Source organism: Hyla sarda, chromosome 1 (genome assembly GCF_029499605.1).
Source record: "Hyla sarda isolate aHylSar1 chromosome 1, aHylSar1.hap1, whole genome shotgun sequence".
Classification (NCBI taxonomy): Eukaryota; Metazoa; Chordata; class Amphibia; order Anura; family Hylidae; genus Hyla; species Hyla sarda.
Window position 1 is genome coordinate 589729317 of NC_079189.1, and position 288358 is coordinate 590017674.

The 288358-nt window shown below is 45.3% G+C and overlaps 3 protein-coding genes and 1 long non-coding RNA gene across 5 annotated transcripts in view; 3 read left to right on the top strand and 1 right to left on the bottom strand.

Moving 5' to 3' along the window:
* Nucleotides 1–58307: 58307 nt before the first annotated feature.
* DAB2 (DAB adaptor protein 2) lies at nucleotides 58308–177268 on the top strand. 2 transcript variants are annotated; one of them, XM_056546031.1, is made up of 15 exons: nucleotides 58308–58509; nucleotides 111213–111402; nucleotides 113897–114036; nucleotides 127143–127241; nucleotides 133595–133726; nucleotides 135662–135745; nucleotides 139665–139691; nucleotides 142166–142219; nucleotides 151403–151465; nucleotides 157800–158495; nucleotides 161088–161259; nucleotides 162121–162756; nucleotides 164671–164783; nucleotides 174012–174102; nucleotides 177066–177268. In XM_056546031.1, the coding sequence occupies exons 2-14, from the start codon at nucleotides 111315–111317 to the stop codon at nucleotides 174078–174080; spliced, it is 2373 nt and encodes a 790-aa protein (XP_056402006.1). In that variant the 5' UTR covers nucleotides 58308–58509; nucleotides 111213–111314; the 3' UTR covers nucleotides 174081–174102; nucleotides 177066–177268. The 2 variants fall into 2 exon arrangements, with proteins under 2 accessions (XP_056402006.1, XP_056402014.1); XM_056546039.1 differs by lacking the exon at nucleotides 157800–158495 and having other exon boundaries at nucleotides 58315–58509; nucleotides 177066–177267.
* Nucleotides 177269–196322: 19054 nt separating this feature from the next.
* LOC130276217 (complement component C9-like) lies at nucleotides 196323–226396 on the top strand. The gene is made up of 12 exons (XM_056525288.1): nucleotides 196323–196385; nucleotides 198058–198077; nucleotides 198631–198721; nucleotides 201500–201644; nucleotides 208699–208846; nucleotides 213097–213235; nucleotides 216339–216554; nucleotides 219189–219429; nucleotides 219936–220064; nucleotides 222430–222605; nucleotides 224159–224387; nucleotides 226089–226396. Exons 1-12 carry the CDS (start codon nucleotides 196323–196325, stop codon nucleotides 226244–226246), a joined length of 1755 nt encoding a protein of 584 aa, XP_056381263.1. The 3' UTR covers nucleotides 226247–226396.
* A 30862-nt stretch (nucleotides 226397–257258) lies between these two features.
* C9 (complement C9) overlaps nucleotides 257259–288358 on the top strand; it is a 44632-nt gene continuing 13532 nt past the window's right edge. Inside the window, exons 1-6 of the mRNA XM_056546067.1 lie at nucleotides 257259–257347; nucleotides 273149–273254; nucleotides 275646–275790; nucleotides 282006–282150; nucleotides 283817–283955; nucleotides 286211–286426. Of these exons, the coding sequence (XP_056402042.1) occupies nucleotides 257295–257347; nucleotides 273149–273254; nucleotides 275646–275790; nucleotides 282006–282150; nucleotides 283817–283955; nucleotides 286211–286426 (804 nt within the window). The 5' untranslated portion in view covers nucleotides 257259–257294. The remainder of the gene's footprint in view (nucleotides 257348–273148; nucleotides 273255–275645; nucleotides 275791–282005; nucleotides 282151–283816; nucleotides 283956–286210; nucleotides 286427–288358) is intronic.
* Nucleotides 266160–288358, bottom strand: part of LOC130295392 (uncharacterized) — a 129595-nt gene continuing 107396 nt past the window's right edge. Inside the window, exon 4 of the long non-coding RNA XR_008848812.1 lies at nucleotides 266160–266574. This is a non-coding gene — a long non-coding RNA (uncharacterized LOC130295392). The remainder of the gene's footprint in view (nucleotides 266575–288358) is intronic.

A 288358-nucleotide genomic window follows, 5' to 3' on the forward strand; every position in this document is an offset into this window, starting at 1 on the left:
CCCTCTTCTTAGAGCCTGAGAACCTGAGGAGCAGACTTTTGTCTAGGATGTTGTCCTCAGGTTCCCAGGATCTCTCTTCAGGACCACAACCCTCCCAGTCCACTAAAAAAAAATTTTTCCCTCTGACCTTTTTGGCAGCTAAGATTTCTTTGACCGAGAAGATGTCCGAGGAGCCGGAAACAGGAGTGGGAGGAACAGATTTGGGAGAAAAACGGTTGAGGATGAGTGGTTTGAGAAGAGAGACGTGAAAGGCATTAGGGATACGAAGAGAAGGAGGAAGAAGAAGTTTATAAGAGACAGGATTAATTTGACACAAAATTTTGAAAGGACCAAGATAGCGTGGTCCCAACTTGTAGCTAGGGACACGGAAGCGGACATATTTAGCGGAGAGCCATACCTTGTCTCCAGGGGAAAAAACGGGAGGGGCTCTTCTTTTCTTATCCGCGAACTTCTTCATGCGTGATGAAGCCTGTAAGAGAGAATTTTGGGTCTCTCTCCATATGATGGAAAGGTCACGAGAAATTTCATCCACAGCGGGCAGACCAGAGGGCAAGGGAGTAGGGAGGGGGGGAAGAGGGTGACGGCCGTACACCACGAAAAATGGGGATTTGGAGGAAGACTCAGAGACCCTGAAGTTATACGAGAATTCGGCCCATGGGAGGAGATCTGCCCAGTCATCCTGGCGGGAGGAAACAAAATGTCGCAAATAATCACCCAAGATCTGGTTAATTCTTTCTACTTGTCCATTGGACTGGGGATGATATGCAGAAGAAAAATTTAATTTAATCTTGAGTTGTTTACAGAGAGCCCTCCAGAATTTAGACACGAATTGGACGCCTCTATCCGAGACAATCTGCGTAGGCAACCCGTGAAGACGAAAAATGTGTACAAAAAATTGTTTAGCCAACTGAGGCGCAGAAGGAAGACCAGGAAGAGGGATGAAATGTGCCATTTTGGAGAATCGATCAACGACCACCCAAATAACAGTGTTGCCACGGGAAGGGGGTAAATCAGTAATAAAATCCATACCAATCAGAGACCAAGGCTGTTCGGGGACAGGCAGAGGATGAAGAAAACCAGCGGGCTTCTGGCGAGGAGTCTTATCCCGGGCACAGATAGTGCAGGCTCGCACAAAGTCCACAACATCCGTCTCCAGAGTCGGCCACCAATAGAAGCGGGAGATGAGTTGCACAGATTTCTTGATACCCGCATGACCTGCGAGATGGGAGGAGTGACCCCATTTGAGGATTCCGAGGCGTTGGCGAGGAGAAACAAAGGTCTTTCCTGGAGGAGTCTGCCTGATGGAGGCAGGAGAAGTGGAGATCAGGCAGTCAGGTGGAATGATGTGTTGCGGAGAGAGTTCAACTTCTGAGGCATCCGAGGAACGAGAGAGAGCATCGGCCCTAATGTTCTTATCGGCAGGACGAAAGTGAATCTCAAAATTAAATCGGGCAAAGAACAGAGACCACCGGGCCTGGCGAGGATTCAGCCGTTGGGCAGACTGGAGGTAGGAGAGGTTCTTGTGGTCGGTGTAGATAATAACAGGAGAACTTGATCCCTCCAACAGATGCCTCCATTCCTCAAGTGCTAATTTAATGGCTAGAAGCTCTCGATCCCCGATGGAGTAGTTCCTCTCCGCAGGAGAGAAGGTCCTAGAGAAAAAACCACAAGTGACAGCATGCCCGGAAGAATTTTTCTGTAGAAGAACAGCTCCAGCTCCCACTGAGGAGGCATCAACCTCCAATAGGAAGGGTTTGGAAGGGTCAGGTCTGGAGAGGACGGGAGCCGAAGAAAAGGCAGACTTGAGTCGTTTAAAGGCGTCTTCTGCTTGAGGAGGCCAGGACTTGGGATCAGCATTTTTTTTGGTTAAAGCCACGATAGGAGCTACAATGGTAGAAAAATGTGGAATAAATTGCCTGTAATAATTGGCGAACCCCAAAAAGCGTTGGATAGCACGGAGTCCGGAGGGGCGTGGCCAATCTAAGACGGCAGAAAGTTTGTCTGGATCCATCTGTAGTCCCTGGCCAGAGACCAAATATCCTAGAAAAGGAAGAGATTGGCATTCAAACAGACATTTCTCAATTTTGGCATAGAGTTGGTTGTCACGAAGTCTCTGAAGAACCATACGGACATGCTGGCGGTGTTCCTCTAGATTGGCAGAAAAAATTAGGATATCGTCCAGATATACAACAACACAAGAGTATAACAGATCACGAAAAATTTCATTGACAAAGTCTTGGAAGACGGCAGGGGCGTTGCACAGGCCAAAGGGCATGACCAGATACTCAAAGTGTCCATCTCTGGTGTTAAATGCCGTTTTCCACTCGTCCCCCTCTCTGATGCGGATGAGGTTATAGGCGCCTCTTAAGTCCAATTTAGTAAAGATGTGGGCACCTTGGAGGCGATCAAAGAGTTCAGAGATGAGGGGTAAGGGGTAGCGGTTCTTAACCGTGATTTTATTAAGACCGCGGTAGTCAATGCAAGGACGTAGGGAGCCATCTTTTTTGGACACAAAGAAAAATCCGGCTCCGGCAGGAGAGGAGGATTTACGGATAAAGCCCTTTTTAAGATTCTCCTGGACGTATTCGGACATGGCAAGAGTCTCTGGGGCAGAGAGAGGATAAATTCTGCCCCGGGGTGGAGTAGTGCCCGGGAGGAGGTCGATAGGGCAATCATAAGGCCTGTGAGGAGGTAGAGTCTCAGCTTGTTTTTTGCAGAAAACATCCGCGAAGTCCATATAGGCCTTAGGGAGACCGGTTACTGGAGGAACCACAGAGTTACGGCAAGGGTTACTGGGAACCGGTTTTAGACAGTTCTTGGAACAAGAGGACCCCCAACTCTTGATCTCCCCAGTGGACCAATCCAGGGTTGGGGAATGAAGTTGAAGCCAGGGAAGTCCAAGGAGAATTTCCGAGGTGCAATTGGGGAGGACCAAAAGTTCAATCCTCTCATGATGAGATCCGATGCTCATAAGAAGGGGCTCCGTGCGGAAACGTATGGTACAGTCCAATCTTTCATTATTTACACAATTGATGTAGAGGGGTCTGGCGAGACTGGTCACGGGGATGTTGAACCTGTTGACGAGAGAGGCCAAAATAAAATTTCCTGCAGATCCAGAGTCCAAGAAGGCCACTGTAGAGAAGGAGAAGGCAGAGGCAGACATCCGCACAGGCACAGTAAGACGTGGAGAAGCAGAGTAGACATCAAGGACTGTCTCACCTTTGTGCGGAGTCAGCGTACGTCTTTCCAGGCGGGGAGGACGGATAGGACAATCCCTCAGGAAGTGTTCGGTACTAGCACAGTACAGGCAGAGGTTCTCCATACGGCGTCGTGTCCTCTCTTGAGGTGTCAGGCGAGACCGGTCGACCTGCATAGCCTCCACGGCGGGAGACACAGGAACAGATTGCAGGGGACCAGAGGAGAGAGGAGCCGAGGAGAAGAAACGCCTCGTGCGAACAGAGTCCATATCTTGGCGGAGTTCCTGACGCCTTTCGGAAAAACGCATGTCAATGCGAGTGGCTAGGTGAATAAGTTCATGTAGATTAGCAGGAATTTCTCGTGCGGCCAGAACATCTTTAATGTTGCTGGATAGGCCTTTTTTGAAGGTCGCGCAGAGGGCCTCATTATTCCAGGACAATTCTGAAGCAAGAGTACGGAATTGTACGGCATACTCGCCAACGGAAGAATTACCCTGGACCAGGTTCAACAGGGCAGTCTCAGCAGAAGAGGCTCGGGCAGGTTCCTCAAAGACACTTCGGATTTCCGAGAAGAAGGAGTGTACAGAGGCAGTGACGGGGTCATTGCGGTCCCAGAGCGGTGTGGCCCATGACAGGGCTTTTCCGGACAGAAGGCTGACTACGAAAGCCACCTTAGACCTTTCAGTGGGAAACAGGTCCGACATCATCTCCAGATGCAGGGAACATTGGGAAAGAAAGCCACGGCAAAACTTAGAGTCCCCATCAAATTTATCCGGCAAGGATAAGCGTATCCCAGGAGCGGCCACTCGCTGCGGAGGAGGTGCAGGAGCTGGCGGAGGAGATGACTGCTGAAGCTGTGGTAGTAACTGTTGTAGCATAACGGTCAGTTGAGACAGCTGTTGGCCTTGTTGCGCTATCTGTTGTGACTGCTGGGCGACCACCGTGGTGAGGTCAGCGACAACTGGCAGAGGAACTTCAGCGGGATCCATGGCCGGATCTACTGTCACGATGCCGGCTGGCAGGTAGTGGATCCTCTGTGCCAGAGAGGGATTGGCGTGGACCGTGCTAGTGGATCGGTTCTAAGCCACTACTGGTTTTCACCAGAGCCCGCCGCAAAGCGGGATGGTCTTGCTGCGGCGGTAGTGACCAGGTCGTATCCACTAGCAACGGCTCACCTCTCTGGCTGCTGAAGATAGGCGCGGTACAAGGGAGTAGGCAGAAGCAAGGTCGGACGTAGCAGAAGGTCGGGGCAGGCAGCAAGGATCGTAGTCAGGGGCAACGGCAGAAGGTCTGGAACACAGGCTAGGAACACACAAGGAACGCTTTCACTGGCACAATGGCAACAAGATCCGGCAAGGGAGTGCAGGGGAAGTGAGGTGATATAGGGAAGTGCACAGGTGAACACACTAATTGGAACCACTGCGCCAATCAGCGGCGCAGTGGCCCTTTAAATCGCAGAGACCCGGCGCGCGCGCGCCCTAGGGAGCGGGGCCGCACGCGCCGGGACAGAACAGACGGAGAGCGAGTCAGGTAGGGGAGCCGGGGTGCGCATCCCGGCTGGCAGCGGAATCGCAGCGCCCCGGGTCAGAGGACGTGACCGGAGCGCTGCAGCGGGGGGAGTGAAGCGAGCGCTCCGGGGAGGAGCGGGGACCCGGAGCGCTCGGCGTAACAGATACCCATGGATAGATACTTTTATATTTTTGTACCGCTTTAAAAAAATCTAAAACTTTTTGTACAAAATCAGTAATCTAAAATCGCCCTATTTTGACCACCTAAAACTTTTTCATTTTTCCGTATATAGGGTGGTATGGGGCAAATTTTTTGCGCTGTCATCTGTACTTTTTCTTGATACCACATTTGCATAAATAAAACTTTTAGATAATTTTTAATAAAAAATTTTTAGGAATACATTTTTTTTTTTTTTTAGTTTACATTGTTCGCCGTACGGGATCATTAACATTATATTTTGATAGATCGGACATTTATGCACGCGGCAATACCAAATATGTTTATTTTAAAAAAATTACACTTTTTGGTGGTAAAATGGGAAAAACGGACAATTTTCATTTTTATTGGGGGAGGGGATTTTTCACTTTTTTTTACTTTTTATTTTTACATTTTTCAACTTTTTTTTTATTTTACACTTTTTATGTCCCCAATCATTTGATTGCTAATACTGTTCAGTGCTATGTATAGGACATAGCACTGATCAGTATTATTGTTGATCTTCTGCTCTGGTCTGCTCGATCTCAGATCAGAGCAGAAGACCCCGGGAGATGGCCGGAGCCAGGTGAGGGGACCTCCGGCCACCATTACAGATGATCGGATCGCCGCGGCAGCGCTGCGGGAGATCCGATCATCCATTCAGAGTACCGCACTGCCGCAGATGCCGTGATCTGTATTGAGCACGGCATCTGAGCTGTTAATGGCGGACATCCATGCGATGGCGGATGTCGGCCATCGCGGTCATACACAGGATGTAAATGTACGTCCTGGTGCGCGAAGTACCGCCAAACCAGGACATACATTTACGTCTGTGGTCGTAAAAAGGGGTTAAACCTTTTTTTTTAATGAACTGGTGCCAGAAAGTTAAACAGATTTGTAAATGACTTCTATTAAAAAAAGATTTACCCTTTCAGTACTTATTAGCAGCTTTATGCTACAGAGGAAATTCTTTTCTATTTGAATTTCTTTTTTGTCTTGACCACAGAGCTCTCATCTCTGTCCAGTGTCAGTAACTGTCCAGAGCAGCATAGGTTTGCTATGGGGATTTTCTCATGCTCTGGACAGTTCCTTAAAGGAGTAGTCCAGTGGTGACTCAGTGGTGAGCAACTTATCCCCTATCCTAAGGATAGGGGATAAGTTGCAGATCGCGGGGGGTCCGACCGCTGGGGCCCCCTGCGATATCCTTTACGGAGCCCCGACAGCCCGTGGGAAGGGGGCGTGTCGACCTCCGCACGAGGCGGCGGCCGACACGCCCCCCCAATACAACTCCATGGCAGAGCCGAAGCGCTGCCTTCGGCAATCTCCGGCTCTGCCATTGAGATGTATTGAGGGGGCGTGTCGGCCGCCGCCTCGTGCGGGGGTCGACACCCGCTATCTCGGCGGAGAGCCGGGGCCCCGTACAGAGAGATCGCAGGGGGCCCCAGCGGTCGGACCCCCCGCGATCTCAAACTTATCCCCTATCCTTAGGATAGGGGATAAGTTTTTCTCCACTTGACTAACCCTTTAAACAGGCATCAGGTGTCAGCAGAGAGCACTATGGACAAGACAAAAAGAAATTCAAACAGAAAAGAATTTCCTCTGTAGCATACAGCTGCTAAAAAGTAATGGAAGGTAAAAAAATTTTTTATAGAAGTCATTTACAAATCTATTTACCTTTCTGGCACCAGTTGATTAAAAAATAATAATAATAATAATAATAATAATAATAATAATAGTTTTCCACCCGAGTACCCCTTTAGGGACCACATTGTAGAATGACCTCCCCTGCCTAAACTGCCCATCCATGACCAGCCTCTGTAGAGCTGTAGGTGGTGCAGGGGTAGCAATTGCACCAGGGCCACATAAGGCCAGTAAAGAGTCACTTTTGTTTCAGCAATTCCTGCAAAAATGAATACTACAAGGATATAGAAAAATATATTTCTTATCAGAGAAAATGCCCCTTTACTCCCTTATCCCTTATTTGGGCTTCTTTACCAGCTGATCCCAATCTGAATGAAAGCTTTGGATGTGGCCGTTGTTCAATAACCATAACTGCAATGATCTATGTCTTACATGAACTCTCTCCCAATTTTACAATTCCACTTCTCCCCCGGCAATAAGGAATTATTAATATTTAACCGCTTCTAACCTTTAACTAGAAGCTATGGGCCTTCATGGATGGTTTAATCCCATCAGAAAATAGTCTATCCTGCCAGCGCTGACATCACTCATCCTTCATAGCTGTCACTGAGGGCCATGCCACTAAAAACAACACTGAAGTACCTCATCGTGTTCCTTGGACCCTAATCATAGTACACGGTCACCATAGATTCATTGCAGAATCTGTTTTGTCTTCTGAGATAAGGAAACATTATACAAACTAGTCAGAACATAGACGAATATTGTAAAGAAATTGCAAGATCCTTGCTTGTGCTTAATTTTGGTCCCAATCTGGCATTGTGTATCAAGTAGTTATAAGTGACAATGTGTCTGTGGTGGCCCAGTACAGAAGTTGCGCTCCTGTAACCTTTCTGTCCTGTGTGGCGGACTCTATCTCAGTGTCCATCCTTATTCTTATTGTATCTTAAATGGTTAATAAGTGCCTTATGTTATGTATGAGATTGTCTTTATAATGTTATATGCCTTTAAATGTTTGTTGCCGGGTCATGTAACCAGGGAAGGTGTCAGTGACCAGTTGACTTGTGTGGTGACCTATAGTGTCGAGCGACATAGGCCATATTCGAATTTGCGATATTTTGCAAATATATGGACGAATATTCGTCATATATTCGCAAAATTCGCATATTCGCAATATTTGTGGCCTTTTTTTACTATGCGCCATAAAATTTGCATGCGCATTTTTCATAAAATTTGCATGCGCATGCGCAATATTGCATAATAAAAGAACTAAAAGAAGGGAGGGATCAATATGCGCGAATATTCGGGAATTTTTGGGCACCCATCAGTCTGACACGGTAACTAGTATTGGAGCCTTGTTTACACCACAAGCTGGAAGCAGGGAGGGATGATCACTGTGATGTGCACTGTGAAAAAAAATGCAAATATTCATAATTGCGAATATTTTGCGCTATATATTCACAATATTCACGAATTCGCGAATATGCAATATTCGTGATAAATATTCGCATTGCGAATATTCGCGCCCAACACTAGTGACCCATAGGACCCCTCCAAAAGTAATCCTATATAAATTAAGAGAGTAGTTAGCTCGCTCTCTTGAGTTCTATGCATGCTGAGGAGCAGTCGAGACCTGAGAGTGTCTGGTGTCCTGAGGAGACCCAAGGCCTAGTCACGCAGCCACGCTTCTACCAACCAAGTGCCCCACAGGGGAACTTCAAAGCCTGGTAAGCTACACGAGGGGTGAAGTCTTGTCAGTTCTAGTCAAGTCTGTATACAGTCATCGTGGGTCTGCAGCATTCTGTCCAAGTCCACTACAAGTCCCAGTGAGCCCTCAAGTCTCTGAAGTCACTGGTCACCTCCTTGGGCCTAACTGAGCTATAAAGACTATTCCATCTGTCTGCCTCAGTAAAGCTTCCTGTCACGCCGAGCGCTCCGGGTCCCGCTGCCTCCCCGGAGCGCTCACGGCGTGCCTCTACATGCAGCGCTCCGGTCGACACCGCTGTCCGCGAGCGCTGCTCCTGTGTCACCGGAGGGGACGCGATCCAAGGCACGGGACGTGCCCGCTCTCGGATCGCGCCCCATGTCTCTCACCTGCCCCGTCCTCCTGCTCAGTCCCAGCGCGCGGCCCCGCTCTCTAGGGCGCGCGCGCGCCGGGTCTCTCAGATTTAAAGGGCCAGTGCACCATTAATTGGTGCCTGGCCCAATTAGTTCCAAGCACTCCCAACACTATAAAAACCCACTTCCCCTTCCTGTCCCTGCCGGATCTTGTTGCCTTGTGCCAGTGAAAGCGTTCCCGTGTGTCCTTTGCCTGTGTATCCAGACCCTTGCCGTTGCCCTTGACTATGAACCGTTGCTGCCTGCCCTGACCTTCTGCTACGTCTGACCTTGTCTTTTGCCTAGTCCTTCTGTACCGCGCCTGACTCAGCAGTCAGTGAGGTTGAGTCGCTATCGGGTGGAACGACCTGGGGGTTACCTGCCGCTGCAAGTCCATCCCGCTTTGCGGCGGGCTCTGGTGAAAACCAGTAACCCCTTAGATTCCGTTTCCCTGGTACGGCCCACGCCATCACCTCACTGACATAGAGGATGCACTACCTGTACCTACCCGCATACCACTCCGGATCCTGACACTTCCGTTGTTCCCTAACTTGGCATTGAAGTAATTATTTACCCTGCACCTAGCCCAGGATTCAGCGGCCCTACCTCGGGTGGTGCTGAGGTTAACCACGCCCTGGCATCATGAATACAAGGGGTTAATGCCAACTGCCCCTAGGGTAATAACATCTGCTCTCATCACACCCTCACCACATATCTAGAGAAATAAGGACAACATTACCTCATGCACAGGTCCAGGGCATGCTCTGCCTCTAGGCGAAATAGGCGGCTGCCTATAGCGCCCTCTTGATGGGGGGTGCTGCTCTGTCTGCCACAAGAAAGTTACAACCAGCATCCACTCGCTCAGCCAGCATGGGGTGTGTCAAAGGGCGGGCCAATGGGCGGAGTCAAGAGGGTGGCAAAATTAGCTGTTGCCTAGGGTGGCAAAAATCCTTGCACCAGACCGGCACAGGTCCATTGTTTACAGGCTGTATAACTATAGGGATGCCAAGGTCCTGGTGCAATAGGGTTCCCAAAGTCCCCACATACGAAGACACCAGTAATATATATGGTAGATGGAGGCCCTGTTACAAAGTCGGTTGAGTGGCCTAGGAGCTTCATGTTATGGCTCTGTAGTATAGACATACAGAGGACGGCAGGAAGCAGTGAACAAGCAGGGAGCTGTGCCAGTGAGTATGGTAATGGCAACATCTAATGCCAACAAACACAAAGCTAAACAGAGACTGATACATTGTGGCGGCAGCGGTATAGCTGTGAGACATGATGCTGGGTGCCTGGTTAGGTACAAATTGGGGCAGCAAATTCTTTCCATCTATCCTCTGGTGCAGAAGCCCATTTTTACATAGTAACTCATAGAGGGGATTTCTGAGCCCTAATACAAATTGGGGTCAACTTCATGGAACATCTAAAGGGGGACCAGGCAGATACATAAAGGCACTTGCTTTATTGATATCCAAAATCCAAAAAATGCATGAGGAGAACAGCCAAAAACAAGAATTAGTGTATAGGAAGTAAAAGTTCAATATATCTGTTAAAGGGTACCTCTCATCAAATAAACTTTTGATATATTTTAGATTAATGAATGTTGAATAACTTTCCAATAGCATGTTAATGAAAAATATGCTTCTTTCTATTGTATTTTTCCCGATCAGTCCTGTCAGCAAGCATTTCTGACTCATGCTGGAGTCCTAAACACTCAGAGCTGCCAGCCTGCTTTGTTCACAGCCAAACAGGCTGGGAACAACACAGGCTGGCAGCTCTGAGTGTTCTCCTTTGTGAACAAAGCAGACTGGCAGCTTGTAGTGTTTAGGACTCCAGCATGAGTCTGAAATGCTTGCTGCCAGGACTGGTAGGGAGACCCCTAGTGGTCATTTCTTCAAAGTGGAAAATTAAATAGAAAGAAGCATATTTTTTAATAACATGCAATTGTAAAGTTATTCTGCATACATTAATCTATAATACATCAAAAGTTTTTTTGATGAGAGGTACCCTTTAAATTGATTGGTAAAGGGAACAGAAAGACCCCATAGTGGACAGTATGGGCCCATGACAGGGGGGCGTCAGAGCAGCAGCATGGTTGTAGGGAGGAGATGGTTAAGTGTAGGTCAGGTGGGAGTATGGGGGGGGGGGGCGTTGGCCTGGGGAGAGGTCACATAGGGAAGCAGGTCAGGAGAAAAGGTCAGTGGGAGAGAGCACAGGAAGAAAGTTACCTGACCGCCCGCCCACCACTTTTTTTAGTGGTCGTTCTGGTGTTTCGCCTTGTGCAGTTTGGGTTTTTTCTTTGTTACAATGGCAAGAGCTAGAGGGGGAATTGGAGGCACTTGGAGAAAGTGGAGTCAGAGGCTCGAAGAGAATGTTATTTCTGGGGCTGGGATGGTACCCAGCTGGTTGTGGGAAATCCCTGCAGGTGAGGTCCAAAAGGGGATGACAAAGGGCAAAAGTAAGAGACCAGAAGAATAGAATTCGGCCTGCTTTCAAGTCCCCCTCCTGCTAGATGGAGTATTTCTCAGGGTGGTTATTGTTCCGTTGGTAATGTTCGATTGTTTATGTTATATTATGGGGTTATTTAATAAAGTGGGCCGCTGTGTCCTTTCCAGCATAAATTGTGTCCTTGTCTTTACTCTTGGAAAGGACATGTAGTCTAAACGTGTCAAGTTCCCTTAACAAACCATTTAACAGATATATTGAACACTTACATCCTATACTCCAATTCTGATTCTATGATTTATTTATATGATCACAATCTTGCATGTGATATCACTGAAAACCAAGTGTCACTAAAATATCCAATCATTTATGACTCTTTATTTGCCTCCCATTTTTAGTAAGAAGAAGAAGAATTGATCGGATACTGTAAATATCGCTGCATCTGCTTCACGGGCAGGGCCAGACTGGCCTACCGGGATGTGGGGGAAATTGCTGGTAGGCTTCCCGACTAGTAGGCTGGCAGTGGCCACCGCCGCCTCACACTAGCATACAAGGTCCTGACACTAGTATCAGTATCTTGTATGTAGCGGCTGCAGAGTGGCAGAGCTGAGACATATAATCTCCCAGCACCACCGCTCACTCCACTCACAGACTCCAGAGATGCCACACAGGACATCCGCATCATGGCACGGGTGGCACGATGATATGACGTCATCATACCGTCTATGCAATGACTCAAACATTACTACGCCAGACGGAACCGCTCTGTGTGGGTGCGAGGGAAGGTGAGTTGTTGTTTTGTGTTCTACCTAGGTAATGTGGAGGGAGAGGAGGGGAAGCAGACTGCATACCTACCTAATATGAGGGTGGAGGGGGAGAGAAATCTATCACCTAGAAATTATGGAGAAGGGGGTGGAGAAAAGTCCACTTACCTAATATAAAGAAGGGAAAAATCTTCTTGCTATAACTGCTATATAGGGGCACAGAAGAGGACTCGAGTGCTATATGGAGGCACAGAGGGGGCCTCTCTACTGTATGGGGCACAGAGGAGGCCTAGCTGCTGTATGGGGACACCACTATTACTATGGGAGGCAATATTGATGGGCAGTTTGTATAGTAGTGTGGATGGTGCTGAAGCAAGGAGCCTAAAATGTTTGTCTGGCAGATTCTGCGCAGACAAGTATTGGCCAGGAGAAGAAAAGTAAAAGTAAATGACTCTGAACAAAGAAGATGTCACCCGTGATTCACTGGATGTAACTGTGAGCACTTTGGTGAGTGGATTTTTTTTCAGTAGCAGTGTGCGGATATTATTTATTCTGTGGTGGTAGTGGCGGTGCAGAACTGCAGCTCCAACCTACCAGGTCTGAACCTTCTTTTATGGCCATTTTGTGAGTTTGCTCGGGGCATGACATTAGGCCCACAGTAGGATAGTGAGGTATCCTGAGTTTAGTTAGAGACGAACAGGCTTAGGTTTTGTTGTTTTGTTTGCACTGTGCTTTGTGCCTAAAAACATTTAAATAAACATCCTCTGGATGCCTTAAACCTGCTGCCTTTGTGAATACTGTCATTGCCAACCCCCTATATATATATATATACAGTGGGGCAAAAAAGTAGTTAATCAGCCACAAATTGTGCAAGTTCTCACCCTTAAAAAGATAAGAGAGTGTGGAAACATCATGCTTTGGGGCTGTTTTTCAGCAAAGCGACTAGGACGACTGATTCGTGTAAAAAGAAAGAATGGATGGTGCCATGTATCGTGAGATTTTGAGTGAAAACCTCCTTCCATCAGCAAAGGCATTGAAGATAAAATGTGGCTGGGTCTTTCAGCATGACAATGATCCAAAAAACACCGCCCGGGCAACAAAAGTATTTCAAGGTCCTGGAGTGGCCTAGCCAGTCTGCAGATCTCCACCCCATAGGAAACCTTTGGAGGGAGTTAAAAGTCTGTGTTGCCCAGCAACAACCCCAAAACATCACTGCTCTAGAGGAGATCTGCATGGAGGAATAGGCCAAAATACCAGCAACAATGTGTAAAAATGTTTGACTTCTGTCATTGCCAATAAAGGGTATATAACTTTTGTTATTGACCAAATACTTATTTCCCACCATAATTTGCAAATAAATTCTTAAAAAATGTGATTTTATGAATTTTTTTCTCATTATGTCTCTCATAGTTGAGGTATACCTATGATGAAAATTACAGGTGTGGTAGCTTGGGGGTGTAGGGTAGGTAGGGTTTAGCTGTGCAGTGATGAAAGGGTGTTGGATTAACCCTTAACTGTAGTGACACCAGAGTGCAGGTTCCTCTCTGTATATATGTTACGCCGAGCGCTCCGGATCCCTGCTCCTCCCCAGAGCGCTCGCAGCGTCCCTCTCTCTGCAGCGCCCCGGTCAGACCCGCTCACCGGGAGCGCTGCACTGACATTGCCGGCGGGGATGCGATTCGCATAGCGGGACGCGCCCGCTCGTGAATCGCATCGCAAGTCACTCACCTGTCCCGGTCCCCGGCTGTCACGTCCTGGCGCGCGGCTCCGCTCCTTAGGGCACGCGTGCGCCAGCTCTCTAAGATTTAAAGGGCCAGTGCACCAATGATTGGTGCCTGGCCCAATCAGCCTAATTAGCTTCCATCTGCTCCCTGGCTATATTACCTCACTTCCCCCTCACTTCCTTGCCGGATCTTGTTGCCATTGTGCCTGTGAAAGCGTTTCCTTGTGTGTTCCTAGCCTGTGTTCCAGACCTCCTGCCGTTGCCCCTGACTACGATCCTTGCTGCCTGCCCTGACCTTCTGCTACGTCCGACCTTGCTCTTGCCTTATCGCTTGTACCGCGCTTATCTCAGCAGAGAGGTTGAGCCGTTGCCGGTGGATACGACCTGGTTGCTACCGCCGCTGCAAGACCATCCCGCTTTGCGGCGGGCTCTGGTGAAAACCAGTAGCAACTTAGAACCGGTCCACCAACATGGTCCACGCCAATCCCTCGCTGACACAGAGGATCCACCTCCAGCCTGCCGAATCCTAACAATATATATCCTACCGCCACCTGTCCCAGGAACGATAAGGCGGAATAAAGGATTGTCCACAACCGGAGTTTAGTAAACTGAAGATAACTTTACTGCAGATTTTATGCAGGTTAAACGTAGTAACAGTCTTTACAGAGGACCGGACTTTAGGTTCCTCACAGGTTTGGTTGGGACCTTGTAGGGAATAAGCTTGAAGTAATTGCTTTACGCTGTTCCACTGGATTTAGGGGAATTGTTTAGGTCCAGCAGTCGCTTAGGATTAGGATTGAGTTAGATTGAACTCACGGTTTTGTATTCGGCTGAAGTGAGCAGGCTTCAGGCCTAGATTTGTCTTGCAGGTATACACGGAACTCTTCTCTCTCTGCTAGTCCGAAACCCAAGAGGATTGGATAACAGTGCCCTTATATCTAAAGGGGCAGGCTTCAAGCTTATTGGTCCCCCAGACCTTTCAGTCCTAATACAAAGCATTGTGGTACATCACGTGACATGAGCACCTGACCTGGAAGGTCCTTAACCTTAGCAGAACAATATAATTATTAATCATGTGACCTATGGTCCTGGAAGCAATATTTACACTATACATAATATATAATATGTACATAAAATTTAAGAACGAAGAGGAATCTAGGGGTTTTGCCACTAAGAGCATCCTATCAGTACAGAGGAACTCTGACTTTGGGGACTCATAGCACAAGGTACAGTACGAGTACAGTACCGGGACACCACACAGGCCTCTCATCTTTTTAAGTGGAAGAACTTACACAATTGGTGGCTGACTAAGTACTTTTTTGCCCCAACTAAAGTTATACGCCTGCGCTCGGCGGCTGCTGCCAGGCACAATGCTGTGGGGCTGGTATGCAATCATTTTCAGGGCTGGTTTTTATCCCCATTCTGGCCCTGTCCACGGGTCATTGATATTCATCCACAACAGGACGTCTCTTACTTTATTTTCAAGGGAAACAGATGATTTATTTTGGCCATGTGTTTTATGCTGATGATAGGAGACGACTACAACAAGCAGCCCAGATGGAATCCCTATCAGTGGCGTTGCGACCCGGGTGCGGGGGGTGCGGCCCGCACCGGGTGACACCAACCTAATGGGGTGACACCAAGACGCTCCGTAGCTACACAGACACCACCTCCCCCATCTGTGCCCGACCGGCCTCCCATCCGTCAGCACAACCCCCCCCCCCCCCGCGCTGTGTGTGCCCGTCCATCAGCAACCCCCCTCTTTCTCCTGCACTGTGCGCCCGTCCATCATCTCATCACACCCCCCTCACCTTCTCCAGCATTGTGCCCGGCCTCCGCTCCCACGTCTGCACCGGCTTGACGTCACACCGTATGGCCGCGCAGGAAGACGTCAGTTACGTCACTCGCACGGCGCCCGGTGAGAAGGAGCGCTGCGCTGGATGGGTGAGTGTGTGTGTCTGTCTCTATCTATGTTTGTGTGTGTGAGACTCTGTGTGTGTGACTGTGTGCATGTGTGTGTGACTGTGTGTCTGTGAGTGTGTGTCTCTCTGACTGTGTGTGTGTGTGTGTTTGTGTGTGTGTCTCTCTGTGTTGTATGTGTTTTTGTGTGTGTGTGTGTGTGTGTGTGTGTGGGGGGGGGGGGGGGGGTATAACCAGCGATCTATTGTGGGGAGACTTTGACCCATTGTGGGGAACCTGCGGCCTAATGTGGGGAAACTACTACCAAGTGTGGGGAGTCTATGCTACCTTATGTGGGGAGTGTATGCTACCTTATGTGGGGAGTCTGTGCTACCTAATGTGGGGAATCTGTGCTACCTAATGTGGGGAAATTGCTACCTAATGTGGGGTAACTGGTACCTACCTAATGTGGGGGAACTGGTACCAAATGTGGGGAATCTATGCTGCCTAATGTGGGGAATAGATGCTACCTAATGTGGGGAAACTGCGACCTACCTAATGTGGGGAATCTATGCTGCCTAATGTGGGGAATAGATGCTACCTAATGTGGGGAAACTGCGACCTACCTAATGTGGGGGAACTGCTGCCTACCTAATGCTCCCCCCTGGCAGTAGCACCCTCATCATCCACTAGCAACACCCCCCCCCCCCCCCAGCAGCACCTCCATCAGCAGATCCTGATGGTGGATGATGGCGGTGCTCCTGCCAGGAGGATGATCCTGCCGATGGATGATGGGGATGATACTGCCAGGGGGGATGGCTAGTAGCACCCTCATCATCCTCCAGCAACACCCCCCGAGTAGTAGCACCCCCATCATCCACTAGCAACACCACCAATACCCCCCTCCCGTCGTAATAGCATCAGCTAACGGATGTTGAGGGGTGTTACTGCGGTTGTGGTATTATATTCAGAGGGTGCACTGTATGGCAACGTTATATTCAGAGGGCGCAGTTTGTGGTAGTATTATATTCAGAGGACGCAGTTTGTGGTAGTATTATATTCAGAGGGCACAGTTTGTGGTAGTATTATTAGAGATGAGCGAACTTACAGTAAATTCGATTCGTCACAAACTTCTCGGCTCGGCAGTTGATGACTTATCCTGCGTAAATTAGTTCAGCCTTCAGGTACTCCGGTGGGCTGGAAAAGGTGGATACAGTCCTAGGAAAGAGTCTCCTAGGACTGTATCCACCTTTTCCAGCCCACCGGAGCACCTGAAAGCTGAACTAATTTATGCAGGAAAAGTCATCAACTGCCGAGCAGAGAAGTTTGTGACAGTTGAATTTACTGTAGTTTGCTCATCTCTAATTATTATATTCAGAAGGCGCAGTGGGTGGTAGTATTATATTCAGAGGGTACAGTATGTGGCGGTATTATATTCAGGGGTACAGTATGTGGCAAATTTATATTCAGGGGTACAGTATGTGACAGATTTATATTCAGAGGTACAGTATGTGGCAGATTTATATTCAGAGGTACAGTATGTGGCAGATTTATATTCAGAGGTACAGTATGTGGCAGATTTATATTCAGAGGGTACAGTATGTGGCAGATTTATATTCAGAGGGTACAGTATGTGGCAGATTTATATTCAGAGGGTACAGTATGTGGCAGATTTATATTCAGAGGGTACAGTATGTGGCAGATTTATATTCAGGGGGTACAGTATGTGGCAGATTTATATTCAGGGGTACAGTATGTGGCAGATTTATATTCAGAGGTACAGTATGTGGCAGATTTATATTCAGAGGGTACAGTATGTGGCAGATTTATATTCAGAGGGTACAGTATGTGGCAGATTTATATTCAGAGGGCGCAGTATGTGGTAGTATTATATTCAGTGGGTACAGTGTGTGGCGGTATTATATTCAGGGGCACAGTATGTGGCAGATTTATATTCAGAGGGTACAGTATGTGTTGGTATTATATTCAGAATGTACAGTGTGTGGTAGTATTATATTCAGAGGGTACAGTGTATGGAAGGTTTATAATCAAAGAGTATAGCGTATAGTAGTATTATATTTAGAAGATACAGTGTCTCTCAGGTTTATAATAATAATTGTTTTCATATAGAGGATGAGAATGCGCTGACATAGTGAGGAGACGTCTGGGCGTCACATTCTGCAGAGAGAAGTTTTAGCTGGAACAAGTCCTGGCGGTATGTACCATCTGAATTAGATAAGGGAAGACTATAGAGAAGACGTCACCTGTAATCACTGATATCATTGTGTATTCTCCTCACTATAGAGAAGACGTCACCTGTAATCACTGATATCATTATATATTCTCCTCACTATAGAGAAGACGTCACCTGTAATCACTGATATCATTGTGTATTCTCCTCACTATAGAAAAGACGTCACCTGTAGTCACTGATATCATTGTGTATTCTCCTCACTATAGAGAAGACGTCACCTGTAGTCACTGATGTCATTGTGTATTCTCCTCACTATAGAGAAGACGTCACCTGTAGTCAGATATCATTGTGTATTCTCCTCACTATAGAGAAGATGTCACCTGTAGTCACTGATACCATTGTACATTCTCCTCTCTACATCAGAGCTGTAGTCACTTGTCAGTTCTACAGTTAGGTCAGTGAAACTACAACTCCCAGCATAACCTCACCACTGCTCAAAGGGGTACTCTACTGGAAAACATTTTTTTTAATCAGCTGGTGCTACAAAGTTAAACAGATTTGTAAATTACTTCTATTTAAAAATCTTAATCCTTCCAGTACTTATTAGCTGCTGTATAAGCGATTCACAGTAAGTTATTTTCCTTTTTAATTTATTTTCTGTCTGACCACAGTGCTCTGTGCTAACACCTCTGTCCATGTCAAGAACTGTCCATAGTAGGAGCAAATCCCCATAGCAAACCTATCCTGCTCTGCACAGTTCCTGACATGGACAGAGGTGTCAGCAAATAGCACTGTGGTCAGACTGGAAAGAACTACACAACTTCCTGTGGAGCATACACCAGCTTATAAGTACTGTAAGTATTAAGATTTTAAATAGAAGTAATTTAAAAATCTGTTTAACTTTCTGGCACCAGTTGATATAAAAGTAAATGTTTTCCAGTGGAGTACCCCTTTAAGTAATTCTGGGAGCTGTATATTTCAATGGTGAAAACTTCTTTAACACTTTCCCATTCTGTGGCAACTGGTATATCTGATTATTATACTAGAATTTCTCATAATGCGCTACAACAGTGGTGTCTGTCACAACAGGCTAAAAACTTACTGAAGGGGGGGGTTAGGTATGGGGGTGACACCATTTTCTACCGCACCGGGTGACACCAACCCTAGCAACGCCACTGATCCCTATATATATATATATATATATATATATATATATATATATATATATATATATATAAAGATACATAAGTATAATACACATTATAACCTTGAAGCACAGATCCCGTTTGACTGTGCATAGAAGTCATTCATTTTACCACAAAATCTATGAGAAGGCCAAAACAAAGTTATTTGTGGGACAAAATTGATAAGAAAAATAAAAAATTAGTTTTTTTGGGTGGAGGGGGGGTTGCTACTATGCAGCTGTGCACTTTATGACATATTCTGTATTCTGTAGGTCCATATGATTACAACATACCCACTTTATGAACATTTTGTTTTATTTTACTACTAACTTTTTGTAAGGAAGCAGCATGCTGTAAAATGTCCTCTTCTGACCCCTAAAAATGTTTTTTTCTTATAGGGGACTGTATTACGGCTCATTGTCTGTTTGCATTTGTATTTCGATCATGGCTGTCTGCTCCTTTATATCTATAACTAGCTGAGTACACGGCGTTGCCCAGTATTTCCTTCCTAATCCTTGTTGGGGAGGAAATTCAACAAAGGAGGAAGCTTTTGACTTCAAATCTCATGTTCATATATTGTTGTCACATCCCGTCCTCATATCTCAACCTCATATTCTGTCCTTATATCCACACCTCATATCCCGTCCTTATATCCCATCCTCATATCTCGACCTCATATCCCGACCTCCTATCCCAACCTCATATCCAGTCCTCATATCCCGACCTCCTATCCCGACCTCCTATCCCGTACTCATATCCCGACCTCATATCCCATCCTCATATGCTGTCCTCATATCCCGTCTATATGTCCATCCTCATATCCTGTCCTCAGGTGGGACTGATTTGGGATGAAGATATTGTAAACTGAAAATAGAAGGGGATGTGGCTTTGTGGGACTGGGCGTTATTTGCAAGCCAGACCGATGCACAAAAAGGGTACAGAATAAAATGGGTGGGGCTTAAACTGTGGGCGTTTCTGAGAGATGGGGTGTGGCTTACAAGCTGAACAGATCCATTCACCAGGAGATGCAGATCGAAGCTTGTGGAGTAAGGTACTGGAAGTCCCATATACTTGCATGGGACTTGAAACAAAAACCCATCTTTTATATAAGGGTGTAGGTAAGGGTTAATTTAACTATCATATATTTTTATTTGACATTTAAGTAATATGTTTACCAGGTATTATTGAAATATTTCCAGCCGTACGGAAGTTATGTGGGAACATACATTTACCATAGATTTGCATGGGACTTTAAACAAAAACCCCGACTCTCACAAATGGGGGTAGTTAAGGGTTAAATTAACTATCCTAAATTTTAAGTGGACATATAAGGAACATGTGACCAAGTATTATCAAAATATCTCCAGCCGTTTGGAAGTTATGCAGTAACATATATTTCCCATAGAGTTGTATGGGACTTTAAACAAAAACCCTGCCCCTGGCAAATGGGGGTGAGTAAGGGTTACATCACCTATCCTATGTTTGTTGTTGACATATAAGTAACATGTGACCAAGTTTCATGTTAATATCTTTAGCCGTTTAGCCGTGATGCTGGAACATACATACACACACACATACACACATACACACACATACATACACACATACATACACACATACGTACACACACATACACATACACACACACACATACACACACACATACACACATACGTACACACACACACACACACATACACATACACACACACACATACATACATGCACACACACATACACACACACATACATACACACACACATACATACACGCACACACATACACACACATACATACACACACACACAAACACACACATACACACATACATACACACACACACACATACATACACGCACACACATACACACACACATACATACACACACACATACATACACGCACACACATACACACATACATACACACACACACAAACACACACATACACACATACATACACACACACACACATACATACACGCACACACATACATACACACACACATACATACACACACACACACATACATACACGCACACACATACACATACATACACACACACACATACACACACACGTACACACATACATACACACACACATACATACATGCACACACATACACACACATACACATACACATACACACACACACGTACACACACATACACACACACATACACACACACACACACACATACACATACACATACATACACACACACACACACATACATACACATACATACACACACACGTACACACATACATACACACACACACACACATACATACACGCACACACATACACACACACACACATACATACACACACACACACACACACACATACATACACGCACACACATACACACACACACACATACATACACACACACACACACACACACATACATACACGCACACACATACACACACATACACACACGTACACACATACATACACACACACATACACACACGTACACACATACACGCACACACATACACACATACACACACACATACACACACACACGTTCACACATACATACACGCACACACATACACACATACACACACACATACACACACACGCACACAAATACATACACGCATACACACACACATACACACACACACACAAATACATACACACACACACACATACACACACGTTGAGTTTTATGTATATAGATTGTTCTTTTGGATGTGCCGACCGCATTTTTTGTTTTCAGTTTTACCATCCGCCTTGTGCTGGGCGACAATGAGTGTAGTAGCTGTAATAGTGGTTCCTATTGGTTGTCACCCAGTTTTCCCAGTCACGGCTATAACACTGAGTAGAACAACTTGGCAGACGGAATTTCTTTTTATTATTTAAGGTGGAAACACTGTATAATTATATGGTATTTACTGGAGCAAACAAAGCAATAAAGTGAAGGAGCCGTAGTTCTGAGCAGTTAATGGATGTGGCGGAAAGCCTTTGTCAGGGAACTGTACTATGTCTGACAATGAGCTGTAGAGCGGACGTGTATGGACTCCTGCCGTTCGCACCATTGGCTGACTTTTTTCTTCATTATGTTTAGTGATTATCTCGGTGAATTAATGGCTGGCTCGTAATTACACTTTACACATCCCTTCGCAATCCCTGCACACAGGCGGCCACGCTACTCGCCAAATCGCTTGCTGCAGAGAATTAACCTCTCTTTGTAAAAACAGAATGCAGAGAAATTCTACACTGCTTTTTGTAGGGGAAATGTGGGCGACAACAATATGACGGCCATCACAGCTTCCACAAGAATTGTCACCCAGGTCACCCAACCTTTTCAAAGACTAAATTGGGCAGTCCACAGAGTCCACTTTGCATGTAGCTTATTGCAGGGTTACTGAGCTAAGAGTTAGGCCGGGTTCACACTACAGAATTTTCGAGCAAATTCCATTTTGAAATTCCGCTTGGAAATTCTGTGGCAATGGGATTCCGCTGCACAGTGAAACACTGCAGAGTTTTTGAGGCAGACTCTTCGGCCAGAAAATCCACTCTAAAAATTCCACAAGAACATTGAAATTGTTCTATGTTCTGGTGGATTTCCCGTGGCAGACATTATCGTCTATGGAGATGGCAATGTATGCGCGGTCCTAGTGCCGACTGATTTAGTCAGTGCTGGCCACGCTCGGAAGCTCTTTCCGGAACTTCTCAAGTGTGAACCCTGCCTCAAAGTTGTCTGGGGAGCAAATTTTTTTCCATTGTACAGTGACCCCCCCGACCTACGATGGCCCCAACATACGATCATTTCAACATACGATGGCCTCTCAGAGGCCATCGCATGTTGAAGGCAGCATCAACATACGATGCTTTTTTATGTCGGGGCCATCGCATAAACGGCATAGCCGGCAGTGCAGACTGCTTCAGCTGCCACCGGATAGCCGTTTACGGTGCCCCGTGTGGTCCCCTGATGATCACTTACCTGTCCTCGGGGCTCCGGCGCGTCCTCTTCGGGATCCCCTGGATCGTCGGTGCTCTCCATCGTCGTCATCATGTCGCAGCGCACGCCGTCCCGGCATCCAATAGGAGCGGCGTGCGAAGCGACGTGATGGCGGCGACGGAGAGCGAGGTTGCCGGGGAAGCAGAGGCCTTGCCGGAGCGTCGGGGGACACCCCGGGAACGCTGCGACAGCGATGGAAGGCGACATCCAGGGCAGCGGTGACGAGTGGTGACGGTCTGGTGCGGCGGGGACAGGTGAGTATAACCTCCAATACCAGTGGTTTTAAACCTGCGGACCTCCAGATGTTGCAAAACTACAACTCCCAGCATGCCCAGACAGCCATTGGCTGTCCGGGCATGCTGGGTGTTGTAGTTTTGCAACATCTGGAGGTCCGCAGGTTGTAGACCACTGTCCTATACTTTACAATGCACGGATCCCTCTAAATGCGATGGTTTCAACAAACGATGGTCCATTTGGAACGGATTACCATCGTATGTCGAAGGACCACTGTTCTCCTTATGGTAAATAAAAAATCTTTCTGATGTTCTTTGTTTTAAATTATTTTTTAAAGTTTTATTTGTGTTTAAAAAGGCTGCCACTAGGTGTCTCCTTGCTTGTCCAGAGCACATTTTCCCCCATCTCTTGCACAAACTTTGGACTCCTGCTGGTCTGGCAGAAAGAAGTCCAATATCGGGTAATGCAGTCTGGTAAGGCAGCTTAGCCAATCATAGCTCATCTCACACTGAACTGCTCTGGGCTGTGTGTAGCAGAGTGAGGGAGGAAGTTCTCCCCTGTATGGCTTCAGATGATGTCACAGCCTGCTGGGGAACGCCCCTTCCCAGTCTGTGACTGAGCAAAAAATACAGAGCAATTTCAAGGTAGAAAACTAAAAAATAATAAAAATAAAGGCAGGGGGTGGTTTATCATGCTGGGGCAGTGAACTGGGAGGATTATACCATTTAACAAGATCATAACAGCTACTCTTTAAGGGAATTGATCTCCTCAGATGTTTGATTTCATTTATTGGGGCAGACCTTTGTTTGTGCTCCAGAGCTAATTTTCTTACTGTATCTGTGAATTTACAACCATTTTAGCCATTCTGTCGGGGGTTGTCCAGTTCAAAGAACTCGTTATATTATATTCATTAAAAAAAAATTATTTCACCTAATGGAGGTGGATGGGGGGGGGGGGGGGGGCTTGGTTCATTTTTGTTTTGGTGGAACTTTTAAATCACTTTTTCATCTATATGAAGTGACCAAAAATCATCAACTCTGGACCTCAGTATTTTTTTTATGTTCTCACCATTGACCATGCGTTCCATTAAGTTCATATTTTCAATAGTTCGAACATTTACCAAATATGTTTAGGGTTATTTTTGTATTTGGTGTTAATGGTTATGGTTAGATTATTTTATTTAAAAAAATTGGAAAAAGGGGGTGATTCCAACTTTTATTAGGGGAGGGAATTATTCACATTTACTTCGATATTTGATAAAATAATTTTCTTTGATATTTTATTCACTATAACATTGCATTTATTAGTGTTATCGGTGCTCCATTCCAACAGGGTGCTAGGGCTGCCTTCAGTAAAGGAGTGGCGATTAGACTGGGCAGGTAGGGACCCTTTGCCTATCATCTCAGCTGATCAGAACCCCGCGATTTTGTCACAGCGTTCCTGATCAGCTGCTTGAGCTAACCAGACAAATTTCTTTCCCGATTTAGACACCGCAATCAACTTTGATCAATGCATCTGTGATGTCCCAGTACTGAATGATGTGTCCCCGTACTGTCCTCCTGCTCTGTAAGGCAGAGTCCCTGCATGTCCCCAGGGCTCCCCTGCAGCATACCCCCATTATGTATATAGGTTTGCCTCATTTAATGTACTGTTGCTTTAATGTTTGTACCACATGATTGTTACCTAGGAGGCTCCAGTGACCAGGTGACCCTCCCCAAGTGACCTATGGGCTCCTTGCACAGCCCCCCCCCTATATAACCAGGGGAGGGGCTGCAATCTTTTTTTTTTCCTGCTGAGGTCCAGTGCAGTCAAGTTGTTCCAGTTTCTGTGTCCAGAGCATTGGAGGCCTCAAGCCTAAAGTACTGCAGCCACAAGTCGGTCATCAGTAAGTCAAGTCATCCTATTGTCAGTCACCATATGTCAAGTCAAGTCCATCTGTAGTCACCGTGGCCTGCACTAAAGTCAGTCTAACTACTGCAAGTTATCAAGCCTGCGAGGTCCCCCTGTGTCACTGGTCACCTCCCTGGGATATTTGGCTGTACTGCAAAGACTAGATCACCTGTCTTGCCTCAGTAAAGCTTCCGTTATCCTTAATCTGGTGTTGGTGTCATTGCCCCTGCCTAACCCAGGATCAGCGGTATTACCTTCGGATGGATAAGGCTAAACCACGCCCTGGCGTCACGACAAGAAGGCGTTAACACCATCTGCCCCTTGGGCCATAACATCTGCCTTGCATCTACCCTGCACCTCACACCCGCACACCACACATCTAAAGGATTACTGCCGAACCCTTTGGTCCTGATAGTAGTCAGGACCCACCGGTATGAGCGCACTTAATACAAGGTAAGCAAGACAAGGGCGTACACGTACATTTATGTCTGATGTCCTGATGGAGTAAACAGCATTTAGAGATATGCTTTACAGCAAGCCTCGTGGACAGAGACAACAATAGACTTGTCCTTGACATGAATGGGATAGTTTACTGGGCATACACTGTGACCTTTGCATAGGTCATTCCACAGGATGAAGATGGCTGCTGAGCTGTTGGTAATGGTGGATCTGGTGCTTTGTATCTTCTGTTGTCACCTATAACTGCAATCCTCTCTGTGATGATAAGGAGGAGACTGCTGGGAAGTGATCTGTACAGAACAGGAAGTCTCACGTTAGATTTAAGTCTAGTGGCCAGACTGAAAACTGCAAGCGTTCAGGATTATTTTGTTATATATAGAAGCCAAAATGTAAACTTAGAAACAACATAAATAAAAATTCTGTAAAAATGTTTAAAGGGGGTCTCCGGTGGAAAAACTATTTTTTTTTCTTTTTTAAATCAACTGGTGCCAGAAAGTTAAACATATTTGTAAATTACTTCTATTAAAAAATCTTAATCCTTCCTGTATTTATTAGCTGCTGAATACTACAGATGAAATTTTTTTCTTTTTGGAATGCTCTCTGATGACATCACGAACACACTGCTCTCTGCTGATATTATTATTATTATTATTATTATTATTATAATAATAAGTCTTTATTTATTGTTGTCCTTAGTGGGATTTGAACCCAAGTGCTAACCACTAAGCCATCATGCTGCCCTTAGCATACATCTGCTATGCATGGTTGCTAAAATGGACAGAGATGTCAGCAGAGAGCACTGTGGTCGTGATGTCATCAGTGTTCAAAAAGGAAGGAATTTCCTCTGTAGCATTCAGCAGTTAATAAGTACTGGAAGGATTAAGATTTTTTAATAGAAGTAATTTACAAATATGTTTAACTTTCTGGCACCAGTTGATTTAAAAAATAAAAAATAAATTGTTTTTCCACCGGAGTACTCCTTTAACACAAAAACTTGATCCAAACAAGAAATCCTTTTCCCTTTAAGAATTTCAAGGCCATTGTAAAAAAAAATATATATATAATTACAATATGTTAATAGTACATAGTCCAACCAGTTATAAAGCCTAAAACATTGTGAACTAAAACTAGACGCCGCTCCTCAGAGAATATCCGACCATTAACGAAAACTTCTTGGCAAAGTAATGATTTCCTTCCACTATATTTATTTACTGTATTTAGGCCTTGGTTCCCCTTTACATTTTATAAGGTCCTGAAATAAACCCTCCTAAACTAGGTCAGGCACGGATTATGTGAACAATGGGCTACACAGAATAAAATTACCATATAGAAGACGCGGTGACACTTATTTTAGCGCTTTTCCTGGCTATGAGACCTGATGCATAAAGAAAGTGATTCTTAGCCGGAGGCATTTCAGCTATACTAAGTGATGGGCGCTGAACTATGTATAAAAATATCCCCAAACACAGTGTTTCCCAACCAGGGTGCCTCCAGCTGTTGCAAAACTACAACTTCTAGCATGCCCGGACAGCCAAAGGCTGTCCGGGCATGCTGGGAGTTGTAGTTTTGCAACAGCTGGAGACACCCTGGTTGGGTAACACTGCCCCAACTCCTTCTTGATTTTTTTATTCCTTGTATTTTGTTAGACCAATTCTTTTTTTAGATATTAAGACTTTAAAAGGGGTGGGAAATCTTTTTAAATCAATTGGTGCCAGAAAGGGATTATCCAGGTAAAAAACATATATATATATATATATATATATATATATATATATATATATACTGGCTCCAGAAAGTTAAACAGATATGTAAATTACTTCTATTAAAAAAATCTTAATCCTTTCAGTACTTATGAGCTGCTGAAGTTGAGTTGTCCTTTTCTGTCTAAGTGCTCTCTGATGACACGTGTCTCGGGAGCCGCCCAGTTTAGAAGCAAATCCCCATAGCAAACCTCTTCTAAACTGGGCGGTTCCCAAGGCAGGTGTCATCAGAGAGGACTTAGACAGAAAAGAACAACTCACCTTCAGAAGCTCATAAGTCCTGAAAGGATTAAGATTTTTTAATAGAAGTAATTTACTAATCTGTTTAACTTTCTGGAGACAGTTGATATATATATAAAAAAGTTTTTTCCTGGATAACCCCTTTAAACTAATTTGTAAATTACTTCTATTAAAAAATCTTTAACCTTCCAGTACTTTAAAGCAGCTGTATGCTACAGAGAAAATTTTTTCTTTTTGAATTTCTTTTTTGTCTTGTCCACAGTGCTCTCTGCTGACACCTGATGTCCGTATCAGGAACTGTCCAGAGCAAAAGAAAATCCCCATAGCAAACCTATGCTGCTCTAGACAGTTCCTGACACGGACAGAGGTGTCAGCAGAGAGCACTGTGGACAAGACAAAAATATTTTTTCAAAAAAAATAGAATTTCCTCTGTAGTATACAGCTGCTAAGAAGTACTGAAAGGATTGAGATTTTTAAATAGAAGTAACTTAAAAATCTGTTTAACTTTCAGGCGTCAGTTCATTTAAAAAAAAAAAGTTTTCCACTGGAGTACCCCTTTAAGCGTATCTCTATTAGTTTGTTAGACAAATAACTATTGTCCAGCAATCACTTTGGATTCCAATCCGGGGCCTAAATCCTTGAACAGGTAACTTTTTTTTTTTTTTGCAATTTCTAGGCACTATTGGCAAGATTTATCAAAACCTGTATAGAGAAAGAGAGGTGCAGTTACCCATAGCAACCAATCAGATAACTTCTTTCATTTTTCAGCAGAGGCCTTTTCAATTCAATTTTGCAACAGCTGTAGGCCCCCTGGTTAGAAAACACTGTGTTTCAATGGGTGGGGTGGCTGATGTGTAGGAGGAAGGAAAGTGTGGCGTGCGGGGGTGCAATGTAGGGCTGATGTTATTAACCCCTTCTTGTCGTGACGCCAGGGCGTGGTTTAGCCTTATCCACCCGAAGGTAATACCGCTGGTCCTGGGCTTGGCATGGGGGCATTGAAGACACCGACGCCAAGTTACGGACAACGGCAGCTTTACTGAGGGTAGACAGATGCAGTACAGTCAATATCCCAAGGAGGTGACCAGTGACACAGGGGAACCTCGCAGGCTTGCTGGGACTTGCAGTATGTAGAGACACTTTAGTGCAGGCCACAGGGACTATATAGAAGTCTTGACTTGACAGACTTGACAATTGACATGAAGATGACTTTGAGCTTACATGAGCTGAATTTGTGGCTGCAGACTTTAGGCTTAAAGGGGTTCTCCACCATAAGGTGATTTTAGTACGTACCTGGCAGGAAGTAATGGACATGCTTAGGAAGGATCTGCACTTGTCTTGGGGCTAAATGTCATGAGATTACCATAACACTGTGGTTAGCTTTTTGTGAACTTGTATTTCCTGTTTGACTTATGTTTTTTTGACTACAAATCCCACAATGCCATTTCCTCCCTCTCACACATCAGCCACCCCACCCATTGAAACAAAAGACCTGTGGTTTTCAATCAGGGTGCCTACAGCTGTTGCATTAGTTGCAGATTGATCTCTCTCCCACCAAGCGATCGCTCCACCCATTGAAGCAGACAGGCTCCCTGTCATCAGCTGACTAGTGAGTCAGGTCTCGGCCGCATTGCAAGCTGGGAAAAATCTGAGACAACAGTAATTTTGTATGCTGTAAAAATAAATAGTGGGGTGAAAATCACAGAAGAATTGTGAGAAAACCGTCACACACAGGTACAGACACTATATTATGAACTACACTAACTTTACAGACCCTGTAGCATAGTCAAAAAAAAAAAAAAATCCTGGAATACCCCTTTAACCTCTTAAGGACCCAGGACGTACGGGGACATCCCCGCACCCTGGGCCTTAAGGACCCAGGACGTCCCCGTACGTCCTGGCGTTTTCCGGTCTCTGTCGCTCGCCGGGCAGAGATCGGAACCGGATGCCTGCTGAAATCCTTCAGCAGGCATCCAGGGCAAACGCCGAGGGGGGCCATGTAGGCCCCCCATGTCGGCGATCGCCGCAAATCGCAAGGGAAATCGCCCTTGCGATCTGCGGCGATACCGGGCTGATCAGGTCTCTGGGACCCGACCGCCCGGTAATTTCGCATGATCCCGGCTGTCACAGACAGCCAGGACCATGCTAACGTATAGGAGCGAGGTGGCAAGCCTGCCACCTCCTCCTATACCCTGCGATCTGTCGGTTAGTTAACCGACCAATCGCAGGAGGGGGGGCGGTTACTTCCTCCCACCCTGCCCGGCCCCTGAAAGTCCGGAGAGGACGGGAGGAAGACCGGAGGACGCGGCGGGGGACGGGGGAGTGCTGGGGACCGGCCCCGGTACATACCTCGTCCCTGAAGACCCGGATCCAGACGATGAAGACGGCGGCGGTGACAGGTAAGTAGATCTTCAGCCGCGGTCGGGCCCTTTACAGCAATGCACGTCGCCGTAAAGCGACATGCATTGCTGTAATAGGACCCTTTAAACTACAACTCCCAGCATGCCCAGACAGCCCTTGGCGTCTGGGCATGCTGGGAGTTGCAGTTTTGCAACATCTGGAGGTCCACAGTTTTTGGACCACTGTGCCCTTCCAGATGTTGCAAAACTACACATCCTCAGCATGCCCTTACTGTCCAGGCATGCTGGGAGTTGTAGTGCTGTAACATCTGGCCCTTCAGATGTTGCAGAACTACAACTCCCAGCATGCCTGGACAGTTTTGGCATACTGGGGGTTGTACTTTTGCAACATCTGGAAGGGCACAGATTGGGAACCACTGTATTAGTGGTCTGCAAACTGTAGTCCTCCAGATCTTGCAAAACTACAACTCCAAGCATGCTGGGAGTTGTAGTTCGGCAACATCTGGCTCTAAAGATGTTGCCGAACTACTACTCCTAGCATGCCTGAGAATGTTTGGGAGTTGTGGTTTTGCAACAGCTGGAGGCACACTGGTTGGGAAACATTGTTTCCTAACTCAGTGTTTGGAGGGGCAAGCTGTGCATAACTAGCTTGCCCCCTGACTGGTGAGCAGTAAGAGGTTAAGAAATATACAGGCAAGGTTTTTAGCCCCCTCCCCCGCCTGTAAAACTTGCCAATGGCTACAGTGGTATGTCCCATGGGTGGGGTGGAAGGAGTGCACCAATCAGGGGTGTAATAGTTTCCCGAGCTTTCAGGGGCCCTCCCCTGGGTATTTATAGCTGTGGTGCCTCCCTTCCCCCCTCAATCTGCCCAGGAGTTTTGCCCTCCCTCCCTCCCTTTTTTGTATCTCTGTTTATTGTAAGTCACAGCTTGGCGGTAAGAAGACGGTGAAAGCGGGGTCAACCCGGGGTAGACCTCCACACAGGACGGTGTGGCAGCACCTCTCGGGTTGGTAAGAAGCCAATCGGTGTCTTTGTTACAGTTAAATTGTTATTTATATAAGTAATTTTATAAATAAAGCTGTGGCCGATTCCCACCCATGGAAAAGTTAAATTGTTGTTGTGTCAGTTATTATTTAATTATTTACTGTAGTAAGGGGGAGGGGTAGTTATAGCCTGCTAGGAGCTAATTGGGTCTCAGCAGTCTCCCAACCCGTGTGCCTCCAGCTGTTGCAAAACCACAACTCCCAAACATTCTCAGGCATGCTGGGAGTAGTAGTTTTGGAACAGCTGGAGGTCCCCCCCCTGTGAATGTACAGGGTACATTCACATGGGCAGGGGGCTTACAGTGAGTATCGGGCTGCAAGTTTGCGATGCAGCAAATTTTGCGCGGCAGCTCAAACTCGCTGTAACCCCCCGCCCATGTGACTGTACCCTAAAAACACTACACTACACTAGCACAAAATAAAATAAAAAGTAAAAAACACTACATATACACATACCCCTACACAGCCCCCCTCCCTCCCCAATAAAAATGAAAAACGCCTGGTACGCCACTCTTTCCAAAATGGAGCCTCCAGCTGTTGCAAAACAACAACTCCCAGTATTGACGGACAGCCGTTGACTGTCCAGGCATGCTGGGAGTTTTGCAACAGCTGGAGGCACCCTGTTTGGGAATCACTGGCGTAGAATACCCCTATGTCCACCCCTATGCAAATCCCTAATTCAGGCCTCAAATGCACTTGGCGCTCTCACTTTGGAGCCCTGTCGTATTTCAAGGCAACAGTTTAGGGACACATATGGGGTATCGCCGTACTCGGGAGAAATTACCTAACAAATCTTGGGGGTCTTTTTCTCCTTTCACCCCTTATGAAAAGGTGAAGTTGGGGTCTACACTAGCATGTTAGTGTAAAAAATTAAACTTTTTACACTAACATGCTGGTGTTGCCCTATACTTTTCATTTTGACAAGAGGTAAAGGGGAAAAAAGCCCCCCAAAATTTGTAACGCAATTTCTCCCGAGTACGGAGATACCTCATATGTGGGCGCAAACTGCTCTGGGGGCGCACAACAAGGCCCAGAAGCGAGAGTGCGCCATGTACATTTGAGGTGATTTGCACAGGGGTGGCTGATTGTTACAGCGGTTTTGACAAACGCAAAAAAAACAAAACCCCACATGTGACCCCATTTCGGAAACTACACCCCTCACGGAATGTAATGAGGGGTGCAGTGAGAATTTACACCCCACAGGTGTCTGACAGATCTTTGGAAGAGTGGGCTGTGCAAATTAAAAATGTTGTACATCCCACTGTTCCAAAGATCTGACAGACACCAGTGGGGGGTAAATGCTCACTTTACGCCTTCTTACGTTCCTCAAGGGGTCTAGTTTCCAAAATGGTATGCCATGTGGGGGTTATTTTGCTGTCCTGGCACCATATGGGCTTCCTAAATGCGACATGCCCCCCGAGCAAAATTTGCTCTCAAAAAGCCAAATATGACTCCTTCTCTTCTGAGCATTGTAGTTCGCCCGTAGTGCACTTCAGGTCAACTTATGGGGTACCTCCATACTCAGAAGAGATGTGGTTACAAATTTTGGGGGGTATTTTCTGCTATTAACCCTTGCAAAAATGTGAAATTTGGGGGGGAAACACATCTTTTAGTGATTTTTTTTTTTTTACGTATGCAAAAGTCGTGAAACCCCTGTGGGGTATTAAGGCTCACTTTATTTCTTGTTACGTTCCACAAGGGGTCTAGTTTCCAAAATGGTATGGCATGTGTTTTTTTTTTTTTTTGCTGTCCTGGCACCATAGGGGCTTCCTAAATGCGACATGCCCCCGAGCAAAATTTGCTCTCAAAAAGCCAAATATGACTCCTTCTCTTCTGAGCATTGTAGTTCACCCATAGTACACCTCAGGTCAACTTATGGGGTACCTTCATACTCAGAAGAGATGGGGTTACAATGTTTGGGGGGTATTTTCTGCTATTAACCCTTGCAAAAATGTGAAATTTGGGGGGAAACACATTTTAGTGAAATTTTATTTTTATTTTTTTTACATATGCAAAAGTCGTGAAACTCCTGTGGGGTATTAAGGCTCACTTTATTCCTTGTTGCGTACCTCAAGGGGTCTAGATTCCAAAATGGTATGCCATGTGGGGGATTTTTGCTGTTCTGGCACCATAGGGGCTTCCTAAATGCAACATGCCCCCCAAAAACCATTTAAATAAAACGTACTCTCCAAAATCCCCTTGTCGCTCCTTCGCTTCTGAGCCCTCTACTGCGCCCGCCGAACACTTTACATAGACATATGAGGTATGGGCTTACTCTCGAGAAATTGGGCTACAAATATAAGTATACATTTTCTCCTTTTTCCCCTTGTAAAAATTCAAAAATTGGGTCTACAAGAACATGCGAGTGTAAAAAATGGAGATTGTGAATTTTCTCCTTCACTTTGCTGTTATTCCTGTGAAACACCTAAAGGGTTAAAACATGGACTGAATGTCATTTTTAATACTTTGGGGGGTGCAGTTTTTATAATGGGGTCATTTGTGGGGTATTTCTAATATGAAGACCCTTCAAATCCACTTCAAACCTGAACTGGTCCATGAAAAATTGTGAGTTTGGAAATTTTGTGAAAAATTGGAAAATTGCTGCTGAACTTTGAAGCCCTCTGGTGTCTTCCAAAAGTAAAAACACGTTAATTTTATGATGCAAATATAAAATAGACATATTGTATATGTGAGTTAAAAAAAATTATTTGGAATATGCATTTTCCTTACAAGCAGAGAGCTTCAAAGTTAGAAAAATGCTAAATTTTCAAATTTTTCATAACATTTTGGGATTTTTCACCAAGAAAGGATGCAAGATACCACAAATTTTTACCACTATGTTAAAGTAGAATATGTCACGAAAAAACAATCTCGAAATCAGAATGATAACTAAAAGCATTCCAGAGTTATTAATGTTTAAAGTGACAGTGGTCAGAATTGCAAAAAATGGCCGGGTCCTGAGGTGTAAAATGGCTGGGTCCTTAAGGGGTTAAGGCCTCCAATGCTCTGGACTAGGGATCGACCGATATTGATTTTTTAGGGCCGATACAGATAATCTGGGGCCTTTTAGGCCGATAGCCGATGACTTAAACCGATATTCCGGTATAAATTATTGGCTATTTCTCCACCCCATCATCTCCATCATCTGCGAGGGGAAAAGTCTGGAGCCCCCTACCCCCGGCCTTATACCTTAGGCAGTTGGACGGTTTCATCCAATGTTGGTGGGTTTTGCCAATGTTTAATTAAAGGGGTACTCTGCCCCTAGACATCTTATCCACTATTAAGCAGCTGGAACCCTGCGATCTCCGGTGCGGCACCCCAAACTCTGCTCCGTGCCAGGTGACTGGCGACCACAGCTGTCACTCCCCCTGCATTCATGTCTATGGGAGGAGGCGTGATGGCTATGTACTAGCAGACATGAATGGAGGGGGTGTGGTGTAACGTCACGAACACGGAAACTACAAGCTTCTGTGGTCAGAACGTCGCATTGCTGGCGTGGAGAACCTTAGCATAAGGGATAAGATGTCTAGGGGCGGAGTAACCCTTTAATGACTATAGAATCTTTAGATGCTGGTCTGCATTTTCTGTGACTCTAGATAAGTTTTTGATACAGCGGGTCATGGTGCTATGATCTTATCACTATTTCATGCCCTTCTCAGCACTTTGATGATGATGTCATAAGGTCTCCCAACCGCATCACTCTTAGCAGCCATCGTCTCTTAGCTTTCGATACCAGCACTGGCATTATAGGGTATTTACCCCTTTTGATGTCATCACCTACCACACCAACACCTGTGACATCACCATCCTTTCTGCAGCCTTAAAAGGGGCACATTAGGCAATGATTATCAGAGTTTAGGGGCCTGACTGAGCTTTTGATGGTGGTAAAAATCTTGAATATATGTATGTATGTATGTGCTACATAGACCATTTGCTTTAATGTTGCCCTTTTCAGTTCCTAAAATGCAAATTTTATCGGTCGCTGGTGGATGTGTCTATGAAAGATGTCCATGAATAGCTCCATAAGAGGTCAGTCTACAGTGAAAGAGAAGGGAATGCCAACATTTTTACAAAAATAAAATAAAAATAAAAAATCCCAGAGGAAGGGACCATACTCATCACTTAAGTTGCTTCTGGTCCAGGACCTTCACTGCTCCAAAATCTTCCATGTGACATCCTCATTTACTATGCATGGGATACTGCAGCCAAACCCTGGATTTGTTCTTCTTCCGTATCACCACTGAAACCAGCTCAGAAAATCCACTATCATGGTGGTCTCCCAATTCTTCTGTGATTTTTGTTACAATGTTTATTTTTAACAGTATACAAAATTGCTATTGTCTCAGATTCTCCCAGGTTGCAGTGTGACCCGAAACATTACATCACTAGTGAGATGATCAGGGGAGCTGTCTTTGCTTCAATGGGTTGAGCAACTAGGTGAGAGGAAGATCATTCTGCAAGTATTGTAGTTTTGCAACAGTTGGAGCCACCCTGGTCAGAAAACACTGGTCTATTGCATGGAAAGGATCAAAGGTGTGTTTCAATGGGTGGGGTGGATGATGTGTGGGAGGGAGAAAAGTGACCTCACACTTAAACAAGGCATCATGGGACTTGTAGTTTGAGGGAACAAATTCCAACAGAAAATAGCCAGTTTCTATGTGCAATTGTGGTGAGAGTGTGATGAGGGCAGATAGAATTACCCTAGGGGCAGATGGCATTAACCCCTTGTGTTCGTGAAGCCAGGGCATGATTTAACCACTTCACTACCCGAAGGTAGGCCGATGAGAGCGAACTAGTCCCTCCCAGGGCTCATATGGGGAAGACTAGGAGGGGTCCCATAGGTCACTGTGTACGTCACATGTCACTGGTACCTTCCCTGGTTACAACACATAGCAACATTACTTAAAGGTATAACACATTATATATATATATATATATATATATATATATATATATATACACGCATTACATTTTATAACATAGGCACTGGTGGTGAAATATACAAGACATAGGTGAGGGAGAGCCCAGGGGTCACAGGATGGACAGGGCTGCTAGGGTACAGAGGTGCAACTGCTGTACTGACAAACTCCCCCTCTTAACAATAGCCGTCCTCGGTGCCCAGTCCTGGAGGGCAGACAACAGATAGTGGCCACTGGGGCCTGGAGAAAACATAAGCAGTTCCTGGGGCATTTGCGAATGTCCTTCTCAGGGCTGGCACACAAATCACTGGGGAAGAGTCCATGTGGCATTGATGGTAATGTCCTTACATGCTCCATTTTTGACAAGAGTATTTGAAAACTGGGATCATGACACATGTAGAATTTTTAAGTCTCGTAACTGCATACTTGAGCACATATTTGATTTGGGTCAGGCTGTCAGAGGCTTTTTACCTGAATGCCTTAGCTGTGAGCCCTTCGCCAATAGCTACTTCTCCCCAGAACATTATATAAATAGATAAAAACTAATAACTTTTGTACAAAAAGGTACTACTATTCTCTGTACCTGGCTGGTAACTGTCCCTATGTAGACCTTTGGGATCTGTGCAACACCACCTCTGGAGAATAAGGAACTCTCAGAGCTTCAGCTGGCTCTTCTTCAGTGAATTCAAGAGCTGGAATTGGTTCAAAACTGCTCAGGATTGCTGGCATTTGTACTGGAGACATTGGAGACATTGTTGGTGCTCTGGAGACAGGTGTATAAGCTGGAGCCAACGGTGGTAGAGCAGGGACTGGCATGTTGACTAACGTTGGCTGGCTTAGTCCCGGGGTTGGAGACACATAGAAGAATACTGGCTGATTTGGAGAAAACATGGGGAAATCCATGGATGGGTGGATCCCCTCGCCAGGAGCATACTGCCTTGCAGGTCGGACATCAGGGTGATGGAAGTACTGGTAAATCTTCTTTAAGACAGACTTTGATACGATTTTGATGAACGACTTCTGGCTCATACCCAGGCTTCTGCACTTTGTACACATCGGACTCGGGATAGGGTATGGCTGTCACCATGTAGGGTTCTGTCTCCCAGATGGAATCTAATGTGTTAGTTCTCAGGAACTTCCGTAGTCAGGCTTTGTCACCCACCTAAAATGGTTTGGCGGAGGCATGGCGATTGTAGTCTTCTTGTCGTCTTTGTAGCGCCTCGGCCATTTTCCTGCTGACAATCTCTTTGGCCTCTTGAATTCTTCTCGGATGATCAGAAATCCACTCTACACTTGTGGCGAATTGTTGATCGGGGCTTGCAACCCAAATGTCCAGTCTTTTGGCAGTTGCCAGTTTCGTCCCATCATCAAGAAGAAAGGGGTGCACCCGATGGAGCAAAGCACTGTATTGTTGTAAATTTCCAATAACTTGGGTTGTAGCCGGGGCCATTCTTCTTGTCTTGACACAGAGGCTGCTCGCAGCATATGGATGAAGACTTGGTTAATGCGCTCACACAGAGCCCGTTCCCCTGAGGGTGATAGGCGGGGGTTCGGAGTTTCTTACATTCTCGTGGCATTGACATCAATCTTGGAAGAGTTGGGCCTCAAAGGCCGTTCTGCAGTCAGTTAGAACAGACTCAGGACATCCAAGGGTTTGTACCCACTTAGAGTAGAACATCTGGGCCACTGTCTAGGTTGTGAGATCTTTAACAGGTACAGCGACAACCCATTTGGAGTAGTGATCCACCATGGAGAGAGCATAGGTATACCCAGACCGGGTAGGAGACAATTTCACATGGTCTAGAGAGACCAACTGGTTGGGTCTGTCACTCTGGATGCAATGGAGGGGTGCCCTTGCGTCCTTGCACACTTTCTTGATGACGTTACAGACAGAACATTCACTGCACCATTTCTCAATGTTGCTCCGCATTCCAATCCAATAGAATCTTCGCTTGACAGTGGCTTCAGTCTTGTGGACTCCAAAGTGTCCCGACTGGTCATGATATGCATTGAGGACCATCTCAGCATCGCTTTGAGGAACTAGAATCTGATGAAGTCAAATCACCAGAGACCGGATCCAAAGAATTTGGGTACAGCAGTCCTTTGGTTGGTACCTTTTTTGCCAGAAGGTAGTCCAACAGATCCCCCATAACTTTCATCTTGAAGAATCTTCCAGGTGCACAGGTCTTCTTTAACCTTTTCGGACCTGGGTTCACCGTCCATGAGGGTGGCCACAAAATTCTGGTTCACAAACCATTGATAGAATGGGGGCATCTCCACATCTTCGATAGGTTGTTCTTCGCCGAGGGTCATCCGAGACAGTACATCGGCACTGGTGTTTGACTTGCCGCTTCTATACTTGATGGTGAAGCTGTAATTAGCTCATCTTGAAGCCCATCACTGTTCAATGACACCTAACTTGGCAGTGTTCAGGTGGGCCAACGGGTTATTATGTTGTTATCCGTGTAGACAGTAAATGGCATGGCAGCCAAATAATCTTTTAACTTTTCTGTTACGGCCCACACCAGGGTGAGAGGTTCCAATTTGAATGAGCTTTAATTGGCATTGTTCTTCTCTGCTCCTCACAGGTTACGACTGGCATAGGCAAACAATCTCTCTTGTCCATCTTGAACCTGGGACAGGACAGCCCCCAGACCTTCAAAACTGGCATCAGTGTATAGTCAGAATGGCTGACTGTAGTCTGGATACGCCAAGATGGGTGGTTCTGTCAGCAGACGTTTAAGAGCTCGGAACGCTGTCTCTTGCTCTTCAGCCCATTTCATAGGTAGTCTTCTATTGTAATTCTCCTTCGCTGTACCCCGTAGGAGAGCTTCTGCTTCTGTGGGGTTCTGCAATTTGGGCAAAGTGTGAGATGAAGCGGCCGTAGTAGCCGGTGAATCCCAGGAAGCTCCTGACATCTTTCACTGTGCGTGGGGTAGGCCAGTTCTTGACAGCATCCACCTTTTCAGCATTTGGCTGAACTCCCTCTGCTCTGACAACATGACCCAAGTAATGGACTTGAGGTTTGAGCAAATGAAACTTTGATGGTTTGATCTTTAACCCATGCTTGATCAAGACTTGAAAGACGTCTGACAGATGACTGATGTGTTCCCGGTAAGACTTGGAGTACACGATGACATTGTCCAGGTACAGCAAGACACTTTGGAAATTCAAATGACCCAGGCACCTTTCTATCAGACGCTGGAACGTAGCAGGGGCTTTGCATAGCCCAAACGGCATACTTTTAAACTCGAACAACCCCATGGGTGTCACGAAGGCGGTATTCTCCCGATCCCCCACGGCCATGGGCACTTTCTAGTTTCCGCTGGTCAAATCTAGAGTGGAAAAGTAAGCAGCAGACCCGAAGGGCCTAAGTGACTCCTCGATCCGTGGCAAAGCATAAGCGTCCTTATGTGTGGCATTCTTCAGTTTCCTGTAGTCGACACAGAAGCAGATGGTCCCGTCTTTCTTCTTGACCAGGACAAGTGGTGCCGCCCAGGGACTCTTGTATTACGTCCGCCTCCTTCATGTCGGTCAGCATCTTCTTGACAGTCTGATATATGCCTGGCGCGACCGGACAGTGCCTCTCCTTGATGGGTGGGCTGTCCCCTGTGAGGATACGGTGCTGGATCATCAAAGTCTTCCCGAAGCCTGTGGGGTGTTTGCTGAAAGCTTCATGATACCTTTTGGTGACATTGATGACCCCATTGACCTGGTCTCTTGGGGTAGTGTTGTCCCCAACCTGGAGCTGTGCCCACCAGGACTTGGGGGAGCTAGAACTGGATCCATCCAAAACGTGAGCTGCACGCTGTCGGGCCACCAGACGTTCTGTAACAATGTCTTTCGGCACTAGGAGGTACAACTGAGCAACTGGAGTGTATTTGGGTAAGACAGTAGCAGAATCAGACAGGTTTACTAACTGCATCGGGATTCTCTCGTTGGTGACAGTGATGAGACTTCTTGCAGCTCGGACAAGAGGAAAATCTTCTAATTGCATAGCTTCCAGCAAGGCCTGATAGTCCCTATTCTTGACTCCGGGATGTGCACAACACCAGATGATGGTTGCAGTGTTGGGTTGTAAGGTCACCGACCTGATATCTTGAACTCGTACTCTGCAGATTTCACCTTGCTTGTTGGCAAACCTCTGATCCACCTGTAGAACTTTCAAGTGGTGCTGCGCAGCCCGCTGGTCTGAAGGGGACATATGGGGAAGAGAGGTATACCAGGCATCCAAAATTTCAGTAAACCAATGCCTCATAATGTTCATCCCCAATATAATTTCAGCTGACCCCTTATCTGTCACATAGGTTACAATTACTCCCTGCCCTTTAAGTACATGTTCAACCAATTAAATGGTTGGCTCCCAGTATCTATGTCTGGGGACTGGTTTCCCATTACCTGCAACTACTTGGAAATTAACATCATCAGGCTCACACAATAGACTAGCATCCCAATGCTGATAGAAAATACTTTTAGATATGGTAGACACTTGTGACCCTGTATCTATTAATGCCTCTAAAGGTACACCTTCTACAATAACCATTACAAAGGGGCAGGAGGTGATATAAAATGAGAGTCCTGACTTCGGTTGTTCTGGAGTTGAGCCTGCTGACTTTTCTCCCGACTCTGTCTTATTTTTGGGGAAATAGGGTATGTACTTCTGCACCACAACTGTCACGCCCCCTCCCCTAGACATGAATGGAAGGGGTGTGACAGCTGTGGTGATGTCATGAACACGGTAGTCCCCAAGCTGGGGTGCCAGCCTGCTGGGACCCCCCGCGATAAGACATCTTATTGCCTATCCTCTGGACAGGGGATAAGATGTCTAGGGGTGGAGTATCCCTTTAATGTGCAACCTCCTTAAGGGGTATTCCAGGTCTTTTTTAATTTGACTTTGCTACAGGGGCTGTAAAGTTAGTGTCGTTCATCATATAGTGTCTGTACCTGTGTTTCATGGTAGTCTCACAATTCTTATGTGATCTTTGCCCCAATGTTTATTTTTAGCAAAATGAATGTCGTCTCAGGTTTTCCCAGGTTGAAGTGTGGCCCAAGAGATTACATCACTAGTTAGGTGTTCAGAGGGAACCTGTCTGCTTCAATGGGAGGAACGACTGCTGGGTGGAAGAGAGATCATTCTGCAGGGAATTGTAGTTTTGCAACAGCTGGAGGCACCCTGGTTGTGATCCTAAAAAGGGGCATGCTGGGAGTTGTAGTTTTGCAACAGCTGGAGGCACCCTGGTTAGAGAACACTGGTCTATTGTTTACAGCACAGCATGGAAGGCAACTCAGGTGTGCTTCAATGGGTGGGGTGGCTGATGTGTGGGTGGGAGAAAAGTGACCTCACACTTACAAATAAGGGATCCTGGGACTTGTAGTTGTAATGGTAACTCCAACAGGAAATAGCCATTTCACAAAAAAAAAAAAGCTTGGCCTTTTTAGCCCCTAGACAAACACATATCCTTCCTAAGCATGTTTACTACTGTAAAGGTAAGTACAAAAGTCACCTTATGGTGGATAACCCCTTTATATTACCTATAATCATCCATCAGTCAGTGTATATCATTGTTCTAATCTCTGTAAATGCCCCCATCTTTCTTTTTTGTCTCCTGAATAAACTAAAGAACGCTGACAGGAAGGAAGAGACGTCAAGAAAGAGGAATTTGCAGTGTGATTCAGCAGAACTTCCTAGCAATCCTAGACCCTACATATCCATTTGATGTCCACATGGTATCTCTCTCACCCTGCTTTCTCATCTATTATTGTAAGAATGCTGTTGTGAGAGCTACTGGAGAGTTATTGCAAATGCATTTGAGCACCATATTTATTGCATACAAAGAGGTCTTACAGAGTCCACCATAAGGTGATTTTAGTATTTACCTACCAGACAGTAATGGATATGCTTAGGAAAAATCTGTGCTTGTCTTGGGGCTTTCTCCCACCCACACATCAGCCACCTCACCCATTGAAACACACCTGTGATCATTTCCATGCAATAGACCAGTGTATTTTAACCAGGGTGCCACCAGCTTGTCACGATGCCGGCTGGCAGGAGGTGGATCCTCTGTGCCAGAGAGGGATTGGCGTGGACCGTGCTAGTGGACCGGTTCTAAGTCACTACTGGTTTTCACCAGAGCCCGCCGCAAAGCGGGATGGTCTTGCTGCGGCGGTAGTGACCAGGTCGTATCCACTAGCAACGGCTCAACCTCTCTGACTGCTGAAGATAGGCGCGGTACAAGGGAGTAGACAGAAGCAAGGTCGGACGTAGCAGAAGGTCGGGGCAGGCAGCAAGGATCGTAGTCAGGGGCAACGGCAGGAGGTCTGGAACACAGGCTAGGAACACACAAGGAAACACTTTCACTGGCACAATGGCAACAAGATCCGGCGAGGGAGTGCAGGGGAAGTGAGGTATAAATAGGGAGTGCACAGGTGAACACACTAATTAGAACCACTGCGCCAATCAGCGGCGCAGTGGCCCTTTAAATCGCAGAGACCCGGCGCGCGCGCGCCCTAGGGAGCGGGGCCGCGCGCGCCGGGACAGGACCGACGGAGAGCGAGTCAGGTACGGGAGCCGGGGTGCGCATCGCGAGCGGGCGCCACCCGCATCGCGAATCGCATCCCGGCTGGAGGCGGTATCGCAGCGCACCGGGTCAGTGGATCTGACCGGAGCGCTGCAGTAGCGAGAGTGTAGCGAGCGCTCCGGGGAGGAGCGGGGACCCGGAGCGCTCGGCGTAACAGTACCCCCCCCCCTTGGGTCTCCCCCTCTTCTTAGAGCCTGAGAACCTGAGGAGCAGACTTTTGTCTAGGATATTGTCCTCAGGTTCCCAGGATCTCTCTTCAGGACCACAACCCTCCCAATCGACCAAAAAAAAAGTTTTCCCTCTGACCTTCTTGGAGGCCAGTATCTCTTTTACAGAGAAGATGTCCGAGGAGCCGGAAACAGGAGTGGGAGAAACAAGTTTGGGAGAGAAACGGTTGATGATGAGTGGTTTAAGAAGAGAAACGTGAAAGGCATTAGGAATACGAAGAGAAGGAGGAAGAAGAAGTTTGTAAGAGACAGGATTAATCTGGCACAAAATTTTGAAAGGACCAAGATAGCGTGGTCCCAATTTGTAGCTAGGGACACGGAAGCGGACATATTTAGCGGAGAGCCATACCTTGTCTCCAGGAGAAAAAATGGGGGGAGCTCTTCTTTTCCTATCAGCAAACTTCTTCATGCGTGATGAAGCCTGTAAGAGAGAATTTTGGGTCTCTTTCCATATGGTGGAAAGATCACAAGATATTTCATCCACAGCGGGCAAACCAGAGGGCAAGGGAGTAGGGAGGGGGGGAAGAGGGTGACGGCCGTACACCACGAAAAATGGGGATTTGGAGGAAGATTCAGAGACTCTGAAGTTATACGAGAATTCGGCCCATGGTAGAAGATCTGCCCAGTCATCCTGGCGGGAGGAAACAAAATGCCGTAAATAATCACCCAGGACCTGGTTAATTCTTTCTACTTGCCCATTGGATTGAGGATGATATGCAGAAGAAAAGTTTAATTTAATCTTGAGTTGTTTACAGAGAGCCCTCCAGAATTTTGACACGAATTGGACGCCTCTATCCGAGACGATCTGCGTGGGCAACCCGTGAAGACGAAAAATATGTACAAAAAATTGTTTAGCCAACTGAGGCGCTGAAGGAAGACCAGGAAGAGGGATGAAATGTGCCATCTTGGAGAATCGATCAACGACCACCCAAACAACAGTGTTGCCATGGGATGGGGGTAAGTCTGTAATAAAGTCCATACCAATCAGAGACCAAGGTTGTTCGGGGACAGGCAGAGGATGAAGAAGACCAGCGGGCTTCTGGCGAGGAGTCTTATCCCGGGCACAGACAGTGCAGGCTCGCACAAAATCCACAACATCCGTCTCCAGAGTCGGCCACCAATAGAAACGAGAGATGAGTTGCACGGATTTCTTGATGCCCGCATGACCTGCGAGATGGGAGGAGTGACCCCATTTGAGGATTCCGAGGCGTTGGCGTGGAGAAACGAAGGTCTTCCCTGGAGGAGTTTGCCTGATGGAGGCTGGAGAAGTGGAGATCAGGCAGTCAGGGGAAATGATGTGTTGCGGAGAGAGCTCTACTTCCGAGGCATCCGAGGAACGAGAGAGAGCATCGGCCCTAATGTTCTTATCGGCAGGCCGAAAGTGAATTTCAAAATTAAATCGGGCAAAGAACAGAGACCACCTGGCCTGGCGAGGATTCAGCCGTTGGGCAGACTGGAGATAGGAGAGGTTCTTGTGATCGGTGTAAATAATAACTGGAAATCTTGATCCCTCCAACAGATGCCTCCATTCCTCAAGTGCTAATTTAATGGCTAGAAGCTCTCGATCCCCGATGGAGTAGTTCCTCTCAGCCGGAGAGAAGGTCCTAGAAAAAAAACCACAAGTAACAGCATGCCCGGAAGAATTTTTTTGTAGAAGGACCGCTCCGGCTCCTACTGAGTGTTACGCCGAGCGCTCCGGGTTCCCGCTCCTCCCCGGAGCGCTCGCTTCACCTCCTCCGCTGCAGCGCCCCGGTCACGTCCTCTGACCCGGGGCGCTGCGATCCTGCTGCTAGCCGGGATGCGATTCGCGATGCGGGTAGCGCCCGCTCGCGATGCGCACCCCGGCTCTCCTACCTGACTCGCTCCCCGTCTGTTCTGTCCCGGCGCGCGCGGCCCCGCTCCCTAGGGCGCGCGCGCGCCGGGTCTCTGCGATTTAAAGGGCCACTGCGCCGCTGATTGGCGCAGTGGTTCCAATTAGAGTTATCACCTGTGCACTCCCTATATTACCTCACTTCCCTTGCACTCCCTTGCCGGATCTTGTTGCCTTAGTGCCAGTGAAAGCGTTCCTTGTGTGTCCCTTGCCAGTGTTTCCAGACCTTCTGCCGTTGCCCCTGACTACGATCCTTGCTGCCTGCCCCGACCTTCTGCTACGTCCGACCTTGCTTCTGCCTACTCCCTTGTACCGCGCCTATCTTCAGCAGCCAGAGAGGTGAGCCGTTGCTAGTGGATACGACCTGGTCACTACCGCCGCAGCAAGACCATCCCGCTTTGCGGCGGGCTCTGGTGAAAACCAGTAGTGGCTTAGAACCGGTCCACTAGCACGGTCCACGCCAATCCCTCTCTGGCACAGAGGGTCCACTACCTGCCAGCCGGCATCGTGACAGTAGATCCGGCCATGGATCCCGCTGAAGTTCCTCTGCCAGTTGTCGCTGACCTCACCACGGTGGTCGCCCAGCAGTCACAACAGATTGCGCAACAAGGCCAACAGCTGTCTCAACTGACCGTTATGCTACAACAGTTGCTACCACAGCTTCAGCAGTCATCTCCTCCGCCAGCTCCTGCACCTCCTCCGCAGCGAGTGGCCGCTCCTGGGATACGCTTATCCTTGCCGGATAAATTTGATGGGGACTCTAAGTTTTGCCGTGGCTTCCTTTCCCAATGTTCCCTGCATCTGGAGATGATGTCGGACCTGTTTCCCACTGAAAGGTCCAAGGTGGCTTTCGTAGTCAGTCTTCTGTCCGGAAAAGCCCTGTCATGGGCCACACCGCTCTGGGACCGCAATGACCCCGTCACTGCCTCTGTACACTCCTTCTTCTCGGAAATCCGAAGTGTCTTTGAGGAACCTGCCCGAGCCTCTTCTGCTGAGACTGCCCTGTTGAACCTGGTCCAGGGTAATTCTTCCGTTGGCGAGTATGCCGTACAATTCCGTACACTTGCTTCAGAATTGTCCTGGAATAATGAGGCCCTCTGCGCGACCTTCAAAAAAGGCCTATCCAGCAACATTAAAGATGTTCTGGCCGCACGAGAAATTCCTGCTAATCTACATGAACTTATTCACCTAGCCACTCGCATTGACATGCGTTTTTCTGAAAGGCGTCAGGAACTCCGCCAAGATATGGACTCTGTTCGCACGAGGCGTTTCGTCTCCTCGGCCCCTCTCTCCTCTGGTCCCCTGCAATCTGTTCCTGTGCCTCCCGCCGTGGAGGCTATGCAGGTCGACCGGTCTCGCCTGACACCTCAAGAGAGGACACGACGCCGTATGGAGAACCTCTGCCTGTACTGTGCTAGTACCGAACACTTCCTGAGGGATTGTCCTATCCGTCCTCCCCGCCTGGAAAGACGTACGCTGACTCCGCACAAAGGTGAGACAGTCCTTGATGTCTACTCTGCTTCTCCACGTCTTACTGTGCCGGTGCGGATGTCTGCTTCTGCCTTCTCCTTCTCTACAGTGGCCTTCTTGGACTCTGGTTCTGCAGGAAATTTTATTTTGGCCTCTCTCGTCAACAGGTTCAACATCCCAGTGACCAGTCTCGCCAGACCCCTCTACATCAATTGTGTAAATAATGAAAGATTGGACTGTACCATACGTTTCCGCACGGAGCCCCTTCTTATGAGCATCGGATCTCATCATGAGAGGATTGAACTTTTGGTCCTCCCCAATTGCACCTCGGAGATTCTCCTTGGACTTCCCTGGCTTCAACTTCATTCCCCAACCCTGGATTGGTCCACTGGGGAGATCAAGAGTTGGGGGTCCTCTTGTTCCAAGAACTGTCTAAAACCGGTTCCCAGTAACCCTTGCCGTAACTCTGTGGTTCCTCCAGTAACCGGTCTCCCCAAGGCCTATATGGACTTCGCGGATGTTTTCTGCAAAAAACAAGCTGAGACTCTACCTCCTCACAGGCCTTATGATTGCCCTATCGACCTCCTCCCGGGTACTACTCCACCCCGGGGCAGAATTTATCCTCTCTCTGCCCCAGAGACTCTTGCCATGTCCGAATACGTCCAGGAGAATCTAAAAAGGGGCTTTATCCGTAAATCCTCCTCTCCTGCCGGAGCCGGATTTTTCTTTGTCTCCAAAAAAGATGGCTCCCTACGTCCTTGCATTGACTACCGCGGTCTTAATAAAATCACGGTTAAGAACCGCTACCCCTTACCCCTCATCTCTGAACTCTTTGATCGCCTCCAAGGTGCCCACATCTTCACTAAATTGGACTTAAGAGGCGCCTATAACCTCATCCGCATCAGAAAGGGGGACGAGTGGAAAACGGCATTTAACACCAGAGATGGACACTTTGAGTATCTGGTCATGCCCTTTGGACTGTGCAATGCCCCTGCCGTCTTCCAAGACTTTGTCAATGAAATTTTTCGTGATCTATTATACTCCTGTGTTGTGGTATATCTGGACGATATCCTAATTTTTTCTGCCAATCTAGAGGAACACCGCCGGCATGTCCGTATGGTTCTTCAGAGACTTCGTGACAACCAACTCTATGCCAAAATTGAGAAATGTCTGTTTGAATGCCAATCTCTTCCTTTTCTAGGATATTTGGTCTCTGGCCAGGGACTACAGATGGATCCAGACAAACTCTCTGCCGTCTTAAATTGGCCACGCCCCTCCGGACTCCGTGCTATCCAACGCTTTTTGGGGTTCGCCAATTATTACAGGCAATTTATTCCACATTTTTCTACCATTGTGGCTCCTATCGTGGCTTTAACCAAGAAAAATGCTGATCCCAAGTCCTGGCCTCCTCAAGCAGAAGACTCCTTTAAACAACTCAAGTCTGCCTTTTCTTCGGCTCCCGTGCTCTCCAGACCTGACCCTTCCAAACCCTTCCTATTGGAGGTTGATGCCTCCTCAGTAGGAGCTGGAGCTGTTCTTCTACAAAAAAATCCTTCCGGGCATGCTGTCACTTGTGGTTTTTTCTCTAGGACCTTCTCTCCAGCGGAGAGGAACTACTCCATCGGGGATCGAGAACTTCTAGCCATTAAATTAGCACTTGAGGAATGGAGGCATCTGCTGGAGGGATCAAGATTTCCTGTTATTATCTACACCGACCACAAGAACCTCTCCTACCTCCAGTCGGCCCAACGGCTGAATCCTCGCCAGGCCCGGTGGTCTCTGTTCTTTGCCCGATTTAATTTTGAGATTCACTTTCGTCCTGCCGATAAGAACATTAGAGCCGATGCTCTCTCTCGTTCCTCGGATGCCTCAGAAGTTGATCTCCCTCCGCAACACATCATTCCACCTGACTGCCTGATCTCCACTTCTCCTGCCTCCATCAGACAGACTCCTCCAGGAAAGACCTTTGTTTCTCCACGCCAACGCCTCGGAATCCTCAAATGGGGTCACTCCTCCCATCTCGCAGGTCATGCGGGCATCAAGAAATCTGTGCAACTCATCTCCCGCTTCTATTGGTGGCCAACTCTGGAGACGGATGTTGGGGACTTTGTGCGAGCCTGCACTATCTGTGCCCGGGATAAGACTCCTCGCCAGAAGCCCGCTGGTTTTCTTCATCCTCTGCCTGTCCCCGAACAGCCTTGGTCTCTGATTGGTATGGATTTTATTACTGATTTACCCCCTTCCCGTGGCAACACCGTTATTTGGGTGGTCGTTGATCGATTCTCCAAAATGGCACATTTCATTCCTCTTCCTGGTCTTCCTTCTGCGCCTCAGTTGGCTAAACAATTTTTTGTACACATTTTTCGTCTTCACGGGTTGCCTACGCAGATTGTCTCGGATAGAGGGGTCCAATTCGTGTCTAAATTCTGGAGAGCTCTCTGTAAACAACTCAAGATTAAATTAAATTTTTCCTCTGCATATCATCCCCAGTCCAATGGACAAGTAGAAAGAATTAACCAGATCCTGGGTGATTATTTGCGACATTTTGTTTCCTCCCGCCAGGATGACTGGGCAGATCTCCTTCCATGGGCCGAATTCTCGTATAACTTCAGGGTCTCTGAATCTTCCTCCAAATCCCCATTTTTCGTGGTGTACGGCCGTCACCCTCTTCCCCCCCTCCCTACCCCCTTGCCTTCTGGTCTGCCCGCTGTGGATGAAATTTCTCGTGACCTTTCCATTATATGGAGAGAGACCCAAAATTCTCTCTTACAGGCTTCTTCACGCATGAAGAGGTTCGCGGATAAGAAAAGAAGAGCTCCCCCCGTTTTTTCCCCTGGAGACAAGGTATGGCTCTCCGCTAAATATGTCCGCTTCCGTGTCCCTAGCTACAAGTTGGGACCACGCTATCTTGGTCCTTTCAAAATTCTGTGTCAAATTAATCCTGTCTCTTATAAACTTCTTCTTCCTCCTTCTCTTCGTATCCCTAATGCCTTTCACGTCTCTCTTCTCAAACCACTCATCCTCAACCGTTTTTCTCCCAAATCTGTTCCTCCCACTCCTGTTTCCGGCTCCTCGGACGTCTTCTCGGTCAAGGAGATTTTGGCTGCCAAAAAGGTCAGAGGAAAAAATTTTTTTTTAGTAGACTGGGAGGGTTGTGGTCCTGAAGAGAGATCCTGGGAACCTGAGGACAACATCCTTGACAAAAGTCTGCTCCTCAGGTTCTCAGGCTCCAAGAAGAGGGGGAGACCCAAGGGGGGGGGTACTGTTACGCCGAGCGCTCCGGGTTCCCGCTCCTCCCCGGAGCGCTCGCTTCACCTCCTCCGCTGCAGCGCCCCGGTCACGTCCTCTGACCCGGGGCGCTGCGATCCTGCTGCTAGCCGGGATGCGATTCGCGATGCGGGTAGCGCCCGCTCGCGATGCGCACCCCGGCTCTCCTACCTGACTCGCTCCCCGTCTGTTCTGTCCCGGCGCGCGCGGCCCCGCTCCCTAGGGCGCGCGCGCGCCGGGTCTCTGCGATTTAAAGGGCCACTGCGCCGCTGATTGGCGCAGTGGTTCCAATTAGAGTTATCACCTGTGCACTCCCTATATTACCTCACTTCCCTTGCACTCCCTTGCCGGATCTTGTTGCCTTAGTGCCAGTGAAAGCGTTCCTTGTGTGTCCCTTGCCAGTGTTTCCAGACCTTCTGCCGTTGCCCCTGACTACGATCCTTGCTGCCTGCCCCGACCTTCTGCTACGTCCGACCTTGCTTCTGCCTACTCCCTTGTACCGCGCCTATCTTCAGCAGCCAGAGAGGTGAGCCGTTGCTAGTGGATACGACCTGGTCACTACCGCCGCAGCAAGACCATCCCGCTTTGCGGCGGGCTCTGGTGAAAACCAGTAGTGGCTTAGAACCGGTCCACTAGCACGGTCCACGCCAATCCCTCTCTGGCACAGAGGGTCCACTACCTGCCAGCCGGCATCGTGACACTGAGGAGGCATCAACCTCCAATAGGAAGGGTTTAGATGGGTCAGGTCTGGAGAGCACGGGAGCCGAAGAAAAGGCAGACTTGAGCTGTTTAAAGGCGTCTTCCGCTTGAGGAGGCCATGACTTAGGATTGGCATTCTTTTTGGTTAAAGCCACGATAGGAGCCACAATGGTGGAAAAATGTGGAATAAATTGTCTGTAATAATTGGCGAACCCCAAAAAACGTTGGATAGCACGGAGTCCGGAGGGTCGTGGCCAATCTAAGACGGCAGAGAGTTTGTCTGGATCCATTTGTAGTCCCTGGCCAGAGACCAAGTATCCTAGGAAAGGAAGAGATTGACATTCAAACAGACATTTCTCCATTTTGGCATAAAGTTGATTGTCACGAAGTCTCTGAAGAACCATGCGGACATGCTGGCGGTGTTCTTCTAGGTTGGCAGAAAAAATCAGGATATCGTCCAGATATACAACAACACAGGAATATAAGAGATCACGAAAAATTTCATTAACAAAGTCTTGGAAGACGGCAGGGGCGTTGCACAGGCCAAAGGGCATGACCAGATACTCAAAGTGTCCATCTCTAGTGTTAAATGCTGTTTTCCATTCATCCCCCTCTCTGATGCGGATGAGATTATAAGCACCTCTTAAGTCCAGTTTGGTAAAGATGTGGGCACCTTGGAGGCGATCAAAGAGTTCAGATATGAGAGGTAGGGGGTAGCGGTTTTTTACCGTGATTTTATTAAGGCCGCGGTAGTCAATGCAAGGACGTAGGGAGCCATCTTTTTTGGACACAAAGAAAAATCCGGCTCCGGCAGGAGAGGAGGATTTGCGGATAAAGCCCTTTTTTAAATTTTCCTGGATGTACTCAGACATAGCAAGAGTCTCTGGGACAGAGAGAGGATAAATTCTGCCCCGGGGTGGAGTAGTGCCCGGGAGGAGGTCAATCGGACAGTCATAAGGCCTGTGAGGAGGTAAAGTCTCAGCTTGTTTTTTGCAAAAAACATCTGCAAAGTCCATATAGGCCTTAGGGAGACCGGTTACAGGGGGAACCACAGGGTCACGGCAGGGAGTACTGGGAACCGGTTTAAGGCAGTCCTTGGAACAAGAGGGACCCCAACTCTTGATCTCCCCAGTGGACCAATCCAGGGTTGGGGAATGGTGTTGAAGCCAGGGTAGTCCAAGGAGAATTTCGGAAGTGCAATTGGGGAGGACCAAAAACTCAATTTTCTCATGATGAGGTCCGATGCACATTAGGAGGGGCTCCGTGCGGAAACGTATGGTACAGTCCAATCTTTCATTGTTAACACAATTGATGTAGAGGGGTCTGGCGAGACTGGTCACCGGGATGTTGAACCTGTTGATGAGAGAGGCCAAAATAAAATTTCCTGCAGATCCGGAATCCAAGAAGGCCATAGTAGAGAAGGAGAAGGTGGAGGCAGATATCCGCACAGGCACAGTAAGACGTGGAGAAGCAGAGTTGACATCAAGGACTGTCTCACCTTTGTGCGGAGTCAGCGTACGTCTTTCCAGGCGGGGAGGACGGATAGGACAATCCTTCAGGAAGTGTTCGGTACCGGCACAGTACAGGCAGAGATTCTCCATGCGGCGTCGTGTCCTCTCTTGAGGTGTCAGGCGAGACCGGTCGACCTGCATAGCCTCCACGGCGGGAGGCACAGAAACGGATTGCAGGGGACCAGAGGAGAGAGGAGCCGGGGAGAAAAAACGCCTCGTGCGAACAAAGTCCATATCCTGGCGGAGCTCCTGACGCCTTTCGGAAAAACGCATGTCAATGCGAGTGGCTAGATGAATGAGTTCATGTAGGTTAGCAGGGATTTCTCGTGCGGCCAGAACATCTTTAATGTTGCAGGATAGGCCTTTTTTAAAGGTCGCGCAGAGGGCCTCATTATTCCAGGATAGTTCTGAAGCAAGAGTACGGAATTGTACGGCATACTCGCCAACGGAAGAATTACCCTGGACCAGGTTCAACAGGGCAGTCTCAGCAGAAGAGGCTCGGGCAGGTTCCTCAAAGACACTTCGAATTTCCGAGAAGAAGGAGTGTACAGAGGCAGTGACGGGGTCATTGCAGTCCCAGAGCGGTGTAGCCCATGACAGAGCTTTTCCAGACAGAAGGCTGACTACGAAAGCCACCTTAGACCTTTCAGTAGGAAACTGGTCCGACATCATCTCCAAGTGTAGGAACATTGAGAAAGAAAGCCACGGCAAAATTTAGAGTCCCCATCAAATTTATCCGGCAAGGATAGTCGTAGGCCTGAAGCGGCCACTCGCTGCGGAGGAGGTGCAGGAGCTGGCGGAGGAGATGATTGCTGAAGCTGAGGTAGTAGCTGCTGTAGCATCACGGTCAGTTGAGACAGCTGGTGGCCTTGTTGCGCTATCTGTTGTGACTGCTGGGCGACCACCGTGGTGAGGTCGGCGACAACTGGCAGAGGAACTTCAGCGGGATCCATGGCCGGATCTACTGTCACGATGCCGGCTGGCAGGAGGTGGATCCTCTGTGCCAGAGAGGGATTGGCGTGGACCGTGCTAGTGGACCGGTTCTAAGTCACTACTGGTTTTCACCAGAGCCCGCCGCAAAGCGGGATGGTCTTGCTGCGGCGGTAGTGACCAGGTCGTATCCACTAGCAACGGCTCAACCTCTCTGACTGCTGAAGATAGGCGCGGTACAAGGGAGTAGACAGAAGCAAGGTCGGACGTAGCAGAAGGTCGGGGCAGGCAGCAAGGATCGTAGTCAGGGGCAACGGCAGGAGGTCTGGAACACAGGCTAGGAACACACAAGGAAACGCTTTCACTGGCACAATGGCAACAAGATCCGGCGAGGGAGTGCAGGGGAAGTGAGGTATAAATAGGGAGTGCACAGGTGAACACACTAATTAGAACCACTGCGCCAATCAGCGGCGCAGTGGCCCTTTAAATCGCAGAGACCCGGCGCGCGCGCGCCCTAGGGAGCGGGGCCGCCCGCGCCGGGACAGGACCGACGGAGAGCGAGTCAGGTACGGGAGCCGGGGTGCGCATCGCGAGCGGGCGCCACCCGCATCGCGAATCGCATCCCGGCTGGAGGCGGTATCGCAGCGCACCGGGTCAGTGGATCTGACCGGAGCGCTGCAGTAGCGAGAGTGTAGCGAGCGCTCCGGGGAGGAGCGGGGACCCGGAGCGCTCGGCGTAACACAGCTGTTGCAAAACTACAATTCACTGCAGAATGATCGCCCTCCCACCCAGCGGTCACTCCAACCATTGAAGCAGACAGGCTCCCTCTGGACAGCTGACTAGTGATTGAATGTCTCGGGCCACACTGCAACCTGGGAAGATCTGAGACAACAGTCATTTTGTATGCTGTCAAAGATAAACATTGGGGCAAAAATCACATAAGAATTGTAAGACCACCATGAAACACAGGTACAGACACTATATGATGAACTACACTAACTATACAGCCCCTGTAGTATAGTCAAATTTACTAGTGATGCTTTGGTCACATGATTCTCCCAACCATCTCCCTATTCCAACATCTCTATTCCAGGGGGTGGGCTCAGGGCACAAGTCCTGCAGGGACATATGCACAGCTTTTTCCACAGCAGGAACACTGGGGGCATTTACTAAGATGTGTGTGATTTAATAAATTTTTCAGTTCTTTTTTCTTTTTTTTTTTTTTTGCGCATCTTTTTTGTGTGACTCCGCAAAATTTATTAAATGGTCGCAAGACATTTGATAAATTTTGTGGAGGATACACATTTTCAGAATTTTCCCTCTTCACATACACCAAAAAGCTATGCTAGGTCTTGGCTAGTGTAGAATTGCACCTTAATGGTGGGTTTTGCGACTTTTTTGCGACAGTTGCAGTTGATAAATTCATTACCACTGCACAAGACTAACCCTTAAAGGTGTATTCCAGGAATTTTTTTTATTTGACTATGCTTCAGGGGCTTTAAAGTTAGTGTAGTTCATAATATAGTGTCTGTACCTGTGTGTGACGGTTTTCTCCCAATTCTTCTGTGATTTCCACCCCAATATTTATTTTTAACAGCATACAAAATGACTGTTGTCTCAGATTTTTCCCAGCTTGCAATGCGGCCGAGACCTGACTCACTAGTCAGCTGATGACAGGGAGCCTGTCTGCTTCAATGGGTGGAGCGATCCCTTGGTGGGAGAGAGATCAATCTGCAACTGATGCAACAGCTGTAGGCACCCTTATTGAAAACCACAGGTCTTTGAATGGATGCAGCTCATTTATGTTTCAATGGGGGGAGTGGCTGATGTGTGGGATAGAGGAAAATGGAATTGCGGGATTTGTAGTCAAAGAAAGAAAAGTCAAACAGGAAATACCAGTTCACAAAAAGCTAACCACAGTGTTATGGTAATCTCACAACATAGCCATTTAGCCCCAAGACAAGCGCAGATCCTTCCTAATCATGTCCATTACTGTCTGCCAGGTACGTACTAAAATCACCTTATGGTGGATAACCCCTTTAACATCTGGCCTGTGTGCTCTTTTTAAAAAAAAAAAATAGGTGTAAATCACTACAGCACTGCGCCTAAATAGCGACAAATCAACGCAAAAAAAACCCCACTCGAAACACATTGATAAATGCTCCCAACTGTTCCCATTAGCAGAAGTCCTACCAGACCAGCCATTGAGTATAAATCTTGGGTGAGTTCTAAACCTGTTAGAACCAGCCTTCTTCTGGGCACACCTACACCTAGACCATATGTCTTCTACCAGGGTAAAATTCTGTTAACCGTTCATTTTCCTGTCCACGCTGTGCACAATTTTGTCATCTCTTTTTATAACCAATCATTCAATTGTGTAATCAATTTAATCCATTACTATTGAATTGAAGTGATTTCTCAGCAATCTACTAGCACAGCCTGGTTATGGCAGACTGTAGGAGCAGATCTGCCACAGCATGTACCAAGGCCTTAACCTGCCATGCAATAGAACAATGTGTACACTAGTGTTGCTCGCGAATATTCGCAATTCGAATTTTATTCGCGAATATCGCATATTCGCGAATTCGCGAATATTCGCGAATATAGCGCTATATATTCATAATTACGAATATTCGTTTTTTTTTTTCACAGTACACATCACAGTGATCATCCCTCTCTGCTTCCAGCTTGTGTGGTGTAAGAAGGCTCTAATACTACTGTGTGAGACTGGTGTGCGAATTTTCGTATATGCGAATTTTCGCTTATGTTAATGTGTTGTATATGCAAATTTTCGCATATGCTAATTTTCGCACACGCGAATATTCGCGTATGCGAAAATAAAACGAGAATATTACAAATATGCGAATATTCGCGAATATGGCGAATATTCGTCCATATATTCGCGAATATTCGCGAATTCGAATATGGCCTATGCCGCTCAACACTAGTGTACACCTGAGGAAGGGACTTACAGACCCAGAAACATGTTATGTGTATGGTGCTCTAATAAAGAACTGAATTCTTTAACTTATTATCTTATCTGAGTGAATAGCATTTAAAAAACATGTTTTTTTGCATATTGCTCGGTTAGGGGATCCTACTATGACACCCAGGGAGACGGCACCGCTAGTGCATCAAATGCTATTGCAGGTCATTGTGTCATACAAAACAGCAGAAGGAGAGCAGGGGGGGGGGGGGGGGCTTATACACACTTTCCTCTCCATCCTTGTCTAGTCATACCATCCAATGTGATTTTTTCTTTTCTTTTAATATTAGTAGTAGTAGTAGTAGCAGAAGTAGTAATAGTAGTACAGTATGGAATATGATGGACAAGGTAGGGTTGTGAACGGCTAGTAGTAGAAGTACAGTGGTTGCTCAAGTTACAATATTAATTGGTTCCAGGACGGCCATTGTATGTTGGGACCATTGTAAGTTGAGACCAGAACTCTATGGAAACCTGGTAATTGGTTCTGAAGCCACCAAAATATCATTCAAAAATAGGAAAAAGTGAGGATTAAAGAAAAATAAGTAGATAACTAATATAGGTAAAGCAAATCCTAACGTATAAAAGTAATAAAGATCTGCTGGGAGCTGTAAATCACTGTCTATGTAGAGGACAGGAGCTTCTTCAGGGTCCTGTACAGTACACACAGTGTCCTAAAAAAGTAAAATGGAGCTGCCCTTACTTGGTGTCAAGGAGCAGCTAACCCTGGCACAGGTAAAGAGTAGTACAGAACATGTAACACCTCCCTGTACTATAGGGGGCGCTGCCAGACAGGAATTCAGCGCATACTCATCAGTAATACAGGTGTTTTACCAGTGAATGCCCATTCTGATTGGTCAGTTCTTTCAGCCATTGACACGTTTCACAGATCTGGACTGTCTGTACATTGTATGTTGAGTTTGGTTTCAAGTTACAATGGTCCAGAAAAGACCATTATATGTTGAAACTATTGTATATTGAGGCCATTGTAAGTTGAGGGATCACTGTAGTAGTAGTAGTAGTTGTAGCAGGGTCTGTCTTACCATGGGCCCCACTGGGTCAGTTGGACAGGGGGCGGCAATTTGCTACCTGTGATAATTGAAATTCTAAATCTATATCTATCCGCTGACTGTCCAGATGCCATTTGTCCTGGATCCCCAGGAAAGTGAGTGCCGCTTCCACCTGTCTGCACATGTGTGTATACATGGGAATGCTGCCTGTCAGTCAGAGCAGGACGTGACCTCTGCCCCAATGACATCACTCATAAGTGCCTGCACGGTGGAGGAGGGTGGATGCGGCCAAGCTGTACTGGACAAGGTAAGTATGTTTTTTTTGTTTTTTTTACCAAGCTACTTAACTACCTGGCTACCTTGCTACCTATCTAGATAGCTACCTACCAAGCTTTATACCTACCTGGCTGTCTACCTACCAAGTTATCTACCAACATAGCTAGATAACAACCTACTTAGGCTGGGTTCACACTACGTTTTGTCCCATACGGGAGCGCATACGGCAGGGGGGAGCTAAAAGCTCGCGCTCCCGTATGTGACCGTATGCGCTCCCGTATGTCATTCATTTCAATGAGCCGACCGGAGTGAAACGTTCGGTCCGGTCGGCTCATTTTTGCGCCGTATGCGCTTTTACAACCGGACCTAAAACCGTTGTTGACCACAGTTTTAGGTCCGGTTGTAAAAGCGCATACGGCGCAAAAATGAGCCGACCGGACCGAACGTTTCACTCCGGTCGGCTCATTGAAATGAATGACTTACGGGAGCGCATACGGACACATACGGGAGCGCGAGCTTTTAGCTCCCCCCTGCCGTATGCGCTCCCGTATGGGACAAAACGTAGTGTGAACCCAGCCTTAGATAGCTACTTACCTGTCTCCATAACTAGCTACATACATACCTAGCTGTCTTACTACCTAGCTGGTGTAATTTCATAGGGGGGGATAATATTTTATTATCGGACCTAGGCAGCACAACGCTTTGAGCTATCTCTGAGTAGTAGTACAGTATGGAACTTAATGGATGATGCAGGAGATGTGCGGCTGTGTAGGGCTATTAAGTAGTAGTAGTAGTAGGAGTAGTAGTAGGAGGAGTAGGAGGAGTAGTAGAAGTAGTAGTACAGTATGGAACATGATGGACAAGGCAGGAGATGTGCGGCTGTGTAGAGCTAGTAGTAGTAGTAGTTGTAGTTGTACAGTATAGACAATGCAGGAGAAGTGCAGCTGTGTAGGGCTATTAAGTAGTACAGTAGTAGTAGTAGTAGTAGTACAGTATGGAACATGATGGACAAGGCACGAGATGTGCGGCTGTGTAGGGCTAATTGTAGTAGTAGTAGTAGTTGTGGTAGTAGCATGTATAGGGCTAGTCCTGTAGTAGTAGTAGCAACAGTACAGTATGAAAAATGATGGACAAGGCACAAGGCAGGAGATGGGGGTGGGGGGGGGGGGGGGGGTCGTCTGCCTGCAAAGCATTATAGGGAGATTATCCTAAACAAATCTCAAAAGTTTCAGATCTCACTGAATCTAAATCTTTGCTGAAATTCTGTATAAATCTGATTTGTGCCCAATCGATTCGTCCACCTTCCAGTGGTGGACCATCGTTCTCCTCCCCAAATGCGCTTACGAAACAACTCGATGACCTTGTGAGCTTGGTGACCCGATGACCCGGCGCATTTATACACATTGATAGTCACTTTTACGAAGAACCTGTATCCTTCTCCGGTAAATCCCATGCATTTTGCTGCCTATATTTCACAACGCTGCTGCTAATGTGCGGGTGCCGGTATTTATTTGCTGACAAGGCAAGACAAGAGTCACATTGTGGCCATCAGGCAACCCTGCACCTCCCAAAAAGCTAAGAAAAAAAAAAACATAAAAAAGCACCTCCCTGAACCCTTTCACTACACAGGATGCAGCCTTGCGGTCATGCTATGGGATGTGTGCACTTTCCATAGGCTGCAGCCTATTAATAGTTAAAAGTGGAGGAGTAGCCGGGGCTAAGCGGCAGTAACATCATAGCACATTCCTGGGCTTAGTGGGCTGCCAGCATCTGATTAGAAGCATACAGTATCCAAGGGGCTGTGAGTGGCTGAGCTGGTCTAAGCAAGAAGAAGAGGAGGAGGAGGAGGAGGAGGACTGAGCATAGAGGAGGCTGCAGGGCTTCACACCACTGACAGCCACCGACCCCAGCAAAGGACAACATTTCCAGTGCTCCCAGTGGCTGCGGTGACTGGTGAGTACATTACTACACGTCTATTAATAGGTGACCCATGGGCGTAGGATGTCAATGCCCAACACAGGGAGAACACCCTAGGGATCTATTGGGATCATGAACGTCACCCTTCTGTCTATACGTCCCCTTCTGCGGAATATGTTGGCGCTATGTAAAGCATATCCATATGGATGACAAATATATAGCAGAGCCTGCAATGCTTTCCAGCCGACTCCCTTCCATTCCATCATCCCCCTCACCCCCTCTACCGACACCGCCATCCGATTCCAATGGTAAATCCTAAATTGCGTCTAAATATTCACACCCCCCCCCCTTTCCATGCAGAACGTCCACACAAAGCCCCTCTTTTCTCTTTTCCTTTCCTTCATGCCTAATCCAGCCATCCAGGCATTCCTCAATAGTGCAAGGTCTAGGAGGTAAAAAATTAATTAATAAATAAATAAATGAATGAATAAAAAATCATTGGGGGGGGAGCGGGGGGGAGAGAGAGAGATTGGGGATTATGTTCTGCAGAATGGAGCGTGAACGGAGCCAGACTTGACCGTATCATTCATTTATGCAGGGGGCTGCACAGACGCAGATCTCCGCGCCGTCGTAACCACACCGCATCGCCTGGGCTAGGTAGGCAAGGCTTGCCTTTTGTTTCGGCTCCGAAATAAAAAGAAAATAAATAAATAATAATAATAATAATAAAAATAAATAAATAAATAAAATTAAAAAAGATATTTCCCCCCCCCCCCCCCCAAAAAAAAATAAATAAATAAAATAAAATAGCTGATCAGCTATAGATGTAGAGTGCGGATGTAGCAGAGGGGAGTTTGGCCAGGCAAGTGTTTGTCATTTGGCAGCATGATTGTAGTACAAATAAAGCTTTTCTCTTTGGTTATCTCAGTGTTTCCCAACCAGGGTGCCTGCGGCTGTTGCGAAACTACAACTCCCAGCATACCCGGACAGCCTTCGGCTGTCCGGGTATGCTGGGAGTTGTAGTTCCGCAACAGCCGCAGGCACCCTGGTTGGGAAACGACCGGCTCAGCTCTGCTACATCTCTGCTACATCTCTGTTCGCACAACAAATAGGTATAATCCCCGCTTGGTGCATTTGGTACGATGGAATCCGCCCAGAACCTATAGATTATATGGGATCATTGTAATTCTCCTACGTTGTATAGAATTTCGGCATATAACCTCTGCAGTACCGGTGCGGTGTAGTGTGACGATAGCTCATACAATGTCTTCCACGCCGGCAGCACGGATGATCTGCGGCGGCTGCAGAATATTAATGCTAGACGTGTTTATGATATTTATCATCGGTTCCGACCCACGGGGACAGATGTAGCTTTAGATTTAACGTGTATGGGAATGGCCAGCACCTGGGAGACACTTAAGGTGTCATTTTGGGGTATTGCTTTATGTGTTCCCCACAATATATCTGTGATGTGGCCAATAGATCTGGGCAGCTGCGGGTAGGTAAAATTCCCCTCAGCTGCCATCCTTATGCTACCCGCAGGCATTTCTTGTGGCACCTACAGTCTATCATAAAGACCCCAGCTCCTTTCTGTTCACCCGTCATGGGTGCAGGATTTTGAGACCCCTGCAGCTGCCTTGCTCTATAAGGTGTTCCCCACAACTATATATACTTTAAATGTTTGGTTGGTAGGGGGTCTGACCTCCCGGACCCCTGCAGATCAGCACAATAAAGCATCCTCTTTACTATTTACACAGGTTGTTTGGATGACTGTTCATAGGATTGCAGCCCGATCCCATTCAGAGGTCGGACCCCCACCAGTCAAATATTGATGGCCTCTCCTAAGGGCAAAAAATTAAGTCCCAGAGGACCTACTTTAAAGGTACGTTCACACGAGCGGATCTCCTGCGTATTTTACGCTGAAAAATTAGTCGCTGAAGGACCGCTGTATGCTGCCTTTACAGGTGCCTACTCGGAGCGGCAATACACCGCTACGAGCAGACACACTGAAGCGATGTGCGAGTCGCCGCGCATGCGCGGTGTACTTGCACACGTCGCAGCTGCTCCCCCTGCTCTATGAGTTAGGCTGAGAGCTGCCGCGATGTGCGCATGCCTTCTGCGGCTCGCACATCGCTTCAGTTTGTCTGCTCGTAGCGGTGTATTGCCGCACTGAGCAGGTACATGTAAAGGCACCATGCAGCGGTCCTTCAGCGGTGGATCTGCAGCGTAAAATACGCTGGGGATCTGCTCGTGTGAACGTACTCTTAAGGAGATCTCTGGCAAAAAATGTACTCCTGTGGATAGGGGATAAGCAGCTAATGGCAGGGGGTTCGACCGCTGGGACCCCGGTGATCTCTGGGATGGGACCCGACACTTAGTGAGGAGCGCATGCTGCAGAGAGCAAGCGCTCCATTTAAGGAGTACTCCGGAGAAAAACAAATGTTTTCAAATCCACTGGTGCCAGAAAGTTAAAAACAGATTTGTAAATTACTTCTATATAACTAATTAATCCTTCCAGTACTTATCAGCTGCTGTATGCTCCACATGAAGTTCTTTATTTTCATGTCTGACCACAGTGCTCTCTGCTGACACCTCTGTCCATATCAGGAACTGTCCAGAGCAGGAGACTGTTCCTAACACGGACAGTGGTGTCAGCAGAGAGCACTGTGGTCAGACTGAAAAGAACTACACAACTTCTGTAGTATACAGCAGCTGATAAGTACTGGAACGATTAAGATTTTTTAAATAGAAATAATTAACAAATATGTTCAACTTTCTGGCACCAGTTGATTTATACCCCTTTAAGGCCAAATATTTCTGACCATATTTTGGCTCCATACAACCACCGAGATGTATGGAGTTGGAATAGGACACCCATATAAGACTATGGGTATCTACCTCTGTACACATCTGGTTTCATAAACATGTTTTTTGTTGTTTTTTTTTTTGGATCACATGGGAAAAAATGAGGTTTATTTCATTGGATGCCGTATAATAAATGCATATTGTAAGGGAGTATGGAGGCACCAAACAGTGGTCCTCAAAGTGCCTAAAGCTCTTTATTATAGACCCTATTTGTCCATGTACAAGCTCCATGAGGCCTAAGGCTTTGTCTAGTAGTTGGATATCTGCAGTCACGGAACCTTTAATCAGGGGAAGTCTTCTGTAGCCTCTGGAATAACATCTGCTTAGTCAACATTAAAGGGGTACTCCGGTGAAAACCTTTTTTCTTTTAAATCAACTGGTGGCAGAAAGTTAAACATATTTGTAAATGACTTCTATTAAAAGATCTTAATCCTTCCTATACTTATTAGCAGCTGAATACTACAGAGTAAATTCTTTTCTTTTTGGAATGCTCTCTGATGACATCATGAGCACAGTTCTCTCTGCTGACGTTATTATAATAATAATAACGCTTTATTTATTGTTGTCCTTAGTGGGATTTGAACCCAAGTCCCCTGCACTGCAAGGCAGCAGTGCTAACCACTGAGCCACCATGCTGCCCTTAGCATACATCATGTTTAACTTTCTGCCACCAGTTGATTTAAAAGAGAAAAGGTTTTCACCGGAGTACCCCTTTAAGTCTTATAGTCATGACAAGGACCGCATCATGAATGGTATCACACTTATTGTGTGAATGGTGTCTTCAAAGTGGCTGTTGCCTAGAACTTTGACAGTCATGACAATCTGTGTAAATGGTGTTTTTTGCTTTTTTTTTTTTTTTTATATGGTGATGGCTATATGGCACCTCTACCACCTCACCACAAGCCAATGCCAATGCCACATCTCAAGGAAGGAATCTATTGAAATAAATGGACCCTGTCTCCATTTTGAATCAGAGCAGATTTCTATTGGACATTGTGATCCAAGGCATAACTCCAAGCTTCTGCATCCCAAATACATATATCTATTAACTATTTATGACACAGGTGTGGCAGAGGGTCTTTTTGTCCCAAGTCAGACTCCTGATTCTGCACCCCTTATAGCTGCCACCCCTAGTTGGGTCTGTTTAGACATCCTAAAAAGTAATGTATTGTGTCCTACGCTGTCCCACATTGCTATACAGTGGTCCCTCAAGTTACAATATTAATTGGTTCTGGGACGACCATTGTATGTTGAAACCATTGTATGTTGAGACCATAACTCTATGGAAACCTGGTAATTGGTTCTAAAGGCACCAAAATGTCATCTGAAAATAGGAAAAAGTGAGAATTAAAGAAAAATAAGTAGATAACTAATATAGATAAAGCAAATCCTTACATATAAAAGTAATAAAGATCTGCTGGGAGCTGTAATCACTGTCTAGGTCAGTGTTTCCCAAGCAGGGAGCCTCCAGCTGTTGCAAAACTACAACTCCCAGCATGCCCGGACAGCCAAAGGCTGTCCGAGCATGCTGGGAGTTGTAGTTTTGCAACAGCTGGGGGCACCCTGCTTGGGAAACACTGGTCTACGTAGAGGACAGGAGCTTCTTTGGGGTCCTGTACAGTACACACAATGTCCTAAAAATAGTAATGGAGTCGCCCTCACCTGGTGTCCAAAGGAGCAGCTAACCCTGGTACAGGTAAAGTGTACAGAACATGTAATACCTCCCTGTACTGTAGGGGGCGCTATCAGACACCAGTCAGTGCATACACTTCAGTAATACAGGTAAAGAGTGGTACAGAACATGTAATACCTCCCTGTACTGTAGGGGGCGCTATCAGACACCAGTCAGTGCATACACTTCAGTCGGTTCTTCCAACAATTGACACGTTTCACAGATCTGGACTGTCTGTAGCATTGTATGTTGAGTCTGGTTTCAACTTACGATGGTCCAGAAAAGACCATTGTATGTTGAAACTATTGTATGTTGAGGCCATTGTAAGTTGAGGGATCACTGTATTGCACGTAATGTATTTCTGTAGGATCACACGCATGATGCTGCATGTGTAAATGTTATATAATGTGTGCAGAGATCCAACAGAGTTGTAGTTTATATAAAATATGCTTTAAAGGGGTACCCCGGTGGAAAACTATTTTTTAAAATCAACTGGTGCCAAAGAGTTAAAGAGATATTCTGGCGCAAAAATAAATAAATAAATAAATAATAAAAAAAAATCATATCAACTGGTTCCAGAAGGCAGAAAACAGATTTGTGAATTACTTCTATTTAAAAATCTTAATCCTTCCAGTACTTATCAGCTGCTGCATGCTGTACAGGTAGTTGAGTAGTTCTTTCCAGTCTGACCACAGTGCTCTCTGCTGACACCTCTGTCCATGTCAGGAACTTTCCAGAGCAGGAGCAAATCCCATTGACATTCCTTTTCAGTTTGACCACAGTGCTCTCTACTGACCCCTCTGCCCATGTCAGGAACTGTCCAGAGCATGAGAGGTTTGCTATGGGGATTTTCTTCTGCCCTGCACAGTTCCAGAAATGGACAGAGGTGTCAGCAGAGAGTGTGGTCAAAAAGAAAAGAACTTCCTGTGGTACATTCAGCAGCTGATAAGTACTGGAAGGATTAAGATTTTTAAATAGAAGTAATTTACAATTCTGTTTAACTTTCTGGCACCAGTTGATTTAATAAAATGTTTTCCACTGGAGTAGCCCTTTAAGGAGTGAAGTGGTGTTAGCAGTACACACAGCAATAAATAACCTTTACGTTGCGCTTCCTTGTGTTGCCTATATAGTAAAGATGGTCCTGCTGGTTGGACTGGATAGGTTTGGGTTCCTGTACTAGTCCTTCATTCATTACCTCCTGAATGGCATATTTCAGCAACCGGCTGCGGCCAAGCGCTTCAGCAATAGGAGCTCTCTTCTGTAGCTGTTTGCAAGCAGCAGGAAGCCATACATGCTCAGATAATGGGGAGTGGAGGAAGCCACAGAAATAGGAGCCTCATTGATTCGTGGTGGCAATCACTTAAGAACATGTAACAAAAAAGCCAAGGAAGCGATGGAGACCGAGCGGACAAATTCGGTAAAAACTCCGGCAGTATACTGGCCCCTACACAATGGGTTTATATTTGCTGAAAGTGCATTTGCTATGGTAGGGAACAGCACACATCCAATTGTCTGAGTGGCTTCCCCGCTGATCGGGATCGTTCCAATAACAAGAAGACGTGACAGTGTACGTCACATCTGGTCACACAGGGCACTTCAGCTTTTTATTCCCGAAGGGTGACACCATGGTTGGTTTGGTATCCGATGCCTGTGTTCACCATAAGTCTTAAAGGGGTACTCCGGTGGAAAACTTTTTTTTTATTTTTATTTTTTTTAAATCAACTGGAGACAGAAAGTTATACAGATTTGTAAATGACTTCTATTAAACATTTTTAATCCATCCAGTAGTTATCACCTGCTGTTTACTACAGAGGAAATTATTTTCTTTTTGGAACACAGAGCTCTCTTCTGACATCAAGAGCACAGTGCTCTCTGCTGACATCTTTTTCCATTTTAGGAACTGTCCAGAGCAGCATGTGTTTGCTATGGGGATTTTCTCCTACTCTGGACAGTTCTTAAAGGGGTACTCCAGTGAAAATTATTATTTTTTTTTTTTAATCAACTGGTGCCAGAAAGTTAAACGGATTTGTAAATTACTTCTATTAAAAAATCATAATGCTTCCAGTACTTATTAGCTGCTGAACACTACAGAGGAAATTATGTTATTTTTGGAAAACAGTGCTCTCTGCTGACATCATGACTACAGTGCTCTCTGCTGACATCTGTGTTCATTTTAGGAACTGTCCAGAGCAGCATATGTTTTCTATGGGGATTTTCTCCTACTCTGGACAGTTCTTAAAATGGACAGAGGTGTCAGCAGAGAGCAATGTGGTCATGATGTCAGCAGAGAGCTCTGTGTTCAGCAGCTAATAAGTACTGAAAGGATTAAGATTTTTTAATAGAAGTAATTTACAAATCTGTTTAACTTTCTGGCACCAGTTGATTAAAAAAAAAAAAGTTTTCCACCGGAGTACCCCTTTAATATTGACTATATAGCAGTATTACTTAGACAGTGTATAGCACTATTACTTTATGTACTGAGCTGTTATTTGGGCACTTATGTTGTACTATTTGAGCTCTGTATGCTGATATTTATGTAGAAATGTTGGCACTTCTACAGTACATAGGCACTTACATAAATTATTCTTGCATGGTATAGCAGTACTATGGATGTTTTATTTAATAACCATATGGTATGTAGCATTGTATGTTATAGTTGTTTGTACACTGTACACCATAAGGAAAGGGCAGTACCAGAAGGTACCATGCAAGACTCCATTCTGTTTGGGAAATGTATTCAAAATGTTATTGTTATTGTGGTGCGCCATTAGTGTAGTGTAGGGTAGATGCGGGGCAGATGTTATGGCCCCAGGGGCAGGTGGAATTAACCCGTTCTGTCGTGACACCAGGGCGGGGTTTAGCCTAAACCACCCGAAAGGTTGTACCACTATTCCTAGGTCAGGCAGGGGCAATAAAGAGTCCAAGGACAAGTTAAGGGTAACGGTAGCTTTTACTGAGGTACGATAGATGGTACAGTCTATGCAGTTCAGCCAATATCCCAGAGAGGTGGCCAGTGACACAGTGGGACCTCGCAGGGACTAGACAGACTATGATGCAGGCCACGTTGACTATAGATGACTTGACTTGACTGTGATGATGACAGACGATTGAGAGGACTTACTCAGGACCGACTGGTGGCTGCAGGACTTTAGGCTTGAGGCCTCCAATGGCTGGACACTGGACCAACTTGGCTGGACTTGACCTCAGCAGAAGTAGCAAAGTGCCAAGAGAGAGATTTCAGCCCCTCCCCTTGTTAAATAGGGGGGCTGTGCAAGGAGCCCATAGGTCACTTGGGAGGTCACCTGGTCACTGGGGGTTCTCTGGGTAATGAACATGTGAAAAACATGTGACTAACAATTAAAGGTACAATGCTCTTAATATACAAAACCTATATGTACAGTGGGAGATGCTGCAGGGGAGCCCTGAGGACATGCAGGGACTCTGCCTGACAGGACAGGAGGACAGTACGGGGCCACATCATCCTGTACTGGGATACTACATTATAATACGGCCTGCCTTCTGTCCAAAAAGGCAGGAGTTGTAATTTCCACAAATTTTGGATCCAGGAGCTTTAACTACATGCAATACAGAGAGGATAACAGAGAGAATTATATTTGGGTCAAAAAAAAAATTGAGGAAAATAAATTATATTAAATCACGAGAAAACAAATAGTTGTTCTTATTGTTTTTCCAAAAAAATAACAAGAAAAAAACTGGTTGTGGAAGGGTTAAGCATCAGAATGTTATTGGCGTACAGCAATTTGGCTACGAGAAATTATAATGGAAATATTTCTCTGTGAACTATTTATTCTCAGCTCGTGATGAAAACCCGAGGGGACTATGATTTCTGCAAAAGAATCAGCTGTAAAGAGATGGAATTTATTGTAACATATTTTATAGGTAAAAGGAAAGTAGCAAAAAGACAGAAACAAAGCGGAAACCCAGTACAAAATCAGGGGATTACTGCCGGGCGCTCACCCCCTGCTGATGTCTGTGGTGCTAGAACATTTCTGGACTCAACTTATAGGAGGCAGTGGTGTAGTTGTCAGGTGACAGCCGCTCCATTCTTAGTGCCATCACCTGACAGCCGCTCGATTCTCAGTGCCATCACCTGACAGCCGCTCTATTCTTAGTGCCATCACCTGACAGCCGCTCTAATCTCAGTGCCATCACCTGACAGCCGCTCCATTCTTAGTGCCATCACCTGACAGCCGCTTTATTCTTAGTGCCATCACCTTACAGCCGCTCTATTCTCAGTGACATCACCTGACAGCCGCTCTATTCTCAGTGCTATCACCTGACAGCCGCTCTATTCTCAGTGCCCTCACCTGACAGCCGCTCTATTCCCAGTGCCATCACCTGACAGCCGCTCTATTCTTAGTGCCATCACCTGACAGCCGCTTTATTCTTAGTGCCATCACCTGACAGCCGCTCTATTCTCAGTACCATCACCTGACAGCCATTCTATTCTCAGTGCCATCACCTGACAGCCGCTCTATTCTCAGTGCCATCACCTGACAGCCGCTCTATTCTCAGTGCCATCACCTGACAGCCGCTCTATTCTTAGTGCCATCACCTGACAGCCGCTTTATTCTTAGTGCCATCACCTGACAGCCGCTCTATTCTCAGTACCATCACCTGACAGCCATTCTATTCTCAGTGCCATCACCTGACAGTCACTCTATTCTCAGTACCATCACCTGACAGCCACTATATTCTCACTACCATCACCAGACAGCCGCTCTGTTCTCACTGCCATAACCTGACAGCCGCTCTATTCTTAGTGCCATCACTTGACAGCTTCTCTATTCTTAGTGCCATCAACTGACAGACACTCTATTCTTAGTGCCATCACCTGACAGCCGCTCCATTCTTAGTGCCATCACCTGACAGCCGCTCTATTCTCAGTGCCATCACCTGACAGCCGCTCTATTCTCAGTGCCATCACCTGACAGCCGCTCTATTCTTAGTGCCATCACCTGACAGCCGCTCTAATCTCAGTGCCATCACCTGACAGCCGCTCCATTCTTAGTGCCATCACCTGACAGCCGCTCTATTCTCAGTGCCATCACCTGACAGCCGCTCTATTCTCAGTGCCATCACCTGACAGCCGCTCTATTCTCAGTGCCATCACCTGACAGCCGCTCTATTCTCAGTGCCATCACCTGAGAGCCGCTCTATTCTCAGTGCCATCACCTGACAGCCGCTCTATTCTCAGTGCCATCACCTGACAGCCGCTCTATTCTTAGTGCCATCACCTGACAGCCGCTTTATTCTTAGTGCCATCACCTGACAGCCGCTCTATTCTCAGTACCATCACCTGACAGCCGCTCTATTCTCAGTGCCATCACCTGACAGTCACTCTATTCTCAGTACCATCACCTGACAGCCACTATATTCTCACTACCATCACCAGACAGCCGCTCTGTTCTCACTGCCATAACCTGACAGCCGCTCTATTCTTAGTGCCATCACCTGACAGCTTCTCTATTCTTAGTGCCATCAACTGACAGACACTCTATTCTTAGTGCCATCACCTGACAGCCGCTCCATTCTTAGTGCCATCACCTGACAGCCGCTCCATTCTTAGTGCCATCACCTGACAGCCGCTCTATTCTCAGTGCCATCACCTGACAGCCGCTCTATTCTCAGTGCCATCACCTGACAGCCGCTCTATTCTCAGTGCCATCACCTGACAGCCGCTCTATTCTCAGTGCCATCACCTGACAGCCGCTCTATTCTCAGTGCCATCACCTGACAGCCGCTCTATTCTTAGTGCTATCACCTGACAGCCACTTTATTCTTAGTGCCATCACCTGACAGCCGCTCTATTCTCAGTACCATCACCTGACAGCCGCTCTATTCTCAGTGCCATCACCTGACAGTCACTCTATTCTCAGTACCATCACCTGACAGCCACTATATTCTCACTACCATCATCAGACAGCCGCTCTGTTCTCACTGCCATAACCTGACAGCCGCTCTATTCTTAGTGCCATCACCTGACAGACACTCTATTCTTAGTGCCATCACCTGACAGCCGTTCTATTCTTAGTGCCATCACCTGACAGCCACTCTATTCTAAGTACCATCACCTGACAGCCACTATATTCTCACTGACATCACCTGACAGCCACTCTATTCTTAGTGCCATCACCTGACAGCCGCTCTATTCTCAGTACCATCACCAGACAGCCGCTCTGTTCTCACTGCCATCACCTGACAGCTTCTCTATTCTCACTACCATCACCAGACAGCCGCTCTGTTCTCACTGCCATCACCTGACAGCCGTTCTATTCTTAGTGTCATCACCTGACAGCCACTCTATTCTCACTGCCATCACCTGACAGCCGCTCTATTCTTAGTGCCATCACCTGACAGCCTCTCTAATCTTAGTGCCATCACCTGACAGCCGCTCTATTCTCACTGCCATCACCTGACAGCCACTCTATTCTTAGTGCCATCAACTGACAGCCTCTCTATTCTTAGTGCCATCACCTGACAGACGCTCTATTCTCACTGCCATCACCTGACAGCCATTCTGTTCTCACTGCCATCACCTGACAGCTGTTCTGTTCTCACTGCCATCACCTGACAGCTGCTCTGTTCTCACTGCCATCACCTGACAGCCGCTCTATTCTTAGTGCCATCACCTGACAGCCGCTCTATTCTCACTGCCATCACCTGACAGGCGCTCTATTCTTAGAGCCATCAACAGACAGCCTCTCTATTCTTAGTGCCATCACCTGACAGCCGCTCTATTCTCACTGCCATCACCTGACAGCCACTCTGTTCTCACTGCCATCACCTGACAGCAACTCTGTTCACACTGCCATCACCTGACAGCAGCTCTATTCTTAGTGCCATTACCTGACAGCTGCTCTATTCTCAGTGCCATGATCTGACAGCCGCTATATTCCCAGTGCCATCACCTGACAGCTCCTCTATTCTCAGTGCCATCACCTGACAGTTGCTCTATTCTCAATGCCATCACCTGACAGCTGCTCTATTCTCAGTGCCATCAGCTGACAGCCACTCTATTCTCAGTGCCGTCACCTGACAGCCGCTCTATTCTCACTGCCATGATCTGACAGCCGCTCTATTCTCACTGCCATGATCTGACAGCCACTATACTCCCAGTGCCATCACCTGACATCCGCACCATTCTCTGTGTGATCACCTGACAGCTGCTCTATTCTCAGTGCCAACACCTGAGGCCGCACTATTCTTAGTGCCATCACCTGACAACCGCCCTATTCTCAGTGCTATTGCCTGACAGATGCTCTATTCTTAGTTATGAGGCGGTTTCACCTGACAGCCGCTCCATTTTTAGTTATGAGTTGCTCTACCCTGACATCCCCTCCATTCTTAGTTATGAGATGGTCTCACCTGACAGCCGCTCCATTCTTAGTTATGAGGTGGTCTCACCTGACATCCCCTCCATTCTTAGTTATGAGGTGGTCTCACCTGACATCCCTTCCATTCTTAGTTATGAGGTGGTCTCACCTGACAGCCGCTCCATTCTTAGTTATGAGGTGGTCTCACTTGACAGCTGTTCCATTCTTAGTTAGTTATGAGGTGGTCTCACCTGACAGCCGCTCCATTCTTAGTTATGAGGTGGTTTCACCTGACAGCCGCTTCATTCTTAGTTAGTTATGAGGTGGTCTCACCTGACAGCCCCTCCATTCTTAGTTATGAGTTGCTCTCACCTGACATCCCCTCCATTCTTAGTTATGAGATGGTCTCACCTGACAGCCGCTCCATTCTTAGTTATGAGGTGGTTTCACCTGACAGCCGCTTCATTCTTAGTTAGTTATGAGGTGGTCTCACCTGACAGCCCCTCCATTCTTAGTTATGAATTGCTCTCACCTGATATCCCCTCCATTCTTAATTATGAGGTGGTCTCACCTGACATCCCCTCCATTCTTAGTTATGAGGTGGTCTCACCTGACAGCAGCTCCATTCTTAGTAATGAGGTGGTCTCACCTGACAGACGCTCCATTCTTAGTTATGAGGTGGTCTCACCTGATAGCCCCTCCATTCTTAGTTATGAGTTGGTCTCACCTGACAGCCGCTCCATTCTTGGTTATGAGATGGTCTCACCTGACAGCCCCTCCATTCTTAGTTATGAGGTGGTCTTACCTGACAGCCGCTCCATTCTTAGTTATGAGATGGTCTCACATGACAGGCACTCCATTCTTAGTTAGTTATGAGATGGTCTCACCTGACAGCCGCTCCATTCTTAGGTAATTATGAGGTGGTCTCACCTGACAGCCCCTCCATTCTTAGTTATGAGGTGGTCTCACCTGACATCCTCTCCATTCTTAGTTAGTTATGAGGTGGTCACACCTTACAGCCACTCCCATTCCTAGTTATGAGGTGGTCTCACCTGACAGCCACTCCATTCTTAGTTAGTTATGAGGTGGTCTCACCTGACAGCCGCTCCATTCTTAAGTAATTATGAGGTGGTCTCACCTGACAGCCCCTCCATTCTTAGTTATGAGGTGGTCTCACCTGACAGCCACTCCATTCTTAGTTAGTTATGAGGTGGCCTCACCTGACAGCCGCTCCATTCTTAGTTATGAGATGTCTCACCTGACATCCGCTCCATTCTTAGTAATGAGATTCTGTGATCTGACAACCTCTTCTTTCCACATTCTCTACTGTTTGGCAGCGGCGGCCAACAAGACACATCTTTCCTTGCTGTGTCCTATCCAAGGCAGATTTAAATGTGCTTGTTCTGCTCAATTCCCTGATGAAGTAAATGTTTGGGCCCAAAATAAATGGAGGATGTCACCAAGCAGCTAGTATCATCAGAAAATCAGATAAATGTATATTGGTAATAATGTAAACCTTCTTTGGAGGACCTTAACCCCTTAAGGACTCAGCGTTTTTCCGTTTTTTGCATTTTCATTTTTTCCTCATCACCTTCTAAAAATCATAGCGTTTTCAATTTTGCAATTAAAATTCCATATTATGGCTTATTTTTCGCGCCATCAAATCTACTTTGCAGTGACATTAGTCATTTTACCAAAAAATCCACGGCGATATGAGGACGGGATATGAGGACAGCATATGAGGTCGGAATATGAGAGGGGATTTGGGGTCAAGATATGAGGAGGGGATATGGGGTCAGGATTTAGGGACAGGATAAAGATGGGGTGATGAATTTGCTCAGAGGGTAATAAAGGGGGAATGAAATAGCACAGGGGGGGATCAAGTGAAAATGATGTGGCCAGGGGGTTAGAAAGAGGGGAATGATTTGGCACAGGGGAAATAAAGTGGCGGGGGGGGGGGGGGGGATGGGGGGATTATGGATGGAGGATGAATGATAAGGCCGGCAAATGTACAGAAGCAGGAGACCACTGTTTATACAGCGGTCTTCTGCTTCTGTAGGGGGGTGCAGTGGGGGCCTGGGCCCCTTACTGGGGTATTGGCTCTACCCCCTGATGGCATCCCTGTGTACAAGGTAGGGCCAGCACATAAGCCTGGTTGTCCCCTATTGGAAATGTTTTGTTCCTTATGGAAGGGTTTTTCCCCCTATTGTCCCCTATTGGGAGTGTTTTGTGCCCTGATAAGAGTGTTTTGTCCCCTAGTGGGCGTGTCCGCATCCACTATTGGGAATGTCCCCTATTCGGAGGGGGCAAATACATTAAGTCTTATGGGACTCTGCCGGGGAATTAAAAACTGTCCACTATTGGGAGGTGTCCCCTATTGGGAGGTGTCCTCTAAGGGAGATTCTACTGTAGACAAAAATGCTTCTTTTTCCACTTCTCTCTCCCCTCCTGCTGCTTAAATCTTCTTCTTCAAAAATCAGCTCAGCTTTGTCTTGTGTCTGCAAGACAAGAAATACAAGTCTATGGAGGGAAAGGAGTATTTGCAAGACTGACAATACAAGTCTATGAAGGGGAGAGCTCCGCCCACCAGCTCTAGAAGAACTGCAAATTATAGATAAAGCCCGCAGAGCAGAAACCTGCTGAAAAAATATCATATTCAGTTTATATAATGGGCCAGAATAGTGCTGCTGCTCATGTACACACACAAGGCACCTTATTCTGAAATTATATTAAAAAAATATTAGAACTTGACACTAGAACAGTAGTCCTCAAGCTGTGGCCCTCCAGAGGCTGCAAAACTACAAATCCCAGCATGCCCAGACAGAAAACGTCTGTCCGTGAATGCAAGGAGTTGTAGTTTTGTAACATTTTAAGGGCCACAGATTGGAGGCCACTGATCTTGAAGATTTTAACACAGACCACTTTGTAACATCAACCAGCTCATCTGGGTCCGGCTGCCGAAATCGCCAGGAATCAGCTGTTATCGATGGGGTAGGACAGAGGCAGCGGCCACTACAGGTGAAACAAAGTATGACACGGTGGCCATTTAAATGGGCATTTCCACCAGTGTGGGCGCTGCTGATAACCCTTTTGATAAAGTATATAGGATATGTGGACAAGATTTGGTTTTGTGAGAAATTTAGACAATACGGACTCATCATGTAGAACAAAGAACAAGCAAGAAACCATTGATATTATTTTCTTTAACATGTTTTGGACAATTTTTCTTATCTCATGGGATTCCGGAGATCCTGAACACGCCTGTGCTGGAAATGAGGAGGAATCATTTCTCAGCTATGCAAAACATTTGCAAAAAAATCACCCTAACATTAGGACATAACAAGAGCACGCGGCTGCCAGACCGTGCGCGATAAACAAATTATATTGGCTGCGTTTGGTAACCCGGTGCATTTATCATCCCGCCCCCGGCTCCTATCCCTTACACTGCAATGACTTGCCGGTGGGGGAGGGAAAAAAAGGCTTTTGTTTGGCCAAACCATTTGTTACCTCCGGAGCCAAATAAACCTTCGTTCCAAACCCCCTGTGGGCGTCTGCAGTACAGTTAATGTGTCAGTGATGGAAATGGGCACGAGACTGCGGCAATTAGACAATTACCGAGACAGCAAAACTCTTGTCACATCCGCTTGTTTGTATCCAAGTTCCTTTAATTACGGATAAAATAGGATTCGGAGATCTGGGAGCAATGGATCCGTCCTCCGCAGTATTATTTGCATCATTAGGAAATCTGCAGGTTCATTGCTTGTTAAAGGGGTCATCTAACCTCAACCCTATGTCCTATGAGGGTAAATGGACATCCTAAAGGGGGTCCCATACTTGGAATCGCCCCTCTATGAACCATGACAGAGACACACAGTATAAGACTTGCCTTTGGCTTACTCAGCATGTTCATGATCTACATACATCTAAGGCTCTATTATACAGAATATGTTGGCGCTATGTATAAATAAATATATATTTTTTTATTGGCATTTTAACCAGACCAATATAAACAGCACATGGATACTTAATACTTCACACAAATATGATTTTTTTTTTTTTATGTATTCAGTCTAGACAATGCTCTGTGAGCTATACAGCCTGGACCCAGACTAATACATTGTATATAGCCAGTCCTGCTCTCAGCTGGGAAGTGGAGACAGTTGTATCCAGTCTAGACAATGCTCTGTGAGCTAAACAGCCTGAACTGCACACTGATGCATTGTACATAGCTAGTCCTGCTCTCAGCTGAGAACTGGAGACAATTGTATCCAGTCTAGACAATGCTCTGTGAGCTAAACAAACTGGATACCAAACTGAAACATTTTAACTGCATCGATACATTGTAACAAATTATCAGGACAGCAGAGAGATTTCTGCTAGTTGTGTTTCAGCTCACAGAGCATTGTTTAGACTGGATAAAATTATATCCACTACTCAGCTGAGAGCAGGACTAGCTATGTACAATGTATCAGTCTGGAGTATAGGATGTTTAGCTCACAGAGCATTGTCTAGACTGGATACAATTGTATCCACTTCTCAGCTGAGAGCAGGACTAGCTATGTACAATGTATTAGTCTGGAGTCCAGGCTGTTTAGCTCACAGAGCATTGTCTAGACTGGATACAATTGTTTCCACTTCTCAGCTGAGAGCAGGACTAGCTATGTACAATGTATCAGTCTGGAGTCCAGGCTGTTTAGCTCACAGAGCATTGTCTAGACTGGATACAATTGTCTCCACTTCTCAGCTGAGAGCAGGACTAGCTATGTACAATGTATCAGTCTGGAGTCCAGGATGTTTAGCTCACAGAGCATTGTCTAGACTGGATACAATTGTCTCCACTTCTCGTCTGCAAGAAGTATGTGGTCGATATGGATTTTCAGCTTGTAGATACCAGAAGCAAAAATGCTTCCATTCACTGACAACAAGCACAAATTTGAAATCAAAAAGTTATGCTTTTATGACGCTGTTGGGATATGTCATCATTTCATGGTCTATGAGGCTCTGACATCTGCATCCCCGTCATTCTCAGGACCCTCCCTGATCATAAAGTCATGGCATTCTAAGATAGGAATACCTCTTTAAAACTGGAGACGTGTTTATATGTAGTTCAACCATTGCCTGGAAGTCTTGTGGGTTGTAGGAATTGTTGTTTTACATAAAGGAATAAACCGGGATGCAGGTATTTTACAAGACGTTTTAAACATTCCACAGACATTACTGCATCTCCTTCACATACACCACTGTTTCCCAACCGGGGTGCCTCCAGCTGTTACAAAACTACAACTCCCAGCATGCCCGGACAGCCTTTGGCTGTCCGGGCATGCTGGGAGTTGTAGTTTTGCCACAGCTGGTTGCCCCCTGGTTGGGAAACATTGCCATACACAGTCTTTTCTTCATAGCTGTTTTCTATGGTTATCTGTTAGGAGATGTAACAAAAAAAAACATGGTGGATGGTGGTAATGACTTATGGATGAGTGTGAGGGGTTAAAGGGGTATTCCAGGGAAAAACTTTTATATATATATATATATATATATATATATATATATATATATATATATCAACTGGCTCCAGAAAGTTAAACAGATTTGTAAATTACTTCTATTAAAAAATCTTAATCCTTCCAATAATTATCAGCTGCTGAAGTTGAGTTGTTCTTTACTGTCTGGCAACAGTGCTCTCTGCTGACATCTCTTTTTGTGTCGGGAACTGCATAGAGTAGAAGAGGTTTGCTATGGGGATTTACTTCTACTCTGGACAGTTCCCGAGATACGTGTCATCAGAGAGCACGTAGACAGAAGAGAACAACTCAACTTCAGCAGCTCATAAGTACTGAAAGGATTAAGATTTTTTTAATAGAAGTAATTTACAAATCTGTTTAACTTTCTGGAGCCAGTTGATATATAAAAAACTTTTTTTTTTTCCTGGAATACCCCTTTAATTTTGTGCCGATATCTGTATTATAGGGTGTAGTCTGAATTATAGGGTCTCATCTGTTGGCTGAATAATGAGGTTTGAAGTGTTGGGTCATGTCATGTAGGATCATCCAATTATGGGATGTAATTTAGGGTCCTGTCTGGAGTATGAATTATTGGGTCTTATTTGGGTCTGAATTTTAGGGTCTGACCTGGAGTCTGAATTTCGGAGTATGATGTCTAGATCAATGATACCAAATCATTGTGCCCCCAGCTCCTAACTCAGACTTCACCAATCGGCCAGAACAACCTTTTAAAGATTACCTGTCATGATCTTGTTAATGGGGTACTCCGGTGGAAAACTTTTTTTTTTTTTAAATGAACTGGTGCCAGAAAGTTATCCAGATTTGTAAATTACTTCTAATAAAAAAAAAAATCTTAATTCTTCCAGTACTTATTAGCTGCTAAATACTACAGAGGAAGTTCTTTTCTTTTTGGAACACAGAGCTATCATGAGCACAGTGCTCTCTGCTAACACCTCTGTCCATTTTAAGAACTGTTCAGAGTAGGAGAAAATCCCCATAGCAAACATATGCTGCTCTGGACAGTTCCTAAAATGGACAGAGATGTCAGCAGAGAGCACTGTGCTCATGATGTCAGCAGAGAGCTCTGTGTTCCAAAAAGAAAATAATTTCCTCTGTAGTATTCAGCAGCTAATAAGTACTGGAAGAATTAAGATTTTTTAATAGAAGTAATTTACAAATCTGTTTAACTTTCTGGCACCACTTGATGTATAAAAAAAAAAAAAAAAAAAAAAAGTATTCCACCGGAGTACCCCTTTATATTTTATAATCCTTCCAGTTCTCTGCCCCATCATGATAAACCCCCCACTGCCTTCATTTAAAATTTTTTTTTTAGTTTTCTACCTTGATATTGCTCTGTATTTTCTGCTCAGTCTCAGTCACATTCACAGACTGAGGAGTGGGCGTTCCCCAGTAGGTGTGACATCATCTGAAGCCGTACAGGGGAGAACTTCCTCCCTCACTCTGCTACACACAGCCCAGAACAGTTCAGTGTGAGATGAGCTATGATTGGCTAAGGCTGCACACACACCCCTCAGCACTCCAGACTGCATTTCCTGATACTGAACTGCCAGGCCAGCAGGAGTCCAAAGTCTGTGCAAGAGATGGGGGGGGGGGGGTGCTCTGGACAAGCAGGGAGACATTGCAGCTTTTTCTAAACCCAAATAAAACATAGAAAAAGTTTTTTTTTTTTTTTTTTTTAAACAAAGTACATTAGAAAGATTTTTTATTTACCATACGGAGTGTAATAGCAAACATTTGTTTTAATGAGAGTGCCCATTTAAAGCATACATCCCATGATAAGATTGGCGGCAGGCTGTTTCCCATGTCACATACAAGTCTATGGGAATAGGTATTCTGATGACTGAAGCCTCACGCAAGTCTCGGGCTCGGAAGTTGCTGAGAAATGTAAACATATATCTTGCCGCTGTAGCTTTTATTGGATGTACACTTTTACAGGCTCTAGAAAATGTAGCATTCTTTATTGTGACAATAACTCTATATGTATCCTCCATTTGTTGGGCCAATTGCCGGATCGGGTAAAACCATCTAAAATAGGAAATGTCCTTTAAAGAGGTATTCCAGTAAAAAAAACTTTTTTTTTTTCCATATCAACTGGCTCCAAAAAGTTGAAATGATTTGTAAATGACTTCTATTAAATAATCTTAATCCTTACAGTACTTATCAGCTGCTAAAGTTGAGTTGTTGTTTTCTGTCTGACCACAGTGCTCTCTGCTGACACCTCTGTCTGTCTCAGGAACCGTCCAGAGCAGGATAGGTTTGCTCCTACTCTGGACAGTTCCTGAGACAAACAGACAGAGGTGTCAGCAGAGAGCACTGTTGTCAGACAGAAAAGAACAACTCAACTTTAGCAGCTGATAAGTACTGGAAGGATTAAGATTTTTTAATAGAAGTAATTTACAAATCTGTTTAACCTTCTGGAGCCAGTTGATGTATAAACAGTTTTTTTTTACTGGAATACCCCTTTAATCCTGAATATGAATCAGATTCTCTTCTGCATGACCTTTGGTATTGGGACGCACAATAAATAAAGTAACTAAATCCCGAGTATATTTTAAACTGGGCAGGACAGTGTACAACTAAAAAGGTTTACACACATTCAGGAAGGAATTCATGATTAGAAGTTCCTTCCAAAATTGGCACAAATGTAGTTCTTACTCTCCACTTGCCGTGACCTGAAGAACTTCTCCTCCTACGTTTATTTTTAGAGGTTTCATTTTTGTCTGAATTGTACTCGACCTTCTTGCCTTTTATTTGCCCTCATCTTGGGCTCACGTGACCTTGCATGGTTGCAAACATTGCACTTTGGCTTTGTCAGGGCCCCCAAACCAGTTCTCATAGTTCAAACCCCAGACTAGAAAGCATAATTCTGTCCTCAGACAGGACTACATTATCTAGACCAAGACCCAGGGCTGATGCAATGATTTTTGCCATCCTAAGCAAAAGCTTATTTTACAGCCTCCTGACTCCGCCCACTGGCTCACTCTTTGGCACATCCCATCTGACTACTGGGGTGACACACTGTTACAAACCCCCTCCTCATGTAATCACCTTACAACTGGGGTGACACACTGTAACAAGCCTCCTCCTCATGTAATCACCTTACTACTGGGGTGACACACTGTAACAAGCCTCCTCCTCATGTAATCACCTTACTACTGGGGTGTCACACTGTAACAAGCCTCCACCTCATGTAATCTCCTTACTACTGGGGTGACACACTGTAACAAGCCTCCTCCTCATGTAATCTCCTTACTACTGGGGTGACACACTGTAACAAACCTCCTCCTCATGTAATCTCCTTACTACTGGGGTGACACACTGTAGCCATCCTCCTCCTCATGTAATCATTTATAACTGGGGTGACACACTGTAACATACCTCCTCCTCATGTAATCTTCTTACTACTGGGGACTACTGGGGTGACACACTGTAACAAACCCACTCCTCATGTAATTAGCTTACTACTGGGGTGACACACTGTAACAAACCTCTTCCTTATGTAATCTCCTTACTACTGGGGTGACACACTGTAACAAACCTCCTCCTCATGTAATCTCTTTACTACTGGGGTGACACACTGTAACAAACCTCCTCATCATGTAATCATTTATAACTGGGGTGACACACTGTAACAAACCTCCTCCTCATGTAATCTTCTTACTACTGGGGACTACTGGGGTGACACACTGTAACAAACCCACTCCTCATGTAATTAGCTTACTACTGGGGTGACACACTGTAACAAACCTCTTCCTTATGTAATCTCCTTACTACTGGGGTGACACACTGTAACAAACCTCTTCCTTATGTAATCACCTTACTACGGGGGTGACACACTGTAACAAATCTCCTCCTCATGTAATTACCGTACTACTGGGGTGACACACTGTAACAAACCTCTTCCTTATATAATCTTCTTACTACTGGGGTGACACACTGTAACAAACCTCTTCCTTATGTCATCACCTTACTACTGGGGTGACACACTGTAACAAACCTCATCCTCATGTAATCTCCTTACTACTGGGGTGACACACTGTAACAAACCTCATCCTCATGTAATCTCCTTACAACTGGGGTGACATCAGAGGGGGTTATGGTGGTGCTGCTGGCTGAGCTGATTGAGCGAGTTGTTCATATAGTGGCTGTCTAACTTTCTTGTGGCAGGCAGAGTGGTGCCCCTATCAAGAGGGCGATCTAGGCAGCTGCCTATTTTGCCTATAGGGAGAGCTGGACCTGCCCAGACCTGAATCCATGAATTAGACCCAGAACCAGATCTCATAATGCAGACCCCAGACTAGTCTCCAAAGTTTATAGCCAGACAAGACTCCATTATTCTGACCCTATATCAGACCCCATAATTCATACACCAGACCAAAACTCACAATTCAGACCCCAGACCTGATCTCATAAATCAAACCTCAATCCAAATCCCATAATTCAGACCCCAGATCAGACTTAATCATTCAGACCCCCGATCAAACTTTATAATTCAGACCCCAGATCAGACTTCATAATTCAGACCCCCGATCAGACTTCATAATTCAGACCCCCGATCAAACTTCATAATTCAGACCCCCGATCAAACTTTATAACTCAGACCCCAGATCAGGTCACATAACTTGGATCCAAGGACAGATCTCATTATTCAGATCCCCAACTAGATTTCATAATCCAGACCCCTGATTAGACACCAAATTCAGTCGCCAGAGTCCATAAATAAGACCCAGACCACATCTCATAATTCAGACCCCAGACTGAACCCCATTATTCTGACCTCAGATGAGATACCATAATTCAGACACCAGTCCAACACTTTGAATTCAAACCCTAGACCAGATATCATAATTCAGACTTCAAACCATCGCCCATAATTCAGACCCTAGACCAAACTCTTTAATTCACACCCTAGACCAAATGACATCATTCAGACCCAAGACCAGATCTCCTATTTCTGACCCCAGGAAAGTTACCATAGTTCAGACCCTAGACTACACCCTAAAATTCATATCCCACACCATAAATTAGACAACATATCTCTCCTTGCTCATGGCTATACTTTGGCATAGAGTCCTAATGCTGGCCAGCTCAGGCTGATCCTGATAATATACTGATACTAATATATACTGATCCTGATAATATACTGATACTAATATATATACTGATCCTGATAATATACTGATACTAATATATATACTGATCCTGATAATATACTGATACTAATATATATACTGATCCTGATAATATACTGATACTAATATATATACTGATCCTGATAATATACTGATACTAATATATACTGATCCTGATAATATACTGATACTAATATATACTGATCCTGATAATATACTGATACTAATATATACTGATCCTGATAATATACTGATACTAATATATATACTGATCCTGATAATATACTGATACTAATATATACTGATCCTGATAATATACTGATACTAATATATATACTGATCCTGATAATATACTGATAATAATATATATACTGATCCTGATAATATACATATACTAATATAAACTGATCCTGATAATATACTGATAATAATATATACTGATCCTGATAATATACTGATACTAATATATATACTGATCCTGATAATATACTGATACTAATATATACTGATCCTGATAATATACTGATACTAATATATATACTGATCCTGATAATATACTGATACTAATATATATACTGATCCTGATAATATACTGATACTAATATATATACTGATCCTGATAATATACTGATACTAATATATACTGATCCTGATAATATACTGATACTAATATATATACTGATCCTGATAATATACTGATACTAATATATACTGATCCTGATAATATACTGATACTAATATATATACTGATCCTGATAATATACTGATACTAATATATATACTGATCCTGATAATATACTGATACTAATATATACTGATCCTGATAATATACTGATACTAATATATACTGATCCTGATAATATACTGATACTAATATATATACTGATCCTGATAATATACTGATACTAATATATACTGATCCTGATAATATACTGATACTAATATATACTGATCCTGATAATATACTGATACTAATATATACTGATCCTGATAATATACTGATACTAATATATATACTGATCCTGATAATATACTGATACTAATATATACTGATCCTGATCATATACAGATACTAATATATACTGATCCTGATAATATACTGATACTAATATATACTGATCCTGATAATATACTGATACTAATATATATATACTGATCCTGATAATATACTGATACTAATATATATACTGATCCTGATCATATACAGATACTAATATATACTGATCCTGATAATATACTGATACTAATATATACTGATCCTGATAATATACTGATACTAATATATATATATATATATATATATATATATATATATATATACTGATCCTGATACTAATATATACTAATACTAATATAATACTAATTATAATATAATACTAACTATAATATAATACTAATACTAATATATACTAATATATACTGATACTAATATATACTGATCCTGATAATATACTGATACTAATATATACTGATCCTGATAATATACTGATACTAATATATACTGATCCTGATAATATACTGATACTAATATATACTGATCCTGATAATATACAGATCCTAATATATACTGATCCTGATAATATACAGATACTAATATATACTGATCCTGATAATATACTGATACTAATATATACTGATCCTGATAATAGACTGATCCTAATATATATACTGATCCTGATAATATACAGATACTAATATATACTGATCCTGATAATATACAGATACTAATATATACTGATCCTGATAATATACTGATCCTGATAATATACTGATACTAATATATACTGATCCTGATAATATACTGATACTAATATATACAGATCCTGATAATATACATATACTGATATATACTGATCCTGATAATATAGTAATGATGAATATACAGTAGTCCATATAATAGTATATTTGTAAGTACAATTCCCCTGTAATGACGCTTGAATTTCTGGACGCAATATTGTACAGAGCGCGGACAGTTCTTTACACAATGATCCGATTGACCAGAAACCTAACATTGTAATAATCCAGTCTGACCACTTGTTGTATAATAATGAATGATGTGAATAAACTCCACTATTTCCTATGTTGGGCTCCACATAGTAATGTATTTATGCGGCTTTGCACTACACATTCCACTTGCTGGGTTCATGGACAGAGGGTCAGTGTATACATGACTGCAGCAGAAATAACAGGACATTGTATTTCAGTATAAGTCATAGGATTGACTTCTCTAAGCTGAAAAGTGTTCTCCCCACCAGCATAGTCAGAGAAGACGGATAAGGGTCATTACCATCTGCAGCGTATGGCCGATCATATAAAATGCTTCATCTAAATGATTCATGAAGAAGCTGGAAATGAGGTTTACAGATGTAGCAGAGTGGAGTAGGTCACTGTTGCCATATTGTTTGCCAGAAGTCCTATGTACGGTAAATACCATACATAATAAATTGCTATCAGAATTAGATACAATGTACCTAGTTATAACAAGGAGCAGTAGTACCTTATCTTATCCATAGACGTCTATTTAGCAGGCCACGCCCCCTCATGACATCTCACCACGCCCCCTCCATTCATGTCTATGGGAGGGGGTGTGGCGTCACGTTCCCAGTTCCGGAAACACAGAGGTTTCCGAAACTGGAGCAACAGCCGGCATAGGTGCTTCACAAAGATCGCTGGGGGTCCCAGCGTCGGGCCCCCCCGCGATCAGTCATCTTATCCCCTATCCTTTGAATACCCCTTAAATTATATGTTTAGGAAAACTTCCAGAAGATTGATCCCCGGTCTTCTTCCTTTTTCTGAGATGAAAGGCTTGATGCAGGACTTTCCTGCTTAGCCAATCGCTGGCCGAGACAGGACACCACTGCCGTCAGTGATTGGCTGAGCCGGCAGGTCCTGCACCATGGGCTCATCTTAGAAGCAGTAAGAAGACAGAAGTTCAGGGAACCAGGTATAGCCGACCAGGATCGATTACTGACTGGAGCTAGATATGGGTTTATTTCCCTTTTTTTTTCCAGTCCCAGCTCAAAATGTCAGATAACCCCTTGAAATCAATAGGAGGAGAAGGCAGGTCATGTGCAAAAAGTCTACTTTTCAGAAATGTCAACTGATGACATGTACTACAAATACTATGTACAGGAAGGGAGAATAATGTCAGGACAGCTTGTTGGGTTCCTTGACAAAACACATTGCACTTCTTTAGATAGACTAGTTAACCTTAAATAATAATTAAAAAGTACCTGTCACCAGTAACTCTAACCCTAACTACTCCCAAAACCCGTCCAGCCCTTAAAAAAAAATTCTGAGCTTAAAAAAGCTGTGTATCTTACCTTTATTCTTGCTCACAACAGTGCAATTTCCCAGCAGGAGAAAGTGGGTGTTTCCCGACATCACTGAAGCCTGCTGGGGGACCACTTCCGCTCTCACATTGTTGCAGTGCTGTAATGAATAGAAGACCTCAGGCTCTGTGCATGTTTCAGTCTGTGCAGTATTCAGTGAGGCTCTCCTGCAGCTTTCAGTCTGTGCAGCTTTCTGTGAGAATCTGTGGAGCTTTCACTTTCTGTGCAGCTGACAATCAAGCTCAGTGCAGCCAGAAGCACTTCCTGAGTTTGGTCTCCTTCCAGGCCGGGAGGAGACCAAACTCACTGTAATAATTGTGGCAGTGAACAAAAAAAGAGCAACCTAGTGGCCGTTTTTTAATATTACATTTTAAACATATTTATGTTGATAATTTTAAATGCAAGTGAATGGGAAAGTGTCTGCTAATTACACAAGGAACACTATATTAAAAGGTTTATTTGGTGACAGGTACTCTTTAAAGATTTTGGTAAATTCATCACTTTCCATGTATATCTGTTTATTAAAACAGGTTAAATGGGTTGTCTGGGGATGGGATTTATTTATGCTTTGCCAAGGGCATATTAAACATGAATAAGGAACTATACTCACCTGCCCCTATCCCCCCAATGCTCCCAACACTGATGCTTGCTGGTTATTGTTGAGGCATTGTCCTAGCAGGAAGTGCCCACTCAACCAATCACTGACTGATAAAGGATAGCCCTGCGGCCAATGATTGGCTGATGTCAGACTGGGAACTGCAGGGGATTGGGGTAGGTGAGTATAGCTTGTTTTCTTTAGTGATGGCCGACTTCAAAATGGCCGCCATGGTCACCACCCATCTTGAAAAGTTTCCCCCCTCACATATACTAATGTGCCACAAACAGGAAGTTAATATCACCAACCATTCCCATTTTATTAAGGTGTATCCATATAAATGGCCCACCCTGTATATAGCCATTTTGCTAGACCTTGTACCCAACCACTTTTTTGCTGTATTCTGGTGCCTTTGTCTTCTGTTTTCTGCATCTTTTCTGTTATATTATATTTTATCATGTTTTTATATATGATTCAATAAAATGTATATTTGTTGTTAAAAATGTCAGTGTCATAGTCCTGTGCATAATCTCTTTTCTCAGTGTTTGTAGTTTCTAATGCACAGTTACTTACTTTGTAGTAAGGTATATATTTTTTCTTCTTTTTGGTGTTCCAAACTTTGATCACGACAGGGTTCTTCTTAACAGAACTTTGACGTCTATGGGGTATTACTGAACCATACTTTGATCTCCACAGGGTTCTACTGAACTGAACTTAAATCAGCATAGGGTCCCAATGACCCAACATTGTCATGCAGTTTTACTAACTGAACCTAGAATACCATAGAGTTCTACTGAGCTGAACTTAAAGGGGTACTTCGGTGCTCCAGCGTTCAGAACATTTTGTTTAGAACTTTCGGAGCAGGAGGCCGGGATCGTGGCGTCACGGCCACGGCCCCTTGTGATGTCACGCGGTGCCCCCTCCATTCAGGTCTATGGGAGGGGGCGTTTCGTAGACACGCCCCCTCCCATAGACATGAATGGAGGGGTGTGGTGTGACATCATGAGGAGGCGTGGACTTGACGTCACAACCACTGCCGCAGGAGACCACTGCTGTGGGAGATCGCGGGGGGCCTCAGCAGCGAGACCCCCGTGATCAGACATCTTATCAAGGGATAGGGGATAAGATGTCTAGCAGCGGAGTACCCCTTTAAAACACCATAGAGTTTTACTGACCCTAAATCACATATAGTTCTCCAGTGCTGAACTTTGAACACTATAAGGTTCTACTGAACTGAACTTAGATCACCATAGAATTCTATTGAACTGGACTTTTATTACCATGTAGTTCGGCAGATCTGGTCTTAGATCATAACAAGGTTCTACTGAGCCAAACATAGATGCTCATAGGGTTCTACTGACGTGTACTATGAATACCATAGGGTTCCTCTGACTTGAAACCTAAATCACCACAGAGTTCTACTGAACCTGCAAGTCAGTGCTCCGCCCCTCTAAAAGCCTTCAAACATGACTGGAGATTATCAGCCAATCCAGAGTCACCTCCAAAAGGAAAAGTTATTTTTCTGATGACGGCTGTTTTGGGTTTTTTGCCCCCAATCAGTACATCAGGGTGCTGGCTGACTTACAGGTGTGCTACCTCCAATAAGTGGCACCAGAGAACAAGCTCTCTTCCTATTGGATGAAAACTACTTCATATACTACTACTGCATATATTTTTCTCAGTGGAGTATAGTGTGGTGTCCCGGTACCGTATTGCATACCGTACCTAGTGTAGAGGTCCCCAAAGTCAGAGTAACTACGCTCAGGTAGGGTCCCCCAGGTGGGACAGCCCCTAGTCACCTCTTCTCTACTCTAATTCTCTTATGTTAATACCTGTATATATTTGGTAAGAATGTATATTTAATACAAAGTATAGTACTTACCTTGTTTAGCGTCGCAGGACCTTCGGTCATGTGACCATGTTAATATCCTCTATTGTATGTTGGAGGACCTTTGGAGGTCCTTGGGTAACATGTTACCCACAATCCTATTATTATCTACCTCCCTATCGCTCTTGGGAAGGGTGGCGGTAGGACAAGCATTACTGAGGAGCCCTCACCCTGGCGTCACGAATAGCAAGGGTTAACAAGCACCGTTTAATAACCGCACAGCTACATTCCCCATACCCTACACCCCCAGGCTATCATAATAGCATGGCCTACAAGACTCCACACACCAGCTACAGTACTTTGCAAAGGTCACCTATTCTATAAAGGCTCTGCAAAACCTATAGTTCTCAGCTATGATCAGGACCTTGTTTGCAACTAGGGACCCTTAAAGGGGTACTCCAGTGGAAGAAAAAAAAATTCAAATCAACTGGCTACAGAAAGTTATACAGATTTGTAAATGACTTCTATTAAAAAAATCTTAATCCTTCCAGTACTTATCAGCTGCTGTATACCACAGAGGAAGTTGTGTAGTTCTTTTCTGTCTGACCACAGTGCTCTCTGCTGACACCTCTGTCTGTATCAGGAACTGTACAGAGTAGGATTAGATCCCCATAGCAAACGTCTCCTACTCTGGACAGTTCCTGACATGGACAGAGCTGTCAGTAGAGAGCTCTGTAGTCAGACTGGAAAGAACTACACAACTTCCTCTGGAGCATACGGCAGCTGATAAGTACTGGAAGGATTAAGATTTTTTTTTTTAAATAGAAGTAATTTACAAATCTGTTTTTAACTTTCTGGCACCAGTTCTTAAAATAATAATAATAATAATTCCACTGGAGTACCAGTACCACTTAAGCATGGAATACAAACCAACTTGCAATAGCAGTAACATTGAGGGACTATAGTGATCGTAATTGTTTAATAAAATGGTGACAGCAGCAGAAAGCTATAATGGAGACGTCTGAGGCCCTGTCTTGGCCATTGATTCACTTACTAGGTTAATACATGACATTTCTGCAGAACTTTTGCTGACGGCAGGAAGATCGGGGACACGGTAGGTTAACCGTGACACAACACTGCAGTTTCCTGGATACAGGATACATTTTAACACAGGATAGTCAGCACAATGTGAGGGGGGTGTGGGGGGGGGGGCTATGTCCCCGGCGGTCATGTGATCTCTATTATAGATCTTGGTATGTTTGTAGAAGGAAGTCGCAATGTGCCGGATCTTCTACAACTGATAATGTTTAGAAATGACAGATATTGTATGGAAATGTGGGAAACGCTGAGCTGAGATGTTTTCTGCTAACGTAGAGGTAGGACTATATTCTGTAGGCGTCAGCACTGCCGCTTCCCAGCTCCGGGACATGAACCCTTCCAGTTACTGACCTGATCCACCATTGACATGTCAGTTAAAGGGGTATTCCGGTGGAAAAACTTTTAAATGAACTGGTGCCAGAAAGTTAAACAGATTTGTAAATTACCTCTATTAAAAAATCTTTACCCTTCCAGTACTTTTTAGCAGCTGTATGCTACAGAGGAAATTCTTTTTTTTATTTTTTTTTATTTTTATTTTGTCTTGTCCACAGTGCTCTCTGCTGACACCTCTGTCCGTGTCCCTGTCCAGAGCAGCATAGGTTTGCTATGGGGATTTTCTCCTTCTCTGGACAGTTCCTGATATGGGCATCAGGTATCAGCAGAGAGCACTGTGGGCAAGACAAAAAAAGAAATTCAAAAAGAAAAGAATTTCCTCTGTAGCATACAACTGCTAAAAAGTACTGGAAGGGTAAAGATTTTTTAATAGAAGTAATTTACAAATCTGTTTAACTTTCTGGCACCAGTTGATTTAAAAAAAAATAATATGTTTTCCACCGGAGTACCCCCTGATCCGAACCATGAAAGAGGTTTATGCAAGCCCATCCAAGAGTGAACTTTTTGGAGCTGTTTCTGGCATTTTGGGGGTATTTCCTGATATGGGGTTTAAGAGTTCAGATTTTGGCAAGTATATCCCTGGTGACTTGCCATTGTGATCATGTATGGCTAGGTTAATGGATAGCTATTCCCTATCCACACAATAACATGCTGATTGGTGGAGGTCCAACTGCTGGGATCCCCAATGATCCAGAATGAGGAGGAAATTGTCACTGGAAAGAATTAAAGGGGTATTCCAGGATTTTTTTTATTTGACTATGCTACAGGGGCTGTAAAGTTAGTGTAGCTCATAATATAGTGTCTGTACCTGTGTGTGACGGTTTTCTCACAATTCTTCTGTGATTTTCACCCCAATATTTATTTTTAACAGCATACAAAATGACTGTTGTCTCAGATTTTTCCCAGGTTGCAATGCGGCCGAGACCTGACTCACTAGTCAGCTGATGACAGGGAGCCTGTCTGCTACAATGGGTGGAGGGATTGCTTGGTGGGAGAGAGATCAATCTGCAACTAATGCAACAGCTGTAGGCACCCTGATTGAAAACCACAGGTCTTTTGAATGGATGCAGCTCATTTATATTTCAATGGGTGGGGTGGCTGATGTGTGGGAAGGAGGAAAATGGAATTCTGGGATTTGTAGGACAAAGAAGAAAACGCAAACAGGAAATACCAGTTCACTAAAAGCTAGCCACAGTGTTGTGGTAATCTTACAACATAGCCATTTAGCCCAAGACAAGCGCAGATCCTTCCTAAGCATGTCCATTACTGTCTGCCAGGTACGTACTAAAATCACCTTATGGTGGAGTACCCCTTTAAGTACACTGTGCATGTGCTGCCAGCACTCAGTTGATTCTCTATGGGCCTTCAAAGTATTGCCAAGCTCAGTGCCCATCAATGCATGGAGTGCTGGCCACGCAAGTGCCTCCATTTTTGTGATTCCTCCATTTTCAGCCATGGAACCACCACCATTCAGCATGTAATCTCCAATCCTGTGGATAGGGTATAACATGCTGGGATGGAAAATATTTTTTTTTTTTAAATCAACTGGTGCCAGAAAGTTAAACAGATTTGTAAATTAGTTCTATTTAAAAATCTTAATCCTTCCAGTACTTATTAGCTACTGAATACTACAGAGGAAATTATTTTCTTTTTGGAACACAGAGTTCTCTGCTGACATCACGAGCACAGTGCTCTCTGCTGACATCTCTGTCCATTTTAGGAACTGTCCAGAGCGGGAGATGTTTGCTAATGGGATTTGCTCCTACTCTGGACAGTTCCTAAAATGGACAGAGGTGTCAGCAGAGAGCAATGTGGTCAGACAGAAAGGAAAATTAAAAAAGAAAAGAACTTCCCGCGGATCATACAGCAGCTGATAAGTACTGGAAGGATTAAGATTTTTAAATAGAAGTAATTTACATATCTGTTTAACTTTCTTGCGCCAATTGATTAAAAAAAATAATAATAATAAAATTCCACTGGAGTACCCCTTTAAGTTTCATGGGAGCACTCCTTTAACTATGATGGCCAATACATGTGCCATAGAAAGAAAGATTCTATTGTAAGCTTCTCTGTAGCAGAACTGCACTTGTAAATATATATATATATATATATATATATATATATATATATATATATATATGTGTGTGCAGCGGATACTCAGTGCGGAATATTCCTGTGGATTTCCGCACAGACATTCCACCATGTGAACATACCCTATGGAGGAGGCATATGAATTTGTCAGATTTATTTATTTTTGTGTGAAAATGTGAATATTAAAGGGGTACTCAATGGGTGCCAGAAAGTTAAACAGATTTGTAAATGACTTCTATTAAAAAATCTCAATCCTTCCAGTACTTTTTAGCTGCTGAATACCGCAGAGGAAATTCTTTTCTTTTTGGAACACAGAGCTCTCTGCTGACATCATGACCACAGTGCTCTCTGCTGACATCTCTGTCCATTTTAAGAACTGTCCAGAGTAGGAGAAAATCCCCGTAGCAAACATATGCTGCTCTGGACAGTTCCTAAAATGGAGAGAGATGTCAGCAGAGAGCACTGTGGTCATGATGTCAGCAGAGAGCTCTGTGTTCCAAAAAGAAAAGAATTTCCTCTGCGGTATTCAGCAGCTAAAAAGTACTGGAAGGATTGAGATTTTTTAATAGAAGTCATTTACAAATCTGTTTAATTTTCTGGCACCAGTTAATTAAAATAAAAAAGTTTTCCATCGGAGTACCCCTTTAAGCAACCCTACTGTGGCTGGAGTATTCCTTTAAATAGAAAAAAAAAGGTTTAATACCATCTGATGCAATACTTCACCGAGGACCGCTGCATCTGTTCTTGAGAGGAACTGACTGGTCTGAATGGTAATCTGAGGGGAAATGCCTGTTCCTGCTGTCGGTTCAGGTTCTGCGCGGTGCAGTCACAGCTGCTGTATTAGAAAGAAGCAGTGGAACGCGGAGAACATTGAGAAATCACGGAACAGAGAATTAGCGCCACTTACCAGGAACGGCTTCAAAAATATTTCACCCAGCTTTCCCAGGTGCCTGCTACATAGGCTTTGGTATAAACACCCACTGGTGAGAGATTTATCAAAACCTGTCCAGAGGAAAAGTTGCTGAGTTGCCCATAGCAACCAATCAGATCGCTTCTTTCATTTTTAACAAGGCCTCTGCAAAATGAAAGAAGCGATCTGATTGGTTGCTATGGGCAACTCAGCAACTTTTCCTCTGGACAGGTTTTGATAAATCTCCCCCTCAGTCTGCATACTGGATAAGCCATTCAGGACTCAGGGAATGCTGGGTGACAACACTTCTTAGTATTAGATGTCCATAATGGATAATAGTAGAAGGTACAGGGACATCTATACAGTGCAGTGATTCTTTGCATGTTATCGTTCAGTGGTCTTCAAAATGTGCACCCCAGGCTGTTGCAAAACTACAACTCCCAGCATGCCCTGTCCGGGCATGCTGGGTGTTGTAGTTTTGCAACAGCTGGAGGTTCACAGTTCGGAGACACCTATTAAAAAGGTTCCAAGCTTTGAATATCACGTTTTATAATAGTAGTATCCAGGGAGGGTGCAAGGATTTTTGCCACCATAGGCAAAAGCTATATTTGCCGCCTCCTGACTCTGCCCACTAGCCCGCCCTTTGACACAACTAACCTGGGGTGAACACACTGTAAAATAAACTCCTCCTCATGTAATCACCTTACTACTGGGGTGACACAATGTAACCAACATCTTCCTCATGTAATCTCCTTACTACTGGGGTGACACACTGTAACAAACATCTTCCTCATGTAATCACCTTACTACTGGGGTGACACCCTGTAACAAACATCTTCCTCATGTAATCTCCTTACTACTGGGGTGACACACTGTAACAAACGTCTTCCTCATGTAATCTCCTTACTACTGGGGTGACACACTGTAACAAACGTCTTCCTCATGTAATCTCCTTACTACTGGGGTGACAAACTGTAACAAACGTCTTCCTCATGTAATCTCCTTACTACTGGGGTGACACACTGTAACAAACCCCCTCCTCATGTAATCTCCTTACTACTGGGGTGACACACTGTAACAAACCTCCTCCTCATGCAATCTCCTTACTACTGGGGTGACACACTGTAACAAACTTCCTCCTCATGTAATCACCTTACTACTGGGGTGACACACTGTAACAAACCTCATCCACATGTAATGTCCTTACTATTGGGGGGGGGACACTGTAACAATCACACTCCTCATGTAATCACCTTACTACTGGGGTGACACACTGTAACAAACCTCCTCCTCATATAATCACCTTACTACTGGGGTGACACACTGTAACAAACCCCCTCCTCGTGTAATCTCCTTACTACTGGGGTGACACACTGTAACAGACCTCCTCCTCATGTAATTGCCTTACTACTGGGGTGACACACTGTAACAAACCCCTTCCTCATTTAATCTCCTTACTACTGGGGTGACACACTGTAACAAACCTCCTCATCATGTAATCACCTTACTACTGGGGTGACACACTGTAACAAACCTCCTCCTCATGTAATCACCTTACTACTGGGGTGACACACTGTAACAAACCTCATCCTCATGTAATCTCCTTACTACTGGGGTGACACATTGTAACAAACCTCTTCCTCATGTAATCACCTTACTTCTGGGGTGAAACATTGTAACAAACCTCCTCCTCATGTAATCACCTTACTACTGTGGTGACACACTGTAACAAACCTCCTCCTCATGTTATCTCTTTACTACTGGGGTGACACACTGTAACAAACCTCATCCTCATGTAATCTCCTTACTACTGGGGTGACCCATTGTAACAAACCTCCTCCTCATTTAATCACCTTACTACTGGGATGACACACTGTAACAAACCTCCTCTTCATGTAATCTCCTTACTATGGGGTGACACACTGTAACAAACCTCCTCCTCATGTAATCTCCTTACTACTGAAGTGACACACTGTAACAAAGCTCCTACCAATGTAATCACCTTACTACTGGGGTGACACACTGTAATAAACCTCCTCCTTATGTAATGATCTTACTACTGGGGTGACACACTGTAACAAACCTCATCCTCATGTAATCACCTTACTACTGTGGTGACACATTGTAACAAACCTCCTCCTCATGTAATCACCTTACTACTGGGGTGACACACTGTAACACACCTCCTCCTCATGTAATCTCCTTACTACTGGGGTGACACACTGTAACACACCTCCTCCTCATGTAATCTCCTTACTAATGGGGTTACACACTGTAACAAGCCTCATCCTCATGTAATCACCTTACTACCGGGGTGACACACTGTAACAAACCTCCTCCTCATGTAATGACCTTACTACTGGGGTGACACACTGTAACAAACCTCCTCCTCATGTAATGACCTTACTACTGGGTTGACACACTGTAACAAAACTCCTCATGAAATCACTTTACTACTGGGGTGACACATTGTAACAAACCACATCCTCATGTAATGACCTTACTACTGGGGTGACACACTGTAACAAACCCCCTCCTCATGAAATTACCTTACTACTGTGGTGACACACCGTAACAAACCTCCTCATGTAATCACTTTACTACTGGGGTGACACACTGTAACAAACCACATCCTTATGTAATCTCCTTACTACTGGGGTGACACACTGTAACAAACAACATCCTTATGTAATCTCCTTACTACTGAGGTAACACACTGTAACAATCCTCCTCCTCATGTAATCTCCTTACTACTGGGGTGACACACTGTAACAACCTCCTCCTCGTGTAATCACCTTACTACTGGGGTGACACACTGTAACAACCTCCTCCTCGTGTAATCACCTTACTACTGGGGTGACACACTGTAACAAACCTCCTCATGTAATCACTTTACTACTGGGGTGACACACTGTAAAAAACCACATCCTTATGTAATCTCCTTACTACTGGGGTAACACACTGTAACAATCCTCCTCCTCATGTAATCTTCTTACTACTCGGGTGACACACTGTAACAATCCTCCTCCTCATGTAATCTTCTTACTACTGGGGTGACACACTGTAACAGACCTCCTCCTCATGTAATTGCCTTACTACTGGGGTGACACACTGTAACAAACCCCTTCCTCATTTAATCTCCTTACTACTGGGGTGACACACTGTAACAAACCTCCTCATCATGTAATCACCTTACTACTGGGGTGACACACTGTAACAAACCTCCTCCTCATGTAATCACCTTACTACTGGGGTGACACACTGTAACAAACCTCATCCACATGTAATCTCCTTACTATTGGGGGGGGGACACTGTAACAATCACACTCCTCATGTAATCACCTTACTACTGGGGTGACACACTGTAACAAACCTCCTCCTCATATAATCACCTTACTACTGGGGTGACACACTGTAACAAACCCCCTCCTCGTGTAATCTCCTTACTACTGGGGTGACACACTGTAACAGACCTCCTCCTCATGTAATTGCCTTACTACTGGGGTGACACACTGTAACAAACCCCTTCCTCATTTAATCTCCTTACTACTGGGGTGACACACTGTAACAAACCTCCTCATCATGTAATCACCTTACTACTGGGGTGACACACTGTAACAAACCTCCTCCTCATGTAATCACCTTACTACTGGGGTGACACACTGTAACAAACCTCATCCTCATGTAATCTCCTTACTACTGGGGTGACACATTGTAACAAACCTCTTCCTCATGTAATCACCTTACTTCTGGGGTGAAACATTGTAACAAACCTCCTCCTCATGTAATCACCTTACTACTGTGGTGACACACTGTAACAAACCTCCTCCTCATGTTATCTCTTTACTACTGGGGTGACACACTGTAACAAACCTCATCCTCATGTAATCTCCTTACTACTGGGGTGACCCATTGTAACAAACCTCCTCCTCATTTAATCACCTTACTACTGGGATGACACACTGTAACAAACCTCCTCTTCATGTAATCTCCTTACTATGGGGTGACACACTGTAACAAACCTCCTCCTCATGTAATCTCCTTACTACTGAAGTGACACACTGTAACAAAGCTCCTACCAATGTAATCACCTTACTACTGGGGTGACACACTGTAATAAACCTCCTCCTTATGTAATGATCTTACTACTGGGGTGACACACTGTAACAAACCTCATCCTCATGTAATCACCTTACTACTGTGGTGACACATTGTAACAAACCTCCTCCTCATGTAATCACCTTACTACTGGGGTGACACACTGTAACACACCTCCTCCTCATGTAATCTCCTTACTACTGGGGTGACACACTGTAACACACCTCCTCCTCATGTAATCTCCTTACTAATGGGGTTACACACTGTAACAAGCCTCATCCTCATGTAATCACCTTACTACCGGGGTGACACACTGTAACAAACCTCCTCCTCATGTAATGACCTTACTACTGGGGTGACACACTGTAACAAACCTCCTCCTCATGTAATGACCTTACTACTGGGTTGACACACTGTAACAAAACTCCTCATGAAATCACTTTACTACTGGGGTGACACATTGTAACAAACCACATCCTCATGTAATGACCTTACTACTGGGGTGACACACTGTAACAAACCCCCTCCTCATGAAATTACCTTACTACTGTGGTGACACACCGTAACAAACCTCCTCATGTAATCACTTTACTACTGGGGTGACACACTGTAACAAACCACATCCTTATGTAATCTCCTTACTACTGGGGTGACACACTGTAACAAACAACATCCTTATGTAATCTCCTTACTACTGAGGTAACACACTGTAACAATCCTCCTCCTCATGTAATCTCCTTACTACTGGGGTGACACACTGTAACAACCTCCTCCTCGTGTAATCACCTTACTACTGGGGTGACACACTGTAACAACCTCCTCCTCGTGTAATCACCTTACTACTGGGGTGACACACTGTAACAAACCTCCTCATGTAATCACTTTACTACTGGGGTGACACACTGTAAAAAACCACATCCTTATGTAATCTCCTTACTACTGGGGTAACACACTGTAACAATCCTCCTCCTCATGTAATCTTCTTACTACTCGGGTGACACACTGTAACAATCCTCCTCCTCATGTAATCTTCTTACTACTGGGGTGACACACTGTAACAAACCTCCTCCTCATGTAATCACCTTACTACTGGTGTGACACACTGTAATAAACCTCCTCCTCATGTAATCACCTTACTACTGGGGTGACACACTGTAATAAACCTCCTCCTCATGTAATCACCTTACTACTGGGGTGACACACTGTAATAAACCTCCTCCTCATGTAATCACCTTACTACTGGGGTGACACACATCAGAGGGGGGTTATGGTGGTGCTGCTGGCTGAGATGATTGAGCGAGTGGGTCAGATTATGGTTGTCTAACTTTCTTGTGGCAGGCAGAGAAATGCCCCCATCAACAGGGTGCTCTAGGCAGCTGCCTATTTTGCCTATAGGTAGAGCCAGCCCTGGTACTACCCAGTGTATGACACTCATGGCCGCCGGAGACCCTCCCAGTTATTTTCCATTCACAAAGGAAACACATCTTCCAGCAGTGCTGAGGTCTTTCTTTCCTTTCTCGTACAAACACGAGAGGAAATAGTGTCAGGAAATGGGTGTCCAGGGTGGAGCGGACATGGACGTTGACCTGACCCCTGTAAATTTATCATGGTCTATTCTAAAAATGACACGCCATTTGGAGCCATTCTGAATTCCTTTACACGGAGGCTTGGGTTGCTGAGTGCAATGTATGTTGCAGAGTTGGTTTTGTCAGATACCTGGAAAGTTGAGATGTCACTCTCCTACAGTAGAAACTTTACTCCTTTAAAGAGAACCTGACAGGCTGTTTCCCCGCACTAAACCCAAAGTACTAGGTTATAGTGCAGGTGAACAGCTTCACAAAGAGGGGTCACTTACTCAAATCTGTTCAGTATATGCAGAGTTCTGGCACTGTAATCTTTAGCTGCATTTCACTCCAGTGCGCATTAAAGGCTGGGAGCCAGCTCCCCCAGCTCCCCTGCCTCCTCCATATTCCCCTGACGCTCCTGCCTCCTTCATAAATATGCTTATTAATCCTGAGGGTGAATGCTTTGCTCTCTGTGCGCTCACCCACAACCTTCATGAGAATAATAATGAAGTCGGGCCAACGGGGGAAATATGGAGGAGACAGAGGAGCTGGGTGAGCCGGCACCCCCCCCCCTCCGATGCGGACTGGGGCGCAATGCAGCTGAAGATTACGATGCCAGAACTCTGCATATATTGAATGGATTTGAGCAAGTGACTCCTCTCTGTTAAGCCGTTCAAGCTGTCAGATTCTCTTTAAGTATTATTCCTCTGAGAAATGAATTCTATGAAATGTTACGAATTCTACTAAGAATCTACTATTGAAGCAGCACAAGCTCTGCACATGGCCTGCCCAAAATAATAAGTTGTTCCTGTGCTGCAACTAGGGTTGCCACCTTAATTATATATGCGTGACCTCACAGGATACACATATTCGGGGGAAATTTTGTCCTATTCTGACCCCTATAACTTTATTATTTCTCATTTTTTGTGCTCCGATCTATAGTTTTGAACACTACCATTTTTGTTTTGATGTGACTTTTTGATTGCTTTTTTTAAATAAAATTCGGGAGTTGCAGTTAGTTACTAACTACAACTCCCAGCATGCCCTGATACAGCCTTAGGCTCAGCAGCTGCCCCAAACGAAAACTACAACACCCAGCATGTTGGACTATATAGTAGTATATAGTGTAGATAAGTGTTTCCCAACCAGGGGTGCCTCCAGCTGTTGCAAAATGACAACTCCCTGCATACATGTTGGGAGTTGTAGTTTTGCAACAGCTGGAGGCGCTCTAGTTGGGAAACACTGGCATAGGTTATGGTGCAACATTCTGGGAGTTGGAGGATTGGTTTGATAAACATTGCATTGCCGGTATTTTTTTTATTTAAAAAATACCCTTATGGTGGCCAAAATACCGGCTGTGCCTCTAATGTGTTTGAGGGTGTCCCCTCTGCAGTCTAATGCGTATGACACCCACTGCAGCCTAATGTGTATGGGGGTGTCCCTCCCGCAGTTTAATGTGGTGGCCCAGTACAGCAGTTGATCCCCTATACCCTAGCTGCCCTGTCCGGCAGACTCCGTCCAGTGACCCCTGAACCCTCCCCCCCCCCCCCCCCCCCCGCATATTATGTGCCTCGTGTACTTACTTCTATGCTTGTTATATAGTGTATTGTAGATTAAATGTGTTGTGCCTTTAAAGGAGAACTCCAGAACATAAAAATTGTCCCCCATAGTGCCGGCAGTAAAAATAAAGATGTACATACCTTCCTCCGCTCCCCCGGGGCCTCCGGTAACCGGCTCCGGTTTCCGCCGCGATCCACTTCCTGGTTGCCGGTGGTCGGAGAGCCTTACTGTGCTCAGCCAATCACCAGCCGCAGTGAAGTCCCGACTCGGCCGGCGATAGGCTGAGCGGCAGTGTGACATTTTCGGCCCAAGCAGCAAGTGCCGGTGTAGTGAAGAATTTTGTGTCCTGAAGCATTTTCACACTGCCGCTCAGCCTATCGCCGGCCGAGTCGGGACTTCGCCGCGGCTGGTCATTGGCTGAGCGCAGTATGATTCATCCGACCACCGGCAACCAGGAAGTGGATCGCGGCGGAGACCGGAGCTGGTTACCGGAGGCCCCGGGGGAGCGGAGGAAGGTATGTACATCTTTATTTTTTTACTGCCGACACTATGGGGGACAATTTTTATATTCTGGAGTTCTCCTTTAAGTAATGTTATCATGTGTTTGTGACCAGGGAAGGTACCAGTGACCATGTAACCTACAGGGTGACCTATGGGACCCCTCCTAGTCTCCCTCATATAAGCCCTGGGTGGGACTAGTTTGCTCTCTTGGAGCTCTGCTCCAGTTCCTGCTGAGTTGCCGTGAGGTCAAGTCCTAGGTGAGTGTCTGGAGTCCTAAAGAGGCCTAAAGTCTACCACGCAGCCACGGATCCTAAAGCCCAGTACCCCACAGGTCAAGTCAAAGCCTGGTAAGCTACAGAAGGGGTGAAGTCAGTCATAGTCTGTCATAGTCAAGTCAGTCCAAGTCAATTATACCAAGTCAGCATTGCTCTGCAGCAAATTGCCCAAGGCCACTACAAGTCCAAGTGAGCCCTGAGGTCTCTGAAGTCACTGGTCACCTCCGTGGGCCCAGCCAAGCTGTATAGACTGTTATATCTGTCTGACACAGTAAAGCTGCCGTTGTTCCATAACTTGGTGTCTGAGTCATTATTTGCCCCCGTGCCTAGCCCAGGATCCAGCAGTATTCCTTCTGGTGGTGAAGAGGTTAAACCACGCCCTGGCATCACGAATACAAGGGGTTAATGCCATCTGCCCCTAGGGTAATAACATCTGCCCTTGTCACACCCTTACCACACTAATGTCTATGGGGGTGTCCCTTCCGCAGTCTAATGTCTATGGGGGTGTCCCTTCCGCAGTCTAATGTCTATGGGGGTGTCCCTTCCGCAGTCTAATGTCTATGGGGGTGTCCTCTCCGCAGTCTAATGTCTATGGAGGTGTCCTCTCCGCAGTCTAATGTCTATGGAGGTGTCCTCTCCGCAGTCTAATGTCTATGGGGGTGTCCCTTTTGCAGTCTAATGTCTATGGGGGTCTCCCTTCCGCAGTCTAATGTCTATGGGGGTGTCCCTTCCGCAGTCTAATGTCTATGGGGGTGTCCCCTCCACAGTCTAATGTCTATGGGAGTGTCCCCTCCGCAGTCTAATGTCTATGGGGGTGTCCTCTCCACATTCTAATGTCTATAGGGGTGTCCTCTCCGCAGTCTAATGTCTATGGGGGTGTCCCTTCCGCAGTCTAATGTCTATGGGGGTGTCCACTCCGCAGTCTAATGTCTATGGGGGTGTCCTCTCCGCAGTCTAATGTCTATGGGGATGTCCTCTCCGCAGTCTAATGTCTATGGGGGTGTCCCCTCCGCAGTCTAATGTTTATGGGGGTGTCCCTTCCGCAGTCTAATGTCTATGGGGGTGTCCTCTCCGCAGTCTAATGTCTATGGGGGTGTCCACTCCGCAGTCTAATGTCTATGGGGGTGTCCTCTCCGCAGTCTAATGTCTATGGGGGGTGTCCCCTCCACAGTCTAATGTCTATGGGGGTGTCCCCTCCGCAGTCTAATGTCTATGGGGGTGTCCTCTCCGCAGTCTAATGTCTATGGGGGTGTCCCTTCCGCAGTCTAATGTCTATGGGAGTGTCCCCTCCGCAGTCTAATGTCTATGGGGGTGTCCTCTCCACATTCTAATGTCTATAGGGGTGTCCTCTCCGCAGTCTAATGTCTATGGGGGTGTCCCTTCCGCAGTCTAATGTCTATGGGGGTGTCCACTCCGCAGTCTAATGTCTATGGGGGTGTCCTCTCCGCAGTCTAATGTCTATGGGGGTGTCCTCTCCGCAGTCTAATGTCTATGGGGGTGTCCCTTCTGCAGTCTAATGTCTATGGGGGTGTCCCCTCCGCAGTCTAATGTCTATGGGGGTGTCCCCTCCGCAGTCTAATGTCTATGGGGGTGTCCCCTCCGCAGTCTAATGTCTATGGGGGTGTCCCCTCCACAGTCTAATGTCTATGGGAGTGTCCCCTCCGCAGTCTAATGTCTATGGGGGTGTCCCCTCCGCAGTCTAATGTTTATGGGGGTGTCCCTTCCGCAGTCTAATGTCTATGGGGGTGTCCTCTCCGCAGTCTAATGTCTATGGGGGTGTCCACTCCGCAGTCTAATGTCTATGGGGGTGTCCTCTCCGCAGTCTAATGTCTATGGGGGGTGTCCCCTCCACAGTCTAATGTCTATGGGGGTGTCCCCTCCGCAGTCTAATGTCTATGGGGGTGTCCTCTCCGCAGTCTAATGTCTATGGGGGTGTCCCTTCCGCAGTCTAATGTCTATGGGGGTGTCCCTTCCGCAGTCTAATGTCTATGGGGGTGTCCTCTCAACATTCTAATGTCTATGGGGGTGTCCCTTCCGCAGTCTAATGTATATGGGGGTGTCCCCTCCGCAGTCTAATGTCTATTGGGGTGTCCCCTCCGCAGTCTAATGTCTATTGGGGTGTCCTCTCCGCAGTCTAATGTCTATGGGGGTGTCCCTTCCGCAGTCTTATGTGAGTGGGGGCAGAGGAGTAGTTTGTAGCTTCTGGGCCACGATGCCAAATTTGCAACAGGGCCCTATATGCCAATTATAATACTGGTCTCTTATGGGGAAGATGTGCTTTGGAGCCCCCTTAGGCACCAGGGCCCCGGTGCGACTGCTACCTCTATAGCTACACCCCTGTGTGGGGGATGTCCCCTTCACGTCTAATATTTTGGCTGATCACTGGCCCTTTAACACTGGCTGATTATTAGGAATCTACAAATGTTCATACGCCCATGTAAAAGGACCTTTATTCCCTGATGCCCATGAAAACAAACATGCATCCTCAGCCAAGCCGAATGTTTATCTTTATGGGGGCATCAGGGAGTTTAATGTGCAGCAGTATGTAGTAGGCTCATGTGCACCCCTAGTGGTGGCCAAAGGCAGCTAAAATGTTGTAATTTGCAGAGGGTTTTGTGCTTTGTATGGGAAAAATTGAGCTCTGACCACATTGAATTACATTTATCAGGGCAGAATTTTAAACAAAAAAAAAACAATGTAAATTTTTTAAAAAAAAGTGGAAATTCTCTTAAAATCTTTCAGGATTTTGGCAGTAAAATACTTTATAGAAAGCCGTAATGAACACTTGCCCCGCAGCCAACATAAAGCATGATGTAATCAAAATTCCAACAAGGTCCCAGGGTTTACGGCCAATGGAAACAGCTTAATAGTTTTGATTAAATCAACATAAATTTTACACACTAATTTCATTTTACTCCATAATGATGAGATTCAGCTTTTGTTTCTTTATACAAAAAATTCCTAAAACCACTGTGACGAAGTAAAAGGCTGGGTATACAGGGGCTTCCAAAACCACAAGTGCCAGCATGGCTGCCAGGGCAAGCTGGGAGATGTAGTTTTGCAGTGACTGGAAAAGCAATAGTATTCTCTTATAATGGCGTAAGCGCTTGCGTAGATTGCGCTCGTGATTTACCGCTCATTGCCGCGCTGAACCTGGACTGACTTTTCAGTTGTGGTGCGACAATTCGCAGTAAATCAAAAGCATTACCTGCGCCCGCTAACACCCCTGTAAAATTATGCTGGGAATTGAAGTTTTGCAACATCTGGAGGGACACAGTTTGAGACCACTGCTTCAAAGGGGTACTCGGGTTATACAGATTTGTAAATTACTTCTATTTAAAAATCTTAATCCTTCCAGTACTTATCAGCTGCTGTATACTACAGAGGAAGTTGTGTAGTCCTTTCCAGTCTGACCACAGTGCTCTCTGCTGACACCTCTGTCCATGTCAGGAACTGTCCAGAGTAGGAACAAATCCCCATAGCAAACCTCTCCTTCTCTGGACAGTTCCTGACACGGACAGAGGTGTCAGCAGAGAGCACTGTGGTCAGACAGAAAAGAACTACACAACTTCCTCCGGAGTACTGGAAGGGTTGAAGGGGTACTCCGCCCCTAACCAAAGGATAGGGGATAATATGTCTGATCGCGGGGGTCCCACCGCTGGGGACCACCAAGATCTCGGCTGAGGCACCCCAGACATCCGGAACACGTAGCGAACTTCACTCTGTGCCGGATGACTGGCGATGCAGGTCGGAGGATCGTGACCTCACGGACGCTCGTGGCGACACGGCCACGCCCCCTCAATACAAGTCTATAGGAGGGGGCGTGACGTCCGTCACGCCCCCTCCTATAGACTTGCATTGAGGGGGCGTGGCCGTGACTTCACGAGCGTGGCGCGGCCCTGACGTCATAAACCTCAGGCGCTGCACCTGACACTCTATACGAATGCCGGGTGCAGCAGGGAGACCCCCGCGATCAGACATCTTACCCCCTATCCTTTGGATGTCTAGGGGCGGAGTACTCCTTTAAGATTTTCAAATAGTAGTAATTTACAAATCTGTTTATCTTTCTGGCACCATTTGATTAGAGAAAAAAAAAAAATGTTTTCCACCCCCAAGTACCCCTTCAAGTTTTGAGTGGGTTAATCATCATCATAGTTATTTTTTTCGCCCCCCACCCCCTGAGTCATCCTCGTCTTCGCTATCTGCTTATTTACGCTGACAAACTTTTCCTGAAGGTTGATTGGAGTTTCGTATCCAATTTGTCGGAGAACTTGTGGCGCTTCACAGAAGGAGCTTATTTTGTATTGCTGGAGGGTACAGAACATTTCGGAGCAGAAGATGTTACGTAAGGCTGACAGCTGTTCTGAAGTCTCCGTCTCTGGGGTTTATCTTCCTGTAATTCAGTTTGGGTTGAGAATTGTTTACAGCCCCGGTGCCGAGCGCTGGGTAATATGGTTTTCTTGTCATGCATGCTGTCAGATTAAACCTTTACTCCAGGAATTTTCTAGTTTGTTTCCTGAAATTGAAGCGCAGCATTGGAAAAATAATGGAACTTGTCATCTCGTTTTTCACGGCACGAGTTTTGCAGCGCTGCAGTAAACCAAATCTGTAATGTTCCCCCAATCCTTTCACGGACATTGTGGTAGGTCTGACCTCCAAGACCCCTGCTGATCAGCCGATTAAAGAAGGGTCACCCACTCTAGTGGCTTTCGTGTCCCCTTCAGGCCAGGGACGTGCACACATAGTCTCGAAAGGGTGCTTGAGCCCCTGCCCTTTTAATGCACCTGCCCTATAATACCTTCACTGAGTAGGACCTCCGTGGAGTAATGGGGTCTCCTTCAGCTGACATAACTGCTGGAGGTCTCTTATCTCAGGAATTGTGTTGTATTAGGGTACGCTCACCTGCGCGGATTTACAACGTATTTTACAGTGCAAATCCGCTGGTGAAGGCCCACTCTATGCTGGCTTTACATGTGCCTGCTCATAGCGGCAATACGCTGCTACGAGCAGACAAACTGCGATGTGTGAGTCGCAGTATACTTGCACATCGCGGAGCTCTCTGCCTAGCTCAGAGCAGGGAGAGCGGCCGCGATGTGCGAGTACGCCGTGCACATCGCTGCACTGTGTCTGCTCGTAGCGGCGTATTGCCGCTACCAGCAGGCACATATAAAGCCAGCATAGAACGGGGCCTTCACCAGCGGATCCGCAGCTAAATATGCTGCGAAAATCCGCGCGTGTGAACGTACCCTTAACACATGTAAGGTTTTGTGAGAAGGTGAAAAGTATGGTAATTGATGGGCAATGTGTGTCACCAAGACTGACACTGTGGCTGTAGTATGGCTGGAAGGCCAATCGGGGACGGCTCTTACTGGCAATGATCAAGTGCAGGGTGAGGATCATTCCCCACAATCCAGGTCGGCTTTTGTTGGCCTTAAAGCTAGGCTGCGTCACCAGCTGGGGGGGATTTGCTAATTGCAGCTCACAGTGCCAGAGAAAGTTGTGTGTGGAGTTCTTCCCCATGGTTGCTCCAAGAGTGGAAGCTGCTGAACAGCCTAGCTGGAGGCCTGGAAAAGACTTGCTTGATGCCACATGGCATGAACTCAGGTGTGAACAAACAGCTAGGAAATACAGGTGGACTTTTGTTACGCTTTCCTTTGTTCTGCGTTTAAAGACTGTTTTGCCGTGTGCTGAGTGTGAATAAAACACTGAACTTTGATTTGGAAAGTGCTGTCTCCTTGCCTCTATACTGCAACTGCACCTACCTGCAAGAGTGAGTCATCAAATTTTTTACAAACTATTTTTTTTTATAATGAGAAGTGCCCATTTTTTTTTTACTTAAGCCCCTGCCCCCCAAAATGTCTGTGCACATCCCTCATTTAGGCCATGATACACATTCTGTAATTTCCACGCAAAATTTCCACCAGAGAAAGTCCACATCAAATCCCCCTGCAGCAGCCTCACACTCAACCTTCAATTGGATTCTGCTGCTTTGTTCATGCAGTGGAAGTTCCTCTACGTACTGTATTCCAACGAAAGAATGTTCACTCTTTCTGTGGAATCCGCCCAAAAAAAGCCAGGGACTACATTATATATAGTCTATGAAATGGCGCTTATGTCCACGGCAAGTATAGACTTTAAAACAGACCCCCAGAGCAGCTGGATAACATTATATACTTAAAGTGTACCTGTCGTCAACAAAAACTTTTTATATAATGTAGATTATATCATTATATTTATATTTGTAATATACATTGATTAAAAAATATGTATATGGGTGAAAAAGGGCTGTCCCTGCAGCTATTGTCTGTGTGTCAGTGAGGAGACAAAATACAGGAAGTGTAAGCAGGACAATCAGGGCTCTGTGCAGGCTCCTGGCTTGTTAATCATCCTGCTGTGTGAGCCAGGAGTGTGTCATAGAGTCCTGCTTGTCCTCAATGTACAGAGCCCTGTTTGTCCTCAGTGTACAGAGCCCTGCTTGTCCTCAGTGCACAGAGCCCTGCTTGTCCTCAGTGTACAGAGCCCTGCTTGTCCTCAGTGTACAGAGCCCTGCTTGTCCTCAGTGTACGGAGCCCTGCTTGTCCTCAAGAGTACAGAGCCCTGCTTGTCCTCAGTGTACAGAGCTCTGCTTGTCCTCAGAGTACAGAGCCCTGCTTGTCCTCAGTGCACAGAGCCCTGCTTGTCCTCAGTGTACAGAGCCCTGCTTGTCCTCAGTGTACAGAGCCCTGCTTGTCCTCAGTGTACGGAGCCCTGCTTGTCCTCAAGAGTACAGAGCTCTGCTTGTCCTCAGAGGACAGAGCCCTGCTTGTCCTCAGTGCACAGAGCCCTGCTTGTCCTCAGTGTACAGAGCCCTGCTTGTCCTCAGTGTACAGAGCCCTGCTTGTCCTCAGTGTACAGAGCCCTGCTTGTCCTCAGTGTACAGAGCCCTGCTTGACCTCAGTGTACAGAGCCCCGCTTGTCCTCAGTGTACAGAGCCCCGCTTGTCCTCATTGTACAGAGCCCTGCTTGTCCTCAGTGTACAGAGCCCTGCTTGTCCTCAGTGTACAGGGCCCTGCTTGTCCTCAGTATACAGAGCCTTGCTTGTCCTCAGTGTACAGAGCCCTGCTTGTCCTCAGTGTAGAGAGCCCTGCTTGTCCTCATTGTACAGAGCCCCAATTGTCCTCAGTGTACAGAGCCCTGCTTGTCCTCAGTGTACCGAGCCCTGTTTGTCCTCAGTATACAGAGCCCCTGCTTGTCCTCAGTGTACAGAGCCCTGCTTGTCCTCAGTGTACAGAGCCCTGCTTGTCCTCAGTGTACAGAGCCCTGCTTGTCCTCAGTGTACAGAGCCCTGCTTGTCCTCAGTGTACAGAGCCCTGCTTGTCCTCAGTGTAGAGAGCCCTGCTTGTCCTCAGTGTACAGAGCCCTACTTGTCCTCAGTGTACAGAGCCCTGTTGTACTCAGTGTACACAGCCCTGCAGGAGCATCGTGATCTGACTTTGGATAGGGGATAAGATGTTTTTCAGTGAAGTCCCCCTTTAAAACTCTTCTGTCCTGGGTCCCAAAATCTGGCATTAAAACTGGGGGCCCAGTCCGATTTTTTGCCATTTGACACTATGGCTTAAGGACACTGATGTTACATGTTCTTGACGCCAGGGAGTGGTTTAACCGCTTCACCACCCGAAGGTAGGCTGCTGGATCCAGGGCTAGGCACGGGGACAAATAATGACTCCGATGCCAAGTTACGGAACAACTGAAGCTTTACTGAGGCAGACAGATGGAACAGTCTTTACAGTTCAGTTAGGCCCAAGGAGGTGACCAGTGACTTTAGAGACTTTATTACTCGTAGGGACTTTTTAGTGGATTTTGGACAATTTGGTGCAGGACCACGCTGACTCTATGCAGACTGATCTTGACTGACTTGACTAGGATTGACTAGACAGACTTTACCCCATATGTAGCTTACCAGGTTTTGAATTTCACTTGTGGGGCACTTGGTTGGTAGAAGCATGGCTGCCTGATCGGCTTTGGGTCTCCTCAGGACACCAGACACTCTCTCCAGGTCTTGATTGTTCCTTAGCATGCTCTAAACTGAAACTAGGACTCCCTATCTAGCTCCTCCCAGGATTTATATGGGGGAGACTCTGGAGGGGTCCTATAGGTCACCCTAATGGTCCCCTGATCACTGGTACCTTCCTTGGTTATAAGACTTAGTAACAACATTTAAAGGTGCATGACATCATATATAAATTACATTAGATAATATAGGAACTTATTAACCATTTAACATACTCAGCTTAAGGGGGGGGGGGGACTCAGGGGACACTGCAGTGGAGTCCACCAGACAAGACAGTAGGGTACAGGGGTACAACTCCTTTACTGGGCCACCACACAAGAAATATTAGCCCTTCCCTATGAGATCAGGATTCAAGGAACATAAACTTGGCCCCTTACCAGAATGCTGTCATCGTAACACTTTAGAGTTTGGTCTATGTCAACCTGACATTGGGGCTTTATTAAGACATCGCTGGAATTTGCTTCTTATTCTGTCTGCTGGCTGCAAAGAAAACCACATCTCATCTCTTCCACATGAGCCAATCGACTGTGCCGACCATTGTGTCTCATATACAGAAGGTGGGAAAACTTTTTTAACCAGTGTTGTCTTGCTTCAATGCATCTGAAATAGAAATGAAGGGACTTTATATGAGGCCTTTCTAACTTATCACCTATTGTTTTGTGTATACAGTTCTGATACACACCTTTATGTCTCCATGGTAACAGACTACAAGAAAACCCTGTGTAGTCTGATCCTACAGTCCCATGTTACTCTTTTCCGTCTGGTTACAGCTGTAAGTTCTCAAGAAGAGGAGACAAGTAAAGTAAAGGCCATACTATATTTTGCCTTATTTTTTGTTTTTTTTTTAAACATTATGTAATGGTCCTGGCCTTTTTCTCCTTGCAGCACTGCAGATGTCGCTCAGTAGGCAAGGAGGCTAGTTAGTCTATCAGGGAGCGTAGACATTGGGCTAATCAGGATAGGTCCCTGCATCCCGCTCAGTGTCCCAGCATGCTTCACTAGCCTCTGTTTGGATCTTTTGAGTCCTGACTCCCACCTTGTTTCCTTGGTTTTTCTGACTCTGGTTCTGGCGTCTGACACCGGTATAGTTCTAACTTTGCCCATGTTGTTACCTCTTGGCTTTGACCCTGGCCTTGCCTATTGGCTTTGGTTTTGGTTCTGTTATTGTTTCCAACGTGCCCATTTGTTGCTGACTATCCTACCATCCCTTTCTTGGGCACTTGGAAGGGCCCACTGCTTAGGGCAGATATTTCAAGTAGGAGGGGGCACGGGGGGGCTTTCGGGTTGAGACTATGGATGCACTTCCCTGTCTGCTACCATAACATTAGTTTTTGATGAAAGGTTAAGAGACAATGGAATATACATTAGTAAAGATTCGAAAGAATAGATACATACTATTAGAGAAATTTCGACACCTGTGTAAGACAATTACAACAATACAAGGAACATATAAATTAAAATTCTATTAAAGGGGTACTCCACTGAAAAACGTTTATTTATTTATTTTTTTTTTAAATCATCTGGTACCAGAAAGGTAAACAGATTTGTAAATTACTTCTATTAAAAAAATCTTAATCCTTCCAGTACTTATCAGCTGCTTTTATGATCCACAGGAAGTTCTTTTCTTTTTGAATTTCTTTTCTGCCTGACCACAGTGCTCTCTGCTGACACCTCTGTCCATTTTAGGAACTGTCCAGAGCAGGAACAATTCCTCATAGCTAACCTCTTCTGCTCTAGACAGTTCCTAAAATGGACAGAGGTGTCAGCAGAGAGCACTTGTGGTCACGCAGAAAGGAAATTCAAAAAGAAAAGAATTTCCTGTGGATCGTATAGCAGCTGATAAGTACTGGAAGGATTAAGATTTTTTTTTAATAGAAGTAATTTACAAATCTGTTTAACTTTCTGGCACCAGTTGATCTAAAAAAAAAAAAAAATGTTTACAAGAGGAGTACCCCTTTAAAGAGGTACTCCGTGGAAGAACATTTTATCCCCTATCCAAAGGATAGGGGATAAGATGTCTGATCGTGGGAGTCCTGCCGCTGTGGACCCCCGCGATCCCCGGTTCCGGGAGCAGTGGTGTCCGGAACACGGAAGCTTGGAGCTTCTTTGTTCGTGACGTCACGCCACGTCCCCTCCATTCACGTCCCATAGACATGAATGGAGGGGGCATTGGTGCTGTAGTCGCCAGTCATCTGGCACGGAGCGTAGTTTGCTCCGTGCTTGGATGACTAGGGTGCCGCGCCAGAGACCCAGCAGCGGGACCTTTGGACAGGGGATAAGATGTTTTTCGGCAGAGTACCCCTTTAATTTACAGTATGTACCATATTTTTCGCCCTATAGGACGCACCTGCATATAAGACGCACCCAATTTTAAAGGTGCAAAATCTAGAAAAAAAAAGATTCTGCACCCAACAGTGATTTTCAACCTGTGGACCTCCAGATGTTGCAAAACTACAACTCCCAGCATGCCCGGACAGCCGATGGCTGTCCGGGCATGCTGGGAGTTGTAGTTTTGCAACATCGGGAGGTCCGAAGGTTGAAGACCACTGGATAGGAGGTAATACTCACGTGTCCCCGCCGCTCCGGACCCGTCACCGCTGCCCTGGATGTCGCTCCATCGCTGTCGCCGCGTCCCCGGTGTGTCCCTGACGCTCCGGACGTCTTCTTCCCCGGGATCCACGCTCTCCGCCATCATCGTCACGTCGCTACGCACACCGCTCCTATTGGATGACGGGACGGCGTGCGCGACGACATGATGACGTTGAAGGAGAGCGCCACCATGCAGGGGATCCCGGCACGGAACAGGTAAGTTCCCTCCCGGTGTCCTGTAAGCTGTTCGGGACGCCGCGGCGGTCCCGAACAGCAAGACTGAACAGCCGGGTTAGTGTCGCTTTCGCTTCAGACGCGGCGGTCAGCTTTGATCGCCGCATCTGAAGGGTTAATACAGGGCATCACCGCGATCGGTGATGTCCTGTATTAGCCACGGGTCCCAGCCGTTGATGGCCGCAGGGACCGCCGCGATAGGTGTGTATTCGTCATATAAGACGCACCAACTTTTCCCCCCCCCAGTTTTGGGGAAGAAAAAGTGCGTCTTATACGGCGAAAAATACAGTAGGTTTTTTTCAAAGTCTACAAAGCATTCTCTGATCCTAATACACTTAAAGTGGTAACTGGTTAAAGTTCTGCATAATTTAAGGAGTTATCCTAAAATAAAAGTTATGACTCATCTGTGGTGTTGAGCGCGAATATTCGAAATGCAAATTTTGACCGCAAATATCGGCACTTCGCGATTTCACGAATATTTACAACATAGTGATATCTATTCGTAATGACGAATATTGTTTTTGGTTTTATTTTTGCAAATATTTGCGAATATCAGCACTTCCAGTCAGAGGACACTGATCCCTCCCTTCTTTTAGGTGAAAGATATAATTGCGCATGCGCACTATGCAAATTTCATTCCGAATATTTGCATGAAAAAAAAAGAGAACGAACATAGCGAATATGCGAATTTCGCGAACAAAGGACGAATATTAGTCCCTATATTCACAAAATATCGTAAATTCGACTAAGGCCCCTGCCCCTCATCACTACTCATCTACAGGATAGGGGATAACTATTGGATAGGTGGGGGTCCAATCATCGGATTCTCATAGATCACAAAAATGGAGGTCAGTTGTTCAAACAACTGAACTGCTCAATGTTTAGAAACTCCATAGAGAATGAATGGATCGGTGACCGGACGTGTACACGTCTGCCCCATTCACGTGAGGGACAATTGGCTTTTGTCCTGGTGATTGGTGCAGGTCCCCCCTACCGAACATCTAGTCAAAGGGGATAAGTTTTGGGATAGAGTGGATAGAGGGTGGGTAGACTAGGTAATTAGTGTAACTAGTAAAGTTTTTGTTTTTCTTTTAGGCGACATTATGGCCTTCCTTTGAAAGCTGATTTCGTGGAGTCCCTCTGTAATCGGTCCTTTGTGTTTTTATGATCCTGACATTGTGAGGCAGGCCTCCAAACATGTCTACTGATGTAGAATCCTGCACCAGCACTTCTACCGATGTGGCTCCAGCCACCAAACCAGCGACAAAGAAGGAAAAGAAAAAAGGTAATAAGACAAAATCCAGTGCATGTCATATTCCAGAAGTCGTATTCTTCTACATTTTCCTTTACACAACTTCCAAAACCCTTGCCATGACCTCTTTAAAGGGGTACTCCAGTGGAACACAAATTTTTTTTTAAAGGACATTGTGTGGTTCCAGTCTGACCACAGTGCTCTCTGCTGACACCTCTGTCCATGTCAGGAACTGTCCAGAGTAGGAGCAAATCCCCATAGCAAACCTCTCCTGCTCCGGACAGTTCCTGACGTGGACAGAGGTGTCAGCAGAGAGCACTGTGGTCAGACAGAAAAGAACTATACAACTTCCTGTGGAGCATAAAGCAGCTGATAAGTACTGGAAGGAATACGATTTTTTTTATAGAAGTAATTTACAAATCTGTCTAACTTTCTGGCACCAGTTGATTTTAAGAAAATTGTTTTCCACCAAAGTACCCATTTAAAGGGGTACAACAGTTCATGTGTGCAAGGTTGGAGCACCTCTAGACGCCGACGCGTTTCAGGCCATTTGGCCCTTAGTCATGCCATGACTAAGGGCCAAACGGCCTGAAACGCGTCGGTGTCTAGAGGTGCTCCAACCTTGCACACATGCACTGATGTCCTAGTGCTCATTTTTTCTTCTGCTTGTCTATGGACTTTTAACCTGGATTTCAATAAAGGCATGATTTTACACAGTGCTGGCTCCACCTTCTCCTATGCTTTCAGATTTGTTAATTACTTCTATTAAAAAATCTTAATCCTTTCAATACTTATCAGTTGCTGTTTAATACAGAGAAAGTTCTTTCCTTTTTGAGTGTATTTCCTGTGCTTGTCAGGAACTGTCCAGAGCAGAAGAGGTTTGCTATGAGGAATTGTTCCTGCTCTGGACAGTTCCTGACATGGACAGAGGTGTCAGCAGAGAGCACTGTGGTCAGACAGAAAAAAAAATTCAAAAAGAAATGAACTTCCTCTGCAGTAGCTGATAAGTAGCAGCTGATAAGTACTGGAAGGATTAAGATTTTTTTAAATAGAAGTAATTTACAAATCTATTTAACTTTCTGACACCAGTTGATTTAAAAAAAAAATTTCCACTATAGTACCCCTTTAAGGATCTATAGATGTATTAGATTTCAAGGGGGAGCTGCATGCTCCAATACTGTAGTCATTGCCATATTACTGAATGTTCAGTCCACCCCTGATCTGCACTACGAACGTAGTATCGATGGACAAATAGTCATTTCCGTTTGTGAATCTGGCGCAAATATGGAAGCTGCTAGACAATGTTTTGACAGGTGAAGATCCTTATAACCTCCAGGCTTCTTCATCATGTAAAAGAGCAAACATAGCGAAGTAAGTAGACGGTTAATCCAACCCATGTGTCCTTAAGCCCACAAACATCTGGCTTTCATGTAAAGTGCTGAATGAAGGACCCGCTGTGACCACTGAAATGTGATAGCAATGCTGTTCTGGGCCGATTTACAGCCCCGGAGCCCTTAGCGTAGGTTTATTACCCAATGCTGCATCAACAGAATATTGTGTTACCTTCCAATGCATGGCCGCCGGAGGCCTGAACATTAGATATTGCAGATTCCCCAATTATAAATGCAGTTATTGGAGAAGTTAAAGGGGTTATCCAGAAATTTTATATATATATATATATATATATATATATATATATATATATATCACAAAAGAAAACGTCCGGCACTCAGGGGGTTGCAGGTAAAACTTGTAGATGGCTTTATTCAGACGCTATAGGGCAGGACACAATCTGACGCGTTTCGCACGCTCAGGTGCTTAGTCGTAGACTAAGCACCTGAGCGTGCGAAACGCATCAGATTGTGTCCTGCCCTATAGCATCTGAATAAAGCCATCTACAAGTTTTACCTGCAACCCCCTGAGTGCCGGACGTTTTCTTTTGTGACTTCTACTGAGCCGGGAGCGGTACCGGTGTCCGTAGCACGAGGACGTGCAGTTGATGCAGGAGTGGTGAGCAGCTCTACCTTGTCTGCATATATATATATATATATATATATATATATATATCAACTGTCTCCAGAAAGTTAAACAGATTTGTAAATTACTTCTATTAAAAAATCTTAATCCTTTCGGTACTTATGAGCTTCTGAAGTTAAGGTTGTTCTTTCCTGTCTAAGTGCTCTCTGATGACACGTGTCTCGGGAACCGCCCAGTTTAGAAGAGGTTTATTATGGGGATTTTCTTCTAAATGGGGCGGTTCCCGAGACACGTGTCATCAGTGAGCGCTTAGACAGAAAAGAACAACCTTAACTTCAGCAGCTCATAAGTACTGAAAGGATTAAGATTTTTTAATAGAAGTTATTTACAAATCTGTTTAACTTTCTGGAGACAGTTGATATATAAAAAAAAAGTTTTTTTCCTGGATAACCCCTTTAATAATTGCAGTCAAGGGGAGTTCCTGGCCAGACATGCTGGGGATTCTAGTTCTTCAGGTACCTATTGACTGTGTCATCTGATGTTCCCACAGGTCCAGAGAAAACAGATGAATTCCTTTTGGCCAGATTTAAAGGGGATGGAGTACGATATAAAGCCAAATTAATAGGAATCGATGATGTGCCGGAAGCGCGGGGAGATAAGATGAGTCAGGACTCCATGATGAAGCTGAAGGTAAGTGCCCCATCCAAGAGAGGAACCCTTCACTTGGACACTTATAACTTGATCTAGTAGTCTTCAAACCTGTAAGAAAGACAAACATTAAAGGGAATCTGTCATAATCACCCTCACTTACCTATGGGTCTAGGCAGGGCTCAAGTCCTGCAGGAACGTGTGGGAACTGAGTTCCTTCACTTTTTTTACAGCAGGAACACTGTTGCCATTAGCAGGAGTCCTGCAGGACCAGCCCTTGAGTTGAAATCTTGGGTGAGTTCCCTCACTTTTTTTCCCGGGACTCAACCCCTGGGTCTAGGCTTGTAGTGTGGATGCAAATTATATGGCTTGGTGCCCTCAGGGCGTTCCCAAGCTCTAAGTGTACCTTGACCTCCAGTCTGGGTCTTAAAGGGGTACTCCACCCCTAGACATCTTTTCCCTTATCCAAAAGATAGAGGATAAGATGTCTGATCGCAGGGCTCCCGCCACTGAGGACCTCCACGATCTCGGCTGTGGCACCCCAGACATCCGGTGCACGGAGCGAACTTCCCTCCACTCCGGATGACTGGTGATGCTGGGCGGAGGCTCGAAACATCACAGTCATGCTCCGTTCGTGACATCATGGCCTTGCCCCCTCAATGCAAGTCTACGGGATGGGGCGTGACTGTCGTGATGCCCCATCCCATAGACTTGCATTGAGGGGGCGTGGCCGTGATGTCACGAGCGGGGCGTGACCATGACGTCACGAGCTTCTGGATCTGCACCCAAGGCTCTAAACGAACGCTGGGTGCAGCAGAGAGATCGAGGGGTTCCCCAGCGGCAGGACCCCCGCGATCAGACATCTTATCCCCTATCCTTTGCATAGGGGATAAGATGTCTAGGAGCGGAGTACTCCTTTAAGCATAAACGCCTTGCTCAGTGCGCAGTGATCACTGACAGGGAGACATGAAGAGAAATCTCTCGCTTGATCAGCATACACAAGAGGTGTATACTCTGGAGATCCAGGCTGGACATCATTGGTGCACTCTGGACTTGGGAAAACCCGAGTGCTCCAAGCAACTTAATTGGCATTGGCAAAAAAAGCAGGAATAACAGAGCAAACGGAGCTTTGCCAATGGGTTAGTGTGGGTAATGTGCATGACAGAAGGAATCACTACATTGGATGGAAACCAGTTTTATTTATTTATTTTTATTTTATTAATTTTTTTGCTTCATTAAAGGGGTACTCCCCTGGAAAACTTTTTTTTTTAAATCAACTGGTGCCAGAAAGTTAAACAGATTTGTAAATTACTTCCATTTAAAATTCTTAATCCTTCTAGTACTTATCAGCTTCTATTTGCTCCACAGCAAATGAATTTATTTTCAGTCTGACCACAGTGCTCTCTGCTGACACCTCTGTCCATTTTAGGAACTGTCTGGAGCAGGAGAGGTTTGCTATGAGGATTTGCTCCTACTCTGGACAGTTCCAAAAATGAACAGAGGTGTCAGTAGAGAGCACTGTGGTCAGACAGAACGGAAATCCAAAAAGAAAAGAATTTCCTGTGGAGCCAATAGAAGCTGATAAGTACTGGAAGGATTAAGATTTTTAAATAGAAGTCATTTACAAATCTTTAACTCTCTGGCTCCAGTTGATAAAAAAAAAAAATGTTTTCCAGGGGAGTACCCCTTTAAAGATCCGTTTATGAACCCACTTCTGGAATTTGATGAGGGTACCAGGACCCTGTATGACCAAGCGCCCTTGGTAAAATAATTCAATGTGACCAACCTGAAGAAAAACGATAAGGCTAAGATATACTAAAACTTAACTATTACTTGTAACATAAAAGGTACACATAGAACAACAATTGGGGGGGGGGGGGGGGAGGGAAAGGGGTACAGGTGATGCCCTAACCTTATGCTCCTAATACAAAGAGCACTCCTATTCTCTAAGTGTGGAAAAAGCGAGAGGGATAATGAACAACATGTGACAATGACAAGTGGCCAACCTCCCTAGCCAACGCGTTTCACCCCTAGTATAACAGGGGCTCATCAGGGATAAGAGGAAACCACAATAGTTGAAGATGTAATTAAATATTTAATTATTTAATTACATCTTCAACTATTGTGGTTTCCTCTTATCCCTGATGAGCCCCTGTTATACTAGAGGTGAAACGCGTTGGCTAGGGAGGTTGGCCACTTGTCATTGTCACATGTTGTTCATTATCCCTCTCCCTTCTTTGTATTAGGAGCATAAGGTTAGGGCATCACCTGTACCCCTTTCCCTTTTCTCCCCCAATTGTTGTTCTATGTGTACCTTTTATGTTACAAGTAAAAGTTAAGTTTTAGTATATCTTAGCCTTATTGGTTTTCTTCAGGTTGGTCCCCTTTAAAGATCCCTCAGACGCATGGAAGGGAGTGATTTTTTTCATGGTAGATTTTCCTCCAGATCAGGTAGAAAAGAAAATACATTTGGGAATCCCATAGTTTGCATTTTTAACACAAATCTGGGCACAAGTCTAAAGATGCACCCTAATCTGCAGGTAAAAAGGAGCTTGCAGACAATACCGAGGTATGGACTTGGCTAATGGATAGAAAGCCTTGTCCCAAAAAGAGAGTTGTCAATTGTATCAATGTGAAAGATGATACAACAATGTCAAGATAAAAATCCAATACTGATTGTGGTTTTAAAAGGAAAACATACAGGTAGACCAAGGTAGATGTCAAAGCTAGTGTTGGGCGCGAATATTCAAAATGCTAATTTTTACTGCGAATATCGGCACTTTGTGATTTCTCGAATATAGTGATATATATTCGTAATGACGAATATATATATATATATTTTTTTTATGCGAATTTATGCAAATATTTTTGCGAATATCGGCACTTGTGTCACCAAAGATATATAACCCTACATATATAGTAGGTAAGGGTACGTATTTACACCTCTAACGCCAAAAAGAGAACCGTACCACAGTAACAAGATAAGATTTAAAAGATAAACTTTATTAATGCAACATAATGAAGAAAATAAAAATTAAAAATAATAAAATTAAAACAAAAAAGTAGTAACAATAAACAGGCACCAGTAAACATACAAAGATATAGGGCAATGGTAGGACCCAAGTACATCAGAATATACAAGTATAAAAAGAAAATGCCAGAATAACTGGTAAGGTACAAGAATGATACCTCCCAGAAGTACACAATTAAGGGTGCCAGACCATACCTACACCTGAACCCCAACGATCGTTTCGCTGTTATGCCGCTTCTTCAGGGGGCACTTCCAGACTGGAGACTGATCCCTCCCTTCCTTTAGGTAAAAGATATAATTGCGAGTGCGCACAATGCGAATTTCATTATGAATTTTCAGATGGAAAAAAAGTGAACGAACATACAGGTTATGTGAAATTTGCAAATATAGGACGAATATTCGTCCAAATATTCGCAAAATATTGCGAATTCAAATATGGCCTATGCTGCTCCTCATTAATCAAAGTGTCAGGATAGAAACCTCCCAGCAATGTGCTTGGGGACATAGAACTATAAGAAATAACAGAAGAAAATAAAGTTATAGGGGATGAAGAGAAACATTTTGGGATGCAGGGGATTGGAGTAAAAGTGATATCACTGGTCAGTCACTGATCTGCATTGACGCAGGAGGTGATGCGGTAACACCTTTCTGGGGCTGCGTTGATGAAACGCACAAAGAGGGCGCCTGAAGAAAACAATGAGATTTTCCATAATGTATGATATGGAGGCGCATGTCAGGTGAAGGACCAGGGGAGTCGGAGATCATCACCTCAGCAGTCAGTGCACAGGAGGCATTGTGGGCACTTAATAAGTTTGGTGATGATGACATGTCATTGTTCAGACAGATAATGGATCTTGTCCAAGAGCAAAGAAGGTTAAAGCTGTTCTTCAGGAAAGACGTCTTAGCTCAGTGACATGACAGAAAGCAATCTGGATCTTAATACGATTGAAAATTGACGGTGGGAAAAAAAAAAATATATATATATATAGGTATATATATATATATGTCACGATGCCGGCTGGCAGGAGGTGGATCCTCTGTGCCAGAGAGGGATTGGCGTGGACCGTGCTAGTGGACCGGTTCTAAGTCACTACTGGTATTCACCAGAGCCCGCCGCAAAGCGGGATGGTCTTGCTGCGGCGGTAGTGACCAGGTCGTATCCACTAGCAACGGCTCAACCTCTCTGACTGCTGAAGATAGGCGCGGTACAAGGGAGTAGACAGAAGCAAGGTCGGACGTAGCAGAAGGTCGGGGCAGGCAGCAAGGATCGTAGTCAGGGGCAACGGCAGGAGGTCTGGAACACAGGCTAGGAACACACAAGGGAACGCTTTCACTAGGCACAAGGGCAACAAGATCCGGCGAGGGAGTGCAGGGGAAGTGAGGTATATATATGGAGTGCACAGGTGAACACACTAATTAGAACCACTGCGCCAATCAGCGGCGCAGTGGCCCTTTAAATCGCAGAGACCCGGCGCGCGCGCGCCCTAGGGAGCGGGGCCGCGCGCGCCGGGACAGGACCGACGGAGAGCGAGTCAGGTACGGGAGCCGGGGTGCGCATCGCGAGCGGGCGCCACCCGCATCGCGAATCGCATCCCGGCTGGAGGCGGTATCGCAGCGCACCCGGTCAGTGGATCTGACCGGGGCGCTGCAGTAACGAGAGTGTAGCGAGCGCTCCGGGGAGGAGCGGGGACCCGGAGCGCTCGGCGTAACAGTACCCCCCCCTTGGGTCTCCCCCTCTTCTTTGAGCCTGAGAACCCGAGGACCAGACTTTTATCTAGGATATTGTCCTCAGGTTCCCAGGATCTCTCTTCAGGACCACAGCCCTCCCAGTCAACCAGAAAAAAGGTTTTCCCTCTGACCTTTTTGGAGGCCAGTATCTCCTTTACAGGAAAGATGTCCGAAGAACCGGAGACAGGAGTGGGAGAAATAAGTTTAGGAGAGAAACGGTTGAGGATGAGTGGTTTAAGAAGAGAGACATGAAAGGCATTAGGAATACGAAGAGAAGGAGGAAGAAGAAGTTTGTAAGAGACAGGGTTAATCTGGCACAAAACTTTGAAAGGACCAAGATAGCGTGGTCCCAATTTGTAGCTGGGAACACGGAAGCGGACATATTTAGCGGAGAGCCATACCTTGTCTCCGGGAGAAAAAATGGGGGGAGCTCTTCTTTTCTTATCAGCAAACTTCTTCATGCGTGATGAAGCCTGTAAGAGAGAATTTTGGGTCTCTTTCCATATGGTGGAAAGATCACGAGTTATTTCATCCACAGCGGGCAAACCAGAGGGCAAGGGAGTAGGGAGGGGGGGAAGAGGGTGACGGCCGTACACCACGAAAAATGGGGATTTGGAAGAAGATTCAGAGACTCTGAAGTTATACGAGAATTCGGCCCATGGTAGAAGATCTGCCCAGTCATCCTGGCGGGAGGAAACAAAATGCCGTAAATAATCACCCAGGACCTGGTTAATTCTTTCTACTTGCCCATTGGATTGAGGATGATAAGCAGAAGAAAAGTTTAATTTAATCTTGAGTTGTTTACAGAGAGCCCTCCAGAATTTTGACACGAATTGGACGCCTCTATCCGAGACGATCTGCGTGGGCAACCCGTGAAGACGAAAAATGTGTACAAAAAATTGTTTTGCCAACTGAGGCGCTGAAGGAAGACCAGGAAGAGGAATAAAATGTGCCATCTTGGAAAATCGATCAACGACCACCCAAACAACAGTGTTGCCACGGGATGGGGGTAAGTCTGTAATAAAGTCCATACCAATCAGAGACCAAGGCTGTTCGGGGACAGGCAGAGGGTGAAGGAGACCAGCAGGCTTCTGGCGAGGAGTCTTGTCCCGGGCACAGACAGTGCAGGCCCGCACAAAATCAACAACATCCGTCTCCAGAGTCGGCCACCAATAGAAACGAGAGATGAGTTGCACGGATTTTTTGATGCCCGCATGGCCTGCGAGATGGGAGGAGTGACCCCATTTGAGGATTCCGAGGCATTGGCGTGGAGAGACGAAGGTCTTCCCTGGAGGAGTTTGCCTGATGGAGGCTGGAGAAGTGGAGATCAGGCAGTCAGGAGGAATGATGTGTTGCGGAGAGAGCTCTACTTCCGAGGCATCCGAGGAACGAGAGAGAGCATCGGCCCTGATGTTCTTATCGGCAGGGCGAAAGTGAATTTCAAAATTAAACCGGGCAAAGAACAGAGACCACCTGGCCTGGCGAGGATTCAGCCGTTGGGCAGACTGGAGATAGGAGAGATTCTTGTGATCGGTGTAAATAATAACTGGAAATTTAGATCCCTCCAGCAGATGCCTCCATTCCTCAAGTGCTAATTTAATGGCCAGTAGCTCTCGATCCCCGATGGAGTAGTTCCTCTCCGCCGGAGAGAAGGTCCTAGAAAAAAAACCACAGGTAACAGCATGCCCGGAAGAATTTTTTTGTAGAAGAACCGCTCCAGTTCCTACTGAGGAGGCATCAACCTCCAATAGGAAGGGTTTAGATGGGTCAGGTCTGGAGAGCACGGGAGCAGAAGAAAAGGCCGACTTGAGCCGTTTAAAGGCGTCTTCCGCTTGAGGAAACCAGGACTTAGGATTGGCATTCTTCTTGGTTAAAGCCACGATAGGAGCCACAATGGTGGAAAAATGTGGAATAAATTGTCTGTAATAATTGGCGAACCCCAAAAAACGTTGGATAGCACGGAGTCCGGAGGGGCGTGGCCAATCTAAGACGGCAGAGAGTTTGTCTGGATCCATTTGTAGTCCCTGGCCAGAGACCAAGTATCCTAGAAAAGGAAGAGATTGACATTCAAACAGACATTTCTCCATTTTGGCATAAAGTTGATTGTCACGAAGTCTCTGAAGAACCATGCGGACATGCTGGCGGTGTTCTTCTAGGTTGGCAGAAAAAATCTGAATATCGTCCAGATACACAACAACACAGGAATATAAGAGATCACGAAAAATTTCATTAACAAAGTCTTGGAAGACGGCAGGGGCGTTGCACAGGCCAAAGGGCATGACCAGATACTCAAAGTGTCCATCTCTAGTGTTAAATGCCGTTTTCCATTCATCCCCCTCCCTGATGCGGATGAGATTATAAGCACCTCTTAAGTCCAGTTTGGTAAAGATGTGGGCACCTTGGAGGCGATCAAAGAGTTCAGAGATAAGAGGTAGAGGGTAGCGGTTCTTTACCGTGATTTTATTAAGACCGCGGTAGTCAATGCAAGGACGTAGGGAGCCATCTTTTTTGGACACAAAGAAAAATCCGGCTCCGGCAGGAGAGGAGGATTTGCGGATAAAGCCCTTTTTTAAATTTTCCTGGATGTACTCAGACATAGCAAGAGTCTCTGGGGCGGACAGAGGATAAATTCTGCCCCGGGGTGGAGTAGTGCCCGGGAGGAGGTCAATAGGACAGTCATAAGGCCTGTGAGGAGGTAGAGTCTCAGCTTGTTTTTTGCAAAACACATCAGCAAAGTCCATATAGGCCTTAGGGAGACCGGTTACAGGGGGAACCACAGGGTCACGGCAGGGAGTACTGGGAACCGGTTTAAGGCAGTCCTTGAAACAAGAGGTACCCCAGCTCTTGATCTCCCCCGTGGACCAATCCAGGGTTGGGGAATGGCGTTGGAGCCATGGTAGTCCAAGGAGAATTTCGGAAGTGCAATTGGGGAGGACCAAGAACTCAATTTTTTCTTGATGAGGTCCGATGCACATTAGAAGGGGCTCCGTGCGGTAACGTATGGTACAGTCCAATCTTTCATTGTTAACACAATTGATGTAGAGGGGCCTGGCGAGACTGGTTACCGGGATGTTGAACCTGTTGATAAAATAAAGTTTCCTGCAGATCCGGAATCCAAGAAGGCCATAGTAGAGAAGGAGAAGGTAGATGCAGATATCCGCACAGGCACAGTAAGACGTGGAGAAGCGGAGTAGACATCAAGGACTGTCTCACTTTTGTGCGGAGTCTGCGTGCGTCTTTCCAGGCGGGGAGGACGGATAGGACAATCCTTCAGGAAGTGTTCGGTACCGGCACAGTACAGGCAGAGATTCTCCATGCGGCGTCGTGTCCTCTCTTGAGGTGTCAGGCGAGACCGGTCAACTTGCATAGCCTCCACGGCGGGAGGCACAGGAACGGATTGCAGAGGACCAGAGGAGAGAGGAGCCGGGGAGAAAAAACGCCTCGTGCGAACAAAGTCCATATCCTGGCGGAGCTCCTGACGCCTTTCGGAAAAACGCATGTCAATGCGAGTGGCAAGATGAATGAGTTCATGTAGATTAGCAGGAATTTCTCGTGCGGCCAGGAAATCTTTAATGTTGCTGGATAGGCCTTTTTTAAAGGTCGCGCAGAGGGCCTCATTATTCCAGGATAGTTCAGAAGCAAGAGTACGGAATTGTATGGCGTACTCGCCAACGGAAGAATTACCCTGGACCAGGTTCAGCAGGGCAGTCTCAGCAGAGGAGGCTCGGGCAGGTTCCTCAAAGACACTACGAATTTCCGAGAAGAAGGAGTGTACAGAGGCAGTGACGGGGTCATTGCGGTCCCAGAGCGGTGTGGCCCATGACAGAGCTTTTCCAGACAGAAGGCTGACTACGAAAGCCACCTTAGACCTTTCAGTAGGAAACTGGTCCGACATCATCTCCAAGTGCAGAGAACATTGTGAAAGAAAGCCACGGCAAAACTTAGAGTCCCCATCAAATTTATCCGGCAAGGATAGTCGTAGGCCTGAAGCGGCCACTCGCTGCGGAGGAGGTGCAGGAGCTGGCGGAGGAGATGATTGCTGAAGCTGTGGTAGTAGCTGCTGTAGCATCACGGTCAGTTGAGACAGCTGGTGGCCTTGTTGCGCTATCTGTTGTGACTGCTGGGCGACCACCGTGGTGAGGTCAGCGACAACTGGCAGAGGTACTTCAGCGGGATCCATGGCCGGATCTACTGTCACGATGCCGGCTGGCAGGAGGTGGATCCTCTGTGCCAGAGAGGGATTGGCGTGGACCGTGCTAGTGGACCGGTTCTAAGTCACTACTGGTATTCACCAGAGCCCGCCGCAAAGCGGGATGGTCTTGCTGCGGCGGTAGTGACCAGGTCGTATCCACTAGCAACGGCTCAACCTCTCTGACTGCTGAAGATAGGCGCGGTACAAGGGAGTAGACAGAAGCAAGGTCGGACGTAGCAGAAGGTCGGGGCAGGCAGCAAGGATCGTAGTCAGGGGCAACGGCAGGAGGTCTGGAACACAGGCTAGGAACACACAAGGGAACGCTTTCACTAGGCACAAGGGCAACAAGATCCGGCGAGGGAGTGCAGGGGAAGTGAGGTATATATATGGAGTGCACAGGTGAACACACTAATTAGAACCACTGCGCCAATCAGCGGCGCAGTGGCCCTTTAAATCGCAGAGACCCGGCGCGCGCGCGCCCTAGGGAGCGGGGCCGCGCGCGCCGGGACAGGACCGACGGAGAGCGAGTCAGGTATATACTCGAGTATAAGCCGACCCGAAAAACCCAGAAAAAAAGTTATTGACTTGACTATAAGCCTAGGGTGGGAAATACTTCATCCGCCCATGTAATCATCCAGACCCCCATCATCATCACCCTGTCATCATCCAGACCGCCGTCATCATTCCCCCCCCCCCCCTTCATCATCACCGCCTGACAATCCCTTAATCAGTGGTCTTCAACCTGCGGACCTCCAGATGTTGCAAAACTACAACTCTCAGCATGCCCGGACAGCCATCGGCTGTCCAGGCATGCTGGGAGTTGCAGTTTTGAAACCTCTGGAGGTCCGCATGTTGAAGACCACTACGGCCTTCGTCATCATCCCCCCCCCTTCATCATCACCGCCTGTCAATCCCTTCATCAGTCGTCTTCAACCTGCGGACCTCCAGAGGTTTCAAAACTACAACACCCAGCATGCCCGGACAGCCGATGGCTGTCCGGGCATACTGGGAGTTGTAATTTTCCAACATCTGGAGGTCAGCAGGTTGAAGATCACTGATGAAGGGATTGACAGGCGGAGAGTTCACTCGAGTATAAGCCGATGGGAGCGTTTTCAGCACGAAAAATCGTGCTGAAAAACTCGGCTTATACTCGAGTATATACGGTATATATCGTTTTCTGACAAGACGCCATTCCATAAAGCTGATCCGTCACCGCTCTAAATGAAATATGGAACCATCTTGATATAGAATATTGTTTCTCATCGGTAAACTGTGAGCCTCAAAATCTGTGAGCCTCAAAATCGAGAAGAACAAAAGAATACTGGGGATTTTTTTATTTAATAATTTATTTTTTATTTAGCTCATGAATCCACAATTTTTTTTTTTTTTTTTTTACTCTTTTTGATATAGAAAAAGATTTGTCAATAATAATATCATTCCATGTGTCTGAGGGATGTGCCGTAAGGCAGAATGTTCAGCTACTAAACATTGGGGGTCATATTCAAAACTCTTCACATCAAAAATGTAACATTTTGCGCCAAAATTTTGGCGCAAAAAAAAAAAGTTTACATCGGATATTCAAAGTGTTTTACATGAGATTTATCCAAGGTTAACACTAGTTACACCAGTTTTGCAAAAGTGGGCGTGGCTATGTTAATTTAATGTTTTACTTGATATTTTCAAAGAGTCCATTTTACATCCAAAATTTCACACCAGCTTTTTGCTAGTGTAGAAATCACAGAAATGGCTGTAGTTTTTTTGTTGTTTTTTTTCTTAATTTTTTTTTTTTTGGGGGGGGGGGGGGGGGGTTAAGGTGTAAATTAATCAATAATTGAAAAATAAATAATTATTATTGGAAAATGTTCCAAAAAAAAAAAAAAAAAAAAAAATTAAGCCTTAAAAATGTTTTATTTATACAGTTTTTGTTTGTATGAGCACTAGTAATCATAGAATATTATGTGAGATGCTTCCATCAGGATTTTTTGGGATGCAAAATTTGGCGCCAAAATTGTTGATTTTGGCACCAAACTCGGCAATTTTGGAGCAAAAAATATCCAATATGGCAGCAACAAAAAAAAAGTTTTGGCACGAAAAAAACAAAAACAAAAGAACAATGTAATCAATATAACTGGAACAGAAATTACAGTAGTTTTTGAAGATCTCCCCCATTGTATTTGGTCATTTCTGTGGTCTGTGGATCTGCTGTGATGTGGAAAAGCTGGTGACTGTCCTCTAAATATGGGGAATCCAGAATATTGCCAGGGGCTCTTTATAGGGAAAGGAGACTTTAATAAATGCCCCGTGTGTTCAGGGGTAAAATGACAGGGGTTATCAAGTGTTTGTTAAAAAATAATATGCTGCTGGGGATGGAAGGGAAAATGAAAAAACATCAACAATTTTTACCCAGCCAAGTCCCCTGATCTTCTGTCTTCTTTCTGCTTCCGAGACGAGCGCTTGCTGCAGGACCTGCCAGACCAGCCTGCCAGACCAGTGAGTCGGCAGGTCCTGCAACAAGTGCTTGTCTTAGAAGCAGGAAGAAGACAGAAGATCGAGGGACCAGATAGAAACAAGTGGTAACTGCGGAAAGACCAGGTCTCGATAAGTATGGCTTTTGTTTCTATTTTTCCTCAACCCCATATTCTTTTTCTTTTGTTTGTTTGTTTGCTTTTAGCAAACACTGGATAACACCTTTACAAACGAGAAGATGTAACTGGTGTTGTATCTAGAACATGTAAAATATATAGTACTGTACTGATTCATTGTACATAGCTAGTCCTGCTCTCAGCTGAGAAGTGGAGACAATTGTATCCAGTCTAGATAATGCTCTGTGAGCTAAACAGCCTGGACTCCAGACTGATACATTGTACATAGCTAGTCCTGCTCTCAGCTGAGAAGTGGAGACAATTGTATCCAGTCTAGACAATGCTCTGTGAGCTAAACATCCTGGACTCCAGACTGATACATTGTACATAGCTAGTCCTGCTCTCAGCTGAGAAGTGGAGACAATTGTATCCAGTCTAGACAATGCTCTGTGAGCTAAACATCCTGGACCCCAGACTGACACATTGTACATAGCTAGTCCTGCTCTCAGCTGAGAAGTGGAGACAATTGTATCCAGTCTAGACAATGCTCTGTGAGCTAAACATCCTGGACTCCAGACTGATACATTGTACATAGCTAGTCCTGCTCTCAGCTGAGAAGTGGAGACAATTGTATCCAGCCTAGACAATGCTCAGTGAGCTAAACATCCTGGACTCCAGACTGATACATTGTACATAACTAGTCCTGCTCTCAGCTGAGAAGTGGAGACAATTGTATCCAGCCTAGACAATGCTCTGTGGGCTAAACAGCCTGGACTCCAGACTGATACATTGTACATAGCTAGTCCTGCTCTCAGCTGAGAAGTGGAGACAATTGTATCCAGTCTAGACAATGCTCTGTGAGCTAAACATCCTGGACTCCAGACTGATACATTGTACATAACTAGTCCTGCTCTCAGCTGAGAAGTGGAGACAATTGTATCCTGTCTAGACAATGCTCTGTGAGCTAAACCGCCTGGACTCCAGAGTGATACATTGTACATAGCTAGTCCTGCTCTCAGCTGAGAAGTGGAGACAATTGTATCCAGCCTAGACAATGCTCTGTGAGCTAAACATCCTGGACTCAGACTGATACAGTGTACATAGCTAGTCCTGCTCTCAGCTGAGAAGTGGAGACAATTGTATCCAGTCTAGACAATGCTCTGTGAGCTAAACAGCCTGGACTCCAGACTGATACATTGTACATAGCTAGTCCTGCTCTCAGCTGAGAAGTGGAGACAATTGTATCCAGTCTAGACAATGCTCTGTGAGCTAAACAGCCTGGACTCCAGACTGATACATTGTACATAGCTAGTCCTGCTCTCAGCTGAGAAGTGGAGACAATTGTATCCAGTCTAGACAATGCTCTGTGAGCTAAACAGCCTGAACTCCAGACTAAACCATTGCATATGGTGCAGCCTATCCACATTGTAACAGAGAGATCAGTATCACAGCATTGAAGAGGTTTCTGATATGCCTGTGTCCTGGAGTCCCAATCTTTTCCGCAACGTAAGAGGACAACATTGTCACTGTGCCTGGTACCTATAAAGTTTGGTTGTATTGTACACACCCACTTCTGCCCCTGTATTAATGTGGTATTACATTATATCTTGTGCAGGGTATGGCGGTTGCAGCTCGATCTCAGGGACAACACAAGCAGCGAATCTGGGTCAACATTTCTCTTTCTGGTATAAAAATAATCGATGAAAAAACTGGTGTAAGTTTTTGTAAATGCTTAAAATGATACTAATGCGTGGAGTTCTGTGTATATGTGGATGATTACACCCCTTAAATAAGGCTTATTTTGATCACTGTACAACCTTTTTTGCCTCTTCTCTGCCCGTAACTTAAAGGGGTACTCCGGTGAAAACCTTTTTTCTTTTAAATCAACTGGTGCCAGAAAGTTAAACATATTTGTAAATTACTTCTATAAAAAAAAATCTTAATCCTTCCAGTACTTATTAGCTGCTGAATGCTACAGAGGAAATTCCTTTCTTTTTGGAACACTGATGACATCACAAGCACAGTGCTCTCTGCTGACATCTCTGTCCATTTTAGCAACCGTGCATAGCAGATGTATGCTAAGGGCAGCATGGTGGCTCAGTGGTTAGCACTGCTGCCTTGCATTGCTGGGGACTTGGGTTCAAATCCCACTGAGGACAACAATAAATAAAGACTTATTATTATTATAAGGACGTCAGCAAAGAGCACTGTGCTCGTGATGTCTTCAGAGAGAATTCCAAAAAGAAAAGAATTTCCTCTGTAGTATTCAGCAGCTAATAATCTCTTCCCTGTATGCCCCAGTTCTGAAATCACCTAAAACCATTTGTTTTGTGGGTCTGTAATCCTCTTCCCTACCATTTCCTATCACTACTTCCTGGCTGATAAGTACTACAATTCCCAGAATGCACTGCTTTTCCTCACGTCTTCCCCACAGTCCTCCCACCTTACCTACTTCATTCCCACAGAACTCCTGCCTGTTCCCCATCCAGAGCTGCTACAGAACATTTCGGTACACAGCAGACTATCGCTCTGCAGTCTGTAAATCTGCAGCACCTGCTGCTTCATTCCCTTTCTGTTCTTCCCTAAATGTCCCAAAAAGTTATATTTGTGTATGGGGTGAGGGTGTGATGAGGGCAGATGGAATTACCCTAGGGGAAGATGGCATTAACCCCTTGTGTTCGTGACGCCAGGGCATGGTTTATCCTCTACACCACCCGAAGGAATACTGGGCTAGGCACTGGGGAAAATAATTACTAAGTTACGGAACAACGGCAGCTTTACTGAGTCAGACAGGTATAAGTCTATACAGCTTGGCTAGGCCCACGGAGGTGACCAGTGACTTCAGAGACCACAGGGCTTGCTGGGACTTATGGTAGACTGGGACAATTTGCTGCAGAGCAACGCTGACTGAAGACAGATTGACTTGGACTGACTTGACTATGACAGACTATGACTGACTTCACCCCTTCTGTAGCTTACCAGGCTTTGACTTGACCTGTGGGGTACTGGACTTTAGGATCCGTGGCTGCGTGGTAGACTTTAGGCCTATTTAGGACTCCAGACACTCACCTACGACTTGACTTTACTGCAACTCAGCAAAAAGAGAAAAAGTTAGCTCCACCCAGGGCTTATATGGGGGAGACTAGAAGGGGTCCCATAGGTCACCCTTAGGTCACATGGTCACTGATACCTCACTGGGTTACAATCACATGACAACAGGTCAAGCTATAACACATTTTATATACCTTATATGGTATAACATAAGCATTTAAGGGAGTAGGTAGAACACAAGTGCAGGGGGGGGCCAAGTGGTCACTGTATGGAGTCTGCCGGACAGGGCAGCTAGGGTACAGGGGTGCAACTACTGTACTGGGCCACCACATGTATATGATAGAGAGATGGTGATATAGGAGGAGATTTATCAAAACCTGTCCAGAGGAAAAGTTGCCCAGTTGCCCATAGCAACCAATCAGATTGCTTCTTTCATTTTGCAGAGGCCTTGTTAAAAATGAAAGAAGCGATCTGATTGGTTGCTATGGGCAACTCAGCAACTTTTCCACTGGACAGGTTTTGATAAATCTCCCCCATAGGCTATAAGAGTTAGGCAGAGGTGGTGACATCACTCCTGAAAGTTATTTGCATAGTAGAGGCATACATTAACCAGTCTTTCTTGAGAAGGAAAGATTTGTCAGGATCCATGCTTATTGTTTTTCCTCATTAAAAGGGTTGAGCCCCTGTGAACTTGATATATCCAGTCTCATTACCACCGAGTTTCACTTTCATTCACTTCCTGCACTGTCAATGGTTCTACGGACCCTAACCCCTATCCTTTGGACAGGGAATAAATTGTCCTACACCACAGTACTCCTTTTATCTCCCTGCACTGTGGATGTTTACTTAAAGGGGTACTCCGGCGCTAAGACATCTTATACCCTATCCAAAGGATAGGGGATAAGATGCCTGATCGCGGGAGTCCCACCGCTGGGGACCCCCGTGATCTTCACAGCTCTGCCCCCTGTGACATCACGCTCCGCCCCCTCAATGCAAGACTATGGAGGGGGCGTGATGGCTGTCACGCCCCCTCCATAGGCTTGCATTGATGGGGCGGAGTGTGACGTCACACGGGGGCGTAGCCGTGAAGTCACAATGCTCCGTCCCTGTGATCGCCAGTAATCAGACCCGGAGCGAGCACGCTCCGGGGGGTCATTCTAACGGGGGGCGGCGTGGAAGATCACAGGGGTCCCCATCTTATCTTTGTATAGGGGATAAGATGTCTTAGCGCCGGAGTACCCCTTTAATGTACCTAATAACAGACGTAAGAGTTACAGCTGTCTTTGTATTAGTTTAATTACATTATTGTGTTGTTCATAATTGGTACTTGAGACCACATGGTATCAGTACTTAATACAGAAATCCAGGTCATTTTAAAGGGTTCACTTACTTCCTCTTGTTACTGCATGACTAAGGACCATGACGTAGTGGTTAACAATGCCTAGGCTTTTTTGGGGGTACCCTGGACATCCTGATTATATCATTTTTCAATAGCTTTATTTTAACAGATTGAATAATATCAGATTGATACATGTTTATGTGATGCAGATGTACTGGCTATATACACTATGGGGGAGATTTATCAAAACCTGTGTGGAAGAAGAGAGGTGGCGTTAACCATAGCAACCAATCAGATTGCTTCTTCCATTTTTCAAGGTCCTGTGAAAAATGAAAGAAGCAATCTGATTGGTTGCTATGGGCAACTGCACCGCTCTTCCTTTGCACAGGTTTTGATAAATCTCCCCCTATATGTCTGTGTAAGAAAGATGTCATTGTGTCCAGTGCTCTAGCAGTGCAGATCCAGAGCTGAGCAGGGGCCCCGTATGGTGCCCCTGTTCATCTCCGGATCTGCGCTGTTATAGCACCCTTTAAAACACACCCCCTCCATGCATCTCTATGAGTAAGGCGGAGACACAGGAACGTAAGTAATCACGGGGGGTCGCAGAGATCCCCCCCCCCCCCCCCCCCCGCCCCGATCAGACATTTAGACACAGGATTGGGGATACATTTCTTACCACTGGACATCTTCTTTAAAGGGGTACTCCGCCCATAGACATCTTATCCCTTATACAAAGGATAGGGGATAAGATGTCTGATTGTGGGGGTCCTGCCGCTGGGGACCCCTGCAATCTCCCTACTGCACCCTGCATTCGTTTACAGCGTTGGGTGCAGCGCTGGAGGCCCGTGACGTCACGGCCTCGCCCCCTCAATGCAAGTCTATGGGAGGCCCCCCTCCCATAAACTTGCATTGAGGGGTGTGGCCGTGACATCACTAGCAGGCATGGCCGAGACATCACGAGCTTCCGTCCCGCATTGCCAGTCGTCCGGCGCGGATCTAAATAAATTCTGGGGTGCCGCAGCCAAGATCGCGAGACCCCAACAATCAGCCATCTTATCCTTTGGATAGGGGGGATAAGATGTCTAGGGACAGAGTACCCCTTTAAGGACGTTCATAGCTGCTCAAATTCCTGCAGATTGATGTCCAAAATATTCCGCCCTGTGTATTTTTTCACAGATATTTGAAAGAAAAAATAAAAATGAAGTGAGAATTAAACACAAATATTATAACACTTGCGTAACCAAAAACCTTAGTCATCTGGAACAGGACGTTCTGGTAAATGAGGCTTTCACTGGAGGCTTTGGCTCTTACAAAATGAGGAGATTTTATGGCCCCCAGCTGTTCAAATATTGCACAGAGCAATAGTGTGGGGAGGGAGTCTCAAGACATTGTAGATTTCACTTATGATCCAGTAACAGCCATAGATTTTTCTTCCCAACTCACAGAAATAACATCATTTCCATCAGAATCGTCGTGGTCCTACCTCTCCCTGCTGCCCCTTTTACCCCCCCCCCCCCCCCCCCCCCAACCACAATGCATGAAAATAAAATTCCTTATATTACTGGTCCTGGAGACCTGTGGTAGAAAACTGTAAGGGAAGGAGGAGGCACTGGATAAGTCACAGAGGAGAGAAGAGCATGTCTTGCCAATATGTGGCTTTTATTTTGTTTCTCCAATGCATTTAAAATAAGCAAAGAAACTTTAGAAAATCATCCGGTGTATCTCCATGGTTACAGACTACAAACAAACCTTGTGTAGTCTGATCCTGTGTTACTTCATTCCTTCTCCCCGCCCCCTCTTCTTGATGATTTCTAAATATTAGAAATGATGGCAGAGAAAAGAAGGTAACACAGGACTGCAGGATCAGGGTCCTTGGAGAAATATGGGACTGCCTAGGTGCTGCATACACAAAATGATAGGAGATTTTTGAACATCAGGATTACATGCAAATTTGTTTCATTTTTTATTTTAGATGCATTGAAACAACACCAACAAAAAAAAAACTGGTTGCAAAAATATATGCCCCCCTTGTATGTTAAGAACAGTAGTCAGCACTATAGGATACATGTCCAGCATTTACTAGACAAACTCTTCCCTCTCAGTACACGTGGCTTTACTACCAGCCCCCCAACAAAACAGTCCCCTTTGTGAGACTGCCTTTCTCAGGACTTCAACTCTCATCTGAGATTCCTCACAGCCTCTCAGTGCAGACTCGGTTACACATTTTAACTGGCTTCAGCACCTATGCTGACTTGGGGCCAACCTGTGCTGGCCCAGGAAGGGGATGGAAGGCTCCACTACCAAACTTGCCTTTCATCCCATAAAAAACCATGGCCGGTGTAACTGGGCCGCTGCTCACTATTCCCCTAAAGTGCCTTTAAAGGGGTACTCCGCCCCTGGCATCTTATCCCCTATCCAAAGGATAGGGGATAAGATGTCAGATTGCCAGGGTCCCGCTGCTGGGGACCCCGGGGTTCGCCGCTGCGGCACCCCGCCATCATTACTGCGCAGAGCGAGTTCGCTCTGTGCGTAATGACGGGCGATACAGGGGCCGGAGCAGCGTGACGTCATGGCTCTGCCCCTCATGACATCACGGCCCGTCCCCTTAATGCAAGTCTATGGCAGGGGGCGTGACAACCGCCACGCCCCCTTCCCATAGACTTGTATTGACGGGGGCGGGTCATGACGTGATGTAACGATGCTCCGGCCCCTGTATTGCCCGTCATTACATGCAGAGCGATCTCGCTCTGCGCAGTAATGATAGCGGGGTGCTGCAGCAGCGGGACCCTGGCGATCTGACATCTGATCCCCTATCCTTTGGATAGTGGATAAGATGTCTAGGGGCGGAGTACCCCTTTAAGTCTCCTTGAAGCTCTTCCCACTGTGACAAAGTCCACCTTCACACCAGGACAATCCAGTCCAAAACCGGGTGGGCGGTTTGGGTCCTCTGCACACTGGCCCCAACTGACTCCTCCCCTTCCGGCCTCATATCTTATCCCTGGTCCTAAAGCCACCCCTTTAGCCACCTCATAATGATAAACCACCCCTGACTTTATTATTTTTTAGTTTTCTACCTTGATTTTGTTCTGTATTTTCTGCCATACAGGAGAGAACTTCCTCCCTCACTCTGCTGCACACAGCCCAGAGCAGTTCAGTGTGAGATGAGCCATGATTGGCTAAGGCTGCACATACCCCCCCCCCCCCCCCCCACAGCACTCCAGACTGCGTTTCCTGATTTTGGACTTCTGCCAGGCCAGCAGAATTCCAAAGTCTGTGCAAGAGATGGGGAAATGTGCTCTGAACAAGTAGAGAGACACCTAGTGGCAGCTTTTTAAACACAAATAAAACAGAGAAAACATATTTTATTTGTATTTTTTTTTTTTAAACAAAGTACATTAGAAAGATTTTTTTTTTTTTTTTACCATAAGCAAAAATTAGTTTTAATGAGAGTGCCCATGTAACCCCCTCAACTGCCGCTCTCATGCCACCCCCTGTCATGGGCCCCCTCCCTTCCGATTCTGTCTACTCCACAGGCTCCCTTTGTAGGCGGTCTCTATAGCAGTGCCATCTGTTAACATGACTGCTGTGATGATTTATACATGGGCTTGTTGGCATTATATCAATCACTCTTTTTCCTCTATGCAGAATAAATGATCTTCTCTTTGATCACTTTCTAGGTAATCGAGCATGAACATCCTGTTAATAAGATTTCTTTCATTGCCCGAGATGTGACTGACAACCGAGCGTTTGGCTATGTCTGTGGAGCTGAAGGACAACATCAATTCTTCGCCATAAAAACATCGCAGCAGGTACAGTGTGACAGGATTGTTAAGAGCTGTGCGTAATGCCCTCACCTTCTAGGAAGTGAAAGGGGGTACTCCGCCCCTAGACATCTTATCCCCTATCCAAAGGATAGGGGATAAGATGTCGTCCTGCCACTGGGGACCACCGCGATCTCGGCTGCGGCACCCCAGACATCCCAGAGCTTCGCTCCGTGCCGGTTGACTGGCGATGCGGCGTGGAGTCCCATGCCCAACTCGTGACGCCACGGCCATGCCCCCTCAATGCAAGTCTATGGGAAGGGGAGTGACGGTAGTCACTCCCCCTCCCATAGACTTGCATTGAGGGGACATCTTAGCCCCTTTTCTTTGGATAGGGGATAAGATGTCTAGGGGCGGAGTACCCCTTTAACAAAGGCAGGAGAAAAAAACAATAGTTTGTGCTTTTTTTATATATGTTTTCTTGTTGTTTTTCCCATTGGTCGATTCAAAGTATCATATGAGATTGTAAAATCATCTGTTCACGTGGTGCAGAGGGAGAAGACCTCAGAGACACTTCTACTACAATGTTTAGAAGAGGTGCAGAAGTTTCTTCTAATTCTTATATTAGCTGGGCTCCTAAGCAGCTCCAGATTCTTGTGCAGTACAGTAAAATAAAAGGACTAGAAACTATGTCCTGTAAACAGAATTGGTAGAAAACCGGTCTGTAGGAGGCGCCGCTCGCATATGTGAAAGGACGGAGAGACTCAAGTCAGCGCAGGTAAAAATAGTTTATTGTGCAAAAGAGTGGACAACGCGTTTCGGCACACACAAAGTGTCTTCCTCAGGTCCAAAAAGCACAATGCAAACTTCTTTGATACTGGTGATAATCCTGTGTGCAGCGGCGCTGGAGAGGTACTGACGGTTGGTACCTCGCCAGCGCCGCTGCACACTGGATCATCACCAGTAACTCTGCATACTATCAAAGAAGTTTGCATTGTACTTTTTGGACCTGAGGAAGGCACTTTGTGTGTGCCGAAACGCGTTGTCCACTCTTTTGCACAATAAACTATTTTTACCTGTGCTGACTTGAGTCTCTCCATCCTTTCACATATGCGAGCGGCGCCTCCTACAGACTGGTTTTATTTTGTAGCATTTAGCTACCAATTCTGTTTCTCCACTGGCTCTTGCATAAGAGCCCAGACCCGGTCGGAGTGCGGCAGCTCCCATTCATCAACTCACAACCGCAATCTGTGAGGTTCAAACAAAATCTGCAACAGGATTCTGCATTACATTTTTCTCTGGGAGCGCCCCCTTTTTTTTTTGTCTCTCCCTCTACACTATGTCCTGTAAAGACATTGCTAAAATGCACAAGCTCTGCTACATGAGAACCAAAAAACGGCTAGCAGGATATTAAAGAAGCACTCCGGGAATTTTTTTTTTTTTTTGCTTTTATAGAACAGGATTGGCTATTATTACAAAATTATGTAGAGGTTCTTGTGTATGCCTTGTACTTACCAGTTTTAGCTGATGTGGCAAGCATGAGTTTTCTGCCATCTTGATGTTATTTTTAGAATAGAAATTATATTATCATTCTGCCTACATTTCCCACGATTCCTCTGGATTTGCAGAGAGAAGGTAGTGTTGTAATCACTGCATGAGAACAACCTAAACTGCTGGCACACATTAGTGGGTTAGTGTCAGTTCACACTGCATGCGGTTTTGATGAGTTTTCTTATTCAAAGTGTGTTTTGTTAGAGAATTATTGAGACATGATAGAGACATGAGTAAAGGAACATGATTGGATAACATGATTGGGCAAAAACAAAACTTTGAGCTCAAGACAAACTCGGCTGTGCTACAATTGTATTTTTAACAGTTATAAAGGTCCCAACTAAAGATTTGTAAATTTCATTGCTTGTAACAGAATGATTTCATGGTATCTGGCCTCCTCTGTTTTTTCGCCACATTTTCCTGTCTCCTTAGGCTGAACCTTTAGTTGTGGATCTGAAGGATCTATTCCAAGTCATCTATAACACTAAGAAAAAGGAGGATGAAGACAAGAAGAAGGTACCCCCCCCCCCCCCCATGATCCCCTATTAGAACTATACATGTAGACTTATCTCTGGTGGTTTAGGACAATAAAGAGGGTAATGTCATACACAATACCTGGTGGTCTAGGACAATAGAGAGGGTAATGTCACACACAATACCTGGTCGTCTAGGACACTAGAGAGGGTAATGTCACACACAATACCTTGTGGTCTAGGACAATAGAGAGGGTAATGTCACACACAATACCTGGTGGTCTAGGACAATAGAGAGGGTAATGTCACACACAATACCTGGTGGTCTAGGACAATAGAGAGGGTAATGTCACACACAATACCTGGTGGTCTAGGACAATAAAGAGGGTAATGTCATACACAATACCTGGTGGTCTAGGACAATAGAGAGGGTAATGTCACACACAATACCTGGTCGTCTAGGACACTAGAGAGGGTAATGTCACACACAATACCTGGTGGTCTAGGACAATAGAGAGGGTAATGTCATACACAATACCTGGTGGTCTAGGACAATAGAGAGGGTAATGTCACACACAATACCTGGTGGTCTAGGACAATAGAGATGGTAATGTCATACACAATACCTGGTGGTCTAGGACAATAGAGAGGGTAATGTCACACACAATACCTGGTGGTCTAGGACAATAGAGAGGGTAATGTCACACACAATACCTGGTGGTCTAGGACAATAGAGAAGGTAATGTCACACACAATACCTGGTCTAGGGCAGTGAGTAGGTTAAAGGGCTAATCCAGGGAACACAACTTACTCCCTATCCTGTGGATATAAGTGTCTGATCGCGGGGGGTCCGACCGCTAGGAGCCACCGCAATCTCCTCTATAGCAGCCAACGTGATTTTACCATACTCTGGAGACAAGCAGGAGTGATGGCCCATTCAGCAAATCAGCAGGTGAGACGGGACCCTGTCCTAGCCAGTTATTGGTGAACGGGCCATCACACATGTGCTTCTTCAAGGGTGGGGCCAGAGTGTTCAGGGGAAAAGCTACTGAATGGTAAGTTGAGTGCAAGAGCCAGGCCCAGTACAGGAGATCACGGTGGGCCCCACCCCCACAGGGTCAGACACTTATGCCCTATCCTGGGGAGAAGAAATAAGTTGTGTTCCCTGGAGTACCCCTTTATCGTTGAGAAGTCAGGGATGTAAAGGGATTAATATTTTTACTACTCCTGTTAGGCTAAGGCAGTGAAGGTGTTAGATTTAGGATCCTTGGGGGAAGGATTCCCTGGTGAGCTAGTTAATTGAAAGGGTTAAGTTTAGGATCCTTGGTGGAGCAGATAAGGGTTATGGCACTGGTAAGGGTTATGGCACTGAAGCTGTTAATTGTAGTATCCCTGGTGCATAGCTGTCTAGTAGCGCCTCTCTACAGTACCGTGCAGTATTACATTCTGTACTACTCTGCACCTGTGTTAAAGGAGATATCCAGTGGTGACTCAGTGGTGAGCAACTTATCCCCTATCCTAAGGATAGGGGATAAGTTGCAGATCGCGGGGGGTCCGACAGCTGGGGCCCCCTGCGATCTCCTGTACGGAGCCCCAACAGCCCGTGCGGAGGTCGACACGCCCCCTCAATACAACTCTATGGCAGAGCCGAAGCGCTGCCTACGGCAATCTCCGGCTCTGCCATAGAGATGTATTGAGGGGGCGTGTCGGCTGCCACTTCGTGGGGGGGTCGACACCCGCTATCTGGGCCCAGAGCAGAGGCCCCGTACAGAGAGATCGCAGGGGGCCCCAGCGGTCGGACCCCCCGCGATCTGAAACTTATCCCCTATCCTTAGGATAGGGGATAAGTTTTTCACCACTGGACTACCCCTTTAAGATAAACTGGTCCCTTGGACACCATTTGGGGCAGCTCCATGTTACTTTTCTGGGGGAGATTTATCAAAACCTGTCCAGAGGAAAATTTGCTGAGTTTTCTATGTACAGACTTGCTTTATTAGTTTCTTGCTTAGATTCATTTCTTTTCTTATTTTTGGATGACATTATCATTAATGGCTAGTCTACCATAGTTCACAATAGTTTCTATTTACAATGGTCATCCTGGGACCAAGGAATATTGTAATATAGAGACCACTGTATAGTGAGCGTTTTGTTTCTAAGATCTTTTCTTCTTTTTCTGTCTTTTTGAAGAACTTTTTTTTCCGTATTTTACGGGAGTCAAAACTAGAAAATACAATATCTATGGATTATATAATACCTCTCTTCAGTTATAAAGAGTTCTCACATGTCAAAACCTGTGCAGGGGAAAAGTTGACCTGTTGCCCATAGCAACCAATCAGATCGCTTCTTTCACTTTTCAGAGACATTTTTAAAAATGAAAGAAGCGATCCGATTGGTTGCTATGGGCAACTGGTCAACTTTTCCTCTGCTCGGGTTTTGATAAATCTCCACCATACTCTTTTTTTGTATTAACATGAAAGAATGGCTCCCTCTAATGGACACAATTGGAACAGCAGTTATTCATTTTGATGCTTTTTCTGATCATGTGGTACCAAAAATTGCAAATTGACAGTAGTTAGTTAATAGAAGATCGATAGATAAATTTGAGATAGATATGAGATAGCTAGAAGATATGAGATAGAGATAGATAGATATGACATATATAGATATGAGATAGATATATATGAGATAGATAGATAGATAGATAGATAGATATGAGATAGATAGATATGAGATAGATAGATAGATAGATATGAGATAGATAGATAGATAGATAGATATGAGATAGATAGATATGAGATAGATAGATAGATAGATAGATATGAGATAGATAGATATGAGATAGATATGAGATAGATAGATGGATAGATAGATATGAGATAGATATGAGATAGATAGATATGAGATAGATAGATATTAGATAGATAGATAAATAGATAGATATGAGATAGATAGATATGAGATAGATAGATAAATAGATAGATATGAGATAGATAGATAGATAGATAGAAGATAGATAGATAGATATGAGATAGATAGATAGATATGAGATAGATAGATATGAGATAGATATGAGATAGATAGATAGATATGAGATAGATAGATAGTTATGAGATAGATAGATAGATATGAGATAGATAGATAGATAGATAGATATGAGATAGATAGATATGAGAGAGATAGATATGAGAGAGAGATAGATAGATAGATAGATAGATAGATAGATATGAGATAGATAGATAGATATGAGATAGATAGATAGATATGAGATAGATAGATATGAGAGAGATAGATATGAGATAGATAGATAGATATGAGATAGATAGATAGTTATGAGATAGATAGATAGATATGAGATAGATAGATAGATAGATAGATAGATATGAGATAGATAGATATATGAGAGATAGATATGAGAGAGAGAGATAGATAGATAGATATGAGATAGATAGATAGATATGAGATAGATAGATAGATAGATATGAGATAGATAGATATGAGAGAGATAGATATGAGATAGATAGATAGATAGATAGATATGAGATAGATAGATATGAGAGAGATAGATATGAGATAGATAGATAGATAGATAGATATGAGATAGATAGATATGAGAGAGATAGATATGAGATAGATAGATAGATAGATAGATAGATAGATATGAGATAGATAGATATGAGATAGATAGATATGAGATAGATAGATATGAGATAGATAGATAGATAGATAGATATGAGATAGATAGATATGAGAGAGATAGATATGAGATAGATAGATAGATAGATAGATATGAGATAGATACTGCTGTGAGATTTCCCTCTTCTCTGGGGGTACAAACTTTAAGACGTGGATGTCTGATTCTATTCAGTATCTTTATGGTAAAAAAAGATAAACTAACTATATTAAAACATTATTAATAGTATTATTTAATTCATATTAAAATGTTTTATTATTTGTCTTTCTAGAATGAAGAAGGTAACCAGCCAGTTGAGGTAAGGTTCCTATTATAAACATGTTATCAAGTGTTTTTGACATTGAAATAAAACTGATAAAGTGTCTTTAAAGTGTCACGGTCATTAAAAGAAAAAAAATTGACATATCACAGAAACATGTCACAAGTTTTGATCCATCAGGGAGAAGCCAGAAGTAGCGCTCTTCACTCCCTGGCTTGCAGTGATCTACGTCCTGTGGCCCCATAGACTTTTAATGTTCTCCTGGATCACTGGGGGTCTCAGCACTGATCAAAACTTTTCACATGTCAGGGACACTTTAACTAGTATCACGCTAGCAAAAATAGTGTTGGACAGAATACTCAGTAGCCAATAAAATCACCAATGTCATCTGTAGGAGATGAGGGAGCTGATCTTGTAGGAGGTAGTGACCTGTCATTTTATAGGATAGAAAAAAATAATAGGAATAATATGAATTAATAAAGCCTTGTACTTCCTCCTGCTGATATCACCTGCAAAAGAAAAAGCTAGATAGTGAAAAATGAGATAGAGACAAGTGAAATAGATTCTATCCATACAAGCTGTTTCTGTATCCATTGAGAAAACTCATTGAGAGTCCCGTTATTTAAAGGGGTACTCCGGTGCTCGGAGCCAGAGGCTGTGATCATGACGTCACGGCCACACACCCTCCATTCATGTCTATGGAAGGGGGCATGTTGTCCAACACGCCTCCTCCCATAGACATGAATGGAGGGGGCGTGGTGTCATGTCACGAGGGGTCGTGACCGTGACATCACGACCACTACTGCAGGAACCCAGTGTTTGTTTAGAATGCTGGATGTTGCAGGAGAACGCAGGGGGCCCCATCAGCGGGACCCATGCGAATAGGCATTTTATCCACTATTTTTTGGATGGGGGATAAGATATCTAGCAGCGGAGTACCCCTTTAAACAGCAGTAATGCATGTACATGGGTATTTTTTTAATCTTATTGACCCACAGAATAAAGAATACTGTATATCAGTTTTACAGTAAGGTGTACAGTGTAAAAACGAAACCCTCAAAAAGTGCAAAATTTCAGGTTTTTTGTTCAATTACCCCCACAAATAATAGTTTTTCTTTTGTTCTGCTGTACATTTTAGGGTAAAATGAAAGAGGTTATTACAAAGTATAATTGGTTGCGCAAAAAACAAGCTCTTAGGCTACATTCACATCACGATTTTGTAAACCGTATGCAAAATTATGCATTATAATAACCATTATAATAACCGTATACGTTACTTTATCGGCGACAAAGGCATTCCACAGCCATCCAAAGACTCACGCAGCCAGGAGAACTACTACTCCCATCATGGAAGCAAGTATTTTCCATGATGGGAGTAGGAGTAGCTCCGCAGCACTGCAGGAGTCCCTGGCGGCTGCAAAGTAAAATTTTAAAAACACTACAGAACTGTGCTTAAAGGGGTACTCCGGTGAAAACCTTTTTTCTTTTAAATCAACTGGTGGCAGAAAGTTAAACATATTTGTAAATTACTTCTGTTAAAAAATCTTAATCCTTCCTGTACTTATTAGCTGCTGAACACTACAGAGGAAATTCTTTTCTTTTTGGAATGCTCTCTGATGACATCACGAGCACAGTTCTCTCTGCTGAGGTTAAAAATAACACTTTATTTATTGTTGTCCTTAGTGAGACTTGAACCCAAGTCCCCAGCACTGCAAGGCAGCAGTGCTAACCACTGAGCCACCATGCTGCACCTAGCATACATCTGCTATGCATGGTTGCTAAAATGGACAGAGATGTCAGCAGAGAGCACTGTGCTCGTGATGTCATCGGTGTTCCAAAAAGAAAGGAATTTCCTCTGTAGCATTCAGCAGCTAATAAGTACTGGAAGGATTAAGATTTTTTAATAGAAGTAATTTACAAATCTGTTTAACTTTCTGCCACCAGTTGATTTAAAAGAAAAAAGGTTTTCACCGGAGTACCCCTTTAAAGGGGTTATCCAGGAATAGAACACAGCTCATTTCTTTCAAAAACAGCTCCACGTCTGTCTTCAGGTCGGTTGTGGTATTACAACTTGGCTCCATCCACTTCAATAGAACTGAGCTGCAAAACTACACCCAACCTGGAGACAGACGGGGAGCGTTTTTTGAAAGAAAGCAGCTCTGCTTTTCTATTTCTGGATAACCCCTTTAAAACTGTGATTGACTTGTGCACAGGAAAAAAAAAACACAAAACCGTACCAGTACAAAAACTTACACAACCGGTTACATCTAGTTGTGTACGTTTTGTATGGTAGGTCAATGTATACAGTTTTCTATATGGTTGTATACGGCTTTCAAACAGAAAACCTATCCGACACATAGCTAAATCTTCATGTGAATGCTCCCTTATATGTGTCTGTGGATGAAAAATTGGTATGGGAAAAACGAAAGTGCAAACATTTAAACGGTCTGTGTCCTTGAGGGCTAAAAAGCCAACGTTGCTGCTAAACTTTTGTGTTTTTTCTTCTTCTACAGAATGGAAGTGACGCTTTGCTCAGCCTTAACAATGACATTGACAAAATCAAATTAGTAAGTAGCGCCCCTGCCATGGTTTCCTCCATCTTTATATAGTAAATGACTGAACGTTGTTGTCTCTTCATGTATAAATACACTTACAGTCGCTCCTATTATAAGAATCTCTTACTTATGATTTGGGATGATCTGATATGAGAGAAGGGCAGGTGTGGGCAAATCATATCCCCGCCATAGCTTCCAGAAGCTGTATATAGATCTATGGGGCTGAACCGCCCACCAAGAATTGGTATCTATCATGGCTGCTCTGCCCTAATCTCATAGAGTCCTCCTCTCACAATCACAACTTGATAGTAGAGGTATAGGAAGGAGCTGCTGTAAGTGCATGACTGGCGTGTCTAAGATATATATATATATATATATATATATATATATATCAACACGCCTGTGTCCCCCACCTCTTCACTAAATCTCAATCTCTCCTTCCCTTGTCAGACCAAAAACAAAGCTTGTTAAGGCTGAATATGTGTCGGTAAGTGTGATAGTACACAGTGCAATAGTGACATGACCAAACAATAAACAGAATATATATATATTTTTTTTTTAAATTGACCAATGCTCTCATGAAGACCAGCTGCCTAAGATCTGGTTACTAGAATGGCAGACCGTCCGCTTTCCCTGACCATACATTTCCCTGCAGTGGCCACTAGAGGAGAAATGCAGTATTACATGCTTTCCATAAAATAAAGTGACAGGCCAGGTCCTGCAGAAGATTACTTACCCAAAAAGTCACATCAAAACAAAAATGGTACTGTTAAAAACTACAGATCGGGTCGCAAAAAACAAGCCCTCATACAGCCCCGTATAAGGAGAAATAAAAAAGTTAGTTCCCCCTCATATGTGTATCCTGTGATGTCACGCATATATAATTAATTATGCAAATTAGTATGACCGGTATGTTTGAATAGGAGCACCGGGAGTTGGTGAATCGTTTTTAGCTGCTTATAGACAGATGACATAATAACCTGTGAAATTGGAGAAATAAAATGGTTTACAACAAGATCACTTCAAGAAATTGCTGTGAGGATCAAGATGGACCCATTATACAAAGTAGTAAATGCTGATGAAATTGCCCCAAAGCTGAGACCTCAATATCACGAATTGGGATCATTTAGACTGAGTAAGGGTGCGTTCCCACATGGCGTATACACAGCGTATTTGACGCTGCGCAAAATTTATGGCAGCAGCAGGAAATACGCTGCATATTCCTCGCTCTCTATACACACAGGGATTTCCGGCGGCAGCCCTATGTGTGCAGTGAGTTTTGGAGGCGGAGCCGTGCGTCACACACACGCCGGCATATGGCTCCGCCTTCAAAACTCACAGCACACATAGGGCTGCCGCCGGGAAAGCCCTGTGTGTATAGTGAGCAAGGAATATGCAGCGTATTTCCTGCTGCTGCCATAAATTTTGCGCAGCATCAAATACGCTGCGTATACGCCCTGTGGGAACGCACCCTAAAGAAGAAAATACACAAACTTCTAAATGGACCAAAAAAACTGGAGGCCAAAGCAAAGGGTGGAAATTAAGATAACTGAGAAGAGTTGAAGGAGGCAACATGTCATTAAAGAAGTACTCTGGTTGAAATTTTATTTTTTATTTGTTTTAAAAGGGGTACTCCGGTGGAAACCTTTTTAAATTTTTTTCCATTTTTTTTTTTTTAATCAACTGGTGCCAGAAAGTTGTAAATTACTTCTATTAAAAAAATTTAATTCTTCCAGTACTTATTCGCTGCTGAATACAACAGAGGAAATTCTATTATTTTTGGTATTATTTTTGGAACACAGAGCTCTCTGCTGACATCATGAGCACAGTGCTCTCTGCTGACATCTCTGTCCATTTTAAGAACTGTCCAGAGTAGGAGAAAATCCCCATTGCAAACATATGCTGCTGTGGACAGTTCCTAAAATGGACAGAGATGTCAGCAGAGAGCACTGTGCTCGTGATGTCAGCAGAAAGCTCTGTGTTCCAAAAAGAAAATAATTTCCTCTGTAGTATTCAGCAGCTAATAAGTACTGGAAGGATTAAGATTTTTTAGTAGGAGTGATTTACAAATCTGTTTAGCTTTCTGGCACCAGTTGATTTAAAAAAAAAAAAAAAAAAAAGTGTTCCACTTTAAAGTACTCCCCTTTAAATCAACTGGTGCCACAAATTTAAACAGATTTGTAAATGACGTCTATTTAAAAATCTTAATTCTTCCTGTACTTATCAGCTGCTGTATGCTCAACAGGAAGTTGTGTAGTTCTTTCCAGTTTGACCACAGTGCTCTCTGCTGACACCTCTGTCCATGTCAGGAACTGTCCAGAGCAGGAGAGGTTTGTTATGGGGATTTGCTTTTGCTTTGGACAGTTCCTGACATGGACAGAGATGTCAGTAGAGAGCACTGTGGTCAGCCTGGATGGAAAGAACTACAAAACTTCCTGTGGAGCATACAGCAGCCAATATTTACTGGAAGGATTAAGATTTTTAACTAGAAGTAATATACAAATCTGTTTAACTTTCTGGCACCAGTTGATTTAAAAAATAAATAAATACATTTTTTCCACCAGAGTACCCCTTCAATGTTTTTATAGGGTCATTTTAGTACCTAAGTGATAATTCTGGGGGGAAAAAAACCCTAATCTCCCCATAGGTAGCCCAAACTTTTCCTAAACCGGATGATCAGGCCTTGTCGAGGTGTCAGGGCATACTGTGCCATATTGATGACCAGACACATTCAACACGTTATAGGTCTATGGTCAGATTATTGGTTAGTCATTTTTACCATAGAACAGGTGGGAACAGAGCCCATGTGGATTAAATAATGGGCAGGTGTCTTAGGCTGGGTTCACACCACGTTTTTCAAATACGGTTACCATATACGGTTTTTCGCTAAAAAACGTATGGCAAAAACCGTATGCAACCGTATACAACCGTATGACTCCAAATTAAAACGTATACAGTTTTTCCCCGTACGGTTCTATCCGTTTGCATCAGTTTTTGCCAACGGTTTTGCTATTTTGTTGGAATTAGTTTTCCATCAATTTAATAAAGTTATTATTGTTCTGTTGAAATTCCAATCTGCGCATGTGTCAACTCCAAAAATGGATTAGAAAAACCGTGTGTAACCGTATTCTGAAATTCTGTGTACGGTTCTCATAGACAACAATGTTAAAAGAACCGCATACGGTTCGCATACGGTTTTCCAACCGGAGGCAAAAACGTTGTCGACAGCGTTTTTGCCTACGGTTGAAAAATTGGCAAAACCGTATCAGAGGCAAAATGGATGCAACCGTACACAACATTTGGAATCCGGTTTACAATGCATTCTCTATGCATACGGTTTCGGATACGGTCGTATACGTTTTTTTGCGGAAAACCGTATACGGTTACCATATTTGAAAACCGTGGTGTGAACCCAGCCTTACTAAGGCTGGGTTCACACCACGTTTTTTGCAATACAGTTTTTTATCAGGTTTTTGATAAAAAAAATAAAAAAAACGGATTCCTCAAAACCTGACTAAACTGTATCGAAACGTGTGTACAAAGTTTTATCTGCATACGGTTGAAAACCGTATACGGTTTGAAAAATGATGTCCAGTTGCATCCGTTTGTTAAGAAAAAAAAACGCATACGTTTTGAACTTTTCACTCCATTATGAATAAAGTTTCACTTGTTTGATTGAAATTCCAAGAAAAAAAACGCATGGTGAAAACCGGATGGAACCGTACGCACATACAGGTCTGTACGGTTCCCATTGACTCCCATGTTAAAAAAAAAAAAAAACTTATACGGTTTAATACGGTTTTTCACCCGGACCAAAAACCGTGGTAGGCCACGTTTTTCTGTCCAGAAAAAAAAAAGGAAAAAACAGTGTGGTCTGAAAAACGGAGACAACTGTATACATTATGGTGCATACGGTTTTGAATGGAAAGTCTATGGTCACGGTTTGCTGTACGGTTGCATAAGTTTTTTTTTTTTTTTTTAACGTATCCAAAAACTGTGAACCCACCCTAACCCTTGTTTGTTAGATGAGGCACCTAGCCATGTTTATGGACGTTCTATACCCTACAGCCTAGGTCTCTGAACTGCCCTACAGCAGTGTTTCCCAACCAGGGTGCCTCCAGCTGTTGCAAAACTACAACTCCCAGCATGCCCGGACAGCCAAAGGCTGTCCGGGCATGCTGGGAGTTGTAGTTTTGCAACAGCTGGAGGCACCCTGGTTGGGAAACACTGCCCTACAGGAAGTTCACAGCATCAGGCCAACAGATGTAACCGAATCTGCCATTGATCTCCTTGGGGACAACATTGGTAGTATGGGCCTAATTGAGTGACCAGTAGGACACACATATATATATATATATATATATACATATATATATATATATATATATATATATATATATATATATATATATGTTATACCTCTAAATTTGTTTCCAATGATCCTCCTCTATATTGTGTCACTATTGCACTAAGCACTGTTGTGTAACATCGGTCCGATCACGGTTATAACTTTATTTCCCATTTATTTTCCATTTTTTTCTTTTAGTTATGATTTACTTGCTTTATTTAGGACGGTATTTGTGTTTTGTTCACCTTTTTGATGCTCTACATCACCGACTTCATGTACAGTTTCTTAACTGAAGAGTAGATTTTAACTGGGTTGTCCAGTGAGAAGCAACTTTTGACGCTCCCAAAAAAAAATGAAAGCCCTGCGTGTCATCTGCAGCACAGGCTTTTTCAGAGTTCCCGTTCTGGAGATCACATGGGGTCCCACAGTCGGACCCCCCACGATCAGACCCTTTACCGTTGTTTTTCACTGGAACACCCATTTAAGGAAACCCTTTGCCTCGACACAATGGATGAACCCTTGTAAGCGGTATTACTGAGAATGAAGCCTATGGATATTGTATGAATTAGGGAAGTGACCCTAGTTCCTAGCAGGAGTAATCCGGGCTGGTGCAAGGATTCTGGCCACCATAGGCAAAAGCTAATTTTGCCGCCCCCCTGACTCCGCCCACTGGCCCACCTCCTCATGTAATCACCTTACTACTGGGGTGACACACTGTAACAAACCTCCTCCTCATGTAATCACCTTACTACTGGGGTGACACACTGTAACAAACCTCCTCCTCATGTAATCTGCTTACTACTGTGGTGACACACTGTAACAAACCTCCTCCTCATGTAATCTCCTTACTACTGGGGTGACACACTGTAACAAACCTCCTCCCCATGTAATCACCTTACTACTGGGGTCACACACTGTAACAAACCTCCACCCCGTGTAATAACCTTACTACTAGGGTGACACACTGTAACAAACCTCCTCCCCATGTAATCACCTTACTACTGGGGTGACACACTGTAACAAACCTCCTCCTCATGTAATCTCCCTACTACTGGGGTGACACACTGTAACAACCTCCTCCTCATGTAATCTCCTTACTACTGGGGTGACACACTGTAACAAACCTCCTCCCCATGTAATCACCTTACTACTGGGGTCACACACTGTAACAAACCTCCACCCCATGTAATTACCTTACTACTAGGGTGACACACTGTAACAAACCTCCTCCCCATGTAATCACCTTACTACTGGGGTGACACACTGTAACAAACCTCCTCCTCATGTAATCTCCCTACTACTGGGGTGACACACTGTAACAACCTCCTCCTCATGTAATCTCCTTACTACTGGGGTGACACACTGTAACAAACCTCCTCCTCATGTAATCACCTTACTACTGGGGTGACACACTGTAACAAACCTCCTCCTCATGTAATCTCCTAACTACTGGGGGGACACACTGTAACAAACCTCCTCCTCATGTAATGACCTTACTACTGGGGTGACACACTGTAACAAACCTCCTCCTTATGTAATCTCCTTACTACTGAGGTGACACACTGTAACAAAATCTACATAATTAAAGGGGTTAATATGCATTTAAGGAAAACCAAGTCTCCATTAAATTCAAAGGCTACAGAAAAAAATTATAATCCGGGCCGATTTACATTCATATTGCCTAAAATACGGTGCAGCAGCTTCTCATTGCTTTCAATGGGATTCTGCTGCACTATTCACACCACAGAATTTCCGCGAGGGAACGTGACATCGTATTTTTCGCAACTTCTGAAATTCCAGACCCCAGACTCTAACGAAAGCTTAAAGGGGTATTCCAGGAAAAAACTTTTTTTTTATATATCAATTGGCTCCAGAAAGTTAAACAGATTTGTAAATTACTTCTATTAAAAAAAATCTTAATCCTTTCAATAATTATCAGCTGCTGAAGTTGAGTTGTTGTTTTCTGTCTGGCAACAGTGCTCTCTGCTGACATCTCTGCTTGTCTTGGGAACTGCACAGAGTAGAAGAGGTTTGCTATGGGGATTTGCTTCTAAACTGGGGGGTTCCTGAGAGCGCTTAGACAGAAAAGAACAACTCAACTTCAGCAGCTCATAAGTACTGAAATAATTAAGATTTTTTAATAGAAGTAATTTACAAATCCGTTTAACTTTCTGGAGCCAGTTAATATATAGGCAGAGCAGAGTTGACACAGCTCACCCTTGTGCCCTCGCCACGGCACGGACAGGACCGGACACCAGTCCAGCAAACGCAGCAGAAATGAAGAGAAAATGCAGCGTGGCAATTCAAGCAATACTTGGTACTTTATTCAGCAATCAGCCAACAGGGAAGACAGGTGACGCGTTTCGGCCACAGTACGTAGCCTTAGTCGTACTGTGGCCGAAACCCGTCACCTGTCTTCCATGTTGGCTGATTGCTGAATAAAGTACCAAGTATTGCTTGAATTGCCACGCTGGATTTTCTCTTCATTTCTGCTGCAGTTTATATATATATATATATATATATATATATATATATATATATATATATATATAAAAGTTTTTTCCTGGATAACCCCTCTCCATAGACGGTAAAATGGTGAGTACGGATGGAATTTCCGTGTGATTGAGCTCTTACAGCAGGGTGTCCCAACCAGGGTGCCTCCAGCTGTTGCAAAACTACAACTTCCAGCATGCCCGGACAGCCATAGGCTGTCCGGGCATGCTGGGAGTTGTAGTTTTGCAACAGCTGGAGGCACCTTGGTTCGAAAACACTGCCTTACAGGACGTTTCTTTTCCAATTTTAATGTGACTCTTAGACAGTCGACAGGCTGCATTCTCATGAATACAAAACATGGCCGCCTCCTTGTGTGCAGGTTGTGGGTATCCAGAAACCTCACATTGCAGTCCGACAACTTCTGAAACTCATTAATTCTCACTTCTTTTAGTGTTGTTTTGTGGTTTCACATCTCTTTTTATTTTTAATGTACTCAGTGCATGCTCACATCGTGTCCACCCATAGTTCTCGACTATAAATAATACTGCTATCCATGTAAAAGACATCGGGGTTCTGTATCAGATGACTACAACATACGCTGCCTCCGCCACTTGGCTACCAATTCGATAAAACGTACAAATTTAGGGAGAGATTAATCGAACCTTGTGCCGAGGAACAAGGGTGCAGTTGCCCCTAGCAACCAACCAAATGGAACTTTTAGTTTCACTTTCATTTTCAAAAAGGCCTCTGAAAAGCTGCACTTTCATTGGTTGCTATGGGCAACTGCATCATTGTTCCTTTCACAAGGTTTGATATACCTCCCCCTTAAGCCTTTTGCATAGGCTAGCCAGGTCCCAAAATATACCTTCACTAAAATATGTTTCTACAAGGAGAGTTCTTCTTAATGGCTGGAAAACATCTTACCCCCTATGCAAAGGATGGGGGATAAGATGTCTGATCGCGGGGGGGGTTCCTGCCTCTAGGGACCCCAGCAATCTCCGGGACGGCAGCGGTGGCGTCCGGAACACGGAAGCTTGGAGCTTCTACATTCGTGACGTCATGCCACGCCCCCTCCATTCATGTCTATGGGAGGGGGCATGACGGCTACGTAGTAGCCGTCATGCCTCCTTCCATAGACATGAATGGAGGTGGTGTGGCGGCTGTAGTCGCCAGTCACCCGTGCACCGGGTGACTGGGGTGCTGTGCCAGAGATCGCGCGTGTCCCCATCGGCGGGACCCCCACGATCAGACATCTTATCCCCTATCCAAAGACGGAGTACCCCTTTAAAGGGCTATTCCAGGAAAAAAAACTTTTTTTTTTTTTAGATCAACTGACTCCGGAAAGTTAAACAGATTTGTAAATGACTTCTATTAAAAAATCTTAATCCTTCCAATAATTATCAGCTGCTGTAGTTGAGTTGTTCTTTTCCGTCTAAGTGCTCTCTGATGACACGTGTCTCGGGAGCTATCCAGAGTAGAAGCATATTCCCATAGCAAACCTATTCTGCTCTATGCAGTTCCTATGGGAATTTGCTTCTACTCTGGACAGCTCCCGAGACACGTGTCATTAGAAAGCACTATAGAAAGAATAACTCAACTTCAGCAGCTCATAAGTACTGAAATGATTAAGAATTTTTAATAAAAGTAATTTACAAATCTGTTTAACTTTCTGGAGCCAGTTGATATATAAATATAAATATATAGTTTTTTCCTGGATAACCCCTTTAAAGGAGTTTTTCAGGATGAAACTCTGTTCAGTCGGTGGCACGTATACCAAACATTGCCAACATAGGATGCATTCACACCACGTTTTCCACCTCCGCAGCAGACTGTGGTTTGCAGTCTGGCCATAAGCCAGATTCGGTCAAAAAGTGACCAGACTGGAGTGAGCACAGCTCCGGCAAAAGGCAGTTTGGAAATTCTCCTACCAGATCAGGCTGCCGAAGAATGAAGACCTGGTGTGAATGCACCCTAATATGGGACCCTTTCACTTCAATGGCTGGAACATCAGCAATATGATTAGGAAATTACCTGTATGTAGTCATTAGCTGACTACATTTCATTCATTTTTCTTAAAAGGGCCCGTGCTGTAGTCGGCATCCTATTTTCGAACTTTGCCGATGTAATGTATACATGCCGCAGAGGGAACCATTGAAATGTGAATGAGCCTATAAAAAGAATCGACACCAGTGCCACACTGGTTATGTCTGGTATTGCAGTGGGGTGGTCTTCTCCAAAAAAGGGGACAATTTCTTTACATAGGATATAATAGAATTATAGTCCAATGTAGTCATTTGTTTTACAACCCACCTGCTCTATTGTGGTAAATCATTTAATATCTTGATTCTTTTAAGGGTGTTGACCAGATGAATTTATTTGGTGATATGTCCACACCGCCAGATCTCAACAGTCCAACCGTAAGTACCTAACGCCAAGAACTGAACTGCAAGATCATTTCATTTCTTCACTTTTATTTCCTTTAGTTCTGCCACCTCGTGATGGAGAAATCTGTGAAAACGTGTCACATAGTTTCCTATGAGAAACCAAACGGTTTAAAATGTTTAGGGTACGGAAGTGCTAGGGCTGTGTTCCCACTCAGTATTTTGGGACATGTGAACCGATAAAAAACTAACGGCACAATATATTACTTTTGAATTCTATTGAATGTAACAACTCAACAGCAAATTGCCTGATTGTTTATCACACATTCATTTTACAGCCCCTTTAATGGCATATATTTTGATCTTATTTAAAGGGGTATTCTGGTATCAGAAATTTGCATCAAAATAAATCTATCTTCCCGAGACATACTTACAAACATAGTGTTATCACAAATTGTACTGGCTTCAGAATGCTTTTCAATGTGTCATCTTCTGACAGGAAGTTGTGTAGTCATCTCTTTGTCAGTGTGGTGTTGTCTCAGCAGCTCCCAGCTTCCCCTCTTTCTCCTGAAACAATGCATCATCCTCTGCTGTCTCAGAAGCTGTGGCTGAATCTTGTCTCTGAGCTCTAGTCCGGCCCCCTGAGTGATGTCATCACCTCTGACCAGCCCCTACAGCTTACCTCGCAGTCATATAGATATATATCTTTATTAGGACACTTAATGAAGAATGAGGTGTGCTTACAGCATGCTGCCACACGCAGAGGAGCAGACAGGGAAAGAATACAGCAGGTGCCGCAACCTCACCGATCATACGATAGTCTGCTGTTAAATGAGATGTTCTGCAACAGCTCTACACGGGGAACTAGCAGTAGTGCTGTGTGAGGGGGTTGGCAGGATGGGATGGTTATGATGAGTTGAGGAAAAGCAATGCATTCTGGGAATTGTAGTACTAGGCAACTGCTCAACCAGGATTTTAGATGATTGATCATGAGGCAATTGGCATTTCTTTTTTTAATACCATCCTCTTCGGGACATGTTGGGGGTCTTAAAGGGGTGTTCCCATTTCAAAATTTCTTGCATATCATAAAGTGTTGGCATATCACTACAATATGCAGTCATTTTAGGATCGGTTAATATTCGATCTCAGGTACTCCTACCAGTTGTGAGGGGACACAGCAGTGGTGCAGTACCAAATCCATCTTACTGTTTATCCCTTGAGCAGTCGCCCTGGACAATCAGGTTCAGCAGTGATGAACGTCACCGCCTGCAGTTCCCTGCACAGAAGGTAGAAAAGGAGACGTATCACTGCTTCAGCACTATACCCCATTGATCAGTGATGGCGTATCCTCGCAATGGTCACCGACATCTTACATTAGTTACCAGTTGGTCATTGATAAGGAAGTAAAATGGTAAATTGTATTGTGATTAAATTGTGTTGCGTCTGACATGTGACCTGTACAAACATTTGTTGATCTTAGACTTGCCTGGTTAGTCTTTGGCACCTCTAAATATTCACCAATTGTTTTTGGATTTCTGTCCGCTGGTACATAGTGACTCTGTAACCCCTGAGCAGGGGATTTATGGGAAAGTCAGATGTTTGTGTACGAGCAACAACTACCAAAGTTCACCAATTGCGTAAGTGAGCGAGAAGTGTGGTAAATGCTACGTTTCTCCACAGAGGGCTTAAAGGGATTTTCCACTAGATCAATAAAGCTTAATCACAGGGGGGCAAAGTGCAGTGACTAAAAGAAGTGCATGGCATGTTCATCATAGAATTAAAGCTCATGAGCTAAAAAGAACCGCCACTCTGCTCTCCTCATTGTTAGGATTTATCATGTCGACTTTGGAAACAGTTTTTCTAATAAATTTTTAAACAAGAAAACTAGTTGACATAAAAAGCTTTAATTTGGCACAAAAAGGTAATACCCATGCAAATGCATGTCACAGAAACAACTGGCAAGATTTTCAGTTTCAAGGCATTTGTTTGCTGTCAGTGAATGAAAACCCTGTTGTTTAAATTCAGAGACTGTAACCTGTACAAAGCTAGTCCTGTTCTCAGCTGAGAAGTGGAGACAATTGTATCCAGTCTAGACAATGCTCTGTGAGCTAAACAGCCTGGACTCCAGACTGATACATTGTACATATCTAGTCCTGCTCTCAGCTGGGAAGTGAAGACAATTGTATCCAGTCTAGACAATGCTCTGTGAGCTAAACATCCTGGACTCCAGACTGATACATTGTACATAGCTAGTCCTGCTCTCAGCTGAGAAGTGGAGACAATTGTATCCAGTCTAGACAATGCTCTGTGAGCGAAACATCCTGTACCCCAGACTGATACATTGTACATAGCTAGTCCTGCTCTCAGCTGAGAAGTGGAGACAATTGTATCCAGTCTAGTCAATGCTCTGTGAGCTAAACATCCTGGACTCCAGACTGATACATTGTACATAGCTAGTCCTGCTCTCAGCTGAGAAGTGGAGACAGTTGTATCCAGTGTAGACAATGCTCTGTGAGCTAAACATCCTGGACTCCAGACTGATACATTGTACATAGCTAGTCCTGCTCTCAGCTGAGAAGTGGAGACAATTGTATCCAGTCTAGACAATGCTCTGTGAGCTAAACATCCTGGACTCCAGACTGATACATTGTACATAGCTAGTCCTGCTCTCAGCTGAGTAGTGGAGACAATTGTATCCAGTCTAGACAATGCTCTGTGAGCTAAACATCCTGGACTCCAGACTGATACATTGTACATAGCTAGTCCTGCTCTCAGCTGAGTAGTGGAGACAATTGTATCCAGTCTAGACAATGCTCTGTGAGCTAAACATCCTGGACTCCAGACTGATACATTGTACATAGCTAGTTCTGCTCTCAGCTGAGAAGTGGAGACAATTGTATCCAGTCTAGACAATGCTCTGTGAGCTAAACATCCTGGACTCCAGACTGATACATTGTACATAGCTAGTCCTGCTCTCAGCTGAGAAGTGGAGACAATTGTATCCAGTGTAGACAATGCTCTGTGAGCTAAACATCCTGGACTCCAGACTGATACATTGTACATAGCTAGTCCTGCTCTCAGCTGAGAAGTGGAGACAATTGTATCCAGTCTAGACAATGCTCTGTGAGCTAAACATCCTGGACTCCAGACTGATACATTGTACATAGCTAGTCCTGCTCTCAGCTGAGTAGTGGAGACAATTGTATCCAGTCTAGACAATGCTCTGTGAGCTAAACATCCTGGACTCCAGACTGATACATTGTACATAGCTAGTCCTGCTCTCAACTGAGAAGTGGAGACAATTGTATCCAGTCTAGACAATGCTCTGTGAGCTAAACATCCTGGACTCCAGACTGATACATTGTACATAGCTAGTCCTGCTCTCAGCTGAGAAGTGGAGACAATTGTATCCAGTCTAGACAATGCTCTGTGAGCTAAACATCCTGGACTCCAGACTGATACATTGTACATAACTAGTCCTGCTCTTAGCTGAGTAGTGGAGACAACTGTATCCAGTCTAGACAATGCTCTGTGAGCTAAACATCCTGGACTCCAGACTGATACATTGTACATAGCTAGTCCTGCTCTCAGCTGAGTAGTGGAGACAATTGTATCCAGTCTAGACAATGCTCTGTGAGCTAAACATCCTGGACTCCAGACTGATACAATGTACATAGCTAGTCCTGCTCTCAGCTGAGAAGTGCAGACAATTGTATCCAGTCTAGACAATGCTCTGTAAAGGGACATGGCATAGGTGTCATTGATTTTAGATGCATTTATTACAGTGGTCCCTCAACACACAATATCACTTGGTACTGGGACGACCATTGTATTGTAAACTGGTTATTGGTTCTGATGTCCCCAAATCATCAACCAAAGATAAGAAAACGTGAAGAATGAAGAAAAATAAGCAGAAAAATAGTACAAAATAAACCATGTTCTTACTGAATAGTCAAAAGGAGAAACTGTAAACTAATCCCTTTCTACAATAATAAGAGCATCTTCAAGAGAAAAGTGTTTGTATGCCGAGTGCTTGAACAGTGGGGAGCTGGACCCCAGAAATCATAAAGATATGGCATATCCCAGAGATAGGGAGGCCCCATTAAAGGGGTACTCCGGCGCTAAACATCTTATCCCCTATAAAAAGGAGAGACAATAAGATGTTAGATTGCGAGGATCCTGCCGCTGGGGACCCCCGCAGTCTCTCCTGCAGCACCCCCGTTTTTCAGCTGCACAGAGCGAGGATCACTCTATGGCTAATGACAGGCGGTGCAGGGCATGGAGTATTGTGATGTCACGACCCACCCCCTCAATGCAAGTCTATGGGAGGGCGTGGCCAGGGGCGGAGCCTTGACGTCACGGTACTCCATCCTCTGCACCGCCCATAATCAGCCACAGAGCAATCCTCGTTCTGTGCAGCTGAAAAACGGGGTGCTGCAGGAGAGATTGCGGTGGTCCCCAGCTGCGGGATCCTTTTGATAGGGGATAAGATGGTTAGCGCCGGAGTACCCCTTTAAGCTTTCTTTTCCACTGGTTCTCAGTTAAAGTTTTTTTTTTTTTTTACTAACAGTATAGGTGGTAAATGTGTGGTCACAGGGTATCTGACCACCAGGACCCCTAAACATCAAGAGAACAGTGGTCTAAGAGCGCCCGATGTGGATAAAGGGGTAGTACTGCTCTAGTCACCGCTAGTGACAATGAGTGCTTTGCTGTCACTATCAGTGCCATATACAATGGAGCAGGGGTCATGCAAATGTACTATCGTTCATTTCACACAGGGCACTCTTAGACCATTATTCTCTTCAATGAGGTTAGTCCCGGTAATCGGACCCCCAGGTATCATACATTTATCACCTACAAAGCATTTGGAAAGTTTTCAGACCCTTTCCTTTTTTTATATATTTTTTTTAATTGATTGAAAAGGAAAAACTGAATTTTTACATGGACATAACATAAGTATTCAGACCCTTTGATATAACAACTTACATTTTTCTCGGGCTCCTCCCATTTCTTTTGTTCATCTATGAGATGTTTCTGCACCTTAATAAGAGTTACCAGTTAGCAGGGCCGGTGCTAGACGTTTTTGCACTCTGTGTTAGACCAGCTACCTGTACACCCACTCCCCCTCCCCCTACAGTGCTCATATAGTGGTGGTACCAGCTCTACACAGTCACTGCAGAACGTGTAAGTGATTACAGAGCAGTTACATCTACTGACTTACAGGGGGCATCCTTTTGGAGTCATTCTCTTTCCTTTTCTTCTTTGTCTGGCTAAGACCGCCATGAAGAGTTCTTCCATCCATGACCCATTACCACGGAATCTGTAAGACAAACATCTTAGGCTATGATCACACGGTCGGAAAATGTGCGGACAGTCCACTGCTTGGAAATAGAACGTTGGTAGATAATTCATCAGCCCCATTTGGTAGATGCCCTCAGTTGATAGGTAGTCATGCATTAGGTAGAACCATCACCCCCCATAATTATCCCAGAGGAACAGGATTAAGCCTTTGCCTGCCCATTGTCTGCCTTTTGTGTCCTCTGTTCCGGAGGGACAGGCTTAAAGGAAACCAAGCAGCAGATTTTACTATATATAATGCTTGGCAGCATGTCATGTATGGTAAAATCTTTATCCCCACCATCCCCGGGGAACACTCCTGTCTTCAGCAATGGTGAGGATATGAAGTTATACAGTCTCCATTGGCTGCCCCGTAAGTAGCCCCTTGCGCGGGGACCTTTACTTACCAGGTCCCGTTGCTCCGACCTTGGTCCTTCCCCCTAGTCTTGATTGATGGCCTGCATCTTTACTTTGCTCCTAAGTAGATGAAGCAGAGCAGTGACGTGAACCTTCAATCAAGATGAGGGGGTAGGACTATGGCTGGAGTGACCGGACCCGATAAGTATGAATTCTCTGCCAAAGGAACTACGTACATGGCGGCCGAGGGAACTACGTACGGGGCGGCCGGGGGGGGGGGGGGACTTTATAACTTTATATTGTCATCATCTCTGGGGGCAGGAACGTCCCACGTGGATGGTTAGGTTAAAGATTTTACCATATGTAACGCAGGGCCAAGCGTTATATGTGGTAAAATCTTCTGCTTGGTTCCTTTTAAAAAGAAGATTAGTACATATATATATACGTAACATATGTTCTAATCTTCTACATTCTGTTTTCACTTGATTTAAATAAGATTTATTTTAATTTTAGCACAAGGCCGCAACATAACAAAATGGAAAAAAAAAATGAAAGGGAGTGAAAAGTTTCCGAATACACATTGCTTTCATGTTCTCGTGTGCCACTGCGATGTGATTCTTATGATTTGCATGGTTGATTTTCTAACGTTTCATCTCATTTCTCCCCATATCACCAGGAAAGTAATGATATCCTGTTAGTGGATTTAAACACTGAAATCGACACCAATCAGAACTGTGTAAAAGGAAATCCTTTCACCTCCAATGGCATCCTCCACACCTCCTCTTCCTCCTCTTCTCTTCCTCATCCCAAAGCGCAATCACCTTTCTCGTCTGAAAACCCATTCACTTCCAATCTCAGCTTCTTCCCTGCACCTAATCCAGATCCATTCTGCGACGACCCGTTCACCTCTAAAGATCAATCAGTCTCTGTCTCTTCTTCAGTTGATTCTTCCAAAACTTTCAATCATAAGGTGGAAAATGTAAAAAGTGTCATGAACGGGCCCGGCAGTAACGGCGCCGTCGCTGATGACATTGAATTTGGACAGCAATTTGACCAAATTTCGGGCCAGTTGGGTAAGCAAGAAGCCAAGGCAGACCAGTGGCCCTTTAAGGCTAGCCAGTCAGGGCAAGTGACAAGGACTCACAATGGTGTGGTAGGACATGGTCCATGTAGTTCTGTGAGCAGACCACAGCCTGATCCGTTCACTGACTCCTCATCCCATGGAGGGCATGTGCATAATGGATTACGAAGGAACTCAGAGGGGAATTCCAGTCACAAGAAGGACAATAGCTGTCTGCATCCTGCAGATCCTATTACTATTAGCCCCCCACCACAAAGCGCCAAGCCTGGACGAGGAAGGAGAAGCGTCAAGGTGACTATAGTTTACTTTGATTTTACATTGATTGATTGAGCAAAGGAGATGAGATTCGCATGCTGCTGTTGAGATACATCCATGCATAAATTGTGGTGCAGATTTTAGATCTGCAGCATGTCGATCTTTTCTGCAGATTCCCACAGTAAATGGATAGAAGTTATGATGCTGCACCAGATCCATGACAGTGGATCCAAATGGCTTCTGACAAACCCCATTCATGTATATTGGGGTCCATTGAGGTTCTGAGTTTTCTGTCATTTTGGTACAATGTTTTCCATCAAAAGTGATAGGGAGGGGCACCAGACTGCTCATGAACTGAGCCTAAGGCTGCATTCACATCACGTTTTGTGCCTTCAGCGAATCTCATTCACTTAAAGGGGTACTTTGCTGCATTCAGGGGGCGTGGCATGATGGCACAAGGGGCGTGGCCGTGATGTCACGATCCCCGCCGTCTGCACCCAGTGGTTTAAACGAACGCCGGGTGCTGCACAGAGATTGCGAGGATCTCATCTGCGGGATCTCCGCAATCAGACATCTTATCCAAAGGATAGGGGATAAGATGTCTAGGGACGGAGTACCCCTCAGATAGTGACTCCAGTCAGCTCATTTTCGCCCCGTATCTGGTTTTGTGACCGGACTTAAAACTGTAGTATGAGTGAATGAGATTCAGAGCCAGTTTTTTTTTTTTTAAATCTATTAATAGTTGATCACTCTCTAAGGCTGCATTCACATCACGTTTTGTCCCTACGGCTGCCGGGCCCAGCTGGGAAATTTCAAAATTGGGCGCTACCATATCCTGGGCGCTATCGGACCCGGCAGCCATAGGGACAAAACGTGATGTGAATGCAGCCTTAGAGAGTGATCAACCATTAATAGATTTAAAAAAAAATCTATGATTATAAAATATACAATAACATTGGTAATCCATTAAAAATAAAAATAAACATAGAGGGAAACGTCTTGATAGACCACTTCTTTGCGAAGACCACCTTAGGTTTTTCTGTAACAAATTTCCAATTTCCTTGCATATATATTGCTCTATTTCTGGCTAACCCACATTTAGACCTCTGCAGTTTTAGGTTGTCATTTCAAAAGGGGATTCATCGCCATATCCATCAATCCATTGAGAAAGTAGAACAGGGCTATGTAATGATCCTGGTAATAAAAGACCATATAATAATGATCAAATCGATTCGGAACAAATCAAATTTGTTAGGGGATTTGTTCCGGGCAAATCGCTCAGATGTATTTTACAGGAGCAGGGACATGTGTCAAAGGCAGGAGTCCCTGCTCCTGTACACTGATCAGCCTGGAGGAGAGCAGTAATACTGTATGCTCTGAATCTGCCACTCACAGGATTCGCTGATCCTGTAATACTTTGTGTTGCGCTCTACAACAATAGCATAGCATGCCCTGCAGGGCTGTTAGGACATTTTAGAATCCAACGACCAATTTAACTGACTTGGATGCAAATCGAATTTGTTCATTTCAGGAAATTTGTTCATTTCTAACAATAAATCAACAGGATCCTTCAGTCAAAAATCATTGACCCTCTAATTAAATGAGTATGTGAATATCCAGGTCCCATTTGGTTATTTTTCCTCCCATCCTCCTCAGAAATCTAGATCAACTAAGAGTAGGGGCAGTCAGGTGCCTCCACCTTCTATGGGGGTGGGTGGGGGGTGATATCTTCTTATAGACAGTCTGGAGCCCTGTTGGGTTGGTGAATGGAGGCTCCTGAAGGAACAAAATACCCGTAGTGTTGGCTAAGACCATACTGCTCCTTTTTTGCCATATCAGGCCAGATTTACAACAAAATGATAGAACTTTTTGACTTTTAAAGTATTTTGTTGTTGGGGAAATTATCATCTAATGAATTTACTAGACCTGTTTTCCTTCCTTCTTGGTCTTTACATGTAATATTTAGATTCTTCGGTAAGAATCTTCTGATACTAACTCATGTTCTATCTGTTGCTTTGTGCTGCCATGTCCGTGTAGTATGGGTAAGTACAGGCTTTCACTCCTTGTAGACTCTTTATTGCATGTGACAACATTTTCATTGGTCGGTAGACAACTTTCCATCAGTAAATAGGGCTGTGGTACCATACACCTACTGCTACATATTTGTCAGGTTGTCTAGGAACATCTTTCCTACTTGTCTCTGCGATAACCATTTAAGTACATAGTTACATGTCTTGAAGTGATCGCAAGGACATATCTTGATTCGCTCATTGGTTTGTTTCATGTCCCTTTAAATAATGGGTTAAAGTAAATAAACAATTCATTTTGGGCACTCAGCTATTTCCTGCTGGATTGGGCAGCAGCAGACTGGCTTGGTCTCCATGCAAATTCCCTTCACCAGGGATCTATTGATGGAGAGGGGGCACAGTTTCAGTAATCATTGGTCTGAACTACATGATTTACTATTTCAAAAGGGTTTTGACCCATAGAGGACCTACCCGGGACCTACAATTCTGTGGACTGTTGCTGTTTTTGAAAGAAAGCTTCTGGACAACCCCTTTAAATTTAATTTAGCATATTGGCAAAATCATTTTGTGACTCTTATGATATCTTTTTTTTTTTCTGCAGCCAACTTCTGATGACATATTTGGGTCAGACATTTTTTCTTCAAATTCTGGGACAGACCTTGAGCCAGCCTCATCGGTAGCTATTCCAGCCCCACCAAGCTCAGTACAACCTAATTCCCTGGATCTTTTTAATAAAACTGGTCTGACCACTGTTCCGGCCATTGGAGGTCCTGGTGAGTGGGGGGCATTGGGTGCTCAACTATCATCTGTAATTGATCTTGCTATTAAATAAACCCAGAACTCCTGGTCTGAAGCCTGGGAGCAAAGACCCCTAATTAGAAGTATCCCACCCCTAAAACGTAACTTGTCAGCTATGGAAACTATAAATAAGGCAATGTTTGTGTCAGCCATTGCCTTCTAGCCTCCTGATGACACTGTTTTTACAGCGAAACATGTTAAAGAGGCCAAATTATTATTTAAATATTAGTTCTGTGTATGTAGGTATTGGAGTTCTACCACCTCTGGTCACTAATAATATTGGACGCTCCTCAGGGGTATAATTCCATGCAATACAGCCATAGTGCACTTACATTTTAACTATTGATGCCATATATATATATATATATATATATATATATATATATATATTTTGTTTTTTTTATTTATTTATTTATTTGTTTGGAGGTTAAATACTATCACATTATTTCTATTTTCATAATAATAAATGTTAAGTCATAGGGGTGAAATACATCTAATTAGGAGTTTCTGTTCCTGGGCTTCAGCTGAGGGGCTTTGGGTTTTGCTTGATATTTTAGCCCCTTGCCCACCATTACTTATGGTGTTGGGCTTTTGTGATCTTGCTATTGCAGCAAAACCTGGTCCTCTACTGGTCTTCTTTAGGGCCTGGCTGATCCTGGTCTTCTTTAGGGCCTGGCTGATCCTGGTCTTCTTTAGGGCCTGGCTGATCCTGGAGCCTCTCTGTTTTCAGGCTTATAGGGATGGATCCCAAATCAGAGACTGAGGACAACCCTCCAAGTGGTAATTGAAACTAGGTTTTATAAAACAGATAATATATTCTTATTTTACTTTCACAGGTTCTTTGCCATTGAATTCACCTCAGACTCAGCAGTGGAATCCACAGCCTTTACTCTATAGCCAAACACAAGCTACAATTCCAAACCCAGCTATGGCTGCACAAAACAGTTTCGGTCAACCGAGTGTTTTTTCGGCTCCATCAGCGATGGCGTCCTGGAATCAGCCGACGCAGTTTTTAGTTCCTCCACCCATACAAAATCCCCCAATGTGGAATCAGCCAGTACCGACGTGGAATCAACAGCCAACCAACCCATTCCAAATGAACATGTTTCCAACTAGGCCACCAACTTTACTCAATTCAGCCCCAGGATTAATCCAGACAGGTCCCTGTTTACCAAACCCTCCTCAGCTACCGCCAAGACCGGCACCGCTAAAGGAATCACCTACAAAGGAAAGTGATGCTTTTACTGCTCTGGATCCACTGGGAGAGAAGGAAAGGAAGAATGTGAAGGATATGTTTAAAGACTATCAGTTGGCTAAGCCACCTGCTTTACCAGCAAGGCGTGGGGAGCAGAATAACTCTATAAGCACCCCTGGAGCTTTTTCCAATTATTTTAATAGTAAAGTTGGAATCCCCCAAGATAGTGCGGACCACGATGATTTTGACATTAGTCAACTGTCTTCAAAGATTAATGGTAATGTATTATTTTCTTTTTAGAAACTGTAAACCCTAAAGACCTATAAAACATGATCTATTTAAATGGTACTCTGCACCAAGTCACCTTTTCCCCAGCCAAAGGATAGGAGATAAGATGTCTGCTTGCAGAGATCCAGCTGTTGGGACCATCACGAACTCTGTGCAGCACCCGGCATTCATTTAGATCGCTGGATGCGAGCGGCAGGGGGTCGTGATGTCACATTCACTCCCCTCATGACATCACACTACATCCCTTCAATGCAGGTCTATGGGAGGGACCGTGCCGGCCATCAGGTCCCCTCCCATAGACTTGCATTGCGTGGACGTGGCGTGACATCAAGAGGGGGCATGTCCATGACATCACTACCCCTGCCCTACCCCTTTTTCTGCCATTCATTTTCCAACAGCCATAACTTTGTTATTTTTTCGTCCGACACCATTGAATGAGGGCTTATTTTTTGCGGGATGAGCTGTACTTTTTATTGGTATCATGTTTGTGATACGTGCTACCTTTTTTAACTTTTTATCTTTTTTATTCCGCTATTTGTACCAAAATTGGCGAATTTTGTGCTTTTTTGTTGTTGTTTTTTTTACGATGTTCACCGTGCGGGATAATTTACATTATAGTTTTATAGTACACGTCATTACAGATGTGGCAATACCTATTATGTATATGATTTGTGTTTTTGATCTTTTTTGGTGATAGTACAGGGCTTTTATTGGGAAAGGGGCCTTTTTTTTTTTTTTTACACTTTTACTGAAGAACTTTTTATTTGATTTTTTACAAATTTTACAGGTCATACTATGCTGCAATACATTTGTACTGCAACACAGTATGACCCGATCAGCTGCACACAGTACAGCCTGTGTGATCCAGCCTCTGGCTGGATCTCACAGGCTTCCATAGCAGGCAGACAGGAGGTCATGATCTGACCTCCTGCTGTCAAAGCAACCAACGGCGACCCGTGATCGTATTGCGGCGCCTCCGTTGGTGAACAGGGGGAGTGTGCTCCCCTGTCAACACCATAGATGCGTGATCAGGATTGATCACAACATCTATGGGGTTAATGCTGCTGGGACCAGCGCAATCGTGGCCCTAACAGCAGCAGCGGGACTCCGGCTTTGATTGACAGCTGGGTTCCCGCCGTCGATCTCCTATGCTGCCCGCGGCAGTGCAGGAGATCGCTAGGACATATGCATAAGTCTCCCAGCGTGCGAACGTGTCGGGTGCTGAGACGTATGCAAAAATTTACTTATCCTCTATCCACTAAATAGGGGATAAGAAACTGATCACGGGGGTCCGACTGCTGGGGCCCCCTGCGATCTCCGGGACAGGACCCGGCACTTAGGGAGGAGCACATGCTGCGGCTGGTACGCACTCCATTCATTTCTATGGGAGCACCAAAAAGACCTGAGTAAAGCTCTTGGGTATCATAGAAATGAATGGATTACATTCCATCTACCCGTAGACAACACATGCTCCTCTGAGGGCGACAGGGTCCTGTCCCGGAGATCACGAGGGCTCCTTTTAGCTCTAGAACATCCCTTTTATGAACTGGTGCCCAAAACAGTAATGCTTTATAAAGCGGTATTATTTTGTCCCAATTCTCCTGATGCTGCTGTACTCGGATTTATCAAAACCTGTGGAAAGACAAAGTTGCCCATGGCAACCAAGCAGATCACTTCTTTAATTTTTTTAGAGGCCTTGTTAAAAATGAAAGAAGTGATCTGATTGGTTGCTATGGGCAACGGGGCAACTTTTCCTTTGGACAGGTTTTGATAAATCTTCCCCTGTACAGTTTTTATTCTGTTGATATTGCTCTTTAGCAAATGAATAATAATGGCCTTTTCTGATTTTTCTGTCATGAATTCAGTCGATCATATTTTATCAACAAATCTTCTTGCTTCTTAGAGCCACCAATTCCAGCACCACGAGCGCAAACACTGCCGGTTCCCAAAACCATCGAAAAACCCTTTGAAACCCCATTTGGATCAGGCTTATTTGCCGCTTCTCTGCAAAACTCAGTAAGTACCAATTCAGTCCACCTGTATGTCAATGGGGGAGATTTATCAAAACCTGTGTAGAGGAAGAGCGGTGCAGTTGCCCATAGCAACCAATCAGATCGCGTCTTTCATTTTTAAAGAGGCCTGTGAAAAATAAAAGAAGCGATTATTCTTCCTCCACATGGGTTCTGATAAATCTCCCCCAATGTTCTGACAGTAGATTCTGCCCCTTGTGAATATACCCTAAGGCTATGTTCACACAGTGCTTTTTCTGGCGTATTTCATTTGTAAAATCTGCATCTGTAATGTTGCGTCTGCATTTTTTAACATTAAAGGGGGCCATATTCAAAGAATTTAGTGTCACATATTCAGATATTTAGCACCCAATTGAGTGCCCTGTTAGCAATTTTTTTTTAAAGGGGTGTGGTTAGGCTTTTTGTGCTATTAACAACCAATTTGCAAAGATTTTGCACCACTTTCTAGAGCACAAATTGTCACAGTTAAAGGGGTACTCAGCCCCTAGACATCTTATCCTCTATCCAAAGAATAGGGGATAAGATGTCTGATTGTGGGGGTCCTGCTGCTGGAAACCCCCCGGGAGCTCCTGCACGCCACCCCGGCATTCTTTTTGTTCCAAACGCTAAGGGTACCTTCAGACGTGCGGATTTTCGCTGTGTATTTCGCTGCGGATCCGCCGCTGAAGGACCTCCTATATGCTGCCTTTATATGTGCCTGCTCGGAGCAGCAATACGCCGCTACGAGCAGACACACTGCGATGTGCAAGTCGCCGTGCACATGAGCAGTATACTCACGCATCGCGGCAGCTCTCGGCCTAGCTCATTGAGCAGGGGAAGCGGCCGCGATGTGGGTGAGCACACCGCACATGCGCGGCGACTCGCACATCGCAATGTTTCTGCTCGGAGCGGCGTATTGCCGCTCCGAGCAGGCACATTTAAGGGCACCATATAAAGGTCCTTCAGTGGCGGATCTGCAGCGTAAAGTACACTGTACACGTGTGAACGTACCCTAAGTTCGGATCCGTGGTCATGATGTCACAACACGCCCTCTTGTGATGTCATGCCCCCTCCCATAGACATGAATGGAGGTTAAAATATGTGTACTAGCACCATATTTATCCAATGCCCTGCACCATTTCATAAATTTGGCGCACAAACACATTACCACCAAACAAATTAGAAGTGTAAAAAGACGTTCACGTACACCACCCTTGATAAATTCCCCCCATAGACCTGAGACAGAGCTGGAGGCCTTTGAGGTTACAGCCACCCGAACAGTGTTTATAGTAGCTAAAGATGACCCCACTCTGGGACACCATACACACACGGTTTTTGCACAGGGGCCCTCAGTTGTCTGTGTGTGCCTCTGGATGAGAACACAGGGCTCTGAGCTACTTCGATGACTATTTTGGCAGATTTTCTGTTTTGCCTTGGCTTGTTTGTAGTCTAAGGTTTAAGTACATATTCTGTACACACAGGCTGAAGTAGGTTCAGTAGAACCAAGTTCAGTGTACTGTATGAGACCTGATCTTGTTCTTGCCTCTTTAGCTTTCATTTTACGCTTTCATGTTAATTCACTTTCCCAAACTTGGAGCTATAACTGTTTACAGATGTAGCAGAGCCAAATTTGTCCTTTTACGGTTCGGGCTGCATTGATCGCACACTGTCTGAGCTAAAGGAAATGTCTTAAGTGTGTCATTTTAGTGTCATTTATTAAATGTCTGTGGAACAGAAATAACATATTTTTCTTCTGTTATTTATTTATTTCAATTTTTTAGCAATTTATTTTTATTTTTGAAAACTTCCCTGGAGGCGGCCATATAGACTTCCTTCATATGTTATCTTTATGGGGGGAGGCCATATTAGAGGAACACACTTCCTTCATGTAATATCTTTATAAGGACAGCCATGTAGGATGCACATACTGTCAGGGCCATTTGAAGGAATTTGGGGGCCCCAAGCAAAATGGACATGAAGGTCCACCCCCCCCCCCCCACCCCCTTGATGTTCACGCACGTCACACTCTAGGGCCGGCGTCAGGACGTAGTAACGCCGGCCCTTGAATTCTGGGAGCGTGACGTGAGCGAACGTTGATACGAGGCCCCCACATTAGGTGCAGCACAGTTCCCCCCACGTTAGGTGCTGCACAGTTCCCCCCACGTTAGGTGCGGCACAGTTCCCCCCACGTTTGGTGCGGCACAGTTCCCCCCACATAAGGTGCAGCAGAGTTCCCCCCACATTAGGTGCAGCAGAGTTCCCCCCCACATTAGGTGCAGCAGAGTTCTTCCACATTAGGTGCAGTATAGTTCCCCCACATTAAGTGCAGTATAGTCCCCCACATTAAGTGCAGTATAGTTCCCTCACATTATGTGCAGTATAGTCCCCCACATTATGTGCAGTATTGTCCCCCACATTATGTGCAGTAACGTTCCCTATATTACGGGCAGTATAGTTCCCCCACATAAGGTGCAGTATAGTTCCCCAACATTAGGTGCAGTATAGTCCCCCACATTATGTGCAGTATAGTTCCCCACATTAGGTGCAGTATAGCTCCCCAAATTAGGTGCAGTATAGTCCCCCACACTAGGTGCAGTATAGTCCCCCAACATTAGGTGTAGTATGTTCCCCCACAGACATACAGCCTCCAGCCATACACTGTATGGCTGGAGGCTGTATGCCTGTTTACTGCCCTACTTCAGTGCTCTGACCACTGCTCCTCTGGTCTGGCCACCATAGCAGTAGGTCCCGGGACTGGAGGAGCGGTGGTTGGAGCACTGAAGCTGATGTGCCACTGGTCACTTACCATGCTGGCCAGCGCATGTCCTGTTTGCTGCTCTGCTCCTCCGCGTTGCTTTTCAATGGGCGCACGCACGGGACGTCAGTGACATCCCGGTGTGCGCTACCTCCTGGCGGTCCCTGCGAGGGCCACAGAAGGTTAACAGGGGCATGGGATGTCCTTAATAGGGATGTCCTTAATAGTGATGGGGAAATTAATCTGGGGGGTGGGGGGGCAATTGCCCTGTTTCCACCCCCCCTTGATCCGCCACTGCATGCATTATATACACACACAACACACTGTACACATTACATACTGTACATGCATCATACACACACACATACTGTACACGATACAGCTCTCTCCTCCCCCCTCCTCCTGCTCAGACGGCTGAAGGCTGAGAGAAGAGTCCGGGGGTGAGGGAAGATACCAAGTGCAGGGGTGGGGGGCGTGATTGTGGTGAGGTGAGAAGAACTCCAAAGCTGCAAGTGAGCACAAGCTCCAAGAGCACGATTGTTAATCCGGCCCTGGTGATGGGTGGAATTGCCCCGTTGCTACAGGACGGGCAAGCACTGGCTCTGCTCGGGGCCCCCCAGCCAGCTCGGAGCCCCAAGCAATTGCTTGGTTTGCCTGTCCTGTAGCGAGGGGCCTGCATGCTGTGCAGAGGTTGCCATATTGGAGACACACATACACACTTCCTTCCTGTATTATAGGAGCAGCCATATTGTAATGTATCTATAGGGGCTGCCACATTGGTGACACTTTGTTTATTGTCTTTATAAAGGCAGAAATTTACAAGAAGCACACACTTCTTTCCTATATTGTCTGAATAGGAGTGGCAAAATTAGAGGCATACCTTCCTTACGGTATTGCCTTTATAGGGTTGGCCATATTGGAGACACACACTTCCTTCCTGTATTGTCTGTAAAGGGACGACCATATTAAAGACACACTCTTCCTTCCTGTATTGTCTGTTGGGGGGGGGGGGCATATTGTAGACACACACTTCCTTCCTGTATTGTCTGTATAGAGGCGGCCATATTGGAGACACCCACTTGCTTCCTGTATTGCCGGAATAGGGGTGGCCACATTGTAAACACACACTTCCTTCCTGTATTGTCTGTATAGGGGCAGCCATATTGTAAACACACGCTTTCTTCCTGTATTGTCTGTATAGTGGCGGCCATATTGTGAACACCCATTTCCTTCCTGTGTTGTCTGTGTAGGGGCGGCCATATTGGAGACACATTTTCTTCCTGTATTGTCTGTATAGGGGCGGCCATATTGCAGACACACACTTCCTTTCTGTATTATCTGTATAGGGACGGCCATATTAAAGACACACACTTTCTTCTTTATTGTATGTTTAGGAGGGGGTGCATATTGTAGACACACACTTCCTTCCTGTGTTGTCTGTGTGGTGCCTGGGTGGTGCAGGTAATAGTGTAGGTAGGGTATGTTGGTATTAACCCTATGTTGTCATGACGCCAGGATGCGGATTTCTTTAGGGTAATGGTCCTACCGCCAAGTGTCCAAGAAACGGTAGGGAGAAATAATTGAATGTCCACAGCAGTTATTGATGAAAACCAGAATAAACTTTACTGCATATTTTATGCAACTGCTGATTTGAGGGTAATTGAGTTGCAGTAGTCACACAGGATTTTAGTAGTTTTGAGTTGGATGACTCACGGTTTAGTGGCTGTGGAAGATAAGGCTTCAGGCCTAGCTTGAATTGATTATTTATGCTGAGATGTGCTTTCTTTGATAATCTGGAACCAAGAGAGAGAGAGTTTAGTGGCAGCAGCCCCTTATATATTAAGGGGGTGGGACAAAGCTCATTGGATAGCCAAACCTGTCAGTCCTGACCTCTGGAACTCTCGGTATATCACATGACCCAAAGGTCCTTAAACCATAGCATAACATAAATCAAAGGCACATGACCTCTAAGATCCTATACAGAGGTATCCTAGATTAAATACATATATAAGCATATACATTAAATATTACAATATTTAGAGCCGACTAGGGGTTAGCCCTTCAGGAGAGCCCATTACCGTGTTTCCCCGAAAATAAGACCGGGTCTTATATAAATTTTAGTCCCAAAAAACACACTAGGGCTTATTTTCAGGGTAGGGCTTATTTATTTATGGGGGCTGCAGGAGTGTGGAGGATGGGGGACTGTGGCAGTGTGGAGGATGACGCACCCCCCCCCCCCCATCTTCCACAATGCTACAGCCCCCCACCCTCCACACTCCTGCAGCCCCCCATCCTCCACACTCCTGCAGCCTCCCCATCCTCCACACTGTTACAGCCCCCCATCCTCCCCTTCCCCCGTTGTCCTCCACACTCACAGTGCCCCCCACCTCTCTGCCATAATAAACTACGGAACATTACACATTTCATCCCCAGCGGAGACCAGCACTTCCTCACCTTCAACCGTACCATAGCGTCCGCAACTTGTACTGTACTTGTACTGTACGGGATCTCCTTCTGTTGCCTGTTGCTTAGCAGTCGGGGGCAGGGCGTGACGTCGGCCATGCAAACGTGCGGACGTTTTAAAGCGACAGCGTCCCTGCCCCTGCTCAATTACGGTAACTTGCCGCGACCAGCTAAAGGAGGTGAGAGGAGGTGTTTAGGGGTGGGGCGTCTGGTCTGCGGGCATTACTGGTGGCCGCGGTTCAGATCTGGACCGCGGTCCGCCAGTTGATTACCCCTGGCCTAGGTCTTATTTTCGGGGTAGGGCTTATATTGCATAATCCTGCTAGGGCTTACTTTCGGGGTAGTGTTTATTTTCGGGGGAAACAGGGTAGCATGGAGGGACTCTGGCTGAGGGGACTCCAGACACAAGGGACAGGACATGTCCTGTACCAGGATACCACAAACCCCCTTACTTAAAATAAGTCATCCTTGACGAAGGTCCCCAAAGACAGAGGGACGGAATGATAAAGTCCAAAACATTCCTGGGCATATTTGCAAATGTCCTTGATCAGGCTGTAGATGAATAACAACAAGGAGTCCTTGTGCATATTAGAATGTCCATACAGGCTCTAAAACTGATATACAATAGGAGTGTGGAGAGTAAATCACGAACAGGATGGTATGGATTTAGCTATATATCCTTTTAGTATCTCCATTTGACTTTACTTTATTACACACCTATTGACTATGCATGTAATTTAAATAACATTTGACTGATATTTTATCATTTATTTTTTTATTTTCTTGACTGACAAATAGACTAATATGCAACCAGAAGTATGCATAAGGACTTTGATGTTTCTACATACCAGAAGAACAATCTCACTTACTATTTTGTTCTATACCGCATTTTCATTATACCACACATTTATTACCTAAGTTATACACTTGTTTAGGATTGGTTTGCCTGAGGCTTTCTGACCAATGCCTTAGCTACTAGGGTCTATAGGTATTACACTCTTATCCCTAGAACTCTGTCTAGATAGCACTTATACTGTTACCTTTCTGGATACGTGCATTTTAGTGAGCTACAGGAGCATCTTCTGGCCAGGGAGAGCATCTTGAACACGTAAAGGACAAAAGAAAACACATGTTAGTGCATAAACAGTGGTATAGAACTGGAATATAGCATGTAACAGTCTTTAAGAAATATTTTTTTTGTTGTTTTTGTGAGATATATTTTAGAATTATGTGTACTGAACTTTATTGGAAGGTACACTAATGAGAGTTATGAGATGTACTATGTGTACAATATATTGGATTAAGTCAGTCTTGGTATCTGAGAGGAATGTTTCAGTAGGCGCTAGTAGTAGTAATGTTACTCCCAGAGGAGCTAGGAGGGTACCTTAAAATAACCACTATAACAACTGAAGAAAATATGCATTTGGTGTACAAGAGTTGATACTTTTGTACAATAACACTGTACACAGTGTTGACATTTGATGTCAACAGACATTTTATTTTAAACATCATAACAGCACAACATGAAGATGTTTCAGGCACTTTTCACCTGATAGGAAGGTGTACACTTTTGCACACAAAATATTACTTTAGGAATGTGTACATTAAACAGGCACACAAGGATCAACAGTCCACCTGTGTCCATATTTTAACACGGCTGTACTAAGGCCGGGCACACACGAATCTCCCTGAACCAGGAATCTCTCGGCCAAGGGGCAGAGAAAAAGCTTAGTGGTTGCGTTGCTGAACCAGAAACTTTCATGTTATTGTGGTGACTTGGGATGAGGGGTGAACGGGGTGTTGCAGGGAAGTGTTGCTGGGTATAGGATTAACCCTTAATTGTTGTGACGCCAGGGTGCAGGTTTCCTCAATGTATATATATCCTACCGCTACCCATCCCAGGAACGATAGGGAGGAATAAAGGATTGTCCACAGCCGGAATTGTATTGAACTTCGAATAACTTTACTGCAGATTTCATGCAGGATGCAATTAACCACAGTGTTTACAAGAGGACCGGAATTAGGCTCTTCACAGGTTGGCTGGGACCTTGTAGGGAATGAATCCTTGCTTTACACTGTTCCACTGAATTTAGGGGTATGTTTTAGGTTCAGTAGTCACGTAGGATTTTAGGATGGAGTTGGATAAACTCACGGTTCAGTATGCAGCTGAAATTGGTAGGCTTCAGGCCTAGTTTGCTTGTAGAATTACACAGAGCATCGCTCGCTGTCATATCCCAGAGGAAAGAGAGCGATCATTGGATACAGCGCCCTTATATCTGAAGGGGCAGGTTCAAAGCTTATTGGTTCCCCAAACCTGTCAGTCCTAGTACAAAGGATTGTGGCTATAACACGTGACCTAGTCACATGACCGAAGGTTCTTAACCTACAATACAACACAAATATCACTGATCACGTGACCTAAGGTCCTGTACATTACTTACACTACATTATACTATATTGAATATATACAATTTTAAGAACACTAGAAGGCGACTAGGGGCTATGCCACCAGGAGAGCCCTATCCGCATGAGGAACTGTGACTATGGGGACCTACTACTAAAGGTACGGGACTGAGTCCAGTACCAGGACACCACAGTATAGTCCTGCCAGGCACTTTTCTTGAACAGGTTACAAACAGCATAGTCTGTTGGAAAAACAGAGGTACTGAATACCAGAGAGTTAATGACAAGCAAAAAAGCACCTCAAAAAGACTTTACAAAGGATTTCTTCTGTATCCCCACCCTCTCAGGATTATTTCTCCTCTCAGACATATAACGAGGAGAGCAAGGTGGGGACTCTCTCAGAGGATGAATTGCTGTGTCCCAAGAAACATTTGTGAGCGTGGATTGGGACACAGATGGATTCACACTTACAACTAAATTGACAGCTGCTGCTGAGGCCACTGGAACCACGGTTGGTGCCGGTTGATCCGGCCTCACCTCCTTAAGTGCACCAAGTATGTGCCCAGGCCTACTCCCCCTGAGGAGGTTTGGCCTAACCAGCGGGCACCAACCTCACAAGTAGTATACAATAGTATACAATATAGGTCAGTGTATTCCAACCTGGGGTGCCACCAGCTGATGCAAAACTACAACTCCCAACATCTTGGACTATACAGTAGTATACAGTGTAGGTCAATGTTTTCCAACCAGGAGTGCCTCCAGCTGATGCAAAACTACAACTCCCAGCGTGTTGTACTGTATTGTAGTATACAGTATAGGTCAGTGTTTTCCAACCAGGGGTGCCTCCAGCTGTTGCAAAACAACAACTCCAGCATGCCCGGACAGCCAACGGCTGTTTTGTAGATTTCCATTAGCAGTAATCTCCGAGCAGTGCTAAAGGGGTTTCCTTCATGATTGGAGCCTTGTCATTCTATAGATCAGTGATGTCGGAGATCACAGACTTCACTAATGTAATATTCTCACATGTATTTGTAACTAGTGTTGAGCCCAAATATTCGTAATGCAAATTTTTATCGCGAATATCGGCACTTCGCGATTTCACGAATATTTAGAATATAGTGCTATATATTCGTAATGACGAATATTATAATTTTTTATTTTTTTTTTCACATGCAAATGTTTATGCAATTTTTTTTGGCAAATTTTCCATACGGCGAATATGGGGTCTATCACATGGGTTTATCACGTGGGTCTGTTTTTTATTTTGTTTTTTTTTTCAAATGCAAATTTTTGGGCAAATTTCTCATGCGAATAGGGGTCTATCACATGGGTTTATCACATGGGTCTGTTTTTGTTTTTTTTTTTCACAGTTTTTATGGGAATTTTCCATGCAAATTTTCGCATGAAAAAAGAAGTGAATGAACATAACGAATATGCAAATTTCACAAACATAGGACGAATAATCGTCAATATATTCGCAAAATATCGCGAATTTGAATATGGCCCCTGCTGCTCATCACTATTTGTAACATTATAAGAGATCATTCGGACTGGACCCTGTAAAAGCACATCTGGTATATATATTTTTCATGCTAAATATTTTTTTTCCCACAGAACTTCACAGCACATCCAGTAAAGGCATCTGATCCATTCGGGGACCCATTTGGAAATCCATTTGCTTAGGAAGACATGTTTTATGTTTGTTGTAAGTAATCCTTTTATCTCTTGTTTGTGACAATATAAATAAGAATAATGTAGCCAAATACAGTATCATCTTCTGACTTCTATTGTACTGTCAAATAAAGGGGATTACAGCGCTCTATAAAGTGCAGGAGCCCCTATAGTACTACATAGAGACTTTCACTGTTTGAAGGATTTTCAGTGAACCAGTAGGTATGGAGAACAAAGGATTGTTCTTCGCACTTGGGAGACACTCTTAGAGCTCCTTAAAGGGGTACTCCGCCCCTAGCATCTTATCCCCTTCGCTCTGCACGTAATGACAGGCAATACAGGGGCCGGAGCATCGTTACGTCACAGCTCCGCCCCTTGTGACTTCAAGGCCCGTCCCCTCAATACAAGTCTATGGGAGGGGGCGTGGTGGTTGTCATGCCTCCTGCCATAGACTTGCATTAAGGGGATGGGCCGTGATGCCATGAGGGGCGGAGCCATGACGTCACGCTGCTCCGTCCCCTGTATCGCTCGTCATTACGCACAGAGCGAACTCGCTCTGGGCAGTAATGATAGTGCAGTGCCGCAGCGGCGATCCCCGGGGTCCCCAGCAGCGGGACCACAGCCATCTGACATCTTATCCCCTATCCTTTGGATAGGGGATAAGATTCTAGGGGCGGAGTACCCCTTTAGACGGGTACTCAAATGGAAAACAGTTTTTTTTAAATCAACTTGTGCCGGAAAGTTAAACAGATTTGTAAATTACTTCTAGTAAAAAAAACTTAATCCTTCCAGTACTTATCAGCTGCTGTATGCTCCTGAGAAAGTACTTTTCTTTTTGAGTTCCTTTGCTGTCTGACCACAGTGCTCTTGGCTGACACCTCTGCCCATGTCAGGAACTGTCCCGAGCAGGAGAGGTTTGCTATGGGGATTTGTTCCTGCTCTGGACAGTTCCTGACATTGACAGATATGTCAGCAGAGAGCACTGTGGTCAGACAGAAAAGAAATAAATAAAAAAAAACTTCCTCTGGAGCATACAGCAGCTGATAAATACTGGAAGGATTAAGATTTTTAAATAGAAGTAATTTGCAAATCTGTTTAACTTTCTGGCACCAGTTAATAAAAAAAAAAAAAAAAAAAAAAAAAAATTCACCGGAGTGGACAATGGGCACTATCACTTTAAAAAAAAACTTTTGACATCTTGTAAAGACAAGTCAAAAGTTTTCATTGGTCGGGGTCTGAGTGTTCAGACCATGACCGATTGCTAGAACTAGCTGGAGGCAGAGCGTGCTAAGCAAGACGAATTTACCATGTAAGTCAATGGGATTGTCTCGGTCAGTTGCACTCTTCTCCTTGCTCGTTCTAACAATTGTTCAGGGTCTGAACACTCAAACTCCGACCGATCAAAACTTTTGATGTGTCTCTAGGACATATGAAAAGACTTTTTACGGCGACAGGTATACTTCATTTAAATAAAGAATTAATTTGACTCTGCTTTGTATATAGATTATGCTGCCTAAGGAGAATCCACGAAGATTGCGCCTTGCACCCTCTTATTGACTTCAATGTGAATGCAGTTCACACGTTGGCAGTTCTATGGTCGAACTTCCAACAAGGCATTGGATTCTGGTGGAAGATTGAACATGTTCAATCTTCCAGCAGAATCTGGCAGAGAAGTCCGCGAATATACACGTCACATGAGACGGCACTTATATTGCTGCGGAATTAAATGTTGATGTTTATTTCGACTCCATTTTCCCTGCTGAATATCCTCACAGTGAAGGTACCCTTAACCCCTTAAGGACATGCGCCGTAAATGCACGGCGCTGCATAGCATCACTTAGCGCACAATTGCGGCGTGGCCTGCGCTCGCTTCATTCCCGGCAGGTCCCGGCGGCTGTCAGCAGCCATGGACCTGCCGTAATGGCTGACATCAGAAATCATGCTGATGTCTGCCATTAACCCCTCAGGTCCGTGATCAATACAGATCACGGCATCTGCGGCAGTGCGGCACTTATAATGGCTGATCTGATCGCAGGGATCAGATCAGCCAAGATGGCAGATGGAGGTCCCCTCACCTGCCTCCGTCCGTCCCACGGGGTCTTCTGCAGTGATCTGCCTTCCAGCAGACCAGAGCAGAAGATCGCCGATAATACTGATCAGTGCTATGCCTTCTGCATAGCACTGATCAGTATTAGCAATCTAATGATTGCTATAAATAGTTCCCTATGGAGACTAAAAAAGTGTAAAATTAATGTAAAAAAAAAGTTAACAAAAACAGTAAAACAAAAAAATTTGAAAAAGCCCTCCCCCAATAAAGTATTAAATCACCACTTTTCCTCATATTAATGCAAAAAAGCGTAAAAAAAACGATAAATAATAAACATATTTGGTATTGTTGCGTGCGTAAATGTCCTAACTATAAAAAATATTAAGTTAATGTTCCCCTACGGCGAACGGCGTAAACATAATTTTTTTTTTTTTTTTTTTTATAAAAAGCAATTCAAAAGTCACATTTACACAAACATGGTACCAAAACAAACTACAGACCATGGCGCAAAAAAACTGCCACATAGTTCCAATAAATAGAAAACACTGCTATACTGTACAGATAAAACTGCCATACAGTGCAAATAAATGTCATTGCTGTTTATTTAAATAGATACAAACGTCTGTGATGATTTATTTTATAATCTTCATTTTTTTTTGTTGCAATTACAGCTCTTTACGTAAATTTTTTGCTTTACATAGTACAATGATGAAGTTGTGGCTGCCTTCTGACGTCACTAGAGGGTGCTGTGTAGACACACGGGTGTTCAGCAACCACTTATGGCAAAAATGCTGCAAATTTGTTCTGAAAATAGTAAAGAGGGAGGGATTTAACATTATAACCTGTAAGTGTCAGAAGATGATTGCAGATTAGTCCCTTATGTCCTCCTCAGTACAATGAAGGGGTATGTAGCGGTATAATAACTTTTTATCTTTTTCTTTACATTGCAGCCATGGAAGGAGCAGAAACCACAGGAACAGGGGATCATCTCATCGTCTCATCTATCGCAATGGCACAAGCTGATATTGTCTCACTCTTTTAACAGCTGATCTTTTGTATGCATAGTCTTTTTTTGGGGTCAGAATGAATCTTCATTAAAAGGGGTACTCCGCAGCTCAGCGTTTGAAACAAACTGCTCCGAACGCTGGAGCCGGGAGCTCGTGACACCATAGCCCCGCCCCCTCATGACGTCACGCCCGCGTCCCCTCAATGCAAGTCTATTGGAGGGGGCGTGACGGCTTAGCCATCACGCCCCCTCCCATAGACTTGCATTGAGGGGGCGGGCCGTGACATCTTTAGGGGGTGGGCCATGACATCACGAGCTCACAGCTCCAGCGTTCGGAACAGTTTGTTTCAAACGCTGAGCAGCGGAGTATCCCTTTAAGCAGGAAAACTGGAAACCAAATTATACCACCTTAATATGCTCCACCTCAATGCAAGCAGTGATTTGATTGGCTCATATGTCATCACCTCCCGTTCTTGTCTGCCCTGGTTTCCATATCTTAGTATCCCCTTCCTCTTTGTTTCTCCACAGCCACCCCTTTTCCTTCGTGCAATATTGTAGGCCGTGGTACCGTTTGCACACATATACAGAGGTATTAGGCTTTGATCACATCTATGACATGGCTTCTGTACGTAACTATTGGAAGCCACAATGTCGTGGCAAATCCATTGTACGAAGGAACTTCCTGCAAAGCCCATTTTGTGACCGGGATCCATTGGGCACCACTGGAACCCAAAAATCATAGGGTACTATAGCAAAATGACATAGGCCCACACCACCTTATAGCAGGAAACTAAAACAGCAGCATAAGTAGTAATCCTATTAGGAATGTATAATACCGAGAACCCACATAGTCGTGCTAGATAGGAAAAAGCCTTGTTAACTTGTTAAAGTCTACAACCTTAAAGGGGTAAAGGTTCTTTATGACCTGGTGCCAGAAAGTTAAACAGATTATATTATTATTATATTATAATATATTATATTTATTTATATATATATATATATATATATATATATAACAAATATAATATTACTTCTATAAAATAAATCTTTACCCTTCCAGTACTTTTTAGTAGCTGTATGCTAAAGAGGAAATTCTGTTCTTTTTCAATTTTGTCTTGTCCACAGTGCTCTCTGCTGACACCTGATGTTAGTATCAGGAACTGTCCAGAGTAGGAGAAAATCCCCATAGCAAACCTATGCTGCTCTGGACAGTTCCTGATACGGGCATCAGGTGTCAGCAGAGTCAGCAGAGCACTGTGGACAAGACAGTAAAGAAATTCAAAAAGAACAGAATTTCCTCGGTAGCATACAGCTGCTAATAAGTACTGGAAGGGTAAAGATTTTTTAATAGTAATTTACAAATTTGTTTAACTTTCTGGCACTAGAAGACCTAAAAAAAAAATGTTTTCCACTGGAGTACCCCTTTAACCTCTATGTCCTACAGCAATTACTATGTTTGTTACGGCTACAGTAATGCATACGCTGGGATCCTTTGCTGAATTTATTTTGTACAGGTTTTAGCTGCAGTCCTATAAAAAAAAACATAGATGCTACTGTGCTATACTGACCCAGTGTGCCATGTTACTAACACAGGGTATGCAGAGCATAAAGGAAGGGGGCACAGCTCTTGCAAATTGTTTGGTTAATGCCGGAAAGTTCCTCTAATCTGACAACAATACCAACCTTACAGCTACCGGAATATCAAATGTTTCGCATTACTGGCCATTCAATTACATGGGTTATTCTGGATCATTAGATGCCAGATTAAAGGATTTTTTTTAAAAAGCTGTATTTAATCTACATCTTTCAGTGTATTAAAATCAGTCTGGCATATCAAGTAAAATAAATAAATACAAATTGCAAAAAATGTGTTGGTTTAGACCACCACATTGTGAAATTACAGGTGGGGTCCCTTGTTCAGGACCCTCCAGAGTGGAGAAAGACATTCTGTGGCCATTTTTGTTGTAGTCTTTGTGTCCATATATACCGTACCTTTTTTTTAAATGTTTTTTATTTACCCAACATCACCACCAAAAAGTCATTTGTTCACCACCCGACAACAAGTCTGGATTTTGGAAAACAAAAATGTGGACTCTTCTAAAATACCTCCAGGACCGTGGCAGCCATTTTGTAACGCAGAAGGAATTTTTGTAACCTAACGGGATGAGATATTGGATACAAATAAGAATCGAATGAACCATAGAATCCGGAGCATCACTTTAGCTGTAAAACCAGTGAGCTTGGAACGTCCCGGATTTCTTCCATAGTGACTTCAATTTCTACCGCAACCAAACTCCACACAGGGAATATTTTTTGGAATATTTTGTTGTTGTTTTTTTTGTCTTGTAGTTGATCTGGTATCAGCTCGGAGATACGGCTGAGGAAGTCTTTTGATAAACTGCAATACTCATAAACTGAGCTCTTCATGATGAACTGGAACTAGTAAATTTACCAATAAATCACATATATATATAAACACTCTGTAAACTGGAATTGAATCGTCAAGAGTTGATTTTTTTGAGCTGGGTCATGTGACCCTCCGCGTATACTCCTCCTATCAATGCACTTTTTGTAAAAGAAACCAATCTATGATTTCTGGATATGTAATAGACTTTTCAAAATCTTTCATAATTCTTTGCCCTGTCTGTATAAACTGAAATTGTGCGCCTTATATAATGTATTAAAAGAGATATATATATATATTTATTTGTTTGTGCATAGTGATCGTTGGGAAATCTGCAGTCCTATGTGTGGTAGAGGGTGTGATGCAGGGCAGAGGGAATTACCCTAGGGGCTAATGGCATTAACTCCTTGTGTTCGTGATGCCAGGGCATGGTTTATCCTCAATACCGCCTAAAGGTATACCACTGGATCCTGGGCTAGGTGCGGGGGGCAATAATGACTCCGACGCCAAGTTACAGATGACAGCAACTTTACTGAGCGACAGATGGAACAGTCTATACAGCTTAGCCAGGCCCACGGAGGTGACCAGTGACTTTAGAGACCTCAGGGCGTGCAGGACAAGACCTCAGGGACTTGTAGTGGACTAGAACAATATTGCTGCTGACTGAAGACAGATGACTTTCACTTGGCTGACTTGAATGGGACTGACTATACCCCAATTTTAGCTTACTTGAAGACTTGTGGCTGCTGGATGGACTTGAGGCCTCCTATGGACTCCAGACACACTCTTAGGACTTGACTTGGCTGGACCTCAGCAAAGACTCAGAGCTGAGCTCAAGGAGAAAAAAGAAAAAGAAGAGACTCCTCCCAGGGCTTATATAGGGGAGACTCTGGTGGGGACCCGTAGGTCACCCTTAGGTCACATGGTCACTGACACCTCACGGGGTTTCACTCACATGACAACAGGTTAACCACATGACAAATATTCTTAAAGGTACATCACTCTTATATACGATACATAGCATAAAACCAATTGTACAGAGGGAAGAGGTGACAGGGCCCAGGGGACACTGCAGGGAGGCTGGCTGACAGGGTAGAGAGGGTACAGGGGTACAACTCCTGTACTGGGCCACCACATGTAAAACCAAAAACACTGGGGGTGGGGCGCATGTTACCTCAGGCATCTGATTTCACTTTTGGCTAGTTGCTCAAAACTTTACAACAATTTAGCAAGTTGGGTAATATTTATTGTTTATTCCCCGGCATACAAAATTTTCCCCCACTCAAGACTTAACTGAGAGCCGTGAAATATGTTTGTAGATTCCGGCTTGGCTAATAATCCCCAGTCATGTTTCAAGGCTTAATGGGGTACTCCACCCCTAGACATCTTATCCCCTATACATCTCCCCCGTAGAACGGTTGCCAGGATGTTTTCATGTAACGTTTTATTGTCTGTGCAGGGAAAACACAAAATGCTGGATAAAAAAAAAAACTGATGATAAAAGGCGGAGATTTACTTTAACCATAGTAGTTTGGGAAGTGATCCACAATGGTTGTCAGTGTAGAAATATCTGGCAATGTTTGGGAACTGGAGCAGAACCAGAAAGTTCTGTATCCGACCTTCTGTTTATACTTCAGTTAATGAATTACAATGCGCCTACTAAAAGGAATACAGAAAAAGCCCCTCCAGGTATTATCCCCCCGAGGTGTCTGACAGCCGCCATGGCCACAGGACTTCATCTTCTGGGGCTGGCACTTATATTATGTACATTGTATGCGTCCGGGAATATAAGGTGAGTTGTGGTGTTCTTTTGTGTTCCAATTCCACCATATGGTATATGGAGTTCCACATTATATATGGCGTTCTGTATGAAGTTGCATATGCTACACAAAGTTGTACATGGAGTTGTATATGGTATGTGGAATTGTATGGGGAGTTTTTGTATTGTTATACTTTATATAGTAATTGGAGTTGTATATAGTATAAGATGTCATATACAGTATAGTACTGTATGTGGATTTGTCTATGTTATATAGAGCTGTATATGGTACATGGAGTTGTCCATATTATATGTAGTTGTATGTAGCAATGGGATTGAATAACTTTGTGCCACCATATGGTCTCGTCATGCTGCTGCCACCTCCAGGCTCTTTCATTGTGCCACTCTGCGGCCTACATAGACTGCCACCACCTCCAGACTCTGTAATTGTGCCACTCTGCTGCCTACATAGGCTGCCGCCACCTCCAGGCTCTGTCATTATGCCGCTCTGTGGCCTACATAGGCTGCCGCCACCTTCATTGTGCCGCCCTGTGGCCAACATAGTCTGCCACCACCTCCAGACTCTGTCATGGTGCCGCTCTGCAGCCTTCATATATTGCCGCCACCTCCAGACTCTTTCATTGTGCCATTCTGCGGCCTACATAGGCTGCAGCCTCCTCCAGGCTCTGTCTTTGTGCCGCCATGTGATCTCCTTGTTATACTGGCTTTGTGGTAATACAGCATTTTTTCAAAGTAAGGGCTTCGGGCACCCCGGGCCACACAGTCATGAGCATCTGGGGGGGGGGAGGCTGAGAGGCAGGGGCTGTGAAAGGTGGTAGCTCACCGGCTGTAACAAAAAATCTTCCATACTCTGGAAAAATAGAAAACAGAACAGAAACATAACAAGAACACCACTACAAACTTTTTTTTTTTTTTTTTTTTATAAATAAATAAAATATATATTTAGGTAACTCAAATATTCTTCTATGCATATGTTTCCTAACCAAGCTATCAAGACAACACACACAAACTGAAAATGAACATAAGTATAGCACAAATTGGCGTATCAAAATATAAACATAACATTTTGCACTGACAGGCTATAACTCAAACCATCCATACCACACACACATATCAAAAGTACCAACGAAAACATAACAGATACTCCTCTGCCTCTTATCAAAAGGCCTTTTTTAACCCCCTTAACGACCACGTATGTAAATGTACGTCCTGGTGCGGCGATACTTAGCGCACCAGGACATACATTTACATCCTGTGTATGACAGGAGCATTGGAGCGGTGCTCGCATCATACACGGCAGGTTCCGGCTGCTAGCAGCAGCCGGGGACCCACCGGTAATGGCTGACATCCGCAATCGCGTGGATGTCTGCCATTAACCCCTCAGATGCCATGATCAGTACAATGCGCATGTTAGAATAGATGATGGGATCGCCCACAGGGCTGCCGCTGGGATTCGATCATCTGTATTGGCGGACGGACGTCCCCTCACCTGCCTCCGTCCGTCTCCTGGCGTCTCCTGCTCTGGTCTAAGATTGAGCAGACCAGGGCAAAAGATGACCGATAACACTGATCAGTGCTATTAACCTGTTGGGGACGAAGGGCGTATGCATACGCCCTTGCATCCTGGTACTTAAGGACGAAGGGCGTATCCATACGCCAGTGGGAATTTTGGTCCCCGCCGCGCGCCGGGCGGGCACCGGGCCGGGGTGACTGCTGATATCTATCAGCAGGCACTCCGTGCAAATGCCCAGGGGGGGTCATTAGACCCCCCCCCCCCCATGTCGGCGATCGGCGCAAATCGCAAGTGAATTCACACTTGCGATTTGCACCGATTCCGGGTCATTACGGGTCTGTGGTGACCCGGTGACCCGGAATAGAAGGGGGATCGCGGGTGTCTAAGACACCCACGATCCCCCTAAAGCGATAGGAGTGAGGTAGCACGGGTGCCACCACTCCTATCCCTGCTATTGGTGGTCTAGACGCGACCACCAATAACAGATCAGGGGCGGGGGGGGTTACTTTTGTTTCCCCCGTCCTGCCCACCCACAACAGGCGGGGCAGAACGGGGAAAACGAAGAGGAGCGGCGCCGGAGTCCACTTACCCCTCCGGAGGCAGCGGAGCGACGGCGGGCGGTGGGCGGCGACGGAGATCTGCGGCGGCGTGCGGCAGAAGAGGACGGCTCCCTGGATGCGACGGAAGCCGGTGAGTAGTTGCCTTGCAACATCTGGAGGGCTACAGTCTGAGACCACTATAGTGGTCTCTAGACTGTAGCCCTCCAGATGTTGCAAAACTACAACTCCCAGCATGCCCAGACAGCTGTTTGCTGTGTGGGCATGCTGGAATTTGTAGTTTTGCAACAGCTGGAGGTCTGCAGTTTAGAGACCACTGCACAGTGATCTCTATACTGCCCTCTAGATCTTGCAAAACTACAACTCCTAGCATGCCCACATAGCTGTTTGCTGTCTGGGCATGCTGGGAGTTGTAGTTTTGCAACATCTGGAGGTCCACAGTTTGGAGATCACTGTTCAGTGGTCTCTAAATTGTAGCACTCCAGATGTTGCAAAACTACAAAATCCAGTATATCCACACAGAAAACAGCTGTCTCGGCATGCTGGGAGTTGTAGTTGCGTACCTCCAGCTGTTGAATAACTACATCTCCCAGCATGCCCTTCTGTGATCAGTACATGCTGGGAATTGTAGTTTTGCAACAGCTGGAGACACACTGCAGAACCTAACTGAAGGTTTTCCAACCAGTGTGCCTCCAGCAGTTGCAAAACTACAACTCCCAGCATGTACTGACAGACCGTGCATGCTGGGAGTTGTAGTTTTGCAACAGCTGGAGGCACACTGGTTGGAAAATACTGAGTTAGGTAACAGAACCTAACTGAAGGTTTTCCAACCAGCGTGCCTCCAGCAGTTGCAAAACTACAACTCCCAGCATGTACTGACAGACCGTGCATGCTGGGAGTTGTAGTTTTGCTACAGCTGGAGGCTCACTGGTTGGAAAATACTGAGTTAGGTAACAGAACCTAACTGAAGGTTTTCCAACCGGTGTGCCTCCAGCTGTTGCAAAACTACAACTCCCAGCATGCACGGTCTGTCAGTACATGCTGGGAGTTGTAGTTTTGAAACAGCTGGAGGTTTGCCCCCCCCCCCATGTGAACGTACAGGGTACATTCACACGGGCAAGTTTACAGCAAGTTTCCTGCTTCAAGTATGTGCTGCGGCAAATTTTTCGCCGCAGCGCAAATTCCTAGCGGGAAACTCACTGTAACCCGCCAGTGCGAATGTACCCTAAAAACACTACACTACACCTAATAAAGAGTAAAACACTACATATACACCCCCTTACACTGTCCCCCCCAATAAAAATGAAAAACGTATTGTACGGCAGTGTTTCCAAAACGGAGCCTCCAGCTGTTGCAAAAGAACAACTCCCAGCATTTCCGGACAGCCACTGACTGTCCAGGCATGCTGGGAGTTTAGCAACAGCTGGAGGCACCCTGTTTGGGAATCACTGGCATAGAATACCCCTTTGTCCCCCCTATGCAATCCCTAATTTAGTCCGAATGGCGCTCTCACTTCAGAGCCCTGTCGTATTTCAAGGCAACAGTTTAGGGCCACATATGGGGTATTTCCGTACTCGGGAGAAATTACACTACACATTTTAGGGGGCTTTTTCTCCTTTTACCCCTTATGAAAAGGAAAAGTTGGGGTCTACACCAGCCTGTTAGTGTAAAAAAAATGTTTTTACATTAACATGCTGGTGTTGCCCTTTACTTTTTATTTTCACAAGAAAAAAAGACCCCCCAAATTTGTTACGCAATTTCTCCTGAGTGCGGAAATACCCCATATGTGGGCGTAAAATGCTCTGCGGGCGCACAACAAAGCTCAGGTGTGAGAGCGCACTATGCACATTTGAGGCCGAAATTGGTGATTTGCACAGGGGTGGCTGATTTTACAGCGGTTCTGACATAAACCCCCCCAAAAAAAATACCCACATGTGATGCCATTTTGGAAACTACACCCTTCACGGAATGTAACAATGGGTACAGTGAGCATTTACGCCCCACAGGGGTCTGACAGATTTTTGGAACAGTGGTACGTGAAAATGAAAAATTCAATTTTTTTGTTTGCACAACCCACTGTTCCAAAGATCTGTCAAACGCCCGTAGGGTGTAAATGCTCACTGTACCCCTTATTACATTCCGTGAGGGGTGTAGTTTCCAAAATGGGGTCACATGTGGGGGGGTCCACTGTTCTGGCACCACGGGGGGCTTTGTAAATGCACATGGCCCCCGACTTCCATTCCAAACAAATTATCTCTCTAAAAGCTCAATGGCGCTCCTTCTCTTCTGAGCATTGTAGTTCGCTCGCAGTGCACTTGACGTCCAAACATGGGGTATTTCCATACACAGAAGAAATGGGGTTACAAATTTTGGGGGGCATTTTCTCCTTATCCTTTGTAAAAAAGTAAAATTTTGGGAAAAACCAGCATTTTAGTGAAATTTTTTTATTTTGTTTTATTTACGCATCTGACTTTAACAAAAAGTTGTCAAACACCTGTGGGGTGTTAAGGCTCGCCGTACCCCTTGTTACATTCCTTGAGGGGTGTCGTTTCCATAATAGTGTGCAATATGAGGGGTTTTGCTGTCCTGGTACCATAGGGGCTTCCTAAATGGGACATGCCCCCCAAAAACCATTTCAGAAAAACTCACTCTCCTAAATCCCATTGTTGCTCCTTCGCTTCTGAGCCCTCTAGTGCACCCGCCGAACACTTGACATACACATATGAGGTATTTTCTTACTCGAGAGAAATTGGGTTAGAAATTTTGAGAGGATTTTTTTTCCTTTTACACCTTGTAAAAATTCAAAAACTGGGTCTACAAGAACATGCGAGTGTAAAAAATGAAGATTTTGAATTTTCTCCTTCACTTTGCTGCTATTCCTGTGAAACACCTAAAGGGTTAACACACTTACTGAATGTCATTTTGAATACTTTGAGGGGTGCAGTTTTTATAATGGGGTCATTTATGGGGTATTTCTAACCAGAAGACCCTTCAAATCCACTTCAAACCTGAACTGGTCCCTGAAAAATTCCGATTTTGAAAATTTTGCAAAAAATTGGAAAATTGCTGCTGAACTTTGAAGCCCTCTGATGTTTTCCAAAAGTAAAAACTCATCAATTTTATGATGCAAACATAAAGTAGACATATTGTATATGTGAATCAATATATAATGTATTTGGAATATCCATATTTCTTATAAGCAGAGAGCTTCAAAGTTAGAAAAATGCAAAATTTTCAAATTTTTCATGCCATTTTTGAATTTTTCACCAAGAAAGGATGCAAGTATCGACGAAAATTTACCACTAACATAAAGTAGAATATGTGACGAAAAAACATTCTCGGAATTAAATTTATAAGTAAAAGCATCCCAGAGTTATTAATGCTTAAAGTGACAGTGGTCAGATTTGCAAAAAATGCTCCCGTCCTTAGGGTCATAATGGGCTCCGTCCCCAAGGGGTTAAAAATCCCCTCCTCAATAAAAATGAAAATTGTCAGTTTTTCCCATTTTACCCCCAAAAAGCATAATTTTTTTTTATAAACATATTTGGTATTGCCTTGTGCGTAAATATCCAAACTATCAAAATATAATGTTAATGATCCCGTACGGTGAACGACGTGAATGTAAAAAATAAAAAATAAATGCTGCTTTTAAATCACATTTTATTTAAAAAAATTTATGAAAAATTATCTAAAAGTTTTATATATGCAAATGTGGTATCTATAAAAAGTAAAGATGACGGCACAAAAAATAGCCTTCATACTGCCCTATATACGGAAAAATGAAAATGTCATAGGTGGTCAAAATAGATTTTAGATTGCTGATTTTGTATAATAAGTTTTAGATTTTTTTTAAGCGGTACAAAAATATAAAAGTATCTAGCCATGGGTACCATTTTAATCATATTAACCCACAGAATAAAGAACACTTCATTTTTATCGTAAAATGTACAGTTTAAAAATGAAACCCTCCAATATGTTTTCATTTAAATTTCCTCCCTAAAAAAAAATTTTGGGGGGTTCATCGTACATTTTATGGTAAAATGAGAAGTTTCATTACAAAGAACAATTGGTCACGCAAAAAACAAGCCCTTATATGGGTCTGTAGATGGAAATATAAAAGAGTTATGGATTTTAGAAGGTGAGGAGCAAAAACGAAAATGCAAAATTAAAATTGGCCTGGTGCTTAAAGGGTTATTCCAGGCAAAAACTTTTTTTTATATATCAACTGGCTTCGGAAAGTTAAACAGATTTGTAAATTACTTCTATTAAAAAATCTTAATCCTTCCAAGAGTTATTAGATTCTCAAGTTTTCTGTCTAACTGCTCAATGATGATGTCACATCCAGGGAGCTGTGCATGATGGGAAAATATCCCCATAGGAGCTGCACAGCTCTTGGGACGTGAGTCATCAGAAAGCAGTTAGACAGAAAACAGCAACTCAACTTCGGAAGCTAATAACTATTGGAAAGATTAAGATTTTTTAATAGAAGTAATTTACAAATCTGTTTAACTTTCCGGAGCCAGTTGATATATATATAAAAAAAAAGTTTTGGCCTGAAATACCCCTTTAAAGGAGTAGTCCAGTGGTGATTCAGTGGTGAGCAACTTATCCCCTATCCTAAGGATAGGGGATAAGTTGCAGATCGCGGGGGGTCCGACCGCTGGGGCCCCCTGCGATCTCCTGTACGGAGCCCCGACAGCCTGCGGGAAGGGGGCGTGTCGACCTCCGCACGAGGCGGCGGCCGACACGCCCCCTCAATACAACTCTATGGCAGAGCCGAAGCGCTGCCTTCGGCAATCTCCGGCTCTGCCATTGAGAGGTATTGAGGGGGCGTGTCGGCGGCCGCCTCGTGCGGGGGTCGACACCCGCTATCTCGGCGGAGAGCCGGGGCCCCATACAGAGAGATCGCAGGGGGCCCCAGCGGTCGGACCCCCCGCGATCTCAAACTTATCCCCTATCCTTAGGATAGGGGATAAGTTTTTCACCACTGGACTACCCCTTTAAGGTTAAAATGGGCTTGGTCCTTAAGGGGTTAAACACACACACATCAAAAATGTTCTAACCTACAAACTAAACCAAAGAAACTAAAACCTCATCCAGGAATAAAAATAATTGTGACACCGCACACACACACACACACACACACATTAACATAACATCTGGCCCAACTGCCTTATCTACTATAATAATGTATGACATACGGAACATAATATACATATAAAACACCATATAGATACTAAATAACATAAATATAATATAAATGTAAACATAAATATAATATAATATAGTATGCACTGTAGAAACACCTACAAAAAATAGAAAACCATAGGAAACCCTACACTAAAACTGTCCCCACACCTCCCCTCCTGTGCATGGGTCAGAGTCCATACCGTCCATAGAGTTCACAAAGCCCAGTCCTTAACTGACCCATGTCAGGTCCCCCAATGAAGCAAAACACCACCACCCACAAATACACTCTCCCCACCTCCCAACCAACTTATACACAAACTTATCCACACAAAAACACAAACCACTTTAGGCCCAGGTTTGGTCGCCTGTAAGCCCTTCATACCATATCAACCTAAAACAAAACAAATAGCTGGCGTGTGCATGCATTATCCCACAACCAGGATGAAGGAGGGCAGACTTGATAAATCAAATGTAAACACTTCCCCTAACTCTTCCCCCTACAATTCTCCCTAATACTAACCCTCCATTAAAACTGACCCTGATCTCACCCTATCTCTATCCCTATAACACTGTCCCTAACCAAAATAAAGGTACTCTACCCAAAAGGTCTAGTACCTAGGGCCCATCAAAAGAAAACCCTCTCCATAGGAGAGAAGCCCTACTGGTACCAAGACTGCCATACTCCAAAGACCTGATCTTCCCAAGGTCACAAGTGATGTTCCTACACACCTCCACCTCGGAGAGGACCTTCTGCTGAGTAGACACTAGACACTGTGCATTCCACGTGTAGTACCTAACCACTAAACTGACTAGAAACAAAGTGCCCCGATCTTTGCCACCCAGGTTTTTGAATGCCCCATAAGCCCACTCGGAATAAGCAAGGCCGGCAAGTTGACTCCAGCCGATGGAAGCGCCCACCTGGTTGTAAACACCTATAGTAAAGGGACAATGAAGCAGGAAGTGGCCCAAGCTTTCCAACGTGTCCCCACACTCTTCTCAGGGACGATCCTGGTCATCAGAGTTCCTGTACTTCATGTTGTCCCTCACATACAGTTTCCCCTGAAAGCAGCACCAGGCAGAGTCCCAAAACTTCTGTGGGATCCTTTTCATGTTCAAAAGATACAACCCCATCCCAAGTCTCGACCTGGGCAGTCCCTGAGTGCCAGAGGCTTCTTGAAGTGGGTCAACAGAACTTCCTTGACTGAGTCTTGGTCTCCCACACTTCCAGACCCCACCGACATAACGCCTTCAGAGTCGGGGTAGCATAAGCCGGAAGATGCCCCTGGAGCGTACGGAGGTCCTTCACTCGCCCTGTCTCCCATTCCTGGAAGAAAGGCCGAAACCATTCCCTGCAGGAGAGTACCCATGGAGAAGCCCTCTCAGACCAGAGGTTTGAGATGTTAGCTTTCAAAAAGTTGTTTGTGAAGAACACCACAGGGTTTACCATAGATAAACCCCCTAGTCTCCTCGTGCGGTACGTAGCGTACCTCTGACTAGGTTCATCCTGTTCCCCCATAACAGTTGGAAAAACAGGCTGTAGATTCTAGTGTAGTTAGCCTCTGGCAAAACACATACACTGCCCAGATAGATAAACAATCTGGTGTACCCTTTCCCTGAGGGTCAAAGACCAACCCTTCCACTGGTCCACCCTCTGAGCGGCATCCTTAAGCTTACCATTCCAGTTTTTGGAGGGATAATAATCCTGTCCGAAAGGGATGCCCAGAATTTTTGCCGAGTCCTGGGGCTTTGGAAGGGTGTCTGGGAGATCAAATGTGGGATCTTTCCCTCCCAGCCAGAGACTTTTACACTAATCCCGGTGGATCTTAGAACAGGAAGCCTCCGAGTAGCGCTCCACCTCCAACATCACCACATCAACATACTCTCTCGAGGACACAAAAATGGTGACATCACCAGCGTACGCCACTACTCTCTGGGCAACATCTGGCTCCGCCAAACTCATCCCAATTTCTGCCAACGGACCGCGATATACCCTCCGAACGAATGGATCGATCGCGAACACGTATAAAAGCAAGCTCAAAGGACAACCCTGACGGACTCCAGACCCCACCTCAAAAGAGCGGCCAGGCCACCCGTTCACAAGCGGGAAACTCTCTACTCCAGTAGATAAAGTCACAAGCCAATTCAAAAAGGTAACCGGTAAGCCAAGTCTCAGAAGGACAGACCAGAGGTTCACCCGATCAAATGCTTTGGCCTGATCCAAGGACAGCATGTACCCCTTCCAAAGGCCCGCCATACCCCGCTCCACTGCTTCCCAGACACCGAGAACAGCACTTAAGGTGCTACAGCCTGGAATGGAGCAGTGCTGAGCCCCCGAAAAGAGCCATCGTACAAACTTGACCAACCGATTAAACAGTATTTTTACAGAAGCTTCCTATGCATATTGAGAAGAGCTATGGGCCTCCACTTCTCAATACGGCTGGGATCTTTATCCTTTGACAGAAGAATCAGGGCTGATCTCCTCATTGACTTTAATGAGGATAGACACTCATTAAACCCTTCCCGACCTATGACATACCTGTACGTCATGAGTGGCAAGGTGTTCCCAACCCATGACATACAGGTACATCATGAACATTTTTGCCGCTACTCGCGGCATCCAGCAGCGCCCGGTAAGATGGTGGCTATCACTGATAGCCAGCCATCTTACCATGCGACCACGGGGGGTTTCATCCCCCACCCCCACCCCCAGCGATCGCTGCTATCAGCTGCTCAAATCTGACTAGCTGATAGCAGCGTTTTGCTATGAGAATACTTAGCAGCGTGGTGTGTGAGTCCGGATCACGGGGATCGGGACACACACCGCTCTGCTAAGTGTCCCTTACCCGTCCCCCGGCGTCACTTACCCGGCCATGCGATGTCCCGAGCGGTCCCGGCGCGAGCGACGTCCACCAGGCGGTCCTGGCGGTGGTGCGTCCCGGCGGTGAGTTTCCGGCAGCAGTGCGGCATCTTCATTGGCAGCAGTGAGATCGCCGTAAAGCGATCTCACTGCTGCCTCTGGGAGTTTCAAAACTGCAACTCCCAGCATGCCCAGACAGCCTTTGGCTTTCTGGGCATGCTGGGAGTTGTAGTTTTGCAACATCTGGAGGTCCACAGTTTGGAGACCACTGTATAATGGTCTCCAATCTGTGCTGTTCCAGATGTTGCAAAACTACAAATCTCAGCATGCTCAGTCTGTCCAGGCATGCTGGGAGTTGTAGTTCTCTAACATCTGGAAGAGCACAGATAGGAGACCATTATACAGTGGTCTCCAAACTGTGGACCTCCAGACGTTGCAAAACTACAACTCCCAGCATGCCCAGACTGCCCAAGCATGCTGGAAGTTGTAGTTCGGCAACATCAGATCCTTCAGATATTGCCGAACTACAACTTCCAGCATTCCTGGGCAGTCTGGGCATGCTGGGAGTTGTAGTTTTGCAACAACTGGAGGCACACTAGTTGGGAAACATTGTCCGTTTCCTACCTCAGTGCCTCCAGCTGTTGCAATTGTTGCAAAACTATAACTCCCAGCATGCACTGACAGACCATGCATGTTGGGAGTTGTAGTTTTGCAACAGCTGGAGGCACACTGGTTTGGAAACACTAAGTTTAGTTGCAAAACAGTTGAAAGTTTATTACTTAACTTAGTGTTTCCAAACCAGTGTGCCTCCAGCTGTTGCAAAACTACAACTCCCAGCATGCACGGACAGCCAAAGGGCATGCTCGGAGTTTGCAACAGCTGGATGTTTACCCCCTCCCCCCAATGTGAATGTACAGGGTACACTCACATGGGCGGAGGTTTACAGTGAGTGCTGCAAGTTTGAGATGGCGCAAATTTTGCTCTGCAGCTCAAACTTCCAGCGGCAAACTTGCTGTGAACCTCTGCCCATGTGACTGTACCCTAAAAACACTACACTAACACTAACCTAAAATAAAAAGTAAAAAACACTACATATACATATACCCCTACACGGCCCCCCTCCCCCCAAACAATGAAAAAACATCTGGTACGCTACTGTTTCCAAAACGGAGCCTCCAGCTGTTGCAAAATAACAACTCCCAGTATTGCCGGACAGCCATTGACTGTCCAGGCATGCTGGGAGTTTTGCAACAGCTGGAGGCACCCTGTTTGGGAATCGCTGGCTTAGAATACCCCTATGTCCACCCCTATGCAAATCCCTAATTTAGGCCTCAAATGCGCATGGCGCTCTCTCACTTTGGAGCCCTGTCGTATTTCCGGGCAACAGTTTTGGGACACATATGGGGTATCGTCGTACTCAGGAGAAATTGCCTTACAAATTTTGGGGGGCTTTTTCTTCTTTAACCCCTTATGAAAAGGTGAAGTTGGGGTCTACACCAGCATGTTAGTGTAAAAAAATAATTTTTTTACACTGACATGCTGGTGTTGCCCTATACTTTTCATTTTCACAAGAGGTAAAAGGGAAAAAAGACCAACTAAATTTGTAATGCAATTTCTCCTGAGTACGGAGATACCCCATATGTGGGCGCAAAGTGCTCTGGGGGCGCACAACAAGGCCCAGAAGGGAGAGTGCGCCATGTACATTTGAGGCGATTTGCACAGGGGTGGCTGATTGTTACAGCAGTTCTGACAAACGCAAAACAATAAATATCCATATGTGACCCTATTTTGGAAACTACACCCCTCATGGAATTTAATAAGGGGTGCAGTGAGAATTTACACCCCACTGGCGTATGACAGATTTTTGGAACAGTGGGCTGTGAAAATGAAAAATAAAATTTTTCATTTGCACAGTCCACGGTTTCAAATATGTGTCAAACGCCAGTGGGGTGTAAATGCTCAGTGCACCCCTTATTAAATTCCATGAGGGGTGTAGTTTCCAAAATGGGGTCACATGTGGGGGGGTCCACTGTTCTGGCACCATAGGGGCTTCCTAAATGGGACATGCCCCCCAAAAACCCTTTCAGAAAAACTCACTCTCCAAAATCCCCTTGTCGCTCCTCCCTTCTGAGCCCTCTACTGCGCCCGCCGAACACTTTACATACGCATATGAGGTATTTCCTTACTCGAGAGAAATTGGGTTACAAATTTTAGAGTGATTTCTCTCCTTTTATCCCTTGTAAAAATTAAAAAATTGGGTCTACAAGAACATGCGAGTGTAAAAAATGAAGATTTAGAATTTTCTCCTTCACTTTGCTGCTATTCCTGTGAAACAACTAAAGGGTTAAAACACTTACTGAATGTCATTTTGAATACTTTGGGGGGGTGCAGTTTTTATAATGGGGTCATTTATGGGGTATTTCTAATATGAAGACCCTTAAAATCCACTTCCAACCTGAACTGGGCCCTGAAAAAGTACGATTTTGAAAATCTTGAGAAAAATTGGAAAATTGCTGCGGAACTTTGAAGCCCTCTGGTGTCTTCCAAAAGTAAAAACACGTCAATTTTTTTGATGCAAACATAATGTAGACATATTGTATATGTGAATCAATATGTAATTTATTTGGAATATCCATTTTCCTTTCAAGCAGAGACTTTCAAAGTTAGAAAAATGCAAAATTTTCCAAATTTTCAGGAAATTTTTAGATTTTTTACCAAGAAAGGATGCAAATATCAGTGAAATTTTACCAATAACATAAAGTAGAATATGTCACGAAAAAACAATCTTGGAATCAGAATGATAAGTAAAAGCATTCCAGAGTTATTAATGTTTAAAGTGACAGTGGTCAGATTTTCAAAAAATGCCCAGGTCCTGAAGGTGAAAATGGGCTGGGTCATGAAGGGGTTAAAGACCTCGGTCAAGAGGGGAGCTAAAGACTCCATAAAGGTCCTGTACCACTCAGATGTTAAGCCATCCAGACCTGGCAACTTCTTAGGGGCAAGCCCCTTGATCGCCAGTCTCACTTCCTCTTCCCTGATTTCCTCAGCCAAAATGCCAAGAGAGTGGTCTACCCCTGGCTCAGGAACAGTTTCAGCCAGGAAAGCCGACATCCTGTCTCGATCTAGAGCCTTCCTTCCCTAGAGGTGGGAGTAGAAGGATCTGACAACCTCCAAGATCCCTGATCTGGACCGATTAAGGGATCCCGTACTATCAACCAGTCCTGGAATTAACTAACTACTTACTGACATCTTGCAGTTTCTGTAAGGGTCGGGCGAGCGGTACCTCCCAAAATCCCTCTCAAAATCCAAAGATGTGTGCCTATCGTACTGACACTTCATCAGCAAGCATTTCACTCTTGTGGGCACACATCTTCGCCCCTCCAAACCAAGTGGACCACATTCCTACGACCACTCTCTGACCCGGTTGTCGGGACTCTCTATCCAGAAAGACAGGTCAACCGAACCCCTCCTCTCTACCTGGATTGACCTGTCTCCCCTACCCAGAGCCTCTAGGAGGCACTATTGCAAGTGATCATTCTCAGAGCCAGATGAAGATGGGGACCCCCCAGATGCAGCAGGCTTGTTGGATCCCTCTGACATCACGGGCTCAGGGACATCTGGCATGGGCGCAGGTTGCCCTGCCCCCTTTCTTGACACCGCCGCCATTGACCAAGGCGGGAGCTTCCTCTCCGAGCGCACTCCCGCCCCACCTCCTACTCCCAAGCGGGGGACACCCGTGACCCCGGATCCGTCCTTAGGACAGCTCCCCGAACCGACAAGGTCCGACTGCCGGACACCCCCCTCTCCCTCACAGGGGTGTGCCCCACAGCGCCATGACCAGCACCAACCTTCTCACCCAGGGGACTGCCCCTCCGAAAGGGTGATTTTGCTTATAGACCCCGGGGCCAGGACACCCCCCCCCCCCCCACAGGGGGATGCCGCATAGCACCAGAGCCGCTCAGGGGACCGCCCCCTAAGCCAGTTTGGGAACACACAGAGACCCCGAGTATGCCTGCCCATCCCTACCGACAGGACACTTGGCGGGGTCTCCGGCTCCATCTTGAGCGCACTACTGTACCCTCCATGCTGGCCCCGTTCCACTTCAGAAACGGGGTCTGGCAGTTTGGGGGGCCCAGCAGCCTGAAAAGCAGGGCGACCCTCTGGGCTGCGTCCAGGTGATCCTCGCTGAGGAGAAAACTGGGAGTGGGGGCGACACAGGTACAACAGGCACAGCATCAACAGTCACTGCTGAACCCCCCTTACTACCCCCAGCCACTTCACCACCTTCTCAACCTTTACTGTTATTATCTTCACTGGGGGGGGAAAGCAGGGATGGGGGTGACACAGACACCAGCAGCCACACTATTGCTAGCCACTGTATTAGCTTCTGCACCCCCCTTACCTCCCCCAGTAACTTCACCATCCTCTCAGTTATGACCATAGCCTCCACCTGCTCCTTCACCGGCAGCACTTCCTCTTCACTACCACTACTCTCCTCATCATCGTCCACCACTACCTCCTTACCTGGGATTTTCATGGAGGCTAATCTGTTTTTCGTCTAGCAGCTTCTCCCTGAAGATACCACTGCCTTCCTTCTTTTTGGAACCATTGTTATGGAGGTTCCTTACCAGCTTCAGGTCTTCCCTTGCTGCATGGATCTCTTTACCGCAGGCTTCGTATTCCTTGAACCTTGCTGTCATACGGGAACAGAAGGTGTCCGTTGATTCCCTGGGCCCTCTGTTCCCCCACATCTCCACATCAGCCACACTTTTCTTGCTTGGCTTTTTCTTTGCCGTCGCCTGGGAAGCAGAGCCCGTATTGCTACAGACTCTGCTTGATCTTCTTTCACAGGCCGGAATGTTGGCTGTAGCAGGCTGCTTTCCCCCCCTGCCAGCCTAGAATGGGAAGTGGAGGCCCGGGACTACATGCAGGAGGCCCTTCCCAGGAGGCTGCCACACTCCTGGTAAGAGGCTAGTTGGACACTGTTGTGGCTTTTGCCTAGTTCCCGGAAGTCTGGAGCTCAAAAGAAACACAACCTCTCTCTAGCAGTTGGAGCTGGTATTACCATGTCTGCTGGCACCAGACTTGCCCTCCAATCCTCAAAAAGGATTTAAAATTTGCTCATTCCAATTACCAGGCTCTGTCATTGTGCCGCCATGTGATCTCCTTGATGTATTCAATTTGTGGTAATACAGTATTAGGCACAATAATTGGTATTGCTACGCCCATAAAGCCAATGCTACTCTGTGGCCTACATAGGTTGCCGCCACCTCCAGGCTGTGTCATTGTGCAGCCATGTGATCTCCTCATGCTGCTGGCACATTAAACTTGTTAATCTCTTTAAAATCTTCAAATCTCTTGTGGCAGGGTGTGGGGTGCAGGGCAGATGTTGTTACCCTAGGTGCAGATGACATTAACCCCTTGTACTTGTGATGCCAGGGTGTGGTTTAGCCTAAAAAAAACACCCAAAGGTATACTGCTGGATCCTGGGCATGGGGGCAATAAAAACTCCAACGGACAACGGTAGCTTTACTGAGGGTAGACAGTTGGTAAAGTCTATACAGTTCAGCTAGGGCCCAAGGAGGCAACCAGTGGCTCGAAAACCTTAAGGGCTTGCTAAGAATTGTAGTAGGACTAGACAATTTGACAGAGACTGACTTGACTTGACTGACGTAGGACAAAGATGCAGGTTTAGCTTACTTGCACTTGACTGTGGCTGCAGGACTTGACTTGAGGCCTCCAAAACTCTGGATCACACACACTAGGCACGACTGACCTCAGAAATGACTTGGTGCAAAAAAAACAAAGAGAGCTAGCTCCACCCAGGGCTTATATGGGGGAGAATAGCAAGGAGCCCATAGGTCAGTCTTGGGATCACCTGGTCACTGGTACCTCCTGGGTAACAAGCACATGGTATATCCCATGGTATAACTCTTAAAGTGATAATGCATTTCATACAGTACAACATATTTACAATAGGGAAACTAATTCAGGGGGCCCTGGGGACACTGAAGGAGGCTGCCTGACAGGACAGCAGGAGCACATGTAACACCTCCCATACTGGGCCACCTCACTCTTTAATCTCTTCAATTGTGATGCCATATGGTCTCTCAACCCTGTTTTGTGGCAGTGATTCTAATAACAACACCTGTAATCTGCATGTCATACTGAATAACAGTATTATTTCACTACCCCAGCACATTCCCTATGCATGTCACGACAAGGCAAAGTGATATATTGAGGCTCTCTGTAGCCCGGAAATAGCCATTTTAAATAAAGATTCGCTGCAAATAAATTTCGGATCGAATAAAATTTTGGCGAATCGGCCTGCTTGGTTTTAGTACATCTTTCGGATTTTAGTATTGTGTATGTCCGTTCTGCTTTAACCTTGTCATATCTTAGTTTGTGTTCACACTTAGAGACTTGTGCTTGTACCTGTGCTCAATATTTAGTATTCCTGTTTAGAGTCCTGACCTGTATTCCTCCATGTCATGGAGTTTGGTTTTATAATATTCCTGTTTGTTATCTTGATCTGCATTCCTCCATGTTTTGGAGTTTGACTTTTGTGGAGTCTGTTCAGACTCATCCAGTTCTCAGTCCATTGTTCCGTGTATTATATTTCTGTTTCCTTCTAGGCCAGCATTCTTATATCTCTGTGAGATGGCCTGTTGGCTAGGAGTCTATTTGGCTTTGGTATTTATGTCCCTCCATGTTTGGAGTGGTGTATCTTGTTTGTTTCTTCGTTCCATATCTAGTCTTGTTCATTTATTCATATCTGCTGCTAATCTTGATTCCAGCTTCTGAATTGTATGTTAGTATGCTTTATTCTGCCTTGATTGTATATTTATATCTGTTCTGGCTTTTGTATTCCCGTTATGTTTCTGATCTGTCCCCGACTTTGTACTGTATTTTTTGTGTACCTTTACGCTCATTGCACTTTAGCGGAGGAAAGGACCGACTCCAGCTTGTCGATCCGCCGTTTAGGGCAGATGTGCAAGTAAGCAGGGAGAGTGTTTCTAGGGACAGCTTAGAGCTCACTCTCCCTGTTCACCCCCAGTCATGACACTAATCCATGCAATACACTACTAAAACAGGTGCCAATGTGCATGAGAGAGAAGGAATAAACTGAAAGTAGGGAAAACAAAAATTATATTATAACCTACCCATTATTACCCAAATTTATATACAGCTATGTCTATTCTTTCTAGGACTAGAGAGGTAAATGATTCAGCACCAGTGGACTGTGAGATGGGAAAATGGGGCGAATGGTCTGAATGTGACCCATGCACAGAAAAGAAGGTAAACTACTGTGTAATATCTAACATGGAAAGAATAATATCATGCTTAAAATGAATTTTAACCTTTAATCATCATATAATTTTTTTATACTATTTTTAGTTCTTGGATGACATGCTGTTTCATTTCTTCAAATTAGACAAAGACAAAGCATAGAAAAAGAGTTAAAATGGGCACTATCATTAAAACTTAATTTTGCTATTACATAAAAAAATCTTTCTAATGTACTTTGTTTAAAAAAAAAGAAGACATTTTATTTGTGTTTAAAAAAAGCTGCTACTAGGTGACTCCCTATTTGTTCAGAGCACATTCCCCCCCACCCCATCTCTTGCACAGACTTTGGACTCCTGCTGGCCTGGCAGAAGTAAAAAATCAGTAAATGCAGTCTGGACTGCTGAGGGGTGTGTTTTTAACCTTATCCGATCATAGCTCATCTCACACTGAACTGCTCTGGGCTGTGTGTAGCAGAGGGTAGCAGAGGGAGGAAATTCTCCCCTGTATGGCTTCAGATGATGTCACGCCTGCTGGGGAACACCCCTTCCCAGTCTGTGAATGTGACTGAGACTGAGCAGAAAATACAGAGCAATATCAAGGTAGAAAACTAAAAAATAATAAAAATAAAGGCAGGGGTGGTTTATCATGATGGGGGCAGTGAACTGGTAGGATTATAAAACTTCACTAGATCATGACAGGTACTCTTTAAGTGATAGAATTCCATATGCCTGCAGCCACCACTTGGGGGATTTTAAAAGTATGTTGAATACTGTTTATACAGTATCCAGAGCTCCCCTAGTGGAGGCTGCTGGCAGATGGAATGTTATCACTGGAGATGAGCGAGTCGAGCCTGTAGATCCCAGCCTCATTCAAAACTTTGGCTAAAATGAGGTTCAGCGAATATTAGAACTTGAGCCTGGCAACGACTCAATTGTTAAGAGAAGGGATGAGGAACACATGGGTGTTTTGCGCCATTTCAGCATAGGATGAGGAAGTAAGAACACTGAAAGGGACGTGAGGGTATCCCAGCATACTTTGCAACCAGCAACAAGATCACATGACAGCAGGTTTGTCAATAATTGCTTGCATACATGTCCCAGGCCAGGAAACAGCATAGGGGTGGGTCTAAAAGAACAGATAAACCGATATGTACTGTTTTGCGGCCGCCATCTTGGAGAGAAGGCTGAGCAGTAAGCAGTGTACATATGAACTCACTGTGGAATTACCAATCCCTGAAAGCTTTCCCAAATACAGTATAAAGTAATTTGATTAAAGCATTGTACAGTGGGCCGACCTGTATTTTATCTGTATTTTCTGTGTTTAACCAAAAATAGAGCATTTATAACTGGAGCTAACAAAAATACACATTTGTAGCTGTGAAATTAAAAGTTGAATAGGCATTTTACATCACATAACTTGTATTTTATGGGTTTAATAAAAAACAGAGTTTCTAGCTAGGTTTACAAAAAAAAACACCTTCCTATTGTTGACAGTGAAAGTTAACTTTTTCCATTTGAGCAGCAGCAGCCAGGTGCCTGGTGATAGTAGCAGCAAAAATCCATTTCTGCCAGGGAGTGTGTTTTTTCCAAGGATAATCCAGCCATTGTGGACTGTTTAGCTCATTCTTGAACATCTCAGAAAGAGTCAGTAGATTCCGTATGTACACTTACATGGCACAGTGAAAGTGGCATTTCTAGATGGTCTACTCCATCATCTTAGTCTTTGCTCTCCTACAATGCTAAGTAGAAGACATATGTAATAAAGAGGAGAGAAAAGAGCGATAATCGCCCCTAGTGAAGTATGTCACAGTGGTATATAGGTAAGTAGGTGGAAAGCCACTTACCAGATAGTGTTGCGCTAAGAGCAGAACACCTGAGAAGTCATCTAGATATGGGTATGGAGCCTGCAGCCTCAGCCCATCCGGTAATAGCTTCGCTTGGTCCGGTAGAAAGGCAGTCTCAGAGAAAAAACTTGAGCTTTTTTCGGGCGCTGATCTCCAAAGAAGGCAGTCGGACCCGACTGCCTTCTTTAGAGATCAGCGCCCGAAAAAAACTCAAGCAGAAGACAAAAGCCACGAGGAGGAGTTGTCACGATCAGCCTTTGGAGTGTGATGCAGAGGTGGCGGAGGTGGAAGCAGTGGGTCAGCATAGCACTAGTGGGACTGGTGGTGGTAGACACGGTGGGGACATAGTAAGGGGGTCAAAGTATGCTGAAGGGGGCAAGGAGACCATGATCAGACATCAGAAGTTAATACTGAGAGGAGTGGTGGGGATAATGATGATGTCTGCAGGCCTGTTGGTGCATCTGTAGGCTTGAAAAAAAAGCATTCTAGAACAGGGGCACAGTCAGGTGGTGAAAATTATTTTCTACTGTACCAGATGCAGAAAACCAGGCGCAGTACCGTCTGTGCTAAAAGAAAGTAAGGCATAGCCAGGATCCGATGTAAGGAATTAGGGCTCCACGTAAGCACATGGGGGGGGCTTATTAAAACCTGTATAGAGGTAAATTGGTGCAGTTGCCCATAGCAACCAATCATATTGCTTCCTTCATTAAAAAAATAAAATAAGCAATATGATTGGTTGCTATGGGCAACTGCAAGAGTTTTTGTCTTCACAAGACCTGGCCACAAGTATCACTAGTCCACCACTGTCTGTTGTCCACTGGCTACAACTTACACTAGTCCACCACCCCTGCTGTCTGCTGCTACTACAACTCCCACCAGTCCACCACCCATGCTGTCCACTGGCTACAAGTACCAGCAGATAACCTGTACTCTCTGCCCTCCAGTATCGTTCTCGAAGCATCGTGAGGTTTGGCCAGTTTGGTGGAGCTCGCTGTCTCAGCCACTTAGGAGAAGCTCAACGCTGCAAAGCAGATAAGCCTTGTGAGGAAAATAGGACTGACTGCGGGAATGACTTTGAGTGTGAAACAGGTACTATTGGTGCTACCGATCTTTTGGCTTTCTGTCCACCCTAATTCTACAACTCTTAGAAGGCCCGAACCACCACAAAAAGCAGCCTATTGTTCTAATGTATCTTAGTAATAGATTAAAATATTATTTACCTAGGAGGCTTGGCAACAACAACCCCTATCAAAAGGTACAATTGCTCTTTAACCCACCATGCTGTAAGGAAGCATAACTCTGTGCTTTAAATGTACATCATGATGAGGAAGGCACAGACACAGGAGCTGTACCAATGCCACCAGCAGAAGGTGTTAATTAGTGTTGAGCACGAATATTTGTAAAGCAAATTTTTATCGTTAATATCGGCACTTCACGATTTCGCGAATATTTAGAATATAGTGCTATATATTCGTAATGGCGAATATTCATTTTTTGGTTTTGTTTTTTTCACATGCAAATTTTTATGCAAATGTTCCATGCAAATTTTCATTTTTTTTCACATGCTAATTTTTATGCAAATTTTCCATGCAAATTTTCGCATGCAAAAAAGTGAATGAGCATAGCGAATATGCGAATTTCGTAAATACAGGACAAATATTGGTCAATATATTTGCAAAATATCGTGAATTTGAATATGGCACCTGCTGCTCATCACTAATCTTAGTCAATGTTGATCCTGGACATTTAAAGTGTACCCGTCGTTAGCAAAAACTTTTTATATAATGTAGATAATATAATTTATATTTGTCATATACATTGGTTAAAAAAATGTGTATCTGTTTGGGTGAAAAAAATGCTGTCTCTGCAGCTATTGCCTGTGTATCTCTGTGAGAAGACCAAATACAGGAAGTGAGGGCGGGAAAAGAAGGGCTCCATGCAGGCTTGTGGCTTGTCAATCATCGGCAGCAGGAACAGGGGTGCCCGCCGCGCTACCTATGACAGTGCCCTTCCCTTATGTCTCCCACTCTTTTTGGGCCGCAGAAACCGACAAACCAGACCTTGGTGCAGTATGTTCTCTTCAGGTTCCCAAGATCTTTCTTCAGGCCCGAACCCCTTCCAAGACACCAAGAAAAAGTGTTTTCCTCTGACGGTCTTGGTGGCCAAAATCTCCTTAACTTTAAAGATGTCAGAGGAACCAGAGGCAGGAATAGAAGAGACATCCCCACAAGAAAAACGAATAAGGATAACGGGCTTGAGAAGAGAGACATGAAATGAGTTCTGGATGCGTAGAGATGGAGGCAGGTGAAGTTTGTAAGAGGATTTATGCGTTGCATGACCTTGAAAGGGCCCAGGAAGTGGGGATCCAATTTGTAGCTGGGAATCTTGAAACGAATATACTTACTTGGCAGATAACCAGACTTTGTCACCAGGTGAAAAGACGGGAGGAGGTCTTCTCTTCTTGTAAGCCTGCCATTACATGCAGGTGGAAGCAAGAATGAAAGGGTGCCGAGTTTCTTGCCAAATAGATATAAAGTCCCATAACAAAATATCCACCGCAGGTACTTCAGAAGGAACACGTAAAGGAAGAGTAGGACCAGGGTGATGGCCGTAGACAATGAAGAACGGGGAAGTTCTATTAGCTTCAGAGTCCCGATGGTTATACGAAAACTCTGCCCAAGGAAGCAGGTTGGCCCAATTGTCTTGCCGAGCAGAAACAAAATGATGAAGATAATCTCCGAGGATTTGATTCACCCTCTCTACCTGACCGTTGGAATGGGGGTGGTATGCAGAACAGAAGTCAAGTTTGACCTTGAGGCGGGAGCAGAGAGCCTGCCAGAATTTTGAAACAAACTGACCCCCTCGATCAGAGATAATGTGAGAGGGTAGGCCATGTAGACGAAAAATGTTTTGAAGAAATTGATCCGCCAGCTGTGGAGCTGAAAGAAGTCCAGGGAGGGGTACAAAATGAGCCATCTTGGAAAAATGATCAACGACCACCCAAGCGTAATGGCCAAGAGATCCCGATCTCCAATAGAATAGTTCCTCTCAGCAGGCGAGAACGTCTTAGAAAAGAAGCTGCAAGTCACCGTTTCACCCCTGGAGGTCTTTTGAGTTAAGATGGCGCCGGCTCCTACTGATGAGGCATTCACTTCAAGGAAGAATGGTTTTTCTGGGTCAGGTCTAGAGAGAACAGGTGTTGAAGCAAAGGCAGATTTCAAATGGTTAAAGGACTCTTCTGCTTCTGGGGACCATAACTTGGGATTACTTTTTCTTGGTGAGAGCCACAATCGGAGATAACAAGGAGGAGAAATGTGGAATGAACTGTCTATAATAATTGGAGAATCCAAGAAAACATTGTATGGCCCGTAGGCCAGAAGGACATGGCCAATTCAGTACAGAAGACAACTTCCTAGGTTACATTGTCTCCATCTGGAGGCAATGTAATCTAGGAATGGAAGACTCATCTTCTCAAAGAGGCATTTCTCGAGTTTGGCATAAAGATAATTATTCCGCAGGCATTGCGAAACCTGGCGCACATGAGTGCGATGCACCTCCAAATTGGGAGAGAAGATCAAGATGTCATCTGAATAGACCATGACACAAGTGTAGAGAAGATCCCGGTAGATGTAATTTACAAATTCCTGGAAGACAGCCGGGGCATTACAGAGTCCAAACGGCATCACTACATACTCAAAGTGCCCGTCACGTGTATTAAAATCCGTCTTCCATTCGTCTCCTTCACGAATCTTGATTAAATTATATGCTCCTCGCAGATCCAATTTGGTGAAGACCTTGGTGCCCTGCAGACAGTCGAAGAGCTCAGAAATCAGAGGTAGAGGATACCGGTTCTTGATGGTAATTTTATTGAGGCCTTGCTAGTCAATACAAGGGAAAAGAGAGCCGTCCTTCTCTCCACGAAAAAGAATCCAGCACAGGTAGGAGAGGAGGATTTCCAGATAAAACCCTTCTGGAGTTTCTCCTTAATATACAGAAACATGGCTTGCGTTTCAGGCACTGACAGGGGGTAGATTCTTCCCTGGGGTGGTGTGGTACCAGACAGAAGCTCAAAAGGACAATCATATGGTCTATGTGGAAGAAGGCGTTCGGCCTGTTTCTCGCAAAACAAATCAGCAAAATCCTGATAAGGAGAGTGCAGACCCAGCAGAGAAGAAGGTGAAGGAAGAGAGTGTTTCAATTGCGGTGCCAACAGGCAGTGATTTAGACAGCCTTGACCCCAGTGAGAGACTTCACCAGTTTGCCAATTGAGAACTGGTGCATGGAGTTGCAAACAAGGTAAACCCAAGAGAACCGCAGAAGTACAAAAAGGAGCACGTCGGCGGGACCTTTCATGCTGTAACAGGTGAGCGTGGTCCACTTGCATAGCTTCGAAGCATACAATACGAATGGAGAGGAGAATGAGTTCACTCAGGGTAGAAGGAGGATCCCGTGCAGCTAAAGCATCTTTGACCCTGCTGGAAAGGCCTTTTTTGAAGGTGGCACAAAGGGTTGCATTATTCCAGTCTAGCTCAGAAGCCAGGGTGCAAAATTTGGCCACATACTCGCCAACAGAAGAATCCCCTTGGCAGAGGTTCAGAAGCGCCGTTTGGGCTGAGGAGGCCCGAGCAGGCTCTTCAAAGACGCTGCAGAATTCTGAGAAGAAAGCTTGCAGGTTGGTAGTCACCGGGTCGCTTCTGTCCAAGAGAGGAGTGGCCCAGGCCAGAGCCTTACCAGAGAGTAGACTAACCACGAAGGCCACCTTGGCATGTTCCGCGGGGAACTGATCGGCCATAAGTTCAACATGCATGGAGCCCTGGGTCACAAATCCCCTGCACAATTTAGGATTCCCTTCATTATTCGTCGGCAGGGACAGTCAAAGTGGGGGACCAACGGATGCCGCAGACACCGGAGGAATCACTGGAGCAGGTTGCGGATGTTGCAGCTGTTGTTGCTGCTGTTGTTGCTGCTGGGCCGAGATGAGCTGCTGTATCATCGCGGAAAATTGTTACAACTGCTGCGCTTGTTGCACAATTTGCTGGGACTGCTGGGCCACAATGGAAGTGAGGTCGGCAGTTGGGATCCATGGCCGGATCTTACTGTTACTGCTGTGGTGAAGTGGATCCACTGAACTTGTGAGGATGATGGCATAGGCTGTACCAGGGAGCGGAGTCTAAGGTGCCGCTGGTATTCACCAGAGCCCGCCGTAAAGCGGGATGGACTTGCTGCGGTAGTTGGCACCCAGGTCGTTATCCCTGATACGACTCATCCCACAGGCAGCCGAGGAATAAAGTGGCACAAGAGGATGAGGCAAACACAAAGTTAAGACTGGCAGGAGGTCAGGGCTGGCGGCACTGGAGCAAGGTCAAGTCACGTGGCAAGAGGTCAGAAGGCAGGCGGCAAAGGAGCAAGGTCAGGATATGCAGCAATGGGGTCAGAATACATGGTAAGGCAAGACACAAGTGAACACTTTTTCTAAGTCAGTGAAGGCATAAAGATCCGGCAAAGATCTATGGAAGTGTGGGGTTAAATAGGGTCGAAATAGGTTATTACCAATTAATGGTGCGCTGGCCCTTTAAATCTTAAAGAGCTGGCGCGTGCGCCCTAGGAGGCGGAGCGGACAGAGCAGCGAGGAGGGGAGGGATCACCCGGCGGTCGCATGCGTTCACATCACAGGATGTGAACTACAGCGGCGCCGGCAGCAGAAACAGGGGTGCACTTGCGGCCAGCAAGTCTGCCCGCAGCGCTACCTATGACACTTGTCCTCAGTGTACAGAACCCTGCTTGTCCTCAGTGTACAGAGCCCTGCTTGTCCTCAGTGCACAGAGCCCTGCTTGTCATCAATGTACAGAGTCCTGCTCGTTCTCAGTGTACAGAGCCCTGCTTGTCCTCAGTGTACAGAGCCCTGCTTGTCCTCAGTGTACAGAGCCCTGCTAGTCCTCAGTGTACAAAGACCTGCTTTTCCTCAGTACACAGAGCCCTGCTTGTCCTCAGTGGACAGAGCCCTGCTTGTCCTCAGTGTACAGAGCCCTGCTTGTCCTCAGTATATAGAGCCCTGCTTGACCTCAGTGTACAGAGCCCCGCTTGTCCTCAGTACACAGAGCACTGCTTGTCCTCAGTGTACAGAGCCCTGCTTTTCCTCAGTGCACAGAGCCCTGCTTGTCCTCATTGTACAGAGCCCTGCTTGTCCTCAGTGTACAGAGCCCTGCTTGTCCTCATTACACAGAGCCCTGCTTGTCCTTAGTGTACAGAGCCCCGCTTGTCCTCAGTGTACAGAGCCCTGCTTGTCCTCAGTATACAGAGCCCTGCTTGTCCTCAGTGTACAGAGCCCTGCTTGTCCTCAGTGTACAGAGCCCTGCTTGTCCTCAGTACACAGAGCCCTGCTTGTCCTCAGTGTACAGAGCCCTGCTTGTCCTCAGTGCACAGAGCCCTGCTTGTCCTCATTGTACAGAGCCCTGCTTGTCCTCAGTGTACAGAGCCCTGCTTGTCCTCAGTACACAGAGCCCTGCTTGTCCTCAGTGTACAGAGCCCCGCTTGTCCTCAGTGTACAGAGCCCTGCTTGTCCTCAGTATACAGAGCCCTGCTTGACCTCAGTGTACAGAGCCCTGCTTGTCCTCAGTGTACAGAGCCCTGCTTGTCCTCAGTGTACAGAGCGCCACTTGTCCTGTATTTGGACTCCTTATAGAGACACACAGGCAATAACTGCCGAGACAAGAATATACACATTTTTTTAACCAATATATATATAATGTTAATATCTACAGTATGTAATAATCTTTTGCTAATGACAGGTACACTTGAACCCATTAGATACTTTTAATGTACATGCTGAAAGAAGTGGATTAAAATGTAGTGTGGAATAGCACCTCATTAGTCTACCATGTCTGTGAGATACTCGGTATATGAAAAAAAAAAGAAACAAAAAAATGTGCTGTGCAACAATGTGCCGTAAATGTTGTCCTTAATAGAAGGAGCGAAAATGTGAAACGTGCTCAACTTGGGGTGTTATGCACTGGGCACAACACCATGTAGCGCTTGTAAGCCGGTAAGACGAGAATCGCTGAGTTTGGGAGGTTAAAGGGGTAGTCCAGTGGTGAAAAACTTAGCCCCTATCCTAAGGATAGGGGATAAGTTTGAGATCGCGGGGGGTCCGACCGCTGGGGCCCCCCGCGATCTCTCTGTACGGGGCCCCGGCTCTCCGCCGAGATAGTGGGTGTCGATCCCCGCACGAGGCGGCGGCCGACACGCCCCCTCAATACATCTCAATGGCAGAGCCGGAGATTGCCGAAGGCAGCGCTTCGGCTCTGCCATAGAGTTGTATTGAGGGGGCGTGTCGGCCGCCGCTTCGTGCGGAGGTCGACACGCCCCCTTCCCGCGGGCTGTCGGGGCTCCGTACAGGAGATCGCGGGGGGCCCCAGGGGTCGGACCCCCCGCGATCTGCAACTTATCCCCTATCCTTAAGATAGGGGATAAGTTGTAAACCACTGAGTCACCACTGGACTACTCCTTTAAGCTTCCACCGTGCCATCCTGTGGATCCTGGACGTCTGGAAGATGCAATAGGTGAAGATCCCCGGGACACTAGTTCTCAGGAGAAAAAAAATTGGATCTGACGAAGAGGGGGTCCCACCCCTCGAAACGCGTTATCTGTGATCTTTATCAATAAAATTCAATTAATAACTTACTCCACCGAGTCTGGTTACTTTTTCATATAACCACCACAAGAATCCTAAACCAGGGAGCTGACATAGAGGAGAGAGCGCTTCTGGACACCGATTGTTTTCTCCTGAGAACTAGTGTCCCGGGGATCTTCACCTATTGCATGTCTGTGAGATAGACACAATACATTGCTATATAGAAGTCCATCTGAGGATCGCAAGCTAAAATCCCAGAGTTGGACTAAAATAAAATAAGTTTAGTTTTTTTCATTAAATAACAAAGTCTAAAAAAGTATATACAAGCTTATCTTTTCCCATAAAATGTTTTATTGCGTAAAAGTATAGAAACATAAACAAGGAAACAATATATAACAGGAATTGTTACACTAGAATAAAATTAAAGGGGTATTCCCATCAAGACAATTATGGCACATTCACACATACAGTATACACCGAAAATGTCTGATAGATGCAGCTTTGTCTTTACAGGTAGATGTATAAAGCAGCAGCTGGTGTGTAATGAGGACAATGACTGTGGGGATTATTCCGATGAAGTCTGTGATGACAAAGATCCAAAGCCAGTTTGTCGCAATATGGATATTGAACTGTCAGAGATAGGAAGAACAGCTGGAGATGGGTATGTTATTGAGAGATCAACACTGATTATGGCACGTGGCTACACAATGCTCTGTGAGCTAAACACCCTGGACTCCAGACTGATACATTGTACATAACTAGTCCTGCTCTCAGCTGAGAAGTGGAGGCAATTGTATCCAGTCTAGACAATGCTCTGTGAGCGAAACATCCTGGACTCCAGACTGATACATTGTACATAGCTAGTCCTGCTCTCAGCTGAGAAGTGGATACAATTGTATCCAGTCTAGACAATGCTCTGTGAGCTAAACAGCCTGGACCCCAGACTGATACATTGTACATAGCTAGTCCTGCTCTCAGCTGAGAAGTGGAGACAATTGTATCCAGTCTAGACAATGCTCTGTGAGCTAAACATCCTGGACTCCAGACTGATACATTGTACATAGCTAGTCCTGCTCTCAGCTGAGAAGTGGAGACAATTGTATCCAGTCTAGACAATGCTCTGTAAGCTAAACATCCTGGACTCCAGACTGATACAATGTACATAGCTAGTTCTGCTCTCAGCTGAGAAGTGGAGACAATTGTATCCAGTCTAGACAATGCTCTGTGAGCTGAACATCCTGGACTCCAGACTGATACATTGTACATAGCTAGTCCTGCTCTCAGCTGAGAAGCGGAGACAATTGTATCCAGTCTAGACAATGCTCTGTGAGCTAAACAACCTGGACTCCAGACTGATACATTGTACATAGCTAGTCCTGCTCTCAGCTGAGAAGTGGAGACAATTGTATCCAGTCTAGACAATGCTCTGTGAGCTAAACAGCCTGGACACCAGACTGATACATTGTACACAGCTAGTCCTGCTCTCAGCTGAAAAGTGGAGACAATTGTATCCAGTCTAGACAATGCTCTGTGAGCTAAACAACCTGGACTCCAGACTGATACATTATACATAGCTAGTCCTGCTCTCAGCTGAGATGTGGAGACAATTGTATCCAGTCTAGACAATGCTCTGTGAGCTGAACATCCTGGACTCCAGACTGATACATTATACATAGCTAGTCCTGCTCTCAGCTGAGAAGAGGAGACAATTGTATCCAGTCTAGACAATGCTCTGTGAGCTAAACATCCTGGACTCCAGACTGATACATTGTACATAGCTAGTCCTGCCCTCAGCTGAGAAGTGGAGACAATTGTATCCAGTCTAGACAATGCTCTGTGAGCTGAACATCCTGGACTCCAGACTGATACATTGTACATAGCTAGTCCTGCTCTCAGCTGAGAAGTGGAGACAATTGTATCCAGTCTAGACAATGCTCTGTGAGCTAAACAGCTTGGTTTTGAGACTGATATATTGTACATACTAGTCCTGCTCTCATCTGAGAAATAGAGACAGTGCTGGTCTTAGGCTGCATAGTACTGTGGTGTCCCAATACAGGACATGGTCCTGTACCCTCCCTAAGTCCCCTCAGGAAGAGTCCCTGCAGCCCATAGGGCTCTCCTGCAGGGTTCACCCCTTTGCTCACCTTCTATTGTCTCATATAAATGCATTGTATATATTGTGTACATATTGTTCATTATATATAAAGTTTGTACAAACGTGTACAGAAGTATTAGTCATGTGAAGCACTGTCATGTGACATACCCAGAGTTCCATGGGCACAGGAACCAAAGGCTTTGCAACCAATGGGCTTTAGTCCAGCCCCCTGGTATATAAGGGGCTGTAGTCTCTCTGTTAGCTCTCTTGATTCCTGGATTCATAAGAAAGCACAAGTCCTGTATACTGCAATCTCATCTCAGCTAGGCCACAGCCTAAAGAACCTGCAGCCACTTCAAAACTCAAGAATAATATTAGTGGCACAGTGGCCTGCATAGATATTCTCAATACTACAAGTCCCAGCAAGTCTGCGAAGTATCCTGTGTCCTGGTTGCCTCTAGAGGAACTGCATAACTGTAAAGACTGTTTCTTAAAGGAGTACTCCAGAATAGGAAAATTGTACTCCATACTGCCAGCAGTAAAAAAATAAAGATGTACATACCTTCCTTCGCTCCCCCGGTGCCTCCGGTAACCCGCTCCGGACTCCACCGCCATCCTCTTCCTGGTTGACGGTGGTCGGCGTGTCATACTGCACTCAGCCAATCACCAGCGGCAGCGAAGTCCCGACTCGGCCGGCGATAGGCTGAGCGGCAGTGTGAGAACGCTTCAAGACTCACAATTCTTCACTACACCGGCACCTTCTTGAGTACTCCTTTAAGAATTACAAATAAAAGTTCCAGTTCTTGCATAATTCCTGTTGTGGACATTCCTTTATTGAAGACCGTTTTTGGGTTGGTTGACGGTGTTACCACACCGGAAGAACCACATCCTGGCGTCACGAATAATCAAGGGTTAATAACACCTTACCCCACAGGGTTAATACCACCAGACCCTGCTACACTATTGCAACGCCCCAGCTCACCATAGTGCCTTTTGCTAAATTGCACTTTGGTGCCCCACCCTATTATGTACTGCTGGCATTTATAGCATTGATTTATATGTTTTTAGTGCTTTAATAATGTTTGATTGAGATATCACACCCCTTGATGAAAGATTCTGAACACTAATTCACTGGGAAGATCTAGCTAGGAACAAACTATATCTGAAGTCAATGGGTGTTAGGTGTGGAAAGTTAGTTAACTCCTTAAGGACCAAGCATTTTTCAGTTTTTGCACTTTTGTTTTTTACTCCTTACCTTTTAAAAATCATAGCCCTTTCAATTTTGCACCTAAAAATCCATATGAGGGCTTATTTTTTTGCGCCATCAATTCTACTTTGTAATGACATCAGTGATTTTACCCAAAAATCTACGTCGAAACGGGAAATAAAATCATTGTGCGACAAAATTGAAGAAAAAACATCATTTTGTAAATTTTAAGGGCTTCCGTTTCTACGCAGTACATTTTTCAGTAAAAACTACACTATATCTTCATTCTGTAGGTCAATTCCATTAAAATGATAACCTACTTATATACCGTAGGTTTGATTTTGTCGTACTTTTGGAAAAAAAATATAACTACATGCATGAAAATTAATACATTTAAAATTGTCCTCTTCGGACCCCTATAACGTTTTATTTTTCTGCATACGGGGTGGTATGAGGGCTAATTTTTTGTGCCATGATCTGAAGTTTTAATCTGTACTATTTTTGTTTTGATCTGACTTTTCGATCGCTTTTTATTCCTTTTTTTATGGTATAAAAAGTGACCAAAAATACGCTATTTTGGACTTTGGAATTTTTTTGCACGTACGCCATTGACCATGCAGTTTAAATAACAATATATTTCTATAGTTCGGACATTTACGCACACAACAATACCACATATATTTATTTTTATTATGTTTATATATTTTTTATATGGAATTTGGGAAAAGGGGGGGATATTTAAACTATTCATAATGGAGGGGTTAATGTGTGTGTTTTTAAACTTTATTTTTTCCTTTTTTTTTTTTTTACACTTTTAGTCCCCTTTGGGGACTTTTAGGAGGAACCATTTGATTCCTCATACAGATCAATGTGCTCCATAGAACCCCATTGATCTGTGTGCTCTGCGCGCTGCGGGGGGGGGGGGGGGAAGGGCTTGGCGATCCACCCCACTGGACCACCAGGGACGGGATAAAGGCACCTTTAGATGCTGCTGTCAGCTTTGACAGTTGCGATCTAAAGGGTCAATATCCATCCACGGCGATCGCCGCAGGTCGGCTATTAACGCGGGCCCCAGCTACAAGAATCAGCTGCGGGACGGCTGGTATGATGCGGGCTCGAGTCTGGAGCCCACGTCATACCCCGTTAACGGCACATGGACGAGCATAGACGTCTATGGTCGTTAACAGGTTAAAGGGTTATCCAGGAATAGAAAAGCAGAGCTCATTTCTTCGAAAAAACGCTCTCTGTCTGTCTCCGGGTTGGATGTGGTTCTGCAGCTCAGTTCCATTGAAGTGAATGGAGCCAAGTTGTAATACCACATCCAATCTGGGGACAGGCAGGGAGCTGTTTTTTAAAGAAATTAGCTATTTTCTATTCCTGGATAATCCCTTTAACTATACACAGACCAATAGCAACATAAGAAGACAATATAAAACCTATCCTCTATAATGTTTACACAAAAAGTTACACACATATGACATAAAACAGACATTCACATTAGGTTAATGGGTGATTCTGACAGACTGTTCTTTCACTAACCAGCGAAGGGTTCATGTTCCCCCGGGTTTATTAAAGGTGTACAATATCTCTATGCCATATTTCCTCACAGGGTCAATATCCTTGGAATGGAAACAAGAGGAAATCCTTTTGACAATGAATATTTTAACGGAATTTGTAACAGAGTCCGCGATGGAAATACAAAGCTCTATTACCGTACACCGTGGAATGCCGCTGCTCTTGTTTACCAGGTAAGGTGCCCAACTACAATAGATCTGTCACAGAGGAACCAAGTAAAATCCCCATTTAATCCCCCTCCCTTTCCTCGAACATCCACAACACTAGAAGATAAAAGGGAGCACTGGTATAATTGACAATATTCATGGTAAGAATATAAAGCAACACAATACAAAGACAAAGAAACAAGATACAAAGATATAGATATCTAAAACTAGTGAATACACTTTATGAATACTAGTAATTACACTTAATGAATGCACTTTACATACTGTATATTAAGGATTTCTTTTTTATTTTTTTATTTTTTTTGGGGGGGGGGGGCTGTGTTCCAACGCCGGGAGCTGTGAGTAGCTTCACGGAAACATCTGCATAAGTCCATCAGAATGTTCCACAGCCCAAGAATGGTGGTGTCTACTACTGCACCAGTGTATATGTATGCTAGTGAAATCTTTGACTAGTTTAAACTAATTTGGTGGGTTCTCATTGTCAACCAATAATGTGTATTAAAGGGGTTATCCAGGAATAGAAAACAGAGCTAATTTCTTTCAAAAACCACTCCCAGTCTGTCTCCAGGTTGGGTGTGGTATTACATTTTGGCTACGCTCAGTTCAATGGAACTGAGCTGCAGAACCACACCCAACCTGGAGACAGACAGGGAGAGGCTTTGAAAAAAATGAGCTCTGTTTTTCTATTAACCCCTTTAAACTGCTATATAAACCGAGTAAAAAAAAAAAAAGGTAAGATACTGGGCTTTCTACCAGAACAGAAGACAAAAACAAGAAATAGGTGGTAAATAGGGAGAATATTCCTAGTGTCTATCATTGGAGACATCAAAATATGGATTTGAATGTGAAAAGCCACAATACAGAATCTACCCTTGTATACACAATTTGCAGTGATGCAGTGCCTCCACAATCTACAGTGGGCTAGTCCTTTCTTAGCCATTGGCTCTCCTATAGCCATAGAATAAACTGACCTATTCAGGGTCAGACCAGACCACAAGAGCAGCAGAGGATCCTCCAGTGGCCATAGGGTCTGTCATGTTTAAAATCTTTATCAGTGATATTGCAGAAGGTCTCGATGGTGAGGTCTTGGTCTTTTTGCTGATGACACAAAGATTTGCAACAGGGTTGATGTTCCTGGAGGGATACACCAAATAAATGGTCAGAACTCTGGACATTTACACCCTGTTCCAAATTATAATGCAAATGATATTTTTTTTTATTTACCTAAATAATTGATGTGAATAACAGTCAGCATAATTCTCATGTTATCATCTATTAAGAGTACAATTCAAAAAAAATTTTAAATTTTTTTAAACATAAAAAACTTACAATGCACTGTTCCAAATTATTACGCACAGTAAGTTTCAAAACAATTTATAGGTTGTAAAGAACTGAAAATTGTCATTTGTTGTGTTTGCAGCATATTTACTGAAATCACAAGCTATTTCAATCAAACTTTTAACAACATTTTAACTTTTTAAACATTTTAACAGGTCACGTTACATTTTAACGTAAGACCCTTTATTTGATAGCAGCTTCACAAGTCTTGCATCCATTGAACTTGTGAGTTTTTGGACAGTTTCTGCTTGAATTTGTTTGCAAGATGTCAGAATAGCCTCCCAGAGCTGCTGTTTGGATGTAAACTGCCTCCCACCCTCATAGATCTTTTGTTTGAGGATGCTCCAAAGGTTTTCAATAGGATTGAGGTCAGGGGAGGATGGAGGTCACACCATGACTTTCTCTCCCTTTATCCCTATAGCAGCCATTGATACAGAGGTATTCTTTGCAGCATGAGATGGTGCATGGTCATGCATGAAGATACATTTTATTACGGGAAGCATAGTTCTTCCTTCTGTAACAGGGAAGATAGTGGTCAGTCAGAAACTCCACATTCTTTGCAGAGGTCATCTTTACACCTTTGGGGACCCTAAAGGGGCTGACCAGCACTCTTCCCATGATTCCGGCCCAAAATATGATTAGCAGTAGAGAGAAGTGCTCATGGATGTATAGGGAGAGGTATCAGCAGGAGAGGGAAGTGCTCATGGATGTATAGGGAGAGGAATTAGCAGTAGAGGGAGGTGCATACGGGTGTATATGGAGAGGTATTAGCACTAGAGGGTAGTGCTGATGAGTTTATAGGGAAAGGTATTAGCAGTTGAGAGGGAAGTGTTCTTGTGTGTATAGGGAAAGGTATTAGCAGTAGAAAGCAATGTGCTCATGGGTGTATAGAGAGAGGTATAAGCAGTAGAGAGGGAAGTGCTCATGGGTGTATTGGAAGAGGTATAAGCAGTAGAGAGAAGTGCTCATTGGTGTATAGGGAGAGGTATTAGCACTAGAGGGTAGTGCTCATGGGTGCATAGGGAGAAGTATTAGCAGTTGAGAGGGAAGTGCTTATAGGTGTATAGGAAGAGGTATTTACAGTAGAGAGGTGAGTGCTGTTGGGTGTATATGGACAGGTGTTAGCAGTAGAGGGAATTGCATATTGGTGTATCTGGAGAGATATTAGCAGTAGAGGGTAGTGCTTATGAGTGTATAGGAAGAGGTATTATCAGTTGAGAGGGAAGTGCTCATGCGTATATAGAAAGAGGTATTTACAGTAGAAAAAGGTAAGTGCTCTTGTGTGTAAAGGGATAGGTATTAGCATTAGAAAGCAATGTGTTTATGGCTGTTTAGGGAGAAGTATTTACAGTAGAGAGGTAAGTGCTTTTGAGTGTATAGGGAGAGGTATTAGCAGTAGAAAGGGAAGTGCATATGGGTGTATACGGAGAGGTATTAGCAGTAGAGGATAGTGCTCATGGATGTATAGGAAAAGGTGTTAGCAGTAGAGGGAAGTGCATATGGGTGTATTGGGAGAGATATTAACACTAGAGGGTAGTGCTTATGATTGTATAGGAAGAGGTATTAGCAAATGAGAGGGAAGTGCATTTATGCCGATACATTCTATGTTTTTATTACTGGGACTTGATGGGTGCCAGATTATCAAATGTTCTAGATTATTGGATGGTCAAAGAAAAGTGTAGATATATTATGTGAGGAACTTTAACGTATTGTGTTATAGTGTTAGACCTATTTTTTAGCCAAGTGTTTATCTTCTAAATCCTTTTCATAGACAAAAGCCGATAAATCCTTCTCTACAGAAACCTTTAAAAACTCTGTGGAACTGATGTCTAAAGTTATCAGAGAGAAAACAGAACACTTTGAAGCTTCATTTTCTTTGAAACTGACACCGACCGAACTGAACGACAATAAGGGGAATGTGTCTATAGGAGTCAAGCACTTTAATAATGCAACGCTTAATAAACTGAAGGAGTTATCTAATATAGAGGTAAAACCTCACCCACTGTCATGTGTGGCTTTGTTATCATCTCTTGACATCTAGTGCCCCCTGCAGTTTTTCTTTTGTGACTTCTTGGTTGTCGTCCCCCTCTGCCCCTCTTGTCCCTCCCTGTTGTCCTCTTCCTCTGCTCCTTCTGCTTGTCCCTCCCTTGTTGTCCTCCTCCTCTCCCCTACCGCTTGTCCCTCCCTGGTGGTCCTCCTCCTTCCCTTCCGCTTGTCCCTCCCTGGTTGTCCTCCTCCTCTGCCCCTTCTGCTTGTCCCTCCCTTGTTGTCCTCCTCCTTTCTCCTTCTGCTTGTCCCTCCCTTGTTGTCCTCCTCCTCTCCCCTTCCGCTTGTCTCTCCCTGGTGGTCCTCCTCCTCTTCCCCTTCCGCTTGTCCCTCTCTGGTTGTCTATCTCCTCTGCCCAATCCGCTTTTTCTCCCTGGATGTCCTTCTCCTCTGCCCCTGCCGCTTGTCCCTCCCTTGTTGTCCTCCTCCTCTCCCCTTCTGCTTGTCCCTCCCTGTTTGTCCTCTTCCCCTTCGGCTTGTTTCTCCCTGGTTGTCTTCCTCCTCTGCCCCTTCTGCTTGTCCCTCCCTGGTTGTCTTCCTCCTCTGCCCCTTCCACTTTACCTCCCTGGTTGTCCTCCTCCTCTGCCCCTTCCGCTTGTCCCACCCTTCTTCTCCTCCTCCTCTGCCCCTTCCGCTTGTCCCACCCTTCTTCTGCTCCTCCTCTGCCCCTTCCGCTTGTCCCTCCCTTCTTCTCCTCCTCCTCTGCAGCCTTCCCCTTGTCCCTCCCTTGTGGTCATGATCCTCCTCTTCAGCCTTTTTCTTGTACCTGTGGCCGACTGCCACAATGACCACATCGGAGAGAGTTTGTCCTATTTTGTAGCCCCTTTACATTTTGCTGGTCATCTGGTGATTTGAAATACCTATCTATTTCCAGTATCTTTATCAGAACCTGAGTGAGTGGTCCATATATAGACCTGTGGTATCATCACTTTGTTTCTACATGATTTACAACATTTATAGCCATGTTAGATTATTTCTGTCCCCTGATGAACCCCATTATAACAATAGATGGGAAACATGTTGGAACACTGTAGATTGATAACAGAAATTGTTTTGTTGGGTTGACAAGATTACACTAAAGATAGCACTGGAAAATCATATTATTTCTAAGCATCTTTGGTGTTTACGTGGGTTTGTTGTAAATGTGGGGGCATCCAGATTTTAAATACAGACCATTTTTGAATATAATGTATACATCTATGCGTGAGGCCTTTCTAACTATATGTAAGGATAGCTAATAAATAAATAATAGTTTTAACTCTGGTTTTGTCTTCAATAGGCTCCATTTGTTCCTCCCTTGTTATCCTCCTCCTCTGTATCCTTTCCCTTGTCCATCCCTGCTGATCCTCCTCCTCTATATCCTTTTCCTTGTCCATCCCTGCTGATCCTCCTACTCTGTATCCTTACTCTTGTCCATCCCTGCTGATCCTCCTCCTCTGTATCCTTCTCCTTGTCAATCCCTGCTGATCCTCCTCCTCTGTATCCTTCTCCTTGTCAATCCCTGCTGATCCTCCTCCTCTGTATCCTTCTCCTTGTCCATACCTGCTGATCCTCCTCTGTATCCTTTACCTTATGCATCCCTTCTGATCGTCCTCCTCTGTATCCTTCTCCTTGTCCATACCTGGTGATCCCCCTCTTTATCCTTCCTCTTGGTTTATCACTGCTGATCCTCCTCCTCTGTATCCTTCTCCTTGTCCATACCTGCTGATCCACCTCCTCTTTATCCTTCCTCTTGGTCCATCCCTGCTGATCCTCCTCCTCTGTATCCTTCTCCTTGTCCATCCCTGCTGATCCTCCTCCTCTTTATCCTTCTCCTTGTCCATACCTGTTGGTCCTCCTCCTCTGTATACTTCTTATTGTCCATACCTTCTGATCCTTCTCCATCCCTAATGGTCTTCCTTCTCTGTAGCATTTGTTCATACCATTTCATCCTCCTCTTCTAAAGCCTTCCTTCTAAAGCCTTTGTCCCTCCTATGTCATTGCCCCCCCCCTCTGGTCTCCCCTTTGTCCCTACCTGGGTGTCCTGCTCTTCAAGGGAATCTTCAGGTCCTCTAACCCCTATAAGTCCTCCCCAGTACCCTATGGATGTAGGGTATAGCATTAGAATGCTGTGCCCATGGCTTTCTCTGATGTTACACTATAAAAAAAAAAGTAGGCACAGGGGCAGAGCTGTAGCACACATAGTGACGCTGCCACTTCCCACTTTTCAGCCATTTAAAGGAGGGTGGGGGCAGCTTGACTACATGTGCTGCAGCTCTGTCTCCATGCCTACTTACCCGGTGTCGGGGAGCAGTGCTTAAAGTCGTTTTTTCCATAGTGTGGTATCAGAGTTAGATTATAGGCACAGAACCCAAATGCTGTGCCACGCATCTACATGTTACTGGGGAGGGCTTATAAGGGACCGGAAAGGTTTACTTTCAGTCAATACATTATAATGATGACCATCAATTTAAATAAATGTCATGTGATTTAGAGCCACACTAGGCTAAATAATCTAAATCCATGGCAATTAGCTGATCTTTTTTTTAGTCTTCACAATTTAAGCCATTTACTCAAAATTCATTCTCTTCTGCAGAATAAATCATTCATGAGGATTACAGGAACTGTCCAGTTGGCAAATTTCCAGATGAGAACAAGGAATTACATGTTATCCAACTCTTTCATTGATGACATTAAAAGCCTCCCATCGTCCTATGAGAAGGGAGAGTATTTCTCTCTGCTGGAGATGTACGGCACTCACTACACTGTATCTGGCAGTGTTGGTGGTAAATACGATCTGGTGTATATATTGGACACAGCTTCATTAACTAGTAATGGTGAGTTATGTGACATAGAGTCCAGAAAGGTTTTTGGGAGTATGAACACTGAGTTATGTCATAAAGGGGCTGGACAATCCATTTCATGTAGCAACAAACTTGTTGGCAATTCCTATTTACTACAGTTCACTTCTCAGCTTTGCTGTATATACTGAGACAACATTAGCAGAGTCATCTCATTATCATCATCTCATTTTTCTTTTTTACAATAAACATTTAAAAGAACCAACATACATTTTCACAGTACAGAAAAAAAAACACATACAAAATGCAAAACACATACTTAAACCAGGAACAATTTGTCCCTGAATCCTACTCCAGAATAAGCTAATATATTTACAATTCCACAAAACAAACCTTAGTTGATACAATAATTTAATGGCTGGGGAATCTCACTTCTCACTCAGGTTATAAATAGCATGAATGTAGTTTATAATAATTATATTAGAATTGTACAGTATGACCATCCAGCTCTGGACCCTGACTGACTATAAATTAAATTGCAGAAATAACAACAGCAGATGTGAAGTCGTGTCTTGGCTATAATGTTGGTGTAAATCTGGCAGCCGAAGGAGTCAAAGGAAACCTGAACATTGATGGTTCAAATTGTGAAAAGGTCCTAACAAACAATAAGGGTAAGTATATAACCTTCCTGCACCAAGAAGGTTACTTAAACTTCACCAAGTGGCTATGTATTTCAATGAGGTGAAGGGTGTAAGCTGCTGCCAGACCCATCTGTCCCTTCCAGACACCTTCCTCCCCTCTAGACTTCTCTGTCCCCTCCAGACCCCCCCCCCTCCCGTCCCGTACTGTCTTTTCTGACTCCTCTGTCTTCTCCAGAACACCCCCCCATCCCCTCCATCCCCGACTGTCCCCTTTGCATGAGCAGATATGGTGTGAGTCCTCCGAATTGATCTAAAATTGAATTTAGTCATTTTTATAGGAGATGGGGCTTATTTCATACACACAATGGGGGAGATTTGTCAAAGCTGTCTATGTCCCGCATCAATATAGACCAAACTACAGAGGGTGAGGCCGGTCTATTGTGGGCCAAATTTATCAAAAGGCGCATGTCTCTTGATAAATTCTGTGCACAGACTTCGGGATCTATGCTTTAGACTGTATTTAAAGCTGTAAAAGAAAAAGAGTACTCAGTCCTCAGCAAATTTATTGTATGCATAAAATCAATATAACAGATATATAAGAAAAAAATATACCATATTTTTCGTCATATAAGATGCTCCGGCATATAAGACGCACCCAATTTTAAAGCATAAAAATCTAGAAAATAAAGATTCTGAACCAAATACAATGTAAAGTATAGGACAGTGAACTTCAACCTGCGGACCTTCAGATGTTGCAAAACTACAACTCCCAGCATGCCCGGAAAGCCGTTTGCTGTCCGGGCATGCTGGGAGTTGTAGTTTTGCAACATCTCGAGGTCCGCAGGTTGAAGACCACTGGTATAGGACGTAATATTCACGTGTCCCCGCCGCTCCGAACCCATCACCGCTCGTCACCGCTGCCCTGGATGACGCCCTCCATCGCTGTCGCCGCGTCCTCGGGGTGTCCCTGTCGCTCCGGAACATCTCTGCTGCCCGGTATCCTCGCTCTCCATCGCCGCCATCACGTCGCTACGCACGCCGCTCCTATTGGATGACGGGACGGCATCCGCGACGACGTGATTACGACGGAGGAGAGCGCCGGCCATGCAGGGGATCCCGGCACGGAGCAGACACCGAGGAGGAAGGTAAGGTCCCTCCCGGTGTCCTGTAAGCTGTTCGGGACGCCGCGATTTCACCGCGGCGATCCCGAACAGCCCGACTGAGCAGCCGGGTTGGTGTCACTTTCCCTTCAGACGTGGCGGTCAGCTTTGATCGCCGCGTCTGAAGGGTTAATACAGTGCATCACCGCGATAGTTGATGTCCTGTATTAGCCGGTTTTAATGTGTATTTGCCGTATAAGATGCACCAACTTTCCCCCCCCCCCCAGTTTTCGGGAAGAAAAAGTGCGTCTTATACGGTTAAAGAATATGGTATATATATAGGTGTAGGTAGAAATGCAGGATGGCACTATCAGGAATAAAGGTAGCTCACGGGTTAACTCCTCACAGGTCAGTAGCATGTAGATGTCTGTGCAGCAATGGAACACTATCAATAGAGTTGGTGGTGGTGTTGGAAACAAGTATCAAACAGATATATATATATATATAAGTGGTAATGCCAGAATACAAAGAATCTCCGCACTCACCGCACAGACCGCGACTCGATGCGCCTAGTTAGAGACGCCAAAGGACCCGGGTATCAGACCATGCATAGCTCTCAGATAGCGAGGCAAGCTTCGTCTCTAACTAGGAGCAACGAGTCACGGTCTATGCGGTGAGTGCGGAGATTCTTTGTATTCTGGCATTACCACTTATATATATATATATATATATATATATATATATATATATGTATAACAGCTGCAGGGCCCTACAGCTGTATATGTAATAGAGTGTATGTCTGGAGAGAGAGTGAGCATATATAATATTGTAGACAGATTGTATCTGTAAAAATTTCAACAAAAAGCAGTGTATGAAATTGACAATTCCTGACTGTATCATGAAATATTGGGACCGGTCCTATAAAATAAAATAAAAATGTAGCACAAATCCTGTAAATAAAAAATGTAGCACAAGTCCTATTGTAACAAAATAACAGTTCCCAGTTGTTTCAAGAAGTTGTGGCCAGTTTTGTATCTAAACCTGCTCCAGTATGGTCTGACATTTCGGCGTACTTTCAGCCGATGCCACTTGTCGCCCCAAATAGACCAGAATGCATCATGTTCTAAAAATCCTCTAAAGCAAAAGTCGCAAAAAAAAGTTGCACATATTTAGACTGTGACTTTCTATGCGACAAATTTAGACAGGGAAGAACTGTCTAAATCCTTTGATGAATCTCCCCCAATGTAACTATATGCATATCTATAAATCATCCTGTATGACTTCTTTATTTGTAGAGACGGCGGAGCGGTCTGGTGTCATTGACAATGTGGTGTCGCTCATTGAGGGGGGCACTGTCGCCTTTGCAGCCAAACTCGATGCAAAACTTCTTCAAAACAAACTCATTGACATTGATGATTTTGTGGATTGGTCGTCCTCCTTGTTAGATGCGCCTGTACTGATAAAACAGAAGGTAAGTCATGGCGCCTGATCTATATTTTGTTTTGATGGATTACCAGGGTAACCAATGTGCCATCTTGGTCCATATCATCACCACCCTCCCAAAACTTCAGACTCAATGTTTTAGCGTTATGCATGACATTGATCCGTACTTTAATTCTTCCATTCCATCCATTGCCAAATACTGTCACTTAAAAAAAAAACATCTGTCGTATCTGCCCCACCTCAGCGCTGAAACCAGTAATACACATAGACAGGAGACAGGAGGCCATTTGCAAGAACAATTTGTGGGCACAATTTTTGCATATCGACTGGCTCCAGAAGGTTCTACAAATGTATAAATTAATCCTTCCAGTACTTATCAGCTGCTGTATGCTCCAGAGGAAGTTGTGTAGTTCTTTCCAGTCAGACCACAGTGCTCTCTGCTTACACCTCTGTCTGTGAGAGGAACTGTCCAGAGCAGGAGAGGTTTGCTATGGGGATTTGCTCATGCTCTGGACAGTTCCTGAAACAGACAAAGGTGGCAGCAGAGAGCACTGTGGTCAGACTAGAAAGAACAACTTCTTCTAGATAATACAGCAGCTGATAAGTTCCGGAAGAATTAAAATGGTTAAATGGAATTAATTTACAAATCTGTATAACTTTCTGACACTGGTTAATTTAAAAAAATGTAACCCTTTAAGCATGCCAGGGTGTTTTATGGTTGTGTCAGGAACTGTCCAGAGTAGAAGCAAATGATCATAGCAAACCTCTGCTACTCTGGACCAGTTCCTGACATGGACAGAGGTGGCAGCAGAAACCACTGTGATCAGACTGGAAAGAACTACACAACTTCCTCTGTAGCATACAGCAGCTGGTGAGTTCTAGAAGGATTAAGATTTTTAAATAGAAGTAATTTACAAGTCTGTTTAACTTTCTGGCACCAGTTAAAAAAAATGTTTTTCCACTAGAGTACCCATTTAAACTGTGCTAAGTAAAACCAAAATTCCCCTTAAAGGAGTACTGCAGCCAGACAACAGGATAGGGGATAAGTGTCTGATTGCAGGGGTCCGAATGCTGGGGCCCCCAGCAGTCTCCTGTATTGGGACCCAGAACTGTTGCAGCTCTCCCCATGCAGGAAGCATGTCGGACACGGTATGACACCGCGGCCAACATGCCTCCTCTATGTATCTCTATGGGAGAGGAGGAGATGCAGCGTTCATGCATAGGGCTCCCAAAAAGCTGAATGGAGGGGGTGTCTCTGTTGACCACTTAGTGAGGTCGACGACACAAGTGTTGCTTGTGCAGAGCCATGGCAGTTCAAGGTCCCCGAATGGGAGATCCAGAGATCGGACCCCCCGCGATCAGACACTCATCCCCTATCCTACAGATGGGGGATAAGTTGTCTTAGGCTTCAGATCTCCTTTAAATAAAGTCTGAATGTGATTACTAGACTCATCCACAAAACTTCTCCCCTGCTGCACCCAACCTATAGAACTCATTGCCTCCTACCATGAGACGTTGATGTAGTAGAAGATTTCATGTGTCCCATCTCATATTCCTTTGCCTTTTTATTTGACTCTACAGCCATCGCCTATTTATACTCTGGTCCCAATTGATCTAAAAGATGCATATAAAAAGTCACGTAACTTGGAACGAGCCATTGAGGAATACATAAATGAATACAGTACGTGCAAGTGTCAACCTTGTAAGAACGGCGGTACTGTGATGGTGGTAGACGGGGAGTGCTTGTGCAAATGCCCGGAACGGTTTAAAGGTTTGGCGTGCCAGATACCAAAGAGTGAACTATATAAAAGTAAGTATTTGATAACATGTAGTGTATTCAGAACTTGACAACCAGGATTGCTACTTGCAACTAAAATTAGCCATCACGTTAAGTGAGTAGGACTCACAGGCTTTATCTATGAGTGGGCGGGGGGAAGCAAAACTCACAGGCTTTCACGATGTGTGAGATAAAGAGCAGGACTCACAGGCTTTATCTATGAGTGGGCGGGGGAAGATGGACTCACAGGCTTATTTAACATCATCATGGTTACAGAAATTATTGCTGTATATGTAAGGATGTAAAGCAAAGGTTTATATTTTATTTAACGGAAAACTGTCAGCTTGCTTCCCCCGCACCAACCAGCGGTACTGGCTGGTAGTGCAGGGGACGCTGATCAGTTTGATGCTTACCCTGTCCGGATCCGCCGTGCCGTTCGGCCATAATCTTTGGTTTTCGGTATGATGCTAATTAGGTGCTAACTTGCACCGGCCGGGCTAACTGGCACTCTGACATCAGCGTTTCTGGCCACAGTGCTGTCCAGCTCATCAATATTCCTCCCCTCCCTCCGCCTCTCCCTCTTCTCCCCACTCTGTAATGAAGAGAGAGAGGTGGAGGGAGGGGAGGAATTTTGATGAGCTGGGCGGCGCTGCGGACAGAAAGGCTGACATCAGAGTGTCGGTTAGCCTGGCCGATGCAAGTTAGCACCTAATTAGCATATACCAAAAACCAAAGATTACGGTCGAACGGGCAAGGCAAATCCGGGCACAGTAGGCATCAAACTGAGCAGCATCCCCCGCATTACCAGCCAGTACCCCTGGTTAGTGCAGGGGGAGCAAGCTGACAGTTTTCCTTTAAGATGCGTAGTTCAATAAATGTATTTATTACAAAACAATATTTATTTATCATGGATGGATATGTACTAAAACAATATAATAGTTTCTTTTACACTCTATAAGTAGGCAGGGGAAGCAGGGCTTACTTTCTTTCTGTATAAGTGGGCAGGGGGAAGGGGGACTCACAGGCTTTCTTTATGAGTGGGAGGGGGAAGCAGGACTCAGGCTTTCTTTATGAGTGGGAGGGGGAAGCAGGACTCACAAGGCTTTCTTTATAAGTGGGCAGGGGGAAGGGGAACTCACAGTCTTTCTTTATGAGTGGGAGAAGGAAGCAGGACTCACAGGCTTTCTGCATTCATGGGAAGGGGAAGAAGGACTCACAGGCTTTCTCTATGAGTGGGTGGCGTAAGCAGGACTCACAGGCTTTCATGAGTGGGCAGGAGAGCCAGGACTCACAGGCTTTCTGTATGAGTGGATGGGTAAGCAGGACTCACAGGCTTTCTCTATGAGTGGGCGGGAGAAGCAGGACTCACAGGCTTTCTCTATGAGTGGGTGGCGTAAGCAGGACTCACAGGCTTACTCTATGAGTGGGCGGGAGAAGCAGGACTCACAGGCTTTCTCTATGAGTGGGCGGGAGAAGCAGGACTCACAGGCTTTCTCTATGAGTGGGCGGGAGAAGCAGGACTCACAGGCTTTTTCTATGAGTGGGTGGGAGAAGCAGGACTCACAGGCTTTCTTTATAACTGGGAGGGGATACAGGACTCACTGTTTTTTCAAGCTCAGCCCTTCCACCTCAATCCCATTCTGCCATCAATGAGGAGACCAGCTACAGCCATGTAGAAAAAGCAAAGAGTGATAAACTGAAACTGATAAAATAGTGAAATCCCTATTTTTACAGATCCTTCTGATGCTATTAATGGTAGTTGGGGTTGCTGGGAAGACTCGTCCTCATGTGTTGCTGAAGAAAAAAACCAGACCCGAAAATGTGAACACCCAGCTCCATCATCTGGGGGTGAATTTTGCCGTGGGGACAGCATCCGAAAAGTCATCTGCTGATCACAAGACATTTCAGATGCCCGCAAGAAGTTCTCTATCATAACAAAGACAGAGTTCAACCAGACCAAGAAATATATCCAGCTGTACACCACAGGACTCATCATATTCATCTTTGATATGTAAAGATTTTCTCGAAATGCAAAAATAAAAGTTGATGGCATTGCCTTGTTGTGATTTATTTAAAAAGTACCTCTCATGATGTTGTTAAATGGTATAATCCTCTCAGTTCACTGCTCCCATCATGATAAACCACCCTGCCTTTATTTTTTATTATTTTTTAGTTTTCTACCTTCATATTGCTCTGTATTTTCTGCTCAGTCTCAGTCAGATTCACAGACTGGGAAGGGGTGTTCCCCAGCAGGCGTGACATCATCTGAAGCCATACAGGGGAGAACTTCCTCCCTCACTCTGCTACACACAGCCCAGAGCAGTTCAGTGTGAGATGAGCTATAATTGGTTAAGGCTGCACACCCCCCCCCCCCCTCAGCCCTCCTGACTGCATTTACTGATATTAGACTTCTACCTGGCCAGCAGAAGTCCAAAGTCTGTGCAAGAGATGGGGGAAAATGTGCTCTGGACAAATAGGGAGTCACCTAGTGGCAGCTTTTTTAAACACAATTAAAACATAGAAAACTTCATTTTTTTAAAACAAAGTAAATTAGAAAGATTTTTTTATTTACGATAAGGAGTGCAATAGCAAAAATTTGTTTTAATGAGAGTGCCCATTTAAGTAATAATTACTTGAACTAACTAATAAGCTGTAATTTGTGGGAGACCTGGCAGTAAGTGTTTAATTTCCCTGCAGTGCCACCACATGGTAAATAAAGCCATTGCACAGTGTCCCTTCACATCAATGGATTGTCCATGTAACGCAGCACAGAACAGGTCCTTGAGAGCAAGAGAGGCTCTTTGTAACCACTCTCTAATTTGGATAAGAGATAAGAATCCTGACACTTACATGGGACATCCCCTTAAAGGGGTACTCTGCTGCCCCAGTGTTCCGAACATTTTGCTTTAAACACTTGGAGCATGCGGCAGGGGTTTTGCTGTCATGGCCACGCCCCTCATGATGCCACGCCACGCTTCCTCAATGCAAGTCTATGGGAGGGGGCGTGGTGGTAGTGACACCCCCTCCCCTAGACTTGCATTGAGGGGGCGTGATGTGATGCCATGAGGGGCGTGGCTATGACATCACGACCCCCGCTGACCACACCCAGCATTCTAAATGAACGCTGGGTGCACAGAGATCGCAGGGGTCCCAGCAGTAGGATAGTGGATAAGTCCCTTGGATAGTAGATAAGATGTCTAGGAGCGGAGTATTCCTTTAACATTTATTTACTTCAGATTCCTATTTTCTGGAATGACAGACTGTTTCCTGTCACCCTGTTTGTCCCACATTCATGAATTCTCATTTTGTTCTTGTTTTCAAGGTTTATTGTTGTCTTTGCATTTGGAGAGTTTAACAGCTCTAGACCTTCGCTCGATGTTGAAATCCAACCTGTAAGCCCTATGTAAATAGCACACAAGGCTGGTTAGAGTCTTTGTGTGCCCTATATACTGCTCTATATAATGCTATGTGCATAAAACGGCCTCCCTGAATTAATGCCAGGTCATCCTATGGTATCCAAAGGGGATTGCTAGTATAGCCCTAGGAACTCCCTAACTTTATGGGACTTTCCAATAGAATATATAGGACATGTATTCATTGTTCGGGGGTCTATTAGCATTAAACATTTATGGGTTGCAATTGGGTTTCAGAACTAAGGTCTTAAGGCAAAAGCTGCATCTATGGTACCAGCTATTCTATCATAGATATTTCATCTGTAGGTTTTCCAGTTTATTAACTATACCTTATAAATATTCAACATTGTACCATATAGGTGCCAGTTACAGTGGGGCAAAAAAGTATTTAGTCAGCCACCAATTGTGCAAGTTCTCCCATTTAACCCCTTAAAGACGCAACCCATTTGGGCCTTAAAGGAGTAGTCCAGTAGTGAACAAGTGGTGAACAACTTATCCCCTATCATAAGGATAGGGGATAATTTGCAGATCGCGGGGGGTTCGACCGCTGGGGCCCCTTGCGATCTCCTGTACGGGGCCCCGACAGCCCGCGCGAAGGGGGCGTGTCGACCCCCGCACGAAGCGGCGGCCGACACGCCCCCTCAATACAACTCTATGGCAGAGCCGGAGTGCTGCCTTCGGCAATCTCCTGCTCTGCCATAGAGATGTATTGAGGCGGCGTGTCAGCCGCCGCTTCGTGCGGGGGTCGACACCCGCTATCTGGCCGGAGAGCCTGGCCCCCGTACAGAGAGATAGCAGGGGGCCCCAGCAGTCTGACCCCCTGCGATCTCAAACTTATCCCCTATCCTTAGGATAGGGGATACGTTTTTCACCACTGGACTACCCCTTTAAGGACGCAGACAATTTTATTTTTACGTTTTTGATTTTTCCTCTTCACCTTCAAAAAATCATAACTCTTTTATATTTTCATCCACAGACTAGTATGAGGGCTTGTTTTTTGTGAGACCAGTTGTCCGTTGTAATGCCATCACTCACTGTACCATAAAATGTATGCCGCAACCCAAAAAATACTATTTGCGTGGGGAAATTAAAAAGAAAACTGCAATTTTGCTAATTTTGGAAGGTTTCGTTTTCACGCCGTACAATTTACGGTAAAAATGACATTTGTTCTTTATTCTTTGGGTCAATATTTTCTATTACTGTTGCGCTTAAAAAAAAATCACAAACTTTTTAACCAAATTAGTACGTTTAAAATCCCCCTATTTTGAAGACCAATAACTCTTAAATTTTTCCATATAAGCGGCGGTATGAGGGCTCATTTTTTGCGCCGTGAACTGTACTTTTTATTGATACCATATTTGCTTATATAAAACTTTTAATACATTTTTTATTAATTTTTTGGGGAATAAAAGGTTATAAAAAAGCAGCTATTTTGGGCTTTTTTTTTTCTGTTCACGCCGTTCAACGTACGGTACCATTAACATTTTATTTTAATAGTTCAGATATTTACGCATGCGGTGATACCAAATATGTATATAAAATATTTTTTAACACTTTTTGGGGGGGGAAATAGGGAAAAAGGGACAATTTACGTTTTTATTGGGGGAGGAGGTTTTTCACATTTTTTTTACTTTATTTTTTTACTTTTTTTACTTTTATTTTTACACTTTAATAGTCCCCATAGGGGACTATTTATAGCAATCATTCGATTGCTAATCCTGTTCAGTGCTATGTATAGGACACAGCACTGATCAGTGTTATCGGTCATCTTCTGCTCTGGTCTGCGGGAAGGCAGATCAGAGCAGAAGACTCCCGGAAGACAGCGGAGGCAGGTGAGGGCACCTCCGGCTGCCATGCAGGATGATCGGATCGCCGCTGCAGCGCTGCGGGTAATGCGATCATCCATTTAAGTGACCGCGATGCTGCAGATGCCGTGATCTGTATTGATCACGGCATTTGAGGGGTTAATGGCAGACATCCGCGGGATCGTGGGTGTTCGCCATTACCGGCGGGTCCCTGGCTGCGATCAGCAGCCGGGACCTGCCGCGCATGATGCCAGCATCGCTCCGATGCCCTCGGTTATGCTTAGAACGTAAATGTACATCCTGGTGCGTTAAGTACCACGTCATCAGGACGTACATTTACGGCGCTCGTCGTTAAGGGGTTAAACATATAAGAGAGGCCTGTCATTTTCATCATAGGTATACCTCAACTATGAGAGACAGAATGAGAAAAAAAATCCATATAATCACATTGTCTGATTTTTTAAGAATTTATTAGCAAATTTTAGTGGAAAATAAGTATTTGGTCACCTACAAACAAGCAAGATTTCTGGCTCTCACAGACCTGTAACTTCTTCTTTAAGAGTCTCCTCTGTCCTCCACTTGTTCCCTGTATTAATGGCTCCTGTTTGAATTTGTTATCAGTATTAAAGACACCTGTCCACAACCTCCAACAGTCACACTCCAAACTCCACTATGGCCAAGACCAAAGAGCTGTGAAAGGACACCAGAAACAAAATTGTAGACCTGAACAAGGCTGGGAAGATTTCATCTGCAATAAGCTACCAGCTTTGTGTGAAGAAATCAACTGTGAGAGCAATTATAAGAAAATGGAAGACATACAAGACCACTGAAAATCTCCCTCGATCCGGGGCTTCCCGCAAGATCTCCCCCCGTGGTGTCAAAATGATCACAAGAGCGGTGAGCATAAATCCCAGAATCACACGGGGGACCTAGTGAATTACCTGCAGAGAGCTGGGACCAAAGTAACAAAGGCTACCATCAGTAACACAATACACCGCCAGGGACTCAAATCAAGCAGTGCCAGACATGTCCCCCTGCTTAAGCCAGTACATGCCTGGGCCCATCTGAAGTTTGCTACAGAGCATTTGGATGATCCAGAAGAGTATTGGGAGAATGGCATATGGTCAGATGAAACCAAAGAAGAACTTTTTGGTAAAAACTCAACTTGTCATGTTTGGAGGAGAAAGAATGCATCCAAATAGTGTTGCTCGCGAATATTCGCAATTCGAATATTATTCGCGAATATCGCATATTCGCGAATTCACGAATTTCGCGAATATAGCGATATATATTCGTAATTACGAATATTCGGGTTTTTTTTTGTTTGTTTTTTCTTCACAGTACACATCACAGTGATCACCCCTCTCTGCTTCCAGCTTGTGTGGTGTAAAGAAGGCTGTAATACTACTGTGTGAGAATGGCGCGCGAAAATTCACGCTAATTTTCGCATATGCGAATTTTTGCGTATGCTAATTTTGTATATGCTAATATTCACATATGTTAATTTTCGCATACGCAAATTTTCGCATATGCGAAAATAAAACGAGAATATAACGAATATGCGAATATTCGCGAATATATGACGAATATTCGTCCATATATTCGCGAATATTCGCGAATTCGTTCGCAAATTCGAATATGGCCTATGCCGCTCAACACTACATACAAAGAACATCATACCTACTGTATAGCATGGAGATGGAAACATCATGCTTTGGGGCTGTTTTTCTGCTAAGGGACCAGGACGACTGATCCGTGTAAAGGAAAGAATGAATGGAGCCATGTATTGTGAGATTTTGAGTGAAAACCTCCTGCCAAATTATTAAAAAGAGAATGTTTTTGGATTACAGAATTGAATTGTATTTTTCCACAGGGTCTCAATGAGATATGCAATTTTAGAGCATTTTTATAGCATGTATTTCTACTTATATTTATATTTGTAGTAATTTGTAATTTTTTCATACGTTTTTTGTGACTATTAACTATCTTTATGTGAATAGGAACCTATTTGGTCTTTCTATATAATCCTCCCTCCACACCTGGTACGCATGACTAAGGGAGCCCGCCCCCGAAATGCCGTCGCGTCTGAGGTGTAGAGCAGACTGAAGATCTGAGCTCTGTGTCTGGCAGCAGGCTTTGCTCCACTTTGTAAAATTTACCTATGTCTATCGATAAATAAATACCGTATTTATCGGCGTATAACATGCACTTTTTAGGCTTCCGGCTTCTCTGCCCCTGCCTGTCCTGGGGTCTAGAGCCCTGCTGCCGGCCCTTCTCTCCCCCTGGCTATCGGTGTCGCTGCCCGTTCTCTCCCCCTGGCGATCAGTGCCGCTGCCCGTTCTCTCCCCCTGGCTATTGGTGCCGTTGCCCCATTGCAGGCGCCGATAGCCAGGGGGAGAGAAGCGGCACCGGCAATGGGGCAGTGGCGCCGACAGACAGGGGGAGAGAAGGGGCAGCGGCACCCATTGCTGGCACCACTGCTCCGTTGCCTCCCCCATCCCCGGTTGTATAATTACCTGTTGCCGGGGTCGGGTCCGCGCTGCTTCAGGCCTCCGGTGTGCATCCCTTGCGTTGTTGCTATGCGCTGCGAGACGCAATGACGTCACTCGTCATTGCGCCGTGCAGTGCATAGCAACGACACAGGGGACGCACACCGGAGGCCTGAAGCAGCGTGGACCCAACCCCGGCAACAGGTAATTATACAATCGGGGATGGGGGAGACAACGGGGCAGCGGCGCCGGCAATGGGTGCCGCTGCCCCTTCTCTCCCCCTGGCTATCGGCGCCGCTGCCCCATTGCCGGTGCCGCTTCTCTCCCCCTGGCTATCGGCGCCGGCGGGCAGCGGCACCAATAGTCAGGGGGAGAGATCGGGCAGCGGCGCAGATAGCCAGCGGGAGAGAAGTGGCGGCAGCAGGGCTCTAGACCCCAGGAAAGGCAGGGGGAGAGAAGCGGGCAGTGACGGCCTCTCTCCCCCTGCCTTTCCTGGGGGCTTCTGCAGGGTCAGAAACAGTGTATCAGGGTATACGCATAGGGTATACGCATGCACACACACGCACCCTCATTTTTACCCAAATATCCTTGGTAAAATGAGGGTGCATGTTATAGGCCGGTGCATGGTAAACCCCGATAAATACGGTACCAGAAGTTTTGGAAACGATCTACTGAACCGTGAGTCACTACCTTGTTGGGTCTATTAACTTGGACATACTTAAGTAATATCGTCTAGCCCACTGTGTGCATGGTAACTTGAAAACCTCCTTCCATCAGCAAGGACATTGAAGATGAAATGTGGCTGGGTCTTTCAGCATGACAATGATCCCAAACACACCACCCAGGCAACGAAAGAGTGGCTTCGTAAGAAGCATTTCAAGGTCCTGGAGTGGCCTAGCCTTTTGCAATATCACTAATGAAGATATTAAACAAAATTGGTCCCAATACAGATCCCTGAGGTCCCCACTGGTGACAAGACCTTGCTCTGAATATTCTCCATTGACTAATCCACTCAAAAATATGGGAGTCCAAGCTCAATGACTGCAGTTTATTGATAAGTCTTCTATGTGGGACAGTGTCAGAAGCCTTACTAAAATCTAGATAACTAACTCCATGTAAACCCTCTCTCTTTTTCCTGAGGTCCAGTGCAGTCAAGTCTTCTTAGTGTGTGTCCAGAACATTGGAGGCCTTCAGTCAAGTCCTGCAGCTACAAGTCAAGTCCTGCAGCCACAAGTCAAGTGCAAAGAAAGCTAAAGTCACAGTCCTGCCAATCAAGTCAAGTCTTCTGTCTATCCAGCGTGGCCTGCACTAAATTCTCTTGTCTACTACAGGTCCCAGCAAACCGGTGAGGTGTCTGAGTCACTGGTCACCTCCTAGGGCCCTGGCTGTACTGCATAGACTGTAACAACTGTCTACCCTTAGTAAAGCTACCATTACCCATAACTTGGTGTGGTGTCCCGGTACAGGACTTGGTCCTGTCCCTCTGTCTAAAGTCCCCACAGCCAGAGTCCCTCCATGCTATCAGGGCTCTCCTGGAGGGCTAACCCCTAGTCACCTCTTAATACTGTGTTTAATGTATATATTTATATATTTTTCTATTATAGTATATTGATGTACAGGACCTTAGGTCATGTGACTGTTAATAAATTGTGTTATGCTAAGGTTCAAGGACCTTTGGGTCATGTGATATGCCCATAATGCTTTAGGTCTGGACTGACGGGTTTGCTAAACCAATGAGCTTTGATCCTGCCCCTTCATATATAATGGGGCTGTTGCCACTTAATCTCTCTCTTGTATCATGGATATGAAAGAAATCAGATCTGTTATTACAGCTATAAGACAAGCTAGGCCTGAAGCCTCTACTTCAGCAGCCATCAAAATCGTGAGTTAATTCAGCTCAAAACCTACAAATCCTGCGTGACTACTGAACCCAAAACTATCCCTAAATTCAGTGGCACAGCGGATAGCAAAATCCAAGCTCATTCAATTACCAAGTCCCAGCAAACCTGTGAGGAGCCTGTACCACGGTCCTCTTGCAAAGGACTGTATATTATATGCACTTGCATTAAATCTGCAGTAAAGTTATTCCTGGTTTACTTCAACACCTGCTGTGGACAATCCTTTATTCCTCCCTATTATTTGTGGGACGGGTGGTGGTAGGACTAATTACATTGAGGAAGCCTGCACCCTCGCGTCACGACAATCAAGGGTTAATCCTACACCCTACACTACCACTCCGCAACACCCCTGTTCACCATTACCCCTCAAGCTCACCACATTGGCGTCGGTGTCTTCATTGCCCCTGCGCCTAGCCCAGGATCCAGCAGTATACCTTCAGGTGGTTAAGGCCAAACCACGCCCTGGTGTCACGAACACAAGGGATTAATGCCATCTGCCCCTAGGGTAACAACATCTGCTCTGCACCACACACGCCGCCCTTACCACAACTTTTGGCATCACAAACAGGATACGGGTGTGTGCCTTATGCCACAAATCCTCCCCCCTAGTCTGAATGTGTCCAATATTATCTACAAGAAAATCGCATGCCGATGCGCATAAAGTTTGCGCTAGAAAGTGTACTGGACTTTGTCTATGAAAAGTGTTTTACTCGTGGCGCTTGGGAGATAGAGGGGGAGGTGAAGAAAAGACTGTTGTTTGCCACTGTGGATTATAAAGTGTCGGTACGTGAAGGGTTAATGTGGTCCGGTGTTTCCCGCACGCGCGAGCGGTCGCAGCTCCACCCCGTCAGTCCCCAGTGGTGACACCTCTTCAGCACAGCGAGGAGGAACCAAAGAGTCGCCCTGTGTTGCCGACCGGACCAAAACAGGAAGTTCCCTGGGCGCAGCCATATTGGAGGTACTGGCGGCTGCACCTGGCTCCACTGTCTTCTATCAAGCCCCCGCTGCAGCACAGGCTCTGCTCTCACTAACAATTGACAGCAGCAAGTCTCCGGTGCTGGTAGCATTCAAAATGAACCCACTGGTGTCCATTAGTCTAGTCGCAAGACAAATTACTACCGGGTGCCTGAAAAATAGAGGGAGAACATTCATTACAGTACCCAACTAGCCAAGACCAAGCCGCTGCAGCACTTCAGCAATTTTCTTAAAGGGGACATCACCCTATTCTTCTTAAACAACAGCGCACTCAAAATCCAAAAAGATGTAAGAACCCAGCTCTCCAGATCAACCGGGTGATGGTGCATATCCATATCCAGCAGTGGGATCATCACCAGTCCCAGCGGCCGGAATGTTGCCATTGCAGTTCACATTAACAACCCTAGTGTTCCAGTGTCTGAACTGGAGCCCTTTTCATCCTGAGGGATTTCAAGGAAAGGATCTAGAGTTTGTTTGTTTTTTACTCATTCCCTCCTAATCAACAGATGCAATTGCTCACAGGACAACTACAAAGAACAGCATTAGAGGAAATCCGCACCTGGCCAGCCCCCGAGAAGGCAACTGTAGAGCAGATCTTTGAAGGACTGTACCAGGTGTTTGAGTCATATTCTCCCTCAGAGGTACATCTCCGGCTGTATGAAAGGCGACAGAAACCAGATGAGACCTTGAGTGCATATGCCATAGCTCTACAAAATGCCCTAGAGACTGTCCAAAAACGAGACCGTATAACTCCCAAGTAGGGCAATAAAGTGTTACTAGAAAGATTTGTTGATGGTGCTCATAATAAGTGGAACAAAGCCCAGCTGAGAATGTTAGCAGTCCAAAACCCCAACATGTCATTCACCGCTTTCAAGAGACTGGCTATCCAAGTGATTGAGTACGGCACTGAGTTAGAGGGAGCTTTCCCACCTGTCCAAGAACCACTAGGAGCGTTAGCTAGACCTATACCACCACCATCACCAGCCCCAGTGTCACCTGCTTTGCCACTCACCGCCATCTCGGATTTACAGAGTGTTAGGCAAGACAGTGAAGTGTTGACTAAGGCTGTGAAGGAGCTTTCCACCTGGTCCGCTCCACCTGACCGTGAACCACCCCTGCATAGAAAACTTACCCTTGCTCCTGCTCCCTGCAATTTTAACCCCGGCAACCCTCCACAGTAGACACCCAGGGACTCAACGACCCTTTTGTACCCATTGTAATAAACCCAGGCATTGGAAAACGCAGTGTTAGGATTTAAACGGATTTCCCCTGAGGTCGAGGACCGGCCCCCAGGAAAACAGTCATCAGGTCCAATTACAGAACAACCTAAGTCAGGGCTCTCACTTTATGTCGCCTCCTGCCCCTATGTAAAAATTATTGTGGAAGGTGTACCATTCGAGGCGTTGAAACATACAGGGTCACAAGTGTCTACTACACCTAAAAACATTTTCTATCAGCATTGTGATGCTAGTTTATTGTGTGAACCGGAGGATGTTAACTTCAGAGTAGTTGCGGGTAATGGGCAACCAGTCCTCAGACATGGATACTGGGAGCCAACCATTCAGTGTGGAGAGCATATACTTAGCGGGCAGGGAGTGATTGTAACTAATTTGACAGATAAGGGGTCTGCTGAGTTTATATTGGGGATGAACATTATGAAAAACTGCTTTGTTGAAATAGTAGATGTCACGATGCCGGCTGGCAGGAGGTGGATCCTCTGTGCCAGAGAGGGATTGGCGTGGACCGTGCTAGTGGACCGGTTCTAAGTCACTACTGGTTTTCACCAGAGCCCGCCGCAAAGCGGGATGGTCTTGCTGCGGCGGTAGTGACCAGGTCGTATCCACTAGCAACGGCTCAACCTCTCTGACTGCTGAAGATAGGCGCGGTACAAGGGAGTAGACAGAAGCAAGGTCGGACGTAGCAGAAGGTCGGGGCAGGCAGCAAGGATCGTAGTCAGGGGCAACGGCAGGAGGTCTGGAACACAGGCTAGGAACACACAAGGAAACGCTTTCACTGGCACAATGGCAACAAGATCCGGCGAGGGAGTGCAGGGGAAGTGAGGTATAAATAGGGAGTGCACATGTGAACACACTAATTAGAACCACTGCGCCAATCAGCGGCGCAGTGGCCCTTTAAATCGCAGAGACCCGGCGCGCGCGCGCCCTAGGGAGCGGGGCCGCGCGCGCCGGGACAGGACCGACGGAGAGCGAGTCAGGTACGGGAGCCGGGGTGCGCATCGCGAGCGGGCGCCACCCGCATCGCGAATCGCATCCCGGCTGGAGGCGGTATCGCAGCGCACCGGGTCAGTGGATCTGACCGGAGCGCTGCAGTAGCGAGAGTGTAGCGAGCGCTCCGAGGAGGAGCGGGGACCCGGAGCGCTCGGCGTAACAGTACCCCCCCCCCTTGGGTCTCCCCCTCTTCTTAGAGCCTGAGAACCTGAGGAGCAGACTTTTGTCTAGGATATTGTCCTCAGGTTCCCAGGATCTCTCTTCAGGACCACAACCCTCCCAATCGACTAAAAAAAAAGTTTTCCCTCTGACCTTCTTGGAGGCCAGTATCTCCTTAACGGAGAAGATGTCCGAGGAGCCGGAAACAGGAGTGGGAGAAACCAGTTTGGGAGAGAAACGGTTGATGATGAGTGGTTTAAGAAGAGAAACGTGAAAGGCATTAGGAATACGAAGAGAAGGAGGAAGAAGAAGTTTGTAAGAGACAGGATTAATCTGGCACAAAATTTTGAAAGGACCAAGATAGCGTGGTCCCAATTTGTAGCTAGGGACACGGAAGCGGACATATTTAGCGGAGAGCCATACCTTGTCTCCAGGAGAAAAAATGGGGGGAGCTCTTCTTTTTTTATCAGCAAACTTCTTCATGCGTGATGAAGCCTGTAAGAGAGAATTTTGGGTCTCTTTCCATAAGGTGGAAAGATCACGAGATATTTAATCCACAGCGGGCAAACCAGAGGGCAAGGGAGTAGGGAGGGGGGGAAGAGGGTGACGGTCACGAAAAATGGGGATTTGGAGGAAGATTCAGAGATTCTGAAGTTATACGAGAATTCGGCCCATGGTAGAAGATCTGCCCAGTCATCCTGGCGGGAGGAAACAAAATGCCGTAAATAATCACCCAAGACCTGGTTAATTCTTTCTACTTGCCCATTGGATTGAGGATGATATGCAGAAGAAAAGTTTAATTTAATCTTGAGTTGTTTACAGAGAGCCCTCCAGAATTTTGACACGAATTGGACGCCTCTATCCGAGACGATCTGCGTGGGCAACCCGTGAAGACGAAAAATGTGTACAAAAAATTGTTTTGCCAACTGAGGCGCTGAAGGAAGACCAGGAAGAGGGATGAAATGTGCCATTTTGGAGAATCGATCAACGACCACCCAAACAACAGTGTTGCCACGGGATGGGGGTAAGTCTGTAATAAAGTCCATACCAATCAGAGACCAAGGCTGTTCGGGGACAGGCAGAGGATGAAGAAGACCAGCGGGCTTCTGGCGAGGAGTCTTATCCCGGGCACAGACAGTGCAGGCTCGCACAAAATCCACGACATCCGTCTCCAGAGTCGGCCACCAATAGAAACGAGAGATGAGTTGCACGGATTTCTTGATGCCCGCATGACCTGCGAGATGGGAGGAGTGACCCCATTTGAGGATTCCGAGGCGTTGGCGTGGAGAGACGAAGGTCTTCCCTGGAGGAGTTTGCCTGATGGAGGCTGGAGAAGTGGAGATCAGGCAGTCAGGAGGAATGATGTGTTGCGGAGAGAGCTCTACTTCCGAGGCATCCGAGGAACGAGAGAGAGCATCGGCCCTAATGTTCTTATCGGCAGGCCGAAAGTGAATTTCAAAATTAAAACGGGCAAAGAACAGAGACCACCTGGCCTGGCGAGGATTCAGCCGTTGGGCAGACTGGAGATAGGAGAGGTTCTTCTGATCGGTGTAAATAATAACTGGAAATCTTGATCCCTCCAGCAGATGCCTCCATTCCTCAAGTGCTAATTTAATGGCTAGAAGCTCTCGATCCCCAATGGAGTAGTTCCTCTCCGCCGGAGAGAAGGTCCTAGAAAAAAAACCACAAGTAACAGCATGCCCGGAAGAATTTTTTTGTAGAAGGACCGCTCCAGCTCCTACTGAGGAGGCATCAACCTCCAATAGGAAGGGTTTAGATGGATCAGGTCTGGAGAGCACGGGAGCCGAAGAAAAGGCAGACTTGAGCTGTTTAAAGGCGTCTTCCGCTTGAGGAGGCCATGACTTAGGATTGGCATTCTTTTTGGTTAAAGCCACGATAGGAGCTACAATGGTAGAAAAATGTGGAATAAATTGTCTGTAATAATTGGCTAACCCCAAAAAACGTTGGATAGCACGGAGTCCGGAGGGGCGTGGCCAATCTAAGACGGCAGAGAGTTTGTCTGGATCCATTTGTAGTCCCTGGCCAGAGACCAAGTATCCTAGGAAAGGAAGAGATTGGAATTCAAACAGACATTTCTCCATCTTGGCATAAAGTTGATTGTCACGAAGTCTCTGAAGAACCATACGGACATGCTGGCGGTGTTCTTCTAGATTGGCAGAAAAAATCAGGATATCGTCCACATATACAACAACACAGGAGTATAAGAGATCACGAAAAATTTCATTAACAAAGTCTTGGAAGACGGCAGGGGCGTTGCACAGGCCAAAGGGCATGACCAGATACTCAAAGTGTCCATCTCTAGTGTTAAATGCCGTTTTCCATTCATCCCCCTCTCTGATGCGGATGAGATTATAAGCACCTCTTAAGTCCAGTTTGGTAAAGATGTGGGCACCTTGGAGGCGATCAAAGAGTTCAGAGATGAGAGGTAGGGGGTAGCGGTTCTTTACCGTGATTTTATTAAGACCGCGGTAGTCAATGCAAGGACGTAGGGAGCCATCTTTTTTGGACACAAAGAAAAATCCGGCTCCGGCAGGAGAGGAGGATTTGCGGATAAAGCCCTTTTTTAAATTTTCCTGGATGTACTCAGACATAGCAAGAGTCTCTGGGGCAGAGAGAGGATAAATTCTGCCCCGGGGTGGAGTAGTGCCCGGGAGGAGGTCAATAGGACAGTCATAATGCCTGTGAGGAGGTAGAGTCTCAGCTTGTTTTTTGCAAAAAACATCCGCAAAGTCCATATAGGCCTTAGGGAGACCGGTTACAGGGGGAACCACAGAGTCACGGCAAGGAGTACTGGGAACCGGTTTAAGGCAGTCCTTGAAACAAGAGGGACCCCAACTCTTGATCTCCCCAGTGGACCAATCCAGGGTTGGGGAATGGTGTTGAAGCCAGGGTAGTCCAAGGAGAATTTCGGAAGTGCAATTGGGGAGGACCAAAAACTAAATTTTCTCGTGATGAGGTCCGATGCACATTAGGAGGGGCTCCGTGTGGAGACGTATGGTACAGTCCAATCTTTCATTGTTAACACAATTGATGTAGAGGGGTCTGGCGAGACTGGTCACCGGGATGTTGAACCTGTTGATGAGAGAGGCCAGAATAAAATTTCCTGCAGATCCGGAATCCAAGAAGGCCATAGTAGAGAAGGAGAAGGTAGAGGCAGATATCCGCACAGGAACAGTAAGACGTGGAGAAGCAGAGTTGACATCAAGGACTGTCTCACTTTTGTGCGGAGTCAGCGTACGTCTTTCCAGGCGGGGAGGACGGATAGGACAATCCTTCAGGAAGTGTTCGGTACCGGCACAGTACAGGCAGAGATTCTCCATGCGGCGTCGTGTCCTCTCTTGAGGTGTCAGGCGAGACCGGTCGACCTGCATAGCCTCCACGGCGGGAGGCACAGGAACGGATTGCAGGGGACCAGAGGAGAGAGGAGCCGGGGAGAGAAAACGCCTCGTACGAACAAAGTCCATATCCTGGCGGAGCTCCTGACGCCTTTCGGAAAAACGCATGTCAATGCGAGTGGCTAGATGAATGAGTTCATGTAGGTTAGCAGGGATTTCTCGTGCGGCCAGAACATCTTTAATGTTGCTGGATAGGCCTTTTTTAAAGGTCGCGCAGAGGGCCTCATTATTCCAGGATAGTTCTGAAGCAAGAGTACGGAATTGTACGGCGTACTCGCCAACGGAAGAATTACCCTGGACCAGGTTCAACAGGGCAGTCTCAGCAGAAGAGGCTCGGGCAGGTTCCTCAAAGACACTTCGAATTTCTGAGAAGAAGGAGTGTACAGAGGCAGTGACGGGGTCATTGCGGTCCCAGAGCGGTGTGGCCCATGACAGAGCTTTTCCAGACAGAAGGCTGACTACGAAAGCCACCTTAGACCTTTCAGTAGGAAACTGGTCCGACATCATCTCCAAGTGCAGGGAACATTGGGAAAGAAAGCCACGGCAAAATTTAGAGTCCCCATCAAATTTATCCGGCAAGGATAGTCGTAGGCCTGGAGCGGCCACTCGCTGCGGAGGAGGTGCAGGAGCTGGCGGAGGAGATGATTGCTGAAGCTGTGGTAGTAGCTGCTGTAGCATCACGGTCAGTTGAGACAGCTGGTGGCCTTGTTGCGCTATCTGTTGTGACTGCTGGGCGACCACCGTGGTGAGGTCGGCGACAACTGGCAGAGGAACTTCAGCGGGATCCATGGCCGGATCTACTGTCACGATGCCGGCTGGCAGGAGGTGGATCCTCTGTGCCAGAGAGGGATTGGCGTGGACCGTGCTAGTGGACCGGTTCTAAGTCACTACTGGTTTTCACCAGAGCCCGCCGCAAAGCGGGATGGTCTTGCTGCGGCGGTAGTGACCAGGTCGTATCCACTAGCAACGGCTCAACCTCTTTGACTGCTGAAGATAGGCGCGGTACAAGGGAGTAGACAGAAGCAAGGTCGGACGTAGCAGAAGGTCGGGGCAGGCAGCAAGGATCGTAGTCAGGGGCAACGGCAGGAGGTCTGGAACACAGGCTAGGAACACACAAGGAAACGCTTTCACTGGCACAATGGCAACAAGATCCGGCGAGGGAGTGCAGGGGAAGTGAGGTATAAATAGGGAATGCACAGGTGAACACACTAATTAGAACCACTGCGCCAATCAGCGGCGCAGTGGCCCTTTAAATCGCAGAGACCCGGCGCGCGCGCGCCCTAGGGAGCGGGGCCGCGCGCGCCGGGACAGGACCGACGGAGAGCGAGTCAGGTACGGGAGCCGGGGTGCGCATCGCGAGCGGGCGCCACCCGCATCGCGAATCGCATCCCGGCTGGAGGCGGTATCGCAGCGCACCGGGTCAGTGGATCTGACCGGAGCGCTGCAGTAGCGAGAGTGTAGCGAGCGCTCCGGGGAGGAGCGGGGACCCGGAGCGCTCGGCGTAACAGTAGATACTTTGCATGCCTCTCTTCCCCATATGTCCCCTTCAGGCCAGCGGGCTGCACCACTTGAAGGTTCAACAAGCGGAGAGGAAGTTTGCCAACAAGCTAGATGAAATCTGCAGAGTTAGAGTACAAGACATCAGGTCGGTGACCTTGCAACCCAACACAGAGACCATGATCTGGTGTTGTGCATGTCCCAGAGTCAAGAATAGAGACTATCAAGCCCTATTGGAGCTTCTTCAACTAAAAGACCACCCTCTTGTCCGAGCCACAAGAAGCCTTGTCACTGCTACTAGAGATGAGGGAATTTCTGAAAAATTCGATCAGGCTGATTTGGCAAATTTTCGGAAAAAAATGAGGTTCGGTCCAAATTTATTCGCGGGGAATCGCTATTAATAATGGCTATTTCTGGCCTACAGAGAGGCTCAGTAGGGGTGTAGAACACTTTGCTTTGTTCTAACACGCATAGGGAGTGTGCTCTGTTAGTGAAATAATATTGTTATTCAGTATGACATGCAGATTACAGGCATCACTAATAGAATCACTGCCGCAGAGCAACTGGATGTGGCAGATTTTTAATGTAATTTTTATTTAATTTGAATTTATTAAACCTTTTTGATTACCCATTATGGTGAGCATTGAGCTGGCAGTCCGCCAGGCGAGACACCACCTGTTCCAGCCCCTGCCTCTCAGTGCCCCCTGACTGTGAAAGTGTGAATGTTTCATTTAATCAGTTATGGTTCATTGTTATCGCTCCAAGCTGTTTCATTGGATTCTTGTGATAATTCTACAGGTAATTTGACATCAACAACCATAGGGCCTCAATCTTGAAAAGATTACATTGATTTTTTTATATTAAAAGTAAAGATTTATATTAGATTCCCAAGTTTAATGTACCAGCATTTACTTTGAACTAATGCTGTATGACCACAAAACAAGGAGTTACATGGCAGCCCAATGACAGAGCCTAGAGGTGGCAGCAGCATGAGGAGACCACAATCTGGCAGAATGACACAGCCTGGAATTGGCGGCAGCAAGAGGAGACCATATAGTGGCTAAATGACACAGCCTGGAGTTGGCCGCAGCATGAAGAGACAATAGGGCCTCACAATCCCTAAGATTAAAATTTTAATTCACAAATTTAAATTGAAGATTTACGGTATCTAATGCTACCATAAAACAATTTAGGTAATGTCCCAGGCCCAGCAGCATCAGTAAACCATATAGTGGCTGATTGACACAGCCTGTAGCTGGCGGCAGCAAGAGGAGACAATAGGGCTTCACAATCCCTAAAATTAAAAGATGAATTTTCACATTTAAATTGAAGATTTATGGTAGCTAGCGCTACCAGAAAATCTTTTAGGTAATGTCCCAGGTCCAGCAGCATCAGTTCACCATATAGTGGCAGAATGACACAGTCTGGAGCTGGCAGCAGAATGAGGAGACAATATGGGGTTCAGAATCCCTAAGATTAAAAGATCAATTTAAATTTGAAAATTGAAGATTTATGGTAGCTAGTGCTACCATAAAATTTTTTAGGTAATGTCCCAGGCCCAGCAGCATCAGTAAACCATATAGTGGCTGTATGACACAGCCTTGAGCTGACGGCAGCATAAGGAGACAACGGCGCTTCACAATCCCTAATATTAAAAGATGAATTTTCTAATTAAAATTAAAGATTTATGGTAGCTAGTGCTCCTGCTAGTGCTCATGCTCCTCCTCTCCTGTCAGATGACTAGAAAAACCACCCATTTCACAAAACCTAAACTGTGCTCCACTGTGCCCCTCCTCCTCCTCCAGTTCAACCCCCACAGGGCTCACGTGGCCGTAAGATGTAGGCGCCACGTCTCCAGTGCACTGACCAGCCATCGTTTCAAACACATGTTGTAGGAAACGAAGCAGTGGAATGACGTTGTTCATCCCATAATCCTGGCAACTGACTAATAATGTGGCTTCCTCAAAGGGCTTGAGCAAACGGTATGCGCTTATGAGGGCAGAAAAATTAGCTACAGTACGTTTATAAAAGTATTTGAGAACAAAACCAGTTGGTGAGTATGTTTGCCTGGCCATACACAATATCTAGGCCGTTGACAGATTAACAGGTACAAAATAGTACACCACTTGGATGTAAGTATGTAGTATGCACTTATGAGGGTATAAAAATGTGCTAAAGTATGCTTAAAAAGTATTTGAGTACAACACCAGCTTGTGAGTACTTTTTACCCAGCCTTCCACAGTATCAAGGCCCTTGACAGATTAACAGGTGCAAAATAGTACACTACTTAGATGTACGTATGTGGTATGCACTTATGAGGGTAGGAAAATGCGCTACAGTACGCTTAAAAAAGTATTTGAGTAAAACATCAGCTGGTGAGTATTTTTGCTTGGCCTTTCACAGTATCTTGGCCCTTGACAGATTAACAGGTACAAAATAGTACACTACTTAGATGTAGATATGTGGTATGCACTTATGAGGGCAGAAAATGCGATACAGTACGCTTTAACCCCTTAAGGACACATGACGTACTGGAACGTCATGTGTCCACTCCCGATCTATAACGCGGGGCCACGGCGTGGCCCCGCGTCATAGCGGTTCGGGCCCGGCCTCTAACAAAGGCCGGGACCCGTGGCTAATAGCGCGCGGCATTGATCGCTGTGCCGCGCGCTATTAACCCTTTAGACGCGGCGTTCAAAGTTGAACGCCGCGTCTAAAGTGAAACCGAAAGCATGCCGGCTAGCTCAGTGGGCTGTTCGGGATAGCCGCGGTGAAATCGCGGCATCCCGAACAGCTGACAGGACAGCGGAAGGGCCCCTACCTGCCTCCTCGCTGTCCGATCGCCGAATGACTGCTCAGTGCCTGAGATCCAGGCATGAGCAGTCATCCGGCAGAATCGTTGATCACTGGTTTCTTATGAGAAACCAGTGATCAACATAGAAGATCAGTGTGTGCAGTGTTATAGGTCCCTATGGGACCTATAACACTGCAAAAAAAAAGTGAAAAAAAAAAGTGAATAAAGATCATTTAACTCCTCCCCTATTAAAAGTTTGAATCACCCCCCTTTTCCAATAAAAAAAAAAACACAGTGTAAATAAAAATAAAAATAAACATATGTGGTATCACCGCGTGCGGAAATGTCCGAATTATAAAAATATATCATTAATTAAACCGCTCGGTCAATGGCGTGCGCGCAAAAAAATTCCAAAGTCCAAAATAGTGCATTTTTGGTCACTTTTTATATCATTTAAAAATGAATAAAAAGTGATCAATAAGTCCTATCAATGAAAAAATGGTACCGTTAAAAACTTCAGATCATGGCGCAAAAAATGAGCCCTCATACCGCCCCATACACGGAAAAATAAAAAAGTTATAGGGGTCAGAAGATGACAATTTTAAACGTATTAATTTTCCTGCATGTAGTTATGATTTTTTCCAGAAGTCCGACAAAATCAAACCTATATAAGTAGGATATCATTTTAATCGTATGGACCTACAGAATACATATCAGGTGTCATTTTTACCGAAAAATGTACTACGTAGAAACGGAAGCCCCCAAAATTTACAAAACAGCGTTTTTTTTTTCAATTTTGTCGCACAATGATTTTTTTTCCCGCTTCACCATAGATTTTTGGGCAAAATGACTGACGTCATTACAAAGTAGAATTGGTGGCGCAAAAAATAAGCCATCATATGGATTTTTAGGTGTAAATTTGAAAGAGTTATGATTTTTTAAAGGCAAGGAGCAAAAAACGAAAATGCAAAAACGGAAAAACCTCCGGTCCTTAAGGGGTTAAAAAGTATTTGAGTAAAACACCAGCCAGTGATTACTTTTGCCTGAACTTTCACAGTATCTAGTCCCTTGAGAGTTTAACAGGTACAAAATAGTACACCACTTGAATGTAGGTATGTTGTATGCACTTATGAGGGCATAAAAATGCGCTACAGTATGCTTAAAAAAAGTATTTGAGTACAACACCAGCCGGTGAGTACTTTTGCCTGGACTTTCACAGTATCTAAGCTCTTGACAGATTAACAGGTACATAATAGTACATTACTTAGATGTAGGTATGTGGTATGCATTTATGAGGGCAGAAAAATGCGCTACAGTACGCTTAAAAAAGTATCTGAGTACAACACCAGTAGGTGAATACTTTTGCCTTGCCTTTCACAGTATCTAGACCCTTGAGAGATTAACAGGTACAAAATAGTACACTACTTAGATGTAGGTATGTGGTATGCACTTAGGAGGGTAGAAAATGCGCTACAGTATTCTTAAAAAGGTATTTGAGTAAAACAACAGCTGGTGAGTACTTTTTCCTGGCCTTTTACAGTATCTATGCCCTTGACAGATTAACAGATACAAAATAGCACACCGCTTAGATGTAGGTATGTGGTATGCACTTATGAGGGCAGAAACGTGCACTACAGTATGCTTAAGTAAGTATTTGTGCACAACACCAGCAGTACACAACAGTGCTGCAGCACACAGATGCTGTTTACTAAACCCAAATTTGCACTCTCTTTCAAAGACTATTAGGAATGGACTGCTGGGTGTGTATTATACCATCTAGAGGCTAGTATAACCAGCAGACCATTTGTTGCGGAACAAAGATACAGAGTTGTGCTAAAAACTTATTCCTCCCTCCTCTGCTAATGTTTCTCCAGGTAAGCCAGCTTGTTCAAATGTATAAGGCAACACACAGTTCTCTGCCCCTTTCTGTAATACAATGCTGTTGAAAGTGACTGGGAGGTTAATCGCTGCATTAAAAAAGATTTTCTGTGAAAAACGCATTGCTCCCTGTCCAACAGAATGCTGACGTGACTAGGAGGTGAAACGCTGCAGGAAAAAGCATTTCTTTGTAACACACACCGCCGTCTGTCGTATCTCTCTTCAGTGAAAAGATGAAGTGACTAGCCAGAATATGGCTGCTGATTATATAGGGTTGTGACATCACAGGATAGAATCGGGGCGATATTTGCATTCATTGCAAATCACATTTTTACAGAAATTAGTAACAAATTCGCATTCGTTAGATTCGATTCGCTCATCTCTAACTGTTACCAACGGGAGACTTCCAGTCCAGTTAGTCAACCTGTCTGATGCTGCTACTGTGTTACCCAAATACACCCCAGTAGCCCAGTTGTATCTCATGGAGTCAAAGGACATCTTAATGGAACGTATGGTGGCCAGACAGCGTGCAGTCTAAGTGGCTGAAGGATCCAGTACGAGTCCTCCCGAGCCCAAGTTGGAGAGGACACTACCCCAAGGGATCAAGTCAAGGGAGTCATCAATATTGCCAAAAGGTACCACAAAGCTTTTAGAAAACACCCCACTGATTTAGGGCATATGTCCATGATCCAACACCAAAACCTCACAGGCGACAGCCCACTTATCAAGGAAAAACACCGCCCAGTCGCCCCAGGCATGTATCAGACTGTCAAGAAGATGCTGGCCGACATGAAGAAGGCAGACATCATCCAATAAAGTCAGAGTACCTGGGCGGCACCACTTGTCCTGGTCAAGAAAAAAGAGGGAACCATCCGCTTTTGTGTCGACTACAGTAAACTGAACAATGTCACACACAAGGACGATTATCCTCTGCCAAAGATCAAGGAGTCACTCACAGCCCTCGGACATGCTGCTCATTTCTCCACCCTGGACTTAACCAGCGGATATTGGCAAGTGCCCATGGCTGTGGAAGACTGTGAGAAGACCGCCTTTGTACCTGTTTGAGTTTAAAAGTATGCCGTTTGGGCTGTGCAATGCCCCTGATAAGTCTCAGGGTTTGATGGGTCCTATTGTACCTGTACAATGTCATTGTGTATTCCAAGTCCTACCAGGAGCACCTTAGTCATCTGTCAGACGATTTCTAAGACCTGATCAAGCATGGGCTGAAGATCAAGCTGTCAAAGTGTCACTTGCTTAAACCTCAGGTACACTACCTGGGTCATGTTGTCAGCACCAAGGGAGTCCAGCCCAATCCTGAAAAGGTGGAAGTTGTCAAGAACTGGCCTACCCCGCACACGATGAAAGATGTCAGGAGCTTCCTGGGATTTGCCGGCTACAATCACCGCTTCATTCCCCACTTCGCCCATTTTTCAGAACTCCTCACAGCTCTCTTACGGGGTAAGGCAAAGGAGAACTACAATGGAAGACTACCTGTCGAATGGGCCAAAGAGGCATGAGACAGCGTTCCGAGCTCTTAACTGTCTGCTGACAGAACCACCGATCCTGGCGTATCCAGATTACAGTCAGCTGTTCCGGTTATATACTGATGCCAGTTTCGATGGTCTGGGAGCCGTGCTGTTCCAAGTCCAAGAAGGACAGGAGCGGGTAGTTGCCTATGCCAGTAGTAACCTGTGAGGAGCCGAAAAGAACGATGCAAACTACAGCTCATTCAAATTGGAACTTCGCACTTTGGTATGGGCCGTGACTGAAATGTCAAAAGACTACTTGGCTGCCACGCCATTTACTGTCTACACAGATAATAACTGAACACCACCAAGTTGGGTGCCATCGAACAACGTTGGTCTTCAAGATTGGCCAATTATAGTTTCAGCATCAAGTACAGAAGTGGCAAGTAGAACGTCAATGCTGATGTACTGTCTCGGATGACCCCCGGCAAAGAATCCCCTGTCGAAAATGTGTGGGAAGATGTGGAGATGCCCCCATTTTATCAACGGTTCGTGAATCAAAATGTTGAGACCGCCCTCAGGGATAGCGAGCCCAGGTCTGAAAAGGTTCAAGAAGACCTATACACCTGGAAGACTCTTCAAGACGAAAGTTGAGTCATGGGGGATCTCTTGGACTACCTGCTGGCGAAAAAGGTACCAACCCGTCTACGCCAGACCCAGTGTGATTATGAGCTGAAACGTCCATGGCAACAGAGGAAGCGACTGTTTGTACACAAGGGACTGTTGTGACGCAATTCTTTGGATCCGGTCTGGTGATCAACTACATCAGATTCTGGTTCCCCGAAGAGACGCGGCGATGGTCCTCAACACATACCATGATCAGTCGAGACACTTTGGAGTCCACAAGACAGAAGCTACAGTTGGGAGCAGATTCTACTGGATCGGAATGCGGAGCAACATTGAGAAATGGGGAAATGAATATGCAGTCTGTAACATCACCAAGAATTTGCGCAAGGATGCCAGAGGACCCCTCCATTCCATCCAGAGTGAAAGGCCTAACAGTCACACTAGACCATGTCAAGTTATCTCCTACCAAGTCCGGGTATACTTATGCTCTCACCATGGTGGATCACTACTCCAAATGGGTTGTCGTTGTACCCATTAAAGACCTCACAGCCAAGACAGCGGCCCAGATGTTCTACTTCAATTGGATGCAAACCCTTGGGTGTCCGGTGTCTGTCCTAACGGATCATGGAATGGCCTTTGAGGCCTAACTCTTCCAAGAACTGTGCCAATTTCATGCCTGTAAGAAACTCTGGACTACTGCTTACCACCCCCTGGGGAACGGGCTCTGTGAACACATCACATCTTTATCCACATGTTGCGTGCCGCTTCTGTGCCAAGACAAGAAGAGTGGCCCCGACTGCTGCCACTCTTCTACAGGGTACATCCCTTTCTACTTGATGATGGGTCGCCATGGACAGCTGCCTAAAGACCGAACATTAGAACTCTAAGCCCCATTCAACAACTCTCTGCGAGCCTCCCAGGAGTATGTCTCTGACCACCAGAGAAGAATCCAAGATGCCAAAGAAATTGTCAGCAAGAAGATGGGCGAGACCCAGCAGAGACAACAGGAGGATTATAACCATCATGCTTCTGCCAAACCACTTCAATAGAATTCAATTAGACTCTATCTGGGAGACTAAACCGTACACAGTGACGGCCATACCCTATCCAGACTCCGACATGTACGAAGTACAAAAGCCTGGGTATGAGCCACAAGTTGTTCATCGCAACCGAATCAAACTGTGTCTAAAAGAAGATCTGTCAGTGCTCACTGCCCCATCTCCTCCAGCTGTCAGACCTACAAGAGAGTACGTACCACGTGAGGGGATCTATCCATCTATGGACTTCCCTATGTTTTCCCCAAGTCAGCCTGCAGTCTTCTGTGTCTCACCAGCCTTAGGGTCTGTTCCACCAACATCAATTTCTAGTCCAGCTCCAGTCCGGCCACCGTTGGCTCCAGTTCACACACCAGTTTCCAGAGTGCCAACTCAGTCACCAGTCTCTCCAACAACACAAGCAGTGACTCAAAGTCCTGCCAGTCCGGACCCTGTACCAACTCTAGAATTCACTGAGGAAGACCCCGTCAAAGTTCTCCCAGCAAGGTACAAAGATTAACTCATAAATAAAATTACCACACATAGTCCAGTGTAGTCAGTACACTATTATTACTTTAGTTTAATCCAATGCCAATGATTAGATAGGACTGTAGCCTTGTATATTTGTATATTTTCCAGTCCACCCATGTCTATAATGAGTATGTCTGATGTTTTCTCCTGTTCCAGTATGCAGGATACTTTACTGGCCAGAAGGTATTCCTGATAGCTTCACAACACAAGTGTAGCGACAGAGTCAACCAAATATGTAACATGAAGTTTGGAGTCTATGTATAGAGTTCTGGGGGGAAGTGTGTTAAACCAAGGGACCCCAGTAGCCAAGGCATTGGGTAGATAGCCTCAGGCAGCCCAATCCGAAATGTTTTGTAAAGTTGTTATGTATATATTTGTTGGAGAGTGTCGAGAAGGAGATTACAAGGTCAAGAATCTCCACCCACGTTTAGAACATGAATGAATTTAGAACATTGCTGTTTTCATTGTGCAAAAATGCCCCAGGAACTGTCATTGGCCCCAGTGGGCACTTTGGTCCTTCGCCCTCCAGGACTGGGCGTCGAGTAATTAAGTTTGTGGTGGCCCAGTACGGGATGGTGTTTCCCCGTACCTTTCCTGCCCTGTCAGGCATATTGTATGTTGTATCTTTAATAAATGTACCATGTGATCGTTACCCAGGAGGTACTAGTGACCAGCTGACCCCAAAGGAGACCTATGGTCTCCCTGCTAGTCTCCTCAATATAAACTTTGGGTGAAGCTAGCTTCTCTTTCTTGTTCCTGAGGTCCAGTGCAGTCAAGTCGTCTGAGTGTGTGTGTCCAGAACATTGGTGGCCTTAAGTCCTGCAGCCTCAAGTCAAGTCCTGCAGACTCAAGCCAAGTCCTGCAGCCACAGGTCAAGTGCAAAGTAAGCTAAAGTCACAGTCCTGTTAGTCAAGTCCAGTCTTCTGTTTATTCAGCGTGGCCTGCACTAAATTCTCCTGTCTATTAAAAATCCCAGCAAACCTGTGAGGTCTCTGTGTCACTGGTCACCTCCTTGTGCCCTGGCTGTACTGTATAGACTGTAACAACTGTCTACCCTCAGTAAAGCTACCGTTGCCCGTAACTTGTCAGTGTCTTCTTTGCCCCATACCTAGCCCAGGATCCAGCGGTATACCTTCGGGTGGTTAAGGCTAAACCACGTCCTGGCATCACGAACACAAGGGGTTAATGCCATCTGCCCCTAGGGTAACAACATCTGTCCTGCACCACACCCCGCCATTATCACAGTAGTAAAACAGAACAAATAGTATGTCAATTCAGTATTGCTGTAATCATACTGAATTTTATTTATACCATAAAAACAACCCACCTGTGACACCGTAAAAAACACTAATCTGCCCCCCCCCACCTTGACACTATAAAAACTACCCCCATCCCCAATAAAAAAAAATACATATATATACAGTATGTACTCCACGTGCTGTGCTCTGAGCATCATGGCTCTTGTCACTATAATCTATAATCGCACCAGCTACATAGTATTGGAACAGTAACTAGACATTTTTCTGTTTGTTTCAGGTTTTCGGAGAGGGTTGCGAGATCTGCTGAGGCTCCTCCCCCTGTGGACTGTGAAATCAGCAATTGGGGTGTTTGGAGTGAATGTGACCCGTGTACTAACCAGAGGGTAAATATGACTTTCGACTATTGGTTGTTTACACACAAGGATGTACATTAGGACAATGTACAAACTTCTATTTGCTATTTTACAGACACTTCTACATATCAGACATAAACTAGAGAGACGGTTTTCTTTCTTTGGGAGTAGAGCTTATTTGTGTCCTTTTTGCCCATGGGGCATTGCCTCTAAGGCCATGTTCACACGTCCGAAATTTCCTTGTGGAATTCCGCAGTGGAATTGCACAATCTGGGCATCTGGGCACATGGCGGAATTTCTGCCCCAGATGTATCCGGCAGGAAAATTCCGATTTCCGTGTCCGCAGAAAGATTAAACCTGTTCTGTGCGGTCCTAGCGAGGACATTCGGACATGTGAACATGGCCTAAGACCCCATACATCAGCTGGGTCTCTTCAATGAGAATCATTTACACCCCCCACACACCCCCAAATGTTCATGTATGTAAAGAACAGTGTTTGCTATCACCTTCTTAAATCAATTGAAAAAAGTAAAGTAAAGTCATTTAAGAACGGTAAAGGGGTACTTGGGTGGAAAACTATTTTTTTCATATCAATTGGCAGTAGAAAGTTAAACAGATTTGTAAATTACTTCTATTTAAAAATGTTTATCTTTCCAGTACTTATCAGCTGCTGTATGCTTTAGAGGAAGTTGTTTAGTTCTTTCCAGTCTGACCACAGTGTTCTCTGCTGCCACCTCTGTCTGTGTCAGGAACTGTCCAGAGTAGGAACAAATCCCCATAGCAAACTTCTCCTGCTCTGGATAGTTCCTGACATGAACAGAGGTGTCAGCAGAGAGCACTATGGTCAGTCGAGGACTTCCTGTGAAGCATACAGCATCTGATAAGTACTGGGAGGATTAAGATTTTTATATAGAAGTAATTGACAAATCAAATTGTTTTCCACCAAAGTACTCCTTTGCTGAGAAAGAAGTGTTTGGGGGGGGGGGGGTTTGGTAAACCCTGGCTTCTCTGATACCTGTGATAGATGTTTGGACAATAAGGCTTATCTAAGCATTGTGGCCGCCCATTAACGTGCCTTAATGGCCGCTGTTTTCTTTATGGCAGATAACCAGCTCCAGGGCAATTGTCTCTAAAGGGAAACAAAAAAGATTCCACATTCCAGAACTCAAGACCTCTATAGCCCCGTGATGGGGGTGGTGGTGGGGGGGGGAGTAAAAAGGTTTTTAGGATAATAATGAATTGATGAGCCCTTCCTGCTAGGTGTGAACAGTTCAGGCTGATGGAGTATAAAGGTGGGGGGAGAGTTTTCTCTAATACCTTTGGATGGACTTTGAACAATACAGCTAATCTAAGCATTGTGCCCGACCATGTCAGTCATATAGCTGCTGTTTTCTTTATAGTAGCCGTCTTTATATGCACCATCCACAAGGGTCATATAGTCATGGACTGGTGCCAGGAACATGATTGCAATTTTTTCATCCATATTAAGGATCTATTCATATGGCAGAATTTCCACTTGCGGAATTCTGCCTGAAATTAAAGCCCATAGACTTCTATGGGATTCTACTCTTCCATTCACACTTCAGAATGTACACTTGCGGAATTCCGCAAGCAGAAATTCAGTAGTGTAAATGGGAGTGCGGAATTCCATAGAAGTCTATGGGCTTTAATTTGAGGCGGAATTCCACAAGCAGAAATTCAGAAGTGTAAATGGGAGTGCAGAATCCGATAGAACTCTATGGACTTTAATGTCAGGCAGAATTCCACAAGCGGAAATTCAGAAGTGTAAGGCTAGGTTCAGAAGAATTTCTGCCAGAGATCGAGCAGGCAGTGCTAGGACCAAGCAGACTGCATTGCTGCCCCCATAGACTGCAATGCATTTCTGGGTGGATCTTTTGGGAGATCTGCTCAGAAATGCATTGCCATCTATGGGGATGGCAATGTAGTCCGCTCGGTCCTAGTGCCGTCGGCTCGATCTCTGGCAGAAATTCTGCCCAGAAATTCCACAGTGTGAACCCAGCCTTAAGGCTGGGTTCCCACTGTGGAATTTCTGGGCAGAATTTCTGCCAGAGATTTAGACAGCGGCACTAGGACAGCTTGGACTGCATTGCCGTCCCCATAGATGTCAATGCATTTCTGAGCAGATCTCCCAAAAGATCTACCCAGAAATGCATTGCTGTCTATGGGGACGGCAATGCAGTCCGTGCGGTCCTAGTGCCGCCGGCTAAATCTCCGGAAGAAATTCTGCCCAGAGATTCCGTAGTGTGAACCTAGCCTAATGGGAGTGCGGAATCCCATAGAAGTCTATGGGCTTTAATTTGAGGCGGAATTCCGCAAGCAGAAATTCTGCTGTGTGAATAGACCCTAAGGCTAGGTTCACACTGCGGATTCTCTTGGCAGAACTACGGAATCTCTAGTCGGCGCTAGGACCGCGCGGACACTGCAGTCTCCAATAGACTGCAATGTGTTGCGCGAGTATTTCCGCCTGAAGAATGAGCAACGCCATTCTTCAGGCGGAAATTCTCAAGCGGATTTTCCGTTCACAAATTCCGCTTCACAAATTCCGAGGTGTGTATTTGTGAAAGGAAACCCATTCATTACACTATAAATCTTAGCAAGCGGAAATTCTGCCTGCAATTTCAAAGCTGTGGTTGTGAAAGGAGATGTCCAGCAAATTCATAGGTGTCACAGGGTCCACATACGATAGTATTTTGGCCACATGGTGTTTGCTTCTTCGTAAAAGTTCTACAAGACTTGAGAATTTTGTATATAGTCATACCTATTCATTCTAGGCCTAGAGAAGTGATCTAGCCCCAGTGGACTGTGAGACAAGCGACTTGGGTGAATGGTCTGGATGTGACCCATGCAAAGATAAGTAGCTAAATTGTTGTTTAACATCTAAAAAGATTAGAAAGATATAATATATATGTCATGTATGTGAATTCCCACCTTTTGGATAGGGCCACATGTATCGTTTACGCAGCGGATTCCATGCTTTGCAAATTCTGCTGCACGACAGGAAATATGCTGCATATTCTCCTAGGAGCAGACACAAAGGGCTACCCAGCACCAGCAGCAGCCCTGTATGTGCAGTGAAGTTTGGAGGTGGGGCCAGCACACCGATGTGACTGGAATGCACAGGCCCGCCTCCAAACTTTACTGCACACACAGGGCTGCTGCCGGGTAGCCCTTTGTGTCTGCTCCTAGGAGAATATTCAGCGCATTTCCTGCTATGTAGCAGATTTTGGGCAGAGTGAAATATGCTGTATATACACTACGTGTGACTCTACCCTTAAAGGATTATTCCAGCTATAGATATTTCATCCCCTATCCAAAGGATAGTGGATGAGATGTCTGATCGGAGGAAGCCCGCCGCTGGGACCCCCCGCGATCTCCGTGCAGCACCCAGCATTCTCTGCCAGGCTGCTGCTCCAGTCTTGGAAACCTCTGTGTTTCTGGGACTGGAGACGTGATGTCATGCCATGCCCCCTTGTGATGTCACGACACACCCCCTACCATAGACATGAATGGAGGGAGCGTGGCGTGACATCACCAGAGGGCGTGGTGTGATGTCACGTCTCCAGTCCCGGAAACACAGACGTTTTCGAGACTGGAGCAGCAGCCCGGGAGAAAATGATAATTCATTGTAGATGACACAAGGCCTGCCACAAAAGTACAACTAACCTGTGTTCTCCGCTCTTCAGTATCGTTCTTGAAGCGGTTTGGTTTGGCCAGTTAAGTGGAGCTTGCTGTCTCGTTCACTTAGGAGAAGCTCAAAACTGCAAAGCAGATAAACTGAATGTTTAGCTCACAGAGCATTGTCTAGACGGCATACAATTGTATCCACTTCTAAGCTGAGAGCAATCCTTTTGAAATTCTTTTGACGATTAACATTTCGACTGACAATATAGCCAAGATGTATTCAAATACTGTGTGATTAAAAAAAAACTGCCCCCTTACTCATGCGCCCCTCCCCCGTATATAGCCCTCCCCAGAGGTTAGTTTGCCCCTGTAGATAAGCCCCAGTAGGTAGTTTCCACCTGCAGATAGTCCCCCAGTAGGTAGGCTCCAGTATATATAGGCCCTCAGAAGGTAGGTTCCTCTTGTATATAGCCCCCAGTAGGCATTTTTCTCCTGAATAAAGGCCCCCAGTAGGTAGTTTTTACATGTAGATAAGTCACAATTTGGTATCCCCCCCCCCCCCTCTCATAGATGGGCCCTTAGTAGTTAGTCCCATCCCAAAAGAATAGCCTTCAGATAAGTATGTAGGTCCCCCACTGTATAAAGGGGGGGACCTTTAAGGTAGGTAGGTTCCCCTTGTAAAGAGGCCCTCAGTAGGTTCACACTGTAGATCTCATAGTAGGTAGGTTCCTGAGGATGCCCATACAGATGAAAGGCGCTCAAGGTGCAGTTAAAACTTTAAAACCCATGTGTATACCCCTGCTCTGGTCACATCTAGTACACCTCTCCAAGTCTTATGCCTTTGTCAACACCACCACTACACTTACTTAATGTTGGTACCCACAGTGACAACCTCATAATAAATCATAACTATGTTCTCATGCTGTCCCCTCCTTATATTACAATCAAGGAGTACGTTTAAAGAAAGAACAATAGAGGTGCTATATGTGTTGTTAGTGAGTGAAATGACAATGTTATTGTGCTCACCAATGTACGCTCAAGCTTGAAAAATATGTATCCCGGAAACGGCCTACATCCAGCCACAGTCCAATGTAGGAGGTGGTGTCCAAACCAGGAGTATTGAAGATGATCTCCAGGGAGTAGGAGAAGATGGATGGTAGATGGCGCTGGCTGGTAGCAACGTAAAGAATTAACCATTACTGAACAACAGTTTGGAATAATTAACTGAAAATTTACTGACATGGTTACGGACAGTGCGTTTCTAGAGGATTGACCTCTTTTTGTCAGGTCCTTTCTGAAGAGAGGGGAATCTTCTCGAAACGCGCTGTTCATGAAATGTGTCAATAAATTCTTATTTATTATTTTCAACTATTATCTGGTATCAGTTAATTCTTCCTGTTGCCACCGATCAGCAACATCTAGCATCCATCTTCTCTTGCTCTCAGTGGATTATCTTCAAGACTCCTGGCTCCTCACATGACATCCAAATATCCTCTATGCCACCCACTGGAAGATAAAATGGAGCACTGGTATGTAGGAATATGGATGTTATTGAATCATCACTAATGAGCATAAGCTAGATGCTAGAAACTGTTTTTGGGGAGTTAACAATGAGTAATGTTAGAAAAGGGTTCTTCTCTTTGGACAATCCTTTTCTTGTAAGATCAAATAGGCTGGCATTTCCTATTTTCTACAGGTCACTTCACACAGCTTTGCTGTATAGACTGGGAGAGCATAAGCAGAGTCATCTCATTATTATCAGACTGGTATTATATGAATGCAGATAAATGAACGCATGAGTACCTTTAATCAGTTAATGAGAGAGAAACAGCCAGACCAAGTGATGTATGAGGCCTCCGCCAGCAGCTATATGACCAGCTGAACACCACAGGACTCACTTTTTAAAGAGTTTCCTGAAAACTCAGATCAGATCACCGTGTTGTAATTTGTATAACCATGATCTTTCCTTAAATGCTGTGTTCTTCATATAGGTATATTTCAGTGATCAGCTATAAATTGAGGGGAGACCAAGCAGTAAGTGTTCAATTTTCCTGCAGCGTCACCACAGGGGAAAGGAAGCATTACACCGCATGTATTCATAATCAATGAATTGTCTATGTAATGCAGGACAGGTCAGGTCCTCCAGAGTGTGATGCTCTTTGTAGCTACTGTCTACCCTGGCCAAGGGAATCCTAACACTGACATGACACATCCCCTTCACATTTATTTTCTTCAGGCTCCTATTTTTTTAGAAAGTCAGAAAGTTTCCAGACATCTTGTTTGAACCTCTATTTCTAGTGGGGGAGACAGTCAAGAATCCTTATTGTTTTATCTCGTTTAAGCTTTATTGTTGACTATGCATTTGGAGGATTCAGCAGGTCATGTTCTGGACCTTCCCTCGATGTTGAAACCAAAAGTCTAATCCCTATGTAAATAGCACAGAGAAGGCTGGTTCTAGTCTTTATATGCTCTATATACTGAGATGCTGAACATACCTGCTTGTATTTTAAGGTATAAACACTAGGTAATTCTGTGGATTTCAATGGAGTTGCTAGTTTTTGCGTAAGGAGGTCTCTATCTTAATGGAATTGCACACTAGAACATATAGGACATGTTTTTGTTGTTCGAGGTCTCTCCAAGAGTTACTAGGATTTTCCAGCACTAAGCATTCTTAAAGTTTGGAGTTAAAATTGGGCCTCAGAATATCTAATGTTTTAGGGTGACAGGTCCATCTATAGCACCAGATAAGAGTACCTGTCACCAAACTAAACTTGTAATATATTGTTCCTTATGTAACTATAAGACACTTTGCTATTCACTTGCTGTTAAAATTCTCAACCACATTATATGTTTTTAATGTGATTGAAAAAACAGCCACTAGGTGGCTCTGTTCTGTTCCCTGCCACAAGTCAAACAGTTAGTCTCGTCTCCTCCTGACCTGACAGGAGACCAAACTCAGGAAGTGCATTTACTGTGACCAGGAATGGAGCAGTTGCCGAATAATCCCATGATGTCATTTAGGATGTCACAGGGTTTCCCTAAAGGAAGAGAGATATACATGTCAAGCCAAAATGGGGACAGATGAAACTTTGATCTAGACTTCAAAACACTCCTGGTCATGAAAGATTTAAATGAAAAAAGAAAAAAAAAATACTAAAGACAAAGGGACAGACCCTCACCTCCTGTTGGTTTCTCCAAGTCAAGGCTCACAATTAGATGGAATATTCACCCAGGAATACATCAAGGGACAAGTCCCAACCAGCATCATCCATCTTCCTGCCTCTGGCAGCTGGAACTGTAGATACTGGCTATCTGTCATATATCTGACACAGAACACAGAGTCAGGTCAACTTTGGTGGGGACCCAAATTCTATCTGACCCCTTATCACATATAGGAGAGAAGATAAGAAAGCCTCATAGAGCCTTAGGCTATGTTCACACAAGGTTTCTCGAAGTTTATTTTGAGGCGTAAAACAGCTTTACTATACCTCAAAATATGTCCATTTTAAAGGGGTACTCTGACCCCAAACATGTTATCTCCTACCAAAGGATAGGGAATAGCATGTATGATTGCGGGGGGGGGGGGGGGGGGTCTGGCCACAGGGACCATCCCCCCACGATCTCCGGGCAGGTGCTGCGGCATCTGGGGCTTCCGTGATCGTGACATCACCCCACGCCCCCTCCATTCATGTCTTTGGGAGGGGGCGCGACAGCTAGTGAATGGGGGGGGGGGGGCGTGGTGGCAGTGTTCGCCATTCATCCGGCATGGAACAGAGTACCTATTTAAGTGAGCTTTGTCCCTTTTTAAAATACATAAAGTTTGTTTTATGGCTGTAATTAGAATAGCCATAAAGAATGGTATCTATTTTGGACATAATATGGCTGTTTTTAGACATTTTTTTTTTGTGTGTAAATGCATATACCAAATTTGCATACAACCTGCATTAACCCCTTAACGACACAGGACGTATATGAACATCCTGGTGCCTCGGTACGTAACATCCGTACATTTAGGTCCTGTACATGACCATGAGCACCGGAGTGGTGCTCGTGTCAGGCACGGCAGGTCCCGGAGGACATCAGCTGCCGCAGGGATCCGATCATCCATAATGGCAGACGGAGGTCCCCTCACCTGCCTCCATCCATCTCAAGAGGTCTTCTGCTCTGGACTGAGATCGAGCAGACCAGAGCAGAAGATTTCTGATAATACTGATTGGATAGGCCCTATGCATAGCACTGAACAGTATTAGCAATCAAATGATTGCTATAAATTGTCCCCTATGGGAACATAAAAAGTGAAAAAAAAGTTTAAAAAAAAAGGAAAAAATTAAAATAGAAAAATCCTCTTCCCCAATAAAAATGGTAAATCATCCCTTTTTTCCATTTTACCCCAAGAAAGTGTAAAAAAAATAAATTTATAAACATATTTGGTATCGCTGCATTCGAAAATGTCCGAACTATCAAAATAACCCCCGTGATCTTGCACGCAGCACCCCAGTTAAAATCAGTCCCCGTAGAATGTTCGCTCCGGGTCTGATTACTGGCGACTACGGGGTTGGCGGCGTGTGACATCACGCCTCCTGCCCCCGTGTGATGTCACGCTCCGCCCCTCAATGCAAGCCAATGGGAGGGGGCGTGACAGCTTACATTGAGGGTCGGAGCATGACGTCACACGAGGGCAGAGGCGTGACGTCACACGCCGCCGGCCCCGTGGTCGCCGGTAATCAGACCCGGAGCGAACATTCTACGGGGACTGATTATAACTGGGGTGCTGCATGCAAGGTCACTGGGGTCCCCAGCGGCGGGACCCTTGCGATCAGGCATCTTATCCCCTATCCTTTGGATAGGGGATAAGATGTCTAAGCGCCGGAGAACCCCTTTAATGGGTTAAACAACTGTAAAATAATTGCAAAAATGTTCCCAAAAAAACCTCTATAAAATAAAAATTTGCATAACAATGCTGCCCAAATGCAAATGCAAAAAAAAATGCAAAAAAAACCAAATTGCTTGAAAAGTTGAGGCTTATTTTAGTTGTAAATTCAAATGTTTTTCTGAGCCTCAAAATACACTGTGTGAACACAACTTTAAGGTGGTGGAGCATCACCTGTGCCCCCCTATGATCTGGTGCTGACAGGAAAGTCTTTTGCCACTAGGTAGTAACCAAACAAAATGTAAGTAACCAAACAAAAAATTCACTATGAGAAACTTCAGTGTTTATCAAAGTTTTTCTCTAGTTTCTTGCCATTTTTGCAGTGGATGCTTCCAATGCCCACAGTCCTGGCACCCAGCATTATCTACACCTAGATTCCCCTACCCGTGTGCTTCCAGCTGTTCCTAAACAACTCCCATCATGAGAGGGAAAGAACTGCCTGTAGAGCTAAGAGGCAGGATTGTGTGCAGCGACAGATTTGTATTATCTGATGAAGGCTACAAAAAATATTTCTTCTGCAATGAAAGTCCCAAAGAGCACATTGGCCTCCACAATACATGGAAGAAATTTCAAACAACCAGGACCCTAGAACTGTCAACCCCACAAAACTAAGTAATCAGAGGAGAAGACCTTGATAAGAGAGGAGACCAAGAACCCACTGGTCAGTCTGGCTGAGCTCCAAAGTTCCTGTGTGCAGATGGGAGAAGTTTGCGGAAGTTCCAGAACCATCACTGCATCTCCACAATCTATAAACATGGATTTCCACTGGAGTTTCCAAAAAAGTAGCTCTCAGCCTGTGAGAAACAAGATTCTCTGGTCAGATAAAACTAAGATTGAACTTTTTTTTGTTTTACCTCGTCTCTTAGCATCATGTCTGGAGGAAACCAGGCACTGCCCATCACCTGCCCAATACCATCCCTACAGTGATCATGGTGGGGGCAGCATCATGTCTGGAGGAAACTAGGCACTGCCCATCACCTGCCCAATACCATCCCTACAGTGAAGCATGGTGGGGGCAGCATCATGTCTGAAGGAAACTAGGCACTGCCCAATACCATCCCTACAGTGATCATGGTGGGGGCAGCATCATGTCTGAAGGAAACCAGGCACTGCCCATCACCTGCCTAATACTATCCCTACAGTGAAGCATGGGGGGCAGCATCATGTCTGGAGGAAAACAGGTACTGCCCATCACCTGCCCAATACCATCCCTACAGTGATCATGGTGGGGGCAGCATCATGTCTGGAGGAAACCAGGTACTGCCCATCACCTGCCTAATACCACCCCTACAGTGAAGTATGGTGGGGCAGCATCATGTCTGGAGGAAAGCAGGCACTGCCCATCACCTGCCCAATACCATCCCTACAGTGAAGCATGGGGGGGGGCAACATCATGTTTGGAGGAAACCAGGCACTGCCCATCACCTGCCCAATACCATCCCTACAGTGAAGTATGGTGGGGGCAGCATCATGTCTCGAGGAAACCAGGCACTGCCCATCACCTGCCCAATACCATCCCTACAGTGATCATGGTGGGGACAGCATCATGTCTGGAGGAAACCAGGCAATGCCCTTCACCTGCCCAATACCATCCCTACAGTGATCATGGTGGGGGCAGCATCATGTCTGGAGGAAACCAGGCACTGCCCATCACCTGCCCAATACCATCCCTACAGTGATCATGGTGGGGGCAGCATCATGTCTGGGGGAAACCAGGCACTGCCCATCACCTGCCTAATACCATCCCTACAGTGAAGCATGGCGGGGCAGCATCATGTCTGGAGGAAACCAGGTACTGCCCATCACCTGCCCAATACCATCCCTACAGTGATCATGGTGGGGGCAGCATCATGTCTGGAGGAAACTAGGCACTGCCCATCACCTGCCCAATACCATCCCTACAGTGAAGCATGGTGGGGGCAGCATCATGTCTGGAGGAAACTAGGCACTGCCCATCACCTGCCCAATACCATCCCTACAGTGATCATGGTGGGGGCCGCATCATGTCTGAAGGAAACCAGGTACTGCCCATCACTTGCCCAATACCATCCCTACAGTGAAGTATGGTGGGGGCAGCATCACATCTGGAGAAAACCAGGTACTGCCCATCACCTGCCTAATACCACCCCTACAGTGAAGTATGGTGGGGCAGTATCATGTCTGGAGGAAAGCAGGCACTGCCCATCACCTGCCCAATACCATCCCTACAGTGAAGCATGGTGGGGGCAGCATCATGTTTGGAGGAAACCAGGCACTGCCCATCACCTGCCCAATACCATCCCTACAGTGAAGTATGCTGGGGGCAGCATCATGTCTCGAGGAAACCAGGCACTGCCCATCACCTGCCCAATACCATCCCTACAGTGATCATGGTGGGGACAGCATCATGTCTGGAGGAAACCAGGCACTGCCCATCACTTGCCCAATACCCTCCCTACAGTGATCATGGTGGGGACAGCATCATGTCTGGAGGAAACCAGGCACTGCCCTTCACCTGCCCAATACCATCCCTACAGTGATATAGGGTGGGGACAGCATCATACACTAATGATTGATGTTCTAAAAGGTTTTTCCTTCTTCCCACAGGATCTTTGGAGCTTGGCAAGAGTGACAAGTAGGTTCTTACATTTCTTTTAACAAGGCCCTTCTCCCCTGATTTCTTAGTTAGGTGGGGTGGCCAGCTCTAATAGGCATCCTGGTTATTCCAACATCTTCCATGTAAGAATTATAGAGGCCACTATGGCTTTTGAAACCTTTCAGTGCAAGAGAAATGTTTTTGTACCCTTCTGCAGATCTGGGCCTCCACACGATCCTGTCTCTGAGCTATACAAGCAGTTCTTTACCTCTCATGGCTTGGTTTTTGCTCTGATATATCTTGTCGGCTGTGAGAGCTGTGTACTTCCAAATGTGGTAGCCTGGGGATGTAGGTTATGGGGAGTGTAGCTGTGCAGGTATTAAAGGGTGCTTGTTAACCCTTGCTATTCGTGACGCCAGGGTGAGGGCTCCTCAATAAAGCTTTTCCTACCACCGCCCTTCCCAGGAACGATAGGGAGGTAGATGGTAATAGGTTTGAGGTAGTGAGTAATAATGGATTGTCCACAACCGGAAAGCTTCTGCAAACAGCGTTAACTTTACTGAGGATTTTCTGTATACTTCATTAACATAACAGTCTCTTATCAATGTAACAGCTTCCTTTTGGAGATTGACAATGGTTGGGACTGTTACGCCGAGCGCTCCGGGTCCCCGCTCCTCCCCGGAGCGCTCGCAACATCCTCGCAATGGCAGCGCCCCGGTCAGATCTGCTGACCGGGTGCGCTGCGATACCTCTCCCAGCCGGGATGCGATTCGCGATGCGAGTGGCGCCCGCTCGCGATGCGCACCCCGGCTCCCGTACCTGACTCGCTCTCCGTCGGTCCTGTCCCGGCGCGCGCGGCCCCGCTCCTTAGGGCGCGCGCGCGCCGGGTCTCTGCGATTTAAAGGGCCACTGCGCCACTGATTGGCGCAGTTGGCTTAATCAGTGTGTTCACCTGTGCACTCCCTATTTATACCTCACTTCCCCTGCACTCCCTCGCCGGATCTTGTTGCCATTGTGCCAGTGAAAGCGTTTCCTTGTGTGTTCCTAGCCTGTGTTCCAGACCTCCTGCCGTTGCCCCTGACTACGATCCTTGCTGCCTGCCCCGACCTTCTGCTACGTCCGACCTTGCTCTTGTCTACTCCCTTGTACCGCGCCTATCTTCAGCAGTCAGAGAGGTTGAGCCGTTGCTAGTGGATACGACCTGGTTGCTACCGCCGCTGCAAGACCATCCCGCTTTGCTGCGGGCTGTGGTGAATACCAGTAGCAACTTAGAACCGGTCCACTAGCACGGTCCACGCCAATCCCTCTCTGGCACAGAGGATCCACCTCCTGCCAGCCGAATCGTGACAGGGACTTTAGCTTTAAAAGTCTTTAGTCTATTGTGCTGTTCCACTGGATTTAGGGGAATTAGTTGCGGTCCAGTAGTCACGCAAGTATTAGCAGGAATTAGCGTAAAACTCATTTTTGGTTCTGCTGAGGCCGTAGGTTTTGAGACCTAGCATGTCTTTGAAAGTTGCGTAGCACACCGTCCTGTTAATCCAGCATTCACGAGAGCAGCAACCCAAGAGAGCAATAATTGGACGCAGCTCCCGTATATGGGCAGGGGCTGGACTAACGCTAATTGGTCCAAATGGATGTCAATCACCTTTACAGAGATTTGTGGGTAACACGTAACCCAAGGACCTCCTAAGGTCCTGCAACATACCATAGAGGTTACTAGCATGATCACATGACCAAATGTCCTGCGACGCTGAAGAAGGTAAGTACTATAGATTCCTATACAAAATAAATATAATTATTAATATATACATTTATGAACATTAAAGTTAGACTTAAGGAGAGGCGACTAGGGGCTGTCCCACCTGAGGAACCCTACCTGAACGTAGTTACTCTGACTTTGGGGACCTCTACACTAGGTACTGGATGCAATACGGTACCGGGACACCACACAAATCCGGTACAATCTCCTGAGTTTACCACAGTTGACCAACCAAGGCACAGAAACATCTCAGAAATGATCCCATAATGCCCTTACAGCCTTCAGTTGATAGTAGTTGTAGTTTTGCAACACCTGAAGAGCCCCAGGCCGGTTAACACTGATCTACACAGTGCAACTAGAGGTTAAGCAATTGAATTGCTCAATACCTCCACCTTACACAACAATGGAGTCAAAGAAATCTAGCAGAATCTTGCTGTAATATCAAACCCATAAATAAACACTACAAAAATGTGGGGAGGGCTCATCCCAAAAACCTCCTCTTTCTGCAGGTAACATTGCAAATACAAATACAGATACGTAACTGGACACCATGCTCTTATGGTGGGATGGAGGAGGCTGGAGGGGGCTGGAGGGGCTGTCTTTGTGTTACAGGTAATGACACCGGACACAATATATAGGGTGAAACAGTGATATCTCCCAGTTTTTCCCAGAGGTCATCACCTCCACCAGGCATGATGACCCACTTGTACTTCATCCCGGTATTTTTTCTGCTGTATTGTGGGGTTTCTGCTTATGAAAGAAGGTAAGTTTATCTAAATCATTATGTAATGCGACAATACAATGTCATAGTAGTGGTGGGACATCCCAGTCAACCTACTGCAAGAACTTTCCTCACCATGACATTAACACCCATAGGGAAAGAGCTGGGCAACAACCAATATTGCCAATAGATATGAGGGAACCAGTAGTTGGGTAGCTAAAAGATTTGGTAAATGTTTGGTCATGTCGATTTTCTCTTACAGGATTGAGCGGAGTGATAGTGTAGCATGTGGTATAGTGTATAGCTTAGGGAAGCTTTGCTGTGTATTGTACTATCATGCTTTGTGTGATTGTAATTTAATGTATGGCTTGTAATGACTGAATGATCAATAAAGCTCTTACGTGACTTGAGAGCACGTACCTCAGCTTTTAACTAAAAAAATTGTACGGTCCGGAGGTGAAGGTTTTTGTTTATTGGACCTCGGGCATCCTTGCTTTGGCAGGGCAGCGAAGTCTTCGGCTCCTCGGTGACAACTTGGTTTTCGGCCGGTTGTTCACCAGGAACACTTTCGGTCCCTGAGTAGCTTCGGCGAAAGGGGTCATTGTACCTGGAAACTTGCAGGTGACTTTTGGCCCAGAGGGGAAGGGTTTGGTTTATTGGGGTGCATCTCTCCCTTCGGAGAAGGGCTTGAGATAGACCGCATCCTCCTGCCCAGTTTTTGTGTGAACACGTTTTGCACTTTTTGCTTGCACTTGGCACGTACATCGGCTCCTAAAGAAAAAGAAAAAAAAAAGCTATATATTTTTTTATTTTTAACTAGCAAATTATTATTATTATCATTATTTTTTTTTTTACTTTTGCTGGTTTTAGGACATGTAAGAAATGATGCACAATGTTAGGGTATTTGAGGGGTTTAATAGCCTGTTTCCATTGGGACTAGCATTAAACAGTGACAAATACATGGTGATAATATTTTGTTCCCTTGTGGTCTATTGAAAAAGACGGGGTTAATTTCAGTTTTTTTTTTTTTTTTTTTGCATATACAAAATGGTTTTAGATTGATTGTTCATCTAATTCTTTGTTCGTCTCATTAGGGGTTCCTCCGTGGAAAACTTTTCTTTTTAAATGAACTGGTGCCAGAAAGTTAAACAGATTTGTAAATTACTTCTATTAAACAATCTTTACCCTTCCAGTACTTTTTAGCAGCTGTATGCTACAGAGGAAATTATTTTCTTTTTGAATATCTTTTCTGTATGACCACAGTGCTCTCTGCTGACACCTCTGTCCGTGTCAGGAACTGTCCAGAGCAGCATACGTTTTCTATGGGGATTTTCTCCTGCTCCTGATACGGGCATCAGGTGTCAGCAGAGAGCACTCAAAAATAAAAGAATTTCCTCTGTAGCATACAGCAGCTAATAAGTACTGGAAGGGTAAAGATTGTTTTTAATAGAAGTAATTTACAAATCTGTTTAACTTTCTGGCACCAGTTGATTAAACAAAAAATGTTTTCCACTGGAGTACCCCTTTAATGCCTGATGATGGCTATATTAGAGTGTTAATATTTTGCTCCCTGGTGGTCTGGTGCAAAACTGGGGGTTAATAACCTGTTCTCTGCAGGTCTATTGTAAAGTAGGTTAATACCTAGTGGTCTGGGGTATAAGAGAGATTTAATTGCCTGTTCCCTGGAGGTCTATTGTAAAGTAGGTCTAGGGTATATGAGAGAATCCAGGAAAAAACTATTTTTATTTTATTTTTTTATATATCAACTGGCTCCAGAAAGTTAAACAGATTTGTAAATTACTTCTATTAAAAAATCTTAATCCTTCCAATAATTATCAGCTACTGAAGTGGAGTTGTTCTAATCTGTCTGGAAACAGTGCTCTCTGCTGACATCTCTGCTTGTCTCGGGAACTGCACAGAGCAGAATAGGTTTGCTATGGGAATTTGCTTCTACTCTGGGCAGCTCCTGAGACAAGTATCATCAGAGAGCACTTAGACAGAAAAGAACAACTCAACTTCAGCAGCTCCTAAGTACTGAAAGGATTAAGATTTTTTAATAGAAGTAATTTACAAATCTGTTTAACTTTCTGGAGCCAGTTGATATATAAAAAAAAGTTTTTTCCTGGATAACCCTTTAATAACCCATTCCCTGGGTGGTGTGGGGGTAGGGAAAAGGTTATTAAAGGGGTATCCAGGAAAAAAACTTTTTATATCTGGTGGTCTAGGGCAGTGTTTCCCAACCTGTGTGCTGTTGCAGAACTATAACTCCCATCATGCCCTGACAGCCTTCGGTTACCAGGAGTTGTAGTTTTGCACAGCTGGAGAGCCCCAGGGCGGTGAACACTGATCTACACAGTGTAACTGGAGGTGAAGGAAGTGAGGACATTATTAGGATTGCTCAATATCTCCTTATCACCTTAGACATCAATGGTGTCACGGACATCTAGCAGGACATTTCTGTAATATCAGACCCATAAAAAATAAACTACAAAAATGTAAGGAGGACTAATTCGGGAATCCTCCTCTCTCTGCAGGTATCATGGCATACACAGGTACATGGACACAATTGGGTAATATACATTTCAGGGGGCTGGAGGGGCTGTGTTTGTGGTTCAGTTAATAGGTGACACCGGACACAATATATAGGGTGAAACAGTGAGATTTGTCCCCGAGGTCATCCCCACTACCAGGCATGATGATGACTAGAGATGAGCGAAGTTACAGTAAATTCGGTTCGTCACGAACTTCTCGGCTCGGCGGTTGCTGACTTTTCCTGCATAAATCCGGTGGGCTGGAAAAGGTGGATACAGTCCTAGGAAAGAGTCTCCTAGGAATGTATCCACCTTTTCCAGCCCACCGGAGCACCGGAAAGCTGAACTCATTTATGCAGGAAAAGTCATCAACTGCCGAGCCGGGAAGTTCGTGACGAATTGAATTTACTGTAAGTTCGCTCATCTCTAATGATGACCCGCTGGTTCTATATCCCGGGGGGGATTGCGGTATTCTCTTTGCTATGTTGTGGGGTTTCTGCATACAAAGAAAGAAGGTAACTTCATATACCTCCTTTACAATATACAGCATTCTTTCATACAATGTCATATGTAAAATGATATGTTAAAGGGGTACTCTGTTGGAAACATCTTATCCCCTATCCGAAGGATAGGGGATAAGATGTTTCCAACGGAGTACCCCTTTAATACCTAGTGGTTCCCAAATTCCAGTCGTGTGTCCTGCAGTGTCAGTAGTTATGTCTCAGCACATGAGACATAACTTATTATAATTAGAGATGAGCGAACTTACAGTAAATTCGACTCGTCACGAACTTCTCGGCTCGGCAGTTGATGTCTTTTCCTGCATAAATTAGTCAAGCTTTCAGGTGCTCCGGTGGGCTGGAAAAGGTGGATACAGTCCCAGGAAAGATTCTCCTAGGATTTTATCCACCTTTTCCAGCCCACGGGAGCACCTGAAAGCTGAACTCATTTATGCAGGAAAAATCATCAACTGCCGAGCTGAGAAGTTTGTGACGAATCAAATTTACTGTAAGTTCGCTCATCTCTAATTATATTGCCTTGCATTGATCTAAGCTTAGTGTCTGGACGGGACAATTGTACGCTGTGAACTTCCTTGGTGGTCTAGTGTAGAAGAGGAAATTAAACATGCCCCCCATTGGTCTAATGTTAAATAAAGGGGTATTCCAGGAAAAAACTTTTTTTTTATATATCAACTGGCTCCAGAAAGTTAAACAGATTTGTAAATTACTTCTATTAAAAAAATCTTAATCCTTTCAATAATTATCAGCTGCTGAAGTTGAGTTGTTGTTTTCTGTCTGGCAACAGTGCTCTCTGCTGACATCTCTGTTTATCTCGGGAACTGCACAGAGTAGAAGAGGTTTGCTATGGGGATTTGCTTCTAAACTGGGCGGTTCACGAGACAGGTGTCATCAGAGAGCACTTAGACAGAAAAGAACAACTCAACTTCAGAAGCTCATAAGTACTGAAAGGATGAAGATTTTTTTGATAGAAGTAATTTACAAATCTGTTTAACTTTCTGGAGCCAGTTGATATATATAAAAAAGTTTTTTCCTGGATAACCCCTTTAAAGCCGTACTCCGGTGGAAAACTTAAATCAACTGGTGCCAGAAAGTTAAACAGATTTTTAAATTACTTCTATTAAAAAATCTTAACCCTTCCAGTACTTATTAGCTGCTGAATACTACAGAGGAAATTATTTTCTTTTTGGAACACAGTGCTCTCTGCTGACATCATGAGCACAGTGCTCTCTGCTGACATCTCTGTCCATTTTAAGAACTGTCCAGAGTAGGAGAAAATCCCCATAGCAAACATATGCTGCTCTGGACAGTTCCTAAAATGGACAGAGATGTCAGCAGAGAGCACTGTGCTTATGATGTCAGCAGAGAGCTCTGTGTTCCAAAAAGAAAATAATTTCCTCTGTAGTATACAGCAGCTGATAAGTACTGGAAGGATTAAGATTTTTTTTAATAGAAGTAATTTACAAATCTTGAAGTAAAGAGGAATGGTAGAAAAAGTCGGCAGACTCACCAAAGACTTCTTTTCCAGGGTAATTTCTTTATTTCATACTCACATATAAAAGGTAGATACAAAAGGTGGGAGAGGGATCACAGTGGGGGGTATTCACTGTCTGGCGACCAGAAGAAGCTCGAGCACCGAGCGAAACAGAGTCTGTCGCCAGACAGTGAATACCCCCCACTGTGATCCCTCTCCCACCTTTTATATGTGAGTATGAAATAAAGAAATTACCCTGGAAAAGAAGTCTTTGGTGAGTCTGCCGACTTTTTCTACCATTCCTCTTTACTTCAAGATCTGTGATTTACTACTCATAGTCAGAGCACCACCAACACTTCGGGGAACACTCCAACACGTCCCTTAGTCCAAATAAGTGAGAATATCAGCAGCAGTGCCGGACATTACACTCTTTGTTCGAATAATTTACAAATCTGTTTAAGTTTCTGGCACCAGTTGATTAAAAAAAGAAAAGTTTTCCACTGGAGTACCCCTTTAAATACCTGATGGTCTATTACATATGAAGGGCTTAAAGGGGAACTCCGGTGGAAAAAAACATTTTCAAATCAACTGGTGCCAGAAACTTAAACAGATTTATAAATTACTCCTATCTTAATCCTTTCAGTACTTATCAGCTGCTGTATGCTCCACAGGAAGTTGAATTTCTTTCTGGAGTTCTTTTCTCTCTGACCACAGTGCTCTCTGCTGAAACCTCTGTCCGTATCAGGAACTGTCCAGAGCAGGAGCAAATCCCCATAGCAAACCTATTCTGCTCTGGACAGTTCCTGACATGGACAGGGGTGACAGCAGAGAGCATACAGCAGCTGGAGCATACAGCAGCTGAGTACTGGAAGGATTAAGATTTTTAAATAGAAGTAATTTACAAATCTGTTTAACTTTCTGCTACCAGTTGATTTAAAGAAAAATGTTTTCCAGGGGAGTACCCTTTTAATAGCATGTTTCTTGTGAGTCCAGAATAATATAGGTAATTACTGGCAATCTGGGATATTATAGGGAATAATCTATTCCCTGATGGTCCTCTAATAGTAGCGGAGAATCAATGGGTAGCAACAAAATCTGCTGGGGATTATTTACGTGTGAATGTAGCCTTAGGCACTGTTCACACTACAGAATATCAGCTCCTAGAATGTTGCACCATAACCTATACCAGTGTTTCCCAACCAGAGAGCTTCCAGCTGTTGCAAAACTACAACTCCCAGCATGCCCAGAAAGCCGTTGTCTCTCTGGGCATGCTGGGAGTTGTAGTTTTGCAACAGCTGGAGGTACCCCTGGTTGGGAAACACTGACTATACTATATACTACTGTAATGGATGAGGTAAAATGTCTATTTCCGAATATGCTTGCTAAAATGGCCACTCACAAACTCACACCCCCTCCCATTGTGTTTGAAACAATGTGTATAAGATGGCGCCTCCAGGGAGAGCTACACCCAAAATAATAAGACCCACGTGCTGGATGAGGAACACCTACAGATGGCAGAAACCAATCACAAGGACAGTTATTCATGATGTATAGCTTTGCACACGGCACATTGTTACAGATGATAAAAACCCTTGTAAGGCTGGAGTGAACCGCAGCCTCAGGTCGGCTTCGTTTTCGGCCGTATGCGGTTTCCCGACCGCAGGCAAAAACGTGGTCGACCACGTTTTTGCCTGCGGTCGGGAAACCGAATACGGCCGAAAAAGCAGCCGACCGGAGGCTGCGGTTCACTCCGGTCGGCTCATAGACATACATTAAATACGGTTCCCGAATACGGCTGAGTGCGGGCGCCGCGATTAAGCCCCGCCCCCTCCTCCCAGCCGTATACGGGAGCCGTATTTAACAAAACGTGGTGTGAACCCAGCCTAACTGTTTTAAATACAGGAAGTAACATTTGCTGAACTTTGTGTCAGAGTGATTTTCTTCGTGCATGCCCTGATCCTGATACCTAATTAGGAAGGGGTCAGATGCTCATCTGATACCAGGTTTGGTTCCGATCCATTTTACTACTGTATAGTCCAACATGCTGGGAGTTGTAGTTTTCATTTGGGGCAGCTGCTGAGCCACAGGCTGTATCAGGGCATGCTGGAAGTTGTAGTTAGTAACCAACTGCAACTCCTGAATTTAATTTAGAAAAAGCGATCAAAAAGTCACATCAAAACAAAAACTGTAATGTTAAAAACTGCAGATCGGGGCGCAAAAAATGAGCTCTCATACATCCCCATATAAGAAGAAATAAAAAAGATATAGAGGTCAGAATAGGACAACGTTTCCCCCCGTATATGTGTATCCTGTGATGTTGCGCATATATAATTAATTATGCAAATTAGCATGGCTGGTATTTTTTGCAAGAAAGGTGGCAGCCCTACTTCCGTAGTATGACCTGAGCAGCAGAATCCTATTGAGAATCTGCTGCAAGTGGATTAGCACAGAATGCTGTAGTGTGAACAGGTTCCAAGGGAAAGCTTTATCAAACCTTGTACAAAGGAACAGTAAAGCGGTTGCCTATAGCAACCAATCGGAGTCCAGCTTTCATTTTTTAGGGTGCGTTCACACGTGCGTATTTTTGCTGCAGATCTGCAGCAAAGATACGCACGTGTAAACGCACCCTTAAAGAGGCTTCTGAAAAATGAAAGTTTGAAATCTGATTGGTTGCTATGGGCAACTACTCCACTCTTGCCAATCAGAGTCCTCGTCAGTTGCGTGCTGTGCTCCGAGCATCATGGCTCCCAGCACTATAATCTATAATCGCACCAGCTACATAGTATTGGAACAGTAACTAGACATTTTTCTGTTTTTTTCAGGTTTTCGGAGAGGGTTGCGAGATCTGCTGAGGCTCCTCCCCCTGTGGACTGTGAAATCAGCAATTGGGGTGTTTGGAGTGAATGTGACCCGTGTACTAACCAGAGGGTAAATATGACCTTCGGCTATAGGTTGTTTACACACAAGGCTGTACATTAGGACAATGTACAAACTTCTATTTTCTAGAGACGGTTTTCTTTCTTTGGGAGTAGAGCTTATTTGCGTCCTTTTTCCCATGGGGCATTGCCTCTAAGGCCATGTTCACACGTCCGGAATTTCCTTGCGGAATTCCACAGAGGAATTCTGCCGTAGATTCCAGAGCAGCAGAGTCCAGTCGAATTCAATAGGATTCTGCTGCTCTGTGCACGTGGCGGAATTTCCGCGCCAGATGTTTCCATCAGGAAAATTCCGATTTCCGTGTCCGCAGAAAGAATAAACCTGTTCACGGAATGCACAGCCGTCTATGAGAGGGAGCATTCCTGTGCGGACATTCCGACATGTGAACATGGCCTAAGACTCCATACATACACCCCCCCCACACACACACACACTCAAATGTTCATGTATGTAAAGTGATTTGCTATCACCTTATTAAATCAATTGAAAGCAAAGTCATTTAAGAACATTAAAGGGGTACTCCGGTGGAAAATAATTTGAAACATTTTTTTTTCAAATCAACTGGTGCCAGAAAGATACAGATTTGTAACTTATTTACTTACAATTTTTTTTTTCATATCAACTGGCAGTAGAAAGTTAAACAGATTAGTAAATTACTTCAATTTAAAAATCTTAATCCTTCCAGTACTTATCAGCTGCTGTATGCTCCAGAGGAAGTGGTTTAGTTCTTTCCAGTCTGACCACAGTGCTCTCTGCTGACACCTTTGTCTGTGTCAGGAACTGTCCAGAGCAGGACAGATTTGCTATGGGGATTTGCTCCTGCTCTGGACAGTTCCTGATATGGACAGAGGTGTCAGCAGAGAGCACTGTGGTCACAACTTCCTCTGGAGCATACAGCAGCTGAAAAGTACTGGAAGGATTAGGATTTATTATATAGAAATAATTTACAAATCTGTTTAACTTTCTGGCACCAATTTATTTGCAAATATATATATATATATATATATATATATATATATATATATATAGTTTTCCACCGGAGTACCCCCCATCGAAGACAGCCCCTTTTGGCAGTATATTCTATTACATAAAAGCCGTTCAGATAACTGGTCATCCATGCGATCTATGGAAGACTCAATTCCACTAGAGAGAGAGCAGTCTATCAGGACTAGATATAAGTGTACCTCTCAAGAATTGCTTGCCGAATTTGTTTTAGATTTCACAGCTGATTCGGTTTTGACCCTACCAAATATGGGTGAGGTACAGAGCACTGGCCCATAAAGCGTAAGGAATAAGATGGCAATGAGTAGCTACGGGGGCCACAATTCATAGTGCACTGCTAAGTACTGTATAGGAATCCCTACTCTCTATGTACTTTCTATAGCGCCTTATGCTACACTGTATGCCTCCTGCTCAGTGAACACTCACTTGGCTGGATACAGAACATCGACACTTTCCTTTCTGTGAGAACAGTAAGTGGCAGCACATAGTTTGTCATTGTCATTGAGTGACAGGAGGCCCTACTCTCTATGTAGTTTCTATAATAGCTTCCTATTGTGGTAAGGGTGTGTGATGAGGGCACATGACATAGCACATGGTATAACTCTTAAAGTGATAACAAATTTTAGACAGTACAACATATTTACAATGGGGAAACTAATGCCGGGGGCCCTGGGGACACTGAAGGAGGCTGCCTGACAGGGCAGTGAAGGTACGAGGTAACATCTCCCGTACTGGGCCACCACACTGTGCTAGGGCATCATTGCAGCTCTGTACTGAGCATGGGGCATACACTATAGGCCTCCTGCTTAGTGAACTCTCACTGGACTGGGTGCAGAGCACCGCCACTTCCCTTCCTGTAAGAATAGTAAGTGGGGATGAATAGTTCATCATTGCTTACTACAGAGGATCAATGAGTGACAGGAGTCCTTGCTCTCTATGTAGCTTCTTTAGCGTCCTATCACGCTAATGCCTCATCGAAACTCTGTACTGAGCAAGGGGCATACACTGTATGCCTCCTGCTCAGTGAACTGTTACTGGGCTGGGTGCAGAGTACCGCCACCTCCCTTTCTGTGAGAACAGTAAGTGGGAATGCATAGTTCATCACTGCGTACTATAGAGGAGCAAGGAGTGACAGGAGTCCTTGCTCCTTTGCGGGCGTGTTGTGTATACAGTGACCACTCCCCGATCCTGTCAGAGGAAAACCCTGCAGCGCTATAGCGATCACTAAATGATCTCCCAGCACAAGACTAATAGCCTTATAGCACCTGAAAGTAGAGTTGCCAATCGTATTGCACTCTCGGTATATACATTTTGTGATCGGATCAGGTGCCATGTCGTGTAAAGCTGTTATATCTTCTCCCTCTCTCTCCTGTCACATAGTACCGCTCACGCAGCATTGTGAGGTTTGGCCAGTTTGGCGGTACCCGATGTTTGAGCTCGCTGGGAGAATATCAAGCTTGCAAAGCAGGCAAGCCATGTGAAGACACTGTGATCGACTGTGGCAACGACTTTGAATGTGAAACAGGTAACTGAATGTAGCTATAAATTACTTTTTAGTGTAAACTCCGCCCATGAGTACAGGCCACACCCTAGAAGAGCCGTCTAAGAGCCTCTCAATAGCTTTATCAGAGTGGCCCCACGTATAGAGCCAGGAGAGTGCCCCATCATAAAGAGTGGCAGCAGTCTGTTCCAGTATACTGCTATCACAGTGCTCCTACCCAAACAGTGCCAACATAGAACAGTGTTTACCAAACAGTCTTCCTCTAGCTGTTGCAAAACTACAACTCCCAGCATGCCTGGACAGCCTTCGGCTGTCCAGGCATGCTGGAAGTTGTAGTTTTGCAACATCTTTAACTATTTTTAATGCTTTTAAAGAGGTACTCCGCCAAAAAACATCTTATCCCCAAAGGATAGGGGATAAGATGTCTGATCATGGGGGTCCACGGGGGACCCCTGCAATCTCCGGGCCGGCAGGGGTGGTGTCCGTAACACGGAAGCTTGAAGCTTCCGCGTTCGTGATGTCACACCTGTCACGATGCCGGCTGGCAGGTAGTGGATCCTCTGTGCCAGAGAGGGATGGCGAGGACCGCGCTAGTGGACCGGTTCTAAGCCACTACAGGTTTTCACCAGAGCCCGCCGCAAAGCGGGATGGTCTTGCTGCGGCGGTAGTGACCAGGTCGTATCCACTAGCAACGGCTCACCTCTCTGGCTGCTGAAGATGCTGAAGATAGGCGAGGTACAAGGGAGTAGGCAGAAGCAAAGTCGGACGTAGCAGAAGGTCGGGGGCAGGCGGCAAGGATCGTAGTCAGGGGCAACGGCAGGAGGTCAGGAACACGGACTAGGAACAGACAAGGGAACGCTTTCACTAGGCACAAGTGCAACAAGATCCGGCCAGGGAGTGCAGGGGAAGTGAGGTGATATAGGGAAGTGCACAGGTGGGAGCCAATTAAGCTAATTGGGAAGATTGGGCCAGGCACCATCATTGGTGCACTGGCCCTTTAAATCGCAGAGACCCGGCGCGCGCGCGCCCTAGGGAGCGGGGCCGCGCGCGCCGGGACAGGACCGAGGGAGAGCGAGTCAGGTACGGGGGCCGGGGTGCGCATCGCGAGCGGGCGCTATCCGCATCGCGAATCGCATCCCGGCTGAAGGCGGGACCGCAGCGCACCCGGTCAGTGGATCTGACCGGGGCGCTGCAACAACGAAGATGAGGCGAGCGCTCCGGGGAGGAACGGGGACCCGGAGCGCTCGGCGTAACAGTACCCCCCCCCTTGGGTCTCCCCCTCTTCTTGGGGCCAAAGAACCTGAGGAAAAAAAACTCAATTTTTCCGTGATGAGGTCCGATGCAAATTAGGAGGGGTTCTGTGTGGAAACGTACGAGACAGTCCAATCTTTTATTGAAAAAACAATAGATGTAGAGGGGTCTGGCGAGACTGGTCACAGGAACGTAGAACCTGTTGATGAGAGAGGCCAAAAAAATTTTTCCTGCAGATCCGGAATCCAAGAAGAGCATAGTAGAGAAGGAGAAGGTAGAGGCAGATATCCGCACAGGCACAGTAAGGCGTGGAGAAGCAGAGTTGACATCAAGAACTGTGTCACCTTTGTGCGGAGTCAGCGTACGTCTTTCCAGGCGGGGAGGACGGATAGGACAATCCTTCAGGAAGTGTTCGGTACCGGCATAGTACAGGCAAAGATTCTCCATGCGGCGTCGTGTCCTCTCTTGAGGTGTCAAGCAAGACCGGTCAACTTGCATAGCCTCCGCGGCGGGAAGCACAGGAACAGATTGCAGAGGACCAGAGGAGAGAGGAGCCGGAGAGAAAAAACGCTTCGTGCGAACAAAGTCCATATCCAGGCGGAGCTCCAGACGCCATCCGGAAGAACGCATGTCAATGCGAGTGGCTAGATGAATGAGTTCATGTAGGTCAGCAGGAGTCTCTCGTGCGGCCAGAACATCTTTAATGTTGCTGGATAGGCCTTTTTTAAAGGTCGCGCAGAGAACCTCATTATTCCAGGACAACTCGTAAGCAAGAGCACGGAACTGAATGGCGTACTCGCCAACGGAAGAAACACCCTGGGCCAGGTTCAGCAGGGCAATCTCGGCTGAAGAAGCTCGGGCAGGTTCCTCAAAGACACTTCGAATTTCCGAGAAGAAGGAGTGTACAGAGGCAGTGACGGAGTCATTGCGGTCCCAGAGCGGTGCGGCCCATGACAGGGCTTTTCCAGACAGAAGGCAGAACACGAAAGCCACCTTAGACCTTTCAGTAGGGAACTGGTCCGACATCATCTCCAAGTGCTGGGAACATTGCGAAAGAAAGCCACGGCAATACTTAGAGTCCCCATTAAATTTGTCCGGCAAGGACAGGCGAAGGCTAGGAGTGGCCACTCGCTGCGGAGGAGGTGCAGGAGCTGGCGGAGGAGAAGATTGCTGGAGAAGTTGCGACTGAAGTTGGTGCGAAATGGTGGACATTTCCGACAGCTGACGGGTTAGAAGGGCGATCTGTCGGGCTTGCTGGGCGGCCACCGTGGTGAGGTCAGCGACAACTGACAGAGGAACTTCAGCGGGATCCATGGCCGGATCTACTGTCACGATGCCGGCTGGCAGGTAGTGGATCCTCTGTGCCAGAGAGGGATGGCGAGGACCGCGCTAGTGGACCGGTTCTAAGCCACTACAGGTTTTCACCAGAGCCCGCCGCAAAGCGGGATGGTCTTGCTGCGGCGGTAGTGACCAGGTCGTATCCACTAGCAACGGCTCACCTCTCTGGCTGCTGAAGATGCTGAAGATAGGCGAGGTACAAGGGAGTAGGCAGAAGCAAAGTCGGACGTAGCAGAAGGTCGGGGGCAGGCGGCAAGGATCGTAGTCAGGGGCAACGGCAGGAGGTCAGGAACACGGACTAGGAACAGACAAGGGAACGCTTTCACTAGGCACAAGTGCAACAAGATCCGGCCAGGGAGTGCAGGGGAAGTGAGGTGATATAGGGAAGTGCACAGGTGGGAGCCAATTAAGCTAATTGGGAAGATTGGGCCAGGCACCATCATTGGTGCACTGGCCCTTTAAATCGCAGAGACCCGGCGCGCGCGCGCCCTAGGGAGCGGGGCCGCGCGCGCCGGGACAGGACCGAGGGAGAGCGAGTCAGGTACGGGGGCCGGGGTGCGCATCGCGAGCGGGCGCTATCCGCATCGCGAATCGCATCCCGGCTGAAGGCGGGACCGCAGCGCACCCGGTCAGTGGATCTGACCGGGGCGCTGCAACAACGAAGATGAGGCGAGCGCTCCGGGGAGGAACGGGGACCCGGAGCGCTCGGCGTAACAGTACCCCCCCCCTTGGGTCTCCCCCTCTTCTTGGGGCCAAAGAACCTGAGGAAAAAAAACTCAATTTTTCCGTGATGAGGTCCGATGCAAATTAGGAGGGGTTCTGTGTGGAAACGTACGAGACAGTCCAATCTTTTATTGAAAAAACAATAGATGTAGAGGGGTCTGGCGAGACTGGTCACAGGAACGTAGAACCTGTTGATGAGAGAGGCCAAAAAAATTTTTCCTGCAGATCCGGAATCCAAGAAGAGCATAGTAGAGAAGGAGAAGGTAGAGGCAGATATCCGCACAGGCACAGTAAGGCGTGGAGAAGCAGAGTTGACATCAAGAACTGTGTCACCTTTGTGCGGAGTCAGCGTACGTCTTTCCAGGCGGGGAGGACGGATAGGACAATCCTTCAGGAAGTGTTCGGTACCGGCATAGTACAGGCAAAGATTCTCCATGCGGCGTCGTGTCCTCTCTTGAGGTGTCAAGCAAGACCGGTCAACTTGCATAGCCTCCGCGGCGGGAAGCACAGGAACAGATTGCAGAGGACCAGAGGAGAGAGGAGCCGGAGAGAAAAAACGCTTCGTGCGAACAAAGTCCATATCCAGGCGGAGCTCCAGACGCCATCCGGAAGAACGCATGTCAATGCGAGTGGCTAGATGAATGAGTTCATGTAGGTCAGCAGGAGTCTCTCGTGCGGCCAGAACATCTTTAATGTTGCTGGATAGGCCTTTTTTAAAGGTCGCGCAGAGAACCTCATTATTCCAGGACAACTCGTAAGCAAGAGCACGGAACTGAATGGCGTACTCGCCAACGGAAGAAACACCCTGGGCCAGGTTCAGCAGGGCAATCTCGGCTGAAGAAGCTCGGGCAGGTTCCTCAAAGACACTTCGAATTTCCGAGAAGAAGGAGTGTACAGAGGCAGTGACGGAGTCATTGCGGTCCCAGAGCGGTGCGGCCCATGACAGGGCTTTTCCAGACAGAAGGCAGAACACGAAAGCCACCTTAGACCTTTCAGTCAGGTACGGGGGCCGGGGTGCGCATCGCGAGCGGGCGCTATCCGCATCGCGAATCGCATCCCGGCTGAAGGCGGGACCGCAGCGCACCCGGTCAGTGGATCTGACCGGGGCGCTGCAACAACGAAGATGAGGCGAGCGCTCCGGGGAGGAACGGGGACCCGGAGCGCTCGGCGTAACAACACCACACCCCCTCCACTCATGTCTATGGGAGAGGGTGTGACAGCTATTATTTAGTCGTCATGCCTCCTCCCACAGACATGACTAGAGGGGGCGTGGCGGCTGTAGTCACCAGTCATCTGGCAGAGAACGGTGTTCGCTCCGTGCACGGATGACTGTGGGTGCCGTGCCGGAGATAGTAGGGAGGCATCCAGCGGTGGGACCCCCGTGATCAAACATCTTATCCCCTATCCTTTGTATAGGAGATAAGATGTTTTTTGGTGGAATACCCCATTAACCAATTAATGGTAAAAAGCATTACAAACAGTGCACAAGTATGTGATATGGTATCTTCGGACGTGTTTCAAACCTGTGAGAGTCTATGGAATCTTCTGCATATGAATATCAATGTAATATGTCGACCGGCTAGATCTTTGCTCATAGATTCCAATAATTTATGCTTAGAAGAGCAAATATCTATAGTAAATCTAGAGCCTCAATGCCATTACTAGGAATGCATTTACAGCTGAAATGCTGTTGTGTTGTTAGGAGGCAGGAGGGCACTGGTGCAATGCTAACTATGGGCAATGTCACTGTGGTGAGGGAGCGATGGAAGGGCAGATGTTATTACCCTAGGGGCAGATGGCATTAACCCCTTGTGTTCATGATGCCAGGGCGTGGTTATCCTCTACATTACCCGAGGTATGGTCGCTGGTTCCTGGGCCAGGCACGGGGTAAATAATGACTCCGATGCAAGGTTACAGAACAACAGCAGCTTTACCGAGGTAGACAGATGGAATAGTCTTTACAGCTCAGTAAGGCCCAAGGAGATGATCAGTGACTTTAGGAGACTTGCGGGCTCGCTGAGACTTTTAATGGACTTGGACTGAATGAAGCAATCCCACGCTGACTTTAGCAGACTGTATAGACTTGACAATGACTGACTAGACTTCTCCCATGTGGTTGCTTACCAGGTTTTGACTTTCACCTGAAGGGGTACACGGTTGGTGGAAGCGTGGCTGCATGGTTAGGCTCAGGTCTCCCTTAGGACACCAGACACTCTCAGGTCTTGACTGTACTGCTCCTCAGCAAGCCCTCGCATCAAAGCCAGACCAGCAAGTAGAGGCACATGAGCTACAGCCCCTATAGCCCATTGAATTAAGTGGAGCTAGCTTCTCTCTCTTGGAGCGCTTAGCTCTTGTTTCCTGCTGAGGTCCAGTGCAGTCGCCTAGTGTGTGTGTCCAGAGTGTTGGAGGCCTCAAATTCAAGTCCTGCTGCCACCATCAATTCAAGTAAGATAAAGTCACAGCTTTATGAGTCAAGTCAAGTCAGTCCCTGTCATCTGTCAAGTCAGCGTGATCTGATTTCAATTGTCCAGTCCTAGCAAGCCTCTGCATCACTGGTCACCTCCTTGGGCCCTGGCTGAACTGTATAGACTTTACCAACTGTCTACCCTCAGTAAAGCTACTGTTGTCCGTAACTTGGAGTCTTTATTGTCCCCGTGCCTAGCCCAGGATCCAGCGGTATACCTTTGGGTGGTTTTAGGCTAAACCACGCCCTGGCATCATTAAAACAAGAGGTTAATGCTATCTACCTCTAACAACATCTGCCCTCATCACACCCCGCTACCACAGTTACAGTTTTAACTCCCAAGTAACCAAATATTATTGTGCTCTTGCCACTATGTGGCATGAATCACCAGGAATATAGACTTTGTAAGGTGTTTGTGCTGTACTTGTACTCTACAGATTTAACATTTGTTGGACTTTTCCAGGTAGATGTATAAAAAGGAGGCTGATGTGTAATGGAGACAATGATTGTGGAGACAGTTCTGATGAAGTCTGCGATGACAGAGATCCAAAACCTGTCTGCCGTCCGGATGTTGAATTGTCAGAACTTTCAAGGACAGCAGGAGATGGGCAAGTATTATTATACACATACGTACGCACATATAGATGCATTTAACTAACAGTTATTTACAGTTATGAGCAGCCATAACATAACAAGTACAGCTCTGGAGTACAATGCAGCATGTCACTCAGGATCAGTACACTCCAGATAAGTCATCAATAGCAGAGTCAAGATTCTACAAGAATCTTGATTTCTTGCACTGTCCAGACTGTGGTCACATTTGATGCTGGCTGCCCCCATCCATCTGTGTCATATCTGAATAATGGGTAATCTATGATATGGGTCCACAGCACAACTCCATCAGGTGAGAGCTTTACCTGTCTGCTACTCATCCGAATAATGGCTCTTAGTGCCTCCTATTGTGTTTCCTTTTATCTATTCTATATACATCAATATCAGATTTGCGGGGGTCCGACTACAGGCCGCCCCACTGATTAGCTATTTAAAGAGGCTTCAGGGCTTGTAGAAATGCTGCGGCTTCTTCCATCCTTAGGGTACATTCACACACAGATATTGTGCAACTTATTTTGCTGTAGATTCTCTTCGGCTGATTTTAAGGCAGGATAATAAGAGCTAAGTCCCTGTATGTAGTTTCCCTGTAATTTAATGGTCATTATTCTGACCACTACATCCCATTCATGCCCACCCCTTGAAACAATGTCTATACAGACAATACAGGAAGGAAGTGTGTGTCTACAATATGGCCGCCTCTATACGGACGATACAGGAAGGAAGTGTGTGTCTACAATATGCCCGCCTCTATACAGACAATACATGAAGGAAGTGTGTGTGTGTGTGTACAATATGGCCGCCCCCATACAGACAATACAGGAAGGAAGTGTGTGTCTCCAATATGGCCGCCTCTATACGGACGATACAGGAAGGAAGTGTGTGTCTACAATATGCCCGCCTCTATACAGACAATACAGGAAGGAAGTGTGTGTGTACAATATGGCTGCCCCCAATCAGACAATACAGGAAGTGTGTGTATGTTTACAATATGGCCGCCCCCATACAGACAATACAGGAAGGAAGTGTGTGTGTCTACAATATGGCCGCCCCCATACAGACAATACAGGAAGAAAGTGTGTGTCTACAATATGGCCACCCCTATACAGACAACACAGGAAGGAAGTGTGTGTCTACAATATGGCCGCCCCTATACAGACAACACAGGAAGGAAGTGTGTGTCTCCAATATGTCACCTCATACAGATAATACAGTAAGGAAGTGTGAACCTCCAATATGACCGCCCCTATACAGATTAAACAGGAAGGAAGTGTGTGTCTCCAATATGGTTGCCCCTATATAGACTGTACAGGAAGGAAGTGTGTGTCTCCAATATGGCCGCCTCTATACAGACAATAAAGGAAGGAAGTGTGTGTCTACAATATGTCACCTCATACAGATAATACAGTAAGGAAGTGTGAACCTCCAATATGACTGCCCCTATACAGATTAAACAGGAAGGAAGTGTGTACATCCAATATGGCTGCCCCTATATAGACTGTACAGGAAGGAAGTGTGTGCTTCCAATATGGCAGCCCCTACACAGACAATACAAGAAGGAAGTGTGTCGCCCCAGTGCAGTGCCTTGGTTCTTCTTACGTCTACGACATAATTTTTTCTTGTACTGAATATTATATTTATATTGCTAATTTTTCTTCATTTTAGTTTTAACCTCCTTGGGATGGATATAAAGAGAAACCCCTTTGACAATGAATTTTTCAATGGTTTATGTGACCGTGTCCGTGATGGTAACACAAGGACCTATTTTCGCAAGTCATGGAATGTAGCTGCTCTTGTGTATCAGGTAGTGAACCTATCGATCATCTCTTCATTGTGTCGTTTTCCTGTGCTACTGTATAATTAACCCTTTAGCAGCCGCCAGTACACAATCCCACAGGCTTCGTCAGGAGGACAAAAGAATTGCATAGCCAAAGATCAGATACAGCTGAACACCAAGTATGGGAGACTGAAACCAAACCAGTGCTGCACAAAGGAGTAATGGGGCAATGTTGTCATTACCATTGGTCCTGCGATCTTGTGATCACAAGGACATTATTCACATAACCAGGGTGGTTTTGCAATGGCTTCCCCAGTAAGCGATTTTTGCCATGTTTGCAAAGTCCCTGTCTTCTAAGCGCCATCAGCTGATTGTAAGTGTCATTCCTGTGAATGGGGAGAGCTACAATACTGGTAAGCCACTACCGAACGTACAGAGCTATAAAGAGGAGTACCAGGAGGCGGACACCCATAAATCTGATTTGCTTATTCTAACAGGTTGTCTGGCTTAAACCTTTTTTGGACAAATTCAACCAGGCAGAAGGTCCTGCAATGTGCTTCTACCATCTGTGACGACCCATCTTGGGGATTAGCTCTGGGATCGTCCTGGACTACGCCACAGGATGCGTTTCTTCTCAATAAACCAGCAAACAAACGTTTATAATGCAAATCTGGCACCTTGCCAGTTTTATTAGGCAGGTTGCAGGGAAAGAAATAAACAAAAATCAGGAACAAAACCAAATCCTAGACCGTCTGGTCACTGACTAAACAGATCAGCTTGTTCTGACTAACAACCGCTGAGCTTCCCTCAGCCGGTTAAACATATGCCCCCTGCAACCTTCTACTCACAATTCATGTCACTCTCTTTGAGCCACTCATAGCTCGGTCTGTGTACTCCTCAGCAGGCTCTGTCTCTTCCCTACAGCCCACATGCTGTCTCCTAGGAAGAGCCCACATTAGACTGAGTCTCCATCTCATATACACACCTCCCTTCCCTCCTGCCTCATTACTTAAGAAGCAGGTGAGAGCTTCTGCAGGGTGAGCCAAGGAAATACACCCTTTCCTTGCCACACTTCCACACATCATACTGTATATTAACACTTCAAATTCAAATTAACCCTTATTTCTTGATGCCCATATGACATCTACGGTGATCATGAGGATCATATTCAGCATTGATTGCTGTGACTTTTCATCCCTTTGGATGAAAAGTCACAGCAATCAATGCTGAATATGATCCTCATGATCACTGTAGATGCAAATGTGGCGGCCATTGGGTGTTAATAGACTTGTTCACTTTGTGACGCCAGGGCACCGTTTATCCGATCCATTGTCCGAATGCGGAATGCAGTCTTCCAGACACGATGAGTCAATAAACACACCGACGGCTATAGAGTGAGAGTGCAGCGTACCCCTTGCGAGCCTTGTTGCTGTTCTGAGACTTGTGGTGCTTTTCACCAGACGGGATTGTAGAATTTGTGGTTTTGGTAGCTAGGGTCCTTCCAAGGCCCTGTAGACTATTTACAGGGGCATGTATCTTCCCCGCGAGTGACACTTGTGGGATGACAAGTAGTAAACTTGAAGCTGAAGTAGGCCTCAACTTAGGACACACGACCCACAGCACACCTGAGCTTAGCTGTTGCTAGGTTGGAAACTAACTATACAGAGGGGACTTTTGGGGTATCATTGGCTCACATGGTAACATGGGGTTCATTGCTCACATTTTTAAAGGCACAGTAACATGTTAAACTTACATACATGGAATCATAACAAAATTAATTTAAGAAAAATATATAATTTTTATATTACATTATTCATATAATTGATATATAAAAAGGACGCTAGTGGGCCCAACACCCTGGGTTGCCAGGCTGCCCAAGACAGTCCACAACAACGGGACAGTCACTTGTGCTGGGACACAACACAAATGTATCAGTCACACCTGAGCCCTGGTGTCCAAGAGGAATCAAAAACACCTCTGCCATATGAGCGGACACAAGTGCTATAAATGGGGCATAACAGATGAGGATTTTGGTATTGATTTTACATTGGGAGTCGGGGACTTCAAGTCATGCCTTGGGTGTCTATTCCAATAAGATCAGACCAGAATAATCTCATTTGCGGGTTGTCTCTACTTTTAGTCAATTACATTTAACTCCACCAATCATGGGTGGAAATTCGCTTCTGGTTGCACTATTGGAATGGCTGGGGACAGATTGAGACAAAAATAACTTAGTTTTTTATTATTATTATTATTATTATTATTATTTTCTCTATCTCTAGACAAAGGCTGATAAATCTTTTACCACCGAAACCTATGAGGATGCTGTGGAGCTTTTGACTAAGGTTTTAAAGGAAAATACTCAGGAGTTTGGGATCTCATTGACTGTGAAAGTGACGCCTTCTGAACACAATGACACCACAATTACTGGAAATTTAGGATTAGACTTCTCCAAAAATGAAAGTATTCAAACCATCAAAGAATATTCCAAGAAAACGGTAAGAAGATAAAACAATGTATGAATATGGCATTCTTTTGTGTTGAATTAAAGGGGTAGTGCGGTGGAAAACATTTTTTTTTTTTTTTTTTAAATCAACCATTGTACAGTACTAAATAAAGGGGGTAAATGAAATAACCTCATTGAGGCCCTGTGGAGTGACTGATTTGAACTTGTATATCCAAGAGGTCTCCTTCTGCATTAGTCGCTTGTCTAAATCCCCCCCCCCCTCTTGGAAAGGGGCGAATGACCTCGAGGACTGCAAATGTACACACCTTTGGATCCCCATTGTGTGTCTGATGCACATGTCTTGCAATAGGGGTATCACGCTGATGTAATATGTCGTTGATATGTTCACATATCCGACGGTGGAACTCCCTGATCGTTTTCCCTATATAATCTTTAGGACAACCGCACTGAAGGAGATACACCAAGCCCTTATTACGACAATTGGCAAAGTCTTGTCTACTTTATCTTGCCAGAATATCTGAGATATTATACATCATAGAGCTTGTGATTTCATAGCTGTATTGTATATTGGGAGACACTTGCCCGGTAACCTGGTTTCCAAGGGTTACGACCATAGCTTTGTATTGTGTAGTCAGGACCACCTCTTCCTATCCCACTAGCTAATCAGGGCTCCCCAGTCAGACAGCTAGCCTCCTTCCTATCTGTCTTATCTCAGGGCATATAGGTGCAAGTGCAGTCTAGGTTCCGTAGCGGGGCCGCCCTTGTCAGGGCGTTAACTCTGCCTAGGAATAGGCTTAGCGGTAAGGGTTTACCAGGGAGAGAGTTAGGTAGTGGCCAATACACCTGTTGGGCCTCACCTATTCCCCTAGGTCCTTCCCTCGATTTGTTCCTCACCTACACCCCCACCTTTAGTGAGGTATTTTGCTACATCTATACGTCAATGGCTGTTTAGGATTTAATTAATTATTGATTGCTTATCCTGGTGGAGTGAGGTTGGACCCCAATGGTGTCCATATTGTCACTTCACTTTTTTTCTTTTTGTTGATGGTTTTTGAGGAGGTTATTTCTCCCATTTTATATGAAACATTAAAGGTTAAGTCTTAGTGTTTTTTTCGGTGACCCCCCCTTTACTGAGGTTAGACAGGTGGAAAAGTTTATACAGTTCAGCCAGGCCCAAGGAGGTGACCAGTGACTTCAGAGACCTTAAGGGCTTGCTGGGACTTGTAGTAGAATGGGACAATTTAGAGCAGGCCATGCTGACTTGACAGATGACTTTGGCTTGACTGACTTGTGACTGACAATGTTGTGACTGTAGCTTACTTGTAGACTTGTAGCTTGTGGCTGCAGACTTGACTTGAAGCCTCCTATGACTCCAGACAGACTCCTAGACTCTACTGCACTGGACCTCAGCAACAAGAGCTCTAAGCTCCAAGAGAGAGAGCAGAGGCTCCACCCAGGGCTTATATGGGGGAGACTCTGGTGGCATCCAATTGGTCACCCCTAGGTCACCTGGTCACTGATACCTCCTGGGTAACAATCACATGACATATCACATGTTAAACAGTCTTAAAGTGACAACGCTTTCTTCACACATTACACAGTATAATACATGGTAAACATATGTACATGGGGGGAGGGGACAGGTGCAAGGGGGCCCAGGGGACACTGGAGGGAGGCTGCCTGACAGGGCAGCAAGGGTACGGGGTAATAACTCCTGTACTGGGCCACCACAAAAGAGATTGAAGACATTTAGCATTCGAGGAGCTTGAGGATCATTAGATTTCTTACAGCCATGCATGTTGAAGTAGCACCTTCCCGGGAACTTTAGATGGTCATAAGGGCTGAACATGGTTGTACATATACTTCTTTTCATTTCATCATTATGGTTCTTCTGCATCACTTTTTCATGAGGTTAAGATCAAGCAAATTAAAAATCTACTAGAACTTTTTCTTTCCAAAGAAG

What these genes read in the sequence shown, in the direction of transcription:
- DAB2 (XM_056546031.1), top strand. Translation starts at nt 111,315, where the DNA reads ATGTCTACTGATGTAGAATCCTGCACCAGCACTTCTACCGATGTGGCT. An exon ending in CCATAAAAACATCGCAGCAG is followed by an intron (nt 133,727 to 135,661) that starts GTACAGTGTGAC and finishes CTGTCTCCTTAG; the next exon opens with GCTGAACCTTTAGTTGTGGA. An exon ending in AGGATGAAGACAAGAAGAAG is followed by an intron (nt 135,746 to 139,664) that starts GTACCCCCCCCC and finishes TTGTCTTTCTAG; the next exon opens with AATGAAGAAGGTAACCAGCC.
- LOC130276217 (XM_056525288.1), top strand. Translation starts at nt 196,323, where the DNA reads ATGGGAAGTGGAGGCCCGGGACTACATGCAGGAGGCCCTTCCCAGGAG. An exon ending in TGACTTTGAGTGTGAAACAG is followed by an intron (nt 201,645 to 208,698) that starts GTACTATTGGTG and finishes TTGTCTTTACAG; the next exon opens with GTAGATGTATAAAGCAGCAG. An exon ending in AAAGAGTGAACTATATAAAA is followed by an intron (nt 224,388 to 226,088) that starts GTAAGTATTTGA and finishes CTATTTTTACAG; the next exon opens with ATCCTTCTGATGCTATTAAT.